General features: G+C 54.1%; 60 protein-coding genes across 62 annotated transcripts; 30 read left to right on the top strand and 30 right to left on the bottom strand.

The window, feature by feature from the left end:
- Positions 1-8820: 8820 nt before the first annotated feature.
- On the bottom strand, positions 8821-9526 carry IUM83_17414 (ADP/ATP translocase; the record flags this gene model as incomplete). Its single annotated transcript, XM_067942368.1, has 3 exons — positions 8821-8988; positions 9073-9323; positions 9421-9526. The coding sequence occupies 3 exons, from the start codon at positions 9524-9526 to the stop codon at positions 8821-8823; spliced, it is 525 nt and encodes a 174-aa protein (XP_067782527.1).
- A 129-nt stretch (positions 9527-9655) lies between these two features.
- Positions 9656-14107, top strand: IUM83_17413 (Formin protein 20; the record flags this gene model as incomplete). The annotated part of the gene is made up of 11 exons (XM_067942367.1): positions 9656-10926; positions 11003-11026; positions 11125-11284; positions 11371-11571; positions 11640-11984; positions 12046-12738; positions 12816-13223; positions 13291-13473; positions 13541-13663; positions 13733-13936; positions 14003-14107. The coding sequence occupies 11 exons, from the start codon at positions 9656-9658 to the stop codon at positions 14105-14107; spliced, it is 3717 nt and encodes a 1238-aa protein (XP_067782502.1).
- Positions 14108-14138: 31 nt separating this feature from the next.
- On the bottom strand, positions 14139-14438 carry IUM83_17412 (uncharacterized protein; the record flags this gene model as incomplete). The annotated part of the gene is made up of 2 exons (XM_067942366.1): positions 14139-14308; positions 14381-14438. The coding sequence occupies 2 exons, from the start codon at positions 14436-14438 to the stop codon at positions 14139-14141; spliced, it is 228 nt and encodes a 75-aa protein (XP_067782528.1).
- Positions 14439-14598: 160 nt separating this feature from the next.
- Positions 14599-16906, top strand: IUM83_17411 (uncharacterized protein; the record flags this gene model as incomplete). Its single annotated transcript, XM_067942365.1, has 5 exons — positions 14599-15605; positions 15698-15824; positions 15880-16617; positions 16690-16816; positions 16890-16906. 5 exons carry the CDS (start codon positions 14599-14601, stop codon positions 16904-16906), a joined length of 2016 nt encoding a protein of 671 aa, XP_067782500.1.
- Positions 16907-16944: 38 nt separating this feature from the next.
- On the top strand, positions 16945-17610 carry IUM83_17410 (uncharacterized protein; the record flags this gene model as incomplete). The annotated part of the gene is made up of 4 exons (XM_067942364.1): positions 16945-16959; positions 17046-17183; positions 17246-17431; positions 17500-17610. The coding sequence occupies 4 exons, from the start codon at positions 16945-16947 to the stop codon at positions 17608-17610; spliced, it is 450 nt and encodes a 149-aa protein (XP_067782501.1).
- Positions 17611-18488: 878 nt separating this feature from the next.
- IUM83_17409 (Voltage-gated Ion Channel (VIC) Superfamily) lies at positions 18489-20912 on the bottom strand (the record flags this gene model as incomplete). 2 transcript variants are annotated; one of them, XM_067942363.1, is made up of 3 exons in its annotated part: positions 18489-18521; positions 18667-20402; positions 20477-20912. In XM_067942363.1, the coding sequence occupies 3 exons, from the start codon at positions 20910-20912 to the stop codon at positions 18489-18491; spliced, it is 2205 nt and encodes a 734-aa protein (XP_067782467.1). The 2 variants fall into 2 exon arrangements, with proteins under 2 accessions (XP_067782467.1, XP_067782466.1); XM_067942362.1 differs by lacking the exons at positions 18489-18521; positions 18667-20402 and having other exon boundaries at positions 20430-20912.
- A 4303-nt stretch (positions 20913-25215) lies between these two features.
- On the top strand, positions 25216-26063 carry IUM83_17408 (uncharacterized protein; the record flags this gene model as incomplete). Its single annotated transcript, XM_067942361.1, has 6 exons — positions 25216-25243; positions 25305-25400; positions 25467-25571; positions 25631-25744; positions 25814-25966; positions 26038-26063. 6 exons carry the CDS (start codon positions 25216-25218, stop codon positions 26061-26063), a joined length of 522 nt encoding a protein of 173 aa, XP_067782465.1.
- Positions 26064-45561: 19498 nt separating this feature from the next.
- On the bottom strand, positions 45562-74878 carry IUM83_17407 (Nucleoprotein TPR; the record flags this gene model as incomplete). The annotated part of the gene is made up of 3 exons (XM_067942360.1): positions 45562-45577; positions 45649-45664; positions 73798-74878. 3 exons carry the CDS (start codon positions 74876-74878, stop codon positions 45562-45564), a joined length of 1113 nt encoding a protein of 370 aa, XP_067782507.1.
- Positions 74879-75006: 128 nt separating this feature from the next.
- Positions 75007-75497, bottom strand: IUM83_17406 (uncharacterized protein; the record flags this gene model as incomplete). The annotated part of the gene is made up of 4 exons (XM_067942359.1): positions 75007-75054; positions 75130-75216; positions 75285-75331; positions 75410-75497. 4 exons carry the CDS (start codon positions 75495-75497, stop codon positions 75007-75009), a joined length of 270 nt encoding a protein of 89 aa, XP_067782506.1.
- A 210-nt stretch (positions 75498-75707) lies between these two features.
- On the bottom strand, positions 75708-76925 carry IUM83_17405 (RxLR-like protein; the record flags this gene model as incomplete). The annotated part of the gene is made up of 1 exon (XM_067942358.1): positions 75708-76925. One exon carries the CDS (start codon positions 76923-76925, stop codon positions 75708-75710), a length of 1218 nt encoding a protein of 405 aa, XP_067782509.1.
- Positions 76926-77303: 378 nt separating this feature from the next.
- IUM83_17404 (Serine-pyruvate aminotransferase) lies at positions 77304-78419 on the top strand (the record flags this gene model as incomplete). The annotated part of the gene is made up of 1 exon (XM_067942357.1): positions 77304-78419. One exon carries the CDS (start codon positions 77304-77306, stop codon positions 78417-78419), a length of 1116 nt encoding a protein of 371 aa, XP_067782508.1.
- A 115-nt stretch (positions 78420-78534) lies between these two features.
- IUM83_17403 (uncharacterized protein) lies at positions 78535-79292 on the bottom strand (the record flags this gene model as incomplete). Its single annotated transcript, XM_067942356.1, has 5 exons — positions 78535-78609; positions 78696-78839; positions 78905-78973; positions 79041-79109; positions 79212-79292. The coding sequence occupies 5 exons, from the start codon at positions 79290-79292 to the stop codon at positions 78535-78537; spliced, it is 438 nt and encodes a 145-aa protein (XP_067782469.1).
- A 1852-nt stretch (positions 79293-81144) lies between these two features.
- On the top strand, positions 81145-81855 carry IUM83_17402 (uncharacterized protein; the record flags this gene model as incomplete). Its single annotated transcript, XM_067942355.1, has 1 exon — positions 81145-81855. One exon carries the CDS (start codon positions 81145-81147, stop codon positions 81853-81855), a length of 711 nt encoding a protein of 236 aa, XP_067782468.1.
- A 741-nt stretch (positions 81856-82596) lies between these two features.
- Positions 82597-83102, bottom strand: IUM83_17401 (ATP-binding cassette (ABC) Superfamily; the record flags this gene model as incomplete). The annotated part of the gene is made up of 3 exons (XM_067942354.1): positions 82597-82863; positions 82937-83020; positions 83085-83102. 3 exons carry the CDS (start codon positions 83100-83102, stop codon positions 82597-82599), a joined length of 369 nt encoding a protein of 122 aa, XP_067782470.1.
- Positions 83103-84765: 1663 nt separating this feature from the next.
- IUM83_17400 (ATP-binding Cassette (ABC) Superfamily) lies at positions 84766-88816 on the bottom strand (the record flags this gene model as incomplete). The annotated part of the gene is made up of 3 exons (XM_067942353.1): positions 84766-85315; positions 85384-87785; positions 87845-88816. The coding sequence occupies 3 exons, from the start codon at positions 88814-88816 to the stop codon at positions 84766-84768; spliced, it is 3924 nt and encodes a 1307-aa protein (XP_067782472.1).
- A 204-nt stretch (positions 88817-89020) lies between these two features.
- Positions 89021-90608, top strand: IUM83_17399 (Transcription initiation factor TFIID subunit 7; the record flags this gene model as incomplete). The annotated part of the gene is made up of 6 exons (XM_067942352.1): positions 89021-89120; positions 89247-89303; positions 89398-89474; positions 89559-89696; positions 89771-90409; positions 90504-90608. The coding sequence occupies 6 exons, from the start codon at positions 89021-89023 to the stop codon at positions 90606-90608; spliced, it is 1116 nt and encodes a 371-aa protein (XP_067782464.1).
- Positions 90609-91260: 652 nt separating this feature from the next.
- IUM83_17398 (Oxysterol-binding protein 9) lies at positions 91261-91663 on the bottom strand (the record flags this gene model as incomplete). Its single annotated transcript, XM_067942351.1, has 2 exons — positions 91261-91444; positions 91542-91663. 2 exons carry the CDS (start codon positions 91661-91663, stop codon positions 91261-91263), a joined length of 306 nt encoding a protein of 101 aa, XP_067782463.1.
- A 1721-nt stretch (positions 91664-93384) lies between these two features.
- On the bottom strand, positions 93385-93815 carry IUM83_17397 (uncharacterized protein; the record flags this gene model as incomplete). The annotated part of the gene is made up of 2 exons (XM_067942350.1): positions 93385-93580; positions 93661-93815. The coding sequence occupies 2 exons, from the start codon at positions 93813-93815 to the stop codon at positions 93385-93387; spliced, it is 351 nt and encodes a 116-aa protein (XP_067782503.1).
- Positions 93816-94999: 1184 nt separating this feature from the next.
- IUM83_17396 (TATA-box-binding protein) lies at positions 95000-96146 on the top strand (the record flags this gene model as incomplete). The annotated part of the gene is made up of 7 exons (XM_067942349.1): positions 95000-95106; positions 95182-95269; positions 95342-95410; positions 95499-95570; positions 95661-95780; positions 95864-95965; positions 96033-96146. The coding sequence occupies 7 exons, from the start codon at positions 95000-95002 to the stop codon at positions 96144-96146; spliced, it is 672 nt and encodes a 223-aa protein (XP_067782480.1).
- A 209-nt stretch (positions 96147-96355) lies between these two features.
- On the bottom strand, positions 96356-99057 carry IUM83_17395 (putative Cullin family protein; the record flags this gene model as incomplete). Its single annotated transcript, XM_067942348.1, has 5 exons — positions 96356-97112; positions 97185-97258; positions 97326-98493; positions 98581-98869; positions 99039-99057. The coding sequence occupies 5 exons, from the start codon at positions 99055-99057 to the stop codon at positions 96356-96358; spliced, it is 2307 nt and encodes a 768-aa protein (XP_067782462.1).
- A 211-nt stretch (positions 99058-99268) lies between these two features.
- Positions 99269-101371, top strand: IUM83_17394 (putative metalloprotease family M14A; the record flags this gene model as incomplete). Its single annotated transcript, XM_067942347.1, has 1 exon — positions 99269-101371. One exon carries the CDS (start codon positions 99269-99271, stop codon positions 101369-101371), a length of 2103 nt encoding a protein of 700 aa, XP_067782461.1.
- Positions 101372-102825: 1454 nt separating this feature from the next.
- On the top strand, positions 102826-103781 carry IUM83_17393 (putative transmembrane protein; the record flags this gene model as incomplete). The annotated part of the gene is made up of 5 exons (XM_067942346.1): positions 102826-102875; positions 102980-103152; positions 103221-103617; positions 103676-103706; positions 103776-103781. The coding sequence occupies 5 exons, from the start codon at positions 102826-102828 to the stop codon at positions 103779-103781; spliced, it is 657 nt and encodes a 218-aa protein (XP_067782459.1).
- A 96-nt stretch (positions 103782-103877) lies between these two features.
- IUM83_17392 (putative transmembrane protein) lies at positions 103878-106598 on the top strand (the record flags this gene model as incomplete). Its single annotated transcript, XM_067942345.1, has 3 exons — positions 103878-103948; positions 104017-104462; positions 104539-106598. 3 exons carry the CDS (start codon positions 103878-103880, stop codon positions 106596-106598), a joined length of 2577 nt encoding a protein of 858 aa, XP_067782458.1.
- A 2281-nt stretch (positions 106599-108879) lies between these two features.
- On the top strand, positions 108880-109263 carry IUM83_17391 (Myosin-I heavy chain; the record flags this gene model as incomplete). Its single annotated transcript, XM_067942344.1, has 1 exon — positions 108880-109263. The coding sequence occupies one exon, from the start codon at positions 108880-108882 to the stop codon at positions 109261-109263; it is 384 nt and encodes a 127-aa protein (XP_067782460.1).
- Positions 109264-109557: 294 nt separating this feature from the next.
- Positions 109558-110055, top strand: IUM83_17390 (uncharacterized protein; the record flags this gene model as incomplete). Its single annotated transcript, XM_067942343.1, has 1 exon — positions 109558-110055. The coding sequence occupies one exon, from the start codon at positions 109558-109560 to the stop codon at positions 110053-110055; it is 498 nt and encodes a 165-aa protein (XP_067782479.1).
- Positions 110056-110366: 311 nt separating this feature from the next.
- On the top strand, positions 110367-111020 carry IUM83_17389 (uncharacterized protein; the record flags this gene model as incomplete). The annotated part of the gene is made up of 1 exon (XM_067942342.1): positions 110367-111020. One exon carries the CDS (start codon positions 110367-110369, stop codon positions 111018-111020), a length of 654 nt encoding a protein of 217 aa, XP_067782457.1.
- A 439-nt stretch (positions 111021-111459) lies between these two features.
- IUM83_17388 (Myosin-I heavy chain) lies at positions 111460-113622 on the top strand (the record flags this gene model as incomplete). Its single annotated transcript, XM_067942341.1, has 2 exons — positions 111460-113049; positions 113326-113622. The coding sequence occupies 2 exons, from the start codon at positions 111460-111462 to the stop codon at positions 113620-113622; spliced, it is 1887 nt and encodes a 628-aa protein (XP_067782515.1).
- Positions 113623-115273: 1651 nt separating this feature from the next.
- On the bottom strand, positions 115274-115989 carry IUM83_17387 (ABC transporter C family member 5; the record flags this gene model as incomplete). Its single annotated transcript, XM_067942340.1, has 2 exons — positions 115274-115892; positions 115967-115989. The coding sequence occupies 2 exons, from the start codon at positions 115987-115989 to the stop codon at positions 115274-115276; spliced, it is 642 nt and encodes a 213-aa protein (XP_067782516.1).
- A 24998-nt stretch (positions 115990-140987) lies between these two features.
- On the top strand, positions 140988-141896 carry IUM83_17386 (Retrovirus Polyprotein; the record flags this gene model as incomplete). The annotated part of the gene is made up of 1 exon (XM_067942339.1): positions 140988-141896. One exon carries the CDS (start codon positions 140988-140990, stop codon positions 141894-141896), a length of 909 nt encoding a protein of 302 aa, XP_067782521.1.
- A 414-nt stretch (positions 141897-142310) lies between these two features.
- IUM83_17385 (Enzymatic Polyprotein) lies at positions 142311-146154 on the top strand (the record flags this gene model as incomplete). The annotated part of the gene is made up of 3 exons (XM_067942338.1): positions 142311-142784; positions 142834-143304; positions 145396-146154. 3 exons carry the CDS (start codon positions 142311-142313, stop codon positions 146152-146154), a joined length of 1704 nt encoding a protein of 567 aa, XP_067782520.1.
- A 2752-nt stretch (positions 146155-148906) lies between these two features.
- Positions 148907-151252, bottom strand: IUM83_17384 (uncharacterized protein; the record flags this gene model as incomplete). The annotated part of the gene is made up of 1 exon (XM_067942337.1): positions 148907-151252. One exon carries the CDS (start codon positions 151250-151252, stop codon positions 148907-148909), a length of 2346 nt encoding a protein of 781 aa, XP_067782471.1.
- Positions 151253-151413: 161 nt separating this feature from the next.
- IUM83_17383 (uncharacterized protein) lies at positions 151414-155325 on the bottom strand (the record flags this gene model as incomplete). Its single annotated transcript, XM_067942336.1, has 1 exon — positions 151414-155325. The coding sequence occupies one exon, from the start codon at positions 155323-155325 to the stop codon at positions 151414-151416; it is 3912 nt and encodes a 1303-aa protein (XP_067782525.1).
- Positions 155326-155649: 324 nt separating this feature from the next.
- IUM83_17382 (uncharacterized protein) lies at positions 155650-156495 on the bottom strand (the record flags this gene model as incomplete). The annotated part of the gene is made up of 1 exon (XM_067942335.1): positions 155650-156495. One exon carries the CDS (start codon positions 156493-156495, stop codon positions 155650-155652), a length of 846 nt encoding a protein of 281 aa, XP_067782526.1.
- A 1452-nt stretch (positions 156496-157947) lies between these two features.
- Positions 157948-160983, bottom strand: IUM83_17381 (Phosphoinositol transporter; the record flags this gene model as incomplete). 2 transcript variants are annotated; one of them, XM_067942334.1, is made up of 2 exons in its annotated part: positions 157948-160419; positions 160603-160977. In XM_067942334.1, the coding sequence occupies 2 exons, from the start codon at positions 160975-160977 to the stop codon at positions 157948-157950; spliced, it is 2847 nt and encodes a 948-aa protein (XP_067782523.1). The 2 variants fall into 2 exon arrangements, with proteins under 2 accessions (XP_067782523.1, XP_067782522.1); XM_067942333.1 differs by having other exon boundaries at positions 157948-160983.
- Positions 160984-161315: 332 nt separating this feature from the next.
- IUM83_17380 (Serine protease) lies at positions 161316-162080 on the bottom strand (the record flags this gene model as incomplete). The annotated part of the gene is made up of 1 exon (XM_067942332.1): positions 161316-162080. The coding sequence occupies one exon, from the start codon at positions 162078-162080 to the stop codon at positions 161316-161318; it is 765 nt and encodes a 254-aa protein (XP_067782524.1).
- Positions 162081-163456: 1376 nt separating this feature from the next.
- IUM83_17379 (serine protease trypsin-like protein) lies at positions 163457-164272 on the top strand (the record flags this gene model as incomplete). The annotated part of the gene is made up of 1 exon (XM_067942331.1): positions 163457-164272. The coding sequence occupies one exon, from the start codon at positions 163457-163459 to the stop codon at positions 164270-164272; it is 816 nt and encodes a 271-aa protein (XP_067782499.1).
- A 446-nt stretch (positions 164273-164718) lies between these two features.
- On the bottom strand, positions 164719-165753 carry IUM83_17378 (uncharacterized protein; the record flags this gene model as incomplete). The annotated part of the gene is made up of 1 exon (XM_067942330.1): positions 164719-165753. One exon carries the CDS (start codon positions 165751-165753, stop codon positions 164719-164721), a length of 1035 nt encoding a protein of 344 aa, XP_067782481.1.
- An 831-nt stretch (positions 165754-166584) lies between these two features.
- On the top strand, positions 166585-170372 carry IUM83_17377 (Splicing factor 3B subunit 1; the record flags this gene model as incomplete). Its single annotated transcript, XM_067942329.1, has 2 exons — positions 166585-169492; positions 169567-170372. 2 exons carry the CDS (start codon positions 166585-166587, stop codon positions 170370-170372), a joined length of 3714 nt encoding a protein of 1237 aa, XP_067782485.1.
- Positions 170373-170919: 547 nt separating this feature from the next.
- IUM83_17376 (uncharacterized protein) lies at positions 170920-172773 on the top strand (the record flags this gene model as incomplete). The annotated part of the gene is made up of 2 exons (XM_067942328.1): positions 170920-172417; positions 172538-172773. The coding sequence occupies 2 exons, from the start codon at positions 170920-170922 to the stop codon at positions 172771-172773; spliced, it is 1734 nt and encodes a 577-aa protein (XP_067782484.1).
- Positions 172774-181756: 8983 nt separating this feature from the next.
- Positions 181757-182674, bottom strand: IUM83_17375 (uncharacterized protein; the record flags this gene model as incomplete). Its single annotated transcript, XM_067942327.1, has 2 exons — positions 181757-181762; positions 182423-182674. The coding sequence occupies 2 exons, from the start codon at positions 182672-182674 to the stop codon at positions 181757-181759; spliced, it is 258 nt and encodes an 85-aa protein (XP_067782483.1).
- Positions 182675-200022: 17348 nt separating this feature from the next.
- IUM83_17374 (putative endoplasmic reticulum membrane protein C16E8.02) lies at positions 200023-200628 on the bottom strand (the record flags this gene model as incomplete). The annotated part of the gene is made up of 1 exon (XM_067942326.1): positions 200023-200628. The coding sequence occupies one exon, from the start codon at positions 200626-200628 to the stop codon at positions 200023-200025; it is 606 nt and encodes a 201-aa protein (XP_067782482.1).
- Positions 200629-201156: 528 nt separating this feature from the next.
- IUM83_17373 (Transmembrane protein) lies at positions 201157-204848 on the bottom strand (the record flags this gene model as incomplete). The annotated part of the gene is made up of 7 exons (XM_067942325.1): positions 201157-201695; positions 201783-203180; positions 203246-203691; positions 203769-203940; positions 204016-204507; positions 204593-204753; positions 204817-204848. 7 exons carry the CDS (start codon positions 204846-204848, stop codon positions 201157-201159), a joined length of 3240 nt encoding a protein of 1079 aa, XP_067782489.1.
- A 907-nt stretch (positions 204849-205755) lies between these two features.
- On the top strand, positions 205756-208347 carry IUM83_17372 (uncharacterized protein; the record flags this gene model as incomplete). Its single annotated transcript, XM_067942324.1, has 2 exons — positions 205756-208134; positions 208249-208347. 2 exons carry the CDS (start codon positions 205756-205758, stop codon positions 208345-208347), a joined length of 2478 nt encoding a protein of 825 aa, XP_067782488.1.
- Positions 208348-211151: 2804 nt separating this feature from the next.
- On the bottom strand, positions 211152-212322 carry IUM83_17371 (CDK-activating kinase assembly factor MAT1; the record flags this gene model as incomplete). The annotated part of the gene is made up of 4 exons (XM_067942323.1): positions 211152-211744; positions 211813-211886; positions 211954-212109; positions 212201-212322. 4 exons carry the CDS (start codon positions 212320-212322, stop codon positions 211152-211154), a joined length of 945 nt encoding a protein of 314 aa, XP_067782487.1.
- A 147-nt stretch (positions 212323-212469) lies between these two features.
- On the top strand, positions 212470-216843 carry IUM83_17370 (DEAD/DEAH box RNA helicase; the record flags this gene model as incomplete). Its single annotated transcript, XM_067942322.1, has 2 exons — positions 212470-213877; positions 215204-216843. 2 exons carry the CDS (start codon positions 212470-212472, stop codon positions 216841-216843), a joined length of 3048 nt encoding a protein of 1015 aa, XP_067782486.1.
- Positions 216844-219493: 2650 nt separating this feature from the next.
- Positions 219494-223145, top strand: IUM83_17369 (putative transmembrane protein; the record flags this gene model as incomplete). The annotated part of the gene is made up of 5 exons (XM_067942321.1): positions 219494-219695; positions 219772-220257; positions 220331-220502; positions 220569-221014; positions 221086-223145. 5 exons carry the CDS (start codon positions 219494-219496, stop codon positions 223143-223145), a joined length of 3366 nt encoding a protein of 1121 aa, XP_067782435.1.
- Positions 223146-223625: 480 nt separating this feature from the next.
- Positions 223626-223988, bottom strand: IUM83_17368 (putative secreted RxLR effector protein; the record flags this gene model as incomplete). The annotated part of the gene is made up of 1 exon (XM_067942320.1): positions 223626-223988. One exon carries the CDS (start codon positions 223986-223988, stop codon positions 223626-223628), a length of 363 nt encoding a protein of 120 aa, XP_067782476.1.
- Positions 223989-225351: 1363 nt separating this feature from the next.
- IUM83_17367 (Histone deacetylase) lies at positions 225352-226716 on the bottom strand (the record flags this gene model as incomplete). The annotated part of the gene is made up of 3 exons (XM_067942319.1): positions 225352-225403; positions 225478-226014; positions 226088-226716. 3 exons carry the CDS (start codon positions 226714-226716, stop codon positions 225352-225354), a joined length of 1218 nt encoding a protein of 405 aa, XP_067782436.1.
- Positions 226717-231761: 5045 nt separating this feature from the next.
- IUM83_17366 (TKL protein kinase) lies at positions 231762-234570 on the bottom strand (the record flags this gene model as incomplete). Its single annotated transcript, XM_067942318.1, has 6 exons — positions 231762-233310; positions 233380-233448; positions 233529-233588; positions 233663-233728; positions 233809-234057; positions 234137-234570. 6 exons carry the CDS (start codon positions 234568-234570, stop codon positions 231762-231764), a joined length of 2427 nt encoding a protein of 808 aa, XP_067782437.1.
- A 749-nt stretch (positions 234571-235319) lies between these two features.
- Positions 235320-236489, top strand: IUM83_17365 (Pre-mRNA splicing factor; the record flags this gene model as incomplete). Its single annotated transcript, XM_067942317.1, has 2 exons — positions 235320-235969; positions 236066-236489. 2 exons carry the CDS (start codon positions 235320-235322, stop codon positions 236487-236489), a joined length of 1074 nt encoding a protein of 357 aa, XP_067782438.1.
- Positions 236490-236770: 281 nt separating this feature from the next.
- Positions 236771-238334, bottom strand: IUM83_17364 (uncharacterized protein; the record flags this gene model as incomplete). Its single annotated transcript, XM_067942316.1, has 2 exons — positions 236771-236843; positions 236923-238334. The coding sequence occupies 2 exons, from the start codon at positions 238332-238334 to the stop codon at positions 236771-236773; spliced, it is 1485 nt and encodes a 494-aa protein (XP_067782439.1).
- A 240-nt stretch (positions 238335-238574) lies between these two features.
- Positions 238575-239090, top strand: IUM83_17363 (putative secreted RxLR effector peptide protein; the record flags this gene model as incomplete). Its single annotated transcript, XM_067942315.1, has 1 exon — positions 238575-239090. The coding sequence occupies one exon, from the start codon at positions 238575-238577 to the stop codon at positions 239088-239090; it is 516 nt and encodes a 171-aa protein (XP_067782440.1).
- Positions 239091-239964: 874 nt separating this feature from the next.
- IUM83_17362 (putative transmembrane protein) lies at positions 239965-243758 on the top strand (the record flags this gene model as incomplete). The annotated part of the gene is made up of 6 exons (XM_067942314.1): positions 239965-240002; positions 240068-240273; positions 240346-240834; positions 240900-241068; positions 241138-241583; positions 241657-243758. The coding sequence occupies 6 exons, from the start codon at positions 239965-239967 to the stop codon at positions 243756-243758; spliced, it is 3450 nt and encodes a 1149-aa protein (XP_067782477.1).
- A 167-nt stretch (positions 243759-243925) lies between these two features.
- On the bottom strand, positions 243926-244525 carry IUM83_17361 (uncharacterized protein; the record flags this gene model as incomplete). The annotated part of the gene is made up of 2 exons (XM_067942313.1): positions 243926-244378; positions 244454-244525. The coding sequence occupies 2 exons, from the start codon at positions 244523-244525 to the stop codon at positions 243926-243928; spliced, it is 525 nt and encodes a 174-aa protein (XP_067782441.1).
- A 951-nt stretch (positions 244526-245476) lies between these two features.
- IUM83_17360 (TKL protein kinase) lies at positions 245477-246512 on the top strand (the record flags this gene model as incomplete). The annotated part of the gene is made up of 4 exons (XM_067942312.1): positions 245477-245907; positions 245980-246228; positions 246307-246372; positions 246449-246512. 4 exons carry the CDS (start codon positions 245477-245479, stop codon positions 246510-246512), a joined length of 810 nt encoding a protein of 269 aa, XP_067782478.1.
- Positions 246513-247202: 690 nt separating this feature from the next.
- IUM83_17359 (TKL protein kinase, variant) lies at positions 247203-248240 on the top strand (the record flags this gene model as incomplete). The annotated part of the gene is made up of 1 exon (XM_067942311.1): positions 247203-248240. One exon carries the CDS (start codon positions 247203-247205, stop codon positions 248238-248240), a length of 1038 nt encoding a protein of 345 aa, XP_067782518.1.
- Positions 248241-248756: 516 nt separating this feature from the next.
- On the top strand, positions 248757-251647 carry IUM83_17358 (TKL protein kinase; the record flags this gene model as incomplete). The annotated part of the gene is made up of 7 exons (XM_067942310.1): positions 248757-248764; positions 248827-249180; positions 249268-249516; positions 249585-249650; positions 249729-249788; positions 249859-249927; positions 250012-251647. 7 exons carry the CDS (start codon positions 248757-248759, stop codon positions 251645-251647), a joined length of 2442 nt encoding a protein of 813 aa, XP_067782498.1.
- Positions 251648-252628: 981 nt separating this feature from the next.
- Positions 252629-254223, bottom strand: IUM83_17357 (NAD binding dehydrogenase; the record flags this gene model as incomplete). Its single annotated transcript, XM_067942309.1, has 2 exons — positions 252629-252802; positions 253174-254223. 2 exons carry the CDS (start codon positions 254221-254223, stop codon positions 252629-252631), a joined length of 1224 nt encoding a protein of 407 aa, XP_067782491.1.
- Positions 254224-254669: 446 nt separating this feature from the next.
- IUM83_17356 (uncharacterized protein) lies at positions 254670-254924 on the top strand (the record flags this gene model as incomplete). The annotated part of the gene is made up of 1 exon (XM_067942308.1): positions 254670-254924. The coding sequence occupies one exon, from the start codon at positions 254670-254672 to the stop codon at positions 254922-254924; it is 255 nt and encodes an 84-aa protein (XP_067782490.1).
- Positions 254925-255586: 662 nt separating this feature from the next.
- On the bottom strand, positions 255587-256129 carry IUM83_17355 (SAP domain-containing ribonucleoprotein; the record flags this gene model as incomplete). Its single annotated transcript, XM_067942307.1, has 1 exon — positions 255587-256129. The coding sequence occupies one exon, from the start codon at positions 256127-256129 to the stop codon at positions 255587-255589; it is 543 nt and encodes a 180-aa protein (XP_067782492.1).
- Between the last annotated feature and the right edge of the window lie 20165 nt (positions 256130-276294).

The raw sequence follows: 276294 nt of genomic DNA, 5'->3' as shown, positions 1-276294 counted from the left end.
AATTGCTGCAGCGACACCGTGCAAGTGTCAGCGGTTTCGCGGCTGCTGTATTGCAGTCGTAGATCCTCCCCACTTAAAGTGGAGACAATTACCCGAGTAAATCTCGGTAGACGTGGATGCCGCACGGCATTCACGTAGAACGGTGTATGCCCTGTCGAGGCATGCACTGAGTTATTGATGGCAAACTCTGCCATCGGTAAGCACTCGCTCCAGTAGTGGAACGAGAGCGTAGCTCTTCAACATATCGACGAGCACGCGATTCACGCGCTCGGTTTGACCGTCTGCGGATGATCCGCAGTCGACATGGAAAGCTGGCTCCCAAGAAGTGTAAACACTTGCCACAGGTGCGCTGTGAAGCGGGTCTCTGTCCGACACGATGTCGGACGGCATGCCATGGTGTTTGAACACCATGTCGACGAGCAGACGGGCTGCCCGTTTCGCGGTCACCTCAGCACCGCAGCAAGATGTATCTTGCTGAAACGGTCTACCGCAAGAATACAACACCGGCGGTGTTCCCTCCGTCCGGGGGAGACCAAGATGATCCAAAGACATGGACTTCCAACACTCCGACGGAGTCGGTAGTGACTGCAGTGGAGCCTGCGAATGGCGCAGGCCGCACGTTAACGCCTCGCAAAGCACGGATGTACTTGCGCACCCACTTATACTGGTGGTGCCAGTAGAAGTCGCGCGTGAGAAGGACGTATGTCTTCTCACGTCCGAGATGTCCCGCAGTCGGGGCATCGTGATACTCGTACATGATCCTGAGTCGCAGGTCATGGTCATTTGGCACGACAACGCGATCCGCGTTGTCGTCGACTGCGTTGTAAAGTAGCAGTCCTTCGTGCACACGAAAGCGGTGTGCACGCGCTCGAAGGTGCTTGGGCAGCTTCTGACGGGACTTGTCGAAGGCGCTGTGCCATAGGCCAGCAGAGCTTCGCGTCCGCGTCGTGCGCGTACGCGGCCTTCACATCATCCAACAGAGATGATGTGGGTTTGCTCGATCGTATGGCGTCAATGGCATTGACGTCAACAGCTTCTGCATAGTCCGGCCGACGTGATAACGCGTCGGCCACCACGTTCAATCTTCCGGGTTTGTATTCGACCCGGAAGTTATACTCCGCAAAGAATGAGAGCCATCTCGCCATTCTTTGTGAAATGTGTGGCGACTTCACTGCGGTGCGCAGTGAAGCATGGTCGGTGTAGACCACAAATGGTCTACTCCCAAGCAAGTACACTCGGAATTTTGCGAGTGCATACTTCATGGCAAGGAGTTCCTTGTCATGCACCGGATAGTTGCGCTCAGCTGGCTTCAGCTGACGCGATTGGTAGACGACACGATCACGGCCCTCGTGATCGTGCTGCGATAATGCGCATCCGATCGCGAAATCGGATGCGTCACACACTACGTGAAATGGGCGATATTGGTCAGCCACTGCCAAGATCGGCGCCTCAGTCAAGCCCCGCTTGACTGTATCGAATGCCTTTTGGCAATCGGGTGTCCAATTCCACACAGCTTCTTTCTTAAGAAGCTGTGACAGCGGGCGGATCTTGCCCGCATAGTCCTCCATGTACTTGCACAAGTACGTGGCCAAGCCAAGGAACTGCCTCAGTTCCTTGACACTTGAAGGCGTTGGCCATTCGTTAATCACTCTGACCTTTTCTGGGTCAGGGCGGACACCATTCTTCCCTACGAGACACCCGAGGACGGGTATCTCGCTCGCCCCGAAGATACACTTCTTCAGGTTCGCGTAGAGCTTATGCTTTCGCATAAGCTCAAGTAGCTGCCGGAGATGCACCCTGTGCATCTCTACGTCGGTCTTCCCGTCCACAGCCCGGCTGTGGATGAATACATCATCGAAGTAGCTCGGTGCGAAGTCGCGCACCGAGCGCAACAAGTGCGTCACGCACCTGTTGAAAGTCGCAGGGGCATTCTTAAGCCCCTGTGGCATTACTAGCCATTCCCAGAGCATGCCGCTTGGCGTGCTCACTGCCGTGAGAGGGATATCGCTCTCACGCATTAGGATTTGATAAAATCCATCTCGCAAGTCGAGAGCACTGTAAACGGTGCTCCCGGCCATCGAATCGATGATAACATCTTTTCGTGGTATCGGCGTCTGCGCCGGTACCGTCGCATCGTTCAGCTTGTTGTAGGCATGAACGATGCGCCATCCGCCCCTGTGGCTTCTTGACACAGAACGTCGGAGCACTGTGCGGGGACTTTGATTCCCGCACTTGTCCTGCTTTACGACGACTTTCAAAGAAGTCGTCGATCGCTTTCACTTGCTCTCGCGGCAGTGGCCACTGCCGCGTGACACAGTACTTCGTGCCCGGCACGAGATCAATCTCGTGCTGAATGCCCTTATCCTGCGGAAGCTCAGCAGGAATCTCTTCCGGGAGTACGTCTTTGTACTCCCTCAACAATTTGTAATAGGGACTCGACTTCAGCGAGTCCCAACCTTGTTCCTCGAAGCGCTCTCGCTTCGTCTTCGCACTGAGAGTGTCTTCACTCTCAGTGGTACTTCCATGAAGAGCTGCCTCAGCTCTTCGCTCTCGCTCGCCGTTCTTTCGCTGTCCGAAAGAACGCAGACTTGCTCGATGCGTCCATCGTGCAAGTCGCGCGTGAAGCGCTTCCAGCTCATGGCTGGAAGCGAAGTCAACTCCGACGCCGTCGTCGGAGGACTAGCGAGTTCCATGTCACGATACTGGAATCCAGTATCGGTGCGCGTCAAGACGCTTAGCGTCTTGACATTCGGCGTCACCGCCGCAGTCTGCCCAGCAGACTGCTCTTGTTGCGTCTCAGTCCCGGACCGAGACTTGCGCAGCGTTTTCCGCTTGCGCCGTCTTCTTGTTGTGCGGAGCCCGGCTCCGCACAGTTGTTCTTCTTGTCCAGGCCCGGCCGTGGACAGTCGTTCGCCGGCGGACCCTGTCCGCGGGCGCGCGGTATCAAGCCCGGCTTGACCGCATTTTCCTTCGTGCAGCCCGGCTGCACGGTAGTGTCCGTTCGCCGGCAGACCCTGTCTGCGGGCGCGCGATATCAAGCCCGGCTTGATCGCATGGCGCTTCGTCGTGCAGCCCGGCTGCACGACAGCATGCAAATTGCGTCAGTGCGGTACGTTTGCAACCGTCCGCACTGTTTGCAGCGTCAACTCCCGGAGTTGACACGCCTTCGTCACCTCGACGCCATTCATTGGCGGAGCCTCTCATGACTGAGGGTGCGTCGGCTCCCGGAGCCGACGCGTCGTTGTCGACCTGACCGCTTCGGGTCAGGGACTGTCCCTTACACGCTTGAACGTGGGTGTTGGTTCCCGGAACCAACACATCTTTTTCTTCCGACGTCGGCAGCATTGCCGACGTGGGTCTCACTTTGTGCGCGCCCTCGCGCACTTCTTGGGCACTCCGGGACAGCAGCATAAAGCGCTGTCTCGACTGGTGAGCCGCGCGCACCAGCAGGTGCGCGCGCTGCGGTAACAGGGCCATCGCTCTCTGTTCCGCTGTCGCGTCCGAAGCGCACGAGCGTGCGCTTCTTCCAGTCTATCACCGGATCATGCCGTGCAAGCCACGGCATGCCCATTACTACGTCGAACTTATCGTCCAGGTCCAGGACGATAAAGTGTTCGACAAACACTCGTTGTTTGTACGAGAAGCGCACGTTCACGACGCGCTTCTCGGTCTTCACGATGGCACCTGTTGCCAGTCGTACCTCCAGAAGACTTCGAGGTGTATCTACCTCCTCGAAGTCAAGTCTCGGCAGGCTTCGTAGTCGAACAAAGTTGTTCGACGCGCCTGAATCTACCAAAAGCTCGAAGAGAGTCACTCGCTCTCTTCGAGGTAAACCTTCAAGATGACTAGGTTTGGCCTGTCATCTTGTTTCTTGCAGTGAGAGCTGGTCTCACTGGGGCTGCAGTCTCAGTGTCGCGTGCCCGATGTCGGCACGCGCGACTGTATTACCAGTAGGGCGCCCGCGCCTACTGGATGTTCGCGTTTTTGTTGGTCCGCGGAGATGCCTAGCATCGCCACGACGGCCACCTCCAGGGGGCATGGGAGCTGTACACTCCCGTGCAACGTGACCGATCCTTCCGCAGCGGAAGCATCGCACGTTACCTCCCTGCTGCTGGTAACCAGCAGTTGTTGCATTCGAGAGGTCCATTGGCTCCGGACCTCCCGTCCTCGCTACCGGGCGCGGTTGCGGCCTCGGTACGTTTACATGGAGTTTAGCCTGCCGCAGGCTAAACTCTTCTTGCATGGCAAGAATGATTGCAGCTTCGAGAGTACTCGGGTACTCTCGGAAGAGATAGGTCTTCACAGGCCCATCTCTAAGCCCTTCATGAACGTGACGACCTTGGTCGCCTCGTCAATTGGTTAGTCACGATATTTGATACCAAATATCGTGCGCGCTGCGCGTAAGCATGGACGTCATGCTTACCCTGCTGAAGGTCGAGGAACTCCGCCCTCGACCGGAACTCGTTTGCGGGGGCTCAAACGCTTGTTTGAGCTCCTCTTTAACACTTCGTACGTGCTGAAGCACGTAGGATCGGAGAGTCGGCGTCCATACGCCCAACTCCTTGCGCGTCCGCCAAGGCAGGACATGGCGAACGCGACCTTCGACAGCGGGTCGACGATGCGTCGAGCCGCTATGGCTGTGTCGAGTTCGACAAGCCATCGGAGGAGAGGCTCGCCCTCTCTTCCCACGTAATTGCTTACGCTCAACTTTAATGGTTGAGCACGCGGTGTCGTCCCTGACGACGCCGTCACTGAGGAAGCAGCGTCACGCTGCTCCTTCATGATGAATCCCAGAGCAACACCATGTTGCTCCGTCGGCGATAGCGTACGCAGCATTGTAGCTATCGCCGCTTCTCCAATGACTGTTGACAGTCGTTGGAGGCCTCCCACTCTGGGTCAGACAGGTGGGGGCAGTCAGCGCGTGCAACATGCGTTGCAGGCGTGTTGGAGCTCTCCATGGGCACCTCCGTGCTCATGTGGTTCTCGGCTCCGCGTTCGTACACCGCGTACGAACGTCAAGCAGTCGGTCGTTGGACGGACTACAAAGTGCTACCAGGTGTAGTGGGTCTAACTTGACTCACTACTTTTATCTTACACGTTGCGCAACGTGTATGAGGAAGCGTAAGTACTTAGTAATTACTTAGGTTAATTATATTTGAATACACAAATATAAGTTAAGTAAGAAAGGATTCCAAGTGACTTAGATTAGGTAAAATGAGAACTGTATTGTTTGTAAATTGATCTTCCTCTAAAAGCTGCTAAAACTGTTTATCATCTATGAAAGGGTTGGCAGCGGCTGGCTGTCAGAGCCCCGCTAATATGCATGTCTCTGATTGGTAGAAAGATGCTGCTTTCTACCAATAGGATCTTTTGGGTATGTGTGGACCACTCACTGTGGTGGTCCACTTCAATGTATCCATCGGTGTGTCTTACACCAATGTGAGGAAGTATCCAAAACGTTTAACAGATAACCTATCTGTTAAATTCACAAGTGGCTTGCAGCCACTTGTACGTGTAACCCCGTTACACAGAAAGCACGCATACCGAAGGAAGGTGAGGAACACTTGCTGACATATATCCACTAGGTATGTCGCGAACAATGAGATCGCTAGGAAGTATTGGGAGCTTGGCTCATATTTCGGGGAGGAGGACGTCCAGTATCTACTCTCGGGACGGTATACGTATCAACAAGCTTAAAGCTACTCACGAGGAAACGTCTCTTTTCACGGCGAAAAGAACGCTTCTCTGTGTGTGGATGTGTATCGGAGTGATTCCATTATTACTGCAAGCCCGCAGCTACATCAAGTTTATGACACCGCACAAGATCACCCAGGATCTGGTCGCTCCCGACGGCTTAGCAGTCGAGACGGCAAACGTCGATTCCTACTGTCCGGTTAAGGGATTGATGGTGGCTGACGCGTGGTGGAATATCGCGGACGGTTACCTCCCAAATGGGTCGTATACGGAAGTGATCGGTTTTATGATCCGACGGATGTCGCACCGATGATAGGGTGTGGGATCGGGAAACTAGGGATGGAGAGTGGCTTAGGGCAGGCAGTGTTGGGTGCTGAATCAGTCGGGAAGTTGCGTCAAAGGGCTCACGTGACATGGTGGAAGGCGCTAGAGCAATCGAGAAGGACGAGCGAGCGGGGACCGTAGTGCTGGATGGCGAGGGTACCCCTCGAGCTAAGAACGTAGCAGAAGTGCCTGATGATTGCGACGGGCAAGCGGCCCGGCCAGCTGAACTCACAGGCAGCAACGCCCCGAGACGTGCTGAGCGTACGACGTGTTTCTTGAAGGGGTACAAGTACACTCGCGCTTGGTCTTCTTCGCGGAAGATAGTTTGTCGGTGTTCTAAGTATCGAGCGAGCTGCCGTGGCAAAATGGAGTTTACGATTGCATCAATGGGCTACTCATGCGTCCGGGCGCATACGTGCAGCGAGACAGTCGTAGCTAGCTCCGGCGCCAATGTAGAAGCTGAAATGAAGGCCCAAACAGACCTCTTTGCGATTGAGCATGTTGCATGGCCTGTGCGTCGTGTCTGGGATGAGCATCAGCGCCGCTTCTACTCAGCGGACACTCCTGATGTCGTGTGTGGCCTGTCGGAGCAGCAAGTGATACGGCTCGTGTACCATGCAAGAAACCATCGTTATTCGGGCAACGTACACGGCTCTATCGAGATCCCGTCGCTCTCACTAGAGCTCGACGGGGCGCTGTGACGTTTTTTCTTTCAATTTCACTGTATTACACCAAACCGTGACGAGTTGACTAAGCCTACGTGGCTTCTGGATTGAGTACACCCTGCCTCCGTCGGGCAATGAAGCGGTACGCTATACCAGAGGAGAAGTGCCTCATTGCCATGACGCAGGGTGTGTTAGACGCACTGACTGTGATCTAGCATGATCAAGTTGAACGGGGCATTAAGTGGGTAAGGCGTGATATGAAACGGCGATGCACTATAGCTGGGGTGGCCTATTCTGTAGGAAAAAGGGGAGAGTTCTGTATTTTGAGCGCACATGGCTTGAACAGTACTCCATTGATGTCTGGAATGTGTTTGGGCTGGACAACGAACTAATCGCGAGGACTAACATTCCGCTCGAGCGGTTTAACCGCGAGTTAAACAATAGGTTCCCAACACCTCATCCCTCTGTGGCGACATTCGTCACGGTAATTAGGACGATCTCACACGAGTATGTGCGCCGTTTTGCTAACGTTCCTCGTGGTCGTGGCCGTTCCCGACGAGTTGCTAGCGAAGTAATCCAGCTTCCTGGAGCCATCGACACTCCTATCGACGAGGAGATGGCTGAGGAGATGACTCACTCCGACACCGCCACTAGTTCAAGCGCCACTGTCACACTATAGATATTGTTCGGTAGCTACTAGCACGTTCCTATAATGCAGCAACTTCCCCAATACACACTTGCTTCACCGTCAAATCGATCAGTTCACATGCCTGATCCGCATTCCTGATCATGAACAAGATCAGGTCGATATACGAACCAAAATAAATTCTTCCTCGCGGACACTCATTACTATACTATCCCGGAGGCTAAACTGTGCCACTTTGTCGTGCCGCAATACAACATTCATGGAACATACCTCCTGGGAACCGAAAAAGCAGCTCCATCCCCTACGACACCAGCGAGCTGCTCTAATGACAGCTACCCCTTCCACCACTATTTCTACCACGGGAGTATTGGCTTCTATGCATTTTATGAGGAAGCAGCGGGCACGTACTGCTCGAATGACCAGACGGCTTATGTGGAGGTGCATGGTCTCGGGACGTACGACAGCAATGGCGCACATTTGGCAAAGGATACGGGTGATACAACCTACAGACGGTCTTACTGGTATGGCTTGTTCGGAGCGGTCTGGATTGCATATAGGACGATGCTGGCTTCATTTCGTGTAAGCGATTTGGAAGAAGGAGCGATATCATGCAGCAAAGAATGCGATTCAAAGACGCTGTGGTGTACGTTCAGGAGAGCCTCCGATTGTCTGCACACGGAGCGAGAAACTATCACCGCTTGGCGATACTCTATCTTCTGGTCGAGGGCCTCATGAGCGACTTGTTCATGCTCATCGCACAAGACGGATTCATTGCGAAGGTACAGTACATCTCGCTGGGCTACAACTTATCTGGGGTGCTCTCGATGCTGTTTGAAATGGTGGAGACTATGAACTGGCTGAGTGAAAAGGCTCGCTGTTTGACCAAGCGCTTGCTTTTCAATTACGAGACAGCCTTGGTTGGCGAATTCTGCTGCGCTGCGGCAATGCAGATCTATCTCACAGGTTTGAACCGCTCCAGTCTGAAGCACACTCTGCCAGCGGCCGAGGCCGTGTCGTATTACGTGTGGAGCTTGATTGGCCACGGTGTCATCGTTCTCGGGATTGTTGGCACAATAGTATCGATTCGAGCGACAGGAGCAATCATCGCAGTTAGATTTACCTTTGGCGCAGGCAGCGTTGATACTGCTCTGGGAGTACGGTCGAAGATGACACTCCTGAGCGGCTATGTGTGGGAGGATGGCGAGCTCCACTACAAAGTTGAGACCCTCATGGCCTTCGGGATACTGAGCGTGAAAAACGAAGACGAAGCCAACTTCCTCGTTCTCCACAAACTATGCTGGCTGGAAATTCCTCGACAAGACATGATCGTTATCGGTGAAGTCCACGAAAACCGAGTATCGAGCGGCCCTGCACTGGCGTCGTGAGTGTGTTCAACAAAACACTAGGAGGACGGCGGTTGCAGCGCAAGAAACCGCGGTAGTGGCGAAACAGACTTTTGCTCGGCAACTACCTTACCGACTACCTTAAGAATCACTTGTCCCCCTTGAGTTTCTCCTCCTTCACTTCGTCCGCAATGACGTCCAGAATCTCCCTCTTCACCTCTCCCAACCCTTCAAAGTCAAGCTGCTTCGACTGAATACCCACTGCGGTCTTCTGAGACCGCGGTGTCTTCTGCAGTCGCTCGCGGAGCTCCGTCAACTGCTCTCAGCACCAAAAATGACAATAGATTAATCCACAAAGTTCATAATAAAATCGACATCAACCAGCCACAGCAGCTCGTACATTGCTCACTCCGAGTGCCACAGCAGCGCCGCCCACCAATACACAGCAGCCCGTGACCGACACGAGCGTCACTCCGAAAAGCGCTTTCCAGGCCGCCGTACTGGGCGGAAGAGGCTTGTCCAGAGCCAGTTTTTTCTCGAAAAAAGTGGTCGACTTGGGTTTGAACTCCTTTTTGCTGGTCGACGACTTGCCCGAGTTTTTCTCCTCCTCGGCCAGCGCCTTCTGCTGCTTGGTCATGCCGTAGTAGAAACCTGCCGCACAATATGACAATTGAAGTATGTGTCACAAGTCGATGATACCCCGAATATCGCGGCAGTTTCAGGCTCTATGAACGCCAAAGCCACTCACCGCCACCTAGGAACACCGCAGCCACTACAGAGACCGCCGTAGACACCACGCTCAGCGTGCGCTGCTGCTGCTCTGCCGACACCTCCTCATCACCACCGCCTCTCATTATCACTGACACCTACCGCAACTTTCACATAAGGAAACGCATCTCATTCGCTAAAAATTAACCCTACAATATCACAATACAGCAGCGAATCACATCTCGATTACTACCACAGTTTCCAATTGACAGACTATGCGGCAGGTGGTCTCCTGTGCACGTCGCTTTCTGAGCTCCAGACGCCGCCCCGAGCTCTTCTCGTCGCTGGCAGCGGCTCTGCGGGTCTTCCACGAGCAGAACGATCATTTTTTAGTGCCTTACACCTTTCAGGTTCCCCATAATGAAGCCCAGAACAACGCAACCGCTGCTGTATGGCCCGAACACACACGCGGCTTGAACTTGGGGCGCGAAGTGCGCAAATTCGTGGACATTTCAAGCCGAAAACAGTCACCGCAGCTTGAGGAAACTCGCCGCCAATTGGACGCCGTCGGTTTCCCCAAAATTCACGACTGGAAGCGCTTCCAATGGGAACAAGGCTCACTTTCCGCGCTGAAAACTTACAAGAAAATTGAGGGTGATCTACTAGTGCGACGGGCTTTTGTGGTGCCCGAGGGAGACCCGCAGTGGTCGAAACCCACCTGGGGACTCAAATTGGGCTCTCTGGTCAACTCCCTACGTCAGAAAAGGGCTGCTTTGACGGAGTACCAGATTCAGGACCTGGACGAGATTGGGTTCGTCTGGGTGGTGGCGGACCACAATTGGGACGTGCTGTTCATGCCAGCTCTGAGACGGTATCAAGAGTCTTACGGTCACTGCAACGTTCCCCAGAATTTCGTGGTCGGTGAGGGCGAGGACGAGGACAGTGGGGAGTACCCGGAAGTGCTGAGAGGGTACCGGCTCGGGAAGATGGTGAACCGTATTCGGGCCATCTCGGCGTACTCCGAGTACGTCGAGCGCGACAGGAAGGAGCTAGACAAGCTGGGGTTCCATCTCAACAGCAAGGACCAGAAGTGGCAAGAAACCATTCTGCCGGCTTTCGAGACGTACCATCGCGTCTATGGAGACTGCAACATCGAGGCGCTCTTTATTGTGCCGCAAGAAGACCCGTGGCCACCGTCGACGTGGGGCGTTCGACTGGGCTTCATAGCGCAGAATATTCGGAACCGATGCGACTTCTTTCGCCAAGTTGCTCGGGACTTCGAACGGCTGGAGCAGATCGGGTTTGTGTGGAGCGTATCCGCTTCCAAGTGGGAGCACAGAGTGATTCCTGCCTTGACTACTTACGTGCTTGCGTATGGAAATGCCGACATCTCCGCTGATTTTGTGGTGCCTTCGGAAGACCCGTGGCCAGAAGCATCGCGTGGATTGAAGCTGGGGGAGTTGACAACGAACCCTGTGCGAAGGAAACGGTTCGCCGACTTCATCGAGATCGACCGCTTGCAACTGGAAGCACTCGGATTCTTCTGGTCAGCTGTGTCAGACGACGATGAAGACGAAATAGCCGAAGATGACGATTACGAGTTGTAGTGATTTGTCTGATAGCGTATTAGACGGCTTTCAAGGGAAGTAAGTACACGACTTGCTGGAGTTTCAGATCCAAATAACTGTTGTCCGACAGTCGCCGGATTGCTGAATCTGCCTGCAACTATGCTGTCGAAGCGCAGGAGCTTGAGCGATGACCTTATCATATGGCGCGGCATGAGCGCTCACAACGTATCCATTCAAGTTCGGCAGGGTCTGTCATTCGCTATGCGGCGGCGCAAGATATGGCTGGAGATCGTGGACGTTGAAGTGCACAAGAAATTAAAATCCATTATTGGCCAGGTACACACTCGAAGCTAACAGCCAGCCGTGAAACTCTAGGACAGGACCCAGGACAGCGTGCTGATGACTGTGTTGTTGGGGTTTAGAATTTTGAGTTCTCGACAAGGCGCATGACAATGTCGTCCCATGGCAGTGGCGCTTCTAGCAAGATTCCAGAGGGAGAAGGAGAAACAAGTGAAGATGACGCGTCTTACCTTCAGATTTCCCTGGAAAATCGAGTACCAGAGATCATTGAGGCGATGATAACAGACCTCCCGATCCAAGTCAACACATACAACAAAATAATTGTACGCTTCGCTGTTGCAGCTTACCATATTTTCGACTAAGTTACTACTGACATTTTGTTGGTACTCAGATCAAGCAACTATGTCTGATTATCGCCTCAGAACTTCGCACCAATGCAGAGGCCGCCAAAGTGCTGTCCTTCGTCCTTTATCGCGACCAGGTCCCATCCAACCGCCGCCCATGTATCCCCACTGGGACGGAGTCGTACGCTATCTACACAGATATTCTAGAGTCGTGCATCCAGTTGCGCGATCCGAGCATCTACAAACACATGCTCTCGATCGGTGTCGATCGATATGTTGTCTGGATGTTGTTCCAGGTCTTCATTTCCGACACCTTGCCACTTGTACTGCGCGTACGATTCTTAGATCTCGTGCTCATTAGAGGCTGTGTCGCGCTTGTGTCAGCCATGCTGGTAAGAACCCAATAAAGTACAGCAATATGCGATGCTGACCTTGTTGTGACCTATGCACCAGGCATACTTGGTGTGGCGAAAGGAGGCACTTTTACAGGCTAGAACGAGCACAGAGTTTGTCGCTTGCATCAAGCAAGCGCACATCGACTGGCTGCCTAACGACAAACTTGAAACCTTCTGGGCCAAATGCGTGGGCATGCACACTCAATCATTCTTGGACTTGTACGTTGAGAATTCATCGCGAATGCGGCTCAAAGCTGTCACGATAGCTCGTCAAAGAGACGTCTATGAGCCACTGCTGATCCAACATCAACGTGACATTTTCCACCACTCCCGTTACTCGTGGATTGGATTCGATGTTGACCATACCCTCGTGGAGTATCGGCTCCCGTACCTGCTGCGAACGAGTTTCACGCAAGCAATCAAGGAACTTCAGAAAAACTTCGCGGGTCTCCGCACCCTTCCTCCTGCTGAATGGCTACCTTCAGTTGCTCAGCGTGGAGTTGTCGTGGATACAGCTCGTGGTAATTTCCTGCATTTAGGAGAGGATGGTTCCATTCAGCGCGCCTACCATGGTTCCCATGAGATTTCTTTCTACAGCACCAGAGTGCTGTACGGCGGCACCGTCACTAAGGATGATAACATTTGCGGTTTGCTTGGTGGTTCTTCGAAGCTGGTACATCTTCATACAGCCGCAGACATAATCTACGCCCCTCTGTACGCGTGGATCGTTGATGCCTTCGATTCTGGAGTGGTAAGCAATTAACGTTAGATTCGATCGGCTTGAGGTTGAGAAACTATTTAACCGTGTTTGTACGACTACTGCTGTAGATTTCGATGGAAGAGCTCGGTGCATCCCTTTATGTCGTTCCTGACATTGTGGACCAGCCTCAAGGCAACCCAAACGACCCGTTCCTCGCCAACAAGGCCGTGTATGTGTCACTGAGCGGCTTTGCTCTCAAGGCCGCACGATCGTTTTACGCCGGTGCTTTCTGGAAGACGATCACCACTTCTCCAGACCTGCTTATCCAACCAAATGCAGATATCGTCACATTGCTCGAAATACTCAAGACAAACCTCGGCAAACAACTTTTCATCCTCACGAACGGGTCGTGGACGCACTGCAACACGGTAATGCAATTCGCAGTGGGCCGAAACTGGATGAACTACTTCGACCTCGTGGTGACGGAGGCCAACAAGGAAGTGTTCTTTGACAAGTTCAACGACACGTTCTTCTCGGTACGCCGGAGCATGTACATATTCGAGGCAAGCCGTTTCTAACGAATTTGCTGCTTTTGCATGCCAGGAACTCAGCGTAGAGGGTGTAGCAAATTCCGAAACAGGAGGAGGTCGCGCTCCGAAAAAGGTGGTGACGATGTTGCATCGTCGCAAGGTATACGCCCACGGCAACGTCAAAACACTCATGACCTTCTTCAGCGAGAACGCCCGGAGGCCGACCTCTGCACATCTGATCGTCGATAAAGACCAGGTGCGTTTCAACCTCCCTTCATGAGCTGTCAATTCGAATCGCTCTGACGCGAAAGCTCTACCCTCAGCGTATTTGCTACTTTGGAGATCATGTGATGCAGGATATTCTCCTCCCAGCGCGTTTTACGACGATGTGGGACCTGGTTGCAATCATCAAGGAGATCCAGACCATCGGCCAGCCCGCTGAATCCGTGCGTATGCTACCACCTGCATAACTTCACCACCACACCTCTAACACCGCAGCTCTCCCCTCTCGACAGGAAGAGGTCTCGCCGTGCTGGCTCACTCGCTGGATCTACCGGAGCGTCGAGACGACCAGTCCGGACCTGCGCTCGTCTTTCTTCTTCCTCGGGCCCAGCGGCTCGGCGTCCTACTTCGGCAAGAAAGTGTGCGCCGCCGCCACGCTCTGCCTCCCGTCCGTCGGCAAGCTCGCGCACTGCATCAGCGTGCTCAAAGTGGGCACCGTAAGTGGGTCTTTGTCTGTTTAGCTGCCCCTAGACGACTATAGCTAACGTGTCCCCGTGCGCCAGATCCTGCAGGGCGGCCGCTACGTGCCCAACAGCGAGCTGGGCGCCATCCCGAAGCGCGTGATCGCCAAGGTGCGCTCCATCGACGCCAACAGCAGCCGCGCGTGACTCGACGCCGGGCATCTTGGGGGATCTACTTCTACTCTCCGCGCCGCTTCTTGTCCATGTTCTTCCACATGGAAGAGGACGACGGTTTCTCCGGCGCGGGCTCGGCCTCGCCCTTCTCCACGGCCTCGCGGCGCCTCGACGTGCGCTCGCGGCCCTGCTGCGCCATGCTGCTGTACCGCGGCAGGTAGACGCCCAGCGCCCCTAAAAGACACCAATAATCAGCCTCACTGCATTGCACGGCGAGTCCAAACGCTGCAACGCTGCCCACCGCACCTGCGACGCCCACCAGCGTGACGCCGAAGCCCAGAATCACCGCCTTGCCCTTGTTCATTATTGCTGCAGCTCAGCTCCGCCTCACGCTTGTCAGTCAAGTCACACCAAACCCACACAAGTGTACGTAATCCACATCAACTGCACCATGTGGACCACACCTTTTTTCACGTAGTCCACATTGCATCCCACCATGTGGCCCACACCACCCGCATCCAAGAATGAACGTCAACGTGGCGGAGGAGCTGGTGCTGGGCGGCGTGCTGCAGGCCGCGGAGACGCTGCGCGGCGCCGTGCTGGCGGCCGAGAGCGGCTGCGTCGAGAGCTTGCGCTGGGCGGGCGCGCTGCCGCTGCTGCTGCGCGACCTGGGCGTGCGCGACGTGCTGGCGGCCGAGCGGCTGCTGCGCTGCGCGTCGGCCGCGGAGCTGCGTGCGCTGCTGCGATTGGCTGAAAACGAGAGTGTTGGTCACCTGGTGCTGCTGCTGGGCGGCTTCCTGTGGAGCTACGAGGCGGCGCTGGCGCGGCTGCTGGCGCTGGGCGTGGCTCGCCGCGTGTCCGTGTGCAGCAGCCTGTCGGAGCGCGCGCACGAGTGCTTCGACTTCGGCGCGCGCGCTCCCAGAGCCATGAAGTTCCACGAGTTCGCGGCGGAATTGGGCAAGAACGCGGCCTTCCCGGCCCAAAACGAGGCCGAAACGGAGCAGGAATGGGGCTGGGACGACCCAGACGCGGCGCACGAGACCCAGCACGCCCTAAACGTGCTGCACCTGCCGCTCAACGTGGTGCCGCTGCTCTCCAGCAAGGCGCCGACGCCAGAGCCGTCGGTCTTCGTGCTGGCTCAGCCCACGTGCGCGGCGGCGTTCCCGCTGCTGCTGCGCCAGGTGCAGGACGTCAAGACGGCGGCGGCTGCTGCTGCTGCTGCTGCTCCGGCGTCGCCCAGTGGCAGAGCAGCGGCGACGACGTCCGAGGGGAAGAAGTACAGCCACGTGAAGGACGTGCTGCCCGAGCACATCCCCAGCGACTTCCGGCGCTCCATGCGGCTGCTGGCCCACGCGCTGGCGGAGGTGACGCTCGGCGCGCGGCTGGACGTGAAGGACAGGATCTTCGCGGTGGGCGCCACGTCGCTCAAGATCGGCCACACGCTGCTGAGGATCCTGAACGAGATGCAGGAGGACGCCGCCGCGCAGACGATGCAGGGGACGCAGCGCGCCTCGATGGTCATAGTTGATCGGTACGGGCTGGAGTAGTGTGTGTGTTTTTTTTTTTTCGGTGGAGGGTTTTGGTCTCATTGTTGGCTGGTTTCTGTGTTTGTTTGGGTGGCAGGACGAGTGACTTGGCGTCGCCGTGCTCGTTTGGGAGCTCCCTGCTCGACCGCATCCTCGCGCTGTTGCCTCAAACGCCGACGCAAACTGCTGCTGGGCAATGCACTGCTGAATACAGCGTCGCATCGGTACGTTATTCGCCGTTGATGGAAGGAAGATCGAACTAACTTTGTGTGCTCGTAGAACCGAGCAAAGCTGAACGTGACGGAAATTTTCCCTCTTCATGGATGCGAGCCTACGCCGTTGTCAGTATCGACACCGTTGGCTGCAACACTCGACGAATCTGGATACCGGCCATCGGACTTTGTTTCCCAGATCCAATGGAAGGGCGGTGCCAGTCTCTGCCATCCGACCATACCCAGCGGCTCCAATGTGTTCCGCTCTCTGGCTTTCCGACCGGCAAAGCTAGCGCTGCGCGATTTAGATAAGCGGCTCCAAGTCGTGGAACAATCCCTGGTTCAGCAAGGCAAAATTCAGAAAACTGCTGTAACGCGCAGACCGGGAGAAAAAATGCGTGGGCGTGATGTGGTTCTGCGCCGAATCAGCAAGATCTTAGAGGCTGGCGAACCCACCAACCTCGAGCATAGCTCACTCGTTGAACTCGGAGTGATCGTATTGGAAACCTTGGAACGTATGGACCAGTCGCAAAAACTGTGGGATAAGTGCCGCGAGCGTGCAGTGCGCCAGCATGAGCTTCGGAAGCAAGGTGGTCGCGAGTGGATCATCCCGGAAGTTGCTGATGTCATGCAGCGCCAGCTATCTGCGGTGCAGTCAGGGGCTGCAGCACCCAGCGAGGAGATTATTCCTTTGCAAGAGTTGTTAACCTTGCTGGTGCATGCATTTGCGCTCTCATCTGGAGTACCGCTGGAAGACTTCACAGTCCAGATGGTTCAGAAAGCTCTTGTCGACAGTGTCCTGCAGGTAAAACCGTATCATCGTATTGTGTTGCGCAAGCCAATCAGCACTAACTATTTGCCCTTATACATCATGCAGGCGGCTCAAACAAACCCAGTTTCGGTGCAAACTGCGCTTCCGGAACTGTTTATCCAGCTATCCCCATATATCAGCCTGAATGAATCACAAGTTGAGCATGTTGCTACGGAGCAAATTGATACGGAAGGTGACGATTGGGATTGGAATGACGACAGCAATTCTCCAACCGAGTCGAGGAATGTTACTAATAGCAGAAACAGTGAGCTCCAGGTCCTAGAGGCGAAGTCACTTATCGAAACTTATGTAGAAACCTTGATGGATCCGCTCAAGGTAATGCTGACCGGCCTAACTATGCCAGAAGGGAGGGTATTATTCGCTGACGAGTTGATGTATTTGCTGTGCTATTGTTACTGCAGGATTGCGAGCAGCAGTTTGTAAATATCACGGACGAAGGAACTGTGTCGAAGACTGCGGATTCACCAAGCTCATTGATTGCACAGCTCTGTAGCACAATTGTGGATCCTTCGGGAACGCCTATTCCGGGGATTGAGCATGTACGTATATCGATGCTGTGCTTTAATTTGGTAGGCTTTCTTAACCTTAGGTTTTGTGATAGATTGTCGATGCATCCGAGCAGTTGACACGTGCAGGCATCGATCTTCTTAAAAGTGGCTTTAGCAAATTTGGTTTCGGCGTCGGCAGCGGGAATGGTAGTGGCCAACGTGCCACTAACGCTAGTCGTTTGTTGGGTGACTCGAATGTGCTTGTCGTGTTCGTTGTCGGAGGCATCACTTTTGAGGAGGTAGGTCGCCAGTGATTCGTTTGTTGTGCAAGAATGTGTTTTGCTGACATTGTTTGCCATCACTGTAGATCCAAGAAGTGCATGACGCTTTGAGCGACAACACCAAGTATCAAATTGTCCTGGGTGGAACCACCATTACGAACAGCGAGATCATCCTGGAAAAACTCTTCAGCTCTTAATGGATTCAGAATTGTCAGTTTTGAGGGTGAAGAACCAGCTCAACGAAAGGAGCGATGTGTCCGTGTAAATGCTAGAGCCTCATCCCTAGTTAAAGTACGCTCGAAAAGTGTTGGTCCCTTCGGGTTTACTGCCAACGGTGGCAATTGTGTCACTGGCAAATGGTTGGCTGTTGACGGCGCCGTATTCCTTTCTGGCTCGAAGAATTTAACGTGATTATGGCTTGACATGCCTGAGACTGCTTCTAGCCCAGGTTTCTCTTGTTGTCGTGGTCGTTTTGTAGTTTTGAGAGTATCCGGGTGGGCCAGGACGAATACCAAGTCGTCTTCAACTAGAATTGTATCACTATCTGGGCCCGTGGCCACGTACGGCAGCTGAAATGGAGTCCCAGTGCCGCGATAGAGACCGATGGCGACAATTTCCTTAGTGGAAAGTAAGTGCAGAAAGAGTTCGCCAAAGGTTTTCTGGACAAACCTGGATGGTACTGGAATTTGTACTATCGAGCTTGCGGTACACGAGGAAAAACTCCTGTCATCGCCTGATAGAGCAGCAGGGCGACCATTCTCAGAAAAGAGGAGTTCATAGATCAAGCGGATCAGCCCCGGCGTGAAGAAACTCTGGCACAACATGTTGTCGAATATGTCATCTGAAAACCCGTAGCCTGCCGCAAAAAATGGCAGCAGGGCCGATCGACGCACGTCAAAGTAATGCCGTCGATTGGATTCTTGCTCACGCCGGATAAGGGTGCGTTTAGTGTTAATCCGCTTGCTCAATTTCACTTGCTGGTCGAGAGTGCTGATGTTGTCTGCCCCTCGCATGTAGATGTTCCTGACGACATTTGACTTACCGATCTTTCGTTTGAGATCGCTGCCGTTATTAGTTACGCGTTGATCCGATAAACGCTGGGGGGCACCTGGCGGTACAACAGCCAAGTTACATATTGGAGCAGTGGCCACCACAAGAGAATCGAGCTGTTGGCGGTGCTGAAAGGATGACGCTGTCCGCTTTTTCAGTGTTGAATCGAGAATTTGCATCGTCCGAGGCATGTTCAGCTCGACCATTGGCATGAGGCCCGAGGTAGTATCCATGCCAAATTCGGCCTGGATTGACAGCACTGCCAGGTAGTGAAATATCGTTTGGCTATCAACGGCCTCCCCGTCGACGTCCTGGATGTTGGATTTATCCGCAAGTACGACGCAGCGGCTGGCGTCAAGAATGTTAGCGCGAAGCAGCTCGCGCTTGGAATCACCCGTTGCTAGCATGACAAAAATGTCGTCGAACTCGCGTAGCTCACGACAAGTAGCGGCTGCCTTCTTGGATGAAGACCACGACAGGAAAATGACTGGGTGGTACTCGCTATTTCCCGGCACATGGCGTTCCAGACGCAGCATTTGCGCGAACGCTACTGTGGAAGTTTCGTTGAGGTCGGAAACAACGATGATGTGGTTTCGGATGCTTTCGTTTGTGGATGGGTGCTTGGCCTCTTCGATGAGCATTTCTTCTACGGCTCGGGTCTCTGCTGATTCTGCCATGCTGTATCCTACCGATCGTGAAAGCATTGTTTTCGGTGGGGGATGCTTTGACTTTGCGTTATATTTTGCCCCTCGCGTGGGCATCACGTTCCCTTTAGCCAGCCAGGCCTTCAACTCGTTGGCGATGGATGACGTGAGTGTGAGCTTTTTACTCTCGCTCATCACATACACCAATTGACCCGGACGCATGACTACCGAGCTACCCGGGTTGCTCAGCATTTGGGCGGGGTGTTCCACTTGGTGCGTCCACGAGCATCTACGCAATTGCGGCGCCGCTTTTTCTGTTGTGGGAGAGTTTTTCGAATTCACTGTGGTCGAAGATGGTGCGCTTGGCTGCTCGTACACTGCTAGCAAGATGACTTCTCCATACGAAATGTTGTACAGAAGCTCGCACGCCTGGCTGAATGTGAGACCGTGAAATACCAACGGCAAGGCGGTGGCGTAGACTTCTAGCGCCATTCCTTCAGCGTATTCCTGTTCCCAGTTGGTGAGGATCTGGCGGTTGGCCAGACTCGAGGACCGGAACAAGTTGCTAATGAGCGTAACGAGGCCTGGACAGAGACAGCTTTTCGCTAGCAGGCTAATCTTGATCTGGTCCAAACACAGTAATTGATCTGCGTCAACGCCGTTGATGTAGTCCAAGAAGACTGGACTTACGATCTGGGTGTACACAGGCAGATCCGGATTGTAGTTCCGAATGGCCAGCAACCGCATGACTGTGTCGGCGTCCGTGTGTTTGGTGTTTGGTGCTGCTTTTGAGGCGAGAACAAAGCATGCCCGCGCAGCATCGGCGCCGACACGGCACATATCCTCTTCACTCATCACTGACCCTTTGATGTAAGTTACTCGATTTTGGAGAACGGGGTGATCCAAGAGGGTGATGATCTCTTCTGTGGGTTCCTTTGGCCCAACAATCACGCAAGGAAGCTCGACTATCGCTGGGTCGATCTCGTGTTGTGTTCCAGCAGGGCCGGCCAAAGAGTTCATCGAGCCTAAGGCGCGATCCGGGTGGTAGAATTCGCGAAAGAAGTTCAACAGACTGCGAGGCTCCATAACATGACCAACAACCAAAATGTGAGGCTTCCCTACGGATGGGTGATACGTCGTTCGGAAGTGCGATTGAAGTGCCATGAGGTGTGTGAGACGCGAAATCTCGGCTGGAATCATGGTGAAGGACACGATGATAACCCCCAGCGCTACTGCACGACCGACAGACGTGACAGGCACAATATCCCCGTAGCCGACAGTAGCGATGGTGACCACTATAAAGTAAAGAGCATCGCCGAATGTCAGATGGGGTTGGGCCCTTCGGTTGATTCCACAGCGTGGAAAACACCAGCAGCCACGAATATCAAGCAGGTCGTCAGGAGTATGATCGTGTACACTTGCTTCTGCACGGCGGATACTGTTTGGGACCCGGCAACGCGCACAACGCGGATAAGTCGAAGCATGCGCATGACTCGGACGAAGCGGATGAAGGGCAAGGACTTGCCGTAGCCAGTACTCAACTGGTCAATGAGAGCTGGGAAAATGGTGAGCGCATCCATGATTCCGTTCACGCTGAATACGAACTGCCACCGGTTTTCGCAGCAGTAAATGTTAAGGAAATAATCGGTCGCGAACACTAGCATGGCAGTGGTGTCGAAGGTGGTCATCAAGTGGCCGTCGTACGGCTTGTATGTCTGCACCACGTACGCGGCCGACACCAGCAGAGCGAACACCGTCTGGAAAATCTCCCACGCCGTTCCGAGCTTGGAGAACTTGAGCTTCATGCGCACTCGTGTCCGCAGCGGGTAGTGACTCGGAATGCCCTGGAACGGCCGACATCGCGCCAAGAATCCCGTCGCTGGGTACCTACGCTCCCTTAAACTTCGACGGGACATCTCGGGGGTAAGCGGAACAGTCATATTCGCTTGAGTCGGCCGAAATGCAAGTGCGGAGCGGGCGAAGGCAGTCGTTTCGGTGCCAAAACATCATGCATGATGCTATTTCGGCAGCATGGAGCGATGAAGTTGCCCTTTTACTGGGCCAGCTCAGATTTGTGCCAAATGATACGTGCTGCTTCTTTTCTAAGTCTACAAAGGAAGTATGTGTCATCAATGCTAAAAAGCTACTACGAAGTAAGATAGAAGGTCTATTGTCACTCGAGCTCTGCCGTGTCAACTGCAACGGAAGACTGTAGATAGGGGATTTGTCGAGCAAATACGGTTTTCACCATCGTGGTGGCTGCGGGGGCTGCCGTTGGCCCCCCTAGCGTGCTCCCAAAAATGCTCACAATTCCAGTGCACGGCCTCTCGATGCAAGATTGTATCCGATTTCCACGAACTTCACCGATGACTATCATATCTTGTCTAGGAATCCTCAGCCAGCGCAGCTTATGGAGAACCAAGAAGTGCATCCCATCTTCCTCCTGCATATTCATGATCCCGAAGGACTTGAGAGTTTCAACTTTGTAGCAGAGTATGTCATTCTCCCAGACGTAGCCATTCAGGAGTATCATTTTTGAGCGGACTCCTAGAACGGTATCAACACTGCATGGTGTTATGAAAAGTTTTAATGAACCGAAGGTGCTTCGAACTGCAATGATAGCCCCCGTTGCTCGAATCGACAAAATAGTTCCAACAATCCCGAGAACGATGACACCGTGGCCAATCAAGCTCCACACGTAATACGACACGGCCTCGGCCGCTGGCAGAGTGTGCTTCAGACTGGAGCGGTTCAAACCTGTGAGATAGATCTGCATTGCCGCAGCGCAGCAGAATTCGCCAACCAAGGCTGTCTCGTAATTGAAAAGCAAGCGCTTGGTCAAACAGCGAGCCTTTTCACTCAGCCAGTTCATAGTCTCCACCATTTCAAACAGCATCGAGAGCACCCCAGATAAGTTGTAGCCCAGCGAGATGTACTGTACCTTCGCAATGAATCCGTCTTGTGCGATGAGCATGAACAAGTCGCTCATGAGGCCCTCGACCAGAAGATAGAGTATCGCCAAGCGGTGATAGTTTCTCGCTCCGTGTGCAGACAATCGGAGGCTCTCCTGAACGTACACCACAGCGTCTTTGAACCGCATTCTTTGCTGCATGATATCGCTCCTTCTTCCAAATCGCTTACACGATATGAAGCTTCGTCTCATCAGCATCGTCCTATATGCAATCCAGACCGCTCCGAACAAGCCATACCAGTAAGACCGTCTGTAGGTTGTATCACCCGTATCCTTTGCCAAATGTGCGCCATTGCTGTCGTACGTCCCGAGACCATGCACCTCCACATAAGCCGTCTGGTCATTCGAGCAGTACGTGCCCGCTGCTTCCTCATAAAATGCATAGAAGCCAATACTCCCGTGGTAGAAGTAGTGGTGGAAGGGGTAGCTGTCATTAGAGCAGCTCGCTGGTGTCGTAGGGGATGGAGCTGCTTTTTCGGTTCCCAGGAGGTATGTTCCATGAATGTTGTATTGCGGCACGACAAAGTGGCACAGCTTCCCAACTGAAATTGTGTAGTAGTGCGTTGGCGCAACGTTCCACCACGCTCCAGCTACCATCAATCCTTCAACTGGGCAGTGTGTATCGAGATTTATCGTCTGGTCTGTGGCTCCATCGGGGACGACCAGATCTTGAGTGATCTTGTGCGGTGTCATAAACTTGATGTAGCTCCGGGCCTGGAGCAGCAGCGGTAGCACTCCGATACACATCCAAACTGAGAGCAGTATTCTCTTTGCTGTGAAGAGATTCGCGTCGTCACTTAGCGCTTTGACCTTGTCGATGAACTTGCCATTCGCGTAGTAGACGCTGGACCTCCTCCTAGAGAGGAAGCTGTTCACACTCCCAATAGACCTCATCGTGCGCTTGACACAGTGCGGACTGTTGCAGTTGTGTGTGATGGGTCCAGGGTAGACAAATTTTAAATGATGATCGACGGTTGCTACAAACCGTGCATAAAGATAGTAACCCGCCGCCGTCCTTGAAGAGTGAGTCGCGGTCGGAGACCAAGCATCAGTTTGGTCAAGGTATCTAAAAACGTTGTATTATTTTTGCGATAGTGCCATACCTCTCGGTATAAATTACCACCACATCAAAGAATTTGGCCTTGGGAAAACCCAATTAGATCGGAACGCTCTCGACAATCCAAGGAACCGAGGGAATCCTGCCCAGCAATCTATCAGGAGGTTTTTACTGGTTCAGCATTTTTGGGTTGGGAGCTCTACATGTATGATCACGACCCGGGTGCCTGTAGACAACTAGGAAACCCTGTGTGTTACGAGTCGAATGTCGTTTCAACTTGTCAAGGCATTGGACAGTTTTCCGTTTGAAGCCTGTACAAGCTTATTTTTTGTAAGAAGAGAGCGCAGGCTCTGCCTTTGTTTGCCACTCGGTAGCTGGTACGATCTAGCCATTCCTGACTGGTGTTCCGTAGCTTGATCTAGTTTGCTGCCTCTACTTGGATTCTGTCACACTAAAAAATAAGTTTCACACGAGTGGTGAGGACCAGTCACCAAACCGATCTACTACTGACGGTAGATGTAAGCCCTCGAGTAAACGTATTCCTAGGGGCGGGTGGAGCTGCGAAGGTGGCTTTGATTTCGTGGAGACGCAAGCGAGCGTGGTGCTTAATCTACGTAATACAGTACTAGTACGATATTTTTTGTGAATATTTAATCCAAGCACCGCATTTAAGCGACCTCCAGACGCCTACATCGATCCATCAACTCGCCTCCGGGTCGGTTAGCACCGGCATAATATATTGTTTCGACCCGACCGATAGATACTTCATCCGTCGGACCGCCCGACCTGCTTGCAAGCATGCTCACGCCAACGCAAACCCGCTCGATGCGAGGTTGTACATGGATTTCTCTGATGACAATCATACCTTGTCTTGGAAGTGACAACCAACGCATGCTAAGGAGAACCAAGAAATCCATTCCACTTGGAAATGAATCTGCTCACGCTTTCAAGCAATCTCATCTTTTGTGATGATCACGAACTCTTGCAATTGCCAGCGCTGGTCGTGGTAAGGCAAACTTTTAACTGGTGAACGCCAGTTGCTGCGCATGGCGTATGGAAAGATATCCATACTTAACGAGTGCTGATTAGTACAATCCCGTGAAGGCTATCCACAACAGCATCCGTCTGACTCAGCTTACCTAAAAAAGTAGAAGGAGGCAGCGGTGGTGCCACACCTAGAATTGCGATTCATCTTAGAGGGACCTGGACCAACACAGGAATGTTGCCCGGTAATCCCATAGGCCGATTATAAAGGCTTTCGCTGGGCCAGCTTTTCTTGTACTGTACGTATGTAATGCAAACTTGCCTGGGGGATAATTTGTTCCTTTAGACGGGATCACGAGTCGGATGTCGCTTTACTTTTAGAATTTCAGCAGCTTGCCCTACATGTAACGAGGCTCTCGCTTTCTCTTCTTGTAATCATCGATCTCAGAGATTGATAAATGTATCTGTCTATCCGCGGAAAGTATTACACGGAAAATGCTAGACTGCATCACTGTAATAGTAGAAATATAAATCCTCAATTGCTGAGGTCGGACACTGGATTCGATACAGGTTGTGTAGAGAGATCGGGCCCTCTCGCATTGAAAACCGAACATTAGAAAAGGTAATACCCCAAAACATTTTTATTAACCCCCCAACGCGAGAGCCTGAATGAGACACGATTCGTTAAAAGGATTATCCTGTATCAGACACGTTAAGGATTTTATACTTTATTTTTGTATGACAACATACAAAGGTTAACTCAATGAGGGCTAGGCTTATTTCCTATCCTTCCCGGGATGCTGTGCAAGAGTCGTACAGCTCAACAATTAAGGAATAGAGGTCCGAGATGGGGTGTACACAAATCAGTATTGGGAATTGCAGGTATTTTTTGTCACCACACACCAGCCGTTCGTTCGAGAATTTCCCCGGCAACCCCGCAGATGTCTGGATTTCAAGCACGTTGGCGTGAGCTGTGCCGAGAAAGCTGGCGCTCGATAGCGCCTACGGGCCTTTCAACGAACATACCTACCTGAAGCCGGGCAAGACGAAGAAAGACAAGCGAGGCGTGGACTTCTTCGTCGGTGAGAAGGAGCTGATGGGCTATCTGGATCGTGTCGACTTGGGTAAGCATTTGTGGCAATTGTGAGGCATAATTCTTGCGTTTAACATAGATTGACTTGTCAGAGGAGATGAAGAAGCAAGCGGTGAAGCCTTCAGAAACCACGACGACTGTTGAGAGAGCGGATGGGCAAGAAAAGGAAGCGGTAACACGTGACAGAGGTGCGCAGGCTTATATTGTCTTTACACGCTTTGATTCTAATACTTTCGTGTCTTATACAAATCCAGGAACGGTTTCGGCGAATCCGGGCGCAGTGCCAGGTGGTGGTGGGTTGGTAGCCGCGCCGAGAGTGGATGTGGCTTCCGAGATCAATGATGAATCATCAAATGGAGGTGCGGTTGACTTAAGGTGTCCACACATGTTGATTCTAACACTATCGTGTCATATGCAGGCATGGATGCCGCCAGTAGCCACGCCAGCGAGAAAAACTCCGAACAACTGATAGCTACATCTCCACATGTGAGAGTCGAGCGTTTTAGTGGCGGAAGTGACGAAGACAATGATGGTACGACTTCAACACACTAGCTGTATCCGATCCATTGTTGACATTTTGTCATTTTGTATGCAACTATAGAAACTTCCCGACGCAACCTTGCCTCCGCGTTTGATGATGGAGGTTTGTCGGACCGCGGTGAATGCTTCGTGAACGATGGCAACGGCTCGATGGGTAGTGCGTCGGATGCAGAAGTTGAAGAAACCAAAGATGATGATGCTACAATAGCACTGGGTACGCTTATGATGTATATACACGTTATGGATACATGCTATTGAGTTTTATCGTGTCCGTGTATTTCTTAGACGACCCCAACATTGCGAAGACGTGACGGGATATGCGGCTTTGGACTCGGGTGGCGAAAGCGAGGGACGTCGATCATTGATGAAGATGAGGATCTTGGCGCTGGCGAGGCTTACTACATGGTGGAGGACGGTGGCATCAGCTCTGACGTGCAGTTTGAACCGTCGCTAGTCGAAGCGGTAGGAGGGTTGGGTGCTATCAACCGGGGCAGTGTGCATGCGGACATTTTGAAGGATATGGATGGAGCGTTCCAAACAATTGTACTCCGTTTTCATACATGGGGGAGCCGTATGAATCACGAGCGAATACTTGGATAAGTGATGACTACCCTAATTTCTACCGGGGACAGCACGGTCCCACTGATGAAGCATTGACTACTGCTTCGACGGCGTTGGGGGCGTTTTTTGTTTGCGCCGCCCCAGATGTGGGAGGATATTGCCGGCAAGAGTGACGACTACTTCTTGGAAAATTTAGACAAGCGTGTAGCTGCTCAACACGCTAGACAGCAAGATCGCCGTCGACAGGATAGCGACTTTGTTGTGCAGTCTCCTGATCGAATCAAAGCCTGGTTGCTTGCTACGTCCGACATTTCGGGTAGAGAATTTTGCGTTTTCATCGGCCTATTGATTGCAAGAACGATTTCCCCAAACAAAGAGAAGTTTGAGAACCATTGGAGGACGACAGACGAAGGGGCCATCCCCCGTGGGTGTTTCAACCCATTTTTGACTCGGGATCGGTTCCCTCACCTGTCACGCAATATGGACTTTAGCAGAAATGATGACGCGCATGCTACGACTGATCGCGCGTGAAAGCTACGGCCGGTCATTACTACGGTTCAACAAACGTTCCAGAGCAACTTCATTCCGCCACCCGTCATGGCATTTGACGAAGCGATGCTTCCATCGAGGTCTTCGTTCAACCGCATGCGTGTCTACATGAAGGATAAGCCGCATAAATGGGGGTACCAAGCCTTTCATGCTGTGCTGTTCACAGACCGCGTATTGCATCAGGTAGGCAAATAGCGTCCCTCAAGGCACGCTATTTTTTTGGTTTTGAAGTTGTTTTATCGTGTCTGCTACATGCTAACCATGTTCCTATTGTGTCTCATAAAGGGTTGAGGTCTACTGGGGTAAGCGCCAAATGTATGACGGGAGCACACCGCCCGACGAGATGACTGGTCCGGCAGCGGTAGTGCGAAACCTACGCCACGTGTTCGGGTCCGCCGGACCGCGTGCGTTCCGCCTGATCGTAACTGATAGGTTTTACACCTCAGTGGTTCTGGCAATGCAATTGCTATCGATGAATATCTACACAGTGGGGACGATTATGATGAACAAGCGTGAGAAGCGCACGCTCGTGCGCTTCGGCCGCGACAGCGGAACAGAGAGCGATGGCCCTGTTTCCGCAGCGCACGGACCAGCAGGTACGCGCGGCTTACCAGTCGAGACAGCGCTTAATGCTGCTGTCCCGGAGTGCCCAGGAACTGCGCGCGGGCGCGCACAAGCGAGACCAACGTCGGCAATGCTGCCGACGTCAGAAGAAAAGATGTGCTGGTTCCGGGAACCAATACCAACGTTCAAGCGTGTAAGGGACAGTCCCTCACCCGAAAATGCCAGTTCAACAACGACGCGTCGGCTCCGGGAGCCGACGCACCCTCAGTCATGAGGGGCTCCGCCAATGAATGGCGTCGAGGTGATAAAGGCGTGTCAACTCCGGGAGTTGACGCTGCAAACAGCACGGACAGTTGCAAACGTCCCGTACTGACGCAATTTGTATGCTGTCGTGCAGCCGGGCTGCACGACGAAGCGCCATGTGATCAAGCCGGGCTTGATATCGCGCGCCCGCAGATAGGGTCCGCCGGCGAACAACCGTCCATGGCCGGGCCTGGACCAGAAGAACAACTGTGCGGAGCCCGGCTCCGCACAACAAGAAGACGGTGCATGCGAAGAACGGTGCGCAAGTCTCGGTCCGGGACCGAGACGCCATGAGAACTGTCTGCGGGCAGACTGAAGCGGTGACGCCGGGCGTTGGGACGCTGAACGTCTTGACGCGTACCGATACTGGATTCCAGTATCGTGAAATGGAGCTCACTAATCCTCCGATAACGGCGTCGGAGTTGACTACGCTTCCAGTCGTGAGCTGGAAGCGATTCACGTGCGACTTGCACGATGGACGCATCGAGCAGGTCTGCGTTCTTTCGGACAGCGAAAGAACGAGAGCGAAGAGCTGAGGCAGCTCTTCATGGAAAGTACCACTGAGTGTGAGGACACTCTCAGTGCGAAGACGAAGCGAGAGCGCTGCGAGGAACAAGGCTGGGGCTCGCTGAAGTCGAGGCCCTATTACGAATTGTTGAGGGAGTACAAAAACGTACTCCCGGAAGATATTCCTGCGAAGCTCCCGCAGGGCAAGGGCATCCAGCACGAGATTAATCTCGTGCCAGGCACGAAGTACTGTGTCACGCGGCAGTGGCCACTACCGCGAGAGCAAGTAAAAGCAATCGACGACTTCTTCGAAAGTCGTCGCAAAACTGGACAAATGCGGGAATCAAAGTCCCCGCACAGTGCTCCGACGTTCTGTGTCAAGAAGCCACAGGGCGGATGGCGCATCGTTCATGCCTACAACAAGCTGAACGATGCGACGGTGCCGGCGCAGACGCCGATACCGCGAAAAGATGTTATCATCGATTCGATGGCCGGGAGCACCGTTTACAGTGCTCTCGACTTGCGAGATGGATTCTACCAAATCCCTAATGCGTGAGAGGGATATCCCTCTCACGGCAGTGAGCACGCCAAGCGGCATGCTCTGGGAGTGGCTAGTAATGCAGCAGGGGCTTAAGAACGCCCCTGCCACTTCCAACAGGCGCGTGACGCACTTGTTGCGCTCGGTGCGCGACTTCGCGCCGAGCTACTTCGATGATGCGTTCATCCACAGCCGAGCTGCGGACGGGAAGACCGACGTAGAGATGCACCGACGTAGAGATGCACCGGTGCATCTCCGGAAGCTACTTGAGCTTATGCGAAAGCATAAGCTCTACGCGAACCTGAAGAAGTGCATCTACGGGGAGAGCGAGATACCCGTCCTCGGGTGTCTCGTAGGGAAGAATGGTGTTCGCCCTGGCCCGGAAAAGGTCAGAGTGATCAATGAATGGCCAACGCCTTCAAGTGTCAAGGAACTGAGGCAGTTCCTTGGCTTGGCCACATACTTGTGTAAATACGTGGAGGACTACGCGGGCAAGACCCGCCCGCTGTCACAACTTCTTAAGAAAGAAGCTGTGTGGAAGTGGACAACCGATTGCCAAAAGGCATTCGATGCAGTCAAGCGGAGCTTGACTGAGGTGCCGATCTTGGCAGTGGCTGACCAATATCGCCCATTTGACGTAGTGTGACGCATCCGACTTCGCGATCGGATGTGCGTTGATGCAGCACGATCACGAGGGCCGTGATCGTGTCGTCTACTACCAATCGCGTCAGCTGAAGCCAGCTGAGCGCAACTATCCGGTACATGACAAGGAACTCCTTGCCATGAAATATGCACTCGCGAAATTCCGAGTGTACTTACTTGGAAGTAGACCGTTCGTGGTCTATACAGACCATGCATCACTGCGAACCCCAGTGAAGTCGCCACACATATCACAAAGAATGGTGATATGGCTCTCATTCTTTGCAGAGTATAACTTCCGGGTCGAATACAAACCCGGAAGATTGAGTGTGGTGGCCGACACGTTATCACGTCGGCCGGATTATGCAGAAGCTGCTGACGTCAATGCCATTGACGCCATGCGAACGAGCAAACCCACGTCGTCTCTGTTGGCCGACGTGAAGGCCGCGTACGCGAAACTCTTGCTGGCCTACGGCACAGTACCTTCTGACAAGTCCCGTCAGAAGCTGCCCAAGCATCTTCGTGCGCGTGCACACCGCTATCGTGCACGACGGAATACTGCTTTATAATGTAGTCGACGACAACGCGGATCGCGTTGTCGTGCCGAATGACCATGACCTGCGACTCAGGATCATGTACGAGTATCATGATGCCCCGACTGCGGGACATCTCGGACGTGAGAAGACATACGTCCTTCTCACGGGCGACTTCTACTGGCACCACCAGTACAAGTGGGTGCGCAAGTACATCCGTGCTTGCGAGGTATGTCAACGCGTAAAGCCTGCGCCATTCGCGCAGGCTCCTTTACAATCACTACCGACTCCGTCGGAGTGTTGGAAGTCCATGTCATTGGACTTCATCTTTGGTCTTCCCCCGGACAGCGGAGGGAATACCGGTGTTGTGGTCTTCGTCGACCGCTTCAGCAAGATGTACCATCTTGCTGCGGTGCCGGCAGAAGTGACCGCGAAGCAGACGGCCCGTCTGTTCGTCGACATGGTGTTCAAACACAATGGCATGCCGACCGACATCGTGTCGGACAGTGACCCGCGCTTCACATCGCACCTGTGGCAAGAAGTGTTTACACTTCTTGGGAGCCGCTTTCAAAGTCGACTGCGGATCATCCGCAGACGGACGGCCAAACCGAGCGCGTGAATCGCGTGCTCGTCGACATCTTGAAGACCTACGCTCACTCGTTCCAATACTGGAGCGAGTGTTTGTCAATGGCGGAATTCGCCATCAACAACTCAGTGCACGCCTCGACCAGGCATACACCGTTTTATGTGAATGCCAAGCGGTATCCACGACTGCCGAGTTTACTCGGAGTGGTGGCTCCCACTTCAAGTGGGGGAGGATCTACGACTGCAATGCAGCAGCCGCAGAAAACCGCTGACACCTGCACAGTGTCAGCCGCGACAACAAGGAACAAGCCAACCAGGTCTGCGCCCCGCGCAGACCTTGGCAGAAAAAAAACAAGGGTCGGCGCAGGGCGACGACACCCAGAACAAGGAGAACGAGTCTGTGCAGGGCGCAGACTCCTCTCGCAACACGAACAAGGACCACGGGTCTGTGCAGGGTGCAGATATCACAAAGAACCACGCAGAGGCCGGGCCTCTAGCGGAGAACGAGCTGAATGACTTCCGCTCGGATGCAATCGACTTCATCAGCAAATGACAAGCCGTAATCCGGTTTGTCCAAGATGCAATAGCAGCTTCTGTTGATCAACAGAAGCTGAACGCAGACAATGCGGGCAGAAGCAACACAAATGAATTCAAAGTTAGTTCATTGGTTTTATTATCTACTCAAAACCTGCCTAAACATGCCGTTTCGGATTTCGGAGCAAGTAAGCTTGCTCCGCGCTTCATCGTGCCGTTCACTGTGTTGGCACGCCACGGTAACGCTTACACGCTAGACATACCGTCTAGCATGCGGCTCTACCCTACACTCTATGTCGCGGTTAAAACTATACCTCCAGCACGAGCCAAGTGGCTCGTCTGACCCGAAGAGACAGACTCGGCAGGAGAAACCCTCCTCTCCAGGCGTAGTCACGCTGGAGCAGTTAATACAGTCGGGCCTACAGCCCGACCGGCACCTTCAAGGCGCTCTGGGAGACCGCCACAGCCGGGACACGAGGGTACAGAGCGGCAACCTCCGCGCTCTGAAGGTACTCCACGACTGTCACCTGGTCTTGGAGCGACACGAGATGAAGGTCAACACGGCGTTGATCATCAGGGCGTGTTTCCACCACCTCCGCCACCGCCGCGAGACGCACGCGATGAAATTCGCTGGATCGTCCAGCGAATTGTTGATCATAGGAAAACAATCCGAGGTCCGGATTGTTTTCGCATTCGCTGGAGAGGTTTCCCTCCCCAACGCGACACGTGGAAACCACAGAACGTCCTGATGGAAGACGTTCCGGACATGGTGAAGCAATACGAAGCCGAACACGCACTACCAGCAAGAAGGTAGTGCGAGCGCTGTAGTAATCTACAACGCCCGACGGCTCGCGTGCTAAATAATTAGCACGGAAGTCATTGAAGCTTTCAGGTATACACATAGTATACCTGTTATGGTCGCGGCGGCTAATACGCACCGCCACCTGGACGAACAGTGCGCACGGCGCACGGACACCAGCCTCCACCGCAACAGCGTGGAGTTGCTAATACTTGCCTCACTTCGAGAAGGACTCGAAGTGCTTTGGCGCTTGCTAACCCGATCACGGTAAGCAACAGAAATTCGCTTAGAGTTGTCGACGCACAGACGCGGTCGGCATCGAAGAATCGTACACAGACTCTACGTTGGCTGTTCCCGTGGTAGCGGGGCACCTCGCCCTGCCGCGCATGGTACTCAGCAACAGAGAGCTTACCCTCTGTTGCAATGACAGTCTTCAGCTTGGTCGTGCTCATTGCGGATGAACACGGAAACCCCCAGCACAAACAATTGACAAGCACTCAATATTAATTGACGTGTCGAGACCGACACGTCTAAGCTTAACGGGGGGATGTTGTAACGGGGATACACACACAAGTGACAACAGCCACTTGTGCGTGACAGTAGTCACTAGTGGTTCTAACAGATATCTGTTAGAAGACAGATACTTCCTCACATTGGTGTAAGTTACACCAATGGCTACGCTTTCGGCCACCAGAATGAGTGGCCTGCATATAACCAATAATCCTATTGGTAGAAAGCAGCATTTTTCTACCAATCAGAGACGTACATGTCAACGGGGCTCTGGCAGCCAGCCTCTGCCAACCCCTTTCATAGATGATAAACAGTTTTAGCAGATTTAGGAGGAAGGTCAATTTACAAACAATACAGTTCTCATTTTACCTATTCTAAGTCACTTGGAGTCTTTATTTGATTTATATTATATTTGTGTATTCAAATATAATTAACTCAGGTAATTACTAAGTACTAATGCTTCCTCATACACGTAGCCAACGTGTAAGCTAAGTAGCGAGCCAAAGTAGACCCACTACACTCACCATTTCCAGAATGCCCTCCAGCAAGACGTTCCGCTGCTCCCATGTATCTTGATGGGGAGGAAATCCTCTCCAATGAATACGAAAACGAGCCCCTTGCGGGTTCATTTTCGGGATACTATGGTCAACAATCCGATCAGCAATCCAGCGGGTTGAGCCGCGGGCGTCACGGATCGGCGGTGGCGGTGGTGGGAACTCGCCCCGGGTATGACCAGCCCCGGGCTGATCAGTATGCGTCTCTCCACGACCGGGTGACCGCCGTGGAGCGTCTGCAGGGCGCTGAGTTCGAGTTGGGGACCCGGATGAAGGCGTTGCTCCAGCGCGTCCCCGCGCTGGAGGAGAGGCTGCTCGACGCCGAGGCCAAGGCTCCCGCTTCTGCCGAGGCTCCTGCCGAGGCTTCGGGTCAGCCGATCTAGATGGCTCGTGGTACAGGTACGGCTTCAGTCGCCCGACGCAAAAGGTCAGATAGAGGCGCATGCTAGACGGTATGTCTAGCGTGTAAGCGTTGCCGTGCCGTGCCAACACAGTGAACGGCACGATGAAGCGCGGAGCAAGCTTACTTGCTCCGAAATCCGAAACGGCATGTTTAGGCAGGATTTGTGTAGCTAATAAAATCAATGAACTAACTTTGAATTCATTTGTGTTGCTTCTGCCCGCATTGTCTGCGTTCAGCTTCTGTTGATCAACAGAAGCTGCTATTGCATCTTGGACAAACCGGATTACGGCTTGTCATTTGCTGATGAAGTCGATTGCATCCGAGCGGAAGTCATTCAGCTCGTTCTCCGCTAGAGGCCCGGCCTCTGCGTGGTTCTTTGTGATATCTGCACCCTGCACAGACCCGTGGTCCTTGTTCGTGTTGCGAGAGGAGTCTGCGCCCTGCACAGACTCGTTCTCCTTGTTCTGGGTGTCGTCGCCCTGCGCCGACCCTTGTGTTTTTTTCTGCCAAGGTCTGCGCGGGGCGCAGACCTGGTTGGCTTGTTCCTTGTTGTCGCGGCTGACACTGTGCAGGTGTCAGCGGTTTTCTGCGGCTGCTGCATTGCAGTCGTAGATCCTCCCCCACTTGAAGTGGGAGCCACCACTCCGAGTAAACTCGGCAGTCGTGGATACCGCTTGGCATTCACATAAAACGGTGTATGCCTGGTCGAGGCGTGCACTGAGTTGTTGATGGCGAATTCCGCCATTGACAAACACTCGCTCCAGTATTGGAACGAGTGAGCGTAGGTCTTCAAGATGTCGACGAGCACGCGATTCACGCGCTCGGTTTGGCCGTCCGTCTGCGGATGATCCGCAGTCGACTTTGAAAGCGGCTCCCAAGAAGTGTGAACACTTCTTGCCACAGGTGCGATGTGAAGCGCGGGTCACTGTCCGACACGATGTCGGTCGGCATGCCATTGTGTTTGAACACCATGTCGACGAACAGACGGGCCGTCTGCTTCGCGGTCACTTCTGCCGGCACCGCAGCAAGATGGTACATCTTGCTGAAGCGGTCGACGAAGACCGCAACACCGGTATTCCCTCCGCTATCCGGGGAAGACCAAAGATGAAGTCCAAAGACATGGACTTCCAACACTCCGACGGAGTCGGTAGTGATTGTAAAGGAGCCTGCGCGAATGGCGCAGGCTTTACGCGTTGACATACCTCGCAAGCACGGATGTACTTGCGCACCCACTTGTACTGGTGGTGTCAGTAGAAGTCGCCCGTGAGAAGGACGTATGTCTTCTCACGTCCGAGATGTCCCGCAGTCGGGGCATCATGATACTCGTACATGATCCTGAGTCGCAGGTCATGGTCATTCGGCACGACAACGCGATCCGCGTTGTCGTCGACTACATTATAAAGCAGTATTCCGTCGTGCACGATAGCGGTGTGCACGCGCACGAAGATGCTTGGGCAGCTTCTGACGGGACTTGTCAGAAGGTACTGTGCCGTAGGCCAGCAAGAGTTTCGCGTACGCGGCCTTCACGTCGGCCAACAGAGACGACGTGGGTTTGCTCGTTCGCATGGCGTCAATGGCATTGACGTCAGCAGCTTCTGCATAATCCGGCCGACGTGATAACGTGTCGGCCACCACACTCAATCTTCCGGGTTTGTATTCGACCCGGAAGTTATACTCTGCAAAGAATGAGAGCCATATCGCCATTCTTTGTGATATGTGTGGCGACTTCACTGGGGTTCGCAGTGATGCATGGTCTGTATAGACCACGAACGGTCTACTTCCAAGTAAGTACACTCGGAATTTCGCGAGTGCATATTTCATGGCAAGGAGTTCCTTGTCATGTACCGGATAGTTGCGCTCAGCTGGCTTCAGCTGACGCGATTGGTAGTAGACGACACGATCACGGCCCTCGTGATCGTGCTGCATCAACGCACATCCGATCGCGAAGTCGGATGCGTCACACTACGTCAAATGGGCGATATTGGTCAGCCACTGCCAAGATCGGCGCCTCAGTCAAGCTCCGCTTGACTGCATCGAATGCCTTTTGGCAATCGGTTGTCCACTTCCACACAGCTTCTTTCTTAAGAAGTTGTGACAGCGGGCGGGTCTTGCCCGCGTAGTCCTCCACGTATTTACACAAGTATGTGGCCAAGCCAAGGAACTGCCTCAGTTCCTTGACACTTGAAGGCGTTGGCCATTCATTGATCACTCTGACCTTTTCCGGGCCAGGGCGAACACCATTCTTCCCTACGAGACACCCGAGGACGGGTATCTCGCTCTCCCCGTAGATGCACTTCTTCAGGTTCGCGTAGAGCTTATGCTTTCGCATAAGCTCAAGTAGCTTCCGGAGATGCACCGGTGCATCTCTACGTCGGTGCATCTCTACGTCGGTCTTCCCGTCCGCAGCTCGGCTGTGGATGAACGCATCATCGAAGTAGCTCGGCGCGAAGTCGCGCACCGAGCGCAACAAGTGCGTCACGCGCCTGTTGGAAGTGGCAGGGGCGTTCTTAAGCCCCTGCTGCATTACTAGCCACTCCCAGAGCATGCCGCTTGGCGTGCTCACTGCCGTGAGAGGGATATCCCTCTCACGCATTAGGATTTGGTAGAATCCATCTCGCAAGTCGAGAGCACTGTAAACGGTGCTCCCGGCCATCGAATCGATGATAACATCTTTTCGCGGTATCGGCGTCTGCGCCGGCACCGTCGCATCGTTCAGCTTGTTGTAGGCATGAACGATGCGCCATCCGCCCTGTGGCTTCTTGACACAGAACGTCGGAGCACTGTGCGGGGACTTTGATTCCCGCATTTGTCCAGTTTTGCGACGACTTTCGAAGAAGTCGTCGATTGCTTTTACTTGCTCTCGCGGTAGTGGCCACTGCCGCGTGACACAGTACTTCGTGCCTGGCACGAGATTAATCTCGTGCTGGATGCCCTTGCCCTGCGGGAGCTTCGCAGGAATATCTTCCGGGAGTACGTTTTTGTACTCCCTCAACAATTCGTAATAGGGCCTCGACTTCAGCGAGCCCCAGCCTTGTTCCTCGCAGCGCTCTCGCTTCGTCTTCGCACTGAGAGTGTCCTCACACTCAGTGGTACTTCCCATGAAGAGCTGCCTCAGCTCTTCGCTCTCGTTCTTTCGCTGTCCGAAAGAACGCAGACCTGCTCGATGCGTCCATCGTGCAAGTCGCACGTGAATCGCTTCCAGCTCACGACTGGAAGCGTAGTCAACTCCGACGCCGTTATCGGAGGATTAGTGAGCTCCATTTCACGATACTGGAATCCAGTATCGGTACGCGTCAAGACGTTCAGCGTCCCAACGCCCGGCGTCACCGCTTCAGTCTGCCCGCAGACAGTTCTCATGGCGTCTCGGTCCCGGACCGAGACTTGCGCACCGTTCTTCGCATGCACCGTCTTCTTGTTGTGCGGAGCCCGGCTCCGCACAGTTGTTCTTCTGGTCCAGGCCCGGCCATGGACGGTTGTTCGCCGGCGGACCCTATCTGCGGGCGCGCGATATCAAGCCCGGCTTGATCACATGGCGCTTCGTCGTGCAGCCCGGCTGCACGACAGCATACAAATTGCGTCAGTACGGGACGTTTGCAACTGTCCGTGCTGTTTGCAGCGTCAACTCCCGGAGTTGACACGCCTTTATCACCTCGACGCCAGTGATTGGCGGAGCCCCTCATCACCGAGGGTGCGTTGGCTCCTGGAGCCGACGAGTCGTCGTCGACCTGACCTCTTCGGGTCAGGGATTGTCACTTACACACTTGTATGTGAGTGTTAGTTCCCGGAACCAGCACATCTTTTCTTCTGACGTCGGCAGCATTGCCGACGTTGGTCTCGCTTGTGCGCGCCCGCGCGCAGTTCCTGGGCACTCCGGGACAGCAGCATTAAGCGCTGTCTCGACTGGTAAGCCGCGCGTACCTGCTGGTGCGTGCGCTGCGGAAACAGGGCCATCGCTCTCTGTTCTGCTGTCGCGTCCGAAGCGCACGAGCGTGCGCTTCTTCCAGGCTATTACCGGATCATGTCGTGCAAGCCACGGCATGCCCATTACCACATCGAACTTATCGTCCAGGTCCAGTACGATGAAGTGTTCGACAAACACTCGTTGTTTATTCGAGAAGCGCACGTTCACGACGCGCTTCTCGGTCTTCATGATGGCACCTGTTGCCAGTCGTACCTCCAGAAGACTTCGAGGTACATATACATCCTCGAAGTCAAGTCTCGACAGACTTCGTAGTCGAACAAAGTTGTTCGACGCGCCTGAATCTACCAAAGCTCGAAGAGAGTCACTCGCTCTCTTCGAGTAAACCTTCAAGATGACTAGGTTTAGCCTGTCATCTTGTTTCTTGCAGCGAGAGCTAGTCTCACTGGGGGCTGCAGTCCTCAGTGTCGCGTACCCGATGCCGGCACGCGTGACTGCATTACCAGTAGGGCGCCCCGCGCCTACTGGGTGTCCGCGTTTTTTTTTGGTCCGCGGCGATGCCACGACGGCCACCTCCAGAGGGCATGGGAGCTGTGCACTCCCGTGCAAAGTGACCGATCCTTCCGCAACGGAAGCATCGCACGTTACCTCCCTGCTGCTGGTAACCAGCAGTTGTTGCGTTCGAGAGGTCCATTGGCTCCGGACCTCCCGTCCTCGCTACCGGGCGCGGTTGCGGCCTCGGTACGTTTACATGGAGTTTAGCCTGCCGCAGGCTAAACTCTTCTTGCATGGCAAGGGTGATTGTAGCTTCGAGAGTACTCGGGTACTCTCGGAAGAGATAGGTCTTCACGGGCCCATCTCTAAGTCCCTTCATGAACGTGACGACCTTAGTCGCCTCGTCAATTGGATTGGTCACGATATTTGAAACCAAGTATCGTGCGCGCTGCGCGTAAACATGGACGTCATGCTTACCCTGCTGAAGGTCGAGGAATTCCGCCCTCGACCGGAACTCGTTTTGCGGGGGCTCAAACGCTTGTTTGAGCTCCCCTTTGAACACTTCGTACGTGCTGAAGCACGTAGGATCGGAGAGGCGGCGCCCATACGCCCAACGCCTTGCGCGTCCGTCGAGGCAAGACATGGCGAACGCAACCTTCGACAGCGGATCGACGATGCGTCGAGCTGCTATGGCTGTGTCGAGTTCGACAAGCCATCGGGGGAGAGGCTCGCCCTCGCTTCCCACGTAGTTGCTTACGCTCAACTTTAATGGTTGAGCACGCGGTGTCGTCCCTGACGACGCCGTCACTGAGGAAGCAGCGTCACGCTGCTCCTTCATGATGAATCCTAGAGCAACATCATGTTGCTCCGCCGGCGATAGCGTACGCAGCAGCTATCGCCGCTCCTCCAATGACTGTTGACAGTCGTTGAAGAGCTTCCCACTCTGGGTCTGACAGGTGGGGCAGTCAGCACGTGCAACATGCGTTGCAGGCGTGTTGGAGCTCGCCATGTGCACCTTCGTGCTCGTGTGGTTCTCGGCTCCGCGTTCGTACTCCTCGTACGAACGTCGAGCAGTCGGTCGTTGGACGGACTACAAAGTGCTACCAGGTGTAATGGGACCACTTTGGTTCACTACTTTAGCTTACACGTTGCGCTACGTGTATGAGGAAGCGTAAGTACTTAGTAATTACTTGAGTTAGTTATACTTGAGTACACAAGTATAATATAAATCAAATAAAGACTCCAAGTAGCTTAGTTAAGGTAAATGAGAACTGTATTGTTTGTAAATTGACATTCCTCCTAAATCTGCTAAAAGTGTTTATCATCTATGAAAGGGGTTGACAGCGGCTGGCTGTCAGAGCCCCGCCAATATGCACGTCTCTAATTGGTAGAAAAATACTGCTTTCTACCAATAGGATCTTTGGGTAGGTGTGGACCACTCATTGTGGTGGCCCACTTCAATGTATCCATTGGTGTGACTTACACCAAGGTAAAGAAGTATCTAAAAATTTTAACAGAATTTTTTCTGTTAAAATCACAAGTGGCTACAAGCCACTTGTGCGTGTAACCCCGTTATAAATGGTCCTCGCCGAGCTCCTCAGCGATGGCAGCAATCGCTCGATGTCGCCGACCTTGAGCGGTGTAAGGATACGGCCGACCGTGTGTGAAGTGCAATGGCAGAGCCAGGGCAGCGCCCCAGCTCCGCACCTGCAGCGCGGGTGCACCATGCACTGCATACTTGCAGCAGCACTTGTCTAGCGGACGAGTGGCTGCCAGTGCCCCACATACTAAGCTCTAGTTATTGGTTGCTGTATACTAACGATAATACACGCTCTGGGTTTTTGGCTGGTGGCGGTGGGGGCAACTTCACTTCTCAAGAGTTTGCGCAGCGCGCAACCCGCCACCAGCCTTTTCTCCCTGCAGGACTGAGTCCCGCATCTAACGGTGTTAACGCATCTATCTACCTCTATGGTGCAAACCCGTAGCACGAGGGGTTACAACAACTCTCAGGTTATGAGCCCAAGAAGGGACCCGTCAAGTCCGCAGAGCCCGCCGTCACCAGAGCCCAGCAATGAAGTTGCAGCAGCGCCTGCGACCGGATCGTCGCACTTGACCCGTCTGGAGAGCCAGCGGGAAGGTCTACTGGGTCAGTTTGGGTCAATGTCGGCTCTTCTGACAGATCAGCAAAGGGCGAGGAATGTTCCCGTCGCAGAGGCGACGCCGCCTCCCCAGCGACAGCTATTCGAGAATTCGCCGGTGCCCAGCCAGATCCCCGAGTACAGCGCGTCCTGACGCCGTACGGACCGCGCCGAGGGGATCCCGCCGCCGAGGACTTCCCCGCATACAACAGCTCCGCCAACGCCAGCACGCGTCTGGGCGAGCTGCCAAGTGCACGCACCGCCGCCGCCCCAGCAGCGCAGGGAGCCGTCGCCGTGCTGCAAGCAACCTCCCGGGCCACCGCCGCGCAGCCCCCAAGTACCCCCGTGTCTGCTGTGTCAGCGACAGCAGCTGCTGAGGCCGCGCCGATCGACTTCGTGGCGGACTCCGCCTTTTATAGAGACGCACATGGGAGGCCAGCACCGCTGCACGCGGTGCATGAACGCAATCAACCACGTCGCGCCGAACGCGCGACTCAACAACGACAACTACAAGACATGGAGGGCCGAGATGTGCACGATTCTCGACGCCTCCAACCTGCTACCTCCACTGCTCGGAGATGAGCACATCGAGGATCAGCGCAACGATGCGCAACGACGGTGCTTTCAACAACGACTTCGCGTCGCCCAGAGAGAGATTGTCATGGCCCTCAGTGAGGACCTGCAAAGCCGCTTCTCGAACGTGATCGAGAGAGCAGACCCGCTCTTGCTGTGGCGCACGCTTGCTGACCACTTCGACAACCGCCCCGGCGTCAACGTGGTGTTTCTGAAGCGAGACATGTTGAACCGCCGGTTGCAGCGCAACGAGAGGCTCGACAATTACATCAAGGACATCGACGACTTCAAGCACCAGCTACGCCGTGCGAACCAGCAGTTGCCTGAGGCGGAGGCAATCTCCGTCTTGCTGTCAAACACCGTGGGCGTCTACCCGGCTGTCGTCAACGAGCACGAGGTGCGTCTCGCCCGTGGCGAGAGCATTTCCTGGGAGCAAGCGATCGAACGACTTCGACTTGCTGAGCATGCACGCCTGGAAGCAGAACGTCAGCAAGGACGTGATGGACGTGTCGTCCAGCAAGGTGTCGCACTCGTGCATAACAGCTCTGGAAACAGCGGTCGTGGGGGAGGACGTCGCAACTCCAGCTTCGCCAGAGGCAATAGCGACCGCAGCAACCAGAGCAGCAGACCACGCAGCCCCAATAGTAGTCTCTCGCCCCGTGGGCGGAACAAGCGCCAGAAGAGCAAGAGCTCCTCGCGTGGCAGCGAGGATCTCGCCAAGCGCAAGAGCAAGTCCAAGTGCAATGCGTGTGGTCGACAGGGCCATTGGCGAAACGACCCCGAGTGCCCCGAACGTGGGAGCAACTTGGGCAGCGGGAACCACGAGCCAGCACGCAGCATGGTGTCAGTGGTGACAGTGAAGCAGACGGTGTCGACGGACAGCAGCCAACGTGGTGCTGTGCTAGCGGTGCGAGGCAGGACGAAAGCGCAGCGCGCATCAGGTGACATGATTGAATGGATCCTGGATAGCGGAGCACAGACCAGTGTCTCCAGCGACCTGACCTTGTTCACGGAGCTGCACGAAGACACGGTCTCCGAACTGCAGTTCGGCAACGGAACAACGGAACGTGCGACCGTGGGCACTGCCCACACGATGGTGATGAACGAGCACACTGGGAAGGAAGAGGGGCGCCTCCTTGAGAACGTCAGCTACTCCAAATCTGCGCCCTACAACTTGATCTCCCAGACGTACATGCAATTCACTTGCGGCTTCAAGCTACGTGTCTCGCGCGACCAGACGATCACGTGGCTCGTCAAGGACTCGCTGAAGCTGAAGTTCCAGTACGATCGCGGGATGTACCGCATGTGGACTCCGCGTCAGAGCAAGCCTGTGCTGAGCGTCTCATCTCGCAGCGTCGAGAACCCTATGGCGCTGCTGCACAATACGTAGGCATGGACATGATCAAGACTATGGCAGGCCAGGCCTATAACTTTGGGATACAATCCCAGCAACAACAGTTTGCCCACTACGAATGCATTCCTTGTGTTGAGTCGAAGACCAAGCGTATGAGCTATTCGAGAGGTCCAACCCGCTCAGCGAAGCGGCTGGAGAAGCTGTGCGTTGATCTCTGCAGTGTCGGAGTCGACATAGTTGCAAAGTCAAATCAGTTTCTTCTCGTAGTAGATGAGGCTACAAGGTACAAATGGGGATATCAGCTTAAGACCAAGGATCAAGCAGCTGAGATGGTAAAGGCTCTCATTCGCAAACTAGAGATCCAGTTCCCGAAGTGCAAGATCAAGACAGTCTTCTCGGATGGAGGAGGAGAGTTCGTGAACAGCGAGATCGAGGAGTTCTGCAGCGACCACGGAATCGAACCGCGTTCGACAAACCTGTACAGCCCTCAAGAGAACGCAATAGTGGAGCAAGCAAACCAGACTGTGCTGCGCCAGGTGCGCTCAATGCTGCATGCTACTCACCTGCCAATATCCCTGTGGGGTGAGGCATTCCTGCATGCCATCGACACGCTGAATGTGACGCCGACGCAGGCGATCGAGGACGTCAAGACCCCGTACGAGGCACTGCGCGGCCAGCGGCCGGACCTCAGTGAACTACGCACGTGGGGTTGCCTCGCACATGTGTACATTCCTGAAGACTCCCGTCAGCGAAAGGAGAAGCTCTCCTCGCGGACACAGCTATGCCTCCTACTTGGTTACAGCGGTCAGACGAAAGGCTACAAGGTGCTGAATCTACACACCGGATCTGTGACGACATGCAGAGGAGGCAACATGAAGGCACACGAGGAGTACACCGTAGCCAGCGGCTACGTCGAGAACCTCCTACTGAATTCCTACGAGTACGGAGACCACGAACTTCCGGTCGACATTCCCATCGTGCCAATCAAGTCGACGATGCAGACGTATCTGGACAAACCTGATGATGTTACTGCGCAGCGCGCAGCTCAACTAGCGAAACTGGAAGTTGTTTCAGATCGGGAGGCTCCAGTGGGAGCGAATGCTGAGCTGGAAATACCTGCAGTCGAACCAGAGGCGTCAGTGGAACGACGAGCCAAGTCACAGCGAGCTGCTGTCTACCCTGAAGCTTCAGTGGGAGCTTCCAAGCCGAAGAAACGTCGCCGAGCCAAGGACGACGACGAGAGCTGGGTGCCGACATCTGAACCACAGCCAGACCAAGCCGATAGCAGCGGTGCTACGTCGAGACCAACGCGGAAACGACAGCGGTCAGTCCGGCTGAAGGACTACGTTGTCACGAATGTGACTGCAATTAGCGACGAGACTGTGCCAATCCCTACCACCCAGAAACAAGCAGCAAGATCGAAGTGCTGGCGAGAATGGAAAGCAGCCATGAACATTGAGATGGACTCGCAGCGCAAGCACGGAACTTGGATCCTCGTGCCGCGCGCGGAGGCCAAGGGCAAGCGTGTCATCTCGTGCAAATGAGTGTATGCGCTGAAGCGTGACGCGGCTGGTCGCATCAAACGTTTTAAAGCTCGGCTAGTGATCCGAGGTTTCCTGCAGCGCATGGGAATTGACTACACCGAGACTTATGCCCCAGTGATCCGGTTTGAAACCATACGATGTGTCATCGTGTACGCGTTGCAACGCGGCTGGGCCATTCTTCAATATGATGTGAAGACCGCCTTCTTGTACGGTGACCTGGACGAGGAAGTGTATATGGAGCAGCCTCCTGGATTTGGTGAAGACTCACCACGCTTTGTGTGTCGGCTCAAGAAGAGCCTCTACGAGCTAAAGCAGGCGCCGCGCGTCTGGAATAAAACGCTGCACAAGTTTCTATCTAAGATCGGACTCGAGCGTCTCGACTCTGACTACGGACTCTACGCCAGAAACGTGGGAGGAGAAGTGATGCTGCTGCTCACAGTTTACGTCGACGACCTCCTACTAATTGGCCCGAGTGATCTGTGTGCCCAGATGGCGAAGCAACTTAGCGCGGAGTACGAGCTGACAGCCCTCGGCCCCGTGAAGTACCTCCTTGGTGTGGAGATTTTGATTGATCGCAAGAGACAGCATGCAATATTCTGCCAGCGGCAGTACATTCGCGAATTACTTCAACGATTCCACATGGAAGGGTGCAACGGCGTTGCGACACCGGAAGCGCTGCGCGCTGAGGTGGTACAGCCCACCAAGTCGGATTCGTCTCCTCCGTACCGTGAGCTCGTCGGTGCACTTCAGTACCTGGTTTCGGCCTCGAGACCTGATATTGCGCATGCTGTGCGTCATCTTAGCAAGTACTTGTCCTGTTTCGACCACACTCACTACGCTATGGCTAAGCGCGTGCTGCGCTACCTCGCCGGTACAGAAAACCACGGCCTTGTGATGGATGTTCCAGCCGAGAATGACGTCGAGCTGGTGTGCTACACTGATGCTGACTACGCTAATGACCCTGATGACCGAAAGAGTGTTAGCGGGTTCGTGACGTTCGTGAACGGTAATGTGGTCTCATATGGATCAAGAAAGCAAGAGATTAACGCACAGAGCACAACTGAAGCGGAGTATATTGCGATGAACGAGGGGGCTCGAGACCTCCTGTGGTTAATGGAGTTATGCAAGGAGCTTAACTGGTCGTCGTCGACGCCCGAGATCCGGGGCGACAACAAGTCCTGTATCTGCCTGACAGCCAAGCCTGGTAAGCCCATCAAGACAAAGCAAATTCAGAACAAGTTCCACCTTGTGCGCCACATGGTGGACACTGAGCAAATTCGGACGAGCCACGTTGGCACAAACGACATGATAGCTGACGTACTGACGAAGGCACTGCCCAAGGAGAAGTTCGAGCGCTGCCGCGACGGCATGAAGGTGCTGCGCATCGACCGTGCTCCGGCCTCAACTAATTCAGTGGGAGAAAACGTGCGTCGTCGTCGGTGATCGCCATGATCCAGTTGCCGTGCGATCTGGATCAGAGCGAGCGAAGACCTTGCGGAAAAGCGAAGCAAGTAAAAGGAAAAGCAAGGAGCAAGCGCGTTCAAGGTAAAGCTCGACAGCGTCGAGCGATAGCCCGAAGAATGCCGTGTTCAAGATGATCATGTGAAGCGGTGCTTCAACAAGATCAAGTGGGAGTGTGAAGTGCAATGACAGAGCCAGGGCAGCGCCCCAGCTCCGCACCTGCAGCGCGGGTGCACCATGCACTGCATACTTGCAGCAGCACTTGTCTAGCGGACGAGTGGCTGCCAGTGCCCCACATACTAAGCTCTAGTTATTGGTTGCTGTATACTAACGATAATACACGCTCTGGGTTTTTGGCTGGTGGCGGTGGGGGCAAATTCACTTCTCAAGAGTTTGCGCAGCGCGCAACCCGCCACCAGCTTTTTCTCCCTGCAGGACTGAGTCCCGCATCTAACGGTGTTAACGCATCTATCTACCTCTATGGTGCAAACCCGTAGCACGAGGGGTTACAACAACTCTCACCGTGTCGGTCGAGCAGGGAAACATCGAATCCAAGACGAGTTTTTTTCGTATTTCGGGGGAGTACACGGGGTCGAGCAACTCGAACGACGTGTCCGAGTCGTTCCACGTGCCCGGGCAGTTGTGCTTGCACCAAACGATACACCCGTCTGCGGCAACGCAGATCCTCCCGGTCACAAACATCGAGTGCAGCCATCCATTATACATGGCGATCGGCAGATCGGTGTTCAAGGGCTGCTGGACCTACGCAGTAACAAGCGTGAGCTTAACCTTCTTGTAATACAATCCAAATTCAAAATAAATGTTGTTCACACCTTGATTTTTTTCCGTCTATGAAGCCAAATGTGTGCTTAAGCAGAGGCTCTCGAGCTTCAACAAGCTTTCCCAGCCCGGCCTGGCGGATGGGAGATGACCACGTTATGCGCGTGGGAGCGTAGTTGCCTAGCGCATTGGACAGCGCTTCCCCCGCCCGCCGTAGTGTCCATGCCAAGGTGCTCGGAGGAAAACCAAACAACATGCTCAGGCTGCTCGACTCCGTCAATCCTACGTAAAAGCACAAGACCAGTCCCAACACCTGGTGACGGTAACGTAGCTTGGGTGGATGGCCTCTCAAACTAGCGCGGGGAATGTAATAGTTGATAGCAAATCGATGAAGTAGCTTGTGAAACGAAGACCTGCATCATCACGTACTGTTAATACATTCGTTTGAGGAAAATAACAGCACTGTAGCTCACCCTGTGAGACTGGTGGCATTTAGGAAGTTTGTGTCGCACCCGTACTTGTACAGGTCCATCCATGCGGACTCGCTGGGCACGTCCAAGCACTGCGCCGTCAAGTAATGGAGGCTGCGCATTGCCACCTTCCACGCCTCGTCGACTAGAAGGCCGAACACCTCCCGGCGGACCTCCTTCAGCGCCTCACCTTGCTTCACGGAGGCGTCGCAAGCAGCAGCAGCAGCACGTCCGAGTACTCGTCGGCCATCTTGACGGATGGTTTGTGCACGACGAGAGGAAATTGAACAATGGCAAAATCCAGAACCACCGGGCGTGTCCGGGACGAAGTGGCGGGTACATTCTTCATGGTGGAAGAAAAATGATAGCGACTGCCTGATACAGGGCAGTATCAATTGGACACAGACGTAGACTGTAAGCCATTTGTGGTGAAGACTTTTTGTGATACAACGACATATATATATTTGTAAACCCGTCATAACAAATGCAGATAAGGGCCAAGTGGCGAACTTCAAGCGCGGGGGAAGAGTGGGGTCTGGAAACCTGGAAAGATTAGTATCCAATATCAAAGCGCCCGGATACACTGGCAAATGTATCGTAGCAGTCAATCATGGATCGGACACACCAATTGCCTGAAAGCAATTTGTGGTGGAACCAATTTGGAATAAGTGAGCATACTCGACGGTATATCTCGACATATCTGCTGCAGTTATGTGAGGTGATCTCTTCATTTTGGTAGGCGTCCAGTAGATGTGGAGGTTTCGTAGTCGTTAGCCAAATAAGTTTTAAGTGAGAACAATATCCCTCAATTCGAAACGATATGTATGGACGACACTCGGTCTTGTTGCGATCGATGATGCTCAGCGCGCACTACTCGCGTTTCATGCCACGGTAATCAATCATGGAGGTTTTGCCTCTCAATATTCTCCGGGTGTGAATGCACACTGCGAATTCGATCCCACGTCTGTTACTTAAGTTCTACTACTTCGCATGAGCACGGCAGCACACGACTAGGTGCTGGTCGGAGGATCCGACGATGCGCGGTGTCGATTTCTTTTCGACAACACGAGACCCCCCCCCCTCTCCTCTTTGAATACATATAACGTTAGAAGATTTCACAGAACTGGTCCATGGTACTGCGCCAAGCACCACAACAAAAAGCGGGAGAGAAAGAAAATTATTATATTCTTTTCACGCTCCACTTATTTTTTAATCCGCACCGAATTCAAACGAGAGGTGTGTATTGTTTCGCGTAGCGTGAACTTGTCATTTACACTAGTAGAAGAAATCGCCGATTCGTGCAGGTCACCGTTGCACGTGTCATTGGCATGTGCCAGTGCCAATCGACTACTACTTGATACCGTGTTGAGCCCTCAATCCCTCATATTGAAGCCACTTCTGGTGGTTGCCTTCGTTCTTCAGCATTTCCCTTATTTTTTCGGCTTTTGCGGCTTTTTCCGCAGCCGGAACTGGACTGAGCTTCTTCAAAAGATCCCCGAAAGAGAAGCCCCTCTCTTCGTCGCTGTCGTCTTGATCCTTCTCAACACGACGAAGCAGCCGTCCGCCCTCCGCTTCGGGTAAACCAACGATAGCAGACAAGGCCTCCTTCTCGATCGCAGCATTGGGAGTGGCGGGCGAAGGGAGCGCATTGGCACTGGTATGGATTGTGGCCGCAATTGCCACCGCGAAGATGAGAGCGAGACGCATGGGTTCGTGATATCGTCAGTTGAAGGGTTGATCACAGGAGTGCTGGTGGGCTGCAAAGCAAAATATGGAATGAGGTGCGCGGTGCCCATTTCGTTTTCATCGTTTGACCTTCACAGAGTACGGCACGTACTGTACGTATTGGTCTGTTGCTATGGACGATTCGCCCCTTTGTATATGTACATGCATAGCCGGCATAACAAGAAAATGAATAATACTTGCGCATCACTTACGTACACCTGTCACACTTGAAGACGGAGTACATTTACGTGATTTTGTCTGTTTATCGTATACATGTACATTTACTGCGTGACGCAGTTGCAAATTAGGTGTGCACCTGTATGATACAAGCGTACCGTGACGGCTCCTGGAATCGCCAAAGTGTTTATCGCCACTGACAGTAAACACCCTTCGCGATCAAACTACATGTATGAGACAAATATACCATGCGGTTCCTCAGGGCCATTCTTAACAGATTTTGGCGTCACCGTGCTATTTGTAGTGGAGGCAATCTCCAGCCGCCCAAGCTAGCAGCAGCGCCAGATGGTTGCAGTCAATCACGGCAAGCGTGATGACTGCGGCTGCGAATCTTGCTTACAACGCAAAGTATGATGACAGCATAACGCAAAAGCTGATGTCCAGCCAGAAATCTAGTGTATTATAACGACAAACTTGATGACTTGTGAACGACAAGTTAGATTGCGATAACTGCGGCTTCACTGGTTAGGCCCTGGTTTCTCCGTCTGTGTCTGGGTCTCGGAATAAATTAAACGATTCTGATTGGCTGGCTGTTTATCCCCAGACAAGCCATTAATTCCCACCTCCAAGGCGGTGGGAATGGTTTGAGGATTTTATTCCGAGATAGGCATCAGTTCGGAGAGGCAGACTATCGCGTGGTTGCCATCGAAGACAAAGGCAACGGCGCTGCAGCGCTTGTGGCGCGTACTCGGGGCCCCGGGAGGAGCGCGCTTCGTCTCAGCCGGAGCTTCTTCGCGGGCGGGATCTTCTCCGCCGCCAGCAGCACTCACGGTGGCGGGGTGCGCAGGGGGTGGGGAAGTCATCAGACGGAGCGTCGCATCCGGGGCGGGCGACAACAACATCTCCATGACGCTTGTTTGCGTGTCGGCGCGACGCAAATTTCCAACTTTCCAACTGCGAGGAGGCATTCTCCCTGGGGTTGTGTATGAGATCTGAATGGTGCGAGGAGACTCAAGCTAGAAAAACGATTTTGACAGGGTATTTGTAGCAGCAACATAATCCCCAGCACCAGCAATCTGGGGACTGCGTCTGGGAATTGCATATTCATTTATCCCCAGACCCAGACGGAGAAACCAGGGCCTTAGCAGGAGCCGCAGCACTAGAGGTAGTTCATGTCCTATTCACTTTGGTTTTTACCAAGTACCGAATTTGAGAATTCCTACATGATATCCCTGGAACATTGAAGTTGTCGCGTTGATCTTGTACACGAGATGTACAGGTACACTGCACAAGAACACTCCTATAATAAATACAAATGCAACGATGCACGTGTACTGTAGTTAGGCTTCTTCCTCGTCGGTAGTCCGTGTATCGATATCGCAATCAACCGATACGTTTGCAAGCACTGCCACTCCCTTCGCTACGTAGAGTTTGTCCAGCGAACGAGATATGCCTCAACCTCCGGCAGCAATGTAGCACCCGCCCCCATTGCACGAGCATTAAAGTGAGCGGCTATCCCTCACTCATATTAGTTTGCTATGAAGTCACGCTTCTTGAACCACGAGTAAATCTGCCACTTTTTCGGAGGACCTCGGCATTCTGCTCGCTCTTTGCAAAATAACTGGCTCTTTTGGCTCGGTTCTGTTGCATTACATGCTGTCATTTAGGAGATCTCGAGTGGTGAGGTGGACTCACCGTTGAACATGATTGGCTCGTGAGGGGTGTGCTTTAGGAGATATGTCTGCTGTAGGAAATCTCAAACTCGGTAATACACTTTGACTGATCCAGCCGTTGTTGTTGTTGTACTACTCGTACTCGCCGTCGATGTACGATTCAGCAGTGAACATCGACATTGTCGAGCTCAATCCTGCCTCGGTAGGGATCTTGATCTCGCCGGCTCCCCCATTCGTGTCTTCATTCTGCAGACACTAAACTAGTTTAATACCATAGCACGGTGATACCTACCGCGTGAGCATAATCGTCGCTGAAAGAGCCAGGTGACGAATAGCATAGCCAGGCGTGAGGTACAAGGCTCGTGATTTTGACCGTGATTCACGAAGGTAGAATAATACGGTATTCAAGGTTCCTATTATGAACCTCGTGAACTTTTGCGTGGTACATGTATTATGCTTTGCAATGCGTTTGTCGTTTTCACCTAGTGTTTTGCCCGAGTTATAATATCTGGCGCCCGATATAAAAACAGATGGCCATTAAATCCTCCAAGTTATAATCGCCAGCCTCGATATCGATCTCGATTTACGATATCTGTGGTCGAATTGCCGATCCAAAAACGAAATTCGGGCCGATTTAATTTAAATCGCGATGTCTGTGTACGGATTATAATGCCGCGCTTTATATATATGAAATATGCAATTGGACACTTACATCTGGACACTTGACGAGTGGTCGGCAGATCGCGCTGCTGATCTGTCGAAGCACCGCAGTTTCCGAAAACCTTCATCGTGCACAAGTGCAGCATGTACTCTCTCGACTACCGTTGGCGAGCCGTTTTTCTCATGCATGTGTATGGAATATGTATGCAGTATGTTAGCGATATATTTGGGCCTAACGTGCGAACACTGCAACGTTGGTACAAGTTGTTTTTGACCGATGGTGTGGTTGATGAAGGAGATCGAACTAACCGCTCGTCGCGTTGGCCGAACGACGTGGTAACCCGTGTTCGAAAGTACGTGAATGCCCACCCTACATTTTATTTAGAGGAGCTACAGCAGTTCGTACGAAACTTTTTTCCTGAAGTGAAATGGTTGCGTAGTATCAACGTGAGGTTTTACATGGCGGGGAGCAGCTCGCACCACAGAGAAGCGGAAAGCCCAGTGATGCAGGAGCCGCTAGTTCACTCCCAGGCGAAACTAACGAGCCATCAAACACGTCAAACAGAGCCGTATCGGAGTAGCAGTGGCCGGCGACGTTACCTCGGTGTCCTGAGAACCAACGATGCGCCCGTTATATTTAGTAAGAAGAGGTGGTACGACTCACCTACACCTGGAGGTCGATTTACTACCATGTCGCATGTTTATGTCTTCGAATTATTTTATCTCAGAGATCGATCTAAGCCCTAAATCCGAGCGACAAAATATCTGCAAACCACAATACACGGTACAGTACGACGGAGGCAAGTATTTCTTGCACAACTGGTATTCGGCATGGTGATACCGATCTACTGTACCTCTGATAATAATGGCCCTCAGTGTAAAGCTATTCTGCAACTAAATACGAGTTCTACATTGTACGGGACAGCTCTATGAGCGAATCCCATGTTTTTCTGCAAAGCATCACAACGTCTAAGAGCGTCTTTGCCAGCTTTCCGTCTGGTTAAGTTATGTGATAACTTAACGAGATGACTTTTTCGTCTTTGTTGAGTCAACACTTAACCGGTTCGTGTCCCGCCCCCAAAGTTCAAGATGACGAGCGATGGCGAGGGCTCCGATGGGAGCACCGACGGGCTCGATTTGTTTCCTGCTAGTGCTGTTCAACTAAGTCTATGTGATCCAGGCTCGCAGTGGCTAGTTCAACCTTACAGCTTGTCAGTGGTGGCAGCCTCGCCGAACGAGGGCTATCAGAGAGGATTCGCCGACCAGGGCCAAACGTTCGAGACAAGAGAGTCGCAATCCGCTACAACAGCACGGGCCATGCCCAAGAACGGTGGGAATCACCGGCAACAAGCGCGACACCAGAGGCCCAGCTACCAGAGACCCAACAGGGCCCCCAAGATCGGGATCTTCCTGCAGGAAAATCGGGACAAACGAAGAGAGGGAGACCACCGAAAAACAAGACTAAGGCGCCGTTTAACTGGACAGACCCTCGCATTGACATTCTTCTGCGCCATCGCTTCATCCAACTCAAGGATCGCTTTCATAATGGCAAGTCAAACCAACTGTGTAAAGAGAGCTGGGGTTTGCTGGCCAGTAGTGTCAGCACCGCCGTGGGCGAAGAGATCGACGTGGATCAGTACAAGAATACGGTACCGAATAATGTTTGATGACGTGTTGTCTCTGACATGTTGTAATCAATTGTTGCACACAGATCAAGCACATGCAGCGGTTGTGGCACTCGTACAACAAGGCGCGGGACCAGACAGGAAATGCTACGCCGCCTGAAGAGCCACCGTGCTACGATCTAATGCATTGCCTATGGTCTAAAAGCAACGGTATGAGCTCGACGCCATTCATCTCATCATCCGTTTGACCCCCAGCGCCGACACAAGGCATCGCTGCTCAAGAACTTACCTCTGATGAGGCGGTTAGTCAGTCCATTGCATCACTCCGTCCCTCCGAAAACCCAGCTCAAGGATCGGTCACGACTCAAAACCCTCCGCCAAAACCCAAGCCTGAAACACAAAGACCAAAGAAAAAGTACAAGACGCAAAGCGAATATGTTGCGGAAGGGATGAAACTTTTATCCAAGAGCATATCGGAGGTAGCCTCTGCAATTTCAAAGTCAGCAAGTGAAACCATCGCCGAGACCACGAACCAGCTGGTGCTGCAGACGCTTGCCGAAAGCCAGCAGCGCCAAAACCAACTAACGATCCAACTTCTGGAACACCAACAGCAGCAATCGAAGGCAATGCAGTTGATGTTAGCCCAACTCACGAAAATCAGCGAGAATCTACCCGAGAGCAAGTGGCATGATCTCATTCCGTTTAGCAATTGCTATTCCTCGAACTGTTCGAGCGGATACTGAATCTGGCTCGTCATTGGAGTCATTGTTGGAAGGCTCGATTGCTTCGTCAATTTCAGTTCCGTCTCTCAGCAAAATGAAAAATGTTATGCATGACAACTGCTGCAGCAATAATTCGGTATGCTTTGTGCACTGTTTTTTTCAGCCATAACGGTCTTCAACCTGCAGAACCTCCCTTTTAAGTGCCCAAATGCAATCTCCACTGACATTCTCGTACTCGAATGAAGTTTGTTAAAACGTTTCTGTTTATCAGACAGCCGTCCACCCTCCTCTCGCTCGATAAAAGGTGTGAGTAACCACGGATAGAGTGTGTAGCCAGAATCTCCGATCAAATGTGTCTCGACGGGCATTTTTGTGCGCACTAGACTACTTGACGGTGCAAAATTCCAAACCTTTTTATCACACCAGGAGCCAGGATACATATCAATCGCCATAAACTTTAGGTCCGTGTCAACTATGGCTTGCATTTTGATTGCTGTGTAGCCCTTCCTGCAGTAGAATCCTTCGTAGTCTGCAGGTCGTTGAATTTGAAACAACGAGCCGTCTACAGCTCCAATCACCCCGGGGATACCTTGCTTGCGCTTAAATCCATGTTCTATTCGCCTCCAGTCACCCAAAATGTCCGGAAACTTCACCACTTCGTCCAGAATGCCAACAAGAAATGCAGTTAGCTCGTCAGCCGATTCAAACAGCACAGACGCATTCATACCCATCGATGATGCAGTGGCACGATACGTTCCGGATGACGCCAAGAAATACAAAACACCAGCGACTCGCTTGGCAAAACTGTGCTCTTTGTGTGTGAGGTTCTTGAACTCAAAATTGCGGGAGCGTAGGAACTCTAGCAAGCCGAAAAAGGTCACTCTGCTGCAGCGAATGTTTTTTGTAAACCACCCCTCTCCCCGTGGGTCTTCTACTCGTCGATGTCCACGATCTCTGTCACGGTCAGGAGCTGAATTGGAGGAGCTCTACAAGAGGCCAGCGCCGCTCCAGCTGCCGTTGTCATCCCCGCGGCGCAGACACTCAGTGCTGCCGCCTCTGTGGCGTCCATCAGACGATCGGACGATTTGCTTTAACCAGACGCATTTTTGCTTTAACTACCTCCGGGAGGTAGTTAAACTTTAATTGTCTAGTTAAGCCGGACTAGCCAATCGGAGCTATGGAGCGACTTAACTTAACCAGACGAAAAGCCCTGGCAAAGACGCTCTAAGATGTCAACTTTTTACAGGCGATGCCTGCAAGAAGGGGGAGAAAAGGAGCAAAAAGGGTGGAAAGTGAAGGAACAGGTAATTCCGTCACTGATCGGTTTATGCTATAGCTGATCTAGATCGAAAGCTCATTATTTCAAACCAAACAAACTACCATTCGGAAAATGCATCGAAGGCTATTGATCGGGTCACTGCCGCCGCAACAACGCGCCTCCACTGTGTGCTTGCGATTTTCTTGAAAACACTCGCGGTACTTGACTGCCAGCTGTGCAGGAAATGAGATATTGGTAAGAGGACAGCAGCTTCAAACAGACCGATAACCCGGACGAGGATACTACCGATACGTATAGCCAAATGCAGCGCAGTAGTGAGTCGGCTAGTTAATTATTATGCCTATCTAGTGTGTTGGCAGCGCTGCCAACCCCATTAAAAAAAAAATCTGACTTATCATTTTTTAATTTCCCACTCGATCGTTGCCCCGTCTTACAGGCAACGCCTATTAACACCTATTATGTACCATTATAATACCAACTTCTGGATTCGCCAAAGTGCGTACTGTCATTGTAGAACAACCCTCTCCGTAGTGATCGCCTCGGATATCGTATCACCAACCACAATTTGAAGGTTAGAGGATATTTTGACTTGAGTTTGTATATCATGGGTCGTCGGTAGCCCTTCTAAGCAGAAGGTATCACTATTTGGGATACCACAGCAAAGAGGCAAAAAGTTGCGCCTTGATCGTAATATCTGTACTTGTCCTTGCGTTCTCGATCGGGTGCCTTGGAAATCTCCAGTCGAGTATAGTTTTGAGAGGAGCTCGTCCCGCTCCTTGGCCGTGACCGACGTCTGAATTGTCTTCCATGGGCTTGGCGCATCAGTCCGTGTGTAGAGCTCGCAGTGTACTTGTAGTAGCCGTCAGCCAGTCGCGGTCGCGAAACGAGATTCCACGGCCTGCCCTCTCTCCTCGTTACCTGAGGACACTCCCCCCTACACACACACATCCCACTAAAAACTAGACTCTCCCCGAAGGCCGCAGAGCGACGCCGAGGCTCAGTTTGACGCCGGCTACCAGGAGGACGTTACCCTGCACCCGACCAAAAAGTATTCAAATTAGGTCACTTAGGGCGTGTTCGACTTCAAGCAGCTATTATCAGCTGTAATAGAATTGAAATACAGCAACCGCAAATCTGGTCGCATCATCATAAATACGGTAGTTTTCCACACGACGTGAGTGCAGTGTTGAAGCAAGGCGGAATGAGCAAGCGGACGAAGCTGGGGAAAAGATGTTTTGAAGCAGAATGAAGACATTACGACCAAGACCTCAAATTGAAGACCCAACATCTAGTTGTGCAGAAAATGGGTAGGTGGGCTGGCCAATGCCGATCCTGGACCAGGAATCTTCGCCCCCCCTTCCTGTTGTGGTTCATTTGGAGTTACGTCAACGCGGGAATCAAGCCCTCACGACCGCGCCGCCGTACAAGTGCTGTCGGCGTTTCACCAGCGTTGCGTCCAGCGCCGCGCTTGCCATATCGGCGTAGTTGTAGAAGGCAAACGGAGCCCATCGCTACATGCTCTCGTCAATCCTGCTGAACCACGCACGGCACGGGAGCGAGCTGCTGGTGGTGGACACCGCGGTGGCCGCTACGTCCTCGCTCTGCTTCCTGGTAGACGTTCCCAAGGCACAGATGCTTTCGTCTGGAGCTCGGCATAGAGCCGTGCCGCTGGTTTCGGCGCGGCTCCATGTCGGTCCCCAAGGTGACGACGGACCGTGTGGATGACGTCTCGGCTTGCACGATCAAGGAGGACTCCGTGGACCGCGTCACGGTCGACGGGTCGTGCGGCAACTCGCTAACCAAGCATAAGCCGAAGCGCCAGACGAAGCACAAGAAGACGCACAAGAAAGCGCACCGGAAGAAGCACCAGAAGAAGCACTAGAAGCACCAGAAGCACCAGAAGCAGCACAAGACTCAGATCCATGTCATGGTCCGCGACGCCAGCAAGCTGCGAGTTGGGAAACTGGAACGTCGGCGCCACGACCAAGTACAATGTCGGGAAGTCCTTCTCCGTCATTTATGCGCACGGTGCGGTACACCTACTACGAAGCTCGATTTACATTTCTTCGGGGGCTTTTCACTTCTCCACACAAGCACCCAGCCATTGGATACGTGGCAGAAACACTCCACCGACGCCAATGTGACGAGGTCCGAGCCAATTCTAGGCCAGGGCCCATCAGTCAGAAGCCCAAACCCTACCACGTACCGACCACATGTCACTTGAAACGTGGATATTTCTTGACCCAAGTCTGGTTTTTGTACATACTTCAAGTTGTGCTGGCTACGTCTGGAAACTGAGCTCTGCGAACGTCGAGTTGCAGCGACCCCAGACCCCCAGGTCTGAGATTTGAATTCAGTCTGAGGTCGGAGGTCTGAGAATCGTCCTAGAGGCCACATATCTGAGGTTCCAGGCCTTGAGTCGGACTCTGGGCGGAGAGCTGAGCCCGGGCCTTCTGGGTCTGTGATTTGAAGCTCCATGGTTGCCTAAGTCTCAGACCCCAGGTCTCAAATTGGTGACCTCACAGTTTGGAATGCCCGGAGTTCTGAGACTTGAGAGTGATGGCAAAAGTCTGAGACTTTGTGACTTGGAGTTCGGTCTGAGATTTGCGTGTGGACCAGACCCTGAGATGTGCAGTCTGGGGTCTGGGAAGAGGGCGTGGCGTGCGGCGTCTGATTTCATCTCGGCTCTGGGGTGCCACAGCTGAGATATGGAGTCAACATCGTAATTTTGCCCCCAGCTCAGATTTCCAGCCTCAGAGGCCCAGAATTCGAGCCAGAATTGAGACATGTCAAATCGGTTGGACAGCCGGAGTATGGAATCAACATCGTATTTTTGCCCCCAGCTCAGGTTTTCAGCCCGGCAGTCCCTCAACTTGTGCCAAAACTGAGACACGGTGATTGTGGGCGCAAGTTGGTGTCTTGATGCACGATGTTCGTGAGGATAAGTGGCAACTGGTGAAAGACAGCTGACGCTCCAAGCCTAGGACGTGACTAAAAGCCTACGGCGTGCCTGCAGGGCCTGAAGTGCGGCTTCGTGGTCTCACATATGAAGTGGGTACACAAGCGATGGCTACATTGCCGGTCTGGGAGCTGCGGTAGTTGCTCTTTGAAGTTGGCGGTTGCCGCTTGGAGGGTCACTCTGAAGGGTCGCCCCGTTGTGGCTTTTCGACCCCTGGTGTCAGGCACACAAGATTCGGCCTGACCAGTCGCCTATGGATTTGGGCCAACGGGAGCCGCAGAATCTTGGCGTCATCCTGATTACACCTGATTTGTACCCAGAGTAATCAGTGTAATCAGGTGATGACAGACCAAGTCCGCCCAATCCCGGCCACAAGATCCTGGCGTAATCAGGACATCACTGATTTGCACCCAGGTGTAATCAGTGTAATCAAGTGATGACTGACCCAGAAAGGCCAATGGAAGGACGCCAAAGCAGCGACGCGCATTCACGAGCGCCGCCAAGCCAGTAGTTTAGTGGGTGTCTCACCCTTGTTCAAGGTGTACCCAGGAGATGTTTGCACCCTTACTTGATAGGCCCTTTGTATGTGCATGTGCATGATAATAATCAGAGTTTGTTTTGCCCCGAAGACCGCAAGCTGCGGAGTTCGTCTTGCGCCGACGGGCGTGTTGCTACGCAGGGACCAAGTCCCTGCCCACGGCGGCGCGCGCAAGGTCAAGTGGAGTCGCTACGAGTGTTCTACGGTCAAGTTCAGCTAACTCTAAATAAATTCAAGTTCAACAACCAAGCCTTTTCGTATTTCGGCCCGGTTTGCCTTCGTTGTTGTATTTCCACACGCGGGACATCGGTTTTTCTGGTTTTTCGCACTGGTTGGCTGGTTTCCTGGCGGTGCTTCATATTTTCGGGCGGAAGGTGCTCCGCTCTGAGGTTTCGGCAGAGCAACACCTGGGATAGTGGTTTCTGGGGTTGCTGGTGGTATCCGTGTGGCGCGAATAATCTGGGATAGTGGTTCCCAGCTTCGCTGTGTCGCCTACATCAAGGCGTGGTACGCGGAAGTCCCAGGGTGCAGAGCGAGAACCATGGATCAAGGCAGGCTCAGACCGAGCCAACTCTCGGGGCCACTCTGGCCTGAGGGGCGAGTGAAGACCGTCGTGCGACTCTCAGTCTGAGCCGCCGGAGGAAGTGTCGTGACTGGAAGCGACTCGAAGCCGGAGTCGCTGAGCAATGAGGAGGCTGTTAAGGCCCAGAGTCCAAGGGTCTGAGAAGAGAAGTGGACTAAGTGTGTGTGGAGTGAACGTGTTTATATTCAAGAAAACAGGGCACAGCGGACTCAGCACGTGCGTACAAGGGCCTTCCAAGCAAGGAGCGAGCTTCGTCTGGGGGCATCTGGGAACTGTCGAGTTCGGAGGCAGCTGGTGTGGCCGACGCAAGTCTGGGCCCACAGCGTAGCCTTAGGAAGAACCAAGTCAAGGGATTGCAAGAGTGAGGAACACACGCCTCACCCAGCTTGGGATCTGAGATTTAATCTCAGGTTCTGAGTTGAGTGGTCTGAGATCGAGGTCTAGCCGCGAGGCTATTCCCTGATTTTGGAGCCCGCATCGCCACACCAACCAAAGCGCGCAACAGCCAGTCTTCGGCTTGCCTGGTGAGCGGCCCTGACGCTGCCGGGTAATGCCTTCGAGCTTACGCTCCGCTCGACCATACAGTCGAGCACTCGGTACGCCTATCGGCCTTGAGCACAATCGGTATACCTACTTAGTTGGGTCAGATTCAACGAGGTCAATGTAGGTCATTTGGGTATGGCCATTTCGGGGGTTGCCACTCGGCACCTTGCCTCTCAAGCAAGGCAAGGCATCTTCACGCCTTTGACCTTAACCAAATGAACCACATTGACCCCTAATCTGATTGAGTGCTGCAAATGACCTGTTTTATCATTAAAGATTGTCGGTGAAACGTAGGCCGTAGATGGTACTTTGTATGTAATCGTAGGAAATATCGCGGCCAAATTGACAAAAATGTGCGTGGTAGCACAAACGAACATATAGAAATTTGTATGCACTCACAAAGGCGAACATGGCACGTGTTTCGTTGGTGACACATCCGACGCGCTAGGATTGGTAGAAGACAGTTCACGCCGTAAAGTCGATCCCTGAAGACCCGCAGTGCGACCAAGCAAGTTTAGGAGAACCTGTTTTCGAGTACATCTAGCTAGCCGCTGTCTACCTCTTAGCGTGGCTCGGCTCCGCCCATCACTGATCCCAGCTTGGCCTCGAGCACCACCGAGTCCAGCGCGACCTCGAGCACGCCACCGAGCCCAGCTTGTCCTCGAGAGCCACCGATCCCACCTTGGCCACGAACGCCACCAACCGCAGCTCGGCCTCGAGCACCACCAATCGCAGCTCGGCGTCGAGCACCACTGAGTCCAACTTGACCTCGAACGCCACCGAGCCCAGCTTGGCCTCGAGTGCCACCAAGTCCAGCTTGGCCTCGAGTGCCACCAAGTCCAGCTTGGCCTCGAGCGTCATCATGGCCCCGGTCTCCGTTGAGTCTGTCTCGCCTCGTACCCCACCGTCGAGAAGTCCATCTTCAGCACCTTCGACGTGCAACGGTGACGTGTTCCCTTCAGCCACTAGCTTGGTGGCGTCCCCCTCCCCCCAATCGGCCAGCTCACCGTCGCCTTGGGCTGCTGCGCAAAATGGGAGTGAAACAAGAGAAGTTACTGTGCAAGATGTAAGGGATGCGTACGTGTCTTTCAAAACACAGCGCGCGTATCGAGGTAGCTTGGCGGTTATATCTCGACGGATTCGATCAACTAAAGGTGACGGGGCACCGATGTATTTTACAAGCCCTAGTCAGCTCGACCTCACATACTTTACGCCGAGTGATTTTGAGGCGTTCCTTAGGAGAATCGCAAAAGTGTCAGTGTGGGGACGCTAAGTGGGGATCGCAGCGCAATAAAGGATCTCTATCGACGTCGAGAAATACCTCTTTCTGTAGCTTACGAGAAAGGAATGGCTACATTGTTTTCTTCGGCTACGAAACTCGATTAGACATTACTCAAAAGCAGGCGCAAAAAATATTTAGGGTAGGAATGGAGAACTTGCCTCTCCTAGCTTCGACTCGCAAGCGCAGAATGTCCGGGCTATCCCTCGGAACTACGCTCCCACTCGCGCAGCTTGCCATAATTGGACAAAATTCAGTGTATTTCCACCAATAATAAGAGATACTTTGTTGCCCGCGAGAATTTCTACGTTTTTCCTAGATGAGTGAGAGGTATAAATCCTTCAGGGAATAGCATTTTGCAAACCCGCAATGGACGGTGGTGACGCACTGCGCTATATGCAGTGTTAGTGTTCTCTGGATTTTATCCAGAGTCCTTAGGTGCACTAAAAACACAAAGCTGGCACAGGTCTTTCAGCCTAGACATCAAGTCTCCCGCGGCGACAAATGTATAAGAAAGCGAGTGTGGTAGTGCATCCGATTGTGATAACCTTGGTAGCTCTTGAAGTACAAGTAGAGTTAGAAGCTGGCGGGATGGCCCCTCACGGGGCTCTATTTGCCGCAGATGTGACCACGAAGTCCTAGCACCAAAACTGAAGTTGATGCTAGCTAGTTGCACATTGCTGTGGATATTCTCACGCCTAGAACAAATCAAACCAAAATTACCAATGAACCAGGTTCGAAACGGTTTCGTGGTTTGGTTCGAAGTGGTTTGGACCGAGTGAGACGCTGCAAACCAAAGCAAACCACGAGGATGTGGTTGGCTGAAAACCTCGATTTGAAACTGTTCACGATTCGGCCCTTATCGAGAAGTGCCGCGCTGCACAGCCGAAAGGCCAAGTGTCGTAGAAGACTGGAGCCGCTGTCAGAGACGAAAGCTGCATCAAGGTGAGATGCTCACCGCCTTGGGAATGCAAATCCTGCCATCCAGTAGGTGCAAGCGGATAAGCTAACATTGCTACCGATATCAGCTGCAGATTCTAATTCTTCGGGTATGCCGCTTGCTTGGGCGCGGCCTTTGAAGAGAGCCCGCCTGGAGTACAGAGAGCCATATTGACCAACCAGGCAGCGGGAAAAGCAAACCATCGGTTGCAGCTGAAGCTAAACTCCAAACCACGAAACTCCAAACCTCAGGAATGGTTCAAGAGCGTTGGTCTTGTAACGTTCAAACCAAAGTAACGGCTAGAATGGGTTCAAAGGTCGTGAAATAACTTCGAACCAATAGTTTGCACTTTGGTTGGTTTGGTTTGTTCTAGGCGTGGATATTCTATCCAAAACTCGCAGTCGCGGTTCGAGGTGGTCCCTGTGTCGCCTACATCGACCTACCAACTACCCGTGTCGCCTCTCTTTCGATTGGCACGGCTGGAGCAATAAATTGTTTCGACACGACTGACAGTTCATCCGGCGGACCGCCTAACGTGTGTCCGAACACTCTCACAATACCAGTACACGGCAGCTCGATGCAAGGTTGTACCCGATTTCCGAGCACTTCACCGATGACTAATCATATCTCGCCAAGGAATTGCCAACCAGCGTGGAGAACCAGGAATTGCATTCCGTCCTCTTCTTGTATTATCATAATCCATAATCCCGAAGTCTCCACTTTGTAGCAAAGCGTGTCCTTCTCCCAGACGTAGCAACTCAGAAGAACCGTTTTCGACCGTACTCCTAATACAATGTCAACACTTCATGGCGACGTGAAGAGTTTCAACGACCCGAAGGTCCATCGAACTACAACGATGGCCCCTACAGCTCGAATCGATATGATGACAGCTGCGATGCCCAACACGATGACACCGTGGTCGGACAAGCTCCATACATAATACAACACTACCTCGGCTGCTTGTTTCGACTGCATCAAACTCGATCGGCTTAGTACGTGAGGTACACTTGCATTGCTGCTGCCCAGCAAAACTCGCCTACCAAGGCAGTCTCATATTGTGCCTTTCACACATTTTGGCCAAGTCGAGGTCTTAGGCCGGTTCTCAACCGAGGCGGACGCATGCGTTTTCGGACACTTTGTGATCTGATTGGTTAACAGGACGTTACAAAAATGATACTGCACAACGCATGCGTTGGCAAGCGTTAACTACTTTTGGCCAATCAGTGCACTGCATTATTGGCATTCCCCCTCAAAGCATTCCCCCTCAAAGCACTCCCCCTCCTCTGACATGGCGTCGGTCCGGCTTCGACGTGCTTCTCCCCCGCGCTTCACCCCCACCGCAAGGTAACGGCGTCGCTGGAAATCTGAAGATGAGCTGTGCAGCCTTCTGGTTTGTTTGATAGCCATCAAGCGATACCAAGCAGCACGAAAAAAAAAAACAGTTCGAGAGCGGATTTCGTGGCGTGTGCATGCTTCTACGCTACTTAGAGATTCAGCTTTCAAGCGATACTACAGGAGCTTGGTGGGTTGGACCAGCTTCGCACCCCATTGCCGGACGAGGGAGTCTTGGTCAGCGCTTCAGATATTGTTGAGTCGTGAAATTACACGTAGATCACACAGAGTAACAGTACAATGATTGGATAATATTGATCAAACACTGGGCCAATCAAATTTGGCCAGTTTCATTCTCAACCAAGCATACGGGGTAGGGCACGCATGTAACGCACGCGTCGAGAAAAACGCTTCGGTTGAGAACCGGCCTTAAACCGGGAATAAGAATGGCGAGACTAGGTGTAGGGTGGGATTTGCTATGACCTGTGCTAAAGTTATAACTTAGATTAGGCCCTGGTTTCTCCGTCTGTGTCTGGGTCTCGGAATAAATTAAACGATTCTGATTGGCTGGTTGTTTATCCCCAGATAAGCCATTAATTCCCACCTCCAAGGCGGTGGGAATGGTTTGAGGATTTTATTCCGAGATAGGCATCAATTCGGAGAGGCAGACAATCGTGTGGATGCCATGGAAGACAAAGGCAACGACGCTGCAGCGCTTGTAGCACGTACTCGGGGGACCCGGGAGGAGCGCGCTTCGTCTCAGCCGGAGCTACCTCGCGGGCAGAATCTCCTCCGTCGCCAGAGGTACTCACAGTGGCGGGCTGCGCAGGGGGTTGGGGGGGGGGGGGCAGCAGGTGGAGCGCCGCATCCGGCGCGGGCAACTACAGCATCTCCATGACACTTGTTTGCATGCAGATATAGTGGAAATTTCCAGTTGAGAGGCGTCCTCCCTCGAGGCTAGAAAACGATTTTGACAGGGTATGTGTAGCAGCAACACAACGATTTTGACAGGGTATGTGTAGCAGCAACACAATCCCCAGCTCCAGCAATCTGGGGACAGCGTTGGGGAATTGCAATTTCGTTTATTCCGAGACCCAGACCCAGACGGAGAAACCAGGGCCTTAGAGGCAAGTTAGCAGTCCTTAGAGGACGAGAAAGTCCGAATGCCGCCAATCACCCGTCCATTCATGGGTTTCTTGCTTACAATGACTTACTCCGAAGACGTAAAGTGGAGGGCTATTATTTTGCTGTATGCGTACGACACTCCGGTACATATGGTATCTGTCGTGCTCGGCATTGCAGAGCGCACTCTTCGGCGGTGGTTACTGCGTTTTCAATCGACTGGTAATGTTGACAAGAAGATCAGAGAGTAGCATCGCACATCTCAATGGCCTCTCGAAGTACTCAACTTCGTCGACGACTATGTAAAAGCTCACCCCTGGGTTTATTTTGAAGAAATTAAAGCGTCCATCACGGAACGTTTGTCCCTGCTTGACAATGTTTCGGATGCTACTGTATGGCTTCGTTTTGATTTGGACTTGTCGAGAAAGAAGTTAACCAAGCGGGCTCGAGAAAGTATTCCTGCAGAGTGAAAACAATACTTGGCACGACTAGCTCCATTTTACTCATGCCCTGACCAACTTGTTTTCGCCGATGAAACTACGAAGGACGGGCGACCTATGCTGCGCCAACACGCCTGGTCACTTCGCGGCCAACCTTCGATTGTATCGCTTCCATGTTCACGTGAAAAACGGGTTTCGTTACTGACAGCCTTCGGAGACGAGCACGCCGCCACACCATCTCGATCTGCTTAGTTACCTCTTGATTGGAACTTGCAACAGGCTCGTATAGCTTTTGGGGGCATCTGACTCGAACTTGGTCGTTACCTTCGCCCGCAAAACATCAAGCCCATCACCGACTGTGAAATCAAATCACGCCACACGTCCCTTGTCACGGCATCTACGAAGTGCTTCACCTTTCTTTATCGTCAAGCAGCAACGAACCAAACTAGGCATCGTGCTTTCTTCTGCTCCAGCGAGGAGCTCTTGCATGTTGCTATCTAAAGTAGTTTTGATTGCTAAAGTTATTCTGACCGACGTCCGGTTTGCAGTTTCATAATCTAATGTTAGCGCCATGGTGGTTGTCGTTGTTTCGTAGGCAGTATCTACGTCTTTGTATTGGATCGTAGGATTTTTGGCCTACGTTTTTGCTGACATCGTAAATGGGGAGAAGGCGAATGACTTGACGTTTGTATTGCTGCTGATTTGTGACTGAGTGGCGTGTGTTTCGTCGGAGTAAAATCCGACGGGAAATAGTCGACAGGGATTGGCACAAACGCAAGCACCAAACGCCAAGCCAACTTCGCGCGCTTCTCGCACTCGCAGCATGCCGAACAGCCTCTCTTCGGACTCCACTCCGGCAGCACTCCCAAGCGCTTCCAGACCGCAGCAACGGCCTCATAGGACGCCTCAGTGTCCGCAGCAGTCACCCGTCGCTCAACGACCAGTACGTACTCCCCCAACACCGCCACAGCTGTCACTTCGTCTGCTGTAGCTGCCGCCTTGACTGCTGCTAAGGACGTCAATGCCATCGCCACTCCGAGCTCGAAGCCCACAAATTGACCCCCCGTGCTCGATGACGCCGGTGATGTGTCTCAAACGTGGGGCACACCGAGGCCCAGTAGCAAAGGGACAAAGTGCACCTCGGGCGTGGACAGCACTCCCATTCCAGCGGTTGCTACAGGAGTTAAGGAGCCTACGACAGACTATGTCTACGAGTTGGCTGGTCTTTAGGTGGTGTGCAAGACCGGTATTTTCGATGCGGATCAGCTGGAGATCTGTACGTTGGGCGTGTTGTTACTGGGCTCCCGCTTAATCGTGCGGACTTTCAGTCCGTCCTCCCCATTTAAAGACAATTAAGATTCTAGTATGCGTAACTGTGTAGATGGAATATTCCCCGCACTTCACACGACTAGCACCTTCAAGATAACTTAAATCTGTGCGTAGAATCTCTGGTCTGTCATGGTAACTACCACGGGGAGACATTGCCAGCTTCTCACCCGCTGCTTTCAACGTTCTTGTTTCGATATGGTGACGAATTGAGTCAACTACGATCTAGACTAGTGGTGGGCATGTTTTCGCGGATGAATCCAACGCACCTGTACAAGCAGCTACATGCAATGTAAAACTCTATTGACAACTTCCCACCAGTACTTTCGGAAGGAATCAGCAACCTAATTGAGGAAAAGGGAGTTGCAGCTGGAAATATTACCAAGGAGCAGCTCGAATCGACCATTGATAAACTACTTGCACGCGCAGGGATGGCGCATCCTCCAGCGATAGCAGCCTCTAGTGATGGGGACACAAACACCCGCCGAACAGTACACTACTATGACCGGGAATTTTATCTACTTACGCAGTTTTTTCGTTTTCTAATCCTGGTCCATTTAGAGTATGGAAACTGTGGTGGTCCAGCGATTCTCGCAAAGACTGTCCTCCATTTAAACCTATTCGAGCACATGATCTACCTAGCAAAGCACTGCACAAAACTTTCTCTGACTGGACTGTCATTGTAACGGGGTTACACGCACAAGTGGCTGCAAGCCACTTGTGAATTTAACAGATAGGTTATCTGTTAAAAATTTTAGATACTTCTTTACCTTGGTGTAAGTCACACCAATGGATACATTGAAGTGGGCCACCACAATGAGTGGTCCACACCTACCCAAAGATCCTATTGGTAGAAAGCAGCATTTTTCTACCAATTAGAGACGTACATGTCAACGGGGCTCTGGCAGCCAGCCTCTGCCAACCCCTTTCATAGATGATAAACAGTTTTAGCAGATTTAGGAGGAAGGCCAATTTACAAACAATGCAGTTCTCATTTACCTTAACTAAGCTACTTGGAGTCTTTATTTGATTTATATTATACTTGTGTACTCAAGTATAATTAACTCAAGTAATTACTAAGTACTTACGCTTCCTCATACATGTAGCGCTACGTGTAAGCTAAAGTAGTGAGTCAAGTTAGACCCACTACACCTGGTAGCACTTTGTAGTCCGTCCAACGACCGACTGCTTGACGTTCGTACGCGGTGTACGAACGCGGAGCCGAGAACCACATGAGCACGGAGGTGCCCATGGAGAGCTCCAACACGCCTGCAACGCATGTTGCACGCGCTGACTGCCCCCACCTGTCTGACCCAGAGTGGGAAGCCCTCCAACGACTGTCAACAGTCATTGGAGAAGAACCGATAGCTACGATGTTGCGTACGCTATCGCCGACGGAGCAACATGGTGTTGCTCTGGGGTTCATCATGAAGGAGCAGCGTGACGCTGCTTCCTCAGTGACGGCGTCGTCAGGGACGACACCGCGTGCTCAACCATTAAAGTTGAGCGTAAGCAATTACGTGGGGAGAGAGGGCGAGCCTCTCCTCCGATGGCATGTCGAGCTCGACACAGCCATAGCGGCTCGACGCATCGTCGACCCGCTGTCGATGGTCGCGTTCGCCATGTCCTGTCTTGGCGGACGCGCAAGGAGTTGGGCGTATGGACGCCGACTCCGATCCTACGTGCTTCAGCACGTACGAAGTGTTCAAAGAGGAGCTCAAACAAGCGTTTGAGCCCCCGCAAAACGAGTTCCGGTCGAGGGCGGAATTCCTCGACCTGCAGCAGGGTAAGCATGACGTCCATGCTTACGCGCAGCGCGCACGATACTTGGTTTCAAATATCGTGACCAATCCAATTGACGAGGCGACTAAGGTCGTCACGTTCATGAAGGGACTTAGAGATGGGCCCGTGAAGACCTATCTCTTCCGAGAGTACCCGAGTACTCTCGAAGCTACAATCACCCTTGCCATGCAAGAAGAGTTTAGCCTGCGGCAGGCTAAACTCCATGTAAACGTACCGAGGCCGCAACCGCGCCCGGTAGCGAGGACGGGAGGTCCGGAGCCAATGAACCTCTCGAACGCAACAACTGCTGGTTACCAGCAGCAGGGAGGTAACGTGCGATGCTTCCGTTGCGGAAGGATCGGTCACTTTGCACGGGAGTGCACAGCTCCCATGCCCCCTGGAGGCGGCCGTCGTGGCGATGCTAGGCATCGCCGCGGACCAACAAAAAACGCGAACATCCAGTAGGCGCGGGGCGCCCTACTGGTAATGCAGTCGCGCGTGCCGACATCGGGCACGCGACACTGAGGACTGCAGTCCCCAGTGAGACCAGCTCTCACTGCAAGAAACAAGATGACAGGCCGAACCTAGTCATCTTGAAGGTTTACTCGAAGAGAGCGAGTGACTCTCTTCGAGCTTTGGTAGATTCAGGCGCGTCGAACAACTTTGTTCGACTACGAAGTCTGTCGAGACTTGACTTCGAGGAGGTAAATGTACCTCGAAGTCTTCTGGAGGTACGACTGGCAACAGGTGCCATCGTGAAGACCGAGAAGCGCGGGCAGTGGCCACTGCCGCGAGAGCAAGCGAAAGCGATCGACGACTTCTTTGAAAGTCGTCGTAAAGCAGGACAAGTGCGGGAATCAAAGTCCCCGCACAGTGCTCCGACGTTCTGTGTCAAGAAGCCACAGGGCGGATGGCGCATCGTTCATGCCTACAACAAGCTGAACGATGCGACGGTACCGGCGCAGACGCCGATACCGCGAAAAAATGTTATCATCGATTCGATGGCCGGGAGCACCGTTTACAGTGCTCTCGACTTGCGAGATGGATTTTATCAAATCCTAATGCATGAGAGCGATATCCCTCTCACGGCAGTGAGCACGCCAAGCGGCATGCTCTGGGAGTGGCTAGTAATGCAGCAGGGGCTTAAGAACGCCCCTGCCACTTCCAACAGGCGCGTGACGCACTTGTTGCGCTCGGTGCGCGACTTCGCGCCGAGCTACTTCGATGATGCGTTCATCCACAGCCGAGCTGCGGACGGGAAGACCGACGTAGAGATGCACCGACGTAGAGATGCACCGGTGCATCTCCGGAAGCTACTTGAGCTTATGCGAAAGCATAAGCTCTACGCGAACCTGAAGAAGTGCATCTACGGGGAGAGCGAGATACCCGTCCTCGGGTGTCTCGTAGGGAAGAATGGTGTTCGCCCTGGCCCGGAAAAGGTCAGAGTGATCAATGAATGGCCAACGCCTTCAAGTGTCAAGGAACTGAGGCAGTTCCTTGGCTTGGCCACATACTTGTGTAAATACGTGGAGGACTACGCGGGCAAGACCCGCCCGCTGTCACAACTTCTTAAGAAAGAAGCTGTGTGGAAGTGGACAACCGATTGCCAAAAGGCATTCGATGCAGTCAAGCGGAGCTTGACTGAGGCGCCGATCTTGGCAGTGGCTGACCAATATCGCCCATTTGACGTAGTGTGACGCATCCGACTTCGCGATCGGATGTGCGTTGATGCAGCACGATCACGAGGGCCGTGATCGTGTCGTCAACTACCAATCGTGTCAGCTGAAGCCAGCTGAGCGCAACTATCCGGTACATGACAAGGAACTCCTTGCCATGAAATATGCACTCGCGAAATTCCGAGTGTACTTACTTGGAAGTAGACCGTTCGTGGTCTATACAGACCATGCATCACTGCGAACCCCAGTGAAGTCGCCACACATATCACAAAGAATGGTGATATGGCTCTCATTCTTTGCAGAGTATAACTTCCGGGTCGAATACAAACCCGGAAGATTGAGTGTGGTGGCCGACACGTTATCACGTCGGCCGGATTATGCAGAAGCTGTTGACGTCAATGCCATTGACGCCATGCGATCGAGCAAACCCACATCATCTCTGTTGGATGATGTGAAGGCCGCGTACGCGCACGACGCGGACGCGAAGCTCTTGCTGGCCTATGGCACAGCGCCTTCTGACAAGTCCCGTCAGAAGCTGCCCAAGCACCCTCGAGCGCGTGCACACCGCTTTCGTGTGCACGACGGACTACTGCTTTACAATGCAGTCGACGACAACGCGGATCGCGTTGTCGTGCCGAATGACCATGACCTGCGACTCAGGATCATGTACGAGTATCATGATGCCCCGACCGCGGGACATCTCGGACGTGAGAAGACATACGTCCTTCTCACGCGCGACTTCTACTGGCACCACCAGTATAAGTGGGTGCGCAAGTACATCCGTGCTTGCGAGGTATGTCAACGCGTAAAGCCTGCGCCAATCGCGCAGGCTCCTTTACAATCACTACCGACTCCGTCGGAGTGTTGGAAGTCCATGTCATTGGACTTCATCTTTGGTCTTCCCCCGGACAGCGGAGGGAATACCGGTGTTGTGGTCTTCGTCGACCGCTTCAGCAAGATGGTACATCTTGCTGCGGTGCCGGCAGAAGTGACCGCGAAGCAGACGGCCCGTCTGTTCGTCGACATGGTGTTTAAACACCATGGCATGCCATCCGACATCGTGTCGGACAGAGACCCGCGCTTCACAGCGCATCTGTGGCAAGAAGTGTTTACACTTCTTGGGAGCCAGCTTTCCATGTCGACTGCGGATCATCCGCAGACGGACGGTCAAACCGAGCGCGTGAATCGCGTGCTCGTCGATATGTTGAAGAGCTACGCTCACTCGTTCCAATACTGGAGCGAGTGCTTATCGATGGCAGAGTTTGCCATCAATAACTCAGTGCATGCCTCGACCGGGCATACACCGTTCTACGTGAATGCCATGCGGCATCCACGCCTACCGAGTTTACTCGGAGTGGTGGCTCCCACTTTAAGTGGGGGAGGATCTACGACTGCAATACAGCAGCCGCAGAAAACTGCTGACACTTGCACAGTGTCAGCTGCAACAATGGACAAACCACATGAGTCTGCGCAGGGCGCAGACTCCCCCAACAACAAGGACAAAGACCACGGGTCTGCGCAGGGCGCAGACACCGCAAAGAACCACGCAGAGGCCGGGCCTCTAGCGGAGAGCGAGCTGAATGACTTCAGCTCGGATGCAATCAGTTTCATCACCAAAAGACAAGCCGTAATTCGGTTTGTCCAAGACACAATAGCAGCTTCTGTTGATCAACAGAAGCTGAACGCAGACAATACGGGCAGAGGCAACACAAATGAATTTAAAGTTGGTTCATTAGTTTTGTTAGCTACACAAAACCTGCCTAGACATGCAGTTTCGGATTTCGGAGCAAGCAAGCTTGCTCCGCGCTTCATCGGGCCGTTCACTGTGTTGGCACGGCACGGCAACACTTACACGCTAGGAATACCGTCTAGCATGCGCCTCCATCCGACCTTTTACGTCGGACGGCTGAAGCCGTACCGGCAGCACGAGCCATCTAGCTCGGCTGACCCGAAACCCCGGCAAAAGCGGAAGCCTTGGCCTCGGCGACGAGCAGCCTCTCCTCCAGCGCGCGGACGCGCTGGAGCAACTCCTTCATCCGGGTCCCCAACTCGACCTGGATATTCGAGGCTGTCTGCGAGACCGCCGCGACTTGGGCCTTCTGGTTCGCCAGCTCCTGTTTCAGGGCGGCGAACTCAGCGCCCTGCAGACGCTCCACGGCGGTCACCCGGTCGTGGAGAGGCGCATACTGATCAGCCCGGGGCTGATCATACCCGGGGCGTGTTCCCACCCCCGCCACCGCCGATCCGTGACGCCCGCGGCTCAACCCGCTGGATTGTCGAGCGGATTGTTGACCATAGTGCCCGAAAACAAACCCTCAAGGGGCTCGTTTTCGTATTCGTTGGAGAGGATTTCCTCCCCATCGAGATACATGGGAGCCGCGGAACGTCTTGCTGGAGGACGTTCCGGAAATGGTGAGGGCGTACGAAGAGCAGTACGCGCTGGCGCAGCGGAAGTAACACGAGCGCTGCGATCATCGCTAGCGCCCGAACCCTCACGTGCTAAGAACTTAGCACGGAGCTCTTTGAGACTCTCGGGCACACGGAACGACGTGTACCCGTTCAGGTCGCGGTCGCTCAAGCGGACCGCGCCTAGAAAGCACTTCGTGCACTGAAAGCCCTCGGGCACAGCGCACGGCACATTTGCCTCCTCAGCAGCAACATGAAGTTGCTCCAGCTTTCCACGCTTCGAGTACGTCTCGAAGCGATCACGCGCTTGCTTAATCCGATCACGGTAAGCACTCGGCCTCTTGTTGAAGTTCTCAACAAAGGCGTTCCAACTTTGACAAAGTGCCTGCCATTCGGGCACTTTGCTGCGAGAAGAGGTCTTCTTGCTTTGAAACCATCGGAGCTCATGAAAGAGTCCGATGTAGTAATCGCGCCTTTGATGCGTTTCCGCATCAAAGTGCAGCTCGGCAGCCACAGCGTCATCTTTGATGGCGCTGCATACGTACAGCGGCACCTCATTCGGAGGTACCGAGTTCCCAAACCGGTCCGCGATCTCGGACGCGGACGGCATCCATGGATCGCGCGCTGCATGCGCAGCGCGCGGAGATCCTTGAGCTTTAACATCACGCGCTGCAGCAGCAGCGCGCGGTGCGAGCCCCGGCGGAAGCGAGTGGGGTATCGCTCTCAGTACGCGAACGCTTCGAACTCGAAGCGTCCGATTCGTCCCCTTCACGCGGGCGAACGTTCTTGGCGTGAGGGTCGAGCGATTCGCTCGACACTGAGTCTTTACGCTTTGAGGGCGAGTCCTCCTCGCCCTCCATGTCTTCATCGTCGTCGTCGAAGTCGACGACGTCGCCGTACTTCGCCTTCTGGCGTTCGAAGTAGTCGTCGATGGAGAGATGACTCCCCACCGACTTTGCGGACTTCTTCTGAGGCGCGCTCATCGTTGAATGAGCGCGGATTTCTTCTCCAAACGCGGAGAATTGACGAGTGGTCAATTCCGAAGATTGACGTCAGGAGACCCCGCGCGTCTAACCTTAAGGGGGGGATGGTGTAACGGGGTTACACGCACAAGTGGCTGCAAGCCACTTGTGAATTTAACAGATAGGTTATCTGTTAAAAATTTTGGATACTTCCTCACCTTGGTGTATGTCACACCAATGGATACATTGAAGTGGACCACCACAATGAGTGGTCCACACACACCCAAAGATCCTATTGGTAGAAAGCAGCATCTTTCTACCAATCAGAGTCATGCATGTTAGCGGGGCTCTGACAGCCAGCCGCTGTCAACCCTATCATAGATGATAAACAGTTTTTAGCAGATTTTAGAGGAAGATCAATTTACACACAATACAGTTCTCATTTTACCTAATCTAAGTCACTTGAAATCCTTTCTTACTTAACTTATATTTGTGTACTCAAATATAATTAACCAAAGTAATTACTAAGTACTTACGCTTCCTCATACACGTTGCGCAACGTGTAAGCTAAAGTAGTGAGTCAAGTTAGACCCACTACAGTCATGATACGGCATATTCAAGCAGCGGCCGTGTCGGCTGGATTGGCTATTCCACCGAGTATGTCTGAGCAGCAGGTAGCGGGAGTTTTACGTGAAGGAATGGACTAACTGGCACCTCCGAAGAGAAGAAGACGCGTAGCAGAGTTGCCAGTCACTACTATCGTTCAGCTTGTGAGGGAGGCGCAGCAACAGCAAGTTCGCACTTCTTCAACATCCACACCAGAGCACAACTAGGTTAATTTTGACCAATAAAATTCGTTTCCTTCATCGGAGGATTATTGTCCTACGAATTTGTCAGATAAGTGATTATGCTCAAAGTCCGCTTAAGAAGCCCTTATAGGGTGGCAAAATTAGTGAAAGCGGCAATAGTTGAATACTAGTCGCAGCGCCACTTCTCGTAGTGTAACGTGATATCTGTTTAGCATGTACCGTTCGCGCCATCACTACCTAACAGTCACGGCAAATCCTCTCGCACCAGCGTTTCCTTTGACCTACTCACAGCAGTGGTCGCACTGAGCAATCTCGGAATCGAGCAGGGTTTTGCCGCTTTGCCTTTTCTTGACGATGGTGCGTGAAGCGCTGGATGAGTTCGCCCTTCCGCTCAATCATCTTTTCTTGAGCAAGTGCTTGCTTCCTGCAGCTCCACCGAAAGCGACAGTGTTAGAGCAACAAACGATAAGAAGAGGGAAAAAAAACTGACGCCAGATGAACCTGAGATGTTGCAAACTTGAAGCAATGTAAGCTGAGAGGTCAGTCATGAACTTCTGGACGAACAAACAAAGCTCAACGATCTGCTCGGCCGTTGTTCTGACGGTGAGATCTTGCATAGCAGTTTCTGCATGCTCGCAATGGCCATTTATCGTTTGCTCAAGGTCAGCAAAAATCGCTGGTGGAGGATCGGGTTTCACGCCACAAAGGTGCGTAGGCTCGGAGAGTACTGGCGTGGAGGATGATACCTTGAGCTCCGTTGTTGGTGTTTCCTGCAAAAACGGCAGGAATCCGGACTTGAGACCTGCCGTGCTCGTGTGCGGGCGTTGGCCTTGGAAAATAGCCGACATGATTGCAGGAGTGCGCGATGGCGACACGGGATGGTGTTCAATTGAAGACGAGACGAGTGCAGCCATTTCCTGTTGGCAGTTCTGCAGTGATTTCCACGTTGTGATAGCGGCTTCCAGCGTGGTTTTAAGGCTATCTGAGTGCTCCTGCTTTAGCTTGGACTCCATTTGAGTTCGCCACGCTTTATATTCCTGTCGTCTTTCTTCTAGTAGAGTCTCTACTTGCTCTTTTAGTTTGGACTCTAGCTCACTCGAAGCCAGCAACTCCTGCTGCTGTCGAATTAACTGCTTCTCCAGAGTTAAAATCGAAAGTTGGTTTCGCTCCAAACCTGCTCGTTGTCGAGTGTTGGCCACAGTGAGGGTAGCCACGGTCTTCTCCAGCCTTGCGTTCTCACAACGCAACAGTTCCGTCTGTCTGTCAATCTCGATCTGAATGTTGCGGCGCTCCAACTCGGTTTTCGCGATTCGCTTCCGCCACTTTTCCATGTCGTGGGCGATTTCGGCTTCCCCCGCAAGCAACCGCTCAATCGCCTGATCGCGCTCGCGTTCGACCTCGAGCTGATTTTGCTTGGCGATACCTTGATCTAGCTGTGCTTCCTTCGCTCGCTCACGAGCCACGTCTCGATCTTGAATCGCCTCGTTGCGTAAGCGTAGTGCTTCCTCCTCGCGTTCTCGACACTCTTCCTGCACCTGCTGCAACTCGGCGATAACTTTCTCGGCCACTTTCCAGCTCTGTACGGCGTTGTTTCGTGCTGTCTTTTCACAAACCAGCTCGTTTTGCAGTTGAGCAGCTTGGATATGCAGCGTATCGCGCTCTTTGGAGAACGACGCAGTAGCACTCCGGAACTCTTCCACCTGCTTGCTCAAGGCTGTGCAGTCTTCGACCACCTGAGCGCGTAGCACTACGAGACGATCCCGTTCAATCCGCAGCTGTTCTCGTTCTTGCTTAGCTTGCTTGAGCGACCGCACCGCGTGCTCGTACTCCAGCTCACAATTACTGAGCTGCTGCTGCGCCAAATCTCGCTGGGAGATGGCGATATCGCGTTCCTTCTCGCATGTGTGCTTGCCGCCGTAATGCTGGAGCTGCTGGCCCAGGTCGAAGTGGCCCCAATGCATAGCCAAGTCTAATGGCGTGTGTCCATTCTTGTTCTTCTCGTTCAGCGGGGCGCCCCGTCGGATGAGCTCCTCCATGATCTTGGGGCGATTCCACAGTGACGCCGTGTGCAACAAGGAATTCCAGCCTTGATCCTTGAGCGTGACGATGGTGGCCCCAGCGGCCTCGAGTTCCTGGAAAAGCTGAACGATGTAGCCGTCCGTGTCATCCGCATCCCAGATCGCTTCATTGTCGAATAGGTCGGTGATCTTCTCTTGGGTAGCTGCATTCAGCTCACTCGGCTGCCGTGGAGGCATCTCAGCTGCAAAGCTCCAGACACTAAAAACACAGAAGTGAACCAAGACTCGAAAAACAAACCTTCCCTCAAGGACAGCAAGCAACCCGACTATATTTATCGAGGCAGGCTTGAGCTGGCGGGTGTTCATCACTGCGAATCTCCTTCCCGAAGCATTCGTTGATGCTCCTGCTTCCACTACAGCGATCTAGTCAATCAATACGACCCCGATTCACGTAAGCAACGTTTCGCTTCGAAGTAGCTTCGACGTACCTGCTCCATCGTCGCCGAGGTGATCCCAACTTGCGCCCGAACATCGGCACGGCGCTGGGCCAGCCGCGCAAGCTCACGCTGCGTGTTCTACAACAAACCGCAGGCACCATTTAGCTAGCATGCATCCACACTTGAATATGCCAACAAGCTCGTACCTCTCGCATCTGCGCGCACCGTGCTTGAAATTCCGCCAGGCGGCGGCCTTCTCCAGTCCACACAACACCGTGAGCAGACCCCATGCCAGCGCTTCATGAGCTCATGTCATCGTCATCAACCGCACCTTGCTCCGTCGATGGGGCCGTCACCTCAGGTTCTTCGTTTGCAGCTTCTGGGCGGTCTCCATCATCGTCGCGCGGGTGGTTCTTCATCCTTTTGCGTCCTCTCCGGCTCCAGGGGGTCTCTCCGGTCGGTTAGGCCTCAAAAAGATCACGAACTCGTAGTCGCCGCCGGCGTTCAAGGTCAAGTGATGAATATTAAGGCCTTACTCTCTCCGAGACTAGTGCTTCCTGTCCAAGGGCCAACCACGGGAGCTGCGCTGGAGTCGCCGCTCGTCCCTGAACGAGCCTCCAGCAGCCTTTTTAGTTGGTCTTGCGGCCGCTCACGTCGGCGATGAACTTGGCGTACAGCAGGCTGTCGCGGCCCGTGTCCATGTTGCCCATGGCCAGCACGGCCAGCAGCAGCACGGCGCCCAGCAACACCGACGTCCACAAGATGATCTGGTACTCGGCGATGTCGGGCATGGAGACGGCGCCACGGGCCGTCGCGTTGGCGGCGGTGGCCGTCGAGTTGGCGTCGTCCTCCTCGTCCCAGACGCTGCCGCTCTGGGCCGCCAGGTCCTCCGTCTCCTCCTCGTCGTCCTCGTCACTGTCACTGTCAGCGTCAGCGTCAGCGTCAGCGTCAGCGTCAGCGTCAGCGTCGGCCGCGCTCTGCTCGTCCTCGTCGTCTTCCTCGTCAGTCAGACCGGACAGCAGCTTCCGGCTGCGCGCGCGCCGCGAGAGCGCCGCGGCCTGCTGCGTGGCCCGCGGCAGCCTGGCCGTCATGACCTGGGCCGCCGCGCGCGCGTGGGTCTTCAGCAGCTGGGCCAGGAACTCGGCCACGGCCGCGGCCGCGGCCTGCTGCGCCTGCTTCTGCTTGTGCTCGGCCCCGGCCAGCGCGGACAGGCCCACGACGTACAGGGCCTTGGCCGGGCCGTTCTCCATCTGGGCCGCGAGCTGCGCGAGCTGGGCCAGCTCGCGCGCGAAGGCCACGTCGGCCGCGTCGGCCGCGTCCAGGAAGCTGTTGGCCCGGAGCGCGCGCTGCACCAGGTCGGCGGCCACGGCCGGCGCGTCGGCCTCGAGGCTGGCGCAGAGGGCCACGCTGCCGGCGCAGCGCGCGCGCGCCTGCTGCGCGGCGTGGAACTCCTGGGCCACGGCGGCCGGCACTTTAATGCTGGCGCGCGGCGCCGCGTACAGCGCGTGGAAGGCGTCGGCGTCGGCCACGGCGGCGTCCACGGCGGCCAGCACGGCGTCGTCCAGCAGCAGCAGCGCGTAGGCCTGGCTGTGCGCGAACACGTCGGCCTGCAGCGGGCTCTGCGCGGCGGCGCGCGTGGCCACGCGGCCCGTGCGCAGGCCCAGCGAGTCGAGCGCCAGGTCGGCCAGGCCGGCCGTGGAGAAGGCGGAGGAGGCGGAGGAGGAGGAAGGAGGGGCGGCCGCGTGGAAGAGCGCGGGCCGGGACGTGGCCAGCACTAGAACTTGGTCGGCCAGCGCCGTGGAGAACGCGGCGGCCGCGGCCAGCAGCGCGAGCGGGAGCGACGGCATGGGCTGGTAGAGCTGGAGACGGATCGCCGACGGTTGCGCCTTTGGATCTCTCTCGGTAGGAATGGAATGAGGGCCCAGTGACCGCACGACGGCGGACGCGGATTGGTGGAAAAGGCGAGGGATAAACTATGGGAGTCCGGAATCCTATCATTTATACTGGGCCGAATTGCATGTCCGCCTCGTTAAGTTCGTCTCGATCAGATGGACGTCGGGTGTCACTCGGTGTCTTGCCAGTCGTCCACCTGATAATCTGATTCTGCGTCTCAGAATTTTAGTCCAATCGCGTGCCTCCTCCGCTGCTGGACGGTCGCCACGCACTTGGCACGTGAGTGTACTTGCCTTGTTGGAGCTCAGCTGCCCCATTGCTGCCTCCGAGAGATGACGCACCCGAGCAGCGGCAAGCTGGAGCTCGTGCCGGGCCCGTCGCAGATGCTGCCCAACGTGCTGGCGGCGCTGGGGGCCGCGTGCGGCTCGTCCGACCTGGACCCTTCCTTCTGGGACGACTACCTGGCGCTGGAGCGCCATCTGCAGCGGCTGCTGCACGCCGAGCGCTGCAGCGTGGCCATCCAGTCGGGCGAGGCCATGCTGAGCCTCTGGGGCGCGCTCAAGAGCACGCTGCGCCCCGGGGACGTGGTGGTCTGCGCCGCCAACGGCCTCTTCGGCGCGGGCTTCGCCGACATGGCCACGGCGCTGGGCGCCGACGTGCACGTGGTAACGTGCGACTGGCGCAAAGCCATCGACGTGGCCGCGCTGTGCGCCGAGATCCGCCGCTGCGACCCCAAGCTCGTGACGGCCGTGCACTGCGAGACGCCCAGCGGCGTCCTCAACGACCTACAGGGCGTGGGGGAGACCGTGGCCAGCCACACCTCGGACGGACTCTTCCTCGTGGACTTCGTGTCGAGTGCGGGCGGCGCTCCGCTCGACGTGGACGCGTGGAAGATCGACCTGGGGCTGCTGGGCCCCCACAAAGCTCTGTCGGGTCCCCCGGCGCTGGCGTTCACGACCGTGAGCGACAAGGCCTGGAAACGCATCAACGACGTCAAGTACGTGGGCTACGACGCGCTGCAGCCGTTCTACCGCGCGGCGCTGCAGGAGCCACGTCTGCTGCCGTACACGCTCAACTGGCAGGCCATCCGCGCGGCTCTGGTCGCGTGCGATAACATCGAGAAGGAAGGAGGCATTGACGCGGCTATTCAACGACACGCGGAGGTCAGCGCGTTTGCGCGGCGTGAGGTGCAGGAGACGCTCGGGTTGAAGATCTACAGCGACGAGAGCGCCGCGTCCCCCACCGTGACTGCTGTTGAGCTCCCGGAAGGATGCGACTGGGCGGCATTGGAGCAAGAGCTTCGCGCTAGGAACCTGCTGGTGGGGGGCTCGTATGGACCCATGAAGGGCAAGGTGCTGCGTCTCGGACACATGGGCTCCCAGGCAAACAAGGAGGTTGTAGCCAAGGCGATCGAGATTATTGGCGCTGCACTTAAGAAGATGAAGTAGGACGCTGAAATTGACCTGTACTGTGTACTAGACTGCAGCAGAATCAGTTCTGCTCTGTCGCGAGAAGAAGCGGGTTGTCGAATTTACCTATACTGTGTACTAAACTGCAGCAGAATCAGTTCTGCTCTGTGGCGAGAAGAAGTGGGTTGTCGTGCTGCTCTGGTTTGAAGTCGTAGTGTATCAAACATACCTTCGAAACGAAAATTGCACATACACAGTTCGTGAGTCGCGTCGAGGGTTAATATCACAAATATTTGCTAGTTGTCACAAACCTACCACTTCCGGCTCGCCTTCGGGCGCACCTTCAATACCAAACTCCGCCAAAGGCATCATGTCGTGTCTTAACTCATTTGCCTCTGAGAAGTGGCCCTTGCAGATCTTGAGATCAGTGATCGGCCCGTGCTGCTTTTGAAGTTGTTGCTGCAAGTGAAGGCCGCACCATAAGAAGAAGTAGGACCCAAGTTGTCGTGGTACGATTAGCTCACCTTAATGGCGAACAATCGTGTGGTGGTCTTGGTGCGAAACTTGAAATTGAGGTAGCTCCAATTGAGCAGCTACGCAGAGATTCCGTTAATATTGCACCAGTTCAAGAGGAAATGTTGCTGAATAAAGCAGTCGTACGCGCATATCGAGCGTCACGTAGTGGATAGGGTCGGCCTCGATGACAATGGGCGGAGCGTTGTCCATCAGCTACTCGATTGCAGTAAACACATCCAACAAAACGGAAGAGCGAGCAAATGTCAATGAAATGCCAACATGTACGCAACATAATTCTCAAAACCTGCAACTTACGGAGGCTCCATCAGCCCCGTCACCGGCATCTGCAGCCGAGCTGGACTTCTTCGGCTTCTTGGCCTTCTTCTTCGGTGCCATGATCGTTCGCTTACGGTGGAGTTGTGAGTCTGATGAAGTCTGCTGAAGAGAATTCAACGGACGAGTGGTGGCTATAAACAAAAATAGTTGCATCACTTGCATTTCAAGCACCAGCCAAAAACTAGATTGCCAGATCCCCAAATGGGTATATATTCATCGGTTCACATGGATTCATGGCGACACAGTGCTATCTCACTATAGGTTTCCATCGTGACGGAGTCGAGTGATGACACGCCCGATATCTCAGGGCTTCCGAGCACCACGCGAATTTGGCCTCGGCCGCCAAATTAGCCGAGAGGCGGGTGTCACAGAGACCAGAAAACGAGCCGCGGGTCTTTAGTATTTTTTGTAAGCACTCAGCATTACATGGTGATACCCACCACCACGTGGGTCTGAAGTCGGGGACATCTCGCCAATTCTGGAGGAAGAGCAGTGCTTCCTTGCGCTGAAAGCGTGTGGACTCTGTGGCGGTTCAGGATCATCCAGAGTTTTGTTCAAGTTGTGCCGAGACCCCGGCTCATCGTGACGAGCTTGTCTCCGACTCGGAGACTCCGAGACTCCGAGACAGTCTCCTGCAGACGGTGCGACAGGCTTTCGCGTGCCTGTCCAGGTATGTACACATTTGCGCGTGTGCGCCACCGGTGGATATTTCAGGTCGGTTTGCGCGGAAACAGGTGTGAACTCGCGAGGCCAAACACCATGAGCAACAAGCTGAGGTACTCAGAGATGCAGGGCTCGGCCCCTGTAAGCCAAAACATAAATTTCGAATTCAGTCCTCATGCATGTGCATGCACTTGCTTGTAAGCTCGCTCGAGACGACATACAGATTGTGTGCCTTAGTCAAGCCCGCCGGCGGACGGCGTGAGCAGGTAGATTACGATTATGATGGTCGAACGCATCTGGGCTTTGCTCTTCAGAGACACACTTGTTGAGTGACAGGCGAATATCCAACAACTTGCTGGTAGCTAGCAATTGCGGTAACCGATTCACAATCTGAAGTTAAACACAAGCAGCTGTAGCAGTACATATCGCGTGCTTCCCCACTGCCAGCATGTGCCTTCCGTCGTATCTTCTTCGCAAGACCGTCATGTGGACGTTGAATCGTGCGGTATTGCGTTAAAAGGCTAGCCAACACTCAGCGCTGCCATGCCTTGCCGCCGCAGCATATCTAAGTTATCCATGGCAAGCATGCAATGGAATCCAGCGGCAGCAGAGTCGCTTCACTTTCCTGCTTCCTGCATGAATCGACTAGAGAATCTACAACTGAGGAGGCCTGGGCTGATGGCCACCGTGTCTATGGGTGCAGTTCAATCACCACCAGGGGCGTTGCAAGTTTTCTCCACGGCACCCTCACGCGCGATTTGTGTTGCGCATCTCAACCTACTTTGTGCGTCGCTGCGGTTGGTCGACTCCGGGCTAAAAGCATGGGTATCCTACGCGAGCAGGTCGTGCGACACAGGCGCGGTGCCGATGTACTTCACGCCCTCGCAGTGAAGGTGCAGGTGCAGGTCGCGACTGGCACGAAGCTCCTCCCGGAGCAAATCGCTGACGAACTGATTCCCTGCTTGGTCTACGGAGGACGCGCGTGTCTTTGTTTTTTCGGCCGCGGTGCGTCGTAACCTGCTGATGCCGGGAGCTCCGGGGCGCGCAATCGCGCAGGTAATCGTCGTCGGGTGGACCGGGGCTCTATGCAAGGTGCTCGCCTTGATTATGAGCCTTTCAAGTATTTGGAGGCAGGTTTGACTCGTCATCACGCGCGACGCAGGTCCATGCACTCGGCGACCTCGTCGACCATCGTGGAGCTCATTTCTCGATCCGCCCCGGACCCCGCGAGGCGAAGCGCTACAATACAATGTTCGCTTCCACCCGACAGCTCTCGACGACACCGTCGGCTCTGCCCGAGTCGGTGGCGTGGCTGGAGCACCTGACGCTCGAAATGACCACAAGCACCAACGCCCGGCACGGACTGGGCAAGCGCAACGTGCTGTACGAGCTGCACATGACCTACCAGACCTCCAAGGACGAGGCGACAACGTGGACGCTGTCCCGGCCGTTCGACGAGTACCGTGACCTGCGAAGGAGACTCGTCAAGGCACTGCGGCTGGGCCACCGCTGCAACGCCGAGTGCAAGTGGCTGGGCAACGTGATCAAGCACCACTTCCCCCGGGCCTCACTCTTCTGCAGGAGCTGCCCCAGCGGCGTGGAGGGCACCCGCGTGGCACTACTGCGCATGCTCAACACGGTCAAGGCGTCGCTGGTGAACCACGGCAACCTCGGCTGCTCGAGGATGCGCGACGACGTGAGCAAAGTGTTCGCGGTGTTCGTGTCCAGCAGCACGCAGACCACCAAGGACCTGTCACGGGTGCACTCGTCCACGGCGTCGACCACCTCGTCGATGTCGCTTTCGATGTCGCTGTCGCCGACCAGTTTCAAGCGCTCGTCGTCGTCCACGTCCCTCACCTCGGACGAGGAGACCCAGGTCGCCCTCGAGTTCGACGACTTCCCGTGCGGTAACTTTGCGCGCTGCGAGTGCGGCGCATGCCGCTCCAGCTTGAACCACTAAGGTGATAGAATGCTACCGTAGGAACTACTAGACTGCCCAAAATGTACACTAAGTCTAATATGAACACGCTCGTGACAACCTCCACTGCCTTGGTGCATTCATCCTTACACATGGTACATGTTCATTTGCTGCGGTCGGTTCACCTTGAACCTTCACCACGTCGCCTTGCGTAGCGCGCTGTCGTGCTCGGAGATTCGGCAGCGAGGGAGAAAACGTCGTGGGTGTGTGCTTCAAGTGAGCCCCAGCATCAAAGCACCGTGTTTGCAGCAGCTCCGCAGACCAACAAGTCCATCCCCCGCAATGTTACCTGCAGCACCACCTCGAGCGGACGCCAGCCACTCCTTTTGACGGAGCGCTGCACACGAGGCAATCAACTGCTTGCGTGGACGAGTTCACCCTATGGATACGGTAGTTTTACGAGCCATCGACTGTCGCATCCGGTCTGTGCTTTGCAACGCAGCGTGCCTAACTCGCTCTTTCCGTCACGGTGCTGCTCATTTGCAGCTTTTGCAGCTCTTCCGACCAGCTTTGGAAAGGAACCGGCGCCACCATTGAAAGCATTAAAAAAAAAAAAACATGGCCCCACTTCACGGTGAAGTCTTACGTGGGTCACGTGTATTGTCAATACTGACACATCTAAAGATCCAGCGTATGTGTAGCAAAGCTTGCGGAAACTTCAACTAGCGCTCCCAATCTGGAGATCGATTCCGGTGCCAGTTTGTGCTCGGCAAGTGACAGGATTTATTCGTGAATTAGCGGTGGCCTAACGGGCCGCATTCCACCTGTGATGACAGTGCCTGTTGGACACTTTTCGCCGGAGTTGCCCTCCAGGGACAACACAAGGCGGGCTGCTGTCTCGTTTCGTGCTGCGACACCATCGCGCAGCAGCTTGCATCCCCGCAAGGTGATCTCGTTGTACGAGAGATTCACGAAAGTCAACGCGGTGTTTTGCTGCAGTGACTTGGCTAGAATTCCTGCAGCACTATCGGATTTGAGACCTGAACAAGTCTTCAGTGGTATGTTAGAATATGCTGTAGGCATCCACAATAATATTCCTTTTGCCACTAAGTGGTCAGCTTACCAGATCAATGCTACGCAAGTTTGTATTATCAGCAAGTGCATAGTACAATTCAACCACTCCAGGCGGCTCCAAGGGGCAGTGACTCTGGTAGATCAATAAGATCAGTTGAGTAAAAAGCAATAAAGTCAAATGTGTAGTGATCACTTACCAAGTCGAGCGTCGTCAGCGCTCGTGAAGTTTTAATGAACTGGCCCAATGCGCTGCCCACTGTCGACTCGCTTCCGAAGCAGTCCTGGAAAAGTGCTGTATCGAGAAAAGAGTGTATCTTCAATGCCCGTAACAGAGCTAATGCGGCCGGTTCATCCAACCTGTTCTCGCGATAGTTTAGATATCGGAGCGATGAATTACGCTGCAAGCCACGCGCAATATCGATGTTCCCCTCACTCGTAAAGTCATTGCAGGAAATATCCAAATGTGTAATTGATCGCGTGTGCGCCAGCATGTGAGCAAGATGCGTTGAGGCTTCGTCAGATATCCCAGTGTTGCTCAAAAGCAGTGTCCTCAGGGTCGAGTTGAAAGGTTCACTGTTTTCGTGGGGTTCCGAGCCATCAGCCGTTGTCGTCTCCCTTCGGCGATTGGCAATGCGCGCCTTGAGTTTTTCTTCCTCCGTTAGTTGTTTCGGCGATAGGGACTGGAGTAGATCGACAGTTTTCTTGTCTCCAATAGCGTTGTGACTAAGCTTGAGCTCACGTAGCGCATAATTGACTCGCAGCGTATCCCCAAGCCATGGCGTGATACCGTCCTTACCAATCCGGTTGTGCATGAGGTCAAGTAATCGCAGGTGAGAATTCATCGCTAGTGCCTTGGCCAACGAGGTTGATCCAACCTCTCCGATAGCATTATAACTTAGCGTGAGTTCCAACAAACACCCATTGTGTATAAGAGCACCAGCCAGTAGCGCCATATCTCCATCCTGCAAGTGGTTACCACTCAGCGACAATGTCGTCACAAAACGCTAGAATAACACCATGTGAAAGGTAGTCAGAACGACACCAGTGTAACCTGTAGGAAGTACAGTACGTACATTGCTCGTGAGTCCCCGACTTAGCTGTGTTACTGCGTCTTGGCCAATGTGGCAGCCTCGAAGGTCCAGCGCACGCACCTTCGTTGGGATCTCGCGTTCAGACCTAGCTCTCGGACCAGAAACCCTCCCTCCGGCAAAACCCTCTTGAGCGGTATCCGATGGAAGCATGCCTACGTCAACGAAAGAACCCTTTCGATTCAAAAGTTTTGGACGCAACGGTCTCAGTCAGTCTCATCTAGAGAAATCAAGTGCTGCTATCTGTCATACCTCGGGAGTTTCAATCACGTTGTAGCCCTGAAAGCGAACGCACGCAACAAGTCAGCATTTCTCAATATCTCGGTCACTTCACCTTGCCCTCACCGATAAATATGCTGTGCCGCTTGGGTGCGAACAAACCAGAGTTCCATCGTGGTTGCGAACAATCAGACACAACACCTTTCGGCCTCGTTAGCGGTTAGCTGGTCAGGGAAAATATCTGTAGTATCGATACCTTGCCGAAACGCGTTTCAATGCTTGCTTTTGCCGGGATCAAACACCTCCACGTCAATGAAGCCCGGTCGTAGACAACGGGATCTCGCTTCGTCAGCAAGTATATCGCCTCCTCAACGTCCGAGCACACTTGGGCAGATCCGCACTCGCCATCCCGTTCATTGTGGCCTTCTTCTCGCCAGGTCATCACAACTACACGCTAGACTTGACACTGCTCAAAATACACCGGCGAAAAGGAGAAGACGATCGTGTATTTTTCGTTTATCTGAAGTTTCGATGAAGCCCACTTCACTACTCAAGCTACAAGACCTCTTTCTTACTTTCCTTCATTCTGCCAGTGTTCAACAAGTCCCTTGAACAGGCCATCCGGCTTCTTTTGGAGAGCCTTGGGGGTGTCGAATTCGCCAACAGTGCCGCGCTCCATGACAAGGATGCGGTCCGCGTCAAGAATAGTGTTGATACGGTGCGCGATCGTGAGGCAGGTGCATTCACGGAACTCCTCGCGGATGCTGCGTTGGATCTTGCGGTCCGTCTCCGTGTCGATAGAGGCAGTCGCTTCGTCCATCAGAATAATGCGCGACCGCTTAAGCAGGGCACGAGCAATGCACAACAACTGACGCTCGCCCACACTGAAGTTAGAACCCTTCTCGTCCACTGCACTGTCCAGCGCGGTCACCACATGCGCGAGATGAGCCCGACGCAGTGACGTCCAGATCTGCTCGTCCGTGTACTGATCGAATGGATCCACGTTGCTGCGTACTGTGCCTGAAAAGAGTACGGGGTCCTGCGGAATGATTGAGATCTTATTGCGCAGCTCGTGCAACCCGATGGTACTGATGTCAAGCCCATCAATGACGATGGAGCCGCTGTCAAGTTCCACAAGGCGCATAAGCGCCACCACAAGGCTCGACTTGCCCGCGCCAGTGCGACCCACAATGCCGATCTTCTCTTGGGGGCGAATGGAAGGGAGAGATTGCGCAACACTCGAGGCAGACCTGGGCGGTAGCGCAGGTTCACATCACGGAATTCAATAGCGCCGGCAGACGGCCACTCCTGAGCAGGTGGAAGCTTACCCACACTCGTAAGCGCCGCCTCCGTATCCATCACAGTGTAGTTCTTGATACGTTCCACAGACACCATCTGCGTTTGAAGCTGGCTCACCATGCGCACGGACCAATTAAGCGACTGCGTGACGCTGAATGCGTATGTCAAAGACACGCCTGCAAGCCCGGCAAAAGCTGCCCCACGCTCAGGGTCCGAACTGTGAGCCAGAACTGCAGTTAGAGCCGCAAACGCTGCAATAAGTGTACCAGCGAACTCAAGACGGAGAGCTAGCCAGCAGTTAACTGCAAAGTTGAGGAAGTACGCGCGCTGGTTCCGGTCAATCAGCTCCTCATTCTTCGTAGAAAACTGGGTTTCAGCACGATACGCACGAATAGTCGGCAAACCATCAAGCGTCTCAGACAACAGGGCAAATACAGGGGAGCGGCTGATTGAGTCTAGTCTCTGCAATTCGCGCGAAGACTTGATAAAGTACCGTTGCGAGATGTAGTAGCCCACCAGCACAGGCAGTAGAATGATCATGAAAATCGGGGTCACGTACGAGATAGTCGCCAGCGTCACCAACACACTAATGAAGGTATTGAGAAGCATGCTCCATGTTGCTGGGATACTCTCATCAACAGTGTACACGTCCTTAGACAAGCGATTCACAATACGACCAGTTGGCGTAGTGTCAAAGAAAGATGTCGGGGCGCGCAGGATGCGGGCCAGTAGGTTCTGGAATAGTGATCGACTCGCTCGCAGGCCTCCCTTGTAAGTCGTAATGGCACGGATGTACAACGCCACAGCGTACGCGGCGTTGAGGCCCATGTACACATACACGTAGAACATCTGCGACTGCGGATCAGCCGGTTGCTCGTCATCATCCTTTGACTGCGAGTGCTCCGACCAGAACGAAAGCCACCATGTCGAGAGTAAGTTTACGAATTGAGTAGCGATGAACACAACAATGACAAGGAGTCCGGCAAAAATTCCACCAAACGCCATGATCCATGTCTTATACACTTGCCACGCAACGTCACCCACAGATCGATCCTCATCGGTCATCAGTTGAGCATCGGCTCCAGCATCACTCGTGGTACGATCGCTGCGTACAGACGACCGACTCAATCGCCGACCCAGGCGTTCGGGCGTCGGATTGTCCTCTTCATCCTCTTCCAGCTCATCGAGCGAGATTTCGTCCTCGACATCTTCGATGGTGTTGGGCTCTTGCTGCTGATCTTGGTCCTTGTACTTCGCTACGAGATCCATGAGAAGTCCACCTTCCTTCTCCATGAGGTCTTCATATGAGCCATCCTCCACGATCATACCGTTTTCCAGCACTACGATCTTATCGCACTCGCTTAGAAAAGTCAGACCATGCGTAACCAGAACCACCAGTTTGTTTTTAAGACATTTCTTGATGCACTCCTTGAAGATGTCATGACCAACATGGCTGTCCACAGCCGACAGAATATCGTCTAGCAGATAAATATCTGCATCCTGGTACACAGCACGCGCAAGGGCTACGCGGGTACGCTGCCCACCACTGAGATTAATACCCTTCTCGCCAATTTCAGTCATATCCCCTCCAGGCAGCACAGCCAAATCCTTCTGCATCGAGCTTACGCGCAAAGCTTCGGCATACTTGGCCTCATCAAATGGGAGACCAAAGCAAATGTTCTCGCGAACTGTCGCGTTCTGAATGAACGGCTGCTGGGAGACGTATGCAACAGATCCACGGAGGTTCACTTCACCGCGACTGCATCGGGCGTCGCCGAGGATTCCACTAAGAAGGGTCGACTTGCCTGAACCCACATGGCCGACGACGGCAATTAAATCACCCGGGTGGCCATCGAGTGTCACACTTTGAAGCACTGGCAAACTTTCCCCACTTTCCAAAGCGTCCTTGCCCAAAATTGAGTCCGACTTGAGCAAGCTGTCCTCCTCTTGTGAACCCGACGACGCCTCCGACGAGGACGACGTACTCGATGCAGTATCCCACATGAAATCGGCATTGTTGACTCGGATGCCAACACGGTCCAAGTCTCCAGGGCCAACCTTCTCGCGTTCCTCTTCCTGGAGGTACGAACTCAAGCGGTCAACACTCACACTCGCCTCGACGATCGAGTTAAGCACCTGCGGCAACATGAACAGCGGGAAGCGAAGAATGTTGAACAGTGCCAGCGACGTCAGCGCCGTCCCGACATCCAGCGTGTTGCCCAGCTTGACGTATGTGTAGAACGACGCCACCGTCACCAGCGACGGGATCGCCGAAAGAGCGTCATCGATCCGCTGCGAGCGTAGATGTACGTTTTGAGCTTGCTCAGCTCCTCGCTGCGGTATTCCAGCACGCGCTTGGTGAACGAGTGTTCCCAGGCCTGGAGCTTGATGACCTTCATCCCCGCCAGCACTTCGTTGCAAATCTTGATGCGTTCGTCCTTCACCTTCATCAACTTCAACTGCAGTCGGCGCATGAGCTTCGAGATGCCGGCGGTGATCGGCAGCATCAGGATGATCACAGCCACGCCAGCGAACGTGGCGGGGCCGATCTGCTTCCACAGCAAGTAGCACGCCACCACGATCTGGAAGAGCGAGAACCACACGCTGTTGATGAACGTCGAGAGCTCCTGCAGCCTCTGGGCGTCGATGGACATGAGGTTGGTGATCTCCCCCGTCGTCTTCTTCTGCCTCGCCGCGGCGGACAGCACCAAGCTCTTGCTGTACACGGCCGTGCACACGGCCGAGCGCACCCTCATGCCTGCCTCGAAGCAGTGGAAGAAGTAGTTCCTGAGCAGGAACGACTGCGCGACGCCCGAGACGAACACGATGGCCGCGTAGATCAGGCCCTCGCTCAGCGGCGCGTCGGGGTTCTGCAGGTACGCGATGATCTCCTTGATCAGCATGGGCGCCACGAACTGCAGCGAGTCGTGCACGAGCTTGAGCAGCCCGGCCTTGGCGATCTGGCCGCCGAAGCACGAGGCCAGCGCCCAGGCCAGGCTGGGCTTGGGCTTGCGGCTCTGACGGCTCCAGGCCGCCTGGAACTCCGAGGCCACCTCGTGCGCGCGGTTAGCCGGGTCCAGCAGGTACAGGTCGTCGTGCTCCAACGGCCGCTGGTTGCCCAGCTCCATGAGCGGCGTGACCCACGAGAAGAGCGCGGACGACAGGCACGTCGCGTCCTGAGACGGGTACCGGTCGCCCAGCCCCGAGGCGGCGGGCGGCGCGTCATGGCGGCGCAGCGTCACGTGCACGTCGCCCCCCAGCAGCGGCCGCCTCTCCTCGTCGGCCAGCGCCTGCGCCTTGGTCACCTTCAGCTTGCCCGCCATCGGTCGGTCGCTTGCTCCAGAGCGCGTGCGGGGTTGAAGGCGAGTGCGGGAGTGCGCACTCGCGAGTGCGGAAGGTCGTCAAGTGTACCGTATCTGCGGTACACGAGGAGAGTGATGGTCGATTACGCCGATTACCATTTTCGACCAATGGGAGGAGGGACGCCGTTTGCGTAACCCAATTCCGCACTCGCCGGTTGACCACGCATGGAGCAGTACCTGCTGCAGCTGCCGAAGCGCCTGGCGCAGGAGGTGCGCGCCGGCATCGCCAATGGCGACTCGGCGAATGTGGACATGGTGTCTGGTGGTGCGTGCACCGTGCTTTTGCGGCGCCGTAAGGCGCGTTTTAGGAGGAGAGAGACGGCGGCGAGAAGACAGGGGTTATATCGGGGGGTTAACGCGCTTTTATGGTGTAATTTCGGCTATTTTGCAGCGGATAACAAGCACTTTACGCTGCACGTGAACGGCAAGGAGTACCCCGCCAAGATCGGTGCGTTGGGCGGCGTCTCGGTGGTCGCAATGTGTGCTTTTGACGGGCTTAGGACACTGCTGATGGCTTTGTTGGCGTTGGTGTGGAACTGCAGCGCAGTTACCGTGCATTCTGGAGACGCACAAGACCTACGACGACAACTTCTTCTACAAGAGCGGTGAGATCGGACAGGTAGAGGCTTCAGCGGCTTGCTCGCAACAGGTGGAGGGTTGCTGTGCTGAAGGTTGATGATATGTGCTGTCATTATTGTGTTAGATTTTCGTGGTGACGGATAAAGACGAGGAGAGGAAGCTGTTGGAAACGCAGGAGGAGGTGACCAATGGACTCACGCCGCCAAACACTAATGTGATCAAGCGAAAGTATGACAAGACCAAGAAGACGACGCCGTTCCCGGTGTGTGTTGTCCGCGTTGGGTGTGGGACGTGCTTCATGACTTATGGCTATTTTCTTCATGTTGCTGCTGTCAGAAAGGTGACGTCGCTCGTGTGGAGGAGGACCTCGTGAAGATCATTGCCGGCGGTGCGATCGAAGATGTGCACGAGGAGCTGGTGGACTTCTATGACTGGATGGCGGATGACGAGCACCCGAATGGAATCACAGTCACGGACGAGATGGAGCTGATTCGAGAGCACCCAGAGTACCTCACTCTGTCGGAAGAGCCCCCTACCAAACAGCAGAAGTTGCTGCCCCCGAGCGCAGGAAACAGCACGGTGCCAGGTACAGCCAACGCGTCGATCATGAACACCCCACTAGCTACAGATATCGGCTCGGAGGCCGAGTCGCAAACGGACGGACGGGCGTCTGTCCAGCGCTCACCCGCGTTTGCGCCAACACCAAGTCCCAGGCTGTCACCCATGCAGCTCCACTCGTCTGCTGGTCGTGACCAGGACGACGACAAAGAGGTGGACTTGCTGGAGGACGATATCCTGGACGGTATGGAAACCAAGCCGGCAGAACCTCCTCGCCAAAAGGAATACTTGACAGACCCGGCCTATCTCAAGTTGTTGCCCATGCGCGAGCGGCTGCAGAAGTCGGTGCGCGACGCCGACCGCGACATCAGTGAGCTGAGTGCCAAGGTCGACGCCAACTCTAACATCATTGTCAAGGTAGGTTCCCTTTACTGCTGGTGTCTCAAGTAGTTTATGGGGTGCAATTGCTCACGTCACAACATGCTATCCTCCTGCCTTTGTATCTGTTCAGAATCGTTTCAAGCAAATGCTCGAGACCGCGACCAAGCAGCGTACCGAGATCGCTGCGGAGCTGGACAGGGTCAATGCGGAAATCGCTGCGTTCGAGTCAAGCTGAGATTGCCGCGCGTTCTCATAATGTAGTTACCCCCGCGGATTCGTGGCAAATGGCGCGTGCTCTCGGGTCAAGCAGTGATGGTCATCGTCAACTTGCAACGGCCTGTCCACAAATTTCAAGTACGTCGATGCTTGTCTCGTCAAGCAAGTCCTCACCTGCCAATTGACGAAATAAACGCAGGCCGAGTTCGTCCTCGGGCACCTCAGGAGTCAGTCCAAAGCTGCAGCTCCGACAGATTCGTTAATTAGCTTTTTATTGTTTCGTTTTGTGTGTTGGGTGCGGGTGATTTCGTACGCGTTGCTCGTGGCCGCTGCTTCTCCTGTCTCCTCGCTACCTGCTGACCTCGCTGTAAGGCGCTAGTCCCTCGGACGCCCTCCACTTCTCCCACCTGTCTGCCCCAAGCACCACGGCTCTGCCAAAACACGAACGCAACCTGGAGCGAGAGGCAAAAACGCCGACGAGGTGTCAAGTCAACGTCGTCGACTCTTGGTTTAGTTCCTGTGACTCGCCCTGTTGCTGCTTCGATGCTGTAGTAGTGTCGTCGAGTTGGGGCCGAAGCGCAGGAAGAGAGCGACGAGAGGAGAGGCGTCTTCTTAGAGCCTGGCGGGGAGAGATACGGACAAAGGATGGGGGCGGCGGCCTGGCCAGCGGCCTACTGCTGGTGCTTCCACTTGAGCAGCGCGTTAACCTGTTCCTCGCTCAAGTCGAGGCCGGGGATGTCCTTCAGGCCCTTCTTGTCGTGCTCCACGTGGTGCTTGTAGCCCTCCTTGTCCACGACGTCGGTCTGGCCCTTCATCTTCTGCAGCAGCTTGCGCAGCGCCTTCTCGTCCTGCTTGCTGCAGTGCGTAAAAAAAAAATCGTTAGGGAATTCTTCTCCTTCCGTGCACTTTGGCAGGATATCCTAAAAGTGTATGGCGATTTGTAGGGGCGTACTTGAAGAAGACGGCCTCGGCGGCTTTTTCCTTGTCCTGCAGGTTGGCGAGGCCCATGGACTGGACGGGCGACGCGAAGGCGCGCTTCGGGACGGCGGCGGCGGCACGGCGGACGGCGAGCATGGTCTTCCTTGGTCACTTCCTGCTGATGTTGTGTACTGGCGGTTTGGTTCCCCCTCTTCCCTCGCGCTCGAGCCACACGTGCCCGCCAAAGACACGACCGCCGCACGCTTCAAGGCGCGATTTTTTACGTAAAAACTGGAGGCGGGGCGATTACGCGCGGACAGAGTCCGAAAGATCGCACGGGCTGCGGAAAGCGGCTGATACAGCGGCCGATTGGAGGCACGCCGCTCTGGTCGGCTGGAAGTGTCCCGGTAAATTGTCTCAGACTTTTTACGGGTACAACTTCAAGGACAGGGTGAACATGAGCGGAAGAACCCCATTTGTGGACGCGCGCGCGCCGAGAGAGACTCAAGGCCGCTGCTTCCGTCTACCTACTGCTGTTGCTTTGAGTTGCTTGCAAGTATTTCCTCGCTGTTGTGTGAAAAGCCTGATTGCAGCAACCGCTGGTGCGGCAAATTGCGACAGTCGACGATGGATCCGATAGTTCACGGCGTAAGCATCAGTTCGGCGGGGATGTTGACCCGCAATCACTGTGCTGCAGCCTCGCTGCCATATGCAGTTGAGCGACTGCAGAGGCGATCTGCCTGAGGGCTGTCAGCATGGCATGGTCGCCACGGGAGCCGGCACTGCGCGGTCTTGGCACTGCCTGTCGAAAAAGGCAACTTTGACACGCCAGCGTGGTCCGCCGCTTGCCTAACCCTATTTGGCGTAAAACGCGGCCATACAGACTCCAAGTCAAAAGTCGCCCCAATAGTGCGCTGCGGTCGCAAAAAAATAGTCCGATCTTGAAGCGGAGCACCAAAACCGACCAAAAACGTCCGGCGATCTTCCACCATGTGCCGCGCCGACCATGGTCTGTCAGCATGGAGGTGGCATTTGCCGGTGAAAGCAAGCTGAGTGCGACAACGTTCCAGACCTCGAGAGAGGTTGCGTGCTTCGCGGCGGGATAAATACGCGCGCGGAGCCCAATCCAAATTTCTGGAGGTGTCCAAAACACGCTAGATTGGTCTCGCTTGCCCCCGCTGTCAAACACTACTTCCGATGGTGCAGTGCTACCAGCTTTTGCTGGAGAACCTCCGTTCGAGCTGACGTGCTTGGGAATTCAGCCGGTGGGCTTCCGATGGTTCAGTTTACTAGTACTAGTATTAGGCGGCAACGATCGTCGTGTAGGGGGGGGGGGCACAATTGACGCAACGAACATGCTGCAGCTATCGTTATCCATAAAGCGTTGACGGTACTGCCGACAATGTGGCTCGAGTCGAAGCTGGCAACTGAACCAACAGAACAAACGACTTTAGTCCGCATGTTGAAAATCTATTGATTTCCGAGTCGGCCATCGCTGGATCAGCGCGTGAAAAAAAAAACTAGACAGACACGAAGAGCTACAAGATGATGGATCACTGCCAAAATCGGTTGTAGGATGCTGCTACCAAACGTAAAGCATCGTCGTTGCGGGCCGCGTCGCGAGGGGAGCGGAGGTGTAGGGACATGTACGTGCAGCGAGGAGGTCTACGTGGGCCGGGGGCCAGGGCGGCGGGCGGTAGCAGCAGCTCCAGGACTGGGGCTGCCAGGCTGCCTCGTCGGAGATGAACCCAGACGGATGAGGGGCAGGGAACAGCGTGTCTGGGGCCGCCGTGATCCCGTATCAACGAGACGCGGAGCTCCAAACGCTCAAGTGTCCGTTCCCCATCCGTGTGAAGACCGTGGAGGTTCCTCGTCGCTTAGTACAGGTGCTTCCAGTTGAGAAGCGCGTCCACCTGCTCCTGGGTCAGGTCCACGCCGGGCACGAGGCCGGGGATCTCCCCGAGCGTCTGCTTGTCGTGCTCGATCTGGGCGCGGAAGCCGGCCTTGTCGCTGTAGCACGCCTGCAGGTGCAGCTTCCGCAGCAGCTTGCGCATCTCCTTCTCGTCGTCCTTGCTGCTCAATGGCAACGGCATCGTCAAACACAAGTTAGATCATTCGGCGGCATGCCAACTCGAATAGGCTGACCGTCGTACCGGAAGAGCACGGGGCGTCGGTTCTCCTGCGCCTGCGTGGTGAGGCTGCGCTGCGTGCTCATGACGGCGACCTGGAGGGCCGGGGCCATGGCCACGACGCGCGGGGCGAGCGCGAGCGCGGTCTGCTTGGCGACGAGGACGAGGGCGGTCTGCATGGCGGAGGTGGGGGCAGGTAGTGGGGGGTAGCGCAGCGTTGGCAGTGAGGCGTCGACGGCGGGACTCGAGTGCGGACTGGGCGGCGAGTTCGCGAATGGCACAGCGCGCCCCTCGCGAAGCAGCGCTGAACCGCGCTGGCACATCTATCATAGATTCCGCGACCGCGTTTCTAGCGGTTTGACGAGACATGCGCCGGCACGCGGCAACGCGCCGGCATCTGGCATTTTCGTGTGACAGAGCAATCGCCATGATAACGGATAACGGGGCGTTTCGGATTTGCTGGCGGCGGAACGCGGAGGTGGACTCGCCTCCAGCGCTGTCAATGCGGGCTGGACGGAAGGTGTGTGTGTGCTGGCGAATCGAGGCTGGTGCACCGGTGGTGAAGCTGATTCGAGCTCGACGTGCGCGAGCGACATAAACGCACGGCGAAAAGATTTGCCGTTCCGCCCCAAGCAAGTTGGTTTGACACATCGGGTCGGCATCACTCGGCAGAACTGCTTGCCTCGCATGCTCTCGCTGGTGTCTCGGCGTTGATCAACTGCTGTAAGCCTACGATGGCATCAAAGGAAATTTTCACACTTTCTTGGTGGAAACTCTAGCCTAGGACTCTCAGATGCCAATGCAATTTGTCGCCCCAATCTTGGCCCAGTCGTGCAGACAACGCGCTCGCTGAATCCCAGTGCATTTGCTCGCTGCACACCACAACAATGCTGCACGGAGACGATGAGTGATCCCCAACATGTCTCGAGCACACCCTTTCGTGGACATTGCATTCGCGGTGATGATGGATACGGCCGAACGAGGTCGTTTCGTCGCGGCAAGCTGTAGTCTCATGGAGCTCTAGTGGTGTCGCTCTCGTTGTGCATGCGCTCCTGTCCGCGATGGTGTTCACGGTGCCAGCCAAATTGAAAGTGTAGCCACTTGGAGTCCAAGCACCAAAACGCGGTGCCAGCGCAAGGAGCATCCTTGTCGTCAATCCACCTCACCTTACAACGCAGAACTCTGTGCTTCCACCTCTCAACAATGAAGCCGCGCACAACATCAGAAGCACTAGGACACCTACTGCATGCTCCTCTACCAAACATTGGTCTCAACTGTATCCATGTCAATTTACAGCCAATGAAGTCTCCGCATGCCCTCCGCCAGCCAATCAGCGAACCGGCGTAGTCACTTTTCCACTGTCATGAGCGTCAGCAACTGGAGTAGCAACAGCAGCAGTGAGGACGAAGACGACGCCCCGGTGTGGCCGCCCGCGCGGCTCGCGGAGGAGGGCGTGGCCTACCGCGTCGTGTGCGTGCCATCCGCCTCCTTTAACCTACTAACCCACTCAAGCCTCACTGTGTCTTCCCGCCCCAACACTCGCAGAAACGTGCTCGGCAGCGGCTTCGTCAACGACCGCGTCGACATCGAGCAGCTCGCGCTGCTCGTGCGCAATGCGGACTACGCACCCAGAGTACGCGGTGCTTTGGTCAGTGTAAACGTGCACATTGCGGGCTAAAATGGGGCTTAAATGTGCTGGTGGCAGAGCTTCAACGCGCTGGTGATGCGCTTCCAGGCGCCACGCGCGACTGTGCTGGTCTACAGGAGCGGCAAGGTGCGGCTCAGCTTGCATCGGTGCAATGTCCGGCAGTAACTGGGGCCTTGTGGTTACAGTTATGTGCGTTGTGTGTCTGTGTGTGCAGTTCGTGGTCATTGGAGCGACGAGTGTGGGCGACGCAAAGCTGGCAGCAGACAAGCTGATCTCCATTTTCAAGGTTGGTTTGGCTTTGCGTAGAGCCAGCGGCTATAATTTCTTGCTGATGCTTGGGTGTTGTTGTTTGTGGTGGTTGCTGTGGTCGTCGCAGAAAGTCTCGTTTCCGAGCGACTGCAGTCCATTTGTTATTCGCAATGTGGTGGGTTCGTCGGACGTCGGCTTTAGAATCCGGCTGGAAGGCTTGGCGCGGGACCACCTGCGCTTCACTACCGTGAGCTTGCTTTGCTGGTTTTTTTGTTTTCATGAGGTATGACGGGGAAAATAACGGATGTGTGCGCGCGTTTGCATTTGCAGTACGAGCCGGAAATGTTTCCGGGTCTTATTTATCGCATGCTGCGCCCCAAGTGTACTCTACTTATCTTTATATCGGGCAAAATTGTCATCACGGGGTGCAAGGTAGGACGAGAGGGTTTCTTGTGGTATCGTTGGTGTCTAACTTGCGTGTTGGTGTATTTATCATAAGTCCCCTGCTGACGGAGAAAAGGCACTAGGCAAGATATTTCCTGCGCTACTGCAATATCGTCTCCGTGGCGATATCTCCAGTGACGAAGATGAAGACGACGAATCAATGTGTTGAGAACGACGGATGGATAGCACAACGCGCCCTTATTTAGTAAAGTATGGCGAATAGACCCAACTTACAATTATCTGCTACCGCGCACAACGCTTACTTCCATCTCGTTGACGAGCACTCCAAAGCAGAGTTCAAGGACTCTCGATGCCATCGCAGACGCCTGGAGCAAGCTTCGTCTCGACCGGATCGGGCGCCGTAAGTGAGTGGTGGGCTCACGCTAAATAGTTGTACATCTGGGCGTTGCTTTGGTCTCGCTCCAGATACTCTCGGTCGATGAGACTTTCGATACGCCGCTTGATGTCGGCAGCCTTTGCGGGGAAACGAACCTGCGTGAAGATCTCTGTCATCAGCAGCGCGTGCGACAACTTCTTGCGCGCCTTCATGATACGCACAATAGCTGCATCCACCTGGTACTGACGGTCCCGGAACACGCGCTCGTGGGTGTCTTCATTCTCCTTCTTGGTCTCCTTCATCTGGATCGAGTTGATCTTGATGCGGATGAATTGGTTCGTGAAGTTGGTGTTGAACACGAACGAATCGTCATCGTTCACATCCTTGCCCTTAGGCACCTTCTGCAACACGCGCGTTTTCCCGCATGCTAGCGACTGCAGAGTTCGCCGAAGCTCACCATCTTCAATACGCGTCTGCTCCTTGATCTCCTTGAACCCCAGCGAATCGGCTCCGTTGAAGCAAAGCAGGACCACGGTCTGGTACAATGACACCACAAGCTCCTTTTTGCCCGAAGGGAAGGTGGCCTTCACCACACACTGGGCGAGGGAGTGCTGCCACTGAAGTTGGCGACCTTGATACTTGGACGAGTAGAACTTGTCGAAAATATCCTTCAGGGGTACCAGCGCAGCCGGAAGGTTGATTTCGACAGCAGCATACGGAGGCCAGAATCCGGTCGTCAAAACTTGGACCTGCATGTCGGGGATACCACGGTTTCCGTGCAGTGTCTCCAACTCGTGTCTGAGGCATACAAAACGCTTAGTAACCAGGATAGAGACGAGGAAACAAGCAGTCAAAGAAAACGTGAAGTACCTGCTAGCAGCGTGTTGCTGGAATTGAGTCATCACGTTTTGAGACAGGTCGATATCCTTGAACATACCCTCGAGCTGTGATCAAATCATGCAAATGTCAGAACGCAACAACGTGCAAGTACTCTGGAGATATTACACTCACCTTGTTCGTAAAAGAGCTACCGCACTCTGTCTTCAGCTTCGACAGCATCAGCTTTTCCAGGTCAAACGATGCGCTCTTGCCCACCAGCAAACGCTTGGCGAGATCCTTCTTGTAGAAAGCCTCGAACACATCTTTGCCTTGAATGTATCGGAAAATCACCATGACGCGATCCAAAAGATTCTCCACTTCCGCCTCGGAGCCGCCCTTGTTGCCGGTTCGCAACTTGGAGTCGACAAACTTGGCCACGAGCTCGGCAGGACGGTTTGCACGCACGTTGATCGCATTCTCCATAGCCGATTTCATCGCAAACGAGAAATCTGTATTGGATTGGAACGAGTCGCTCAATACTGCGTCCAAATCAGCCTTGAGCTTCAGAACCTTCTCGACGAAGGTCTTTTCTTGCTGGTCATCCATCACCAATTTCGAGACGTTCTTCTGGATGTAGTTGGAGAATGCCGCCTTGAGATCATTAATCGCATCAACCCTGGCAAAAAGTGCATACATCCGCTTGAGATCCTCAATCCGGCCTTCCTCCATTAGCGTCTCAAAGCCGCGCTCCAGAAGTGTAGCCACGTGCGGCTTCAAGAGCTTGCTTTCGACCACCGAAATAAGTTGCTTCTTGGTGGAGGAGTCCAGATAGTTGTTAACACGCTCATTCTCCTCATGCAGACGCTTCTCAACGTGCACCAGGAATTGCGGAACACTCGCCGACTCGACCGTTGTGGCTCCTTCGTGCAGGTAAAACCGCTCGGAGGCCGTCAAGAACGGCGTCTCGAAGTCCGCGTGGTACAGATGCAGCGACAGCAGCATCCGCAGCAAGTTGTACAGGTAGCTTCGGTTGATCGCCTCTCCCTTGCGCTCGTGCTCCACGAGCTCCAGCAGCGCGTCAATGAGCTTCGTCTCCAAGCTGCGACGCTCCACCAGGTTGTCGCGCACCAGGTTGAGCCCCATGTCCCAAATGGACGCGATGTGCGGCGTCTGCATCACGTACGTGCGGTCCAAGTACAGGAAAATCGTGCGGATCACCAGCATGTCCTCGCAGTGGTCCTCCCACAGCTTGTGCACGGCCTCCAGGAACAAGTTCATGTCTCCGCCGGTATACTGCAGCAGGTCCTCCACGCTCGCTCGAATGTGCACGGCGCACGTCTCCTCCAGCCTCGTATACAACCTGTCACCCAATAAAAATAAATAAAATCCATCAAAAACAATAAGAAAAAATGATATATCTCCAAAAAAAAAATTTGCTCAGAAGTACCTGGCGGCCATCTTCCACGTGCACATGTCCTCCACCGAGCGGTAGAGCTCCTCCCTGCTGAGCGCCGACATGTGCTTGGCGTGCACGGCCTGCACGGCGGCCTGCAGCTTGGCCCACGTGTCCTGCTCGAAGGCCTCGGGCAGCCTGGGCGTGACCTTGAAGGGCTTGATGGTCATCTTCTTCTTCTTGGCGCCCAGCTTCAGTCCGTTGCCGCTGCCGCTGCGCTCCTGCTTGCGGCTGAAGCCGGCGCGGCCGTTGGCGAAGCCCGTGGAGGCCATGGGGTCCGATCCTGCGGTTGGTTGGTTCGTGGCGGCAAAATACGGCGTTAGAGGGCGGATTTCGCGCGGAAAAGCGTGCAGTGGCGCAGTCAAGACTCGTGCAGAGGAGGTGGCGCTGCAGAGCCACAAGAAGAAGCCCTGCAGACGACGAACAGAGCGCGGGAAGACTCGCGATCGTACCGAGCACTGGTGTCACCAGTGGTGATGGATGACCTTCGAGGCCGAGCGATTCTCCCCCTTTCCAAAGAGTGACAGGTCACTGTCGAGATCAGATCTGCCGCGCGCTGATTGGCAGTTTCTAAACTAGAAGTAGAAACAAAACATGAACTAAACAGATCCTTAATTTGTACACAACGTATTTTAATCAAATGGTACCTGGTACCACGACAACTTGAAGGACCGACTGCGCCATGGCGAGCGCTGCCGACGATGCGGACGCCTCCGTTCTCCGCCGCGTGGCGACGACAGGCCCGGGCAAGACCGTGAGCCGGTTCCCGGAGCGCGGTTTGCTCTTCTCGTCGCGCTTCGACGGCGGCAACATGGCGAATGTGGAGCAATTGGCGTCCGGGGCTTTCAGCGTCAAAGTGTCCGAGGACGCGGCGGCGTTCGGCATCTCCACGGGCTACTCTACGTGGTTCTACTTGGAGGTAGAGCGGGGACCAGTCGGCGGCAAGAGGGAGGGCAAAACTACCAAGAACCCGCAGGAGCTGCAGCTGGTGCTGGCCAACCTCAATCCGCAGCGAGGACTGTTCCAGAATGGCTACACCGTCATGTACAGCTCGGTGGAAGTAGTGGATTCTACCGAGGAGACGACCGCTGCAACGCCCTGCGTCTTTCAGGACGAGAGGCGGTGGGCACGGCTGCCCACCCCGCTGTCTTTTGAGAAATACTCGGTCCCCGTGGGCCAAAAGACACCGGAACAGGGGGAGAATTCGGCGGTGGGACAGCAACAGGGGAACGAGGAGGACGGAGGGGAGAGCGGCCACGAGACTACCGGCCCTCAGAAGAGCTTGGTAGCGGCTGCGAGTGAGACCACTGTAGCGTCCGAGGGGAAGCAGGAATTCAAGATTCGGGTGTCGTTTACGTACCGGTTCAAGTTTGCACGGGAGCGAGTGCGTTTTGCGTTCTGCTATCCGTACACGTACACGAGAGTGCAGGAGGAGCTTGCAGCGATGGATAAATTGTTTGCGAGAACGGAATTGCAGCCGGAGTGTTCGCCAACCAACGAAAAGGCACCAGCAAATGTCTACTATCACAGAGAGCTGCTGACGCGCTCGCTGGAAGGCTTGCGCGTGGACTTAGTTACCATATCTTCGATGGATGGCATCACATCGACTCGAGGACCTCCGAAGCGGAGCTTGGACGCTTCTCAGTTGGAGAGTGCATTTAAATTCGACCCAAAGCAGAAGAAAATGGTGGTCATCTCTGCACGCGTTCATTCTGGGGAGACGCCTGCGAATTTCATGTTGGATGGTATGCTCCAGTTGCTGCTGCACCCTACGGACGAGAGCGCCATTGCACTACGTCGCCACTTTGTTTTCAAGATTATTCCCATGCTGAACCCCGACGGGGTGTGCCAAGGATTCTACCGCACGGATACGCGCGGCGTCAATTTGAATCGAGTGTATGAAGATCCACAGCCTGAGTTTGCTCCTGCAGTATTTGCTCTGAAGAATTTCCTTCTTGACAGTGTCATCGACTACGGGGGCGCGGATTCTCAATCCGCGCAGGATAATATCGTCTACCTCGACCTACACGCACATGCTAATCGTCGCGGTTGCTTCATATTCGGCAACAACCACCTCCCCGACACGCTCATTGACAGCAACAATGATGCAATCGAGACTGCCATCGTTCGCCAAGTTAAGACGCAGCTCTACGCTCGCCTCGTGGGGCTGCACACACCGTTCTTCGACTACATGGCGTGCTTGTTTGACAAGGACAACATGACGCGGCGTGACCTCCGAGATAACAACAATGCAACGACATCGCGGCAAGGATCAAGTCGCGTGGCTCTGTATCGCGTCACGGGACTCACGTACGTGTACACGATCGAGTGCAATTTCAACGAAGGCCGTCGCAATCTTCGAGCTTCCAGCCTGGTACCATCCTCGTCAGCGCCGGCGGCAGCAGCAACCTCCAGTGCAGGTCCGACAAGACGATGTCCAAGCTCGAAAGGTTCTGCGAAACGCGTTCAGGCCGACAACCTGCGGATGTCGCGACAAACGGCTCCGACGAGCGGCACGCGACTCTACCTCAAGTATTCGCCTGCGGAGTGGAAAGATGTTGGTATCGGAGCCCTCGTCGCGCTGCTGGACCTATTCGAGCTCCCAGGCGCAGGACAGCGGCTGGAGGAATCTCCGTTTCGGTCGCGAGATGGCATTCGGAAGAACCTCCTGGCAGAAATCAAGTCTGTGGCCTCAAATGAAGGCGGAACTTCTGCGAAGACGAGCAGACTTAGTAAACCGAAAACGCGGCACGGCGCCAAGCCGCAAATCCAAGTCAAGGCGTAGCTGGCGAACCTGTTGATAATGTTTTTCTCAAAAAGTATATTGTGTAAAGTCGAACATGATGGCACCTATCGAGAACTGGACAACGCTGGCCAGGCCGTTGAACATCGCAACAAACAGCTTGGCCGAGGTGGACGATTTCGTTAGCGCCGACGCCTACATTGCCCGCCTCGTCTGCAATGTTAGAAAGCTGCGCGACCACCAGTGCCACATTGTTGTCCACCTTTCAAAGTGCAGGATCGGTTTCTAGCCGCCGTTGAAAAGGCAAGGAGCAAAATTGTCTTCGAGCGAACACACCGCGCACTATCCACACCCGCGCATTGCGTTCTTCGTGAGGATCAACAGTAACGCGAGCACTAGCGGTTCTCTCCCTGTGTAACATTTCTAACGGACAGTGCCTCATTTCGTGACGGGTTCCTGTGTTTCGGATGGCCCCGTATCATAAATGACCATCGTCCAGACCCAGCCTGCACGTCCAGCAGTTCGCTCAGTTGGTCGATCACGTGGCGGTAGCATCCGACGTACTAGTATCTTGCGCGAGTGGATCGGGCACGCTTCCCTGGATTGTAGCCCAGTTGGCGGCCGTGCCGATCCACAATTCGCACCGCAGCCCGCGGACAGGCCTTTCGACAGTAGAAGATTGTCGAAATGCCATGCCATCGGAGCCCTGCAGCTCTGTGACACCGACGCGCAAGCTACAGATTATGGCCTCGTGGAGCAGATGTCGTACACTACTAGTACGTCTGTATGCTTCAGTTCGACCGTGACGATTTCCAGCACAGCACGTGTGTGGCGCCCAGATGCTCAACGTGGCAGTAGGGACGGGAGAGCCCTTTGCGGTGCTTGAGAGCAGGTTCAGAGCCCGTGACAATTTTCGTTGGTGGACAGCGGTAGCTGTACAACGTGGCCCTCTTTCGACTAAAATCCTGCCACGACGGCACGAAGGACAACCGCGAGGTGACGGCGGCGCGCCGAGTCTTTGATCCGTCTCAACGATCCCATGGTACAAGTCCATGGTCCAGCACCTCAGCGGGTTCGAGAATGCTCGACAAAGTCGTTGGAATTGCTTTCATCTTCATCATGTCGACTCATGATGAAGATGAAAACATTCCCAACGCTAGGTACAGGTACAGCTGGACTCGACGACTGTGGCAGGATGACCATCTGTGCGCGAGTAGGGCAGGCCACACATGGCGCCACTTACCCGATCGCATCATGTACAAAGAGCGTGGATGAATGGCAGTGAGGGGAGCTCAAGAGTCAGCAATGCCGGTGTCCTCTTCCGTTGCATTTCTTACGCTGCTGCCCAGCGTCAGAGAGAGGCGACAGACTCGTTGCTCGATTTGCCACTGCCCTCGCCAGACCTGCCACTTTTGGATTTTGCTGGGGTGGCAAGGCACTGAGTCAATCTCTGGTCGTTCGGGCAGTGAGGGATACTGTACCAGCTGATCCGAACCATGGCGGACATCGACAAGCGGCAGCTCAACCTCCCCACGGGCGAGAAAGAGTGAGTGAGATTTTTGGTTTCGAGCTGTTTTTCCGTGTCACCGTGTCATGTTGTCGCCACGAATCTCATGACCTGTGGCCGCGCTGTGCCTCATTTGGTGATAGGGCCACAATGGTGCCGTTGAATGATGAGGCCTACGACGAAATGGTCAGCCCTCCGGCCGTTCGTCTTCGTGCGGGTACAATCGGAAGCGAAGATTTCAATGAAAAGGGTGCCAACCTGCGTATCGACATGGACGATGATCAGAAGAAGTCGATCAAGGCGCAAATGTTCTCTTGTACGTGGCTTCTCTATTAATCGTAGTCGACTGTTTCGATCTCTCGACTAAACTGGTTGTCCTGACAGCCGAGTTCCGCTTCAACGCCGAGCTTTCGCTTCGAGTGGCGTGCGGAGTGGTGATTGCGTCGTTCATCCAGACGCGTGACCCCAACTACGACCCGTCGATTGAGCACGACAAGAAGTGGTTTTTCTTCCCCGACTGGTACTACCTGGGTGGTCTCAGCTACTGTGCAGTGGCTGTCATCTTTTCCGCGGGCAAAAATGTCGGCGCGACGCTGACTCAAGTCTGCCAGGCGTTTTACGGTGTGGGAATGGCGCTGGTGTACAACCTGTTGCTCTTCTCGTTCGTGAGTGTGCACACGTTTGATGACTCGTACGACGGCTACGTCCTGATCTCGAAGAAAATGTCGTTTGGCTCGAGTGACTACTACGTGAACTCGCACAACTTCTATGCGGTGCTGCCGTGGATGGTGATTTTCACTGTCGTCATCCTCCTCATGCCGCTGGAAACCAACACCAAGAAGTTCGCACTGGCCAACAATCTCTACTTCAGTACGTTTTTGGCGATTACACTTTACACAATCGTGAGAACTTGGTGACTAACATACTTGATGTGCGTAGCTCTGACAATCATTAACCCCACGGATCCTCTGGACTCGTCGAAGCTGAAGGCTTCGAACGACAACTACCTTCGAGACGAGCAACATTCTCAACAACCTGGCGATGTATTTCATGGTGGGCTTTGTGGGAACTCTCATCTCGCTCATCATCATGTTCATCCCGTATCCCATCTTGTAAGTATCGAATGCTTCTGCAGCGATGTTGATAGCCTTCAAAAACTAACCAATGCTGCTTCTGACAGTGCCATTGCGAAGCTACGAGAAGAAACGAAGAACGCATCGGGCGATGTTTTGGATCTGCTGAACGTCATTGTCGACTCGTACTGCTTCAAGAACAAGAACGTGGATCACATGAACTTCCTAAAACTCAAGCTTCAGCGTAAATTTGACGCGGCCGCGGCACGCCACCGTCGGATGATCAAGCTCTTAGAGGACGTGTGGTGGGAGCAGCTATTCGGCTTCCACCTCTTTTTCAAGTTCAACCGCTCCGTCGCCAAGAACTACGTCCGCCTCATTGGCTCTCTCATCGCCGACTTGCGGTCGCTGAACAACGCGATGCAGCTCGAGCAGTACGACCAGTTGCACTTCATGTACATGAAGGTTCTGCAGCGTGAGATCTACGTCATCCAGATGCGTTCAGGTGACCTGCTGAACGAGATCGCGAGTGAGATTCATGCTTCGTCCGAGCGTACGTTGTGCAATATTATGTTCTGGGCGACTGAACCTCCTTGACTAACGACTCATGTTAATGTATTGTTCTTCAGAACTTGACCTCCAGACAATCCGAACGCTTCAGCGCCAAATGGAAAACACGTTGAGACACTACCGAGAGGCCCAAATCCGTCTATTGCAGTCGAGCAAAGTCAAGATTAAGGATGTGGAGGGCAATGTGCCCTTGAATCTGTTCCTGTTTTCGCTCAACTCCTTCTGCAGCACGCTCATCGAGTTCCAAGGCAAGCACAATGAGAAGGATTTCCACGGAGGCCGACGCGCACGGTCATTCGTCGCTGCCTCGATCCAAAACTTCTTCATGATCAACCGGTACACCCGGGCTAAAATCCTGGAATCCGCTCGTATGGCCGTCGCTATCGTCATCGGCATTTTCATGGCTGTGTACCTGTACGGATTCAGTTCCACAACTCCTGCCGCAGTGTCGTACGTCATGGGCAACCACATCGGAGGTTCGTTCTCGGTGACATTGAACCGTGTCGGAGGTGTCGTGGCTGGAAGTGTCGTGCCGTCCGTGTTCCAGTTCTTCATTTCCCAGATCTGCAATCCCCAGATCCTGAATGTGTTCTTGTCCGAGATTGTTCTATTCGTTTGGGTCACGCTGTCGATGTACGTCAAGTTCGTCGAAGGCTACAGCTCGTACGCTGGGCTTGTGTCGGCTTTCATTGCCGCTGGAGTTTTGCTCCGCCAGACGGACGTGTGCTACACTGACAGCTCGGACGGCTCGTCCGCAATTGCGATCAGTTCGTACTCGAGTCTCGCGCAAACGTCTGTGGGTCTGGTGCTCATCATTGTTCTCGAAATGGCGATGTGCCCCGAGAGTGCAACCAGTTTGCTTCGTAAGAACATCCAGCAAACTCTCAAGTTGCAGCAGAAGGCCTTTGAGATTCTGTTCGGCCACCACCTCTCGAGCTCAGGCGAAATGAGCGAGGAGACCATGGAGGAGGTTCGCGACATTCTCCAAGTGCAGATCCCTGCGCAACTTGTTGAGCAACAGGCGCTGCTCAAAGAAGCCGAGACCGAGCCTCAAATGTGGCGACCTGCTTTCTCAAAGCAAAAATACGAGGCCGTGTTCGACAGCACGAATCGCTTGCTGAACAACAACAACCTGCTGTTCAAGCTCGTGCGGTGGTACAACTACCGCATGAAGCAAAACTTGACGCAGACGAACGTAGTGGATATTCGTGATATCAGCACTGAGAGTGCCCGCGTGTTCGACACGAACGGCGGTAAGACGACGCACACGAAGTGGCAGGAGGCGAGCAATCAGTTCTTGTCTGCTGTTGACGACACCTTCAACACGCTTCAGATGCTGTTCGGCGAGTCGTTCCTGTACTCGGATCCAGAACAAACTGCCATCTTCATGCAAATGAAGGAAGCGTTCCGTGTTGCGGACAAGGACTGCAGCGGCGAAATTGATGCGGATGAAGTGGCCGTCATGCTGGAGACGATTTTCGCTCAGTCCGGTGCGGTGAAGCAGGAGGAGATCACCAAGTACGTCGCAGACTTCATGGAAATCGTGGACAAGGATTGCAGTGGAAAAGTGTCGTTCGAAGAGTTTATGGCGGCTTTGGAGGACGGTCTGAAGCTTGAGGTGGAGGTCTACCACCGCCGCAAGCCCAAGGCGACGACCCTGAAGCAAGCTCTGTCAAGCATCAACGAGGATGGCCACACTTCTTCTCACGCGTCTCGAGCATCCCGCGCTAGCTGCAGCGTCACGTCTTCTAACGGGACTGGCATGAACAAAATCACCTCGAGCATGTTCGACTCGAACACCCCGAAGAAGGAGGGTCGGATTCTAAGCGCGGCGTCCTCCGCGCAGAATACTCCAAAGAAATCGGGTTTCGCGAGGCGATCCTCAACGATGATGACCTCGCCTATTCGACGCAACCACGACGTGCTCAACGTGGAGGATTTCAGCACGAGCGACATCGCCGCTCAGATGAAATCCGCGTACGTGGAGTGGTTGATGGAGGGTCAGCGATTCAAGCGAGTGACGATGGAGGAGCTCTTGCTTTTGAACTGCCTGGTAAGTGGAGCTGAGGGCATTGCCAGGAACTTGACGCTCATGGAGGAGATCGTAGTCTCTTCGTAGACGCAAGCACAAATTATTGAGTTTGCTTGGAGCGCGTGTGCAACGAACAAATACAGTATATTTCAATCGTAATGCTTAGTCAAAGCAACAGCAGCGGATGATTGGAAAAAGAGTACCAACAAGTCAAGAAGCTGGCGGTGACATTTATATTTGCATATTTTGGCGAGTAGGCCAGGTAAGAGTAGCGATCCACCTTCCGAGCGAGCGCGTACTTGAATCACTCTCTTTTAAACAGACAATAAAGAAGAGCAACCCCACTGCGCTATCTTGTTGACGCTTCTTCCTTCCAACGCAGCTTCCTCGGAGTAGACCTCGCCCGGCAAGAGAGAGGTCTGCTCTCGGTGTACGTGGCACCATATTGCGACAGCACGTGGGTGGGGCTGATGAGAGACCCTCCACAGAAGTTTTGGCCGTCAGTCGAGTTGCGGAGACCGACTAGGTACGTCTTGGTTTTTGCAGGGACGATGGTGCCCTCCAAGATCAGTTGGCGATGCGTTTGTGCTGGAACGTTGTCTGAGGGAGGAGTGTTAGCGCGAATGTGACCGCGACAGCAGCGTCGACAGCGGTCTTCATTTAGTCTGTGTCCTGTATTCCTCGAGGACGTTGTGAGCATTATGCAGTCACGAGTTGTGCATAGGGAAATATCCATATCCAAATATTCATAGCACAATTCGCGAATTACGAAAAAAAATGCTGCGTTTGAGCAAATGCTGGACACGAACAGCACCATTGAGTGTCTAAAACTCTATATTAAAGGTGGGTTCTTCACACGCTGCGCACAAGGTTTCACGACGCACAGTCACGAGCAATTACCGCCAGCGGAATTACCATCGACGTGTAAAATGGTATTCCTCAGCGTCTTTCGTTTGGAGAAAAACGGCTTTCATCAGCAGCTCGGAGAGCACCTAATTCGTCGAAACATCTCAAGACAGCGATTGATAGTCGCGCCAGTAGCTCAATCCTGACAATCTAGCCTACCACAAGTCACACAACTAGAGCCGAATTGGTTCCAGAGAATTTTGTTTGATCTAAGCCCTTCGCTGGCGCAGGTAGTGTTGAAGCTCAGCTGCTGACTTGATTGATGGTGCCAACGACTGCGAGTCAATCTGCACAGGCGAGTTTGCTTATTCAACCTGGGACCTTACGAGCCCTTTAAAAGCACTTTCCGCCCAGCTCACACTTGAATTTGCCGGCTGGACCAAAGACTGCAACGAACAAGACAATGGGCAAGGGAAGCGGTGCTGGATCGAAGGCCGGAGGCTCGAGCGGGTCCGGGTCGAAAGGAAGCGGTGGTGGAGGCTCCGGGGCCTCCAAAGCGGCGGCTGACAACCGCTCAAACCAGCTCAACCCCAATAACCCCACGTACTATTCGTCGCGCTCTTAAGGCTAAGCAAACGCTGGCTGTGAGTGCCAACGATGAAGCGGGCAAGTTAATGTTGTTTGGCGCTACAACTTGGTGATCAAGGACAACAATTGCTGGAAACCTCAAGTGCAGTAGTGCCTTCGTTAAGTAGGCGTACCAATGGGCCAAGTAAGCCTACGAACCTATTTTGCTTTTGAGCATTTTCATTCTCGCAGTGTTTAATTGTTTTCTTCCTTAGACGGTTGGGTCTATCCGGATACATGTAGTCTGCCTGGGAACCGGCGAGATACTTCTCCCTGCTTGAACATTGATCGAGCACTCCTCAATTTCTAATTTGACCTAGAAGGGAAGGGAAGACCAAGATGGCAGGAAAAGGTGGAAGTCATCACTCGGGCGGTCACCAAAGCTCGGGCAAAGCCGCAGGAGGTGAACACCACCACAACTCGAGCTCAAGCAGCTCAGGGGGTGGAAAGGGTCACTCCTCCAGCAAGATGACCGTCCAGGGCGGCATGGCAGCGTCGAAGGAACGTGTCCATGCCATGCCGAAGTGGGCGCTGGATAACCGAGCCAAACAGCTCAACCCGAACAGCTTCCGTTATCGCGGTCCGAAGACCGAGACCAAGGAATCCAGCTGAGTCTCACGCGTCGATGAGCAGCACCAGAATCCCAGCACCAATCTGCAGTGCATGAATATCCAAGTTACTGTAATTGCACAAATGAAGCCTTTGTTGATCGTTCCCACAACTCCTAGCGGCATGGATGTCCATCATGATTCATGATAAGCGTCCCAGTATCCACCGCGTGTTATGCGACGCTGCATCGTCTGGATTTGCGAAAGAGGCGGCACCGCTGTCAGCCAGCTCCATTCCCGCTTTGGACACCAAGCACCTTTAATCGATTCGACTTGTTCCAGGCACCATGGACTTCTTCAACAAGGCCAAGCAGGCGGCGGAGAAGTACGCGGGCGGCGACTCGAGCAGCAGCAGCAACAACAAGAAGAGCGACTCGATCTTCTCCAAGGCCAAGGACGCGGCCGAGAAGTACCACGCCAAGGACAAGGCGGTCGAGTTCGCCCAGAAGCGCGTCGCCAAGAGGGAGGACGCCAAGCACGAGCCCGGGTACGTCGAGAAGAAGGACAAGTCCACGGTCGACAAGGCCGTGGAGGCGGCCGAGGACTTCCTGGCCAAGCAGGGACAGCCTCAGGCCAAGTCTCACCACTCCGGCGACAAGAAGGACAACCAGATGGAAGACATCCTGGGCAAAGCCAAAGACGCAGTAGGCAAGTACGCCAAGAAGCACTAGGCTAGACGCTAAGGAGGCACCACTTCAATACACTTACCGTGGAAATTCCAGCATTTGAGTATGCAGGAAGTCATAATGCTGGGATTACCAACAGACATGTGCCGGTGTTCAGCTCGGCGTGAATCCAGCCGAACCGAGATCGGCACGTGGCTGATTTCTCGTATCAGGACGAGGACAGATGCAGGGGCAGAGGTGGCGGAGTGTGCTTTTCATTCGCGCTCTCGGCTCACTTCCGATTCAGCAGGACTTCCAGCACTTACGCTCTCTCTCGATCGATAACCGGCGGCTGCAACGATGGACTCGATGATAAACAAGGCGAAGGACGCGGCGGAGAAGCTCACGGGCCACGAGCACAAGGACGAGTCCAAGCTGCACCACCTCAAGCACGAGGCCGAGAAGAAGGTGCTGAAGCACCAGGCCAAGAACTTCGCGGAAGACCACGGCTTCTCCAGGAAGAAGCACCACGACAACCAGGACGAGTCGCTGCTGGACAAGGCGAAGGATGCTGTCGGCAAGTACACTGGCCATGAAGACTCGCATTCGCACAAGAAGGACAAGGACGACTCCATCTTCGACAAGGCCAAGGACGCCGTCGACAAGTATACCGGACACGGCGACTCGCACTCGCACAAGAAGGACAACCAGGACGAGTCGCTGCTTGACAAGGCCAAAGAGGCTGTCGGCAAGTACTCGGGTCACGGAGACTCGCACTCGCACAAGAAGGACAAGGACGACGACTCCATCTTTGACAAGGCCAAGGACGCCGTCGAGAAGTACACCAAGAAACACTAATCGTTCAGGCCACCTCAAGAGGCCACGTGAGTTTAGATAACTCTTACCGTTTGAATTGCAACACTTTCGTTTGATGATGAGGCTTCGTCGCTTGGTTAGTTGACGATGAGGATCTAACGGCTTAGTGTGAATGGGACGAGCAATGGCTCGCGGAAATTCCGTCGGAATCGCTAGCTGATTCCTAGCGACAAGATGGGACCAAGCGGTTGGTAGCTTCAACAGCGACGGATGTCGCCTTTATCGGAGACTGCTTCCGAGCTCTTCATCAAGCTCACAATCGAATTGGACGAACTACTGCTCAAGAGACCAAGATGGAGGCTATTCGCAACGCCATCGACAAGGCCACCGGCCGAGACAACAACGACAACTCGAGTTCCAGTCAGAATTCTGATTCGGCGTACCGCTCGTCCGACGCGCGTGGGCAGCCTGACACCGGGACCAAGAGCTACTCGCGAGGCACCAGCGACTGGCAAGATGATTCGTACAATCGTCGCCAAAATGACCCAGACACGTCGTCGTCCTACTCGTCTCGTGCTGGAGGAGACAGCAGCTACGCTACCGGGTCAAGCAGCGGCACTACCACTGGGTTGGGGAGCGAAAGAAGCATGTCTGGGTATTCTGGTGGCGCGGGGCGTGACAACAACCAAAGCTACTCAGGCACGAGCGGAAATGATGACAACTATGGCACCTACGAGAGCACCGATAGCTACGGTAGCAGCTCGAGCTCGGAGCGGAAGAAGCATCCGCATCGATCGGACGACAACGACGACGACGGCAGTGGCAACTACTCGAGTTACTCGAGTGGAGCCACTGGAGCCAGCCTCGGAGGCGACGAAACCGGTGACATGGGCAGGTCTCGTGAAATGTACGGAAGCACGAGTCGCTCTGGTCGCTCGGGCTCTGGTGACAACCAAGGCTTCGGCAGCTACGCGTCGGCGGACAACAACAACACCAACTACTACTAACACTATGCAACCCAGCGCTCATGTTGACTGTGGCTGGCTGAAGTCGAGCGTAGCGAAGCAGAGACTGTAGGTCGGAAAACAGTCGTGGTCCCTCCCATCCTAATCCTTTGAATCCAAGTTTTCATGTTTACCAGGCCGAGCTTTTTGCACTTCATAACTCTCCAGGTTGAAGGCGATTGGCGAACCTGGTGTCACAAGTTGCGACAAGCATCAAGCGTGCAGAGCGTGCTTCGACAACGCGATCTGGTTAAAGAAACACCTTCACTTTGTATGCATTTGGTGTTCGAGAGCTGGTCTTGATTTTGGCCCTTTCAGCTCATCAGAAAAGTTCACCCACGCTCGATGCCTCCTCATCTGGTTATGCCTACGTCCGACAGGACCTCGACCAGCTCATTCCAGCTTTTGCTACGAACCAGGTCAATCGAGCTTTTGAACAACAATGGGCTTCCTGTACGAGGCCACGAAGGTGGTGGGGAACTACGGCGGTGGGAACTCCTGCGGCGACAATGACGACCTTACCGTCCGGGAAAAGGTGATCGAGTTCGCCCAGGAGAAGGTCGCTGAGCGAGAAATGGAGAAGTGCCAGCCTGGTTACGTCGAAAAGCACAAGTCGATCGTCGAGAAGGCCGTGGAGGCTGCAGAAGGCTACATCGCCAAGCAGGGACGGCCCTACCGTGACGACGACGAGGACTCGTGCTCCAGCTCCAGCTCCAGCTCTGACAGTTCCTCGGAGTGCGAGACGAAGGAATACTCGTCGTACACCAAGACGTCACGAGATATCCCGGGCACCAACACGCGAGTGGAAGAGGAGGTGACCGTCTCCGTTCGCACCACTACAGCCCCCGAATACCCCAGCGTCGCCACGCAAAACTACAACAGCTCGAGTTACCGGGAAGCCGACAGCTATGGAGCCTTTAGCAACAACGTTTCCAGCAGCTCCGAGTACAGTTCAACTCAAGTTCGCAACGAAACGGAGTACGAGACGAAGGAGTACTCGTCCTACAGCAGAACATCGCGGGACGACTCGGATGAGTATCGCCCAGGCAACTACGGCGGCGCGTCTCGTGTCGACGAAGAAGTGAGCTACTCGTCTCGCACCACTGCAACTCCCGAGTATCCGAGCTATGCCAACCGAGACTACAACAGCTCGAGCTACCCCCAGCAGGATACCAGCTACGGCGCGACCAACCGGATGCCGCTGGAGAGCAACAGCGTCTCCACCACCTCGGAGTACCGCTCCACTCGAACCATCGATGAAGACGAGTGCGAGAGGAAGGAATACTCGTCCTACAGCAGGACGACGCAGGACGACTCGGGCGGATTTGGCCGAAACAACTTCGGTGCTGCGACGCCGGCCTACTCGACTCGTGTCGAAGAAGATGTGGACTACTCGACCCGCGCCACGTCGAGACCGGACTACGCGGGAGACTCAAGCCGAGAGTACAACCGCTCGAGTTACCAGAGAACGATCCGGCAAGACGACAACTGCGACGCGTTGAACAGGATGACCCTGGAGAGCAACGACATAGAATACCGATCGGCTCGCGTGCGTGACGAGGCCGATTACGAACGGAAGGAGTACTCGACTTACAGCCGGACGTCGCGAGACGACTCGGACTACTCGACACGCGTGAGCGAGGAAGTGGACGTCTCCGTGCGCACCACTTCAGCCCCCGGGTATCCCCACAACTCGACGCAAAACTGCAGCAGCTCCAGCTACCAAAGCGTGAGTCGGGAAGACAACAGCTACGGCGCCTTTAACGACGTCTCCAGCAGCTCCGAGTACCGCTCGACTCGAGTTCGCGACGGAGCCGGGTACGAACGCGAGGAGTCCTCGTCCTACAGCAGAACGAAGCATGATGACTCGAGTGAGTATCGCCCTGGCACCTTCGGCGGTGTTCCGTCCTATTCATCTCGTGTCGACGAAGAAGTGAGCTACTCATCTTCCCGCACCACTGAGCGTACAGGCCCCAACTACCCCTCGGACGAATTTAAGTATTCGAGTCGCCCCGCGTATGGCACTCGCGAGGTGCAGATCAGCAACAACCAAAGCTACGGAGGCTATGGGGCCAACAACTACAGCTACTGAAGCTGCATGTAGATAGTCGTGTTGAACATTACGTCTGCCTGGATAAGAATGGATCTAGCTCTTAGGTCTTTAGACCTTAAAGGCGACCCATTTCCTTGATGGATATTAGAGTTCGTGAGCCATTAGGCGGTTTGATTGACACGAGCACCACCACCACCTCTGCATAGCACCATACATCACCGGTTACGTGAAGTAGCATAGGATTTCTTTAACAAGGCCAAGGAGGCGGTGGAGAAGTACGCGGGTAGCGGCGACTCGATCAAGAATGTCACCGCCGACGACAAGAAGAGGAGTGACTTGATCTTCTCCAAGGCGATGGAGGCGGCCGAGAAGTATCACGCCGAGGAGAAGGTGGTGGAATTCGCCCAGAAGCGCGTTGCCAAAAGGGAGGAAGGGAAGCTCAAGCCTGGCTACGAGGAGAAGAACAACAAGTCCGTGGTGGACAAGGCCGTGGAGACCGCCGACGACTTCCTGGCCAAGCAGGGAGACAAGTGCGGGGGTCAAGCAGGTTGAGGAGGTCAAGGTCAAGGAGACTAAACCCAAGGACAATAGCGAGCACTGCAGATCCAGAGCTAGTTCTACCTCCAGCTCCATCTCGGATGAGGAGAACATGCACCACTCGCGCCACAACAAGAGCCCGAAGAACCAGTCGGACAGCTACCAGACGACAGCCGTGACAATAATCCGACGTACCCGAGCGCAAGCGCTGAGAGTGACATGTATCGCTCGTTATCGAAGATGAACATGAGCAACAGCAGTGTGCCAAGTTACAATAACTCGGCGTATCGCGCACAGCCTGCTCGCAATGAAGACAGCTACAGCGCCGAAAGGTACCCGTCGGGTACCGTACCCGAGCTACGAGTTAGAATACAGCCGTCAGAGCGTCCCCGAAGCACCACCAGCGACTAGCAGCGGCTACCCCAGCGGAAGCAACACAGGATCTCCGCGATATCCTAACAGCTCGAACTATCCTGACAACTCGAGCCGTAACAGCAACCCGAGTAATGGCTCGCGCTATGAGACGTACCAGGAGCACTGGAGTCGACAGGGCACCTGCGACAACCAAAGGAATGAAAACTATTCGAGCTACCCCACCCGTGCTACGTGGTTACGGGTATGGTCGGAATGAGCGGAAGTGCGTACGGGGGTCGCAATACGTACGGCAACAGCAGCCAGTTCGGACGCTCGAATGAAGGCAACGGGCACGGCGGCAATCGCAGCTATGGAAGTTACCCTTATGATAGCGTCTAAAGCTACTGAGTTGCCCGACAAGATGGATCAAGATGCCCAAGCTTCGGTAGTAAAGTACATGGTATTCATGTCTTAGCGCTGTTTTCCTTGCAATCGATTGTGCGCTTTTGTTGCAGCCTGCTCGGAACCCACCGCGACAGTGCCTGTGTTCAATACAAAATCCAATGTATTACATTGGCAATGTACCATCAAGCGCACGGGTTATCAAGCACAAGGGTCGTAAGACACTACTACCGCCAAACGATAGCCTCCAGAATAATGGGTGCGTAAGGATCTCCACTTAAGGTATTGCCGGCCGATAAGGCCCCAGGGCGGAGTTCGGGAACTCGGGTTGGTAGTAACGGGGGCGTTTGGGCCCGACTGGAAATCGACTCCTTGATGCGAACCGATGTGCCCTTCGGAACGCAGACATACTCGACAGCTCGTCCTCCCTCGGCATACGCAGCTTCCGCAGCATGGGTGGCTTGGCCAGGTTCTGGCACCTTTGCAGCGAGAACTCCAGCGATCGCGTCGACGTCTCCATGGCTGAGTTGGACGCCCATCAAGTTGATTTCCTCAATAGACAGACATATATAAGATCGGCAATTGCCGGTTTGTACGAAAATAAGCTAAAGTGGGCATATCGCATAGTTTGGAAGGGGCATTGGTGGGCATTATACAAAGGACAAGATATCCAGGCGAAGCCTCGCGACAGACCGTGATCTAATCGAGCGGAATGCTATCTAGCTCCTCAAACTGCTTGGTGTGAAGAGCGCCCTCACGAGAAAAACCCGTCAGTCGACTCTTGTACGACGGCTTCACCCACTTAAGTAGCGAGAAATCGCTCTCTACGGTAGATGTTCCCGGAAATATGGTGGCTAAACCACCTGTAAACCGCTTCAACGCAGGATATTGAGCATCCAGCGAGTCCCAGCTACGACACGGAAAGATGCGTTGACATGTCAAGCGCAATTGCAAACGTCCACTCGGCCGCCATTAGAGACTTCAACTTCTGCAGATTGATCATGCACGCAAAGCGCGCATATTTTGCCGGTAACTCGGGTGTACAGGAGCCCAGCGAAGCTAAACCAGTTCGATGTCTTGTCTTAGTCAAAGTTGCCAACGCCATGCGGAAAGACATCCCAATGCTTAAGTAGTCAACGATCAGGTGAAGCTGGACGGGGTTCACGATGTTCAGCACATAATGAGTGTTGGCAACATTGCAGCACAGGCGGGAGCGAATGCGATCCCACGAGATATCATCCACGTCGTCTCCGACGAGGAAACTGTCGATAATGCCCTCCACAATTTCCCGGTCAACTTCGATAACCAGTGGAGCTGGGTTCTCATTCAGGTACAGGTGCATACTGGAGCGATGTAGAGACCGGTCGTCAAAGAACGTTTTGCACTCGGCTTCAGTCAGAAGCTGGTACTGCTTCCACTTGTTGGGATGCTGATTGTAGTGGTGTTTTCGATAGTGCTCAGGACGAAAGGGGCGGCGGAAGTACTTGATGTTTGTCGTCTTCTTGCGCTTAGCGCCTACCTTTTCTTCCCTGCCGAAGACGGCGCAAAAACGGCAAAGAGCGCTGAGCACGTTGTTCCCATTTGATGGTTCTCTCTCGCTAACCTGGAGCCCAAACTCGAGCTCATGGGCACTCTGAAAAGGAGTCGACCTTTGCTTCGACCTAGGCTTGGGTGTTTGCTGTATCGCGTCGTACAGAGAGATATCGGTTCATGTTGTCGATCTCTCCCCCATTGTGCTGCCGCCAGTGCAGAAGGCGTTCTCGCAGTGCTTTGGCGGCGCCTCACAGCACTTGTAACCCCCCTCCTTATACTGGGCAATTTCTAAAATTAGGAAGTGGCACTGTTGCCCATTTTAGCGACGAATGCCCATTCTGTAACGGGGTTACACGCACAAGTGGCTGCAAGCCACTTGTGAATTTAACAGATAGGTTATCTGTTAAAAGTTTTGGATACTTCCTCACCTTGGTGTAAGACACACCAATGGATACATTGAAGTGGGCCACCACAATGAGTGGTCCACACTTACCCAAAGATCCTATTGGTAGAAAGCAGCATCTTTCTACCAATCAGAGTCATGCATATTAGCGGGGCTCTGACAGCCAGCCGCTGTCAACCCTTTCATAGATGATAAACAGTTTTTAGCAGATTTTAGAGGAAGTTCAATTTACAAGCAATACAGTTCTCATTTTACCTAATCTAAGTCACTTGGAATCCTATCTTACTTAACTTATATTTGTGTATTCAAGTATAATTAACCTAAGTAATTACTAAGTACTTACGCTTCCTCATACACGTTGCGCAACGTTTACGCAAAAGTAGTGAGTCAAGTTAGACCCACTACACCTGGTAGCACTTTGTAGTCCGTCCAACGACCGACTGCTTGACGTTCGTACGCGGTGTACGAACGCGGAGCCGAGAACCCCATGAGTACGGAGGTGCCCATGGAGAGCTCCAATACGCCTGCAACGCATGTTGCACGCGCAGACTGCCCCCACCTGTCTGACCCAGAGTGGGAAGCCCTCCAACGACTGTCAACAGTCATTGGAGAAGCGGCGATAGCTACAATGCTGCGTACGCTATCGCCGACGGAGCAACATGGTGTTGCTCTGGGATTCATCATGAAGGAGCAGCGTGACGCTGCTTCCTCAGTGACGGCGTCGTCAGGGACGACACGGCGTGCTTAATCATTGAAATTGAGCGTAAGCAATTTCGTGGGAAGAGAGGGTGAGCCTCTCCTCCGGTGGCTTGTCGAGCTCGACACAGCCATAGCAGCTCGACGCATCGCCGACCCGCTGTCGAAGGTCGCGTTCGCCATGTCCTGCCTTGGCGGACGCGCAAGGAGTTGGGCGTATGGGCGCCGACTCTCCGATCCTACGTGCTTTAGCACGTACGAAGTGTTCAAAGAGGAGCTCAAACAAGCGTTTGAGTCCCCGCAAAACGAGTTCCGGTCGAGGGCGGAGTTCCTCGACCTTCAGCAGGGTAAGCATGACGTCCATGCTTACGCGCAGCGCGCACGATATTTGGTATCAAATATCGTGACTAACCCGATTGACGAGGCGACCAAGGTCGTCACGTTCATGAAAGGACTTAGAGATGGGCCTGTGAAGACCTATCTCTTCCGAGAGTACCCGAGTACTCTCGATGCTGCAATCACCCTTGTCATGCAAGAAGAGTTTAGCCTACGGCAGGCTAAACTCCATGCAAACGTGCCGAGGCCGCAATCGCGCCCGGTAGTGAGGATGGGAGATCCAGAACCAATGGACCTCTCGAACACAACAACTGCTGGTCACCAGCAGCAGGGAGGTAACGTGCGATGCTTCCGTTGCGGAAGGATCGGTCACTTTGCACGGGAGTGTACAGCTCCCATGCCCCCTGGAGGTGGCCGTCGTGACGATGCTAGGCATCGCCGCGGACCAACAAAAAACGCGAACATCCAGTAGGCGCGGGGCGCCCTACTGGTAATGCAGTCGCGCGTGCCGACATCGGGCACGCGACACTGAGGACTGCAGCCCCCAGTGAGACTAGCTCTCGCTGCAAGAAACAAGATGACAGGCCGAACCTAGTCATCTTGAAGGTTTACTCGAAGAGAGCGAGTGACTCTCTTCGAGCTTTGGTAGATTCAGGTGCGTCGAACAACTTTGTTCGACTACGAAGCCTGTCGAGACTTGACTTCGAGGATGTAAATGTACCTCGAAGTCTTCTGGAGGTACGACTGGCAACAAGTGATCGTGAAGACCGAGAAGCGCGTCGTGAACGTGCGCTTCTCGTACAAACAACGAGTGTTTGTCGAACGCTTTATCGTCCTGAACCTGGACGATAAGTTCGACGTAGTAATGGGCATGCCGTGGCTTGCACGGCATGATCCGGTGATAGACTGGAAGAAGCGCACACTCGTGCGCTTCGGACGCGACAGCGGAACAGAGAGCGATGGCCCTGTTACCGCAGCGCGCGCACCTGCTGGTGCGCGCGGCTCACCAGTCGAGACAGCGCTTTATGCTGCTGTCCCGGAGTGCCCAAGGAGTGCGCGAGGGCGCGCACAAGTGACACCCGCGTCGGCAATGCTGCCGACGTCGGAAGAAAAAGATGTGTTGGTTCCGGGAACCAACACCCACGTTCAAGCGTGTAAGGGACAGTCCCTGACCCGAAGAGGTCAGGTTGACGACGACGCGTCGGCTCCGGGGGCCGACGCACCCTCGGTCATGAGGGGCTCCGCCAATGAATGGCGTCGAGATGACGAAGGCGTGTCAACTCCGGGAGTTGACGCTGCAAACAGTGCGGACGGTTGCAAACGTACCGCACTGACGCAATTTGCATGCTGTCGTGCAGCCGGACTGCACGACGAAGCGCCATGCGATCAAGCCGGGCTTGATATCGCGCGCCCGCAGACAGGGTCTGCCGGCGAAGGGACACATTACCGTGCAGCCGGGCTGCACGAAGGAACATGCGGTCAAGCCGGGCTTGATACCGCGCGCCCGCGGACAGGGTTCGCCGGCGAACAACTGTCCACGGCCGGGCCTGGACCAGAAGAACAACTGTGCGGAGCCGGGCTCCGCACAACAAGAAGACGGCGCAAACGGAAAACGCTGCGCAAGTCTCGGTCCGGGACCGAGACGCAACAAGAGCAGTCTGGTGGGTAGACTGCGGCGGTGACGCCGAATGTCAAGACGCTTAGCGTCTTGACGCGTACCGATACTGGATTCCAGTATCAGGACATGGAACTCGCTAATCCTCCGACGAGGGCGTCGGAGTTGACTTCGCTTCCAGCCATGAGCTGGAAGCGCTTCACGCGCGACTTGCACGATGGACGCATCGAGCAAGTCTGCGTTCTTTCGGACAGCGAAAGAACGGAGAGCGAGAACGAAGAGCTGAGGCAGCTCTTCATGGGAAGTACCACTGAGAGTGAAGACACTCTCAGTGCGAAGACGAAGCGAGAGCGCTTCGAGGAACAAGGTTGGGACTCGCTGAAGTCGAGTCCCTATTACGAACTGTTGAGGGAGTACAAAGACGTACTCCCGGAAGAGATTCCTGCGGAGCTTCCGCAGGATAAGGGCATTCAGCACGAGTTTGATCTCGTGCCGGGCACGAAGTACTGCGTCACGCGGCAGTGGCTACTGCCGCGAGAGCAAGTAAAAGCGATCGACGACTTCTTTAAAAGTCGTCGCAAAGCTGGACAAGTGCGGGAATCGAAGTCCCCGCACAGTACTCCGACGTTCTGCGTCAAAATACCACAGGGCGGATGGCGCATCGTTCATGCCTGCAACAAGCTGAACGATGCGACGGTACCAGCGCAGACGCCGATACCGCGAAAAGATGTCATCATCGATTCGATGGCCGGGAGCACCGTTTACAGTGCTCTCGACTTGCGAGATGGATTCTATCAAATCCTAATGCGTGAGAGCGATATCCCTCTCACGGCAGTGAGCACGCCAAGTGGCATGCTCTGGGAGTGGCTAGTAATGCCGCAGGGGCTTAAGAACGCCCCTGCGACCTTCAACAGGTGCGTAACGCACTTGTTGCGCTCGGTGCGCGACTTCGCGCCGAGCTACTTCGATGATGTGTTCATCCACAGCCGGGCTGTGGACGGGAAGACCGACGTAGAGATGCACAGGGTGCATCTCCGGAAGCTACTTGGGCTTATGCGAAAGCATAAGCTCTACGCGAACCTGAAGAAGTGCATCTACGGGGAGAGCGAGATACCCGTCCTCGTGTGTCTCGTAGGGAAGAATGGTGTTCGCCCTGACCCAGAAAAGGTCAGAGTGATAAATGAATGACCAACGCCTTCAAGTGTCAAGGAACTGAGGCAGTTCCTTGGCTTGGCCACGTACTTGTGCAAGTACGTGGAGGATTATGCGGGCAAGATCCGCCCGCTGTCACAACTTCTTAAGAAAGAAGCTGTGTGGAATTGGACAATCGGTTGCCAAAAGGCATTCGATGCAGTCAAGCGGGGCTTGGCTGAGGCGCCGATCTTGGCAGTGGCTGACCAAGATCGCCCATGTCACGTAGTGTGTGACGCATCCGATTTCGCGATCGGATGCGCGTTGATGCAGCACGATCACGAGGGCCGTGATCGTGTCGTCTACTACCAATCGCGTCAGCTGAAGCCAGCTGAGCGCAACTATCCGGTGCATGACAAGGAACTCCTTGCCATGAAGTATGCACTCGCAAAGTTCCGAGTGTATTTGCTTGGGAGTAGACCATTTGTGGTCTACACCGACCATGCGTCACTGCGCACTGCAGTGAAGTCGCCACACATATCACAAAGAATGGCGAGATGGCTCTCATTCTTTGCGGAGTATAACTTCCGGGTCGAATACAAACCCGGAAGATTGAATGTAGTGGCCGACGCGTTATCACGTCGGCCGGACTACGCAGAAGCTGCTGACGTCAATGCCATTGACGCCATGCGATCGAGCAAACCCACATCGTCTCTGTTGGACGATGTGAAGGCCGCGTACGCGCACGACGCGGACGCGAAGCTCTTGCTGGCCTATGGCACAGCACCTTCTGACAAGTCCCGTCAGAAGCTGCCCAAGCACCTTCGAGCGCGTGCACACCGCTTTCGTGTGCACGACGGACTACTGCTTTACAATGCAGTCGACGACAACGCGATCCGCGTTGTCGTACCGAATGACCATGACCTGCGACTCAGGATCATGTACGAGTATCATGATGCCCCGACTGCGGGACATCTCGGACGTGAGAAGACTTACGTCCTTCTCACGCGCGACTTCTACTGGCACCACCAGTATAAGTGGGTGCGCAAGTACATCCGTGCTTGCGAGGTATGCCAACGCGTAAAGCCTGCGCCATTCGCGCAGGCTCCGCTACAATCACTACCGACTCCGTCGGAGTGTTGGAAGTCCATGTCTTTGGACTTCATCTTTGGTCTTCCCCCGGACAGCGGAGGGAATACCGGTGTTGTGGTCTTCGTCGACCGCTTCAGCAAGATGGTACATCTTGCTGCGGTGCCGGCAGAAGTGACCGCGAAGCAGACGGCCCGTCTGTTCGTCGACATGGTGTTCAAACACCATGGCATGCCGTCCGACATCGTGTCGGACAGAGACCCGCGCTTCACAGCGCACCTGTGGCAAGAAGTGTTTACACTTCTTGGGAGCCAGCTTTCCATGTCGACTGCGGATCATCCGCAGACGGACGGTCAAACCGAGCGCGTGAATCGCGTGCTCGTCGATATGTTGAAGAGCTACGCTCACTCGTTCCAATACTGGAGCGAGTGCTTATCGATGGCAGAGTTTGCCATCAACAACTCAGTACATGCCCCGACCGGGCATACACCGTTCTACGTGAATGCCATGCGGCATCCACGTCTACCCGAGTTTACTCGGAGTGATGGCTCCCACTTTAAGTGGGGGAGGATCTACGACTGCAATACAGCAGCCGCAGAAAACCGCTGACACTTGCACAGTGTCAGCTGCAACAATGGACAAACCACATGAGTCTGCGCAGGGCGCAGACTCCCCCAACAACAAGGCCAACGACCACGGGTCTGCGCAGGGCGCAGACACCGCAAAGAACCACGCAGAGGCCGGGCCTCTAGCGGAGAGCGAGCTGAATGACTTCAGCTCGGATGCAATCAGTTTCATCACCAAAAGACAAGCCGTACTTCGGTTTGTCCAAGACACAATAGCAGCTTCTGTTGATCAACAGAAGCTGAACGCAGACAATGCGGGCAGAGGCAACACAAATGAATTCAAAGTTAGTTCATTGGTTTTGTTAGCTACGCAAAACCTGTCTAAACATGCAGTTTCGGATTTCGGAGCAAGTAAGCTTGCTCCGCGCTTCATCGGGCCGTTCACTGTGTTGGCACGGCACGGCAACACTTACACACTAGGCATACCGTCTAGCATGCGCCTCCATCCTACCTTTTACGTCGGACGGCTGAAGCCGTACCGGCAGCACGAGCCATCTAGCTCGGTTGACCCGAAACCCCGGCAAAAGCGGAAGCCTTGGCCTCGGCGACGAGCAGCCTCTCCTCCAGCGCGCGGACGCGCTGGAGCAACTCCTTCATCCGGGTCCCCAACTCGACCTGGATATTCGAGGCTGTCTGCGAGACCGCCGCGACTTGGGCCTTCTGGTTCGCCAGCTCCTGTTTCAGGGCGGCGAACTCAGCGCCCTGCAAACGCTCCACGACGGTCACCCGGTCGTGGAGAGGCGCACACTGATCAGCCCGGGGCTGATCATACCCGGGGCGTGTTCCCACCCCCGCCACCGCCGATCCGTGACGCCCGCGGCTCAACCCGCTGGATTGTTGAGCGGATTGTTGACCATAGTATCCCGAAAACGAACCCTCAAGGGGCTCGTTTTCGTATTCATTGGAGAGGATTTCCTCCCCATCAAGATACATGGGAGCCGCGGAACGTCTTGCTGGAGGACGTTCCGGAAATGGTGAGGGCGTACGAGGAGCAGTACGCGCTGGCACAGCGGAAGTAACACGAGCGCTGCGATCATCGCTAGCGCCCGAACCCTCACGTGCTAAGAACTTAGCACGGAGCTCTTTGAGACTCTCGGGCACACGGAACGACGTGTACCCGTTCAGGTCGCGGTCGCTCAAGCGGACCGCGCCTGGGAAGCACTTTGTGCACTGAAAGACCTCGGGCACAGCGCACGGCACATTAGCCTCCTCCGCAGCAACATGAAGTTGCTCCAGCTTTCCACGCTTCGAGTACGTCTCGAAGCGATCACGCGCTTGCTTAATCCGATCACGGTAAGCACTCGGCCTCTTGTTGAAGTTCTCAACAAAGGCGTTCCAGCTTTGGCAAAGTGCCTGCCATTCGGGCACTTTGCTGCGAGAAGAGGTCTTCTTGCTTTGAAACCATCGGAGCTCATGAAAGCGTCCGATGTAGTAATCGCGCCTTTGATGCGTTTCCGCATCAAAGTGCAGCTCGGCAGCCACAGCGTCATCTTTGATGGCGCTGCATACATACAGCGACACCTCATTCGGAGGTACCCAGTTACCATACCGGTCCGCGATCTCGGACGCGGACGGCATCCTCGGATCGCGCGCTGCAGGTGCATCGCGCGGAGAGCCTTGAGCTTTGGAATCACGCGCTGCAGCAGCAGCGCGCGGAGAACTGAGAGTCCCAGCGGAAGCGAGTGGGGATTTCACTCTCAGTTCGCGAACGCTTCGAACTCGAAGCGTCCGATTCGTCCCCTTCACGCGGGCGAATGTTCTTAGCATGGGGGTCGAGCGATTCGCTCGACACTGAGTCTTTGCGCTTTGAGGGCGAGTCCTTCTCGTCCTCCATGTCTTCATCGTCGTCGTCGAGGTCGACGACGTCGCCATACTTCGCCTTTTGGCGCTCGAAGTAGTCATCGATGGAGAGATGACTCCCCACCGACTTTGTGGACTCCTTCTGAGGCGCGCTCATCGTTGAATGAGCGCGGATTTCTTCTCCAAACGCGGAGAATTGACGAATGGTCCATTCAGAGATTGACGTGCGGGGACCCGCGCGTCTAACCTTAAGGGGGGATGGTGTAATGGGGTTACACGCACAAGTGGCTGCAAGCCACTTGTGAATTTAACAGATAGGTTATCTGTTAAAAGTTTTGGATACTTCCTCACCTTGGTGTAAGACACACCAATGGATACATTGAAGTGGACCACCACAATGAGTGGTCCACACCTACCCAAAGATCCTATTGGTAGAAAGCAGCATCTTTCTACCAATCAGAGTCATGCATATTAGCGGGGCTCTGACAGCCAGCCGCTGTCAACCCTTTCATAGATGATAAACAGTTTTTAGCAGATTTTAGAGGAAGATCAATTTACAAGCAATACAGTTCTCATTTTACCTAATCTAAGTCACTTGGAATCCTATCTTACTTAACTTATATTTGTGTATTCAAATATAATTAACCTAAGTAATTACTAAGTACTTACGCTTCCTCATACACGTTGCGCAACGTGTAAGCAAAATTAGTGAGTCAAGTTAGACCCACTACACATTCTATATATGCCTGTCAATAGACGACCGTGAAGCTTCGCCTAAGAGTGCGTACGCCAACCACTGCCAACGCCCCGTTCGTTGCACTGGTGTAAGAGGTCGAAACGCGCTGCCCAATGTCGGCTTCCGCACCACAGACGCATCCGCGAGCGACGCACACAGCCCCGAGAAGGCCTGGTCGTCCATGCCGAACACCGAGATGACGACCGACTCGATGGCACAACGACGAACAGCTTGTGGCTGATCGTTCGGTCTTAAACTGATTGAGCAGCCTCTGAAGATGGTGTTGAACAGCATACCACAACGATAATGCGCCGCCAGAGTGCGTGGGTGGACTTCTCCAGGACTGCGTTCCAGCGACAACCACACTAACGGATCTTACCAAGAGAATGGCTAGGTGCTCCTAACAACTGTACCACACTAACGACTTCACGTTCTGTCTACTGTAGAACGACGATGAGAATGAATTGGTGAATGTACTGGTGCTGTGGCGTGGTAACGGCGTTATTGCAGTGGAGGGAACTCGGATGATGATTCTACAGCGCTGCTTCAGCCTGGTCGGTCTCCTGATCGGATCACGTCGCTTCTCTCTGTATCGGCAATGCAAGAAATGTCGGTACTACACCGCTTCTTACAGCTCGTCGGCAGGTCGCTGTGAAATCTTTCGATCCAAACTGTCGGGTGGGCAACGGTGGACGTTGGATGTCCGCGAACGTGTCAAGGCATGTCCAAAACTGGATCAACTTTTCCTGGACAGCGTGCGAATTGACTTGGATGCATTGATGGGCGACGTGGCGCAAACGTTCGCTGCCTCGGTCTAGCGTACTGCAACGTGTCCTTCGATCCCATTACTCTTTTCTCCAAAAAGCTGAGGGATCGTTACAGTTTCGTTTTTTCGTGAGGTTCATTGGAGTCATTTAGTTGAAAAAGGGGGACACAACAGTGCGCTCGCCAATTGATGTGCGAGTTGTGCTTGAGCGCTGATAACGAGCAATTCCCCATGACCGACGAAAACGTGGATGCGTTCCTGGACGTGCTGAAGACCAACCACAAGTTGGTTTACCTTGACCTATTGGTGTCGATAGCGTTGTTTGACAAGGACTCGGTTTGCCTTCGCTGCGACCACCGAAACCTAACACTGACGGGAACTTCTAACGTGTCGTATTTACATTGTAATGCCTTAACTGTCTCAAACGGCTCAATTTATCTTCTTAACTAGCTAACATGCCACCTTACTGTAACAGGCTAGAAGTGTGATGCAAGATACAACTTTTTGACAGATGAACATGTTCGCGAAGCTAGTGTTTGCTATTGTTCAGCCCTGGGCGAACCCAAATGAATAGGAGTGTATTGCCCGGTACGAGCAGGTCCCAGTTGGACATGCCAGCGGACATACCCTCTCATGTCGTCGATGACCACCTACATCCCGGCCGCCTTGGCCTGCGCTTTTAGCCAGTCGTGGTATTTGCCCGCCTCCTTCAACGTCTTCTTAGCCTTTGCAGCTTCTCGTCTCAATTGCAAATATTTGTTGATATTTTGAAGAAAAAATCTCTCTTCGTCCACGACATCGTCGCTCTTCTCGACACAACGTAGCAGTCGTCCATCGACTGAATCGACGATGGCTGGCAAGTCGCTGTTGTCAACGATGGCGTTCGAATTCTTGGTCGAAGCGAGTGACGCACCACTGGTGTGGAGAGTGGCCGCAATGACCGCGACGACGATGCAAGTGAGGCGCGTGGTGGCCGTTGGTTCTTGGTGTCTTAACGGAGAATCCGAGAGGTGGTCGCGGGAGGTTGCGACGGCTTGTGGGCTGCGGGGTTAGTTGTGGAATGAGGTGAGTGGTGTGGACTTCTTTGACGAGTTAGTCCAGCAGTGTGTGTACGCAAAGTGCGGCATGTTGCTGTAGAATACTGTGGCATAGACGTCAATGAGATGACCGAGGACTATTGCTTCAAAATAGGTACCTTTCTATTTACGCTGGGCAGCGTAATAAAAGAAACGCGTTGCTTATTCATTACAGAGTGTGGCTACGTCAAGCACCCCACGAACAGAGGGACAAGTGAGCGCAACTCGGGCAGCTCACTGCAAATTGCGAGTGTGGCTCGCTGCTCCTGCAGTGCTCGTACACGGATAGGCCAAACAGATCGACTTTCGTGTCAACATTACGCTCGAGTGGATAACCTTACGACACCATGGCGAGTGCTATCGTAATATACAATATTTGCGGAAGCCGATCCCACACGTTCGAGTATGAAGAGATGGTCTGCGGCTAACTCAAAAGGAACAGAAGTATTATTTTTACCCAATCGTCGACTCGAGCGACGAAATCCTTTTTCGCGCTTCCCTCTCTAAATCGTTTTGGAACGAGCAGCTACACCGACGGACAGAATGCAACAGTCACCAAAAATGACTGCAAGTCTACGTAAAACGGACGAGCATGATAAACGACTATCTGCATACCTTATATTTTCAACCAATCACATCTCGTTAAAAGAGTCGCTAATTCTGTGCCACTTACTTCGTAAAATGGGGACAACCGTTGAGTCTCCATCAGAGCCTCCGCCCGTCGAGTTGGCGCTGCATGTGCAGTCCGAGCCTCTGCTTGACTTGGCGCTGCAGCCGCAGTTGGAGCCCCGTCCGGTCGACGCGGCACTGCAGCGCGCAGAGGAGGCTGCAATTGCCAGCCTTATTGACGAGGTATACTGCCACCCCAAGCAACGCCGAATGCATTAGATGTTGGCATCATGGGGCCTTTGAAGGCAAAGTTGAAGGCTCTGTGGTTGACCGAAACCACTACCGCTACAACTGCAAAAGAAAAACGCATAGCAACGATAAAGCGTGCAATTGCTGCGTGGGAATCTATCGAGGCCGACACAGTAACGAAGGCGTTCAACAAGGCGCTTAAAACCAGCTATAAAAATACATCTTCCTCATTGTAATTCATACCTGTTGCAAATCGTGAAAATAAAAAGGATCTCGCCACTTGACAGCTGTTTCAACAAATTAGGGTGGCTGTTGCATTCTGCCCATCGGTCTACAGCTCCACGAGCGCGTTTTAGCTGTTCGTTCCCGTGAGCAGTGCTCCCGCTCAGCTCGTAGGATGCTTTGCGCTGCGAGCTCCGTCTTAGAAAGGGCAGAGGTCAGCCCAAACATCACCAAATCCCATTTTACTATCAATCCACTGTCGAGGAGTTCCGGACTTGGAGGCCTGTAGCTCCGCCCTGGGGCCTTACCGGCCGGCAATTCCTTAACCCCCAGCAACTAGAGATCCTTACGCACCCATAGGTGGTCTCCATTATCGCTCCGGGTGCCTGTAACGCACGAGAAGGGGGATTGCTAAGGAGGGCCCTCATTGGGAGGGCCCTCGTGATAATCAGGGCATTTGGGCAAACAGGTGGCAGATAGAAACGCCCAAAATGGGCAACACGCAATCCCAAACGTGCTAACCCACTTTGGCTGTTGTGGGTCAACCCCCATCTAAGTGGATTAACCCGATTTCTTTGTTTAGGGTCAACCGCACTATTGACCCCACTTCACTGTTGTGGGTCAGCAGTCGTGTATGCGTTTTAAGAGTCACGCATTAGCGAATGACCCGAATTCGTGTGTGTGAGTCAACTATACTGAATCGTCCGTTTTGACCTTCATTTATAGCAACTGGATTTGCCAAAAATTCGATCGTAGTGTCGGCCCTAGAGATCGTCCGTTAGTGCGTTGGCTAAGCACCTGCGATTGCGAGGTTGTCATCTCGATAGAAACGCCTAACCAGGTGGTCGCATCTATCAAAGTGTTATCAATTGATACGAGATGCGACCACCTGGTTGGCAACAAAAACGTTCTATCGAGATGACAACCCTCGCAATCGCCAGGTCTTGTCAAGACACTTCGGCCGATGCTAGAAGAGCAAGGAATTCCACTTCCTCTCCTCCGTTCCCTCGATGATTTGTAGGTGGCACTTCAGCCAGAATGTACTACCGAAAACACGGAGCGTGTTATCGGGGATTGCTAAGGAGGGCCCTCATCAGGAGGACCCTCGTTATAGCCACGGCACATGGGTCAACAGGTGGCAGATAGTAACGGCCCGAAATGGGAATGATTTGACAACAACGAAATCAATTCCACTGTTTAGTTTCCTGGGTTATTATGGGATTCGTGTTGCATTTTGGGCTTTCTATTATTCTATGATGCTATTCTACCGACTTTAAGGTCCCTCCCAATGAGGGCCCTCCTTAGCAATCCCCTCCTTAGCAATCCCCGCGAGAAGGCCATTATTCTGGAGGCTATCGGTGAGGAGTCAGGCCGTGCAAAGAGCGGGCCGCGATTGCAGCCATACAAAAATCAAGTAAACCAAAAGAACAACATGTGCATCTCTGCTTACAAAATGTCGCAAGACGCCGTCTTGAAGACGGAGCACGTAGACTGTCATTCATTACACACTATCCTACGGCACCTATAGGCCGCCAACTTCGAATGGGTGGCGAATTGTCAGATTTATCATCTCGTGAACATGCAGTTTCACGCGATCATTGGCTGTAAATCTTGAGACGTGCAAGCGTCAAGTTTTCGGAGTCTCGGCCCAAACCAAACATGCTTTAGGACAAAACACGTTTGGACCACGATCAAACGCGGGGATTGCTAGGAGGATTGCTACAGGACCATTGGGAGGACCAAAGTTGGTCAGAATAGCATCAAGACCGAAAGTAAATGGAATATATAATACACAAGGAAAACTAAACATGGAAGCTGACTTTGCACCATTCCCATTTCGGGCCGTTACTATCTGCCACCTGTTGACCCATGTGCCGTGGCTATAACGAGGGTCCTCCTGATGAGGGCCCTCCTTAGCAATCCCCTAACAGAGTCTCCGGTGTGTTTGTCTGGTGTCCGTCGTATTCCGCCCTTGGGGCATCAGCCTGCCATAGAGCAGCGACGACGGTGCGCTGCGTCCGGGACATAGCAACCTGTACATGTGCGCGATAGCGCTATAAAGTAAATAGAAGACGACCTTCTGGGCCTCAGCTAAATACATAATATATTATTACTGCTCTGTGATTAGCCAAAACCCTCTCTGTTAGAATATATTGCTATTCGGGGTGCCACACATATTTCGCGTTACAGCGTGCGAAATAGAAGACGTGCACTGGACAGGGGTGAACCCGGACCTTCAAGCACCTCCCACAGGACCTTCAAGCACGCCGAACCTTCAAGTATGCTGGACATTCGAGCACCGAACGCGATCGCGTAGTAGTGGAGCGAGCTGGCACAGCGAGCGTAACGGGTTACGATGAATGGTCCTTCGAGCGCGACCTGCCGGAGCTTCAAGCACGCCGGAACGTCAAGAACGATGGACCTTCAAGCCCGCAGGACCTATAAGTACTTGGGACCTTCAAGCACCCAGGATCTTCAAGCACCGAGCGCGATCGCATAGTAGTGGAGCGAGCTGGTACAGCGAGCGTAACGAGTTGAGACGAACAGTACGCCAAGTAGTTGAGCGAGCTAGAACAGCGAGCGTAACGGGTTAGGACGAATAGTAGGCTAAGTAGTAAAGCGAGCTGGCACAGAGAGCTAACGGGTTGGACGAACAATATGCCAAGTAGTGGAGCGAGATAGAACAGCGAGCGTAACGAGTTGAAACGAACGGTATGTTCAGTAGTGGAGCGAGCTGGCACAGCGAGCGTAACCGGTTGAGACGAACGGTATGGTAAGTAGTGAAGTAAGCTGGAACAGCGAGCGGAACGGGTTGCAACGAACGGTATACCAAATAGTCGGGCGAGCTGACCCAGCGAGCGTAATACGTTGCGACAGGAAGTTAAGTAGTGGAGCGAACTGGATCAGCGAGCGTAACGGGTTGCATCGAACGGTTTGGCATGTAGTGGAGCGAGCTGGCACAGCGAGCGTAACGGATTGGGACGTACTGTACTAGCGCCGGAGCGAAGCGGAGGGGGAGTATGGCAAATAGTGGAGCGAGCTGGAACAGCGAGCGTAACCGTCTGCGACTAATCACACACCCACCGCCGCGAATCGGCGGCGGTCGGCTAGTATGGATGAACCGAATTCCGCGCCGATGGACAAAAAATTCCGGCTGCGTAAGCATTAGCATCGTTGGTTGGAACGCGCAGACAGACAAGCCCCGGTAATAATAGCAAGTAGGTGTGAGAGCGTGGCAAGGTTTTCATGGTGTGTGTGTCATACTGCATCAGAAATCGTGTGCATCTACAGAGAACATAATAGATATATTTACGTTCAATACCTTACACTCCATGGCCACGTTAACCCCTTGATTCCCAGAATTTAGGCATCTGAACACGTAATTTACGGTATTTTTCGAACTACGTTTTGACGAAAAAATATCTGAGAGTATGTATGTATGACCGTGCCCGAGAGATGACCAACTTGTTGTATACGTTTGAAGGGATTGACGGGGTAACTTACGACATATGAAGCGAAATCGTGTCGTTATACCCCGAAACTTACGGCTTAGATAGGAGAGCAGCTCCTTATGCACGTTGTTGTGTAATAACTTATTTTTACCTCGCTATCATGATGTGATATGCATTAATGAGAGGATGCCAGATTTGTTGGACATAATATGTGGGCATATTATGTCAATGATTTGATGGTCAAAGTCATATATCAATGGCACGAAACTTGCGCGTTTTGTGTATTTTGCCGATCTTTGATCAGCCATGTGGGGATTAGTTGCATCCGTCATCACTGCTTGTTTGGTCATCAGAGATGACTTCCTTATGCACGTTATGATGCTTTAGTCATTAGTGATGACAGTGTAGTAGGTTGGCTCGTCGCGTAGCGCAAGGCCACGAACGAGCACTGCCAGATGATCGCGTGGCGGTGATCGACTTGACGTGAGGCGAGTACGGTGGACAAGTGGCCAAATCGGGTCGTAGTGTGGAACAAAATACGGGTGGTGACGAGGGCGAGCCAGCGGGTTAGTTCCACCAGCCACCGACGGGCGTTGAGCAAGCAGTGGAAGGTTGAAGTGGCGATAGCGACGGTAGAAGATCGCAGGTGTGGGGCGGCACGCCGAAGGACAAGGACGAAGAGTATGCAAGCGAGGCGAGGCGAGATCAAGAGCAGGAACGTGAGGCTGTGAGGCCTTGACGTACCGGTGAGGGAGAGGTCCAGTAGGCTAGGAAGGCGCCCGTGCAGTAGGAGTAGAGGTAGATCGACGGGGAGTAGGAGGGCAGCGAGCGGCGGTCGGCCGGCTCGACCCTCAGTTGCGATTTTTCACTGGTCAGTGGAGGGTCAAGACTAATGTACACAAGTTGAGCCGACGCAGGGTTACGGTTGAGACAGGTGAGCAGAGGCAGGCTCGTGCACAGATGAGGGCAGTGTTCGAATAGGGCGGCGGGACCGTGGAGAGAGACCACGGGGGCTGTGGTAGTTAGAGCTCCTCGGCCGAGGGACGACAGGGCTCGCATGTGCCAGTGTGCGAAGGGCTCTGCTGTCCGGTGCATATAACCGGGTTTACGAGCAGGAAGCGGCTAGTGGGGCCACCCGACCACAAGTGCTGATAATGCTTCCTCCCAGCCATCCCTATCCTAGCCATGCGTGCAGGCCAGTAAAGTTTGGTCGACACTGAACGGCTTCGCACTGGTAGACTCCCCTGCTAGCCGTGGCGCTCCCAACCGCTGAGGTGACCAACTTGTATTAACTATCTACCTACGCCGTGGTGTAACAAGAAGGTCACACGGGTTGGAGATAACGACATGATGGTCATACAGGGGCCTACCGGGCAGTATGACGAAGTGGCGCTGGCGGCTTGGCATCCGTGGGCATAACCGGCAGTCGAGAGAGAAGGTAGAAAGGAAGAGAAGAGAGATGAGACTAATGAGTTTGGTATTACGTTAACAGAGTACGAGAGACGAAATGACGGTGGTCGGAGGACAACTGGCACGTGATGAACGCGCTCAACGGTGAGAAGCGTCAGCGGAGCGAGCGGCAACGGAAGCGACGAAGCAGCAGCAGCTTCAGCATCAACCGACGAAGGTCACGACCTTGGAGACGGAGAACGGCGCCACGGTGACGCTGATCACGGAGGAGATACGCCACGCATCTGGCGACACGCCGATGGCAGCAGGCGGTACGGGGCAAGGCGACATCGGCACGAGTCGAAGCGGTGACGCTCCGACAGGACACTGCGACGGAGTGGGCAGCGGCAGCCGGATGGCAACGGCGCGCAGCTGAGAAGCGTCCGCGGAAATGACGGCGGTAGCGGGCAGCAAGCCAGCGCGAACTTGGACACGACAACGGACGGGAACGCAGTGGACTTGACGGGAAATGGTGGCAGCGGCGGTGCCGAAACGGGGCGTACGCCACCACCACCACCACCTCCTCCCCAACCGCACGAAGGAGCAATGGCAGCTCGTGGGCGTGGTCCCGTGCAGGGGAACGCTCCTCAACGACCGATCATCGTTCGCGAGAAAGTCAAAGCGTTGTAGCTGAAGAAGTTCAAGGGCTTGGACGACACGATGCCGGTGACGATGAAGACTGTGCGCACGGAGGTCAGGCGCCAGGCAGTGTCGCTGGGAGTCGAGCGGCAGGAGCGCCAGCTCTACCACGAGGTCGCGTCGAACTTCGAAGGCGAGGCGCAGCGCTGGTTTGTCACGGTGATGGAGTCCGTGCCGGAGAACGAAGAGAACACCAGCACGTTGGCCGGGATGCTACGCGCCAAATACATGACGCAACGTGTAACCCAATGGATACATTGAAGTGGGCCACCACAATGAGTGGTCCACACCTACCCAAAGATCCTATTGGTAGAAAGCAGTATCTTTCTACCAATTAGAGATGTGCATATTTGCGGGGCTCTGACAGCCAGCCGCTGTCAACCCCTTTCATAGATGATAAACAGTTTTAGCAGATTTAGGAGGAAGATCAATTTACAAACAATACAGTTCTCATTTTACCTAATCTAAGTTACTTGGAATCCTATCTTACTTAACTTATATTTGTGTATTCAAATATAATTAACCTAAGTAATTACTAAGTACTTACGCTTCCTCATACACGTTGCGCAACGTGTAAGCAAAATTAGTGAGTCAAGTTAGACCCACTACACCTGGTAGCACTTTGTAGTCCGTCCAACGACCGACTGCTTGACGTTCGTACGCGGTGTACGAACGCGGAGCCGAGAACCCCATGAGCACGGAGGTGCCCATGGAGAGCTCCAATACGCCTGCAACGCATGTTGCACGCGCAGACTGCCCCCACCTGTCTGACCCAGAGTGGGAAGCCCTCCAACGACTGTCAACAGTCATTGGAGAAGCGGCGATAGCTACAATGCTGCGTACGCTATCGCCGACGGAGCAACATGGTGTTGCTCTGGGGTTCATCATGAAGGATCAGCGCGATGCTGCTTCCTCAGTGACGGCGTCGTCAGGGACGACACGGCGTGCTTAATCATTGAAATTGAGCGTAAGCAATTTCGTGGGAAGAGAGGGTGAGCCTCTCCTCCGGTGGCTTGTCGAGCTCGACACAGCCATAGCAGCTCGACGCGTCGCCGACCCGCTGTCGAAGGTCGCGTTCGCCATGTCCTGCCTTGGCGGACGCGCAAGGAGTTGGGCGTATGGGCGCCGACTCTCCGATCCTACGTGCTTTAGCACGTACGAAGTATTCAAAGAGGAGCTCAGACAAGCGTTTGAGTCCCCGCAAAACGAGTTCCGGTCGAGGGCGGAATTCCTCGACCTGCAGCAGTGTAAGCATGACGTCCATGCTTACGCGCAGCGTGCACGGTACTTGGTCTCAAATATCGTGACTAACCCGATTGACGAGGCGACCAAGGTCGTCACGTTCATGAAAGGACTTAGAGATGGGCCCGTGAAGACCTATCTCTTCCGAGAGTACCCGAGTACTCTCGATGCTGCAATCACCCTTGTCATGCAAGAAGAGTCTAGCCTACGGCAGGCTAAACTGCATGTGAACGTACCGAGGCCGCAACCGCGCCCGGTAGCGAGGCCGGGAGGTCCGGAACCAAGGGACCTCTCGAACGCAACAACTGCTGGTTACCAGCAGCAGGGAGGTAACGTGCGATGCTTCCGTTGCGGAAGGATCGGTCACTTTGCACGGGAGTGTACAGCTCCCATGCCCCCTGGAGGTGGCCGTCGTGACGATGCTAGGCATCGCCGCGGACCAACAAAAAACGCGAACATCCAGTAGGCGCGGGGCGCCCTACTGGTAATGCAGTCGCGCGTGCCGACATCGGGCACGCGACACTGAGGACTGCAGCCCCCAGTGAGACTAGCTCTCGCTGCAAGAAACAAGATGACAGGCCGAACCTAGTCATCTTGAAGGTTTACTCGAAGAGAGCGAATGACTCTCTTCGAGCTTTGGTAGATTCAGGCGCGTCGAACAACTTTGTTCGACTACGAAGCCTGTCGAGACTTGACTTCGAGGAGGTAAATGTACCTCGAAGTCTTCTGGAGGTACGACTGGCAACAAGTGATCGTGAAGACCGAGAAACGCGTCGTGAACGTGCGCTTCTCGTACAAACAACGGGTGTTTGTCGAAAACTTTATCGTCCTGGACCTGGACGATAAGTTCGACGTTGTTATGGGCATGCCGTGGCTTGCACGGCATGATCCGGTAATTGACTGGAAGAAGCGCACGCTCGTGCGCTTCGGTCGCGACTGCGGAACTGAGAGCGATGGCCCTGTTACCGCAGCGCACGCACCAGCAGGTGAGCGCGGCTCACCAGTCGAGTCAGCGCTTAATGCTTCTGTCCCGGAGTGCCCAAGAAGTGCGCGAGGGCGCGCACAAGTGAGACCAACGTCGGCAAGGCTGCCGACGTCAGAAGAAAAAGACGTACTGGTTCCGGGAACCAATACCCACGTTCAAGCGTGTAAGGGACAGTCCCTGACCCGAAGAGGTCAGGTCGACGACGACGCGTCGGCTCCGGGAGCCGAGGCAACCTTGGTCCTGAGGAGCTCCGCCAATAAACAGCGTCGAGGTGACAAAGGCGTGTCGACTCCGGGAGTTGACGCTGCAAACAGTGCGGACGGTTGCAAACGTACCGCACTGACGCAATTTGCATGCTGTCGTGCAGCCGGGCTGCACGACGAAGCGCCATGCGGCCAAGCCGGGCTTGATACCGCGCGCCCGCGGACAGGGTCCACCGGCGAACAACTGTCCACGGCCGGGCCTGGACCAGAAGAACAACTGTGCGGAGCCCGGCTCCGCACAACAAGAAGACGGCACAAGCGGAGAACGCTGCGCAAGTCTCGGCCCGGGACCGAAACGCATCAAGAGCAGTCTGCTGGGCAGACTGAGGCGGTGACGCCGAATGTCAAGACGCTAAGCGTCTTGACGCGTACCGATACTGGATTCCAGTATCAGGAAATGGAACTCGCTAATCCTCCGACGAGGGCGTCGGAGTTGACTTCGCTTCCAGCCATGAGCTGGAAGCGCTTCACGCGCGACTTGCACGATGGATGCATCGAGCAAGTCTGCGTTCTTTCGGACAGCGAAAGAACGAAAAGCGAGAGCAAAGAGCTGAGGCAGCTCTTCATGGGAAGTACCACAGAGAGTGAAGCCATTCTCAGTGCGAAGACAAAGCAAGAGCGCTTCGAGGAACAAGGCTGGGACTCGCTGAATCGAGTCCCTATTACGAACTGTTGAGGGAGTACAAAGACATACTCCCGGAAAAGATTCCTGCGGAGCTTCCGCAGGATAAGGGCATTCAGCACGAGATTGATCTCGTGCCGGGCATAAAGTATTGTGTTACGCGGCAGTGGCCACTGCCGCGAGATCAAGTGAAGGCGATCGACGACTTCTTTGAAAGTCGTCGCAAAGCTGGACAAGTGCGGGAATCGAAGTCCCCGCACAGTACTCCGACGTTCTGCGTCAAAATACCACAGGGCGGATGGCGCATCGTTCATGCCTGCAACAAGCTGAACGATGCGACGGTACCGGCGCAGACGCCGATACCACGAAAAGATGTTATCATCGATTCGATGGCCGGGAGCACCGTTTACAGTGCTCTCGACTTGCGAGATGGGTTCTATCAGATCCTAATGCGTGAGAGCGACATCCCTCTCACGGCAGTGAGCACGCCAAGCGGCATGCTCTGGGAGTGGCTAGTAATGCCGCAGGGGCTTAAGAACGCCCCTGCGACCTTCAACAGGTGCGTAACGCACTTGTTGCGCTCGGTGCGCGACTTCGCGCCGAGCTACTTCGATGATGTGTTCATCCACAGCCGGGCTGTGGACGGGAAGACCGACGTAGAGATGCACAGGGTGCATCTCCGGAAGCTACTTGGGCTTATGCGAAAGCATAAGCTCTATGCGAACCTGAAGAAGTGTATCTTCGGGGCGAGCGAGATACCCGTCCTCGGGTGTCTCGTAGGGAAGAATGGTGTTCGCCCTGACCAGGAAAAGGTCAGAGTGATTAATGAATGGCCAACGCCTTCAAGTGTCAAGGAACTGAGGCGGTTCCTTGGCTTGGCCACGTACTTGTGCAAGTACGTGGAGGATTATGCGGGCAAGATCCGCCCGCTGTCACAACTTCTTAAGAAAGAAGCTGTGTGGAATTGGACAATCGGTTGCCAAAAGGCATTCGATGCAGTCAAGCGGGGCTTGGCTGAGGCGCCGATCTTGGCAGTGGCTGACCAAGATCGCCCATGTCACGTAGTGTGTGACGCATCCGATTTCGCGATCGGATGCGCGTTGATGCAGCACGATCACGAGGGCCGTGATCGTGTCGTCTACTACCAATCGCGTCAGCTGAAGCCAGCTGAGCGCAACTATCCGGTGCATGACAAGGAACTCCTTGCCATGAAGTACGCACTCGCAAAGTTCCGAGTGTATTTGCTTGGGAGTAGACCATTTGTGGTCTACACCGACCATGCGTCACTGCGCACTGCAGTGAAGTCGCCACACATATCACAAAGAATGGCGAGATGGCTCTCATTCTTTGCGGAGTATAACTTCCGGGTCGAATACAAACCCGGAAGATTGAATGTAGTGGCCGACGCGTTATCACGTCGGTCGGACTACGCAGAAGCTGCTGACGTCAATGCCATTGACGCCATGCGATCGAGCAAACCCACATCATCTCTGTTGGACGATGTGAAGGCCGCGTACGCGCACGACGCGGACGCGAAGCTCTTGCTGGCCTATGGCACAGCACCTTCTGACAAGTCCCGTCAGAAGCTGCCCAAGCACCTTCGAGCGCGTGCACACCGCTTTCGTGTGCACGACGGACTACTGCTTTACAATGCAGTCGACGACAACGCGGATCGCGTTGACGTGCCGAATGACCATGACCTGCGACTCAGGATCATGTACGAGTATCATGATGCCCCGACTGCGGGACATCTCGGACGTGAGAAGACTTACGTCCTTCTCACGCGCGACTTCTACTGGCACCACCAGTATAAGTGGGTGCGCAAGTACATCCGTGCTTGCGAGGTATGCCAACGCGTAAAGCCTGCGCCATTCGCGCAGGCTCCGCTACAATCACTACCGACTCCGTCGGAGTGTTGGAAGTCCATGTCTTTGGACTTCATCGTTGGTCTTCCCCCGGACAGCGGAGGGAATACCGGTGTTGTGGTCTTCGTCGACCGCTTCAGCAAGATTGTACATCGTGCTGCGGTGCCGGCAGGAGTGACCGCGAAGCAGACGGCCCGCCTGTTCGTCGACATGGTGTTCAAACACCATGGCATGCCGTCCGACATCGTGTCGGACAGAGACCCGCGCTTCACAGCGCACCTGTGGCAAGAAGTGTTTACACTTCTTGGGAGCCAGCTTTCCATGTCGACTGCGGATCATCCGCAGACGGACGGTCAAACCGAGCGCGTGAATCGCGTGCTCGTCGATATGTTGAAGAGCTACGCTCACTCGTTCCAATACTGGAGCGAGTGCTTATCGATGGCAGAGTTTGCCATCAACAACTCAGTGCATGCCCCGACCGGGCATACACCGTTCTACGTGAATGCCATGCGGCATCCACGTCTACCGAGTTTACTCGGAGTGATGGCTCCCACTTTAAGTGGGGGGGGGGGAATCTACGACTGCAATACAGCAGCCGCAGAAAACCGCTGACACTTGCACAGTGTCAGCTGCAACAATGGACAAACCACATGAGTCTGCGCAGGGCGCAGACTCCCCCAACAACAAGGCCAACGACCACGGGTCTGCGCAGGGCGCAGACACCGCAAAGAACCACGCAGAGGCCGGGCCTCTAGCGGAGAGCGAGCTGAATGACTTCAGCTCGGATGCAATCAGTTTCATCACCAAAAGACAAGCCGTACTTCGGTTTGTCCAGGACGCAATAGCAGCTTCTGTTGATCAACAGAAGTTGAACGCAGACAATGTGGGCAGAGGCAACGCAAATGAATTCAAAGTTAGTTCATTGGTTTCGTTAGCTACTCAAAACCTGCCTAAACATGCAGTTTCGGATTTCGGAGCAAGTAAGCTTGCTCCGCGCTTCATCGGGCCGTTCACTGTGTTGGCGCGGCACGGCAACACTTACACGCTAGACATACCGTCTAGCATGCGCCTCCATCCTACCTTTTACGTCGGACGGCTGAAGTCATACCGGCAGCACGAGCCATCTAGCTCGGCTGACCCGAAGCCTCGGCAGGAGTCGAGGCAGAAGCGGAGGACTTGGCCTCGGCGACGAGCAACCTCTCCTCCAGCGCGCGGACGCGCTGGAGCAACCCCTTCATCTGGGCCCCCAGCTCGACCTGGATATTCGAGGCGGTCTGCGAGACCGCCGCGACTTGGGCCTTCTGGTTCGCCAGCTCCTGTTTCAGGGCGGCGAACTCAGCGCCCTGCAGACGCTCCACGGTAGTCACCCGGTCGTGGAGAGGCGCATACTGATCAGCCCGGGGCTGATCATACCCGGGGCGTGTTTCCACCCCCGCCACCGCCGATCCGTGACGCCCGCGGCTCAACCCGCTGGATTGTTGAGCGGATTGTTGACCATAGTATCCCGAAAACGAACCCTCAAGGGGCTCGTTTTCGTATTCATTGGAGAGGATTTCCTCCCCATCAAGATACATGGGAGCCGCGGAACGTCTTGCTGGAGGACGTTCCGGAAATGGTGAGGGCGTACGAGGAGCAGTACGCGCTGGCACAGCGGAAGTAACACGAGCGCTGCGATCATCGCTAGCGCCCGAACCCTCACGTGCTAAGAACTTAGCACGGAGCTCTTTGAGACTCTCGGGCACGCGGAACGACGTGTACCCGTTCAGGTCGCGGTCGCTCAAGCGGACCGCGCCTGGAAAGCACTTCGTGCACTGAAAGCCCTCGGGCACAGCGCACGGCACATTAGCCTCCTCCGCAGCAACATGAAGTTGCTCCAGCTTTCCACGCTTCGAGTACGTCTCGAAGCAATCACGCGCTTGCTTAATCCGATCACGGTAAGCACTCGGTTTCTTGTTGAAGTTCTCAACAAAGGCGTTCCAGCTTTGACAAAGTGCCTGCCATTCGGGCACTTTGCTGCGAGAAGAGGTCTTCTTGCTTTGAAACCATCGGAGCTCATGAAAGAGTCCGATGTAGTAATCGCGCCTTTGATGCGTTTCCGCATCAAAGTGCAGCTCGGCAGCCACAGCGTCATCTTTGATGGCGCTGCATACGTACAGCGGCACCTCATTCGGAGGTACCGAGTTCCCATACCGGTCCGCGATCTCGGACGCGGACGGCATCCTCGGATCGCGCGCTGCAGGTGCATCGCGCGGAGAGCCTTGAGCTTTGGAATCACGCGCTGCAGCAGCAGCGCGCGGAGAACTGAGAGTCCCAGCGGAAGCGAGTGGGGGTTTCACTCTCAGTTCGCGAACGCTTCGAACTCGAAGCGTCCGATTCGTCCCCTTCACGCGGGCGAATGTTCTTAGCATGGGGGTCGAGCGATTCGCTCGACACTGAGTCTTTGCGCTTTGAGGGCGAGTCCTTCTCGTCCTCCATGTATTCATCGTCGTCGTCGAGGTCGACGACGTCGCCACACTTCGCCTTTTGGCGCTCGAAGTAGTCATCGATGGAAAGATGACTCCCCACCGACTTTGTGGACTCCTTCTGAGGCACGCTCATCGTTGAATGAGCGCGGATTTCTTCTCCAAACGCGGAGAATTGACGAATGGTCCATTCAGAGATTGACGTGCGGGGACCCGCGCGTCTAACCTTAAGGGGGGATGGTGTAATGGGGTTACACGTACAAGTGGCTACAAGCCACTTGTGATTTTAACAGATAAGATATCTGTTAAAAGTTTTAGATACTTACTCACCTTGGTGTGAGTCACACCGATGGATATATTGAAGTGGGCCACCACAATGAGTGGTCCACACCTACCCAAAGATCCTATTGGTAGAAAGCAGCATATTTCTACCAATCAGAGACATGCATATTTGCAGGGCTCTGACAGCCAGCCGCTGTCAACCCCTTTCATAGATGATAAACAGTTTTAGCAGATTTTAGAGGAAGATCAATTTACAAACAATATAGTTCGCATTTACCTAATCTAAGTCACTTGGAATCCTTTCTTACTTAACTTATATTTGTGTATTCAAATATAATTAACCTAAGTAATTACTAAGTACTTACGCTTCCTCATACACGTTGCGCAACGTGTAAGCAAAAGTAGTGAGTCAAGTTAGACCCACTACACAACGCACTAGCCCGGAAGTGGTCGACTTGCTCAACGCGAGACGGCAGATGAGAGGCGAGCGGCTTGTCGAATACGCGCAGTCGTTGCGCGAGATCGGGGAGCGCGGCGACGTCGGAGAAGACTGGTTGGTGAACGCCTTCCTGAAGGGGATGAGCAGCCCCGAGGGCACCACCCACGTACGAGGGCACAGGCCTCAAACGTTGGACGAAGCAATGAACTTGGCGTCGCCTCACATCAGCGAGTATGGTGAGGGGTACGGCGTCGGGTTGGAGACGGCGATGTCGCGCTGGGACGAGCGCGAGACGTCAAGCGGGCGCGGGCCCGGGGTGGGCGCCGCGACGAGGACTGGCGGCCAGGAGCAGTCGGGACTGACAGGGAACTTCGGAAGTGTGGTGACTGGCTACGGACCCATGTGGGGCACGGCGGTCACGCCGCCTAGGTACGACACCGAAGGCCGTCAGGTGAGCGCCGGAAAAGCCAGTGCAGAATGGTGGAAGGCGATAGCACCCTGTTTCCAGCTGGTACCGGTAGGGACACGCAGCAGCCAGGGAGACGGTTCAAAATTTCGGACGGCTAGCAGTGACCAGTTCGCAGCGCGAGGAAAGCGGCCAGCACCAGTTGGAGACCAGAACCCGAGGCGTCCTGCAAAGGCGCTGAAGGTTGAGGGCAGTTATGGCAGCGGAGCACCAGCAGCGAGTGGCGGGGTGTCGGACCCAGCGCTCGCGACACGCGAAGGAAGGCTGCTCAACCAGCAGCGCTTCGTTCAACGACGAGAACAGCCAAGGCGCGAGTTCACTCCTCGGCCTGGCACGGAGTGCTACTACTGTGGACGACTTGGGCACTTTGTCCGGTTCTGTGATCTGAAGGAGGCGGACCTTCAACCGAGTGGCACGGGTGCGGTGGCTGGCGCGACAGAGAACACCACGGAAGAGTCGGGAAACGGCCCGCGAGCGTAAGGTCCCCGGCCTTACTGCTCGCAGGCACTGGACCGGGTAAGACGGCGAGGCAGCGGCCTGGGCAACGGCAAGGACGCGCTGCCAGCGACGGCGGATAACGAAGACGAGGGAGACACGGGCGCAGACAACGAGGATCATGGCAAGCGGACTTTGAGTCTGGGGATGGTGCCGTGAACGACGCGAACGAACGCATCCGCGGTAAAGACGATGGGGAGATGCGGTCTGGGGATGGCGTGCCACGCACCGACCCCAGAAGGCGACGGGAGGAACGGCGGAGGTCTGGGGACGGTGCCGGACGGCAGGTGCTGGTGGCCTCTCCGGCAGCCGCCGAGGTTAGTGGCGTCAAAGAGCCGACACAGCGACGTGTGACATTCGCTGGCGTCGAGGCGGAGTCAGTGAGCGACGACATGGAGCATGGGCAAGAAGATGGAAGCGGAGCGGCAGCTCCACAAGCGGCAGAAGCGGCTTGCGCATATCAAGGAGCGTCGAGAACGGCGCGCTGAGCACGAAGGGCTGGCGGCCGAACTGGCGGAGAATGGAATGGCGACGACGGTGGTGTCAACTCGCAGGCAAGAAGCGGGCAAGGCACCAGCATCACGACCGGTGGATGGCGCGAGTGACACAGCGCTGGAGCGTTCCAGGGCGAGGCGACGTTCGGAGAAGCGCCTGCGCAAGGCGAGAGCCAACGAACAACGTGAGATGCGAGAAGCGCTGGCAAAGCTAACGCAACCAGCGGTGGCTTACCGAGCTGTCGAGGAGGCGTATCGACGACACGGAGCCGACACGGGGAGAATTTTGAGCCGCGAGGAGGCCGAAGCAATTGGCTTTACGCTTCCAAGTACTACGAGAGGGCGGATTCGGAAGGCGACAAAAGAGCGATACACGGCAGTACGTGTACCACAGTGGCAGGGTGTACGCGTGCTCCCGTGTGGAGAAGATGGACCAGCAGTACCGGCCGATGCGCGTTGGTCAACTGCCCTCAGTACAGGCGCCGACGGTAAGTACGTTACCGACGGCGGTGGTAAGAGTCCAGGGCGAGCAGCGGCGGATCAAGCCCGACACGGGCGCACAATACAGTGTGGCCGGCGAAAAATGGCGGCAGTACGGCGAGAAGCAGCACAAACTACCTCCGTTAGACTACGTAGAGGGGTTCACGGCCGTGGTATCCCGCGTGCTGGGCGCATGGGGGTTCAAGTTTCGTACGCAGTACGAACAGACCATGGAGGTCGACGCGCTAATCGTCGAGGGCGCGACGGAGGAATTCCTCTTGGGTGAGGACTGGATGCTCAGGAAGGGAGTCAAGATCGACTTCATCTCGTGTGAGATGAAATGGCACGAGGACGACACGAAGAAGATCGTGCCGTTCCAGTGCTCAAGCGGTAGTAGGCACCCAGGGCGAGCAGCAAGAGTACGACTAGTGCGGACAGCGCGAGTGCGGACATGGACTTGTCATAATGCGGAGTTAGGAGTGGCCGCGCCCGAAGGCACTGTGGGGTTGTTCGTGCCCACCCGACGCGTAGAGCCACACCTGTTCCTAGCTCCTACTTTGTCGACAGTGCACGGAGGCAAGGTCGTTGTGCCAGTGATGAACATCGAAGGCAGATCTGTGAGGCTGCCAAGGAGAGAGGCGCTGGGTACGTGGACGCCGACAGCAAACGACGTCGAGGTACTCGAGATGACGGGCGTGTTCGGCAGGACCGTGTGCGGCGATGTCTGGACACATGCGCCATAACAAGACGCCGTTGAGCAACGAAGACGATTTGGTGCTGGGAGAAATGGACGATCACGACAAAGAACTTCTATTACAACTCTTACGCAACTACCCTGAACTACTAGAGCCGAGAAGTGGATGCCCACCGATGGCGAAGCTGGGCGTAACGCACGAGATTTTCACTGGAAGTAAGGCGCCGGTCAAAGTGAGACTGCGGCGACACTCACACGCAGAACAGAGCATTGTAGATGAACATGTGGAGAAGATGCTGAAGGACGACGTGATCGAAGAGGGTAACGCCGCGTGGAGATTTCCTGTTGTGCTAGTGAAAAACAAGGACGGCATGGTGAGATTCTGTATAGACTACAACACGATCACTAAGCGAGATGCCTACCCCTTACCACGCATCGATGACACCTTGGACCACATGCATGGAACCAGGCGCTTCACCAGCTTGGACTTGCATGCTGGGTACTGGCAGGTGCCAGTAGCCGAGAAGGACCGAGACAAGACCGGATTCATCACCAGGAGAGGGCTATTCAGATTTGTGAGAATGCCCTTCGGCTTGGCAAATGCGCCAGGCACATTTCAACGAATGATGAACGCAGTGTTACGAGGGCTAACATGGCAAAGCTGTTTAGTCTATTTAGATGATGTTATTGTCTTTTCTAAGGGCGATGTGGCGCAGCACATCGTGCAGCTGGCGGTAGTGTTCGAACGGCTGGCAAAGGCAGGGTTGTCGTTGAAAGCCAGCAAGTGCGTTTTCGCGGCGACGAGATTGAACTATTTGGGCCACGAACTGGATGCTGAAGGCGTCCGACCGATGACAAGCTTGGTGGACAGCGTCGTGCGGTTCCCAACCCCGACAGACGCCGCAGCAGTGAATAGATTCGTACACATGGCGGGATATTATCGGCGTTTCGTACCGGATTTCGCGAGCAAAGCAGCTCCTATGACGCTAGTACTACGGAAGGGAGATGTGTGGCGATGGGCGGAACCACAGCAAGCCGCCTTTGAGAGACTGACGTTGGAGTTGACGCAGAGGCCGTTGTTGGCCTACCCAGACTTTTCGAAGCCGTTCAAATTAGTTACGGATGCGTCGAAGGTGAGGCTCGGGGCCGCGCTGACCCAAGATCAAGGGCAGGGCGAGCAGCCGATAGCCTACGCGTCTAAGATCAATTCCGAGACGATGGCGGCATACACCATTACCGAGTTAGAATGTGCGGTGGTCGTATGGGCGGTAAAGCTGTTTAGACCGTACCTGTATGGTCGTAGATTTGAGCTCGTGCCGGATCACGCGGCGCTCAAATGGTTGATGACGTCAAAAGAATGGACAGGGCGGCTGAACCACTGGGCGCTACAATTACAAGAATATGATTATCTACAGACCGGGCACTAGCAACGTCGTTGCTGATGCACTTTCGCGGGCCCCGGTAGACTCTGTAGTGGGTGTGGCGTAAGTGGACCGGGCGGAACAGGCAGCGAGGAGCAGCTGACTGATCAAGCCGTCCTTAGGGAGCAAGCTAGAGATCGCACGGTGAAGAACCTCCGGCGTAAGGGCAAGTATCACGACAGAGCCATCGTGGTGGAGGACGAGATTGTCTACATCGTGCAGAGCGACGGAAGCGGGTCGTACTACCCACCGCCTTGTGGGCCGCGGCTCTGAAGGAAGGGCATGACTCGATCTATTCGGGCCATTTACGCGTTGCGCGGAACTATTGGTGGCCAGATATGCAGGCCTACGTACGCAGATGGGTGCAGTCATGCTGAGACTGCGGGTCGAGGAAGACGAAGCCGAGGGAGGTCATCCCGCCTCTCAGGAGTCAGGGCGTGGGCAGCGCGGGTGACCGCTGGGCGCTCGATGTCGCAGGACCTTTGCCTGTCACGACCGACGGCAACTACGTAGTGGCGGCTATTGACTACGCTACGAGATACGCTGTGGTGGTAGTGGTGCCGCACCACACAGCGCAGGATATTGCGAAGTTTATCGCGAATAAGTTGGTGTTCGTGTTCGGCCCCATGCGCGAGGTCATCATGGACGGAGAACCGGAACTGAACGGGAAGGTATTGGACGCGTTAGTGAAGGCTCTACAGGCGAAGCAGATTACGCCTGTACCCTACAGACCTGCCTTGTTGGGGCTGGTGGAACGCTTCCATTGGTCCTGGAAGGACATGGTCGCGATGTATGTGGCGGAAGCTCAGGACGACTGGGACCAGTGGCTACACTGCGCGGCGTACGCGTACAATGGCGCCAAGCACTCAGCTACCAGATACAGCCCGAACGAGCTCATGATGGGAAGGAAATCACGAGCGCCGAGCGAGCTGCTACGCAGCAGCGGCGTCACGCAGACTGGTAAACAACGTCACAAAAGATACGAGTGCCGCGCACGCAGCGCTGGCGAAGGACCAACTGCGTCGCAAGCGATACTACAACCGGCGAGTCGGCCGAGACAGCAGCACGACGAGGACCTGACGCTGACGGTCACGGCGAAGCCGGTGCTGATACGGAAGGCGCCACAGTCGAGGATGGACGGGGAGCAACGGTGAAGTCGCTTCCTGGACGAGGGCGTGCACGTTGGCAGCCTCCCATGTCCGAACTCCTGCAAGCGGAGACTGCTGGGTACATCGTGGAGCGAGTACGACGAAGGGTGCGCAACCGCGCAGGACGCTACGTGCGCGAGCACCAAGTGGAGTACAGCATGGGGCCAGGGAGACCAACAGGACGACGATGCTGCCAAGGTCGCGGATGACCTTGGAGCCGGGGATGGCGTGTAGTGGGTTGGCTCGTCGCGTAGTGCAAGGCCACGAACGAGCACTGCCAGATGATCGCGTGGCGGTGATCGACTTGACGTGAGGCGAGTACGGTGGACAAGTGGCCAAATCGGGTCGTAGTGTGGAACAAAATACGGGTGGTGACGAGGGCGAGCCAGCGGGTTAGTTCCACCAGCCACCGACGGGCGTTGAGCAAGCAGTGGAAGGTTGAAGTGGCGATAGCGACGGTAGAAGATCGCAGGCGTGGGGCGGCACGCCGAAGGACAAGGACGAAGAGTATGCAAGCGAGGCGAGGCGAGATCAAGAGCAGGAACGTGAGGCTGTGAGGCCTTGACGTACCGGTGAGGGAGAGGTCCAGTAGGCTAGGAAGGCGCCCGTGCAGTAGGAGTAGAGGTAGATCGACGGGGAGTAGGAGGGCAGCGAGCGGCGGTCGGCCGGCTCGACCCTCAGTTGCGATTTTTCACTGGTCAGTGGAGGGTCAAGACTAATGTACACAAGTTGAGCCGACGCAGGGTTACGGTTGAGACAGGTGAGCAGAGGCAGGCTCGTGCACAGATGAGGGCAGTGTTCGAATAGGGCGGCGGGACCGTGGAGAGAGACCACGGGGGCTGTGGTAGTTAGAGCTCCTCGGCCGAGGGACGACAGGGCTCGCATGTGCCAGTGTGCGAAGGGCTCTGCTGTCCGGTGCATATAACCGGGTTTACGAGCAGGAAGCGGCTAGTGGGGCCACCCGACCACAAGTGCTGATAATGCTTCCTCCCAGCCATCCCTATCCTAGCCATGCGTGCAGGCCAGTAAAGTCTGGTCGACACTGAACGGCTTCGCACTGGTAGACTCCCCTGCTAGCCGTGGCTCTCCCAACCGCTGAGGTGATCAACTTGTGCTAACTATCTACCTACGCTGTGGTGTAACAAGAAGGTCACACGAGGTGGAGATAACGACAACAGATCCTTATGCACGTTTTGTACAATAACTGATTATTACCTCTCTATCGCTGACGAAACTGACTTGATTAAAGTATGGCTGGCTTGAAACACTATTGTTATTCGAACAATGTCGTATTTTGCCTTGTTGTCGTTTTGCGCGTTCTTCGTAGGACTTTTGATATGCACTTTTTTGGTAACTATATCTTAGGATTTGAATACTGACAACCCCGACGCTAGGCACACCTTTGGTGGCACCAAGCTAAGGTAGCAGCTGAGGAACTACCCGCGTTGCGCTAGCACCTACCGATCTATCGCGGTTGATGCAGCCTGAATAAATGCCATACATGGTCACCTATTTGTTACCTCTTTTCCTGTCATCTGCTAAGGCCTACTTCTAAGGTATCCCCTCCGTCGAAAAGTTCGATTGGCCGCTTCTAGCTGTGCCAAAAGAGGCGTTCTCGCCTCCTTGGTAAGAGTCCCCAGAGCCTTTAGGGACGAATTGTCTGGCGCGCTGGCTTGTAGTCGACACCCCACTAACCACACGGTGTTCCAGGCAAAAAAACGCCTTTGCCGCTTTCGGTTACCGGTACGACGCATGAAATCGAATGTTAGCTCGAATACATCCGAACCTGCTCTGCACCATATTCATTCATACAAACTTCCTTAATTTTTGTTAAGGGCAAAACACTCATCGCAACCCCCAGACCCAACCACCCGCCAAACGCCACTGCTGCCACCTCAGCTTTCCAACTCTCACGTAACTTCTAGTTCGTCCAGCCTCTGAGCATCTCTCGGTACGTTGCGCTGAGGAAAAGTGAACAAAGCGCATGGTTTTATCGCTCTGAAAACGCTAGGCGTTCTTGTCCTAATTAGACGTTATACAGCCCATTCTCGCTAGCAATGCCGTCGCTATAGGCGTTCCCTGTTCAGCCACTTAGTGCTGTTTGCATCGGTGCGACAGGGAGAGGATCGGTAGCCTTAGTTTCCTCGTCATCGTTATTTAAGCGTGTGGGGACCTCTTCCAGTCTAAAGCAGTCTCCGGTGTCGTTGTCGGCTGCATTGAGCGGCGCCTGTAAGTCCTTGTGTCCGCGAGGGGGTGGCTGCTGGCTAGATGAGAAAAGGAGTGTGGCAGGTCATATGAACGGTTTGTTGTTCCTGCGGTAATGCATTTTACAGGTTCATGGACGCACTGTTAGGTTGTACAGTGCTTTTGCCGTCGTCTCGTAGCTTTCAGTTTTGGTCAATCGCATCATACGATTAGGCATCTCATGGGTCCTTGTGGATCTATAAATCACTCCAGCTGGCTGGTAGTCAAAGGGCTGTTCAAGGCAGCTCGCGAACGCCGCGTCATCTGCGCCAGCGCCGCCTCACCCGCCGACGCTGGGGCCACCGAGGCGCTCGCGTCCTCCTGCCCGTCCTCCACCTTCATGGGCGTCCTGCGTGAAACGAAAGGAGATGGATATCCCTAGAGGTAGTACCGTGATTTTCTAAAAGGGCGAAAAATGCGACCTTTTAACTTCATATTACTTGAATTTGTATAGAATACAAAATATAAGGGGCTCGCGAAAGGGGTAAAGTCCTCAGTACTACTGTAGTAGGTCTTAGTGATCGCAACGAAGGCAAACCGTGCGCGTTGCAGAAACGGCAGCGAATGCGAAGATGTTCTTCAGCAAGTGGTTGTCCAGATGCAGGAATGTGTCGTTTGTAGGCGTACCGTGGCCGCGAACGACACTCAGAAACGCCAGGCGGCATGGCAAAGGCAGCTTCTCCTTCTCAATGCAAAGTGTTTCTTGGTGGTGGGATTGAAACGCAGCCGAGTGCTTGTCAAACAACGCCGGCGACACCAATAGGTCAAGGTAAACCAACTTGTGGTTGGTCTTCAGCACGTCCAGGAACGCATCCACGTTTTCGTCGGTCATGGGGAATTGCTCGTTATCAGCGCTCAAGCACAACTCGCGCATCCCATTGGCGAGCGCACTGTTAGGGTCCCCCAGCTTCTTGGCGAAACGAGTGATGGTATCGGTGGACACGTTGCAGTACGCTAGACCGAGGCAGCGAACGTTCGCGTTGCCCTTCTCCACCTCGCCCATTAGTGCATCCAAGTCAATTCGCACGCTGTCCAGGAAAAGTTGATCCAGTTTTGGACACGCCTTGACGATATCGTGCACATCCAACGTAGTCGATCCGACCGTTTGTATTGAAAGCTTTCGCAGAGACCCGCCTATGAGCTGTAAGAAGCGAAGCAGTACCGGCATTTCTTGTTCTGCGTTGCTGTCGATAGAGAGCGAAAGCGACGTGATCCCATCAGGAGACCGACCAGGCTGAAGCAGCGCTTCAGAATCGTCATCTGAGATCATCCGAGCGTCCTCCGCTGCAATAACGCCGTTACCACGCCCAGGCACCAGTACATTCACCCACTCACTCTCGTCGTCGTTCTGCAATAGGCGGAACATGAAGTCGTCCACGGTTTCCATTGTGCTGCAGTCGTTAGGACTGGAAACCGACTCCTTGATGCGAACCGATGTGCCCTTCGGAACGCAGACATACTCGACAGCTCGTCCTCCCTCGGCATACGCAGCTTCCGCAGCATGGGTGGCTTGGCCAGGTTCTGGCACCTTTGCAGCGAGAACTCCAGCGATCGCGTCGACGTCTCCATGGCTGAGTTGGACGCCCATCAAGTTGATTTCCTCAATAGACGACCGTGAAGCTTCGCTGAAGAGTGCGTACGCCAACCACTGCCAACGCCACATTCGTTGCGCTGGTGTAAGAGGTCGGAACACGCCGCCCAACGTCAGTTTCCGCACCACAGACGCACCCGCGAGCGATGCACACAGCCCCGAGAAGGCCTGGTCGTCCATACCAAACATCGGGATGACAACCGAGTCGATGGCACTACGACGAACAGCTTGTGGCTGATCGTTCGGTCTTGAACTGATCGAGCAGCCTCCGAAGATGGTGTTGAACAGTATACCACAACGATAATGCGCCGCCAGAGTGCGTGGGTGGACTTCTCCAGGACGGAAGAACCCTGCCTCAACGTCCTGCTCCAGCGACAATTGCAGCTCCGAGAGCAGCACGTTTGGCATCCCCAGCGCCGTCAGCAGCACATTGTGGAGGTCCCGCGACACGGGGATCGTGCCGAAGCACATCTGCACCGACTCCAATTCATACGCGAAGTAGTGTCCGTCCGCCGTTCCGTCGTCTTCACAGCACGTCGGTGGTCCATGGGTCTCGCTCCCCTCCTCGTCCAGCAGTAGCGGCCGATACTCAGCTCCACGTCCGCCAGCCAGCCACTCGTTGTGCTTGCGCACCTCGTCCAGCGCGACGAGCAGCGAGCTCAAATGTGCCGACAGTACCGGTTGGCCTAGGTTCCACAAGTCCGTGAACTGCAGAGCGTACGGGATGGTGTTCCACCTGTTGACCGCCTCCTGTCGGCCCCCAGCTGCTCGGTGGAAGGCGAGAATGGTGAAAAGCGCATCTTGGTATCCTGCACTCGTGCGCGCGCCGTGCTCCGCCGTCTTGTTGACATGCAGCGGCGGTCGCGGCAAGAAGAACTGGCGGATGGTTGCGGCTGGCAGCAACGCGCTGTAGCGCAGGTGCTCGGCGTCGAACCGAAGCAGGAAGCGGGGCGCGAACTCCCCGTCCAATGTATCATCTCCGTCGTCCAGCTTGAGGTCGCAGCGCTCCAGCAGCAGCAGCTTCCAGGCTTCATTGTCGACTGCGGCCACGAGGCTCAGCAGCTCCAGCGCCTCTCGCAGCAGTCGGACGTCGCTCGCCTCCCGGTCCAGAATGGCCATGAGGGACGGCGGAGGACGCACCGAGACCCACCAGTACTCCCCCAGCGCCGAGTGGTCCGAGAATCGCCCTTCCGCCGCCAACCGGCCCCGCAGCACCGAGCACCACGGCTCCAGGAACGCGTACTTGTCAGCCACGGACGACGCCTGCATCGGAATCTTGGAAGGTCTCACAATGAGCCCAAGGATTTGCATCAGTGTAGCAGTGGGATGAGCATACAGAGACTGCCATTCGAAATCAAGTGGATGACGGCGCTACTAACGGTGTTTTGGTGCTTGGGTTGCGGACTGCACTTGTCGCTGTTGCATTGCGGCTACGAGGACGTCTCGGTGGTGGCATCCACTGGTGCAGGAGGCTCCGACGTCGGGATGTGGGGCAGTGGCAGCTCCTCCTCGCCGTCCTGGGACGTGGGGGACGACGGTGGTGGGTACAGCGCGTACGCCGTCAGCGGGTCCTGGTCGTTCAGCACCGTGTGCAGGCGCGCGAGGGCGGGGCTGGCACTCGGCGGCATCGACAGCCAGTGCACGTGCTGCGCCGTCGAGACCACGTCCGCGAACGTCTGGTGCTCCACGGTGACTTCCACCACCGGGATGGTCAGGTCCGGCACGTACCGCACCTCCTCTTGCTGCTGCTGGTGCTGCCCCGCCGTCTCGGTCACGGCCGTCGTCTCCTCGACCGCCTCGACTACTTCAGTCGTCATCACCGGCCCGGCCTCCGTCACTTCCTCGGTTGTCGTCACCTGCGCGGTCTCCTTCACTACTTCGGACTGCTCGGTGTCCTGCACTACTTCTACTTCCTGCTCTATCACCCTAACTTCCTTGGTCTCGTTCACCACCTCGGTCGTCGTCACTACCTCGGCACCCTTGACCTCCTTGATAGTCGTCACCTGCTCGGTCTGCTGCACGACTTCGGCCACCGCTACTTTGGCCTCCTCGGACTCGGTAGCTGCATCCTTTGCTTCCACTGCCTTGACTTCTTCAGCGTCTTTGACCTCTTCTACCTGCTTAACTACTTCGCTCACCGCTAGTTCCTCGTTTATCTCACCTTTAATTTCTTCAGTCTCACCAGCCAACTCTGCCTCGTTGACGTCTACGGCCTCGTTTGTTTTTGCTTCGATCTCCGCAACCACTTTAGCCTGCTCGGTGGCCTTAATGTCCGTCACGACTTCGGTCTGCTCGACAACTTTGGTCTCGGTCTCCCTCACGGCGTCGGCTTGCTTAACCACTTCGGTTTCGGTTAAAGTGTCGGTCTTCTCGTCCACCTCGATCTCCGTGGCGTCTTCAGCCTGCTCAGCCACCTTGGTGTAGGTCACCACTTTGGTCTGTTCGACCACTTCCGTCTCCGTCACGGCTTCGGCTACCTCAGTCTGTGTCACAACTTTCGCCTGCTCGACTATTTTGATTTCCGTCACGACTTTGGCCTTCTCGACGTCTTCGGTCTCCGCCACAACTTTGTTCTGCTCTGCTACCTCCATCGCCGTCACCACTTTAGTCTGCTCGGCAACTTCGGTCTTCTCGGTCTCTGCCATGACTACGGCCTTCTCGATGTCTGTGGTCTTCGCTACGACGCTGGTCTGCTCGACGGCTTCAGTCTCCGTCACGACTTTCGCCTGCTCAGTCACCTCGATTTCCGCCGCCACGTTGACCTGATCAGTCTCCGAAACGATTTCAGCCTGCTCAGCCACGTTGGTCTCCGTCGTCACATCCGCCTGCTCGACGGTTTTAACCTGTTCAGCCACCTTGGTCTTAGTCACGGCTACGGTCTGCTCAGCAACCTCCGTCTCCTCCACAGCTTTGGCCTGCTCGATCATATCGGCCTCCGTCGCCTCGCTCACCGGCGCAGCCTCAGTCTCCTCGGTTTTCAGGACTTCTTCGGCCGTCGCGACCACTTCGGAGGATTGCACACCCTTGTTGATCTCGCTAGCCTTCTCACGTTCAGAGGCAGCCAGCTGCGCCCGTTCACGGTTTTGGTTTTCGATCGCAACTTGTGCCTCAAGTTCCTTCTGCTTCTGCTTCTCTAGCGCCTCGAGTTTCGCCTTCTCTGCCGCGACGCGGATGCTTACCTCGCTCTCCGGTACTATGAAGGTATCGATAGTTCGAACAGCGGGACCAGCATTCTGCATTTCCAGTGACTCGAACTTTTCCTTCTCCGCTGACACACGAACACTAGCTTCGTTCTCTGGAACGATGAAAGTATCGATGGTCCGCACAGTCGCTTTGACTAACTTTTCCGGCGCCTCAAATTTTGCCTTTTCAGCGGAAACACGGACACTGGCTTCGCCCTCGGGCACAATGAAAGTATCGATGGTCCGAACAGCCGCCTTGACTAGCTTTTCGGGCGTCTCGAACTTTGCTTTTTCAGCGGAAACACGGACACTGGCTTCGCTCTCAGGAACGATGAAAGTATCGATAGTCCGCACAGTCGCCTTGGCTTGCTTCTCCGGCGTCTCAAATTTTGCCTTTTCAGCGGACACGCGCACGCTCGCTTCACTCTCAGGTACAATGAAAGTGTCGATTGTGCGCACAGACGGAGCAGCCGTCAACACTTGTTTCTCCAGGGCCTCAAACTTTGCCTTTTCGGCAGACACGCGAACGCTCGCCTCACTGTCAGCAACGATAAATGTGTCGATGGTTCGCTTGGCCGGGGCGGATGTCTTAACCTGGTTCTCGAACTTGGCCTTCTCAGCAGCCACACGAACGCTCGCTTCACTGTCCGCGACGATGAAAGTGTCAATAGTCCGCTTGGTAGGGGTGGCCGTGTTGGTGTGGTTCTCAAACTTCGCTTTCTCAGCAGAGACGCGAACACTCGCCTCGCTGTCCGCAACGATGAAGGAATCGATAGTCCGCACAGGAGCCGCAACAACGGAGTTCGCGCGCGTTTCAAACCGATGCGCGATACCTCGCACATTCGGGCTTTCAGCATCAGTGGTCGTGTATCGCCGGGCGTGAGGTTCGGGAGTGCGGCTGGAATTGAGGCTGGCAGTCTCGCTGGGCTTGGTAGGGGTGCTAAACACGTCCGACGATGATGACTCTTTCGCAAACTTCTCCTCCGCTTCCTTGGCCGCTTGCTTCTCTTTCTCCAATTGCTCGTACTTCTCCTTCTCGGCGCCGACACGAATGCTCTTTTCCGTCGGGAAAAAGCTGCGCACCGTGCGGAAGGACAGGTTGTCCAGCGACTGCTCCGCCTTCTTTTCGAAGCGGCTAGCCATGTTGCGGACACTCGACATCGCGGAGCTCTTCTTGGCCACCGGGTTCTGTCGTTTAACAGGGGACTTGGCTTCCACCTCTTCCTTGGCGCGCTGCGCAATCTGCGCATTGTACTTCTCCCTCTCCTGGCTGACGGAGATGCTGCGCTGCTTCTCCGAGAAGAAGTCGCGCTTCGTTCGGACCTTCAGGCTTTCCAACGGGTTCTCCTCTTCCTCGTGGGCTTCCAGGTGGTGCACCGCGTGCTTCACGGGCGACGCCCCGCTGAGGTCCAGCTTGGCCGCCGACGGCGTGCGGTGCGTCGTCGGCGAGACCTCTTCGCGAACTTCCAGGTGGTTCACGATGCTCTGCACCGGCGAGGGCGTCTTCAGCTCCAGCTGCGCCGCCGAGTCGGTGCGGTGCGCCCCGGTCTTGGACGCCACGCGGTCCGCGAAGCGCGAGATCATGGACGAGAACTTCTTGGGCGGCGTCTTCTCCGAGTGTTCCGCCTCGTGCTCGGGCTCCTCCGTCCCCCCCGTCCCCACCTCATTGTTCATCTCCATTGCTGCCGCCTGCTTCTCCTCCTTCTCCTCCGCGTCGTTCTTCTCCATGTCCTCGAGGCTCTGCAGGCTGTCGGCGTCCACGGAGCTGCCGATCGTGGCGGCCACCGAGTCGTCCACGTCGTCCGCGGCCTCTTGGGCACTGGGCGCCGTCTCTTCCGCCGCCACAGCCGCAGCCGCCGCCCTCCTGCTCTCTTCCTCCGCCTCCATCACCGCGTCCGCCGCCGCCAGCGCCGCCAGGTCCACCTCTGCCGCCGTGCTGCTCTCCTCCGCGAAGGGCTCCCCGTCCCCCGCCAAGTCCTCCGTCCGCACGCTGTCCCCGCCCACGGAGCTGCCGCGCGTGGCCGCCACGGACTCGTCCGCGTCCGCCGCGAGCGCCTGCGCCACGACCGCGGCCGCCACGGCCTCCGCGACCTCCTGCGCGGCCTGCGCCTGCGCCTGCGTCTCCGTCACGTCCTGCTGCTTCGGCCCCGAGGTCGCCATGATCCGCCGCCGCCCGCGCCGCCTGCTGTGCTGCGCTACAGTGTACAGACGCTCGGTAGCTGCTCGCTCGTCTGATAGTGCGGCGCATCGCGGCCTGGTCGGGTCGCGGCCCTCCGCTGCGTCATGGTGATGCGCATGCATGGGTTCGAGCTGCCAGCGGCGCAAAAAAGAGACGTCAAGTGGCTGCAATTGTGCGATTGCGAAAGGGTATTGCCACATTGTGCGCCCATGCTCCACGTGGCAAAGGCAATTGGGCCTCGAACATGTGGATGTATACTATACACACGGTATACATATGTGGCAGCAGCTTTATTGCGTTTTGGGTCAGTCGTCGTAGTGGATCGTCACGGCGCGCGTGGCGCACGTGGCGGCGAGGCCCAAAATATGGGTCAGCACGGCGTCGTCCAGCTCGATTAGTGTCTCTTGCTGTCGCCCGCGCACGGCGCTGAGGAAGGCCAGTTTGTGGACGGTGGACAACTTGTCCTTCACGACCGGTAACGGCTCTCCATGGTGTCGTCTGAAGTCCTCCTCGTGCAGACTCTGCAGCTCCGGACTCATGCCGAGACTGAGGAACGAGAGTCTGCGGTTGTTCTGCAGCATGGCCAACAGGGCCTGGACGTTCGCCTCGTCGAGGCTGCACGACGTCTCCGAGCCGGATACTCCGAGCTCCGTTAGGTGCTGGGCGATGTGGCTGCTGGGCGATGCGATGGCCTGCGCCAGTCGCGTGACCTGGTCCTTGGTGCTGAAGGCGTTCACGAGTCCCAGGCACTTAAGTCTGCATCCAGAGCGCTCGACGTCGAGGCAGAAGTCGCCTGCGCTCGCGAGCTCGACGCCCTCGAGGAAGAGGTCGGTCAGCTGCGGACACGCCTGGCCGATGGACGCCATGCTGATCCGGTACGAACCCACTGCGTACAGAGCGAGAGACTGCAGCGGGGTGCCGATGAGCTGCAGGAAATCTGCCAGCACTTCACCGCCGTCGTCACTGGCGTGGAGACCGAGAGCGAGCGTCAAGGCCTTCAAGCCACAGGGTGGCGCGGTGGCTGGAAGTTGCTCGACTTGTGTCGCACAGTGCTGGTTGATACGAGCGGTCCCGAATCCTGGTAAGACCACGTCGAAGTGATCGCTGTCGTCGTTCACAATGTGGAGCCACGAGTCTGCTTCTAGCAACATCGATGACGATCTGTCTTCAATTTCTCGTGCTGGATCGAGAAGTGTGAGCTCCGAGCCTTCCAGAAAATACCCCGAGGTATCGCGTCTCCAGTCACCAAGACTTAACAGGCTTTCCTCGGGTACGACCTCTGTCGATACGGTGGCTGGCGGGGAGTTTGAGTGTACCGTAACAGCGATAGCTAACGTATCCTCACGTGTTAGTTGAGCCGCCGTGATAAGAGCTCTTTGCACCGACGAATTTGTCGATGTCCTGAACAGCGCGTACGTCAGCCACTGCCATTTCCATCTTCTCACCTCAGCAGTGTCGGACATGCGGAACACACCATACAACCGAAGATGCTTCGTCACGGAAGCGGAGCTGATCGCGGAGCACAGAGCAGCAAATTGCCACTCATCACAGTCATGGCATCCAACGGAGAGTGTATCAACGCCTCCTTGCTTGGCATCATAGCAATGATCTCCTCTTCGTTCTTGGCCACACACCACCGTACGCAAGAAGCGCCCAACGCACTCTTGCATTTCTTCATAGTTATCTCCCGCTGCCTTTTTCAAGGAGAATGCAAACAACGAAAACGGTAGTCCTGAGCTCAACAAACTCGTGAGACGTTGGGTCAGCGACCAGGATATGTTCACTCCTCCAACATCGAGACGAATTGACTCCACCTCGAAAGGCAGCAAGCCTCCAGTAACATTGTCACGTCGTAGTTGAGCTTGGAGAATCCCCAGCATTGCGTTCAAGTCGCGTAGATGCGTCTCCAGTGTATCGTTAGGCAATGTCAGAAGCTCAAACTGCAGTTCAAATGGAATCCACGTCTCAACGCCGACAACACGTCGGGTCTTCAGACCCAGCGATGCTTCCACCTCCGCCAACTCCCGTCTAGCTTGCAAATAGTCATCACTCTCACATTGGGCGCCTGCTGTCACGAAAAACTCCTTGCACACCGCTGCGGGCGACAACGCTCCAGGCTCCACAAATTTTTCATTGAACACGAAGCGGAACCGCGGGCGCAATTCGCAGTCAAGCGGCTGGTCATCTTCATCCCTTGGAACTCGACACTGCTGCACCAGAAGAGCTCTCCACGCCGCATTGTCCACCACTGCAACACGGGCGAGCAAATCCAGCGCTTCCCGAATGCGACGTAGCGCTCTTGCATTCGCTTTTTCCGGCGCATGCGGCAGTCGCACCGCCACCCAATGGTATTCCCACCGCGCTGAGTTTTCAGCCGTCCGGCCTTCCAGGTGCAGCTTGCCACGCAGGACTTGGCACCAGGGATACAGGAAGGCCCAGAGGGCAGGAGGAGCGGCGTCGATTGCTGTCATGTTTGACACTCCGAGAGGGGATCAGGTAAAACAACCAATGGGATACTGGTATTTGCTGGTCAAGATGGGGAGCAGGGTGCTCTGCAGGTTACCAAGCTCCTCCACTTGCCATTGCTTTCAATCTACCTCGCCTTACTTCTTCTTGTCCATGCCCATTTTCTTGGTATACGGCACGGCGTGGCGGAGGTCAATGCAGTCCAGACGCACCGTGCCCAGAACACGCTCAGGCAACTCCATGACGCTTTGAGCCTCGATCACGAACGCCAAGTCGATGATGAGGTCGCGAGCGTAGCCCAGCAACAGGTTCAGGACGCCCGTGGCGACTGTACTGCTGCCGATGTCGTAGTCCGCCTCCAGGTAGTTCTTGCCCTGGTAATACTTCTGATAGATCTTGGTGCCGAGGATGGCCGGCGTGGTGCCGACGCCCTCGCGAATCGGCCACGTACCTTGCACCACGCGCGGGATCAGCTTGATGCGCTGCGTGCGGAAATCGTCGTTGGAGCCTCGTAGCACCTCGTGACAGAGGTCGGCAAACACGGAATTCTTCTTCAGCTCCGAGGGGTCCTCAGGCGTGAAGTACAGCACGAGCGAATGGTGTGGTGGGCCGGGCAACATGAAGTTGATGATGAAGATGAATGGCCGGTCTTCCACCGCTGGGTTAGGCCCGTTGGCTGCATCAAAACCGTCACCCACAAAAGAGGATACGCCGATGTGCTCGATTGCTTCGCTTGACTTGTACAGCTCCACGTTCACGAGACGACAAGCCTGACGAGCCGACGGAACCTTCGTCTTGGACGATAAATATTGTGGGCCCCGGACCATGAACCCTGCAGCGCTCGGTTCACTCCAAAACTTAGTTGGCAAACCATGGAGAACTGTGAGGTCAGTGCGATACCTCTCAAACATCGGGAACTTCTTTTCCGTGACAATCTGCTGGCTTGGAACAGGTGATTTCCCACCGAGAGTTGCCCGTCGACGATCTGAGGTCGCAGTCACTGGGCGTAAGGTTTGCAGCCCGTTAGAGGCTGTGATTGCCGTGATCATTTCGAGGAAAAATACGCCGTAAGCATGAACGTAATACCACGATCGCGCCAGCCTCGAGTCAATCCAACCGTTCGGGTTCATCTGAATTGTCAAGGTCACCCAGCACTCCTCAAAGTGGTTGTCCTGATCCTCTTGAACGCGTGGCGAGATGATAAATCCGCCGCCCATGATGTTTGCACGGACAACCCCAGAGTTGCGCGGGCAATCCGAGTGTGTTGTCGACTGGAAACAAATAAAATACGAGCCATCCGGCTCCATACGCCAGTAGCGTAGCATGCACAGCTCGCGAGCGCTCACAGATACTGGCCACAAAAATGTCGGGAACAGCTTCCAGTAGACAACGTCGCTGTGATCTTCCGTGTGCTCTTCCAGTACGCGCGCTTCGTCGATAACGTGGTTGGAAACGTAGAACGGGCTGTCAACTTTCATTAGCATCTCGAATACTTTCCGTGGAGATGCGTTCACCTTGAGACTTGTCCGCAGCGCAGGAGGCGGTGCAGACGTCCGGAGACTGTTATGGTGATTCACACGCTCAGTATCCACGCGTAATTTGTTCGAGAATTCGTATAGCTTCCAAGATGTCTCCTGCGAGAACGTAGCCGACGTACGGAAGCTTTTCGCAATGGACCGCGGCATTGATCCGAATGAACCTGAGCGCTGCCGGTTTCCTGAATGAAGAGCTCCGTTCGAATTTGATTTCCCCAGGGACTGCTGCGAATATGACCGTCCTCTCGGAACGGCGCTCGCCGACGCTGTCGTAGTGTGCAGCTTACTTTCCGGTAACGGGGTAAGAGAAGCTTCTTCCATGTCGGGGTCGTGATCCATGTACCAGTTGAGGTAGCGCTTCCACTGCTCCTCCGCTTGCGCGATGCACTCAAGAATGCTATTGCGCCACCAAACAGCAGTCTCGAGAGACTCAGCAGCCAGTGCGATGGGCCCCTTGCTGCGGCTCTGGGCCATCATAGCTCCTGCCGCACCAGCGCTTGCAGCGGCTGCCGCGCTCATACTCATACCCATGACACCAATACCAACTCCAGCCAAACCGCCGGTCAACACCACAGCCGTAGCTGCCGTGGCAGCAGCTGCAGCCGCTGCCGCGCGGTTCCGGAACTTGCGCGACGACGCCCGCTTCACGCTCGATCTTGCATCAAACTCCGTGTCGTGCGAGAGCATCGTCGAGTCTAGCGGGGAAGACGACTGAAACTCGCTGCCAAGACGCGACGGCGTCGTGCCGGGGGTCATCTCCATCCCAACGCCGCTCTCCTCAACGTCGTCGTTCGTGGCGTGGTTCAAGTGGCGAATGCGGAACGTAAAGAGCTTCTTGGTCTCAATCTTGCTGGGCGACTCCCTCACCTCGTCCACAGTCGTGCCGGGACCCAACACATACCACCCGCGCGGCTCCTTGTCCCCCTTCTTCCTGAAGTAGCACAAGAAGTGCGTGCCGTTGGGCGTGGAGCGGATCATGAAGTACCTCTCTCTCCACAAGTTCACATGCTGGCCCTTCTTGCGCAGCCAGCCTTCCATCCTGATCTCCCCGGCAGTGGGGGGCAGCACCTCCTCCTGACCAACATCCCCTGCATCAGCTGTTGACACTGGAGCAGCAGCAGCTCGAGTCGAAGAAGAAGTAGCAGCAGCAGAAGTTCCAGCACCTGCTGCACCCTGAGCGAACACGAGCTGGCGGTCGCGCTCGCGACACATCTCCTCCACTATCTGCAGCAGCCGGGGCTTCATGACCTCGCGCACGGTGCTGTCGTCCAGGCCCCTGGTCGTCGAGGACGGTGTGCCGGCGTCCGCGGCGGCCTCTGCAGCGCGTTTGCGGGCGCGGAACTCGGCCATGAGCTCGTCGTAGAAGCGTCGCGCACGCTCTTGGAACTGCGGGTCCTGCGCGGGCCGCAGCGTGCGCGTGTCGGCGCCAGACGCGGGCGCACCGGCGTGCACGCTGATGTAGAGCTTCTCCAGCGCCTTGAGCACCACGCGCTTGCCGTTCTCGCGGCTGGCGTAGCACGCCGTGATGTAGTCGGCGCACACGATGTCCAGCAGCATGTTGAGGCGGTCTCCGTCCAGCAGGATGTCCGGGATCATGCCCGTAGGCCGCGAAGAAGCGTCGTCCGCCTCCATGCTCAGGGGCGGCGATGACGATGCTGAAGTGTGACCATAATCGAGCGTTATTGGACTATTCCGGACTATAATTTGGATACATGTAATTATGTATAGCGAAATCAAGTGAAACGTTGTGATAGAAGACTGTGGACGAGGTTTGGGGCGTGACCTGATCCCAGTGTATCCTCGCGATACAGCAACAGCTCCGGACGTCATCAAGGTCGGCGATTGATCATGGTCAACGACCAAGAAGAAGATGAAGGACGCCGGTACATGTAGTTTTATACTTGAAAGGCAAACTGATTCATTATTGGTGGCTCGGTGCATACGACCGAGCCAGTGACTATCACTAGTGGTTAGGCGACGCAGACGCCCTTGATGATGGAGTTGATCCAGGGGCGGACGCTGGCCACGCGCGCGAAGACGCTCATGCCGCCTTGCTGGCCGCAGCCGTCGTTGCCGCTCACCAGCCCCACGAGCACGTCGCGGTTCTTCTTCGTGACGATGACGGCGCCGCCCTGGTCACCCATGCACGACTTGGTGGCCGACACGCCGCGCGAGCACAGCATGGTCTCGTCCACCGTGAGTTCGGTCGCGCACTGCTTCTGGCTCACCAGCTGCACCTCCACGCTGTGCATGTACTTGGACTGCACGGCCTCCGCCAGCGTGTCGTTCCAGCCGAGACGGCCGCCCACCATGCCGGCCCTGACGATCGACTTGGCCGGGTCCATGATGACGGGCTTCAGCGTCGTCTCCGTCTCCAGCTCGAGCACCACGAAGTTGTTGCTGTAGCCTGTGTTGTTCGGGTGCGGCATGTAGGCCACGACCTTGATCTGCTCGCCATCGGCCACGCCGGAGTACGAGGTGGAGGCCAGAGACACCCAGCGGATGTTATTCGGGATGCAGTCCGCCGTGGTCAGCACGTGCGAGGCGCTGATGAGCGCACCCGCGCAGAAGTTGGCGCCGTCCGCAGTGGAGCGGATGCCAGCGACGTACGACTTGCCAGCCTGGATCTCCGTGGCCGTGACGGTGACGAGGTCACTGTCGAGGCTGGATTGAGCGTTGACCGAGCACGAGGCCAGCGCAACGAACGCGGCACCTATCGCAGACGTGAACTTCATTTTGACGCAGCAAACCGGCAACGACGGGAACGCAGCAAAAGCTCAAATGGCTGGGGACGGTGCATTGCAGCATCTGCACCACGGGCAAGCTGTGCAATGTCACCCAGATGGAGCACAATTCTCAGGCTTGGAGCTTGACTACCATCACCTCGCTAAGTTCGCACCGAAACCCTTTGTCATATTTTGGATTGCACGTCAGCAAAGTTTGCCAAGCTCGGGAAGAACGACCATGTCCAGTAGTGCCGTGTTTGGCAGGATTTACTTCGATATCTGACGGGTGCAGCACGCTGCAAACGTTTTCATGGGCAGTGGACAAGTTCACCAGTTTTCTTCTTCGAGCTCAAGGAAGTGCTGAAACTTCAAGCATTTTGGTGAAATTTCGCAGTTTGGAGCAAAGTTCGGTTGCTCCGAATGTACCGTTCATAGCTGTGCGGACACCAAAACGGGATCTGCCAAATCCGAGCAAAGCTTCCGCGGTGTTGAAGCGACAGCGGAGGTTGTGAGCCAAAGTGGGTGAACCAAGCAGCAAACTGGTTGCATTTGTATTTTCTTGTCACCCAGCTGACACTCCGGCTCCTGCGCCTACCGAGACGGTGTCAGCAAGACCTCCACGGTGGGCTCCACCTCCACCGCCGAGGTCACCTGGTTGGTGGCCGACATCTCTGTCATTTGGCAGTCACTGAGGTCGTCGTACATACTTCGTCTCAAATCTGGTCGACTGCGACTAACAAACTGCATGTACAGTACGAAGAGATATCTAGTAAAGTATGTAGTATGGATAGCTTTCGGTCTCCAACATTGGAAACGATGGCTGGCCGTGTAGCGCGTTGACAACGATCTCGTTTGCAAGTGTGTCTACAGCATCAACAGGCCGCCGTCATTGCACAACTTGTCCCCAGGGACTCGGACTTGGACGGAACCGCATTGCTGCACGTCACGCGAATTCAAGCACCCCAAACAGATTGCTCCTGTTGAAAATGTACCTCGCCGATAAAAGGGCCTTCTGCTAAGTTCGCACATTTTCACGTTAGCTTACAAGCTGGCATTGACTTGGGAATGTTTCTCCTGCGCCACCGAATGCGCCAAGCCTTGGCATAGCTACAGTATAATAGTAAAATCTAGCCACTCGAGTGTGTCTGAGGTAGTTGCTCAGCGGCGTCTGCATCGAAGCGTTGGCACCAACATGCCGAGGATTAAATTTGTCGTGAACTTTCGACCTGCAAAATACTAGCAGATCTCAATGAACCTGTCTGCTGCCCCAAGCGGGCTTGTCGCTGCAGCGGCAAAGCGTCCCAAGCGCGGCATCAGATGGCTTGCATTGCAGCGCCTGAACATCACTTTGGATTTCGTAGACCGCTACCGAACCAGTCGTCGAGATGAAGTTCATCGCTGCTATCGTTGCTGCGTTCGCCGCTCTGGCCGTCACCACGGACGCCTCCAGCGACGTGGTCGAGCGCAAGCTCATCCTGGGCGGCTCCACCGTGCCCAAGGGCAGGAAGACCTACTACGCCGGTATGCGTAACACGGCTGAGGGCAAAAACTTCTGCGGCGGCACGCTCATCAGTCCCACCCACGTGCTTACGGCCTCGCACTGCATCGCCTACGACATCCGCTGGGTCTCGGTCGGCTCGCACTACAACAACGGCACCCAGGACGGCGAGCAGATCAAGGTCGTGGCGGTGATGAATCACCCCAACTTCACCGAGTCGCTCAAGTTCTCCAACGACTTCGCCATCCTGGAGCTGGAGGTCCCGTCGACGATCACGCCCGCGAAGCTGGCCAAGGCGGACGACTCGGACTTCAAGGCCGGCGCAACGGTGACAACCGTGGGAACTGGCCGCCTGTCGGAGGGCACCACGGCCCTGGCGGGCCACGAGCTGCAGCGCGTGGACTCGACCCTCATCACCAACGAGGAGTGCGCGGCGGACGGAGGGATCTCCGTGGACGACTCCATGATCTGCGTGGCTGGCCAGATCAGCAAGGGCTACTGCGACGGCGACTCCGGTGGCCCGGCCTTCATCGAGTACTCCGACGACGATGCCGACGACGTGGTGGTGGGCGTGGTGAGCTGGCGTAACTGGCGCGACGGCGAAGTGTGCGGCCGTGGCAAGAGCCTTCCCATGGTGTACTCCCGCGTGTCGTACGCGCGCTACTGGATCGACCCCATCCGCAAGTCATCGTGCTTCGACTAGGTTAGATAGTGCGGCCCAAGGTCGAGCATTTCGCTGCACGCTCTCAGGTAACGGCTTGCAACACCTCTGGGCGCAATAATACAAGTGTTCTTCATTACTCAAAGTGGTTTCGCTCTCTTCTTCTCTCTCACGCCGCTCCACTGCGCTGCTGCAGTGCAAACAAGTGCAAGTTGTCGGGCACTTTGAGATTATAATATGTTGGGCTTCGTGAACTACGCAAGGGATATCATACTTATGCTGCAAAAGCTCGCGGTCTGCGCCGACCGCCAGACGACCTGATCTCACTCCTCTAATGCACCTCTCGCCAGTCGCACACTCCACTGGAGCACGACGGCGATTGCAGTAGACAAGCCGTGCAAATAGGCTCATTGCGAGTCCGCACGGCGTCCACTTTCGTCCTCGTCATGGCGCCATCGTAGCCGCATCGCAGGTCACCAAAGCGCTGCTCATGTGAAGTACGAGAGCGAGCTGTCGTAGTTGATGGAAAACTCGTCCAGCAGGTGCAAATACGACGCGTACAGACGCATCCACTCGCCGGCGACCTTGTCCTGCACGTCCGGGTTGAGCAGCGCGAGGAACACGCGCACGTCCTTCTCGCTCATGTTGTTGCGCATCCAGCCGAGCAGGTGGGCCACGATCACGCCGCACTCCTCGTCGCTGGTGAGCTGGTTGAAGAGCGTGCTGAGCGCCTCGTACTCCTCCTGCTCGGTCAGCGTCTGCGTGATCAGGTGCTTCACGGCCGTGACTTCGCCCCGCAGGATCTTCTCCAGCTCGTCGAACATCTTGAGCACGGCCTCGCTCAGGTCGCGCGGCTCGTCGTGCACCTTCTCGAGCGCCACCGCCAGGGCCTCGTCGTACGCGTCGTAGAGCGTCGTGACCTTGTGGCCGACGCCCGCGATGAGCGTGCGCTCCTCCAGCAGGTACTCCTTGAGCGTCACCACGTGGCGCACGTGGTTGTCGAAGCGCTGCAGCCACTTGGCCAGCGCGATGATGCCCTGCGGCGAGGCGCTGAGCAGCTCCTCCTTGGCGATGAAGCAGCGCACGCGCGCCATGTCTTGCATGATGGGCTGGTCCAGCAGGCGGAAGCCCAGCTCGGACCAGTCGGCCTTGAGCACGTCCTGGCCCCAGGGAACAGGCAGCCTGGGCGCCGCGCTGTCTTCGTCGTCTCCTGCTGCCTCGTTATTGTTGCTGCTGCTGCTGCTGCTACTGCTCTGGTCCTTGGGCCCGCTCAGCAGCCGCAGCACCGAGCGCACGAAGGTGGACGAGCGCTTGCGGCGCTGGTTGCCGTCCTGCGCCTGCACGAACTGGCGCTGCTTCTCCAGCCACGAGAGCGTCTCCTGCAGGCCGGAGCTCTCTCTCTCGGGCTTGGCGGCGGCAGGCGCTGCGCGCTGCGGGAGAGACTGCTGCTCCGGGATCTCCAGCGCGTAGCGCTGCTTGCGCGGCGCGGCGGCCTGGCGGGGCAGCGGCATCGTGTCGGCCATGGCTGCGCGTGGATGTATATTCGTAACTTATGTAGGTATGCGCTTCCTGCCCGCCTTGATCTTTTTCGCAAGTGAGGAAGCGGTTGGGCCGGCCGTTGAAGTGGAAGTGCCCGTTTTAAGCGGGGCGTGTGATCTTTGTCACATTCCCGAATCAGGCCGCAAATCGGACTGCAGCTCGACACCAAACACCACCTCGTTTCTCTGCTTGGGGTGTGTGTTTCCGCGGAAACGCAGGGCGCCATTCTCGGGAGAGTTCGGCGAGAACGGTGCGGAAGGCGCCATCCGGTGGTTAGCAGCTGAAAGCATCACAGCTACCAGTAAAAGCAGGAGGCTATTGTAGCGCGCAGAGCGTTTGTCAATCATCTGCTGATTCATGGACAGCACGCGCTGCAGCAAGCAAATGTGACGAGCGATGTCGTCAGCTGCGGCACTCGTCGCACAGCAGCCCGTACCGCCAGCAAAATTGCCCACAACTTTGAGCCACGTGTCGTAGTCTACGTACGCCTCGTCGACCCCCCGCTGCCTCTCCGCGACGTATTATACTTGCGCGAGCAGCAAGGCACATCAAGTTCATGGCGCGTTTAGCACGATATACACTATGCGCGGCGGCTGTGCTTTCTGTTAGTGCAGCTCAAAAGCGTTGTTGTTGCCGTTCGCGTCGTGGTCGAAGTTCGGCAACAAGTTGAAGCACACGCGCACCCATTCGTACTTACCCGGACTTCTTCAATGTGACACACACCAAAATAAGGTTTTACCGTCAAGGTTATTTCCGTCTCCTCGCCAGCAGCCGACACCAAGCAAGACCAAGGGCGAGCAAGGCGATCGATCTGCATGGCCGAGAAGGAGGACAAGCAGGGCGTGGGGCTCGCCTCCACGGGGCAGTTCGACCAGGACATCTACGGCGGCGGCGGCGACCGCTTCGCCGGCTACAGCGCCACGGTGACGGAGGAGGGCGACGACGAGCAGCCGCAGCAGCAGAAGCAGAAGCAGCGCCAGCCGCCGAGTGACCATCACTCTCGCTCCGAGGGGCTCATCGACGACGGCCACGACCCGTTCGCCGAGGCGCGCGAGGCCAACGGCTCGGGCCTCGTGAACACGCGCATCGCCGACCGAGAGAACGCCTACCGCAAGCGGCGCTTCGAGCGCGTGCTGTCGCCCGAGCGCGGCGACGCCTTCGGCGAGCGCACGCCCGCGCGCAGCTACAAGGAGATCATGCAGACGCAGCAGCTGGCGCAGGAGCGCGCCGAGGTGGTGCGCAAGATCCAGCAGAAGCGCGAGGAGCAGCAGCAGCAAGAGCACACGCAGGAGAAGGAGCAGGAGGCGCCCGACGCCACGCCCAAGCGGAAGCGCAAGCGCATGCGCTGGGACCAGGAGGCGCCCCCCGCCGCCGAGAAGACGGACGGCGAGAGCCAGTCGGAGTGGGACACGGCCTCCGACAGCTCCGCCGCGAGCTCCAGTGTGGCCGCCACGCCCACCAGGACGTCGTCCAGGTGGGACGCCACCCCCGTGGCGGGCTCCAGTGTGGCCGCCACGCCCGGCAGGAAGAACAGGTGGGACGAAACGCCCGTGGCCAGCAGCGGAGCGTCCAAATGGGACGCCACGCCGGTGAATTTGGGCGGCGCGACGCCCGCAGGCACGGGCAAGCGCTCGCGCTGGGATGAGACCCCCGTGTCCGGCCCGAGTGGAATGGCGACTCCAGGCAAGAACGTGCAGATGACGCCCGATATCATGAGCGGAGCGCTGACGCCCGAGCTGGCGCAGCGCATGCGATGGGAGCGCGAGATTGAGGAGCGCAACCGCCCCTTGACGGATGAGGAACTCGACGCGCTGTTCCCCGCTGCGGGATACAAGATTCTCGACCCGCCAGCGTCGTATGTGCCGATTCGCACCCCTTCGCGGAAGCTGCTCGCTACTCCGACGCCGATGGGACAAACGCCGGGATTCGCGATGCAGGCCACGCCGGCGCGTGAAGACTACGGTGTGCCTGTTGGCACTCCGTCGGGTGGCGATGGTAGTTCCATGCCGTTTATTAAGCCGGAGGACTACCAGTACTTTGGCAAACTGATGGACGAGGTGAACGAGGAAGACTTGGACCCGGAGGCTGCCAAGGAGCGCAAGATTATGCGTTTGTTGCTGAAGATTAAGAATGGCACTCCGCCGCAGCGAAAGACGGCGCTGCGACAACTCACAGATAAGGCGCGCGAATTTGGTGCCGGCGCATTGTTTAACCAGATCTTGCCATTACTCATGGCGCCCACGCTCGAGGACCAGGAGAGGCACTTACTGGTGAAGGTGATCGACCGTGTGCTTTACAAGCTAGATGATCTGGTTCGACCATACGTGCACAAAATCCTGGTTGTTATCGAGCCACTGCTGATTGACGAAGACTACTACGCTCGTGTGGAAGGCCGCGAGATAATTTCGAACTTGGCCAAGGCTGCTGGTCTTGCAACCATGATTTCCACCATGCGACCTGATATCGATATTGATGATGAATACGTCCGTAACACAACGGCCCGTGCGTTTGCGGTCGTTGCTTCAGCTCTGGGTATCCCGGCACTTCTGCCTTTCTTGAAGGCCGTTTGTCAGTCACGAAAGTCATGGCAAGCACGCCACACAGGTATCAAAATCGTGCAGCAGGTCGCAATCCTAATGGGGTGCGCGGTGCTACCGCACTTAAAGCATCTTGTGGAGATTATTGAGCATGGCCTCGAAGACGAGCAAAAGGTGCGCACTATCACAGCGCTCGCTCTTGCTGCTCTTGCCGAAGCTGCACACCCGTATGGTATTGAGTCATTTGACTCTGTCCTGCGTCCACTGTGGCGCGGTACCCGCAAGCATCACGGCAAGGGTCTGGCAGCATTTCTGAAGGCTATTGGCTTCATCATTCCTCTTATGGATGCACAGTATGCGAATTATTACACGGTCGAGGTGATGGAGATCTTAATTCGTGAATTCCAGTCGCCTGACGAAGAAATGAAGAAAATCGTATTGAAGGTGGTAAAGCAGTGTGTGTCTACCGACGGCGTCGAGGCTTCATATGTGAAGGAAAAGATCTTGCCTGAATTCTTCCGGCACTTTTGGGTTCGTCGCATGGCATTGGACAGACGAAACTACCGTCAACTAGTGGAGACAACGGTGGAGCTTGCCAACAACGTTGGAGCAAGCGAAATTATCTCGCGGGTGGTTGATGATCTGAAGGATGAGAGCGAGCCGTACCGTCGTATGGTCATGGAGGCAATCCAGAAGGTCATCTCAAACTTGGGTGCCACAGATATTGGAACCGATCTCGAGGAAAAGCTCATTGACGGTATCCTATATGCTTTCCAGGAACAAACGTCAGACGACACGTTTGTGATGTTGAATGGTTTCGGTATTGTGGTGAACGCCCTGGGAATTCGTGCGAAGAATTACTTGCCTCAAATTTGTGGTACTATTAAGTGGCGACTAAACAACAAGCCGGCTAAGGTGCGCATGCAGGCAGCTGACCTGATCAATCGGATTGCGGTGGTTATGAAGACGTGCGATCAGGAGCCGCTAATGGGACATATGGGCGTTGTTCTGTACGAATATCTCGGAGAAGAGTACCCTGAGGTGCTGGGTAGCATTCTTGGTGCACTGAAAGCCATTGTAAATGTGATTGGCATGAGCAAGATGACCCCGCCGATCAAGGATCTCCTTCCACGACTAACTCCTATCCTCAAAAACCGCCACGAGAAAGTTCAAGAAAATGGCATAGGTACCGTGTTTTCTTGAAGGTTTTCTGTATTGTTGCCGAATGTGATGTCGTCTAACGATACTGTTTGTCTGTAGACCTTGTAGGACGTATTGCCGATCGTGGTGCGGACCTGGTATCGGCCCGTGAGTGGATGCGAATCTGTTTCGAGCTGCTGGATATGCTCAAGGCGCACAAGAAGGGTATTCGCCGTGCTGCTGTGAATACGTTCGGATACATTGCCAAGGCTATCGGTCCCCAGGACGTGCTGCACACATTGTTGAACAACCTGAAGGTGCAAGAGCGACAGAACCGTGTGTGTACGACTGTAGCCATTGCTATCGTTGCCGAAACGTGTTCTCCGTTCACGGTCGTTCCGGCGTTGATGAACGAATACCGCGTTCCCGAATTGAACGTGCAGAACGGTGTTCTGAAGGCGTTCTCGTTCATGTTCGAGTACATTGGCGAAATGGGCAAGGACTACATCTATGCAGTGGCGCCGCTGCTACAGGACGCACTCATGGACCGAGATTTGGTGCATCGTCAGACGGCCTGCACAACGGTGAAGCACTTGGCGCTGGGAGTGGTCGGCTTGGGCTGTGAGGATGCGCTGCTGCACTTGCTGAACTTTGTGTGGCCCAACATTTTCGAAACGTCTCCGCACGTGATCAACGCCGTGTTCGAAGCCGTGGAAGGCTGCCGTGTGGCACTGGGTCCGCACGTGGTGCTGCAGTACGTGCTGCAGGGTCTGTTCCACCCGGCGCGTCGCGTGCGCGAGGTGTACTGGAAGATCTACAACTCGCTGTACATGTACGCGCAGGACGGCCTGACGCCCGCGTACCCGATGCTGGAGGACGACGGCGTCAACTCGTACAACCGCACATACCTGGAGCTCTGCATCTAAACTCGACGCGAGCGATAAACACAGCATCAAGGTCCCCGAGGGACGAATAACTCAGACTGACCGACTGCCGATCTTCTGGTGGGTACGTGCAAGATCCAAATGGGCGTTGTCATTGAGCAGTAAAAGACCAGCAGGTTAATATATTCGCGCAGGTTGTAGTTGAAGCTGTCTCTTTCATGAGTGAAGCCAACATGCTTCTGTTGTGCACCCAAAAAAGTGTCGTTCGCTTCTCATTTTCTCGACTGCAAGTGTCAATGCCACTCAGGTGTCCATTACTGAGGATGGAATGGGCTCGCTGGCCACCCGTTCTCCTTCCAGTGGAAGGTGCTTAACACTTGATACCCGCCGCTTCAACCTGCCTCGAATTAGTTTGATCAGCCAACCATGTGGTTTTCAGGCGATACAGCTTATACAAAAGCCACCATACGGTTAGTCTCAACAACGCCGCAAATTGCGGGTTAAGGCAGTCTGCAATTCGCCGCCTGCCCCCCACGTCTCCGCCGACGTCCCCATTTTCTCTAAACCGGACTAGACCCAGTTGCCTCCTATGCTGCGCTGCCTGACCCTGCTGCTGCTACTGACACCGTTGGCTGCGGGCCTGCAGCCGCGCGACTTCCGTGTGCCTCCCGTGGACTTCACGCAGCTCTCGAGCGCGGCGGACAACGCGCACAACTTCGACTTGCTGGCGAGACTCCAGGAAAATGGGATCGTTGCGCTGCAAAACGTACCCAATTTCTCTAACCTGAGGAAAGAGTACCTCCGCACGGCCGCGGACTGCGCCGTCCAAGCCCAGCGCCAGGGCGCCGAGTTCCTGCTCCACCGGCAGCTGCGAGACGGCACCAACCGCTACACCGTGAGCCTCGAGTCCGGCCACCGGTTAAGTGAAACTCTGGACCAAAGTGCCCAAATCCTGGCCATTTGCCCCGAGTACGTGGAAGTCCACGCCGCGTTCAGCGCCGCGGTGGAGCTGGCCGTGGCAAATGTGGGCACGGCGCTGGACGCGACCCAAAAGTTCCGCGTGGTGGCGGAGCAGGGCGCAGTTGCCATGACGGCCAGGAAGCTGTTAGAGGAATCGGTCCATTTGGACCATTTCCACGCCTACGAGGCCGCGCGCAAATTAGGAAATGGGTACGTCTCAGACGCGGAGATTAACGTTGCCGATCTGTCGCTGGAGTTGCACACGGACAATGGACTCATGATCGCCATGACGGCACCGGAGTATTTCGAGGTGTTGCCGACTGGCGAGTTGCAGCTCAAGGCAACTCAGGGCCAAGACGCGGGACTGTTCATCCAGCTGGCAAATGGGGAGATCGTGCGCCCAGTACTTAACCCGGACGAGCTCATTTTGATGCTCGGTTCTGGTATCGACGACTGGATTAAAACCTCCCCACCTCTCCACTCGGTGGTGCACGGCATGCGCTATCCACGCACTGTTAGTGTAGTTAATGGGGACGAGCAAGGCAACAAGTTGCTGCGGTCGTGGTTCGGCAAGATGATTTTGCTCGAGTCGCACCAGGTTATGGATAACACTGGCCTAACCTTCGGCCAGTACGCGAACCAGACCACTCGGTACCTTATGCAGCAGGAAGGAGAAGACCACCAGGCTTTTGGCGCTGTGGCGTGCCCCCCGCAGCGGCGTTTGGCCGCGTCCGACAACAGCTGCTCGCTCAAGATCTGCTCGCTGAAAAGCACGGCCAAGGCTTCGGATCTCACGTACTCGTGCCAAATCACGTGCAACCACGACTCGACCAGTGACGCCGCGCTGTGCGAGAAGTACTGCGACTGTGAAGACTCGACGAACGGCGGAACTACCTGCTGGATGCTGTGTGTGGAGAACTTCTCGTCGGACGTTTGTCCCGGCGAGCAGGAGTGCAACAATGCAAGCACGGAGGACAAGCTGGCAATGACGTGTGTTGGTGGGACGGTCGCCCCGTCGACTTCGACAGCACCGAGTGCCACGGCGAGCAATAGTGGGAATATCAGCACGCCGACTACAACGCCGACTACAACAACTCCCAGCACGACAGCTCCATCGTCGACAACTGGTACGTTGACAGACGCGCCAGCTACAACTGCACCGGGGACTACTGCGCCGACAACGTCAGCGCCAACTACAATTGGTCTAGATGTGGCAGGGTCTAATTCTGTGTCGTCTGCAAATGCAGGGTCTGCTGCATCGTCGGCGATCGTTGGCGACGAGTCCACGGCTGCTTCGACTGCAGTGGGGACTTCGTCGCGGTCTACGGCTGCTTCAACTGCCAACGACATTTCCGCAGCATCCACGTCGGCGTCGGCATCATCTGCGACGTCGTCGTCAACTTCGGCTGCAAGTGTGGTTCCACTTGCCATTTTTGTGAATGGGGTAGCTGTGCTGGTGGCGATTTTCTTGGGCATCCAGTAAGGTTGAGAGTCGTAGGCTTTCTTGTTCTTTTTACATTAAGGTTCATTTGGGTACATCGAATTAATATTTTGTGTTGATTGCTACTTTTGTTTTGAAAACGGCAAATTGATGTAGACTAACAAAGCGAGCGCGAAGGTAATTCTAAATGGACCATGTACATGTAGCAGCACAAGGCTGTCGGTGACACGCTTCGAGCGACGCGGTTTTGTTTGGTTTTGTAGGGTGTCTTTGCAGGTTAAATTTCACCTGTACTCGAATGCCTTTACTCAATTGCATTTAGCCGACAAAAATGCAGTTTGCGGGAAGACTTTTTTCGATTTTACATTTGAATACGACAATCGAACATGTACCCGTGTTTTTTGTTTCCTTTACTGCAAGATGGGGACGCCGTGAATGCTTTCCGTTACGGGAATTCCGTACATACCGTAGATCAAACTCTCTCGCTTGTCATCAGATTGCTTAGATCTGAAGATCCTGAACCTCTTGGCGTAATCCGCAAATGCAATCCGTTCTTGTTTTCACAGATGTTCGGTAGACATATCGCTTGCCCGACCAACAGTTTAGAGCATCACCGATAACTTCGTATGATTTTTTTATTACACTAGTACCAATACTAAGTTTCCGCTACACCGTAAAAATTACTTTCTCTGCTTATTCCAGCTGTAAATCAAGTCGTTCTGACGGCGTCAGTCTGACGCATGCTTGAAAACATGCAGCTATTTATTTTCCCGTACCTCACTGCCAATACAATTTTAGTAGGTATTTTTCAAAATACCAAGTTTCGTGGACTCATCCAATTCAAGTTCCTATCCCTTATGTTCTCATTGCTCAGTGATAAATGCGTTGCTGGCAAGTTTTCTCACTGAGCGCGATTAATGTCCTCCTCGGGCCGAACGCGCATCGAATGGCCACCTTCCAGTAGACTGCCGATTACTCTAAAAACTTCTGTCTATCCCTCGAACCCCCAGAGGCCCCATGCAGTCTGTTGAATGAGGAGGCGCGCAGCGCGCGCCCCGCTCGTAGAATGGCAGCAGGCAACGCCTGTCTGCCAGTCGAGTAATTTAATAATGAAATAAAAACCTCGTTAAGTTGTTAATGCTATATTAGCAAGTACGAGAGGAAAATGTTCAGATCGCCAGCTGCGATCTGGATAGTGCAGAGAGCTTCCTGCCATCCATAGTGCGATGACGACAAGAGGCCGAGGAGTGAGCTGTCGAGGACGCAGTCCGAAGACGAGCTCACTTCCTCTTTTGCCTCCAGGTACCGAGCACGGACCTAGAGTAGTAGGCATAGGAATAAGAGGTTAAGAGTAATATATTGTTGGGAGTTACCTACAGTATTCTGTTCATTTTAACATTTCAAGTAACATGAGCAAGCCCCAAGTTGACAAGAGTTCGGTCGGCTCGCTGCGGTTCAGCGGAAAGCCTCTGCACTTCGCATCATGGAAGAGCAAGCTGGTCATCCACCTCAAAGCGTTAAGCGAGCAACGCGCGCTGGAGGAGGTGCAGCACAAGCGTGCAAAGCCGCTGACTCGGTTCGAGGATTTGCTCGAGAGCCAGCCGGTAATGCCGCCGCGTCCTCCTGCAGAGGATAAAGACGCGGCATGGCAGCACGATTTGCACGAGACGCTGCTGAGTCAGCAGTCGTCGTACATCAAGCGGCTGCTGTGCGAGACGCTGCCGGGCGATTTCAAGGGAATCGCGACCAAGCGCATGGACGAGCCCGTCCATGTAATTTGGCGGCTCGTTGAAAAACAGTACAGCCTGAGCAACGCGGCAGGCGTCGTCGGGGGTTCGAGTTCATGGAGATGGTGAACACCGACTTCAAGAGCGTGGGACAGCTCTTTCAAGATCTCAACAGTGTGCGTAGTCAAGTCAACGTGAACGCGCACGAGGCTCTGCACAGCCACATGTTGACCTCCCAGCTTATGCTGGTGATGGTGGTCGGAGTGCTTCCGAGGCACATGTGGGGCTCATCGGTTGAGCTGACCCAGGATGGGTTTACGCTCGAGAAGGTGAGCGACAAGCTCAATGCAATCTTCAGCACCAAGAGCAAGAGCGAGATCTGGGCTCTGGCCAGCGGAAAGGCGGTCAACCATGTCAACGCGGCTCCTTCAAATCCGAAGGGGCCTGTGCTTGGCAAGCGCAAGGCCGTAGACGGGCCGGTGCGCGATTTGCACTACAACATTGGTGCAATGAAGTGCCACTACTGTGGTGGTGAGCACAACAAAATGAACAATGTTGGGCCACACAAGATGATCAACTGCCCCAAGCGTGCACATGACAGGGCAGCTGGCGTGCACCGCCGGAACATCTGGTCAAGGCCAAGCCGCCAGGCTCGCAAGGAAGTCCACGAGCCAACGCCCAAGATGAGGGGCAACGGCAAGGGAAGGGCCAAGGCCAAGGTGAGACGTGAAGTCCCACTGGATGAGTGCCTGGCTAAAGCCGTGGCGGTGGACGCGTGCAACGCTGAACACGGCGCGTCACCAGCGACAGCTGATGGGTACACGAGCCCGCCTCCGAGCAACTTCGAGGTGCCCGTGACCCCGGGAAAGGGTACGCTGCCCTTCAGCGACGAAGACGAGCCAATGGATACCGTCGTCAACGCAGTGAATGCTGACGCCACGGGCAAGGCTCTAGCCGCGGGTAAGGAACCGGACGGCGACGTGGACATGGAAGAGCAGCCAGGCAAGGACAGCAATCAAGAGATTGCTGAGACGACGAAGTCCTTCGCCGGTATGCTGACTGAGCTCGAGAAAAAGGTGCGAAGTTTGTATCCATTTCTGTTAGATGATGAAATGTAGCTAACCACAAATTCTTGGGTACTTGACTCAGGGTGCGGGCATGGCCTAACCAGCGAGACAGCGCGGTTTGTTCGGAAGGAGCCCAACACCCAGTACATGTTTACATTTGCACAGGGCTCTAAGCATTCAAATACACATATTGGTACAATAAAGTTGTATTTGCATGGTCCACGAGGAATTAGACCTTTTCTGTTCGAAAATATTGCCTTAGTACCGGACGCTACCTCGAACATTCTGAGCGAGTTCTGGCTCAGGCGCGGTGGGTACCAAATTTTGGGATCCTTAACTGGCGAGTACAAATTTGTACTTTTCAAAAACGAATTAGTTTTTGTTGCGAAAGCTATCAACGGGGCGTATTATATGCAAAATAAAACGCTTCAAGAAAGACCACTGCTGTGTAACGCAGTGAAGCAAGGGCCCTGTAAGCCGCTAGCTCACCTTAATAATAAAAGGTTTGAGCGCACACTGCAAGAGTGGCATGTCAAACTAGGCCACCTCAATAAAGAGGCAGTTATTGCGATGCTAAGCGCAAAGTTAGCGGCTGGAATGCCAAAATTACCCGCGTCAGGTCTAAGAAAAATTCCGTTCTTCTGCACAACGTGTGGAGAGATGAAGAAACGGAGGATGCCCTACCGGAATGCGAGGGGTTCGAGAGACGAACAGCCGATTAGCACCATTCACATGGACACAAACGGCCCCATGAAAACAATTGGGGTGTATGGCAGCTGCGGGAAAATTAAATACTGTCTGAGCATCATTGACGACAACACGTCATGGCGTTGGACTTATGTCCTGCGCAATAAGAAAGAAGTATTTGAGAAAGTAGAGGAGCTACTTTTGCAGCTGGAGCGTGAGGGAAAGTTCACGATTCGTCGGATCAGGTCCGATGGAGGAACTGAGTTTGTGAATGCAGCCATTAAAAGCTTTTGTAAAAGCAAAGGAATTGTATTTCAGACATCGAATGCCTACAGCCCTGAAGAGAATGGTGCTGCAGAGCGAGATCATCAGAGCAAACTGGACAGAGTTCGCTGCGCATTGAAAGACGCTGATATGGCACACAAGTGGTGGCCAGAGGCGCTTATGTACGTGACGTATGTGCAAAATCGCACACCTATGGCGCGGTTGGGAAATAAGACACCGTATGAGATGGTGTATGGGAGACCTCCCAACGTGAGCAAGCTACCCGTGTGGGGCTCTGTGTGCTTTGCGCATATCCCTGCCGTCCTAAGAAAGGACAAGAAGCTGTCTGCTCGTGCCGTAAAGTGCCGGTTCCTCGGAATGTCGGAGGAAACGAAGGGTTATCGACTCTGGGACATGTACAACAACAAGCACATCCAATCACGAGACGTGTTATTCGATACGACCAATGTAGCCACCATGGTCCAGCGAGCGTTCGGGCAGACTGATGAGGCCCTCACAATTGAATCTGCCGCGCGAGAGTTACCCGCAGCAGAGGGAGCCGATGCACTTGCAACCGAGTCTACGGGAGCAGTGGGAGCTGAAGAACCTGTGGAAGGGTCTACTGGTGCAGTGGGAGCTGAAGAACCTGCGCAGGCCAGTAACCCAGCAGTGGGAGCTAAGAAGCGCCGACGTACGGGACTCGTGGATACGCCACCAAGGCGCGAGCCCCGCTCACGTCGAGAGGCGAAGAAACCGAAGAGATACTCGGACTATCAGTGCTTCCAGGCAATGTTAGAGCACAACGTTGCGCAAGACATTCTAGAGCACAGAGTGCCTACACCACGATCGCTCAAAGACGCGTTGAGTGGCCCTTATAGAGAGCAGTGGAAACAGGCTCTGGAACTTGAGTACAACTCCTTGATCGAGAATGAGACGTGGAGACTCGTACGACTGCCACCTGGGCGTAAGGCTTTGCCATGTCATTGGGTACTAGTTGTAAAGTATAACGCTGACGGGACTGTCGAGCGGTTCAAAGCACGCCTCGTAGCACAAGGCAACCACCAGGAGTTTGGGGTAGACTGACGAGGTATACGCACCAGTGGCACGATTCGAGTCACTGCGCCTAGTGCTGGCGATTGGAACGATATTGGACTGTCATATCCATCAGATGGATGTCCATACGGCGTTTCTGAACGGCACGATGGACGGAGAGCAAAAGATCTATATGAGGCAACCTCACGGATTTGCGAAGCGAGGCCATGAGCATTTGGTCTGTGAACTTCAAAAGAGCATCTATGGCCTGAAGCAAGCCCCACGCATCTGGTATCGAGTTTTACATACCTTTTTGACGTCGATGGGTTTTGCACGCTGCCACAAAGAGTTTTGCATCTACGTGCAAAACGTGGGAGAAAAATGGATCATAGTCGTGGTATATGTCGATGATCTGACGATCATGTCGCGAGATATGCGACTCATTAACAGGCTGAAAGCCGAATTGTCAAACCGGTTCAAAATGAAAGATCTGGGCGACATTCACTATATCCTCAAGATGGAGGTGCACCGCAATAGAAATCAGCGTGTGATGATGATCTCACAGCGCAAATACATTGCAGAGCTGATTACAAAGTACAAACTGGGCGAATGCGCGCCAGTAATGACACCACAAGTGCCTGGCCTCGTACTCGAGCCCGAGACAAAACTAAGCGCAGAGCAAATTGCTGCGCAGCCCTTTGACTTCAGAGGTATTGTTGGCTCACTCCAATATTTGGTCCGTGGCACACGCCCGGACATCGCCAACGCGGTTAGAGAATTAAGCAAATTTCTATCTTGCTACAACCGCACGCATTGGGATGCAGCTAGGCGAGTACTCAAATACTTGAAAGGGACGTCAACGTACGGTCTGTTTCTCGATGGAAAAATGAGAGACGTGACTTACGAAGTGTACACTGACGCGAGCTTCGCGTGTCAATCAAAAGAACGTAAATCCGTAACTGGGTATGTGATCCAAATGGCCGGAGCGAGTGTGTCATGGTGCAGTAGCAAACAGGGAGGCGTGTCACTCTCGACTGCTGAAGCTGAACTTATCGCACTAAGTGAGGGAGCCAAGGAAAGTGAGTGGTTGTGGCATTTGCTGGGAGAAATGGGATTTCCTCAAAAGGTACCAGTGCAGGTGTGGTGTGACAGCAACGCTGCCATCAGCATTGTGAAAAACCCTGGAAATCACAAAGCAAATAAGCACATTGAGATCCGCTATCTGTTTACGAGGGGCCTTGTTGAACTCGGTCGCCTTAAGATAGCCTATTGCTCTACAACAGAGATGACATGGTGCGGATATTCTCACTAAAGCTCTTCCCACAAAACAATTCCTGAAACTAAGAGAGAAACTAGGCGTTCGCGAACTGAAATCGTCCCCTAGTACTTAGTGGGAGTGTTGAATGAGGAGGCGCGCAGCGCGCGCCCCGCTCGTAGAATGGCAGCAGGCAACGCCTGTCTGCCAGTCGAGTAATTTAATAATGAAATAAAAACCTCGTTAAGTTGTTAATGTTTATATTAGCAAGTACGAGAGGAAAATGTTCAGATCGCCAGCTGCGATCTGGATAGTGCAGAGAGCTTCCTGCCATCCATAGTGCGATGACGACAAGAGGCCGAGGAGTGAGCTGTCGAGGACGCAGTCCGAAGACGAGCTCACTTCCTCTTTTGCCTCCAGGTACCGAGCACGGACCTAGAGTAGTAGGCATAGGAATAAGAGGTTAAGAGTAATATATTGTTGAGAGTTACCTACAGTATTCTGTTCATTTTAACACAGTCCTCCAAGTTCTGGTGGTGGTCGCGGCATGCTTCCTCTTCACTTTTGAGGTCCTCTCGACGGCTACAGGCCAAGATCTTCAAAGTGGCTTTTCAATGGGCGCCTTCCATAACCGACATAGACGGGTTTGGCCATGTAGGGGTAGGACGTATTAAAAACTCATTCTCCAATTTTACTATCGCCAATATAGAAAAATGTGAGCCAGCGTAACCTGTAAAGCTTACAATTTCAAATAATGGTGAGTTGACCATCCAATAATTACACCAAGCCTAATCCTAGATGATTATCAACGACGTTGTTTGCGAAAGCGTATCTCATTCGCGTTACGGTGGAGAGCTTCATCCTATTGGCCAAAAGTGCTGTAAATGTCGATAGCTACCCACCTCGCTCTTCCCCACACAATCATATTCACCAGGCATCCAGCGAGGCAGGTAGGTCGCCATGACTGCCCGCCCAACCCAGCTCACCGCTCGTAGCACTCCAATGGATACGCCAGCACGTGGTCACCTTGATGGAGACCAAGTCCGTAGCGCCTGTACAGCACCGAACATGAAAAAAAAGCCTATAGAATCTACATCAATGCCATCACTATATGGATCAAAGCGACACAGCAATCTCCAGACATTTTTTTCCTGCGCTGACGGAAGTCTCAATCTCGATGTGTTTCTCCCTGAACATTTTGAGGCTTTTCTATTGCATAAAATGAACGAGAGCAAGATCAAGGTAACTACGCTTAGTGGCTACAGAAGTGCTCTAAAGGATGTGTATCGTCAGAAACGAATAGACCTGCCTACAGAGTACTTAGATGACCTAAAAACCTTTTTTTAGAGGACTGAAGAGGGTGGAGGCGGATGATGATCAAGAAGGACGCTCACGAAAACCAGGCAAAGAACCGCTCACGTTCTCTCTGTACATGCAATTGGCGCTGCGAACTTTGACCCTAAGTGACAATGGCTTTGCGCATTTATTCCTGCTAACGCAATGGAACTTGATGTGTCGCTAAAAAAATGTGTAAAAGCTCCATATCGCGCACCTGCACAGAGCCGACGATAGTGTCGGTTGCGTTCTTCACAAGACCAATACAAACCAGGAAGGTTCGGGACCAAAAGATCCACGGCACGTTTATGCTAATCGATTTGAGCCTTCATGCTGCTGGATGCTGGCGCTCGGGATTTACTTAGGTTCAAATCCGACACTACCTCCTGGAAGGTTGTTTCCAAGCTCTAACCAGAAGTCCAGATTTTGCAAGACAATTGGTAAAATGCTTGAAGAAATCACAGGCGAGAAGGTGTACGGGACACATTCTATCAGGAAAGGAGTGGCTAGGTTTGCTAGCAGTGGAAGTACAGGTGGACCATCGATTGAAAGTGTCTGCTTGAGGTGTGGTTGGTCGCTAGGCGGCGTACAAGGCAGATACTTTCGATACGAGGCCGCAGGTGGCCAGTATCTAGGTCGTGTTGTCGCCGGACTTCGTCACAACAGTGTCGAGTTCGCTGCACTACCTCCGCATTTTACCGATCCAAACGACGCCTTCGTCCAAGATTGCACACTACAAATGTTTCCTGCGCTGAAACAAGAAGCTCACATCACACCAGTTCTTCAATTGCGCCTCGCTTCAATTGTGACGCATGCTGAATTTTTACGCAAAACGCTACAACTCCAGCATGCGCTGCTTTCATCATTCGTTTTGCGCTATCCGGACATTTTGAATCGTTTTAATGTGATGCTCAGTACGGGTAGCAGCTCGTGGATGCGTGCCACAGGTATTTCCCCACACGTCGAACTTTTTCAGCAGCACCAAGAGACTCACAGAGCACTGAGCCAGCTTCCAGGCGTACTGCTCGATGGGTTCGCAACACTACGGGAGGAAAAGTGCGTGGGCCAGCAAAATATCACGAGGGAAAACATAAGCTCCACGATTCGCGACCTCCTGCAGGAGGCTGGGCTGTGGCGTGCACACGAAGAAATCCAGCAAATGACAGCGCGATCTGACCCATGCAACATCGTGTACCATTGGAAATCCGATGGGCGCTTCCACAGGATGCCCGAAGCGTTCATCTTTCCACTGCTAGATGCGCTAAGTGTGTGGTGCATGTGGTGGCTCGGTCATCCTGCCGCGGGGTATCCTCCATTCAGAGCACTGCAGCCGTCTGATTTTACCAAATCCAACCGCAAAACGTTTTCCGAATGGACAGTACTAGTACGCCACATTGTGGCCGGTGTCGAGGCAAGCACAGGACAATCAATGCAGAAACCGTCTTCTCAACAGGCTGCAGATGATTTATACCGCGTTGGTATGACCAACATTTCGTTAAAACAGCCCAGGCACGGCGAGAAACAGCGCCCGGATCGCGCCATCACCACTCTTCGGCGAATCAGGCAAGCCATCCAGGAAGCCAACCCAGAGGTTCGACCTGTTCCATTTCGCACCAGAAACCGTGCATTGAGCGAATAAGTAGATGCTAGTCTGCAAGTTAACGCTGTCAACAACACGCAAAACACCCATGTTAGCCACAATAAAGCGCAGATCGTCGCAGCTTACCTTCCGCCTGCTCGCTAGCGTGCAATTTCTATTCTGAGTATTAGCCAATAGGATATCGCGTCTTTGTATCTTGTCTGTGTTACCCGATCTCGACACAAGTCATTAAACTTTTTGACTAAACCGGAATTTTTTGGTGAGACCGAAAAGTGATCTGACTAAACAATTATTTAGTCACCCTTTGACCAGCTATATTCACCCCCTGAAGTTGCAATCTCATTAAAAACAGACTAGCTTTCACTATGCGTTCAAACCGCAACCAACTTGAAAGCTCACCTTGACTTGAAGTTCGATGCGACCGCGCACAGAGACTTTTCATTTCAGATTTTCTCGTGCTGGCGCAGGGGTACATGTTGTGCGTCCACGAAGAGAGGTACAGAGGTTTCCTTTGACTAGTTGTCTATGGAGATACTTGGCTACAACATCTACTCTGTTGTTATTGTATCACAGTTCTCATGCTCAATTCTATTCTCGGAAGCGACGTGGATTGACGGATCACGCTGCCCCGATCGAGCTGCGAACGAAGCATTTTCAGTCGCGCGTTGTAACCGAGGGCCGTGGGTGTGTCTTAGCTCCGGCCCAGTTGTCAGCACCCTCTCACTGTTGAAGCAGCAACGATGCAAGTCGAGTCGTTGTCCGAGTTCAAACCATGCACGGTCTCCAAAGAACCGGGCCACTCGTCCATGTCCGGAGCGAGCGCGTTCTCGCCGTCCACGACGGTCACGCAGCCACCGTGGTCGCTGCGCTCGTCACCGAGGCCACCGTCAACAGAGGTGACATCTTCATTCTCCAGTCCACCGCGTACACCAGTGAAATACCGGCACGGGCCCCCGAGGACGCCCGACGGCGACATACCTGCCTGGTTCGCGGACGCCTACGAGACCGACGGCTAAGACTCCGATGCGTTGGAGCTCATCGCAGGTCTCCGCCCTCCGAGGTCGGCGTCCACCCCAGCACTCCCGCCGTACCTAAAACCCTCTACCGAAGCCACCACGGAAGATTCCATCCGAGACACCGTGGGCGACCTCGAGGAGTGGACATGCCAGGTGTGGCCGTGTGACGCGAAGAAACTTGTGGAGCAATTCAGCCCGAGGAAGTGGAGGTTCCCGAAGGTGGATGTAGGGATTCAAGGCGATAAGGGCTGTGGGTGTGGTGAACCCTGTAATGCTATGAGTTACCTCAACGCAAAGGAAAGCCGTTTCTACACGGAACGCAATTGTGCCTACGCTGGAATGTGTGGGAATGCCCTCCAAGAGAGTCTGGCTCTCGCTATCGCGATAAGCTCTCGTTCAGGTTTGCGATGCCTGGTTGCCACGACGTTTATCCCACAGGTGTGGTGTTAGGCGAATATCTAGGCCATATTGACCTATTTGGACCTCCTTGCAAGAATGGCCCAGCTAACTATGGATATCGGATACATATCAAGGCCCGCACTACTGGAAACAAGCACGGTGGGCATTGACGCCTTCTAGGCGGGCGGGCGGCTGCGAATGATGAACCATGCCTGCAATCCGACGGCGCGGTTTCATGAGGTGCAAACAGGCACTTACCTTACAGTCGTTGCAGTCACAGTTCGAGATGTTCTGCCTGGCGAACAAGGCACCGTTTCCTACGGCGACAGATTTTGGTTCGTCTGCCGTTGTGGTTGGGAAGGCTGCCAGCACCACGATATCCAGCACTTACCAGACATCGAGCCCCGCGACCAAGGATCCTGTTCGGCCAGCACGGCGGGTACTACGTGTTGAACATCAACATCACACCGTCTACTTCAACACCAAAAGGATGAGTTCTTTGCGTATAATGAATACAAGTCACTTTAACCTGCATCTATAATTTAGGATTTACTTTCAGAATTACACGAGGTCCCACGCGAGGCCCACATATATCGCTTTTCGATCTGCTGGGTTCTTCACGCAGCCATCGTCGTCGAACCGTCTTCACGCATGTAGCAGTGCCACATGTCGCGGAGGGGGGGGGGTGTTGCTTGTTGACTGCAAAAACATCAACTTTACTAACATGTTGTATGTGTATTTGTCTGTAGCGAGGACGACAGCAAGGCCAAACCAATTATTCCATCGTTGATCAAATGCTGCTATGCTCTCTCGTGGACGAGATCGTGCCCCTCGAAAGAAATATGTGGGAGCAAGTGGCGCTCTATTTTAATGCCAATCGGAGCCGAACCTCCGCCGAACTGACTTTGAATCGCTGCAACGAAAGCCCAAAAGCTTGTACAGCAGGACAAAGCCCACCAGTAAAGGAGAAGTTCATTGCCGCTTGAAGCCCGTGATCTGGGCCAAGACAATTCAAATGAAAATAGAGCTGAAGGAGGGGCGATCACGTCTCACGACGGGGCTGACCACGGCGAAGATGATGCTGAGTTTCTGATTGTCGTGGACGAGGTCACCACGGGCAACGACACTCCACCGCGAAGAGCTGCAGCTATCGCTCTAGCAATCCAGGATGACAACGCTGGAACCGATGAAGACGGTGTCGCTCCTGATACCGATAACAGGCACAGCGCAGGTGCTGGAGACGGCGGAGATGACGCAGCTGGGGCCGTTCGTTCGTCCCAAGAACAAACGCCTCGTGCGGAATCTACCTCGTCCAACACTACTGTTCCAGGTCTTGCATTGACCAGATCCGGCTACGTAGACGCCCACCTGACCGAACTGTTCGACGCGGACACGCCATCGGAGAACTGCGTGTCCAACGCGTGTCCAACGACGAGGAGGACACCCCGATCGGCGCGCCGCCTACCAGCCAGCACACCAACCGACCCGCCCGTGGATTGCAGTCGTCATTGCCCGAACCGACTGTGCCCGAGGCGGGCGTTCCTGAGACGGCGACCCCCATGTCTCTAGCGGCTGAGGCAACCGCTACCAGCACGCGTCATCATGCATCAACCACCTGTCCCGAGACAAGAAGATCTACCCGTTCATCAAGCGCCGGTCCTGAGACGAGAAGATCCATCCGTTTTACAGGACGCCCCCGTGCCCCTCGCCGTGATCCAGTGCTACCCGTAGCCTCGCCTGATGGACCTGTACTACAGCGGGACCCTCGTCGAGAGAAGCCGACGCTCATGAGCTTGACGTGAACGAAAACCTGGCCGTTGCTTGCAACCGAATGTGTGGCGAACGTTTACGTGTGTTTCGAGACAACCTTGCCTCGATGGCCCGAAGGGTTGCGAAAGAAAACGGCAAGCGTACTCCTTCCGTTGGAAGCACATCCTTCGGAGCTTCGTATGCGAAATCCGAACGCCTCCGAGCGAAGCAGCGTCTCGAAATGCAAAAGAAGATCGATGAAGCTACACACCAGCAGCCAACCGACGGGAGTGTGATGATGCGCGTGTTGCTGACGAAGGACAAAAGCTGAGGGATCGCGTCACCGCCGCGAACGAGAGGAACGTTTTGAGGCAGAGCGGCGAGAACGAGCTGAACGAGAAGAAATCATACGCGAAGAAGCTGCTGCGTTTGAAAGACAAAGAGAGCATGAAATGCAAGAGACACGTGAACGTCGAGAAGTGTAACGACGCGAAGGTGCAGCTCGCAAACTAGTGCAGGAACAGGAACGCTAAAATAGCCAGCGTCGCTCGAAGAAAGACTCGCGCCCGACCGCGAAAAGGCCCGACAGCGCCACGAGATGATGATGATGCTTCTGTCCAATATGCAGAAGAATTAAGCGATACATCGGTGTGAGTAGGAGTAACATGGAAGGCAACTGACCAACAATAGTCCAGCAGCCTTGTTGCCACACACCCTCAATTGACTTCAGTCTTTTTTCTTCGACCAGCACGTAAGGATGAAATAGGGGTAACTGCAGTAAGACGCCAAAGCGCGACAGCGTGATTTGTGAACTCTGTCCGACTGATTAGAGGGTTGGGCGGCTCGTGAAGTTTATACCCGTATCCGATACCAAGTTTGTCGCAACGGAGACTGCGTTAGGTGGTCTCGAATGTAGTTGTGTGTAGAATTAGTGGCGACAGACAGGTGAACCTCAAGACGCGCCCGCTGTAGTGCGTGTACGTGGCGACACTTACCTTCCGACACCGATTGCAAAAGAGACGATCGGGCTCCTCCGCGACAGATACTAAAGATTGAAACCAACACACAATTCATTATGCATGTACAAGTTCTCATCCCTGCCGTGGACGAACGTGGTACGGATCTGGCTGACTTCGAGCGTACGGACGCGATAGTTAGCCAAACGAAAACACTATCTGCGATAACGCCATATCGTGCGGCTGGATTCAGCGTCCAGTCGAGAAGATTTTCGCGGAACGCTAAGTTAGTGTCCCGGTCGTTCCAGCTGCCGGGGCAATTGTGTTTGCTCCATACCATTAGCCCATCGGCGCTGAAAGAAAGCGTACCGTCACGAAAACGGCATGCAGCCAGCCGTTTTAGTGCGCCTTCCGTGGCGGCTCCTGGACCTAGAAATAACGCAGTTGACATGTTTAATACAGATACTTTCTCAACATATGAGCACCAAGTTGGACACATACCCGATAATTTCTCCTACTACATCTTCTATGTGGGGGGTTTCGAAGCTCCGCCACGAAGTCCCGCCATGAGGCTCCACAGCGAGACCCCCAGACGAGGCCAGCATGAACTGTGGACGTCGACAACACTAAGCAAAATTCAAGTTGCAGCACGAGGGTTCTAGTGCAGCTAGCTTGTCCTACTTAATTTCGTCTCTATCATCGGGGGTATACAGATCTATATAGATATTTTGACTCGCGAGCACTTAGACACGACCACACCAAAAATTTTGGTTGAGGTTTCGGATGTTGGCTTTGGGAGCTCCTTTTTCACGCATGTTAAAATCCGAATAAAACAGGAATAGATGGGTCTCAAACTTAGATGGACCAAACCCGCCTATGTCGGTTATAGAAAGCGCCCAATGGTGCAATATTTATTGCCTAACGACAACGTAGTATATCTTCACTTGCCGAAATGTACGAACTTTAGAATCGCATGTGGTAACAAAAAACTCGTTTGTCTCATTTTCAAACGAGATTCTTTCAATTAAATGGAAATAATTTACGTATTATTTGTAGCGATGGTTTGGCAAACTCGACGTGCTGGCCAGTATTATAGTATTTACAGGCTATTGTAGCAAATGCTCCTCCTGGAGCATTTGTGACCAAACAACTCCTAAGGGCAGTAGTTAGTATTTCAGAGACCCTGACTACACTTGCTTTCACGCTTTAGCCGACCAACGACAGACAGAATGCTCACCAAACATTGGACAAGGGGCTGGCAGAGGCAGTAATGACTCTGGATGTCAACGGGTTTCAAGGTACAATACTGCACTATATTAATCATGATATTGTTTTCCATCGGCAGCGTGACGAGGGAGTATTCGAGAATGATGCCACCGACGGGTAGTGTGTCTGGAGGTGATGATCATAGCGTAGTAAGGAAACGAGGAAGGCAGTAGTTGGTGATAGCCCGTAAAAGGCAAAGTGAACTTCATTAGTTGAATGTGCTCCGGCAGGAGATGGCTGGTGCACAGCATACTGTTATGGTTGGTTGTGTATCATACTAAACGATAGTCTAACGGCTTGTACAGGGTCTATAATAATTGGTCGTCAGTCCTGGGGAACAGTGTACCATATGAAAGGGGCTACTTCAACAGCCTCCCTGCCACTTTACATGGTACGTGATTATTCTGGGATATATGGTATCACAGGTCTATCCCAAACTCAGAATTTATGGTCGGTCTGAAATAAGCCATCTGAAGGAAGCACACGCTGCTGTTTTTCCCTTTGCGCATGCGGTTCTGCTGCAAGTGATGGAAGCCACGTTGGCAGGCCTGATGACGCGCTTCTGGAGGACAGGAGTCGCCAAGAGTGCTGGGCTAGGATGTACAGCGTCCGTCAGGAAGTTCAAGTCGAAGCGGAGACAAGGACCGCGAAGCAAATTCGAGCAGGAAAGCAAGAGAGGGCCGCACGCCGGGCTGCGGCTGCTGACACATGTCGTGGGGAAGGTGTAGCGAGCGCTGTGCACGCGGAGAGCACGACGGTGGGGCTCAAGGAGAGCAGGACAGCATTCAGCGCACGGGGGGCGAGTGATGGCCACGCAGCTACTCTGGCGCCCTGTAACCTCACTAAACCAAGGGAAAGTAGTCACTCTTTGAGCTCCAACCATACTGAGTCTTCTGGCGTCAATGAGGCGGCTACAGTCAAGTGGGCGATCATCACATGCATACATACAAACCAAGGAGGTTCTATCCGGTGTACCTTGACTGCCTAGAGGTCATATATGACAGCGTGCCGGGTGACACTAGTGCTGATGGTGATTCGATTGACCAGAGCTTAGCTGCTGGCAAAGCGGCTACTACCACTGACTATACTGTATCTGCCATTGGCCGCAAGACTGTTCGTGAAACTACTGCAGCCAGTCAGATGTATTACCCGATCTATGGGGAATACTACACTGGTCGGGACGTCACTGTTACTCGTAAGTTTGCGACAACAGTTTAGGACTGGTGGCGTAAATCAATGACAGGCGCGAAACCCCGCTTGGTACGATGTACTATGTTTTGTGGATTCATCCGGACCGCAGTTGCGAGAGCCTCTACCTGCGAACGTGGAACCGGCAGTCATACTCAGAGAGGACGGCTTTGTGGAAGAAATGAAACTCGTCGGCCGTTGGAAGGCCTCGACTGTACCGCTGTTTGAGAATTTACGAAATTGGCTTTAGTCTGCTTGGCGCCGACGACGACGGCCTTTGTGTGTTCAATGCATTGAGGCGTGCGGCAGAGTTGGCGGGACGCCCAGACATCGTGACCCAACAAGATATTCATCAGTTCGTCAAGGATGTGCTCGTGCTTTACAGTCGTGATCTTCGAGAGGGGGCAACGTGGACGGATTTGCGTGATTTCCTGGTGCGCCTTCGAGACGCTGGTCGCCACATTGCCTACAACGCCTTTGTCAGGAACTGCTATTCGATTCCGGGTCGCCGTGGACCACGCGTCTTGAAGGAGATCAAGGTTCCTGATGGAATTTACATCGCCGGAGCTTACAATCATCGCCGCATTGGTCATGGTGCGGTGCTTACGGTCAACGGAAGCGAACGCCTCATCTACGCCTTGAAGCGAGGAAAGCCGATCTCGTCAGCGAGAAACTGGATCAACTTCTATGCATTCGTTCGTCACTTCTTCGTTTTTAAGTAGATGATAGGAGTCAGTAGGATTTCCGCGGGTTTGCCTAACTGATAATGAACTTTCCCAGCAAACCTTTTGGCTTTAGCACGGATTATATTTCTTCAAGATCATGTGCCTATTTGATTCGGTACTAGACCAGGGAAACCTCATTCAGGGAAAACCTTGTTCGAACAAAAGATAAAAACCAGTTGGAAAAAAATTAAAGGAACGCAACAGATAGGCACGCTTCATGCGAATATATTATCCTCGTTTTTCTTTATCGACTGGCCGGTTTGAGCTTCCAGGGTTTGTAACCTGAGCTTGGCCCTTAGTTCTCTGAGCTGGTGCTTGTCTGGGGCTTTGGTGAAGATGTCAGCTACCATCGTTTCTTATTGCAATAGGTGACGGTAAATTCGTGTCGCTCAACCTTCCCTTGCACAAGACAGTATCTTACATGTATGTGCTTTGACCTCCCGTGAAGTTCGGGGTTGTAGCAGATTTTAATGCAGCTCTGGTTCTGCTCATGGATAACGTTGGCTTGCGTTGTAGCAAAACCAAGTTCTTGGAGGAGAAGTTTGAGGAATATCATCTCTTGCATGCAGCAATGTACTCTGCCTCTGTTGTTGACAGTACTACAGTGTGGTGCTTACGCGATAGCCACGAGATTGGGCCGCCGGCTAACATGGTCACATAGCCACCCACAGACCGTCTCGTGTCGGGGCAGTTTGCATAGTCCGAGGCACTGAATGCTGTTAAGTTGTCGGCTAGGTTCTCCGGCGTCATCTCGAGTGACCCGCCAAGGAGAAGGCAATAGTCTTTTGTACCGGATAGGTACTTGAGACATATTACGACTGCTTTCCAGTGCTCCATTCCCGGATTAGTGAGGAATTGGCTGACTTCGCGCATGTAAAATGTCATATCAGGTCGAGTGCCTACCATGAGATACATGATACTGCCAACGGCTTCGTGATACGGAATATCTTTCATCGCATCTTTTTCAGCTTCACTGCTGGGCTGGCTGCTAACGGAGAGTTTAGCGTTCCGTTCTGTTGGAGTTGCACCAGGATACGGAATGTAGTCGCTGAACCGGTCAATGACCTTCGTAGCGTACTTATGCTGGTGGATAAATATCGTTCGGTTCTTACGGTCACGTTGAATAGACAAGCCGAGTAGGTCCTTAACCTCCCCTAAATCTGTCATGGAGAATTGCTTTTTCAGGGCGGATTTCAGTTCACCCACGAGGGCTGGAGTAGGTGCAATAATCAAAAGGTGTTCCGCATAGAATGCGATGCACCTTTAACTTTGCGTTTAAAGACACACCTGTGCTTAATGAGTTTGTGGAACCCAAGACTTTCTAGGAAGGCAGATAGCGTTTTGTATCATACACGGGGAGCCTGTTTCAACCCGTACAATCTCTTCAGGAGTTTACACACGAGGTGCCCCTGGGATCTGAAAACCTTCCGGCTGAGCCATGTAGATTTCCTCCTCGAGAAAACCATTGAGGAATGCCGTTTTGACGTCCATCTGATGGATTTCGAGGTCCGGAGGGGTTCAATCGTGATGGGGAATCTGAGTATTTCCATTCTGATAACAGGACAGCATATCTCGTTATAGTCAATGCCATGTTCCTGAAGGAAACCTTTGATCACAAGACGTGCTTTGAAGCGGTCAATTTCACCTGTACCGGTATACTTTACAACAAAAACCCATCGGCTTGTGAGAATATTCCGCCCTTTAGGGCGGCTAACCAGCACCCAAGTGATATTCTCCATTAGAGATTTATACTCTGATTTGGCTGCTTTCCGCCACCGTTTGTCCTGAGCGGTCTTCATTGCCACTCGATACGTGGGCGGCTCTGTCACCTACCGAATAGCTAGTAATGTGTACAGTAGTTGTCTACGCTGTTCCTGTTCTTGCTGATCTTCCTTAGAGTTGAGGGTGACTTCCTCGTCATCATTAGTGAGACGGGGCCGCTTGCTAGCAGGAGGTGAGGAGGAATCGGATTTGGCTTCCGCTCGAAAGGAGTAATGCATTTCATTCCGATCAAGAGCCTCCCTGAGCGATGGTAGTCTATGGGGAACGGCAGCAGTAGATGTATCAGGACCTGCAGGAGGAGTAATTGCAGGCGCAAGATCTGCACCAGGAGTCGGTACAGGTGGAAAGTCTGCAGGAGGAACAATTGCAGGTGTGGGATCCGTTATGTTTACAAGTTGGTCCTTGGCAAAGCTGCCGTTGGTACAGAGTTAAACGTCAAGTCAGCGAGAGAGGGGAACTCATCCTCTTTAAACACTACACCACGACTGTAGACAATAACATGTGGGTTGATTTCCATCAGGCGATACCCTTTCTTGTGATCCGGTATGCCAAGGTACATGCACAGCTGTGCTCGAGCATCAAGCTTGTCACGATACTGTTCCGTTCATATAGGCCATGGAAGGGATACGACGGTACCAAAGCTCATACGGGGTTCGGCCATCCGTTTTGGAGCTGGGCGTCATATTGATCGGTGTGGCAACATGACACACACATTCGGCCCATAGTTGTTTTGGAAGCTTCCCGTCAAGTAGGCGTGATCGCACTCGTTCCATGATTGTACGCACGCGGCGTTCAGCAACACCGTTCTGCTGAGGTGTGCACGCATTGGTAAACTGTGCATGAGTACCGTACTTCTTGAAGATCATACGACCAAGCATTTCGTACTCTTTCGCATTGGCTGCTTGGAGCCGTTGAATGTCATGGTCTTCGATAAGATTCCGAGTGTGTTGTAGGACGTGGACGTCCCGCCTGAAAATATTCAGGGCTTTTCTTCTAAAGCCTTCGTAGCAGTCGTACAGCTCACTGCGGTTTTTGATAGGGAAATTGAACATGAATCGAGAAAAGTCATCGATAAAGATCAGAAAATAGCGACAACCAGATAGTCTAGGCACAAGCAACGGACCACAGATATCTGAGTGCACTTTTCCAAAGGAGATGTAGCACGTTTAACAACTCTATTAGAATTGAATGGGGCGCGGTGTGACTTCGCTAACCTGCAGGCTACACAGAAGAACTGAGCTGTAGAATCTACAGGCGCAGCATCATCGAGTCCATTAATGGATTGGTTCCAAGATAGATCATGCAAGATGCAAGCGTTAGGATGTCCAAGACGTTTGTGTAAAAGCAGAAGAAATCTTTGCTTACCTTTGGCCATAAGGGCCGTGGCAGTGGTCTTTGGCTGGGCCCGGAACTGATACAGGTCCGTGTTGGTCGCCATGAGTGCATTGAGCTTAAAGCATTGGTCAGTCGTCACTGTACACTGCTTGCTATCGAAGTTGAAGCGGTAGTCATGCTTCACAGCGGTGTGGACTGACAGCAGGTTGAAGTGCAACTGCGGAGCGTACAGAACGCTATGAAGGATGAGCGTCTTCGAGTTGCCTTTGGAGTCAACGACTGCGAGCTCAACTCATCCAATTTCCTCGATTGGAACCTGGTTGATGCTGCCAACCGTGATGGAGCCACCACTCGTTGCGATGTCGGCGAACCACTGGGATTCATGCGTCACATGGCGCGTGCATCCGGAGTCAACAGTCCCGGTGGGGTCGAGCTGAACGTTGGCTTGGGCTGTCAGGCTGATAGGAGGGTTGATCGTCGTAGCAACAGCAATGAGACTGTTATCGCAGCGCTGCTGACGAAACACGTTGCGCTTGGCACCATCGTCATCTGAGTCATCTGAGTCAGAGTCCGGTGGACGGTTCTTGCCTTGATCAGGATGGCGGTTCTTGCCACCGCTGCCATCATGTTTGTGCTTGCGGCTATCGTAGTTCTTGACTCGGCGACCGTTGCCGCCGTTGCCGTTGTTATCGCTGTTGTTGCGTACTCGACTCTGGTTCTAGTTTTTGGAGTTGCGATACGGATGGTCGCGCTTCGAGTTTCCCTTGAAAGCGAAGTCCGCAGGCAGAACCGTGCCAGCCTTCACTCGCCCATCTCGCAGGCCCTTTTCCAGTTCGCGGCATTGACGAATGTTGAGGCGTGGGCGGTCACAGTAGGAGCAACTGTTGTTACCTTTGCAGACTTGGTCTTGGAGAGCAGGCAGTCCTGTAGCCACTAGAGCACGCTCGTTCTTGGTTGGGCTAGTCTCAGGTGTCACTTTAGACCGCTCTTGGGCCTGGATATCCCGGACCTTACCCTCGATGCTCTGCTTCAGAACTTCGTAGGGGATATACTTCCGTTGGCCCTTCCAGATGCAAAGGTCGTTCTTCCATAACTTGGGCATGGACTGAAACAGGTAGATCGACATCTGCGACTCTGCTATCACCGTGTCGGCGGCTTCTTGCGCGGCTTTCATCGCATTCTTTAACTTCAAGAAGAACTCAGTCAGATTGGAGCCCTCCTCGTACCTGATTTCCTGTTATGGTTGGTTGTGTATCATACTAAACGATAGTCTAACGGCTTGTACAGGGTCTATAATAATTGGTCGTCAGTCCTGGGGAGCAGTGTACCATATGAAAGGGGCTACTTCAACAGTGTGAGTCACTGCACCGATGACTCACCCATGCGAACATAGGGAAGCATTATCCATGCCGAGTTCATACGACGGGAGCGAAATGGTAGCCCTGAAACTCCACCTCAAAAGTCACCGCCCAACCTCAGGGAGCATTGATACAACGCAATGCTATCGGTGTCCCAAGCATGCCGCATCGAGAAGAAGGGGGTCCCCGAATGCAAGTAAACACAGAGACCATAAACCAGTTTATGACCCTCTACTTACCACCACATACAAAAGCCAAGTGAACGCCCGTTACTTATTATCGCGGCTAGGGGTGCACTGTTCAGGTTCGCCAACCAGCGAGACCGAAGTCTCTGAGAGATCTCCAAGTTCATTTGGCAATTCACCGCCGAGTCGACACCCGCGACTTGCACTCGGCCGCTCAGTTGAGTCGTTTGTTGTTGCATTGAGCGCGATGACGCCGCCCAATGTCGAGGAGCCCGGCAAGCCCGAGATCGGCTACGAAAGTGGCAGGTCGCTGATGGCTCGCGGTTCGTTGGCGCTGCACGACCACGTCGCGACTCGCATGGACGCAGCGTTCGGAGGCAATCAGCCCAAGATCGAGGTGCGCTTCAAAGACCTGTCGGTGTCGGCGGACATCATCGTGAAGGACGTGGCGGAGAGCACCGCGGAGCTACCGACGCTACCAAACGAACTGGTGAAAGGCTTTCGCAAACTTCGCGCCAAGAAGCACTTGGTCAAGAAGCAGATCCTCAAGAACGTAAGCGGCGTGATCAAACCTGGCACTATTACGCTCGTGCTCGGACAACCCGGGTCGGGCAAGTCGGCGCTAATGAAAGTGCTGAGTGGCCGCTTCCCGGTCAAGAAGAACATCTCGATTGAGGGCGACGTGACTTACAACGGAGCGTCCATCGATGACGTTCAAACGCGTCTGCCTCAATTCGTGTCGTACGTGTCCCAGCAAGATAGACACATCGCTACTCTCACGGTGAAGGAGACGCTGGAGTTTGCTCACGCCTGCTGCGGCCAGGAGCTGTCGGAACACGATGCTCAGAAAATCATGACTGGCACTCCCGGTGAAAACGCCGCAGCGATGCAAGTTGCTCACGCCATGTTCAAACACCACCCAGAGGTCGTGACGCAGCAGCTTGGATTGCAGATCTGCCAGAACACAGTGGTAGGCGATGCCATGTTGCGCGGTGTTTCCGGTGGCGAACGTAAGCGCGTCACGACTGGCGAGATGCAGTTTGGCAACCAGCAAGCGATGATGATGGACGAGATCAGCACAGGCCTCGACAGTGCTGCGGCATTTGATATCATCGCCACGCTGCGAAGTCTGGCCAAAACTTCCAACAAGACCGTGGTGATCTCGTTGCTGCAGCCGTCTCCAGAAATCTTCGGGCTATTCGACAACGTGCTGATCCTCAATGCCGGACGAGTAATGTACAATGGGCCTCGAGGTGAAGCACTTGGTTATTTCGAAGGAATGGGCTTCAAACGCCCCTCTCACCGCGATGTGGCTGACTTTCTCATGGATCTTGGAACGAACAAGCAGGTTCAGTATCAATGTGATCCAGCGCCTGGAATCATCGTCCCTCGCACTCCAACAGAATTCGGCGAGGCATTCACTCGTTCCGACATATCCAAACGTGTTGTGGCCGATTTGAGTGTGCCCGTGTCACCGAAGCTTCTTGAGAGCAAAAAACTGTTCATGTACACCACCCCGGAGTTTTGCCAAGGCTTCTGGTCTAGCACCAGCACACTCATGCAGCGCCAGATCAAGATGGCAGTTCGCAACACGGCGTATTTGAAGGGGAGAGGCTTCATGGTGGTTGTAATGGGGTTGCTCAATGGCAGCGTGTACTTCCAGTTCGACGTGGCGGAGGCGCAAATTGTGCTCGGCATCATTTTTGCTTCCGTGATGTTCCTGTCCATGAGTCAATCGGCGCAGATCCCGACGTTTATGGCGAGTCGAGAAGTGTTCTACAAGCAACGCGGGGCGAACTTCTACCGCACGGCGTCTTATGTCTGGGCCAATTCAGTGAGCCAAATCCCGCTTGCAGTGCTGGAAAGTTTGATCTACGGTTCGATGGTATACTGGATGTGCGGGTTTGTACCGACAGCGGGGTCATTCTTGCTGTTCGAGTTGACTGTGATCCTCACCATCATGGCGTTCGCAGCATTTTTCCTCTTCCTGTCAGCAGCTGCTCCTGATCTTCATGTCGTGGAGCCGATTTCCATGACAACTACGCTGTTTTTCATCTTGTTCGGCGGTTTTGTGATCACGAAGGGGAATATTCCAGACTACCTTGTGTGGTTGTATTGGATAAATCCCGTGGCGTGGTGTGTTCGCTCGCTGGCTGTGAGTCAGTACAGCGACTCGCGATTCGACACCTGCGTGTACGGAGATGTGAATTACTGCGATACCTATGGCATGACCATGGGTAAGTACTCCTTGAGTCTGTTCGAGGTGCCGTCAGAGACGTACTGGATCTGGTATGGCTTGATCTTTATGGTGTGCACGTACGTGTTCTTCATGTCTCTTTCGGTCTTTTTCCTGGAGTATCGGAGGTTCGAAGGACCTGAACACGTATTCCTTGACGACGGAGACAAATCTAAAGCTGAGGTGGCGGATGGTTACACTCTTGCCAAAACACCGCGAGTGTTGCAGAATGGAACTCCAGTTGTGATAGACGTGGTGCCGCGTGAAAAAAAAATTGTCCCTGTGACGATCGCCTTCAAGGGCTTGTGGTATACTGTGCCTGACCCTGCGAAGCCTAAGGAGACTATTGATTTGCTCAAGGGGGTCAGTGGATTCGCTGTACCAGGAACAATCACAGCGTTGATGGGCTCTTCTGGCGCTGGTAAGACGACACTGATGGACGTCATTGCCGGACGCAAGACGGAGGGAAAAATTCAAGGACAAATTCTGCTCAATGGCCACCCGGCCACCGATCTCGCGATTCGCCGTTCGACAGGTTACTGCGAGCAAATGGATGTCCACTCAGTGGCTTCGACTTTCCGCGAGGCGTTGACTTTTAGCGCTTTTCTTCGTCAAGGTGCAGATGTTCCCGACAGCAAAAAATTCGACTCTGTGATTGAGTGCCTCGAACTGCTCGACATGGAGCCTATCGCTGACCAAATCATCCGTGGAGCCTCAACGGAGCAGATGAAGCGACTGACTATTGGCGTGGAGTTGGCGGCCCAGCCGAGCGTGATTTTCCTCGATGAACCTACCAGCGGCTTAGACGCTAGATCGGCCAAACTGATTATGGACGGTGTCCGGAAGGTGGCGGATACAGGACGCACGATCATCTGCACGATCCACCAGCCTTCTGCGGAAGTATTCCAAGTGTTTGACAGTCTTTTGTTGCTGAAGCGTGGAGGTGAAAGCGTCTTCTTCGGTGATCTTGGTGAGAACGCCTCAAACTTGATCAGCTACTTCGAGGCAATTGACGGTGTCCAGAAGCTTCGCAGTAGTTACAATCCTGCTACGTGGATGCTGGAGGTCATTGGTGCTGGTGTTGGAAACAGCAACGGTGTCAAGACAGACTTTGTATCTCTATTCAAACACAGTAAGCAATTTCAGACATTGCAAAGGAATTTCGAGCATGAAGGGCTGTTCCGACCGTCGCCAACGCTCCCGCCACTTGAATTCGGCGACAAACGCGCCTCCACCAACCTGACGCAGATGAAGTTCTTGACCAAGCGCTTCTTTGACTTGTACTGGCGGACAGCATCGTATAATTTGACGCGCTTTTTCATTTTCATTGGCTTGGGCATCGTCATCGGCATCACGTACACTGGGAGCGACTACACTTCATACCAGGGCATTAACTCTGGCATGGGCATGATGTACATGACTATCACGTTTGTCGGCGTCATTTCGTTCCACAGCATTCTACCCATTGCTGATGAAGGTCGATCCTCATTCTACCGCGAGCGAGCGGCGCAGACTTACAATGCATTCTGGTACTTCACGGCGTCGAGTCTAGCTGAGATTCCGTACGCGTTCCTGGCGACGCTGCTGTTCATGGTGGTGTACTACCCGTCCGTGGGCTTTACTGGCGTGGATTCGTTCTTCCTCTACTGGGTGAACATGTCGCTTCATGTGCTCTTGCAGGCGTACACCGGTGAGTTCATGATGTACATTCTACCAAGCATGGAGGTGGCCGCGGTGCTTAGCATGCTACTGAACACCATCTTCTTCCTCTTCATGGGATACAACCCCCCTGCGAACTCGATCCCGTTGGGCTACAAGTGGCTGTATCACATCACGCCGCACACCTACACGTTCGCGACTTTGTCTTCTATCGTTTTTGGGGACTGTTCAAGCGGAGGCGACAGCTCTGACGTCGGCTGCCAGGTGATGACAGGCACCCCTCCGTCGATGGCGGACAACACGACGGTGAAAGCGTACCTGGAAGACAATTTTCTGGTCAAGCGCAGCGAGTTGTGGATGAATTGCGGCATCGTCATCGCTTTCATTGTATTTTTCCGTGTGCTAGCGCTGCTGTCTCTGCGCTACGTCAACCACCAAAAGAAGTAAGCAAGGCGAGCTAAGTTGCAGGCGTGTAGCTTCAAAGCGAACGCTCTAAATTTAATGAAGGAATGGTGAAAAATAAAAACAATGACACGCCATCCTAATACATCATGTTCGTCAAAGCTACGCATACGCCCATTGAAACAATCAACGGAGTTGAGATGTTGCCTTCTGCTTACCTATACTCGTCCTGGGTGGGCTTTAGCCTCGATACGCTGTAACTTAGCTAGAAACGTTTTAGGCCCGAGTGCTGAGTACAGTCCGTACAAATTCAATATCTCCATGAACTTCTTGTCAGAGAGGTTAGCCAGGCCAGAAGTCATGAGCTCCTCTTCAACGGTCAGACCCTTCCATTGCTTGAACATCTTCATCAGGGAGGGTATATCGTCAGCGATATCGGCGACCACATCGTCGACCTTATCGAGTATGACACCCGCTCTCTCCTCTTCGCCTTTGTCTTCGTTGTCGTCGCCCTCCCTGCTCTTCAAACTTCTCAGAAACATGTTCCCTTCCCACCGGATACCTGGTGCGCCCCGAACTGCTTCGATTGCAGACACCCCCGGCTGACTAATACGAGATCAAGTGAGTCGCAGCCGCAGCACATCCCGCTAGATGAGCGGCGCTGACCGTCACTAGGAAGTAACGGAGACGCATCGTACCCGCTTGGTCAGCCGATAATAATCCTGAAGCAGAAGAGTGGCTACCCTTGTTGGCTTGTAAGCGGACTGCCAAATGAGATGCTGACACAAAGTATTCAGAGCGACGAATTTCCCATCCTAGTTCTCGATCATACCCATACAGTAGTTACGGAATGCTGGTAAACTGTAGTATTTCGCGTCCATCGTGCGCACCGAAACAGCAAGGAGTATCTTCCTTCGATACCAGCGGTTCGCTGAACGGTGAACGTTAATGCCTTCCTGCACGCCCACGGTTCGCAAAAGGTAGCACTGAATAACACCTTTCGAGGAACGAGCTCGCAACTCGCGGTGATCATACATTTGGGTAACGAATCACTAGCATGGCGACTCGACGGTTGCAAGCACCAGCTGCATGTATGCCGCTGGTAGCTAAGCTGAGCGTAGCGCAGACATGATCTGGCAAGCTAGTATACTTCCTGCTTGGCTGTCTCAGCTCTGCTTGCACAGTGCACGATGTCCAGTGCTCAGTGCTAAACCGCTGATCTTTACTCAAAATTCTACAGACATCCCCAGATACGATCAAAGGAGACTTGTATATCGAGTGCATGCAGTCCGTTTGGCATTTGTTGCAAATCTAGAAATTTGGAATCTTGGGGCTTGACTACGAACTTACCCCGAACTTTGCGGATATTTTCTTTGCTTTCCGGGCAAAAACGATCTACACACGCATCCCGTTCTGTATACCGGCGACGGAGACGTCATTCACTTCCGGCGGTCGGGCAGGCAAAAGCGTAACTCGGTCCGTGCCGACTCGGTTCGCAGCGTGGTAGAGCTGAGCTGTGCGGAGATTTCGAACACTGAACTGGACGAACGAAAGGACATCACACCACTCCCATGTGCCCTAATCGTAGAGCGCGCGCTGTTACGATTGGGAGACGGAACGTACAACCTTGCCACTAACAACTGTGAGCTCTTCTTGACGTGGTCTTGCTATGACCTCAAAAGATTTCCACAAGTATGGTCGTGGTCTACTACCATCGTCATCGTCGGTTGTCGTTGTGGTGTTCCCTCGGAAACAAGCTCGCGCTTGCTAGCTGCCATTAAGAAGAATGGGCCGACACTCGCTTGTGGTTGGCTGAGCATGGCGGTCTACCATCGCCAGGCTTCTTCTTCGTCCGCCTGCTTCCGCTGACGGCACCCGAAAATCGAACTACATAAGATCAGCTAATCAAGACCTAAAACAGCACCTTGACCAAGTTGAAGCTGATGACCACAGCACACTTACAAAGTTTTCATAGTCAAACAAATACCGAAACTTTGGTAATGCATTGAAAGGTAAAAAAGGCACCTAACATTCACACCCCACTCACTTCACCTTCAGACTCTGAAGTTTACAGGGTTTTGCTCGTAGCTCGGAACGCCTTAATGTTCTTCTTCGCCGCAGCCGAGACGCGCTTGTACAGCTCCGGGCGGTATCCGAGCGCGAAGAGCGCTTCCAGCAGCACGAACATGGGAGCCGTGACCAGCGCCTGGTCCAGACTGTCAAACAGCGCGGGCTTGCGGCGCTCGAACACTCCGTGGCCGATGAACTGCATGATCCACGCGAAGCAGTGCACAGCTAGAGCGATCTGCCAGCCTGGTCGGTCGAAGTGGCTGGGCGCGTAGTCCTGCACGAAGAAGTTGGCGAAGAGGTAGCTAGCGAAGACCAACACGGCGCCCAGCGATCCAGCGACGTGGTCCAGCTGGATGTACCAGAGCATGTAGATTCCAGCCAGAATGCAGGACGGGTTGAGCAGCACGTACTGGCCGTAGGGCAGCCAGGACGCGAAGCTCGGCGGCTCGGCGAAAGACTCGATAGACGCGAACATGCAGAGCGCCGAGATGAAGATCTGCCAGATGCAGGCGAAGTGGATGCACTGGTTGACCTTGTTGTCGTGGTAGGACAGGTAGAACGTCACTTGCTTCTCCAGGTCGAAGCGGTCCGCCCAGGCCACCATGTTGAAGATTTTCTGCGACGTGTGCACACTTGGGATTTGGGTTATCAGGCTTGAAGCGGATTCGCGAGTGAGCTCACTGACCGCTATCTACTGGCCGAGGCACTTACTTTTGCATGTGCACAGTGTTCTGTGGAGAGGAGCAGGGATTGGCTGAAAATGAGCCGATACCGCAATCCATTGGCTGAAACAAAGACACGCAGATATTGGACTCACCCGCCAAAACGGACTAAACTTCAACTTGGGCTTATACTTTGACCCTAGTTAGCTAAAGTGCGTGACATTCGGGAAGTACAGTAAACTTATGAACCGTAAACGGCTTCTGGGAGATGCTGAAGTGGAGCCTGCATTATTGAGAGCACCTATTGTACGGCATAAACACGAAAATGCCAAAGAGGTGTCGCACCGAATGGGAACTTGACTGAACCAGAGAGGTTGCGGTATCACTATAAAGTCAAATGCAATATATTTGCTTACAAAGGAATTGCAGTAAGAAATGCATTGTTTCTAATGCGTTGGGCTGCATGAACTCTAGGATGATGCCATTGCAATTTCCTCTAACCCTGATAGGCTCTTTGCAATGCTCTCTGCACCACTTACCAGGCAGTTGAGTAGCAGTTGCTCCTCCATGGAAATACGCTCATAGCGTTTGTCTGTTAGTAGCCACTCCACATAAGCAGATTTCATCTGGGCCACGACATCGGAAATGGAGAATTCTTCTACATTGAGAACATCGTATTCGCGTCGAAGAAACACCGGCGCATTCTCAGACGGGATAAAAGTGGTTGTGTCCTGTTCACCGGTCACATCAGCAGCTAAAACAACTGGAGCAACAGTTTCGGTTATTGATGCTGATCTTGACTCTTCCTTCTTGATTGGAATCGCCTCCCCAGCTTCTTGGCCACTTCTGGATGAAGGCTCCTGCCTAGCGATCAGCTCATTTCCCTCAGACAAATATTCTGACAAAAGTGCCGGCGCACGTGGTTTTACTCGTCGGTACACTTCCACCTCAAATTTTAGTCCGTGTTCAATTGCATCCATGAAGTCCTCGAACGACACTGTCGACCGGCCTGGTTTCCCCACCACATTCATAAACTCTTGAACGTAGGCTTTGATTTGACTCTCTTTTACGGCACAAGACTGCGCAAATATCGTACCAAGCATGATGGCGACATCATCCGCGTTGAGTTCGCCACTGCAATCTTTATCGGCTAGACGAAAGGCCTCCTTCATTTGCATAAAAACTGCCGTTTGATCAGGATCGGAGTATTGAAAGGTATCGCTGAAAATCATCTCCATGGTTTCAAAGTTGTCGCGCGCTAACGATTGAAAGTGGCTGCTCGAAAGTTTCCATTGGGTGTGGCAGTCAACGCTATCCTTTTCGTTTTCGTCGATATCGTTGCGGATGTCTGCAGGATTCAATTTCACCCGGTTTTGCCTGACTCGGAAGTGGAACCAACGCAGCAACTTGAAGAGCAAATAGTTGCTATTGAGCAGTCGATTTGAGAACTCAAGCACCCGTTTGTACTTGTCGGCAGAAAATTGGGGTCGCCATAGCAGTGGCTCCACCTGTGCTTCAATCAACAATTGACGCTGTGCCTCAAGCTTACTGGGGATCTGCACCAGCAACATGTTGCGGATATCTGCCATTGTAGCTTCGTCCATCTCAACCGAGCTAGAAAGGTGATGGCCGAATAAAGCATCAAACACTTTTTGGTGCAGTTTGAACGTATACAATATGTTCTGACGTAGTAGCGAAATTGCACTCTTCGGGAAGAGGAAGGTCTCAGCGGAGATGAAGATGACGACGGCCACCGACGTTTGCGCGAGATATGAGTATGAAGCGACGGCAACCGAGTTAGAGGTGTCGGACCCATTTGGATAGCAAATGTCTGTTTGTCGCAGTAAGGTATCAGATGCAACAAACGCGGCGACCATGCCGCCGTAAGAACCGTAGCCGCGTCCAAAGAATACGTACATACACATTCCCACCCAGATAAACATGACAACATCGGAGAGAACAATGCCTAAAACCTCAGGCTCGCATATTTGCACGAAGAAGAATTTGAAGACGGACGGAACAACGCTTCCTGCTACGACGCCGCCAACACGGTTTACAGTCGTTCGGAATGAAGTTCCCAAGTGTCCACCCATGATGTACGCAATGCACGAAGGAACAGATGCGCTGAATCCGTAGACCCCAACGCTGAAGGCCACACCTGTCATGATAGCCACGGTAATTTTCAGTGCCGTGATCCACAGCATCAGATCTGTGTAGTATGCCGGGTCGGTAAACCTCTTCAGCGAGGATCTCAAAAAGGACCGTACGCGGTGTACATCATTGTAGACTTTGCTGTTATGCGACTGCTGGAAGTTGAGAAGCGTGCTGCAGAAAGAGTTGAGCGAAAACAAAAACAAGTTGAGGGGCACATTTCCTGCGACTTCATCAGGCGTTACACCTTCTTTCCGCAGCGTTCGGTTTTGGACTTTGCGAAGCTTGTAGAGTGCCATTTCAACCTGATTGTCTAGAGCACCCAGCGATTTGAGGTCGAGATCTAGGCACAGAAGCGCAATGTCAATGCAATGTCTACTGACCAAGACAATGTGAATAATAACTTACGGGGTGAAAGAGCATCGACTTCGCGGGAAATCTCGTTGAGCAGATCGTTTGTTCGCGTCTGAATGATGTAAATCTCTCTCTTCAGAACTGCCATGTAGATCGTATGCAAACGCCCATAGTCCTCTAGGCACATAGCATAATTCAGGGTGCGTAGGTCTGCTAGCAGGGAACCAACCAGCTTAATGTAGCTGCGGGATATGGCGCGGTTAAATTGGAGAACATAGTGCAGCCCAAAACACTGTTCCCACCAGGCGTCATCTTGTAGTGTCAGCATGCGTCGATAACGAGCTTCAGTGTCGTCAAATTTGCGTCGAAGTCGAAGTTTGAGAAACTCCATGTTCTCCACATTCTTGTTTTTGAAACAGTACGAGTCCACGATAATGTTAAGGAGCTCCAGTAGATCCGCGGACGCTTTCTTCGAGTCCTCGCGTAGCTGAGAAATTGCACTGTTGGATATTGCATAATTTTTAGTCCTCGATGAAACTTATACAAGTATTGTACAGATTGAAAAAATACTACTCACAAGATTGGGTAGGGGATGCACATCGTAACGACTGAGATCAATGCGCCCAAGACGCCAACGATGGCAAATGTCCGTAAGTTGCGCAAAATGTTGCTGGTGTCGAAGAATTCGTCGTCAATGCTTTTCAGGTGGCCAGGGCTTAAAGGGTTGGCGGGATTGATGATTGTCAAAGCTGCACACAAAAAACAATATAAACATTTTGTTAGCTGTGCTGTAGGTACCCAGCTACTGTTGAACATGTACTCACTGAAGTAGGCATTTGTACCCACGGCATACTTGCGCGTGTTCAAGTGAAATGGCAGAATCATCACGGCGACAGTGAAAACGACAATCCATGGCAATGTCGCGACTAGGTTTGGGATGTTTATCCAGTATGCGCTTGAATTGAAAGCCTTGTTGATCTTGTAGTAATTCTTGTATGGGTCTTCAGACTGACTGTCAAACCTTTCCACTTCAATGAAAGTGAACAGCAGATAATTGTACAGCAGTGCAACGCCCACACCACAAAAACCTTGACAGACTTCTCGAATTGTGCCTCCCACGTTAAAAGCCATCGAGAACACCACCATAATCGCACAGTAACTGAGCCCGCCGAGGTAGTACCAATCCGGAAAGAACAGCCATTTCTTGTCGTAAGCGTTGGATGGATCGTATGCTTCGTCGCGTGTTTGAATAATTGACGAAACGATTACCGCAAATGACACACGAAGCGCCAATTCGGCATTGAGGCGGAATGACGCTGAAGTAAGATGTTCACACATTATCGATGAGCTTTACGAAGCAATTAACACCTCGGTAATCTGTTTTTTTTTTTCATGCTGTACCTGACAGTCGATGCGGACTTAAGAAACCTTTTCGCTGCTTATCAACATTGATTCGCAGTTTTGTTGCAGTATCGCTGGCAGTATCAGTGCTGCTTGTAAGCATTCGGGACCGTTTGAGCTGAGGGGGAGGTGGCAAGTCGGATACAAGTGGTACGACATCACTGTCCAGCACAATTTTGTTAGTCTATTCATTTACCGACCATACTTCAACATCAATGGAGTACCGTGGCGGTGAGTCCGTACTAGCGCTCTCCATGCTGACAGAGACTGTCATTTGCAGTCCAGAGCACGAATTGATGACTGGCAGTGTTCCTCCAGGCCAGAGGATAACCGCACGCTGCGAATTTTTGGCGCAAACTATCTTAAGCCTGTCTTGAGCCTGACGTAGTCGACGTTTTTTTGAAACGGTAGCTCGATCCTGGATTTTCATGCTCCTGTTAGGAACATTTTGGAATGACTAAACTATGCGATTAGGTAAGTTGCACTTATTGTGTTTGCATCGACAATTGTTGCCCTACATCTACTCATCAATGTAAAACCAATTGTTCTAGAAAATTATTGGATCCTGGTCTGTATATCGCTTTTATTTGAAACGCTGGCGGGGCAGTACAAGTACATATACTACCGCAAATAAATTGTAATGGGTCAGGATCACCTTTGCCACTTGGCACTGTAATTCAATATTTTTGCTAGTATTTGCAGCGTTGCCAACGGCGATAGCGGTAGTTGCTGTGCTATTGTCGAAGTTATGAGTGAAACTTCAGTACTGTAGTTGCAAGACGTACTTCCTGATTCACGTGTTATCTGGAGTTGATGATGCGGCGTCACGCTATTCCTTCACAGTGCGTTGTCGAGGGTTTGGCAGTCGAGACTCCGGCTCGCCTACCTCACCAACTCGCAGCCATTTCCGAAAAGCAGCAACGCTGCCAAAGTCTCTCGTACCCATTCCTCATCTGTAGCCATTTTGCCTCTCAATTTTTGTAGCCATCCCGTCTGCAGCGCACTTCAACATTGCCGTCCAATCGTGTTCCCCCCTCCGCCCTCTCACTTGCACAATCTATAGTCAACTGCAACTCCGCTGCCATTCGCCGGCATTTCAGCCAATCGCATCTCCTCCAGATCTGCCCCAACCGCAAAACCGCGCATTCCCGATTCCGCACTCCATGGGCGACAAGCGCGTGTACTCGCCGGCGCCGCTGCGCCCCTTCGTGGAGGGCGGCGCGCTGCTGGGCGACAGCCGCAAGCGCCGCGTGGACGCGCTGGGCGGCCTCTCGCCCTCCGTGACGCTGCGCTCGTCCTCCACGGGCGCCAGCGCGCCGTCCGTGCTGCAGATGTTCGCGGCGGAGACGCGTCTGGGCTCCAGCTTCTCGTCCGTGTCGTCCGCCTCCGCGTCTCTGGCGTCGTCCTGGGGCGCCCGCAGCGGTCGGGACCCCGAGCAGGAGCCGGAGCTGCACGGCCTGCCCAACAAGCGCTCGCGCGTGGCGCCCTACGCGCTGCCGGAGAGCGCGGAAGGCAGAGGTTCAACGGCCAGCAGCCTCGCCAGGGACGCCAGGGAGGAGCAGTTCGAGGCCTTGCGCGAGGACTCGCAGAACCTCATGGAGGCCATGAGCATCTCGCAGCAGAACACGCAGGAGTGCACGCAGACGCTCGAGGACAGCCCGTCGCTGTGCCTCCTGCGCCTCGTGCTGCACCCCGAGGTTGACCGCGCGGTCACGGCCTTCCAGAAGAACGCGCTGGAGAAGAGCGGGCTCTACCGCATCGAGATGCAGATGCTCACGCCGCGCGTGAAGCTCGGGCGAGACAACTACGTGGGCATCTTCGACAAGAAGACGTCGGGCGTGGACCCCGTGAAGCTCAGCAGGACCCACTGCGTGATCGAGACGGCGCTGGACCCGGACACGCACCGCCACGCCGTGTTCATCACGGACAAGAGCACCAACGGCATCCGCATCGACGGCGTGCAGGTGCTCAAGAACAAGAAGTACAAGCTCGCGGACGGCCAGAAGATCACGCTGCTGTCGTCGCGCCAGGGCAACGTGCTGCTGGGCTACGTGGTGGAGGACCCGCACGTGCGCGGCGCGCAGGAAGGCACCAAGAGCAACCAGTCGGCGATCCTGGCCGACTCGCAGGAGAAATCGCAGCAAGGACCGAACCTGCAGGAGTACACGCTGGGCGTTCTCTTCTCTGCGCCGCTGGTAGGGAAAGACATCCACGGCAAGTACCATCCCATTGCTGAGCTGGATGTGAAACGTGAGTACTCGATCCTCCAGAAGAGTCTGATAGAAGCCTCCAAGTTTGCCAAGAGACCAGCTACAATTAACGATGCCTCGGGCAACAACGGACCTGGTACGTTGTCCAGGATATACCAATGTCCGAGGCAAATTAGCGTGGTCGCGAAGTTTGCGAACACAGATACATTCCGGGCGATGGTGACGCTCGGCTGTCGAGCGCTTCATTTCTCCGGCCACGGTGACGAGAACCATCTCTACTTCGAGGATGGGATGGGACTTGTCCACCCGATCCCTCACAAAGGCCTTCAAGAGCTGTTTTCGGCAGGTGGAGGGGGAGGGGAGTCTACGCTGCGCCTTGTGTTTGTGTCTGCATGCTCGTCTGCGCCACTAGCGTACGCTTTTGTGTCGTGCGGCATCCCTCACGTCATTGGTGTGCGCACGAATCAGAAGATCGAAGACTACGCAGCTATCGAGTTCACGCGAGCGTTCTACTTGGCTCTTGCCACTGGCAAGTCCGTGGGAGCAAGCTTCACTATAGCGCAACAATCAGTCGCGAAGTCGCCGAACATCCGAGGGCCCATGGCAGTAGCTGAAAAGTTTATGCTGCTTCCGGAGGATGGTGACCACTCGGAGGTTATTTTTCCGTTGGCGGCTGTGGAATCCAGTAACACTGTCAATCTTGAGCCCATGAAATCGAAGCGGTACCCGAAGCTTTGGTTTGATGACCTGCCGGCAATGTGTCAAGGATTTTGCAACCGCTCCGTGGAAGTATACAAGATCTGCCTTGCGTTGATGATGACCCAGTCTCGCATTACGCGCCTTGTGACGATATGCGGCGAGGAAGGCATCGGTAAGACTGCGGTCGCCCACGCAGTGGCAAATTATGTCGGGCCACGCATTACTTCGGAGGGAGGTGTTCGCATCTTTTCGGTTGCCAAGCTTGCTCAAGATGAAATGGACGAGCATGTGGGCATGATGCGGCGAAACATCAACATCGCAAACGGCAGGTGTCGGGTGTTGAGTCGGTTAGAGACTATGGTCTCGGATCATTTGAAACAGCACAAGGCACGGATCGAATTCAATAGTCAGCAGATGTTGATGGTCTTAGATGGCTGCGACTATCTGCTCCGCAATGACGCTCGCCGCGACCGGTTCCGCGCGTTCCTGTCGGACCTGCTGACCAATAATGCCTCGCTGAAGATCGTGCTGACAGCGCGAACGTCCATCTGTACGGATGGCGCTGTCCGCGGTCATGGCGAGCGCTTATACACGCTGTCGAAATTCGACATGAAGAGTGCCACGATGATGCTCGTTAGTCTGATGAGCCGGCCAATTCGCGTTGAAGAGCTGAAGCACGCGCGTGCTGCCAACTCGACAGATAAGCTGGAGCTGATAGCTTCCCACCCAGCTCTGCGAGCTACTCAGGGTATCCCAAAGCGCATAGCTGATCTCGCTGGCAAGCTCAACGAGACAACCATGGACAAAATTCCTGTGGACGAGAGTGGCTTGAATCTCATGGAGTGAGAGTTCCTCTGCACGCAGCGAATTTGATCAGTACACTAGGAGGCTACTATAATATAGCGAGGGTGTGATGCACGAATTTCCAACGTTGCAACAAGCAGCTTCGCCGCGAGTCTATCGTGACGCCCCAGAGAATTGGTTGTCAGTTGAAGATGGGCCCCATACAAAAACAAGGTATTCGTCGCGTCCCACTCAGCACGTTCTCACAAAGCGTTCCCGATACGCCTCTCGAGTCGAGAGTCTCGACAGCATGGCTCGACCGCGATCGAGATCGACGCCTCCGCGTCCTACCAGTGCGATGGAGCGGCATGTGGCTGGCGTCTGCGCGTGTCTGAAGGAAAACGTGTATCTCTTACCTTCCCAAGCTTCGAGGTGCGAAGCAAGCGACGTCTATTCGCTGCCTGTACCGTGGATATCAGTGAGTTTTCAAGCTGAGTCTGCCGAGTACGCCAACTGCAAAGACAACCCACGCCAAACTGCTCAACACGGCGGTGTTTCCGTCACTCCAGACACCAACAACAGCATTCGAAGCACTGCAACTGACAAACCTTGTGCTCAGGGCGTTGGTGATGACCCTCATGCTTACGAAAAGCTGGTGGCCATTCGCTTTCTTAGCCTTGTGGCATGCTACCCCGAGTATTCATGGCGTGGGAATCCACGCTTCTGGTGGCATGTGCTGAGCAATGCATGTGGTTTTTCTCGCTGCGATGAGTTTTTCTCGCTGGATCGTGAGCCTCGGGTTGGGCGTCGACGGGAGGTGTCGAGCTGTGCGCCAGCTAGAAGTGCTACCGAGGTACACGAGATGCCGAAGTTCCAACTGGTATTCTCCAAGCTGAAGATCAATAATGAACTTTTGGCACTCATCGCTGAATCATTCTCGCCAGACTCCAACAAATCATTCCGTCACGTAGACCACCGCGCCCGGGAACTGCTGGCCAGACTTCGAATTGTCATTCCACGGTCGCCCCAGACTGTGATGATCAACCTGGATTTCTCACAAAGTCAACTACGTATGTTGAAATGCGCTAATGGTATCGAGTTCCTCTTGAAGACAGCTTCTGGACGCGACGGGACTGCTTCAAGATTGACAAAAGTTTTCTTCAAAGTCCAATGCTTGGATCTTAGCGCTAACTTGGTATCTGAGCGTGATTTAACCGCACTCGCGCAAATATTGGCACTTCCTGAACTGTCGGTGAACGATCTGAGGCTGAGTAGGGTGTTTACTTTAATGACGTCTAAACGCTTCATGCGGTCTTTCTGCGAATTGATGTCAGCATGCTTTACTATCTCACTATCCGGAGGTGGTGTTGACATCCCCGGAACGTCACTGGCGAAGCTCGTCTTGAATTCGTGTAGGCTAAATAATTTCCAGCTCGCATCGATCTTTTCGGCCATACACGTAGGCAATAGCCAGCGAGGGGTTCGTGAGCTATCGTTGCAAGGGTTTGGAGGTGGCGACTCGTGGCTATGGCTTGCATATGGCATTTTACATCCGGCATCAAAGTCTCACATCACCAATTTGGACATCTCGTACTGCGTACTTCGATTTGAAGACATCGAGCTTGTGCGCGATGTACTTGGATCTGCAGATTATGGTTCATATCTGATGCCGAAGAAACCTAGTCAAACATGTCTTCACGATCATGGCCCGCTGAACCAATGGGCTTTGGTGGCTGCTGGTAGTCGCCTGGAAATTCCTCGTGAAGCGAGTAAGCACGCCAATAGACGATCTAAACCAGCGTTGAAGCTCGAAGCAGCATTGTGGTGCCATGTGCTGGAGTCAGGAAAGTCGTGGACCTGCGTTATGGTTCCGGCGTATGGAATTCTGTATGTTAAAAACTCGAAGATCGTTAGAACCAAGATCCGATTTGATACTAGCTGCAGCGGCACTACCCAGCAGCAACAGCAGCATCAGCAACTGGAAACACTCACGATGGTTGGTATAAAGACAGCTTCACAAGTGTTGCAGATCGGAGACGATGGCGAGTTGGTTGGACCTCTGGGTTCTCAGCCAATTGATCGTGTTTTATTAGAGTGGCTGCAAGTCATCGGCCAGCCGCTCAGGACACTAAATCTGCGCAATAATTCGTTTGCGAGCTGTACGTTGGGTGCTGTCCTGGAAAGCTGTCCGTTTCTGACGGAGTTGGATATTGGTGGATGTGAATTGACTGATATCACACCGATAACAAGAGCGTTTCGACGTGGGAGCAGCGTTCTACGCACGCTCAAGGCTGACCAAAACCATATCAGTGCTGCAAGCCAGAAAGACCTTTTTTCCGTCCTGGGCGATGCTGAGTGTACTGCTATTCGCAATTTGCAGTCCCTGCACCTTGAAGAAAATCCTACGAGCCCAGAAAATAGGATTCTGAATACACTCCATTCGTCGCTGATGAAAAACAGAACGCTGCGGTATTTGGCAATGTCGATGGATGAGAAAGACGTGCATGCAAAGAATGTCGAATACCGATTTGAGAAGTACCATCACGGCAAGTGGCTTGGCTACGAAGAACTACCGCTTGAGCGCCGCCTTGCCCTGCTGAGTGTTTCGATGGTGATAACGTTACCCACTGCTGTCATTGAGATCATCCTCGATTTTGCCAGACTCGACGTCTATCGTGAGATCCTATGGGTTTAAAGTAAAAATCTTTGGAGCCATGCCGTATCCCAGGCATGTACGCCTGCAATTGAGTAGGTAAACAAATACACTTTTTTTTTGCCTGTCATCAATCGTATTTGCTCTCGGTCGATCGCTATTCAATTTTTAGTTATAAAGTACTCTTCTGCTTCGGCATCGATGGTGGGTTGCTCTAGCAGATTTCCATCGGGGTTGGGCCGTTGCCTTCGTGCTTTCTATCGACGGGGTGGAAGTAAATGCCGCACCAGGCCTCGCTTCGGTTGCGCTTGAAGTGCAAGTCCGGGTCGTAGCCACCTGCCAGCTGCTGCTGACGACGCAGCTTTTTCGACTCGTTCACACCGAAGTTGGGTCCGCGCTTGCCTCCAGGGACCGGGACGGGCTGCGGTCCGCCGATAACTCCCGGCTGGAAGCCCATCATCGCCGCCTCCATCTCCGCCGTGACAGCCTGGTCGATAGGAATAGCCGTCGTCGTCGCACGCAGCTTGGCGACTTCGCTCTCGTCTCGCTCTCCCAGCGCCACTTCCATCAGCTGCGCCTTCTGACGCTCTAGATCCGCTTCAAACTGCGAGTCCTCACGCTGCTGCAGCTGCCGCCGCTCCTCCGCCAGCCTCTGCTGCTCCGCGATCAGCTGCGCGATTCGCCGCTCTTCGTCGGCCTTCTTGGCGTCGTTCGTGGCGATGGCGATGGCGTTCTCCTGGCGATACTGCTTCCACTGCTTCTGCGCCGCTGCCTTCTCGTCGTCGTCTCCGTACACCAGATCGAAGACTACAGCAGCAGCAGCTGTGGTTAGCACAACAGCACTCAAGCAGCGATAAAGTGCGCTGATCCCGTACTGAGGTTCTCCAGCATCTCCAAGTAGTCATTGTACTCGTCCAGCGTGTCGAAATCGTCCTCCGTTTTGTTATAGCTAGCATACAGAATCGTCAGTTTACATACACAACAACCTTCCAATAGTCATACGAAGGTATCCTTACTCCTTGGTGACCTTCTTGCGCACCGACGTCTCCTTGACGAAGTTGAGCTCCTCGATGGTCTTGTCCTGCAGCTGCGACTTCTTCACGGGCTTCTCGCAGGCGGGGCAGGCGATCTCGCGCTGGTGCTGGAACTCGCGCTTGATGCAGTGGTCGCAGCTGCAGCAGACATTACAACTCAGAGGTAAGTCCAGGGGGGTACACTTCATATTGCTCTCAAGAGAGACCGCCCGCGCGCGGAGAGACCCACAAGCGGTGGCCGCATTTGGAGATGAGCATCTTCATCTTGGTGTTGAGGTAGTTGCTGTCGTCCTCGGCCGACGTGCCGCACACGCAGCAGCGCAGCGCCAGGTCCTCATCCGCCGCCCCCATTATCGCTCCAAAAGGGTGAAGACCCGTAACTGGGTTACAGTACAGTACCCACCACACCACGTAACCCAAATTCCGTACCCACACCGACGTAACCCATATCATAACCCCGAGGGTTACACATCCGGATACGCCACCAAGATCGGCACGATGGCGGCGGTGGAGCGCGTCTTGGCGGAGCTGTCGCGGCTGAACGCCGAGGCCTCCACCTCTCCCACTGCACCAGCCTCTTCTCCAAGCGCCAACGCAGCTCTGGACCAGTTCTCCGTGCTCTCCGCGTCCTCCAGCGCGCCCGAGGCGGTACTAATCCTGCCTCACAATTCCTCCTCTCCATCTACTACAGCGCCCTTTGCGCTGCCGCGGGCGCGCCTCACGTCGCCCTACGCGGCTCAGACAACGCTCCAGGAGGAGCTGGAGGCCGCGGCGCACCCGCTGTTCGCGCTGGAGCGGCTGGGGCCCTTCCCTCGCGGCTGGAGCGCGTCCGCCGTCCCTCCGAGCCGCTTCTTGGCGCAAATGCCCATGTCCTCGCCCCGCCAGGAGCTCGTCCCGCAGCGGGCAGCGCTGGTCAACAGCCCGCTGCACTTGCAGTACGAGTTCCGCCCCGTGGACGCCGCCAGGGCCGGCGCCAGCGCCGGCTTCAGCAGCGCGCTGAGCAGACAGGACGAGTACGCGCGCGGCAAGATGAGCAACCGGCCGTTCTCGCCCGGGGGCGACTCGCTGGCCGAGCTGCAGACGGAGACGCCGCCGCAGGACGCGCGGACGCCCACGGAGAAGCTGCTGGCGAGGCAGGAGGAGCAGCACAGGAACCGGCTCGTGCTGCAGCAGCAGAGCGACGAGCTGGAGCTCGAGCTGCTGCAGAGCCTCGTGTTCGACGTGCCCGGGATCAGTGGCTGCTTGACGGCGGAGGATGTGAGGAGCATCGAGAGGCAGGAGGTGCAGCAGGACGGGGAGGAGGTGGAGAATATCGTGGGCGTGAACCCCAAGTCGCTGCTCCGGCCCTACTTTGACGCCGTGGCGGACAGGGACCATGTTGCAGCGGTCAGGAGCGCCGTGCTGGACGAGAAGGCGGCGAACGCCATGCGCCAGAACGACGAGAACTCGACGGTCGGACTGGACCAGCTGCTGCGCGAGATGGAGGACGACGGAGAGCTCACGGAGCTGGGCTTTTCCGTTGAGGACGACGAGCAGGAAGCGGTGGTGGAGGACGGTGGAGACGGCAAGGAGGATGTGAATGGAGCAGTGGCGACGGATATCGACGCGAAGGTCGGTACAGCTGCCACGGCAGCTTCAGATGCGGATGGTGGCATCGACGACCCGGAGACAGAGTTGGAGTCGATCCTGGATTCGGCCTCCGAGTCGACGGCGCTGACTCTGCAGAAGCGAACGAGTCCGACCTCCGAGTGGGCGAGCATGGCGAGTGTTGATGTGCGCAACTTCCACGAGAAGGTGCCGGAGATGGCCATGAAGTACGACTTTGAGCTCGACGTGTTCCAGAAGGAGTGTGTCATTCATCTGGAGCGCCACGAGTGCGTGTTCGTGGCAGCTCACACCTCCGCAGGTAAGACCGTGATTGCAGAGTACGCGATCGCGATGTCTCAGAAGCACATGACTCGAACCATTTACACGTCCCCCATCAAGGCGTTGTCAAACCAAAAGTACCGCGATTTCCGCACCAAGTTTGGGCCCGACAATGTTGGCCTCATTACTGGTGACGTCAGCATTAACCCGGAGGCAAGTTGCCTCGTCATGACGACGGAGATTTTGCGTTCAATGCTATATCGCGGAGCCGATATTATCCGTGACATCGAGTGGGTTATCTTTGATGAGATTCACTACATCAATGACAGCGAGCGTGGTGTAGTGTGGGAGGAAGTGATTATCATGCTCCCCGAACATATCGGCATGGTGTTCCTTTCGGCAACTACTCCGAACCACCTGGAGTTCTCTGATTGGATCGGACGCACGAAGAAGCAGAAGATTCACGTGATATCTACTTACAAGCGTCCCGTGCCCCTCCAGCACTTCCTATATGCTGGAAAGGAATTATTCAAGTTGTACGATGCCACCACTGGATATCTACCAACTGCTCATGGTGCAGCAAAGGCGAAACTCTTCCCTGCTTCGGATAAAGCGAAGGCCGGTGGTCGAGGCGGAAGAGCCGTTGCTCGGGGTGGCGGCAGCAGCGCCAATGCACGAACAATTCGTACATCTGGTGGGGATCAAGGCGAGTGGACCAAGCTAATCAACACTTTGAAGGACAAGTCGCTGCTTCCAGTGGTTGTGTTTGCTTTCAGTAAGCGGTTGTGCGAGGAAAGCGCAAACAAGCTGGCTAAGCTTGATCTTAGTACCCCGTCAGAGAGGTCAGAAATCCATCTTTTCCTTGAGACGAGTGTGCAGCGGCTCCAGGGATCCGATCGAGAGCTCCCGCAGGTGGTAATGATGAAGGAGATGCTCAAGCGTGGAATTGGTGTTCACCACGGAGGCCTCCTCCCTATCATCAAGGAGATGGTAGAAATTTTGTTCGGCCGTGGACTTGTGAAGGTGCTGTTTTCGACGGAAACGTTTGCCATGGGTGTGAATATGCCTGCACGTACGGTGGTGTTTAACGGCATTCGTAAACACGACGGCAAGAACTTCCGCGATCTTTTGCCCGGTGAGTACACGCAAATGGCTGGTCGAGCGGGTCGTCGCGGTCTTGATTCAGTTGGTACTGTCATCATCGCGTGTTGGAACGATGTCCCTGAGCCTACCTCGTTGAGGACAATGTTGGCAGGAAAGGCAACGTCTCTCTCTAGTCAGTTCCGTCTTACCTACAACATGATTTTGAATCTCCTGCGAGTGGAAGTACTGACGGTGGAGGACATGATGAAGCGCTCGTTTTCAGAATTTCACACACAAAAAGCACTTGCATCGAAAAATATCCCGAAGTTGATCCAAAAGGGCAAGACGTTACTTCAGCAACTTGAGCGATCGCTCGTAGAGGATTACCCGCACCTTGAGGCTAGTGGTGAGCTCGTACAGATGCAAGAATTCTATCAGCTCAAGCGCGAGAAGCGTGAACTGGAAAAAAAGTTGACCAAGTGGCTCTTGACAAACAACATCCAAGCTGCCAAGAGTGCGATAGCACCAGGCCGAGTCGTGATTCTGAACGTCAAGGGACTTTCATCTGACCAATTGGCTTTGGTTGTGCGCACGAACTCTACTAAGGTAGATGAAGGTGGGACTGCTCGATCGAAGCTTTCGTTTGAAACTGAGCTTCAAAGCTCGAGTACTGCTGATACAAGTCACAAGGGAGTGTTCAAGTCGATTATGGTGATCACTCTCTGTCCAGATGACTACGAACCCCCTAAGGTGGAGACAACATCAGCCACGAAGAAGAGTCCTAGCACACTCTTCGGAGGAGGACGTATGCTCCGTAGCAAGAAAGACGACTATGATGACCGTATGTTCGGGCGAATGGGCAAAAAGGGCAAATCTGAAAGCCAAGAAAGCGGCGAGCTCTCTGCACCATCTACTGCTACACTTTTAGGACGGAAGTACGCTGTGATAGAGGTCCCCGAGAGTTGCGTTGAAAGCGTAACCTCCGTTGAAGCCTCAGGCGTAAATACCAAGACGCTCGTGGCTTCATCGTCGAAGAAGGAGCTCGCCAGCAGTATTGAATTCCTGACACAGCTTGAGAAGGATGCTGCTACGACACAAAAGGCAGCGATCGCGTATGTCGACTTGATGGGAGATCTCAAGGTGAATGACCTCGAAGTGGCAACGGGCTACTCGCAGTGGCAGCAGGTGCACTCGATGGTACTCAGCCACCCCTGTGCAAGCGACTCGCCGTCTGTGTCTCGCGTCATGGGTAAAGTAGAGAAAATTTTCAAGTTGAAGGCGTACCTGGTGCGAATGACTCGGGAGCTTTCGAACGACTCGCTTTCGCTGTTCCCTGACTTCCAGCAGCGACTGAGCGTGCTGAAGCGGCTCGGGTACATCTCTGAGGATGGCGTTGTGCAGGTTAAGGGACGAGTGGCGTGCGAGATCAACACCTGTGAAGAGCTCGTGTTGACGGAGATGATATTCGAGAACGTACTGGCGAACCTGGAGCCTGAAGAGATCGTGGCCGTGTTGTCTGCGCTCATCTTCCAGGAGAAATCGCAATCCGAGCCCACGTTGACACAAACTCTGGAAAGCACTCGTGAAGTGGTTAAGAACATCGCCGAGTCACTTGGACTGATTCAGCTGGAGCAGCACCTAGAGATTGATCCTGCCGTTTATTGCAAGGGTGCTCTCAACTTTGGCTTGATGGAGGTGGTGTATGAATGGGCACGTGGGATGCCGTTCAAGCAGCTTTGCGAACTCACAGATGTCCAGGAAGGCTCGATCGTGCGCTGCATCACGCGTCTAGATGAAGTGTGTCGTGAGGTGCGTAACGCTGCTCGTGTCATCGGCGACCCGCAGCTGTACCGCAAGATGGAGGTCGCCTCTGAAGCGATCAAGCGCGATGTTGTGTTCGCTAGCAGTTTGTACCTGTCTTAGTCGGATGCAATGGTGAAGAAAGGTTTGGCGCTACGATCAATAAACACAGTGTTCGTGGACGTAGACGTTCACATTTTCGCTGGGTGACCGTTATGCTTTCAGGTGTACTTGCCGCTGCCTCAGTCGAGTAGATTTTCATAACTCCAGAGAACTGCACTTCAAGCTATAACGCCGTGGGCTTGAACCCACAGTGTAACTACAGTAGATCGAATCGGTGCATACATATTATGTCAAATATTATTTGACATGTACGTCGGAAAGTCGCCGAGATACATACTTAGACGACTATAGTTTTATAGTAATCTGCACCTTACCGTGCACTTGCTATCTCAGCACAATCCCGATGGGCTCCTAACCGAATCACTAGGTACACCACGATGGACTACGAGACTCCTACTGAAGCACTGCCACACTACCAGACTCCAGCTTGTTGCTGATGTTCAGTGAGTAGGGTTTACATACACACACCGCAGGGAGCATGCCAGCCGGAATTTGCGGAAGCGGTCCCAGCGCCGATCGTTCCAACAGTAGGCCTGATAACGTTTTGCGAGACTGACAACTGACAGGAAACGTTTCAAGTAGTTTTAGTTTATGCTCAAACTTACAACAAACGAGCCCTAAACTAACACCGTTTGGCCTGTTCCTATCCCTTCCTGTGAAAGAAGATGAAATTCATGTATCAGCTTAGCAGAGATATCTCCTGGTTTCCCGTAAAATCAGATAATGGTTGCGATCGTCTTAGCCAAGTTTTGCGCTATTTGGGTGTACGAACTACTTCGAAGTAGTATTTCGTTAGGGTCAAGTGACGGTGCTCCGCCACGAGCAGGCCAAGCGGATCTTCTTCTGAGTGGCCCAAGCAGCTTTGGTGCCGGTTCTCCGCGATGAGTGGGCCAAGCAGTTCTGCGTGCACAAACAGAACTAACAACGTTTCTGTTTCAGTCAGTTTGCGACAGTTTTGAGCAAAACGTATACAGGCCTACAGTGTGACGGGCCGCTATAAATCGCGGCGACCAGCTGCACTTCGCTTGGTTGGTCGCTTGGTTGGTCTCTTCTCACTTCGCTTGGTTGGTCTCTTCTTCTCCATAGTATTTTAAGTTTAAGTGATGAGTTCGTTAAATCGTTGCCCATTTGGTATCTTTTGTCCATTCGTCTAGTTTGTCCACCATTCTATTTCAATACACATATGCCACGGAAATAATCATCACTGGTTCAAGGCAGCACTCCTGCACTAGCACCCTAGTGATGTGTCCTCGAGACAGGATGGGCCCTGGCAGGACACATCAATACTGGCGGTGCTGCATGTATGGTGGTGGCACCACCGTACATGTAGCATGCCTAAGCCGGGGAAGTCGCCACTACAGTAGCAGCCTACTAGTGCGCCACGAAAACAGTAGGCGGCACGAAAACAATTGTATACGTAAATGCTGGGCCACTTTTGTAATCTTTTTGGTTATAGCCTTTTCGCGTTGTGGCCCAAATGAACTAAACGGAGTCATCGCGCGCCGTAGCATCATCGAACGTGTCAGAAGACCGCCTCCGCGATGCACTCGAGACTGCCTACCCACCAAGTACGAGTCCACGAATCCAGCCAAAGCCGGACACGAAATGACCGCCGAGCTAACAACACGGAAAACCACATTGAAGTCGCCATCGTCGTCTCGTTGATTTCATAGGTTTCGAGCAGTTTGGTATCAGCCAAGCACACAAATCAAATCCTAGCTCGTACACGAGCAGTCCTTCGACACGCAGCGAGCTGGGACTTCAACCGTCAGGTTCACGAAACCGCACCAAACGCACCGTAGTGTCAACAGCTGGAATATACTTCTCCAGTCCGGAAGATACTGCGCAGTTCTTTAAGGTGGCGATAATTTCCGTTCCACTGCTCCAACACAGTTGTAGCTGGCATCCACATGAAGCTCTTAATACGCTGTATCACGCAGTATTTTTTGCAGATGTATTTTCCTGCCAATTGCGGCACATGTATGTTGTACCTATCCTCAAAAAGGCCCATAGTCTCCGCAATTTCGACACGCGGACGATTTTGTTTTGTTTTGTTTGTGGTGCGACATGTATCACCCAAATAATCATTAGCGGTACGGTAGCAGCAATGGCTCATTCTGTAAGATGTTGTACTGGGCTCCCATAATACGATACATGACGCGTTCATGCAAAACTATAGCGTCTACCGCCGCCAATGGTGTTCGTGGTACAATAGTAGTGCGGGTGAGCAAAGGGAGCCTGAGCGTCGCTCGTACCCGATCATGGTCTTCAAGGGACTGAACGTCTGATTCCAGATCAACATCGTCGTTTCTCAATAATCTCGACGTGGCGAAACCTTTCAGTCTTTATTGATAAAAATGTTCTACAAGCTGTTGAACAAACGAGTCAAGTTTTTATTTGTATCATATGGGAAATTTTTGCGGCAATTACATCACCCAAAATAAAGAGTAATGCCACCTGGTTACAGCACCGTCTGTTTCGATGGGTCCTTGTCATACCTGTACCTCCACGTAATAGCGTTGTAAAGTTGCAATCGAGACGCGGAAATGAGGTTGGCACATGTTTGCAATCCTACCTGGAAGTAAGCAGTTCTGTAATTCTTGGCTTTGTCCACATCACCTCGTTGTGGTCGCTACGAATCCCATGGCCCATGGCGCTCTGTGGTTCATTTGGCGATTGGATCGCTATGGTGCAGTTGAACGATGAAGGCTACGTCGAACTCCCCAGTCCTCTGGTCGTTAGTCTCCGCGCGGGCACCGCCGGCAGCGAAGACTTTAACGAGAAGAGTGCCAACCTTCGGATTGACATGGATCACGACCAGAAGAAGTCGATCAAGTCGCAAATGTTCTCTTGTAAGTGAATTATCTACTTGTAGTTGCCATGTTTTCAGGAACTGACTTTTCACTAAACTCGATGTAACTGTTCCAGCCGAGTTCCGCTTCAATGCTGAGCTTTCGCTACGAGTGGCGTTTGGTGTAGTCATTGCTTCACTCATCCAGACTCGTGACCCTCTCTACGACCCGTCGATTGAGCACGACAAGAAGTGGTTTTTCTTTCCCGACTGGTATTACTTGGGTGGCCTGAGCTACTGTGCTGTCGCTGTCATTTTTTCCGCCGGCAAAAATATTGGTGCGACGCTCACTCGAGTCTGCCAGGCGTTTTACGGCGTGGGTATGGCGCTTGCCTACAACCTGCTACTCTTTTCATACGTGGATGTGCACCAGTTCAACGATTCGTACGACGACTACGTCCTGATCTCGAAAAAAATGTCGTTTGGTTCGTCGGACTACTACGTGAACTCGCGCAATTTCTATGCGGTGCTGCCGTGGATGGTGATCTTCACGGTCGTCGTCCTTCTCATGCCGCTGGAAACGAACACCAAGAAGTTCGCACTGGGGAACAATCTCTACTTCAGTACGTCTATTTTTTTTTAAGTTGTGTGCAGAGCTTGGAGACTTACCCGCTTGTTGTGGTGGTTGACGCGTAGCACTGACAATTATCAACCCTACGGATCCTCTGGACTCGTCAAAATTGAAGGCCTCGACCGACACATACTTTGATACGAGCAACATTCTCAACAATCTGGCGATGTACTTCTTGGTGGGCTCTGTGGGAACTCTAATTTCGCTTATCATCATGTTTATCCCGTACCCAATTTTGTAAGTATCGTATACTTCGGAAGCTTCCTTTAACTTTCACAAACTAACACATTTTGCCTCTGACAGTGCCATTGCCAAACTACGAGAAGAAACAAAAAAGGCATCAGGTGATGTTTTGGATCTACTGAACGTCATTGTCGACTCGTACTGCTTCAAGAACAAGAACGTGGATCACATGAACTTCCTGAAACTCAAGCTTCAGCGTAAATTTGACGCGGCAGTGGCACGCCACCGTCGGATGATTACACTCCTGGAGGACGTGTGGTGGGAGCAGGTATTCGGTTTCCACGTCTTCTTCAAGTTCAATCGCTCCGTCGCTAAGAACTACGTCCGTCTCATTGGCTCGCTCATTGCTGACTTACGGTCGCTCAACAACGCCATGCAACTCGAGCAATACGATCAGTTGCACTTCATGTACATGAAGGTTCTCCAGCGCGAGATCTACGTCATTCAGATGCGCTCGGGTGATCTGCTGAACGAGATCTCGAGTGAGATTCATGTTTCGTCCGAGCGTACGTTCTTGGTGTGATCTGTTCTGCTGAAATTGCTCTGGACTAACGATTTATGGTGATTTTACCTTCAGAACTTGATCTCAAGACAATTCAAACGCTTCAGAGCCAAATGGAAAACACGTTGAGGCATTACCGAGAAGCCCAGATCCGTCTACTGCAGTCGTCCAAAGTCACGATCAAGGATGTGGAGGGTAACGTGCCGTTGAATCTGTTCCTGTTCTCGCTCAACTCCTTCTGCAGCACACTTATTGAGTTCCAAGACAAGCACAATGAAAAGGATTTCCATGTTGGCCGACGCGCACGGGCATTCGTCGCCGACTCAATTCAGAACTTCTTCATGGTCAACCGATACACTCAAGCACGAATCCTGGAATCCGCGCGGATGGCCGTTGCTATCGTTATCGGTACCTTCATGGCTGTGTATCTGTACGGTTTTAGTTCCACAACTCCTGCGGCGGTGTCGTATGTGATGGGCAACCACATAGGGGGTTCCTTCTCGGTGACATTGAATCGTGTTGGAGGCGTCGTGGCTGGAAGTGTGGTGCCGTCTGTGTTCCAGTTCTTCATCTCACATGTTTGCAACCCGCAGATCCTGAATGTCTTCCTAACCGACGTGGTGCTGTTTGTTTGGGTCACGCTGTCGATGTACGTCAAGTTCGTCGAGTGCTACAGCTCGTACTCCGGACTGGTGTCGGCGTTCATTGCTGCTGGAGTTTTGCTTCGCCAGACGGATGTGTGCTACACTAACAGCTCGGACGGCTCGTCCGCAATTTCGATCAGCTCGTACTCATATCTCGCGCAAACGTCTGTGGGTCTGGTGTTAATTATCGTCCTTGAGATGGCGATGTGTCCGGAGAGTGCACTTAGCTTGCTTCGCAAGAACATCCAGCAGACCCTCAAGCTTCAGCAGAAGGCTGTTGAGATTCTTTTCGGCCACCACCTCTCGAGCTCAGGCGAAATGAGCGAGGAAACTATGGAAGAGGTTCGCGACATTCTCCAAGTGCAGATCCCCGCGCAACTTGTTGAGCAGCAGGAGCTACTCATAGAAGCTGAGACCGAACCCCAAATGTGGCGACCCGCGTTCTCGAAGCAGAAGTATGAGGCCGTGTTCGACAGCACGACCCGTTTGCTGAACAACAACAACCTGCTGTTCAAACTCGTGCGATGGTACAACTACCGCGTAAAGCAGAACTTGACGCAGACAAACACAGTCGACATCCGTGACAGTGATACTGAGGGTGCGAGTGTGTTTAATGCGAACGGCAGCAAAACGACGCACACGAAGTGGCAGGAGGCGAGCAACCACTTCTTGTCTGCTGTGGACGACACCTTCAACACGCTTCAGATGCTGTTCGGGGAGTCGTTCCTGTACTCTGATCCGGACCAAACCGCCATCTTCATGCAAATGAAGGAAGCGTTTCGACTTGCGGACCAGGATTGCAGCGGCGAAATTGATGCGGATGAGGTGGCCGCCATGCTGGAGACAATTTTTGCCCAGTCCGGTGCTGTAAAGCAGAAGGAGATCACCAAGTACGTCGCGGACTTCATGGAAGTGGTGGATAAGGATCGCAGCGGTAAGGTGTCGTTCGAGGAGTTCATGGAGGCGTTGGAAGACGGGCTGAAGCTCGAGGTGGAGGTGTACCACCGCCGCAAGCCCAAGGCGGCTACCCTGAAGCAAGCACTGTCGAGTATCAACGAAGACGGGCAAGCTCCTTCTCACCCGCCTAGTACATCTCGGGCCTACTGCAGCGTTACGTCTTCGAACGGAACTGGCAGGGACAAAATCCGCGCAAGCATGTCCTATTCGAACACTCCGAAGAAGGAGAGTTTGCTTCTGAGTGCGGTGTCAGCAGCTCAAAGCACCCCGAAGACTTCTCGTTTCTTGAGGCGAGCCTCAACGATGATGAACTCGCCTATTCGACGCAACCACGATGTGCTGAACGTGGAGGATTTCAGCACGAGCGACATCGCTGCCCAGATGAAGTCTGCGTATGTGGAGTGGTTGATGGAGGGGCAGCGATTCAAGCGCGTAACAATGGAAGAGCTGTTGCTTTTGAACTGCCTGGTCAGTGGTGCTGAGGGTATCGCCCGCAATCTGACACTCATGGAGGAGATCTTAGTTTCTTCGTAGGCTGCGGATGCGCAAGCCCAACTCAACAATTTTGCATTTTTTAAATGTGCACAATATAAATTCAATAGTTCGATGTATATTTCCATTGTCGAAGTTGAGTTTACTAGAACCATACTTCTCTGATCGATGCAGTATTAGAATAACGAGAGGCACGTCGATGTCTCGGTCATCTTGCCATCTCGTTGGAGGTTGTCCATCAATAGACATTGACAACAAAATTGCCGCCCCATCTCGATCTGGAGATCGAGCAACATACCATTTAGTACGAACTTCCCAACATCGATTATCAGAATTGGCTCCAGGTCCACAGACCCACGGTGGTTGTCTGGTATGGATCCCAAGACACGTTGTTCTCCACATACTTTAACGTTAATAGTAGACGTTCTATTATGTGCGTAGGGCGAACCTAGAATGCTACCGGCACCTGTTGCTTGTTTAAGACTTGACAATCGCGACTCGGCCAGATTGGAGGCAGCACTTCTAATACCCGCGGTTCTTCTGGAAATAGTTGTTGTACATGGCCACGTACTTAGCGCAATTCTTAAGACTTTGAAAGTATGCGGTGCTTCTCTCCGACTTTGCCCAATCGATTCCCAACTTTTTAATCGCGTAATCTTTCAGTTCCTCCATTTGCTCCGGAGTGAGACCCCTCGCTTCTGAGTCGTCTGAGGTGTCTTCATCTTCGTCAGCCGTGTCGTGGATCCTCAGGAGTCGGTGGTGGGAGGCACCAGGCGAAACTACTTTCGAGACCTTGGCCTGATCAGAGTCCATGGTAGTCGAGAGAGCTTCGCTGGTGACTAGGAAGGACGCCGTGATCACCACCACCACTTGGGAGAGAGGCATGTTGCTGATCGTTGGGACTGGGGCGCTTGACGTATGAAAAGTAAATCTCAAGTGAGAATCAAAGGAGGGTGCGACCAAGGGGAACATTCGGAACATAAATTGTTCTCGCGCCCTCCGCCTTCTACGTCGTCGCGTGGTGCGAAGTGCAGTGCAGTATCGCACCAGGGTTTGTACAATTTGGAGGAGGACATCCAGCGGATGCAGTAGATGCCCGCCTCCAAATAGTACAAACCAGGATGGAAACTCGGATGATGAGCGCTACAAGCTACCTGGAACCAGCACGTACATACAAGCACCGAGCATCCGGGTGCTCCAAACACAATTTTTCCAGTCCCTGAGGCTCTTCTTCTGCAGGCCTGCCCCAGAGAGGTTTCGATCGCCAGGCCGTACTGCTCTTTCTTGCATGACGTCGTAAAGGGTCAGAGCTTGTCGTAGTCTTGTCAACGATGACAACTCCCTAGCTTCACTACTATTTACATGTATCATTCTCAGTTTCCGGCTGCCAGTGTAATATTGCGGCAAAAAAACGCATGGATGGGTTATCGCATTGGACTCCAATCTGAGTAGATATCTACTCCAATGATCCCATAAGCGCAAAATCGAGGGGATAACGACTTTTTCGTGCGATCTTTTCCATCCAATACTTCGATTTCACGAAAAGAGGGTTGGCTTCCATTTTGGGACAAATTCCTCAAGCCCATGGCCCAATTGTCATCAGCTTCGCTGGCCCACGTTCAAGTTACCAGCCGGAAAGTATTAGCTAGGAAGGTGGGAAGAGATCGTTGTCGTCAGCGCTGACAAGAGGGCGGCGCGACAAGCTCTGATTCTTCGTGACACGAGATCGCACGTGAGTGCACACACACTGGCGATTCAAGGTGCCTATCCTTTCTGGGATGGTTCTGGCATAGAACTGTACTGCTTGAAGCCCGAGTCGGCTGGGATGATCGCAGAGTCCTCCCTGATCACTGACCGGGTCTCCCGACAACTTTATCGACCAACAACAAAAACGTCAATGTAGCTAATTATTCAGTATTTTCCCTCTAGCAAAACCAGGAAGAAATCTCCAATAGAAACACTTTTCGAAGGGGGGGGGGGGGGTTAAGTTCGGCTTTATGCATTTGTGGCGCAGTCTATATTCCCCGACTCACAGTCTGCGAATCACGGTACGAAGGCTTGCTGCTTGTGGTATTGACCCGTATTTATCTCGGAGGCGACCTCCAGCTTACGGTGCAGCTGCGCGAGAAGTATACAACGGTCAACAACGTCAATGCGTTCGTGAACGTAGTGTCTAACGAAAAAGGCTCTATTCTACTTGAACTCGAGCTAACCGAATCGTAGGTGTGACTTAGGCAACGTGCCCTGGTTAGCCGTCTTTGTACTTTTTGTACCGGCTGGCTCCGGGGCTGTCGCTGAGTCTGGCACCGTAGCACCCCCAGTAACAGCGGGTTGATTTCCACTCTCCATCTGCCGATTTAATTGCTCGAGGGACTGGCGACAGTTATTGGCGTATTCCTCGACCATTGTCTTCATCCTCGCTGTCAGCTGCAGCTTCGGAGACGCCAGCACGACTCCAAGCACGCTTATCAGACACAGCAAGCGGTCTCGGCGTTTGGCCTGATCCACAACTTTCTCCACCGCCTCCACCAGCGTAAACAGCGCCGTCGTTAGCGACACAACCTCCGCCTGGTCGAACCCTGACCACAGCGAGTCCACGACGGTCACCATTCGACTCAGGTTCACGTCGTACGCGCCCAGCTCAAACTTGTCGCGCAGCGTCCGCACTTCCTTCGAGCAGCGCAGCAGTTGTGCCCGAGTCTTTTCGGTCGACTGGCCGTTCGTCTCCTTGGCAGCGTCCCTGTTTTTCCCCTTGGACTTCGCCGACCCCGTCGGCCCGCTCGTCATAGCCGTCTCGCCGTCGTCCGGCAACGGAATCGCGCGCTTCTTCCTCGCCTTGACAGTAGGTCCTGACGCAGGAGTCGAACTCGGCTCCTTCACGTGTTTTTCAGCGATCTGCTTCTGCAAATTTCTTCACAACAATAGCAATATAACATTAGTATCCATCACCAAATTTTAGCAAAAAACAATTAAGAACCACATACTGTTTCCAGTCCTTGAGTTCGGGCCACTTGGTCTCCATCTTCTTGAGCGTCCTATCGAGCCGCAGCAGCGCTCGGTTCTCCGTCTCTTGCCCCGTGACCAGCCCCAGTACATGGTCCCCGAGCTTGTGCAGGTGCTTCCTCCACCACTTCCTCTGCTTGTCACCCAGCTCCGCCACATTGGGCGGCATTAGCTTCTCCAGCCGCCGGGTCTGACTCACCACATCGTCCAGCTCTCGGCTCAGCAGCGCCAGCCTTGAGATGTGCACCTTGTCCTTGTCACCCTTTTCCTCTTTTGGGACCGTCGGCAACCCATTTTGAGACCCATTTGACGGCCGTCGACCCAAAACTAGAACGTTTGTGCTCGTTTCTAACCGAGTCTGCAGGGTTTCTAACGCTGCCAGCAGCTCCATTGACACGGCGGCCCGCTGACTGGCGTGCAGCTTGCGCGTGGCGTCCTGCACCTGCCGCGCCTGCGCCATGGCATCGGCGCAGGAGCGCACGCCGCCCTTGACGTGCTGCAGGTCCTCCTCAAGCGCCCGGCAGCAGTACTTGCGGCGCGTGCCCTCGTCCAGGCGCACCAGAATACGCTTGAAGCCGCTCAGGCGGAGCTGCTCGGCTTCGACGTCCATCCGAAAGCAAAAAATGACGATAAGCTATAGTAATTGGAAATATCAGGTTAGGGTCCAGTTGTTACTCACTTAATTCAGTACAACGTTGGTTTGGCGTGTATGGATGGTGTTTAGCGTTTTTCAAACGACACGTGCCTTTTAAGCGATCATATCAATCCGTTCTGCCATCGAGATATTATGCTTAAGCAAGCCCCAGCTCACATGGGGCTAGATTTTTCGGCATACAATTATCCTGCCGTTTGAAGCCCCAGCCTGGGACCACCAAATGGACCCCGCTGTTTGGATTAACCCTATCATGTTGTGTGCGCATTTACAAAGTGCAAGGGGAACTCTAAAATTCACTGGCTGGCGATCGAGAATGGCACTTGCAAACAACAATCCACAACAAACTATATTTTAGTTTTTTGCGTTACATCCAGACATGGTTACTGTCGCGGCCTGGCTCAAGACGCTAGGAGAATAGCTATGTCCGGAGTGGAAACTGAAGACGAGTTGAGGACATGATGCCACCTTGAAGTTGATTGAATACACCTTACAAAGTTTTATTGACCCCTCTTGTGGCTTCAAGCTGAAATGGCCAGGAAGCATGTATACCAGAATTTGGTAGATGGAAATACTACACGTTTCTTCGAGTGTGCCAGAACACAGTATACTGATACCCGCGCACACTGTGGAATGCTTATCACATTAGTTAGTCTGAGTTTATTTGAATTGATGTGGTTTTCCTTGAGCTGTTCACCTTGGCTCCGGCTTTGAGCAAAATATGGCCTTGGCACTGTGTGCATCGATGAATTAACAATCGAGGCGACTAGAAGCAAACCGTTGCCAATATGTAGGCAGCACAAGAGTTGGCACGGGATCATGTAGTGCCAGGCAGAAGCGAACAAACGTAACAGCATTTTCTTGTACAATTCTTAGCACATAAGTGAATAATGCAGCTATTAGTACTACAGCATGTCGTCTCTATTAGTACTGTAGTGGCTTCTGGGTAACTTAACTTCATCATTTGCGTGTTTCGACTGCATTTTCAGTTGCGTTGCGTTGCGGCGTAGAACATGTGCGTGCAGGTCAGTCAGTCCACGCGTGGACGCTTGCTGTGCGTGAGGTAACAGGGGTTTTCCTGCGACGAAGGCTGCGAGGGCGACGAGATCATAGACTTACAGAAGATCTCTTGGGCTGTTTCGCACCACGTCCGATAAAATCGGTTGTCCACGGTGCACGTTTAGATAGAGAAGTCGCCATCTCCTGTTGAACCTCGCGCAAGTCCCTCGCAACTTCGGCCGCAGTTGGTCGATTGGATGGATTTCGAGCAAGACACCTTCCCACCAGATCTTTCAGCGCGTGGCCACAAGTACGTCGAAGTTTAGGATACAACCTACCGGCTGCTACTCGGTGCATGATCGCCATATCCGATAGAATCTTTCCGTTGCGCCCACGTGTACTGCTGTATGGGATTTTGTTCGTGTCAAGTTCCGTGAGCAATACGCCAAAGCTATAGATGTCGGCGGAACAACCATAGTCAACGTCGCCTCGAATTACCTCGGGGGCTAGCCAACGGCTTGTACCCACCCCTCCCGTCATTGTGCTATGATCTGCACGGTAACGAGACTTGCCAAAGTCGCTCAGCTTTGCTTTGAAATCCGACGACAGCAGCACATTCTTTGACTTCAGATCACGATGGAGCAGTGGGGGCACGAACGAGTGCAGACACAGAAGTGCTTCAATGACTGCAATAGCAAAACCGAACTTATGACATGTCCAACCTGTCGGCGTCCTCGCGTCTGATAAATATTGCTGGAGATCGCCACCATCCATATACTCCAACAGCATCTGCAGATCGCTTTCCGTTGTCCATGCTGCTCCAATAAACTTCACGATATTCGGGTGAACGAAGTTGGCGATTAATTTAATCTCCTCCACAAATGCTGTGATGTTCTTCCTCGTGTATTTCTCAGCTCGAAGGCGCTTGGAAGCGAGAAGTTGCAAGTTTCGGTAGCGGACTAGCCAAACAGTAGCATAACCTCCGCTGCCAATTTTGCGGATGTCCTTAATAGAAGCGGCGCAAAGCTGCAGCGACAGAAGTTCGTAGTCGTTCCAAATTGGTATGAAACTGTGTGGTCGTGCATCTGAGGCTTTCTCCGCTGTAGACACAAAAGATGGACACACAGAAGTACTGCTGATCGTAGACGCCTCGAGGACTGGAATATCCACACTGCTGTCTCCTTCGCACGAGGTTGGAATACCCATGGAAGCGCTGCTAGACTCGCTTGCGATTTCCTTGCCACACAAACTCAAGGTCTTCATACCAAAGTGAGATTTCTTCATATCTCGAGACCCGGTTTCTGAAGAAGGCGAGCGATCGCCGTTGTACCCGTCAAGGTCACTTGTTTGATGCGGATCAGGCTTTTTCTTCCTCCGAGAACTGACTGTCACAATAATGCAAACGATTATCACGCCAGATACGCCGTACAAGACGCCTAGGATCACCTTCGTCCAGGAATCCTTGGATGCACTGGTACCATTTGAGTCTAATCCATCCACTTGAGTTGATCTTGAAGAGTCGGAGCTATCGCTCGTCGATGAGGTGGAGACTCCATCGCGTATACACACCGTCACACCATGTATAGTAGTCTTTTCCGAGTCACCGCACCCCACAGTAACTTTAAAATCAGAGTCCGAGAGCCCCAACGTATCCAGATTATTCAAAAATGCCGCTTGATCTGATGTGAAATATCGAGATGAAAACGAATTTCCAGCTACGTTCCTTCAGCGAGGTGTGCAAACAAACGTTAGCCACCAAACAGAAGTCGTACGAGGATAAAACTGCATGTAGCACCAACGTACAATGTCTTCAAGTGTGAATGGTTGTAGACGGCAGAAGGGATGCTCGTTAACTTGTTTTTGCCCAAATACCTGAATATCAAGAAGGAAAGTCAGTCAGAACCCTCGATCGTATCCACAATGTCTTAGCTCAAGTTTTACAGATATTCCAGTTCAGGGTATACAGCTTTGAAGGCCTCGATATTGTTGTTCTCCAAGCTCCTGCGTCGGGCAATAAGATCGGAAGCAATGGTTAGTAGCTAGCCCATCCGCAAAACACATTTCCGAATATGAAGTTGCTGCATACAAAGTAGTGATAGAGCTGATCACGTCTCCTGTGTCCAGAGTTGTTAAATAGTTGTAGTCCAGCAGCCTAACCAGCCAGCGCACGAACCATTAGCGACTCGAAAAACAGTTTAATAGGGAAGAGACGCCACGTACAACCGCTGGAGAGATGGAATGTCGTTAAACTCTGTCGGAAATGCTGCCAGCAGTGTGTTGCTGAGATCAAGCGTCTTGACTGACGACGGAAGATAATCTGGGAGTAGGTTTATCTGGGTCCCCATGTCGAGATTCTGCAGCACCACCTTGGTCACCCCAGTTTCCAACGAAATAAAGCCAGAGGTGAGCCATATCCTGGAAACTTTGCCTTTGGGGTACTCGGACACAGCGGTTCCGCCGGAAACAATACTACCACGCACAACAAACCGCGGTAAGATTCACCCCATTAGTATCTACAACGAAAGGATTGAACCAGTCAACTTTCCAACTCACAACGTCGAAACTTGAGAGGGTAGACCGATCGTCCCGAGAGATGAGACTTGATTGTTCGACACCGAAGGCCACTCGCTCGTTTCGTCCGGGTAATTAGCCAGAGCAGAATCGTTGTAACCTCCGGCCGCAATTTCCTCTTCGCTCTTGTAAGCACCGAACTCCACCAGTACAACCATAGTTTTCGCGTTGGCGTCGACATTCAGACACTCGAACGTGCAGTTTCCGTCGGTCTTGCAGTTGGGGCCGATGCAATCGCTGGCAGACGAGAACCCCCGACACAATTCGTAGTCGTCGCAAGCCGTACACCCCCCGGTTGTGAGGATCGAGGGCCCAGCAGCACAATCGGAACCGACAACACTGAAAACTTTGACGGCAAGGATCCATGCAAGTCCTAGCGACGCCACATGTCGAGGCCAAACACGTCCAGTTGAAGGCACCGCCACCATGTTTAATGCAATGTGAACCTGCCATCGGAACGCCCACAGCTCGAAGCTCGTTGCGGTGCCAATCCTAAGACAATGCAAAGGAGTGGCGTCTAGCGAAATACCCAAAGACAGGTGGTGCGTCAAAACCGAGACGCGGCGGTGTTTGAAGTGCAAGTTTCATTCGACGTCTCCGCTCCTGCTGAAAGCGAGGAAGGAACGGAGGACCTACTATTCAAAGCCAAGATGCTCTCGGCACTACCGTACATGTACATCCGGGTAAGACTCCGTATACTCTAATCAAGCAATGTGCAACAAGAGAGAACACTGGAGCTCGAGGTACACATAGTTTAGATAGTGCGCGCATGACGCAAATCCTGTTCGAACCAAGCAACGTAGCATGAGACCACGCCATTCGAAGCTAGGAAATGAGCGCTCAGTGGGCCTTGTCCTACGAAGCTGGCAATGCAAACTGCAGTATCCCATGCTTGGTATCAATTCCATCCTTGGTATTATTCTTGTGTTAGGGCGGGGTGGATTAGTGATTGGTTTTACAGCGAATGTGCGTATTGTACCAAGATCGCGATGAGGTTACCACTTACTGGAGATGAAAAAGTGTCTGTAAGTCACGATGTGCAGAAACAGCTGCGGTCTCAATTGGCTTTCCGACGCTGTGCGCGACAGCCGCGTAGCCGACACGCTGGCAGCTCTCCGAGCTGAAGCTGTCTGGTTGGAACACGAACGAAGGACATGTACAGTATTGTGCAATGTGTCAAATCACGGGACATGTCTCGTTTCTCGGTGGGGCATGGCACCAGACTGGCAAAATGCAGCGAGGTTTGTTGACAAAAGTGTTTTGCATCAGAGTTAGCCTTCGCGCTCTCGATGCGAACGGCGTGCTAAAACGAATCCAATCAGCTAGACCTTTCACTTCTCAATTACTTGTTTTTACTTCACAAGCACGCTGCATTCAATTGCATCGTGTCTAATAAATTGTCGCTGGTAGTACCCACAGATACAAACACATACCTACGTACTGTCAGCCATGTCCTGCTGTATCACACGGAGCTCGTACGCAATTGCCGGTGCAGTCGGGCGCTTGATCGGGTCTTCAAGCAAGCATCGCTCCACCAGGTCTCGCAGCGCTTTTCCACACGTAGATCGAAGCTTGGGATGCAGCTTTCCCGTCGCTACTCGGTGCAGGATGGTCAAATCGGACATCAGCTTTCCGTTTGAGGCGCGAACGTTATCGTACGGGATCTGGTTTGTGTCCAACTCAGTGAGAAGCGTACCGAAGCTGTAGATATCGACTGCTGGACCGTAGTCCGAGTCACCACGAATAACCTCAGGAGCCAACCACCGACCGGTGCCCACTCCGCCTGTCATTGTTTTATCGGACGACCTGAAGCGGGAAGTGCCGAAGTCGCTCAACTTTGCCTCCATATCCACCGAGAGCAGCACATTCTTCGACTTGAGGTCACGGTGGACTAACGGCGGCTGGAACGAGTGCAGGTACACGAGCGCTTCGATGATATCGATCGCGATGTTGAATTTGACTGTTGTCCATCCGCTAGGGGTGTTGGGATCCGCCAGATACCGACGAAGGTCTCCTGCTTCCATGTACTCGAGCAACATTTGAAGATCAGTTTCAACTGTCCACGCCGCTCCGATAAGTTTCACGAGATTCGGGTGATCGAAGTTGGAGATCAGCTTGATTTCCTCCACGAAAGCAGCCGTGTGTTTCTTCGTGCGCCGCTCAGGTTTCAATCGCTTTGACGCGAGTAGCTGTAAACTCCTGTATCGCACAAGCCAGACAGTAGCGTATGCTCCACTCCCAAGCGGTTTAAGATCCTTGATGGCAGACGCACGTAGCTGCAGTGAAAGGAGGTCCAAGTCGTTCCAGATTGACATGAACCTCTGCGGCTTTCCCTTCGAGCCAGCCTCCTCTGTAGACACAAACGAAGGGATACTTGAGACAGCAGTAGTAGTAGCTGCGCCAGGCACCTCCGTGGCTCCTTCTTCTTCGTCACGCGTCAAAGTCGGAACCCCCATCGAAACATCGCTGGAGCCCCTCGGAATAATCACATCAACGTCGTCAAAGGTGAACCGCCCACGTGATTGTTGGAGCTGCTGGTGCCAATTGTCTGTGGACGAGAAGTGATCGCTGCTGTATCCGACCGTATCACTTGCTATCGAGACTTCAATCTTCTTTTGCTCTTTTCTTCGGTGGATAACAAGGAGGAACGCAGCGAATAACAGCACCATCACTCCACAGACGATGCCTACGATCAAACTCGTCGAAGACGATGAAGAAGACGACGTGTTCGTCGTCTTTGATTCCGATCCCTTCGAATCTGAAGAGGACGTTGTACCGCTGGCCGTTGCACTCGTAGTGTCGGTCGGCACTCCATCGGTAATGCATACCGTCACACCTGCAATCTTCGTTTGGTATGTTTCATCACAATCCACGTCGGCAGTAAAGTCGGACGCAGATAAACCCAACGTGTCCAAGCTGTTCAAGAATTTGGCCTGCTTATTCGTAAAGTCTCGTGATGCCAGTGGGTTACCGGTCAAATTTCTGCCAATTTTCACAAAGTGATGTCAGTTACTCATCCGCTGTCTATCGGTTCTGCCCAACTACACGTACAATGTTTTCAGGTTGGAATAACTGTAGATGGCGCTGGGGATGCTTGTCAGATTATTGTTGCCGAGATACCTGCATTGTTATCATCACAACTTTGATCAGTTTAATCCTTTTTAGCCTATACATACTCATATGGGTGACTCGACACGTACAGCTCTTCCAGCTTTGTGAAAACGGCGGTGAAGTTATCAATGTCGTTGTTCTGCATGCTTCTGTGACGAGAAAAGAATCACGGTACATGGTTAGATTGTCCCTTCAAATACAACCGAGAGCAAGCATGTCTTACAAGGTAGTGATGGAGTTAATTCCCTCAACAGAGTCCATCGTCGTCACGTAGTTGTTATCCAGAACTCTAAATACAAAATAAAAAAGACCGTCAGCGCCAACAAAAGCCAAATCAAATGACTCTTGGTCTGAGCGCATGCCACGTACAGCTCCTTGAGAACTTGTAGAGTGCCCAGTTCGGTCGGAAACGCCGTGAGCAGCGTGTTGCTGAGGTCTAGGCTTTCGATCGACGTGGGGATGAACGCCGACAGCGTGTCGATCTGGTTCTCCAGCCCGAGATTCTGGAACCCCACCTTGGTCACCGACGTCGACGTGGAGATGACATTTGACGACAAAATAATACTCGAGACCTTGCCTTTGGGGTACTCCACCGCCGCGCTTCCGCCCGACACAATACTACTCCCAAAAAAAAAAACCACGGCACCCAGTCAGAGAACCCCGTGTACCTTCACAACCAAAAGACGTGGAGCCGTACAAAGTGGTGACTGCAGAGGACACGCTGATCTTGCCCAGTGCCGTGACCTGGTTGTTCGAGACGGTCGGCCACTCGCTCGTCTGGTCCGGGTACCCCGCCAAGTCGGCCGCGGTGTATCCCCCCGCCGCCAGCTCCTGCGTGCTCTTGTACGTGCCGAACTCGACCAGCACCACCAACTTGTCCGCGCTCTTGTCCACGCTCAGACACTCGTAGGTGCAGGCGCCCACCGTCTCGCAGCCGGACCCGGTGCAGCTCGAGGAGTCCGTGAATCCGAGACACAAGTCGTAGTCGCCGCAGCCGGAGCAGTCCTCGGTCGTGAGCGCCGTCGACCCGGCGGCGCAGGTGGCGTCCACGATTTCGCCGTCGTGGGCGATGCAGAGCAACACGACGCCCAACGCCCACAGACGTCGCGTCCAGCATGACGTTGCCACCATTTGGAACGCGGAATGGCCGATTTCGAGCGGAGACCATGGAGAGGAGAGTCGGTCGCGAGACAGAGAGCGGCCAGCCCGAACCGTGCGGCGACATTCGCAGGGGTAGAAGACAGTCGACTGACGAAGGCGCAGCTGGGCGGAACCAAGTGGCGCCTGGATCCCGCAATGTGGGGCTGCCTGGCCGCCGACCGTCCCCTATTGCTGAACTCGCCGTCTTTGCCGCGCACGCGGACTCGCGGTGCATTCCGAATCGGAATGCTAGAGACCCTTTTCCAGTTCGAGCTACGACTCGACTGGGGTGGAGTGCACAAAGTACACAACTACTGAAACCTGCGGGACGCGGCCTATCGGATGGGGCTCATCGGCCAACTCTTTCGCCGCGTGATCACGTGCACAGGGAGGCTGCAGTCTCCGTTGAGCACGTCCGATGCACTCAGCCGATGAGGCGGATGTGGTGGTCAACTTAGGTACAAACACCAACATCACCCACCAGCCTTCTTGCACCATACCACCATAATAAAAAGTGTCTGCAGGTGCTCGCTGCCGCAGTACAAAAACCCCTCCCTACAGACACACAGCAGCCACCTGGCCATGTCCACCATGGCCATAACGATGACCGTCAAGTCAAGACAGCTACACCTTCCCTCTCATTGGCGCAAAGTCTGCGCCAATCACGTCCGCCTCCATTATGTACCCTTTCTTCGGTACACCTGACCTCTTCCAGTCAAATAAACGATAAGTGGAGTGCAATGAGCGGGTTCGAGCGCATCCTGGCGCGCGTGGGCGGCGACGCGCTGCGCTCGTACTGCTCGTCGGCCATCGAGGACGAGCTGCGCCACCTGCAGGCGCGCATGCAGACGTGTCTGGAGAGCGTGGAGCAGGCGCTCCAGGTGCAGCAGGCCGTGGCCAAGCTGGACGTGCCGCTGAGCCGCGAGAACGCGGCCACGTGCGCCGAGATCAAGCGCAAGTACGCGGCCTTCAGCGCCGAGCTCAAGGGCTTCGTGGCCGAGCAGCGCCAGCTGCAGGCGCTGGCGCCGCCCACTGCGTCCTCCTCCTCCGCCTCCGCAGCCAATGAGACGCAGCAGAAGCACAGCGAGCAGCAGGGCCGCGAGCGCGTGGCCAAGCTGCTGGCCAAGATCCAGCACCGCATCACGCGCAAGCGCAGCGACGCGTGGATCGACAAGAACCTGGCGGACGTGGAGACGGTGGCGGCCGTCATCGGCGACGACGCGTTCGCCGGCCCCGACAAGGCGCTGCGCAACGAGCTGGTGTTGGTGCTGGACCACCTCATCTCGGCCGTGCTGCTGAGCCCGCTGACCAACCAGGCCACGCTGGAGAAGATGGGCACGGTGCTGCAGAAGCTGGCGGGCGTGCACGGGGACATCGACGCCTACATCAAGTGAGTTGATGCGGCGGGTCCAGTGGGTGCAGCAGGCTCCTTCTGACGGTGTTGTTGTTGTGGTGGTGGTGGTTGTGGTTGTGGTTGTCGTTGCAGGTCGTCGAGTGAGCTGCTGGCCAAGAAGCGGTCGGCGTACGGCGCGCAGAACGGCGCGGCGGCGGACGAGCCCCGCGTCAAGAGGCAGCGGGTGGAGGCGCCGGAGGAGTCGGACTTCCTGGTCAAGGTGGAGCGCACAGCTGCGGCGGTGGCGGCGGCGGAGGCGGCCGGCAGCGACGCCACCTACGAGGTCTACGTGTCGGACCTGCCGTGGGGAACCACGAAGGAGGCGGATGTGGCGTCCTACTTTGGCATCGCTGGCGCGGTGGTGTCCGTGCAGATGCCCACGATGCCCGACGGCAGCACCGTGGGTGTGGCAATTGTCCGCTTTGCAGCGCTGGAGGGCATGACGCTGGCGCTGAGGATGGACGGGTATCCGTTCAACGGCAAGAACATCCGCGTGGCCGTACACAAGTCCAATTGACGGGTGGGACTTGCGATCTGCCTGCCAGCGCTACGTATTATAGATCTTAGAAGCAACACGAGCATAAGTAATCAACAAGCTCGGTCGAGCGAGTTACCTTAGACGATCATACCTGTGCTGCGTGGCGATATTGTATGTCTACACGAATGTTCTGTGTTGATTCTGGACGCCATTATCTACTGTAGTACACTGTAGATGTACACTTCATTTCGTCACGACAACTCGTTTACGTGCTGCATCACTTCAGTCCTATGTATAATGCACACGACGCGCCCCAAAGCTTACTGCGTTGCCTGAGAAGTCAATGTTTTCTTGGCAATGGGCAAGAAAAAGTTTGACAATTTGTCTATGACCCTGAAAGCACAAGCAAACACATACAGAATCAGCAACAGAAATCGATGAGCCCTACTCCAGACGAGCAACAAATACGCACGGAAGCAAGAACGCGGGCAGCTCCCCTAGTGCGTGTTCAAGTTGCTCAACGATCGTGAGCAAGTCATTAAGCGCCATCTTGATCCTCGGTCTCATCGGCAAATCCATGCCCACATCGACGAGAGCCTCGATAGCACGACCCATTTCCTTGAACTCCTTGTCAGTGATTCTCTTGTGTACAAATAAATATTCATCCACCTCAAGGTGTTTACACTCGAGCAGATACAAGCGCAGTTGCGCTACAGTCTGTGGAAACATAGCCAGCTGGGTCGCATCGTTCCCGTTTTGCAGCTTAGTTACCAACTCCTGACACAGCGAGAAATCATCAGCATCGGAGTCGGATTCGAGCACTTCTAACTCCATCGCCGACTGTTCTGAATCCGACATCTCCAAGTCCACCGCCGATTCCTCGGACGACTCTAGCACTTCCAACTCCATCGGAGACTCCACAACTTGGCTCATTTCTGCTTCGTCCATCGTTGCAGTCTCGCACATCTCGTTTTGGCCGACTTCCACGAGCGTTTGCTGGTCAAGTACCACCACCGGCTCCTGCTTCACGCGAACAATTGTGTCACTCGTTGTCCTCACTAACCCGTTCGGCAACACTCCAATCTCTTCACCTGCCTCTCCATCTCCGTCATCACCTTCAACATGGCTCTCCAACAGCGCACTCTCCTCTTTCACACACTCTACCACAACACTTTCCTCTATCCTCTCTTGTTCCGCGACCACTTCTAAAATCTCCACTTCAGACTCATCTTCTACCTCCTCGTCGTCGCCAATCATTTCCTCCGCTACTGGCTCCTCACTATCCTCCATCTCACACTCTGCAGGTTTCGTCTCCACGTCCGTCCCCGTATCACCAAGCGTCACAACCTCCAAGACCTCAACTCCAGAGTCTTCGTCCTCCTCCTTCTGCCCCTGTACTTCTGCCTCTACAACTTGATCTACCTCCTCGCTCTTATCTTTCTGCACAACCTCATCATCGTCATCATCGTCTCCATCCAGCACGATGACCTCTCCACCCCGAAGCTTCTCCTCCTCTTCACTCTTCTCCTTCGTTTCAATGACTTCTTCTTCTTCTCTTCCTACTGGCCGCTTCCTCTTCTTCTTCGTTCTTGTCCTCCGCCCGCCCCTCTCCAACTGCTCCAGCGCCGCTTCAAGCCTGCTCTGCAGCTGCTCGAGGCCCTTGAGCTGCGTCTGCAGCGTCTTGGGCCGCCAGTCTCCGCTCGGTCGCAGGAACTCCGCCGCCGCCTGCAGCTGACGCGCGGCGGCCAGAGACGACGACGCACGGCGCATCTGGCGGCCGATGGAGCTGCACTCCTTGCGCAGCACCGTGTGCAGCTGCTCGTCCAGCTCCGGCCGCGCCACGCGCGCCAGGATGGAGGCGTACACGGCGTCGTCCGCGTCCATTCTTGCACTACGCTGCTGGAGGTGCGAGATTGTGTGTAGTACACAATATAACAGTTATGACGGGGATCGGTTACAAACCAGTGTTTGTTTGTTTGTTAAAAAGCATCAACGATGACGCACTCAATAGGTGATACCACAAAAGTTGCCCTTGCCACCGTCACCCTCGACAGCGGCCTTAGCGGTTAGTAGAGCGATCTCAGTTCGCTGACGAAGACCTACGGAGATGCAGCTGTCGCAACGATGATTGAACGAGCGACGCAGTTCTCCAAGACCGAGGACATGGCGAGGGCATTAAAAAGGGAGCAACTCGGGTCCCGGCTCGCTGCTAAGAAGTCCCCGGTTGACGTGTTCAAGCTGTTAAAGCTCGACGACGGAGTGGGTAAACTTGTTGCCAGCCCGGCTGTGAGCATTCTCACGTCTTACGTGAATGCGTTCAACAGCAAGAGCCCGACCAAGAAGACAACTGTGATGAATACCATCATGTCGTCGACCAAATACGATGATGGCATGGTGGCAAATGCCCTTCAAGCCGGGAAGCGAGTCAAGGGTTCGAAAACTCGGGCAGTGCAACTGCAGGGATTTCAATTCGATCGGTGGATTGAGTTAGGAATCAAGCCAAAGAAGGTCATCGGGTTAATATTCAGCACCAAGAACACCGCGACGGAGGCGTCAATTGCGAAGCAGTACGCAGCGTACTACAAGGAGGCGAAGCCGATTTTCGATGCACTGGACGACCTACCGTTGATGGTAACCTAGGGCGCGCGTAGCATCCATGCACTGCTCACTTCATGCTAGGCAGAGTTTGTTTCCGTGGACAACCCTTTCACTTGGATACGGCTGTGGCAGTGTACATCCTTCCTCAAAACTTTCACTTTCGACTCGTAGCTTCACCAACTTGGTTGTCGAAGGGTATACGACGCACTACAATACCTCCTCGGGTAACTAAATCACTGCAAATGAATTCCTTCTTAGCACTGCGCTCGCGGCGATTTGGCCATTTTATAGTCGAGAAACACTTGCCGACACCTTTACCACTGCAGAAATGTGTGCATCAGGTAGCGGCATACTACGGATAGAAGACGTTGGTGAGTGGGGACAACCCATTCAATATAATTTTCGGGGCGAACACCCCACAGCTTAGGTACCTCCTGCACTCCTTCAACTGCAATGCCCGTCGCTGCATAACCAGCGTCAACTGCACCAGTGTGTTCAAGTGCATTCGCCTCCGAAACGCTAGTCGCCGTGGGGAGAAACCCCTGGGCAGCCAAGCAGGTAGTGGCGCTGTGTGCGTTCACTGGCCGTTGTGCCTATTCGCGCCGCGAAATATTGCGTCGGCTTTGCAGCCGAACCGATGAGGCGCTGGCCACCTCAAGAGACCAACGGATAGCGCGAGCTTCAAGCGGATGAATGGAGCTTGCAAGCTGCGGTGTATGAGTGTATGGCGCACACGCTTTCGTTTCCTGACGCTTGCGAAACCTTCAGACGCATATTGAAACGACCACTGGCTACCTGCGTGCCTAGGGGTCTTCCGGCGCAGCAGCGAACGAGCCTTCAGTTCACAAGTTTCTCCCAAAGCAGGAGAAGCACTCGTTAGCACAGAGAGTGGTGCAGCAAAGTGCAAGTGGAGGCAATGGTGGGTCGACTTCCACCACGAAATACGCCTAACAGGTATGTATGTCCGTTGGGATACACTTTAACATGCCAACGTTGCACTGACAAGTTATTACTTGCAGCGACCTTACCGTGCCATTGCACACTGGAAATGCATCCGATGATGAGAGTGCTAGCCGTCGCGGCTCAAACTCGCTTGTGCGGCGACCTCAGCGTAGAGGAACCGCTGGCAGTGTTGGTAGTGACGACTTCGCTGATAAGGCGGCCAAGCTGCGCATCGACTTTGAAGGAGGTCGTAAAACCTCCTTGGAGCAGCAGCGCTTTTCATGTAAGGTTTGTTTGGTTGTGCATTGGTTGGTGAGTGGAAGCAATTAACTCGGTAGCTATTTGACTATGACAGCGGAATTCCGATTCAACACGCAAATGTCACTTCGCGTCGCTTGTGGAGTTTTGATTGCTTCCTGCATCCAGACGCGAGTACATGACTACAATCCCTCAGACGACGGCAAGAAGTGGGTTTTGTTCCCGTCGTGGTACTATCTGGGCGGCTTGAGCTACTGCGCGGTTGCTGTTCTATTCACTACGGGGAAGAACATCGGCAGCACGCTCATGATCGCATGGCAGGCCTTCCTGGGTGTGGGCATGGCGCTAGTGTACAGTATCCTGTTGTTTGCATGCATGAACGTTCACACGCAAGACAAAGACGCTGAAAATCCGTACGACGGCTACATTGAGATTAAGCAGGCGTTTTCCTCCAGCACGTACTGGGTGAATCTTCACAACTTCTACACGACGCTACCCTGGATGATCATTTTCACGGTGGCGGTGCTGGTTTGTCCATTCGCTGCTACTACCAAGAAATTTGCTGTGGCCAACAACCTCTACTTCAGTAAGTCTTCCCATAGATGTATTGATTGCTGTCTAAGGTGCTTACAAAGTATGGCTGTTTGTCAGTTCTTACGATCATCAACCCGGCAAACCCAGTCGGCTCCGGGCTCAAAACGTCGGATGATTCGAGCTTTCATACAGCCAACATCCTACGCAATCTGGAGGTGTACTTCTTCGTGGGCATCGTCGGCTCACTCGTTTCACTCGGCATCATGTTCGTTCCCTACCCAATCTTGTAAGTTTTTTCTGCACTGCAGCGTGTATATTTCGTACTTCAGTTGACACTGAACTGGATGTGATACAGCGCGATTAATCGTCTGCGCGAGGAAACCAAGGGTGCGGCTGAAGACATTCTCGACCTGTTGAACATCATCGTGGACTCTTACTGCTTCAAGAACAAGAACATGGAGCACATGAACTTCCTGAAGCTGAAGCTCCAGCGCAAGTTTGATGCTGCCGCAGGGCGTCACCGCCGCATGGATGCTCTGCTAAAAGATGCGTGGTGGGAGCAGTCGTTTGGCTTCCACTACGCGCTGCGATTCCACCGGCCCATCATGTTCAACTACGTGAAGCTCGTCGGGTCTCTGATCTCGGATTTGCGCACGCTCAGCTACGCCATGCAGCTTGAGAAATACGAGCACCTCCATTTCACGTACATGAAGGTACTGCAGCGTGAAATCTACGTTATCCAGACGCGATCCGGTGACTTGCTTAACGAAATTGCTCGTGAAGTGCAATCGGCCTCCCGTGGTAAGTACTTGACAACTCATCGATATGATTGTAGTTTTGATCTAATGTCCACGTCATACCTGTAACGTTGCAGAGGTGAAGCTTTTGTCGATTCCTCGTCTGGAAGCGCAGATGGAAACAACGCTCCACCGCTACCGGTCAACGCAGAACCGCACGCTGCGCACGCACCCAGTTACACTTGAAGAAATGGCGGGCAATGTGCCACTGAACCTGTTTCTCTTCTCGCTCAACTCCTTCTGCAGCACAATGATCGACTTCCAAGATATCCACAACAAGAAGAATTACACTGATGCCCACCGAATCCGGTCGTTCATCTTCGCCTCGGTCAGGAATTTCTTCAAGCCACACCACTACACCAATAGTCACGCCATGCTGACGGCGATGAGAGGCTCCATCGCAATTGTGATGGGTATTTTCTTGTCCGTGTACGTTTACGGGTTCAACGCCACCGTACCAAGCACGGTGGCATATGTGCTTGGCAATTACCTCGGTGGAAGCTTCAGCGCGACGGTAAATCGAGTTGGTGGCGTCGTGGCTGGCAGTGTCGTTCCTTCGGTTTTCCAGTTCTTCATCGCACAAATTTGCGATCCGTTGTACCTTAACGTTGTGCTCTCCGATATCGTACTCTTCGTTTGGATCGCCATCTCGATGTACGTGTGCTACGTGGGCGGCTACGGTTCGTACGCTGGTCTGGTCTCGGCCTTCGTGTCGACGGGGATTTTGATGCGTCAATCCGATTTGTGCTACGCGAGTGCTTCGGATAATGCCTCCTCCATCGCGATCAGCTCGTACTCGAGTCTTGCTCAGACTTCCGTGGGTATCGTGCTCTTCATTCTCGTCGAGTTGTTGATGTTCCCCAAGAGCGCGACCAACTTGCTGCGAAGAAGCATCCAGAAGACACTAAAGCTGCAGCTAGAGGCCTTCGAAGTCCTGTTCGGCCACCACTTGAATAGCTCCAGCACAATGGACGCCGACACAATGGAACGTTTGCGCGAGATCCTGCAGGTGAAGATCCCGGCGAAGCATGTAGCTCAAACCACGCTGCTTGGAGAGGCGCAAGCGGAGCCGCTGCTGTGGCGCCCGGTCTTCTCGGTCCGGAAGTACGAGAAGGTGCTCGAAAGCTCGCGTCGACTGCTGAACAACAACACTCTGCTTTTCAAACTCTTGCGTTGGTTCAACTACCGCGTCGAGCACAATCGCGTTCACCTCAACAGCATCGACATTCGCGACAGTCTCACAGCTGCGAGACCGTCGACGGACAAGAGCACACACGCGAAGTGGCAGTCTGCAGCCGCACAGTTCCAGACGGCGGCGAAAGAGTCATTCAACACGCTCGAAATGTTGTTTGGTGAAGCCTTCCTGTACTCCGACCCGGACCAAACCGCCATCTTCATGCAGGTGAAAGAGGCGTTCCGTCTCGCTGACAAGGACTGCAGCGGCGAAATCGACGCCGACGAGGTCGCTGAAATGCTAGAGACGATCTTCGCTCAGTCGGGGGCTGTGAAGCAGGGCGAGATCCACAAGTACGTCGAGGAGTTCATGCGCGCCGTCGACAAAGACAGAAGCGGCAAGGTCTCGTTCGAGGAGTTCATGGAGGCTCTGGAGAACGGCCTCAAGCTGGAAGTCGAGGTGTACACTAGACGAAAACCGAAGGCACCGGCACTGCTGGCCCGGCACGAAAATGCGCTCCCTTGCATCAACGAGGACGGCGTGGATGACGAAGGAAGCGAGAGCGATGGCCCCAAGGGCGCCGAGGGTGAGTCTGGGGCAGTGCATCCCAGCGACAGCACTCACCTGAAAGCTCCTCTCACAGCTGACGCGATCAACGCACTGGACGCGAAGGTCAACACCTCCCGCGCGCCGATGCCCTCGAACGAGGGCTACCGCCGTTCCTCGCAGGCTTCGTCCGTTGAGCTCGGCCACAAGCCGTCTCAGTCGTCCGCCGCGTCGTCCAGCCCCATGTGCCGCGAGCACGACGTGCTGAACGTGGAGGACTTCTCCACCAGCGACATCGCCGCGCAGATGAAGACGGCGTACGTCGAGTGGCTGCTGGAGGACCGGCGGTACGAGAAGGTGTCGATGGAGGAGCTGCTGCTGCTCAACTGCCTCGTGAGCGGCGCCGAGGGCATCGCCAAGAGCCTCACGGAGATGGCCGAGATCGTCGTCGCGTCCTAATCCCCCCACCACACACACAGACACACACTCCTTCATCAGCGTACACATACATCCCTTAGTTGATATTTTGACGGCGCCGACAATGCATTTGTTTTTTGTTTTTTTGATGAAGATGAAGATGATGACGAACCACGTCGTCGTAGGACGGCGGCCCTTGTTTCTCCCGCTTAGAGCGTCTTGCAGGCCTGGAAGTTCTTGACGTTGATGCGCACCTGCTTCGTGACGCGCTGGTAGAGCTCCGGGCGGTAGCCCAGCGGGAAGAGGATCTCCAGCAGCACGAACATGGGCGCCGTGATCAGCGCCTGGTCCAGGCTGTCGAACAGCGCCGGCTTGCGGCGCTCGAAGACCCCGTGGCCGATGAACTGCAGGATCCAGGCCGTGGCGTGGATGGCCAGCGCCGCGTGCAGGCTGTGCACGCCCAGGGCCTGCGCGCCCTCCGCGACGAAGTAGTTGGCGCCCAGGAAGCAGCCGGCGACGATGGCGGCGCCCAGAGAGCCCGCGAGCGCGTCCAGCGCCACGTACCAGAGCATGTAGACGGCGGCCATGACGGCCGAGTAGTTGAGCAGCGCGTAGCTGCCGCAGGGCAGCGCCGAGAGCCACGCGGGCGTCTCGGCCAGCGGCTGCGTGTGCGCCAGGATCATGAGCCCCGACACGAAGATGGGCCAGATGCAGGCCAGGTGGATGTACTGGTTCACCTTGTTGTCGTGGTACGACAGGTAGAACGTCACCTGCTTCTCCAGGTCGAAGCGGTCCGCGATGAAGCCCATGGCTGCGGATCGGCAATAAGGGAATAGGCTTTGACGTGCGCTGCTTGGAGGAAATTGACAAGTGAGGATGAAGTTAAACGAGCGCGCGAGCTTCAACGTGAGGGGTGAAATCTGGCCAGTGAGAGGAGAGGACAGCGGGGATTGGCGGAAAATCCCCACGATACGTAAGCACTCGTACCGTGAACATTCGAACTGCAATCACGGCTTGTGGTTTTTGGTGAAGCATTTCCGACCTGACTTGGCATGGGCTGCACGTACATGTACATGCATTGTAGTAGTTGTAAATACAGCATATTTTAATATTAAAATGTACTGAACAAGTACGGCAAAATGGAAGATATTTCGGCTGCGTTTCGAAGTTTCGATGGTGCAGCGGTGCCGAGGTTCTGTGCGTCGGTCCTCAAGTCGCTGCGCTTGACGCTGCTGGAGCGAGTTGAACACGGACCTTCCGACACGCATCTCGCTGGATGTGCTACCGGTGCAATAACAGCGGTACCGGTAACGTGCTCGCAGTCATCGCGCTGCTTGTAGTCTCGCTGCGCGAAAGAACGACAGTGGCGACTGCAGCCGCTGTTGCGGCTGGAGGTGTAGCGACCTCCATGTGAATTCAGTCGGTGTCACGCTCGGTGGAGTGATCGCAGTGCAGCAAAAGGCTCTGGAGCCAACGCTGATCAAGTCGCGAGCCAAGAGAGCGCAGACGTAGGTACACAACGCGCTTCAAAATTCACGCCATCCTTCGCGGCGACCACATGGTCGACGGTGATCCGATAATACTAGTACTTGAGTGTGTCCACCTCCGGGGTAGCACTTCGCGGGCCCCAGCCGAGTGCCTCCAGGATTTGACTCCGTGTCTATGAGAGAGCCCAAACTTCCACGCCTCCGCGCCCTCCTCTCCATTAGCTTTGGGCATTGCGCATTTGGTCTTTTCGGTGTCAGTCGAGGTTATCGGCAATGGGGGCAACGTCATCTGGTCGCCGTTTGGTTCTGGCGTGGACTCTCATCCTCAATGCCCTGCATGGACTTAGTGGCGTCACCGCTGACTGTGCAGCGGGGTCGTCAACGCTTACGACTGAGGGCTGTTCCGGCTGCGGAGAGTACGATTTATGCCTGGGGTTTAGTTCCGAGGACGAGTGCTCCAGCTCCGGATGTGTGGCCGACGGAGACTGCACCTACCAGTGCATGAGCGTTAACGCCAACCTCTCCACGTTGGTCGTGCTGATCGAATTCGGAGGGTTCAAGAGTTCAAAGGAAGTGGCCGCGGGGGGCTACACCGACGCAGACTTGGCCGGGTACCCGGATTTTACGGACAAGTGGCCGTCAGCCAACAACGACGATGTTACTACAGTCAGCACCATCGACGTGTCCTCCGCAGTCACCACATTGTACGTCGAAGAGGTTCGAGCTGTTTGGCGCATGTTGGGGTGGTAGGTAATCTAATGCGTGCTTTCTTGCAGCATCATGTCTGGCGGAAGCGCGGACGTGAACTACCCGCAAGGTAAAGTGGCGAGTGTCACCTTGACCGCGGACTTCATTTCGGCAGCAACTGCTGTGACTAAGGTAATGTTCGAGAACCTCGACCTCGACGGCGAGATTGAATCGTTATCGTCGTTACTCCCGTCGACTGTGGAGTATGTTGAGCTCGACAACACGCTGCTCTCGAAATTCCCGGCAAAGCTTGGCGACCTGACCTCCCTCCGGCAGCTGTGAGTGGTTTACGGTATTTTGTTTTGTGTTTTGTGGAGGGGATGCAAGAATCTTACGCTCGACATTTTGATGAATAGGATTTTGGACTACAACTACATCACATCTGTAGACTCCCTGGACGTGATCGACTCCATTACAACTCTGTGCGTGCGCTACTTCGGTTGGAATGTTGAGGCCGGGTTTTGAGCTATTCACCTGACCATTTTTTCTCTCTCACAGGAGCCTTGAGAGCAACAGTATCGAGTCTTTTACAGGAGTATTCGCTAATCTGGAGTACCTGTAGGTGTTAACAAATTCGACAACAAGCCGGAAGTAAATGAACTAACCACGAAAGTGAATGAACTAACCTAGTTTGTGGTGCTCTGCAGGTATTTGGGCGACAACAACTTAACAAGTATTCCCACTGCCATATTCAGCCACTCGCACCTGAGTACCTTGTGCGTTAGCACCTATTTTGTTTATGGGGTTGATACTGTATCTAACGCTCTGTTTCGCACGCAGAAATTTGACAAGAAATTCATTCGAATCTCGATCCTTTACACGAGACCAAGCAAATTTCCTAAACAGCTTGGAGACTTTAGTGCTTTCCGACTCCGATTTCGTGGTTGATCTGGACTGCGAAGAGATGGAACAGGTCAAGGTACAAGATGTGACAGTGTGCCTTAGCGATGGAGTTGCCACGTCGAGTAACCGAGCAAGTGCTTCAAGTGCAGCAGGTGTCGATGGATCTGATACTCAATCTACCTCAGCAGCGGACTCCTCCCTGTCAGCAAGCTTGATTGTTGGTATCGTTTTTGGGGTTTTAGCTGTGATCATCGCTGCCGTTATCTTCGTGATCTATCGACGGAGAAAGAGGAATTTCATCGACTCCAAGTTGAGCAGCACCGCAGACGACCATTTCCCCTCGTCAAATAGTGATCGCGAACGGAGACAGCAGACGTACGGTGGATTGAGAACCTCCACCGGCGTCCCCATGGGAATTCCCATGAGCGCTAGTGGCGTCGCGATGGGTATTCCTACGGCAACCGAAGATGGTGCCAGTACGGGTGTCCCGACCACAGTCGAAGGTGCCACGGCATACCCGATGTCTTCGTTGGAAACCGTGCCGAAACAGAAGCCTAGCACGTTCTTGTCTGTATGGAGCGACCCAGAGTTGCTGTCAGTGCAAGTGCGAGTGGACGACATTGAGGACCTAGAGCAGCTAGGCAGCGGAGCGTTTGCTACGGTCTGGTTAGTGCGATACAGGAAGTCGCAACTATTGGCTTCCAAACGACTCCGGCCGGAGCGTCGTACGAAGAAACATACCTCGAGTTTCGTCGAGGAGATCAAGTTGATCGCCAATTTTGATCATCCGAATCTCGTGAAGTTTATTGGAGCGGCGTGGACAATCGAGAGCGATCTCCAGGCACTTCTTGAGTACATGGACGGAGGAGATCTCCGACAATATCTTGCAGATGCTAGCACACCTTTCGGCTGGTCATTCAGGAAGTTTGACATCGCCATTGGCGTCATCGAAGCTCTTGTGTACTTACACTCGTTCGTGCCTCCACTTGTTCACCGCGACCTGAAGTCGAAAAACGTGCTACTTTCGTCGGATTTCAAGGCCAAGATGAGCGACTTCGGCACTTCCAGATTCCGATCAGTAGAGAACACAATGACTGCAGGCGTGGGCACTGGTCGATGGCTAGCCCCGGAAGTGATTCGTGGTGATACCGATTATGGGTGCTCTGCGGATATCTACAGCTTCGGATCGCTACTCACTGAGCTGGACACGAACCAGATCCCGTACAGCAACACCCGCGGCTCGAATGGCAAGATCCTCTCGGATATGACGATTTTGCACCGCGTAGCAACCGGAACGTTACGACCCGAGGTTCGATCCACTTGTGAGGCATCCGTGAAGGCTTTGGTGGAGCGTTGCGTAGTGGAAGACCCATCCAAGCGGCCTGCCGCTACGGTCATCGCGTACGAACTGCGAGTGCTGCAGAAGGAAATGACTGCTTCGCTCTAGACGAGCAGCCGAGGAAGGTGAAATTAATAAGGGTTAAGTATTTGACAACAGAGATGAAGTTCCGTCGCTGTTGCATGGCTTTTTCGTCATGGAAGGTGCTCCCACAACCTCGCCACGGCATTTGGGGCTTTACAGAAGTATTGCTCGCATTACTACGATAGCGACAAAGGACACCGAAATGGGCTGTCCGAGCAATGGCATGACGTGCTCTGAGCTTTCCACTCCGCTAATTAAATCGCCCATGCAGCACTGTGTCACCCATCGTCGAAAGTATCTCGCGGACTTTACATCCATCTTTTCGCATCTGGTCTCAGTGGCACTAGTCGTTCCCACAGACAGCTTGGTGGGGTCCCAGCTTGTTTTGCGTCAAGGATTTGACGTCGAGCTCGTGTCTCTATCGTCGGTGTGCAAGCGTTCTCCACCATCTGCCTTCGTCGCTACTCTGCATTGACACTTTGACCGTTCCGACTCGACAGTCTCACATTGCATTGTGGCGGAGAATGGCAGCGCCACTACATGCACAGGTAGCATGCGGTGCTTGGCATCGATGTCTAGTGGGGCTGCTATGGCTGGTGTTGATTACCAGGCCCAACTTCGTTAGTGCCGAGTGTGCCTCTGGATCATCGACGCTCACCACCAAGGGCTGCTCGGGGTGTGGGGACTACGATTTGTGTCTCGGTTACACGTCGAAAAGCGAATGCTCCGGCTCAGGCTGCGAGACGGATGGAGACTGCACGTACGACTGCATGAGCGTCGACGGGAACTTGACGACGCTGGACGTGCTCATTGACTTCGGCGGGTTCAGAAGCGCCCAGGAGACGGCGGCAGGCGGGTTTTCCGTGTCGGGCTACCCGGATTTCACAGATACATGGCCGTCGGCAAGTAACGATGAGGTCACTGCGGTAGGGACCATCACCTTGTCCTCTGCAGTCGAGACGTTGTACGTTCATGGTCTCCTCATTTGAGTATTTATCGTTATTCGGGCACTGGAACTCACCCCATGGTGGTTTTCGCTGTTGTCTTGTAGCATTATGTCAGGAGGAACTGCTGCGGTGAACTACCCACAGGGAAAAGTGGTCAGCGTCACGTTGACCTCGGACTTCATTTCGTCCGCGACGGCAGTGACGAGGGTGGTGCTGGAGAACCTCGCCTTGACAGCCCAGGCTGACGACTTGGCGAGCTTTCTTCCGTCGACTGTCACAAACCTCGAGCTTACCAACACGCTGCTCTCGAAGTTCCCAGCAGAACTGAGCAGTATGAAATCGCTTCAGCAGTTGTAAGTCGCATCGTTCAGTCTTTTTTTTCTTTTGGAGACGGCTCACCCTTTGGTGATCGGGTGTTTAGGCTCTTGGACTACAACTACATCACTTCAGTCGATACTTTGGACGTGATCGGCTCCCTCACTACCCTGTACGTGATTGATGCATACAAGAATTGGCGATAATGCTTCTTGGTTGATCATAATTTGTATGTACTCTGACCATGCAGGAGTCTGGAGGGAAACAGTATCAAAAATTTTACCGGCGTGTTCACGAATCTAGAATACCTGTACGTCACCAAGTGGCTGTTGCGCACTACGACGATAATAGCTGACATTCTTTGACTCCCTCGTGCGTAGATTTCTAGGGGAAAACAACTTGACAAGTGTTCCTACAGCTATCTACAAGCACTCGTATCTGAAGACACTGTACGTTTGCCTTACTTTACCCCCGCGGCGCATTTGTTTGGAACTGGTGTTGAAAATGTCTAATGTGCCATTACGATGCTACAGAAATCTGACAGGTAACTCCTTCTCGGTTCGAGAATTCACGCGCGAGCAGGCAAACTTCTTGAATGACTTGGAGACGCTGTATCTTTCCGCATCCGATTTTACGGTGGGTCTCGAGTGCGATGATAGTGAACAAGTCGCTATTCATGACGTGACAGTGTGTCTTGGCTCTGGAGTTACTGCCTCATCAAGTGACACAAGTGCCGATGCCACGAGCACTACGAAAAGCGATACGACTAGCGGTACCAACACCGCGTCAAGTGCAACCGGTGTGGACGGAACGGACACGAAGACTACCAGCTCATCTTCGTCCTCATCGACAGGCATGATCGTCGGAGTGATCTGTGGAGCCTTGGTGGTCCTATTTGCCCTCTTCCTTTTCGTTCTATACCGACGAAAGCAGAAAAACATCACACGACAAAAGCTTGCCGATTTCGAATTCAGCGGAACGCGTTTCCCTTCAATTGACAGCGACCTTGTGCTCCAACAACAACCATACGGCGAGAGAACCTCCGCTGTCTTTGGTATGGACATTCCAATGACCTCCACAGAGTTTTCGATGGCGAACCAAACGGCGGGTCATGATGACGACGAAAGTATGGGAATTCCTACCTCTGTCGATGGCAGCATGGGGATCCCTACATCGATCCAGGGCACTACAGCATATCCTTCTTCTGCACCTACTGAGGAGGCCGAACAAAGAAATCCTGACAGGTTCATGTCGATCTGGAACGACCCCGATCTGCTCTCGTTGCAAGTGCGCGCGGCCGATGTCAAAGACCTGAAGCAGCTAGGCAACGGTGCGTTTGCTATGGTGTGGCTAGTACGATACCGTGATTCCCAACTGCTCGCCTCTAAGCGATTGCGTCCGGAAAGACGAACAAAGAAGCACACAGCCATGTTCATCGAGGAGATCAAGCTAATCGCCAAGTTCGATCATCCAAATCTCGTTAATTTCGTCGGAGCAGCGTGGACGATCGAAAGTGATCTGCAGATGCTACTCGAGTATATGGACGGAGGCGATCTACGGCGATATCTCTCCGATCCGAGTACTCCCATCGGCTGGACTAGCAACAAGTTTGACATCGCCATTGGAGTCATCGAGGCTCTCGTGTATTTGCATTCGTTTGTTCCTCCGCTTGTTCACCGCGACCTGAAATCAAAGAACGTGCTGCTTTCATCCGATTTCAAGGCCAAATTGAGTGATTTCGGTGCTTCACGATTCCGATCAGTGGAGAATACGATGACAGGTGGAGTTGGCACGGGCCGATGGCTAGCCCCCGAGGTCATTCGAGGTGACACGGACTATGGCTCCGCTGCCGATATCTACAGCTTCGGCGCACTGCTGACGGAGCTCGACACGAACAAGATCCCGTACAGTAACGCCCGTGGGTCAAATGGCAAGATCCTGTCAGATATGACGATCTTGCATCGGGTAGCAACCGGCAAGCTGCACCCCGAGGTAGGGTCGGATTGCAGTCCAGCGCTGAAGGATTTAGTGGAGCAATGTCTCGTGGAGGACCAGTCAATGAGACCAACCGCGGCAGTTATCGCGTATCAATTACGTTTGATCAAGAAGGACATGGCAGCTGTGCTCGCTCAATCTGCAGCCGATTTGACCCTAAGCGAGCTCAATTGAGACCCGCATCGATGTTGTATGTAGAAGTCTATCAAATAATTATGCAAAGTACATGCATCTCAGCCCAACGTCTCGTCTCAATCTGTTCAATCGGAACGAAGAGTGTAGTACAAGATAGGATACCAGTCAGGAACTGAAGTCGAGATCGGGCGGGTAATGGACCATTACGAAGGGTTCCCTTCGTCACGTACGTACACTTCATTGCACGAAAGCGTCTTCATTCATCAACTCACCTAGAGCACGAGCAATCGATCGTTTCCATTGATGACTCGAACTCTGGGAATTCTCGGTCTCCTTTCGATATTGGGGTCCGACCTGGTGGCGGCGGAATGCGCTGCTGGGTCGACCACCCTCACGACCGACGGGTGCTCTGGCTGTGACGGGTACGACTTGTGCGTGGGCTATTCGTCCGAGTCGAGTTGTTCTGGTTCGGACTGCGTCACGGATGGAGACTGCACGTACGAGTGCTTGACCGTGGACGAATCGTCGACGACGCTCGTTGTGCTCGTGGTGTTCGGGGCCTATGAAAGTGAGCAAGAAGTTGCCGCCAGATCAGCAGGGGACTACGACAACGCGGAGCTGGACAGTAGTGGCTGCGCGGACTACACGAGCTCGTGGCCTTGGGTGAGCAACGATCAGGTCTTAGCCATCGACACTGTCAATTTGTCATCTGCTGTCACGACATTGTACGAAGAGTCTAGAAGAATGTGCGGCTGTAGTTGGGTACTCGACACAACGTTGTTGTTGTCAGCATGATTTCGGGTGGAAACAGCTCGATGGAGTATCCGAAGAGCAAAGTCGCGGATGTTATGCTTGGTTCAGCGCTTATTTCCTCGGCAACGTCAGTCACGCACGGTGGCCAGCTGCCGCACGACTTGCACCTCTTCCTGCCGGGCACGCAGCACGCGCGGCGCCATATACTCATCGAGCTTTACACTCGTTTGCTCATACTACGAGGTTCATCACTTGCTAAGCACCGGCTTAGTTGGCCAGAGTCACGTCGCGGATCTTGCACGTCAACGCGTACGTGTTCACGGCGTCCTGGTACTGGCAGCGGATGTCGTCGCCCTCGCCGTGAACCGCCTTCAGGAACTCGCGGTCCTCCGGGGGTACCATCGAATTGCACGTGGTTGAACATGGACGCTGGAAGACCTCCTGCCAAAGTAATTTGATGTCATCAGAATCGACTCGTACATACGAAGTGTTAGGGACCCACTGGTGGCATACGCAGAAACTAAGCAACACCTAGACTCGACTTAATAATTCGTAAGTTAAAAACTGACCCAACTCATATACCAGAAAAAAAATATTCCACGACGCTAGTCCTCGTTGTCGGAAGCTTCCTGGTGCCCGTAGGCCATCTTCAACTTGTCGGGCCGTGGCATAGCATTAACCTGCTGCACGAGGTCGTCATCTGAGTCCGAAGATGGCGCAGGTATTTTGCTTTTGGGCTTTCTAGGCGTGAAGGCTTGCGCTCTCGTTGTAGGTTCCTTCGTCGTCGGCGATATTGTGGATTTACCACGAACATGCGTCTCCTTGGTCTTGCTGTTAGCCGCCTCTATCTTCTTGTCCATGCGGGCGTCCAGCATCTTCTTGGCCGCCTCTACCTTCTTGTCCGTGCGGGCGTCCAGCGTCTTCTTGGTCTTGCTGTTGGCCGCCTCAATCTTCTTGTCCGTGCGGGCGTTCAGCATCGTGTTGTTCTGCTCCAGCATCTTGATCAAGACCGGACGCAACTTTGCGATGACAGTCCTCAGCGCTTTCTCGATTTTTTTCTCGTTCTCGACATTGTCCGCTGCCCGCGCCAACTCCATCGCCGATGCCCCCCGCTCTAGATCCCTCACACGCTGCTTCAGCATAGCAACTTCGTCCGTGGACTTGGACTTCTTCGTCGGGGGCTGTTCGGAGAAACGCTGAGGTTCACCTCCTCGTTCTCGCGACCCTCGTTTGCCACGGGGACGGGGACGAACTTCTTGGCAATCACTCTCGTCCTCCTCCTCCGAGGGAACGAACTCGGAGGACTCGTTCCCGTCGAAGGAGGCGACCCCGTCCGAGTCGGCATACGACCAATCTCGGACCACCGCCTTGGTCGACCGGCGACTTGGCCCGCCTGTGTCGGATGCTTCAGCAAATGTAGTCTCGTCGTCCGGAATGTCCTTCTCTTCGTCCTCGCCGTCCTGCTCGGCAATGTCCTTGGCTCGGATTCTGTTCCTTTCACGGAAGTTGGTCGCCCACCCCTTTCCGACGCCCGATTCCTCCGTCGCCCCAAGAATCTCGTTCGCGATTTTCACCAAGCTTCTGCCGGACAGGATGGGGTGGCCTTCTCGGGCGAGCGCCGGCAGACTCTTGTTCGTCTCCTTCTCGATCCGGTCGATCAGTTCGCTCTCCATGTCAGGGTGCTTGGCCCTGGTCGCTGATCTGGTTGACGGCGCCAGCTTGTCCGCAGACTTGGCTGTGGCCTTGACCGCTGGCCTGACTGTCGACTTGGCCGGTGCTGGCGTCTCGAGGATAGCTGCGATGTCTGCGGCATCCAGCACCTTGCCCATCAGCACCTCCACCCACACCGCTAGCTTTGCCATGCTTGGCGGTGGGGTAGCCTGAGCCATCGCGCGAAGAAGTTGCACGTCGGCTTGACGATCTTCGTCAATCAAAACGCCGTCGAGGCTTGTGCAAAAACCGTTGTTTCTTTTTCTTAATGAAAAGTCTTTCCGGACCGTAATTATTCATTAAAATATTGCCTAAAAATAAATTAAAGTATTCGGCACCCAAAACGACTGGGTGTGTGTTTTTTATTAACCCACCCAATACTCGCTTTGGGTGAATGGGTGGGTAACCCTGCGATACCCCATCCTCAAAAAAGCAAACTAGGAACCCTGCCGCTGAGGCCCACACCAAGCTGGTTGAGGCACTTCCCAGCAAGCTAAGAGAGCTGAAGGAAGACCGTACGAGCGACTACACTGTTGGGATCCTACGCGCCAGGCGGGAAATTGCTGCTGAGGCAATTGACGTGGGGAGCGCTTCGGAAATGGAGATCGACGACGCCGAGCGCGGAGAGCCCGAGGAGCAGATTCGCGCGCTAGTGGACAAGACCTGCGCCGAAATGGCGATCGTGCTAGGAATCCGACATGACGAGCCCCCTCCAAGTGATGGCACAGAGGCGATACCTGCTCTCGTGGACAAGACCTGCGCCGAAATGATAGCGGCATTGCGCGACATTGGTGCTTCCCTCGACGAAAAACGCCCAGTGTACTTTGTGGAGCTGAACTACCATATCCTCTAATGGAGACGACAGATTCTATCGTACACCGGACAAACGTGAACGGTTGGTTGTTTAATTACGGAGTTTACATCGCCTCCTTTGGCCATCTCACGGAATGAAAGGGCGGTAAGCTGGTATTTTCGGATATTGGCCGCTGGGTGGGGACGCTAGGTAACGACCCACGTCGTTACCAAGACGCAGAGCTCGTCAAATTTGGGTTTACCGACGCGTCATTCATCGAGCGAATAATGAACGTGGTCTGCGGTATGAAAGCGACTAGTATCCCACAGCATAAAATGCGTGTCGTGATAAAAGGTGTTTTTGTGGGGCTGGAGTCGTCCCGAGCCAAGCTCCGTCACGGCGAGGCACTGTTAAAGAATGCTTTTGCACGCCACCAATGTCTATTCCTGGTTAATTGTGACCTTTGCTGCGAGATAAGGCGATTACGTGCAGCACGACGAAAGGAGCGCACACGAGAACAGCGTATAAGGGGCCCTCCCGCGGCCAAGCGGTCCGACGGGTGAATACTCCGACCGTGGTGCTCTTGTGCTGATTCGACATCAAGACTGTCGAGCTCACCTACGACTACTTCCATCGTCATCTGCGTAAAGGGGTCAACATCCGCGATCGCTCGGCATCGGTGGCGGCTAGCAGCTAGTCGCAGCCCTTTTGGATATTTGCATTCAATGAGTACACTCTGGTGGGGCTTCTCCTACTGAGGGTGGTGGGACTTCTTCCTCCGGGGCCGGCACCTCTGCGGGTATCTCTGGCATTACGTTGCTCCATTCGTTTCTGATGTCGTCCGCGGACTTTGGTTGATCCACCGTCTTGCAGACGGACGTCACGCCGAACTCGTAACTTCCAGCAGCTTTCTGGGCCAGTTGCAACTCGTACTTGTACGGCTTGCAGTAGTAGATATCGCAGACGCCCCCCTCCACGACTTGCGAGGATTCACAGCCGTCAACCGAGATAAGATAATTGACAAGCCCACTGTTCACTCGCGAGCTGGTGCTGTTGATGTAGTACAGACAGAACTTGTTGGTGACAACGCGGTTATAATTCTTCTTGTAGCTCACTGCATCCAGGGCCGCTTGGAGAACGTCCGGAGTCAACGTGATGGTCTTCCAATATGCATCCGCGGACATTACCTGGAGAAGTTCACTATCGCCCTCGGGGTGGTTGAAGCTCTTGTGTATCTTCATTCGTTTATTCCTCCGCTGGTTCATCGAGATCTCAAGTCCCGAAATGTTCTGCTCACATCCGAGTTGCAAGCGAAGCTGAGCGACTTCGGCACTTCTCGCTTCCGGTCGGAAGAAAATACCATGACAGCAGGGGTGGGCACTGGCCGATGGCTCGCTCCAGAAGTGATCACTGGAGATACTAACTACGGTCCGGCTGCAGATATTTACAGTTTTGGAGTCCTGCTCACCGAGCTCGACACGAATGAGATCCCATATAGCAGCGCGCGTGGAGCCAACGGACAAGCACTCTCCGACATGGCGATCCTGCACCAAGTGGCGTCAGCCAAACTTCGTCCGGTGGTTGGTGATAGCTGCCCACCAGCGCTACGTGATCTTGTGGACCGGTGCCTGATCCATGAACCGACCAAAAGACCGACTGCAACGGCCATCGCGTACGAACTGCGTAGGATGCAGAAGCAAGTTGTTCTAGGAAAGTAATCTCGGAGCTCGCCGGCGACGCGGTAGTGTAGTGTTTCATAGTAAAATGAAGTGCGCAGCTACATTTTTTTTTTTTGCAAAATGAAACAGTGCTGAAATGACACATGTAAATGCGAAACCAATTTCTTACAAACAAGCAAATGTGGGTGTAGTTCGACGAACAAGAGAGTTGTTCAGCGGCTGACTACCTGGGAGCACCGCCGGCTCCCCCCGCCGTGTCTTCGTTTCGTGACGACACCACATTGTGTCAACTATAGTATCGTCTCGAATTCTAGACGATACTATAGTTGACACAATGTGGTGTCGTCACGAAACGAAGACACGGCGGGGGGAGCCGGCGGTGTTCCCAGGTAGTTGGCCGTAGTTGTATTAGCAAGGTAGATTGCAAAGTGAGACTTCTATCCTAAAGGTCTAGCTGGAGACCGAGGCGGCGGGGCCTCTCCGGGCACTTGAGTGGGCAGCATTCATGTCAACGCAGTTGTCGTTATGCTTTGGGCGTCAGCCTAGTTGTCGTTATGCCGATCTTGCTGTCAACAGCATTGTCGAAACTTGGTGCTCGCCAGAGACCAGCCTGCATTGTGCTGCTCCTACTAGCTAGGGCGGGCTGAATGTACTTGCCTGCACTATACACAAAAAAACAGCGTTGGTGCCTGCTATCTCGAAACTACTCGAATCCGAGAGTTTGCAGAAGCTACAGCTCTGAATAACAAATCTTCTCGTTTCCCTTGACGTCTGAGGTCGATGCCAAGGTAGTGCTACGAATCTCATCGTACTTCTTTTTGCGGAGGCCAATCGCCGCATCTCGGAGTTATTTTTCTTATGCGGGTCTGGAATGCAACCCTCAACAAAGGATTTTTGGATACCCCCATAGTTCAAAATTCATCAGTAAGTGTTTTAGCCTACAGAAGTCCAATGTCTTCTCGTTGCACTTTCGGATACCAGCAAGTGCCCTGTGACACTACATTTATTGTTGGCAGTACTAACCGATCGCCGCCGCTTCGCGGCGATGTGTGTGTGTGTGTAGTCGCAGCCGGCTCCACCATTAGCCATAGCCCCCTCCGCTTCGCTCCGGAGGGTGTACCATTCGTTCCACCACGTTACGCTCGCTAAATCGGCTCGCTCCACTACTTTGACTACCGTTCGTCGCAACCCGTTACGCTCGCTGTTCCGGATCGCTCCACTACCGAATATACCGTTCGTCCCCACCCGGCACGATAGCTGTTCCAGGTCGCTTTACTACTTAGCCTACTGCTCGTCCCTACCCGTTCCGCTCGCTGTTCCAGCTCGCTCCACTACTGAACATACCGTTCGTTGCAACCCGTTACACTCGCTGTGCCAGCTCGCTTCACTACTTCGTATATCGTTCGTCCCAACCCGTTACGCTCGCTATGCCAGCTCGCTCCTCTACTGAACACACCGTTCGTCCCAACCCGTTACGCTCGCTATGCCAGCTCACTCCACTACTTGGCCTACTGTTCATCACAACCCGTTACGCTCCCTGTGCCAGCTCGCTCCACTACTGAACACACCGTTCGTCACAACCCGTTACGCTCGCTGTGCCAGCTCGCTTCACTACTTGGCTTCCTGTTGGTCGCAACCCGTTACGCTCGCTGTACCAGCTCGCTTCACTACTCAACATACCGTTCGACCCAACCCGTTACGCTCGCTGTGCCAGCTCGCTCCACTACTACGCGATCGTGCTCGGTACTTGTAGGTCCTGCGTGCTTGAAGTTCAGGCGTGCTCGAAGGTCGGGCAGGTCGCGCTTGAAGGATCATTCATCGTAACCCGGTACGCTACTTGACTTCCTGTTGGTCGCAACCCGTTACGCTCGCTGTTCCAGCTCGCTCCACTACTACGCGATCGCGTTCGGTGCTTGAATGTCCAGCATGCTTGAAGGTTCGGCGTGGTTGAAGGTCCTGCAAGTCGCGTTAGAAGGTCCTGACTCACCCCTGTCCAGCGCACGTCTTGTATTTCGCGCGCTGAATCGCGAAATGTGTGTGGCACCCCGAATAACAATATATTCTAACAGAGAGGATTTCGGCCAATCACACAGCAATAATAATATATTATGTATTTAGCTCACGCCCAGAAGGTCGTCCTCTATTTACGTTAGGGCGCATGTACGGGTTGCTATACCTTGTACGCAGCGCACCGTCGTCGCTGTGCGGCGCTCGCGTCCTGTGGGGCTCGCAGCGGCGCCCGACGTCCGAGCGCTTCCTCGCTCCGCCGCGCGCGGAATTCAAAAAAGGAAATGTGAAAGTTGAGGCAAATCAACCGGCCAATCACAGCACGAATAGAAATCACGCAGAAAATAAGCCAGTCCGGAAGATGGTGAGATGCCATAGGGCAGGTTACTAATGCGTTAATGCAGGGCGGTAGGACGATGCTCTACGGTAGGCTAAGGCCCGAAGACAGAGAACGGACGGACTCACAGACAAACAGACTGGAGACTCGGTTAGTTGTAGGGGACTAGCCGATCGCCGCCGCTTCGCGGCGGTGTGTGTGTGGTTAGTCATAGGCGGTTACGCTCGCTGTTCCAGCTCGCTCCACTATTTGTCATAGCCCCCTCCGCATCGTTCCGGCGGGTCTACAGTTCGGCGCAACCCGTTCCGCTACTTGGCATACCGTTCGTTGTAACCCGTTCCGCTCGCTAAGCCAGCTCGCTCTACTACTGAACATACCGTTCGTCTCAACCCGTTCCGCTCGCTGTTCCAGCTCGTTCCACTACTGGGCTTCCTGTTGGTCGCAACCCGTTGCGCTCGCTGTGCCAGCTCGCTCCACTACTGGACTTCCTGTTGGTCACAACTCGTTGCGCTCGCTGTGCCAGCTCGCTCCACTACTGAATATACCGTTCGTTGCAACCCGTTACGCTCGCTGTGCCAGCTCGCTCTACTACTGAACATACCGTTCGTCTCAACCCGTTCCGCTCGCTGTTCCAGCTCGCTTCCCTACTTCACTTCCTGTTCGTCCCAACCCGTTACGCTCGCTGTGCCAGCTCACTCCACTACTTGGTCTACTGGTCGTCTCAACCCGTTCCGCTCGCTGTTCCAGCTCGATTCACTACTTGCCATACCGTATGTCACAGCCCGTTACGCTCGCTGTGCCACCTCGCTCCACTACTGGACTTCATGATGGTCGCAACCCGTTACGCTCGCTGTGCCAGCTCGCTTCACTACTTGACTTCCTGTTGGTCCCAACACGTAACGCTCGCTGTGCCAGCTCGCTCCACTACTACTCGATCGCGCGAGGTGCTTGACGGTCCTGCGGGTTTGTAGGTCCAGCGTTCTTGAAGTTCCGGCATGCTTGAAGGTCCGGCAGGTCGCGCTGGAAGGACAATTCATCGTAACCCGTTACGCTCGCTGTGCCAGCTCGCTTCACTACTTGACTTCCTGTTGGTCCCAACACGTTACGCTCGCTGTGCCAGCTCGCTCCACTACTCGTCATACCGTTTGTCCCAACCCGTTACGCTCGCTGTGCCAGCTCGCTTCACTACTTGACTTCCTGTTGGTCCCAACCCGTTCCGCTCGCTGTGCCAGCTCGCTCCACTACTACGCGATCGCGTTCGGTGCTTGAATGTCCAGCATGATTGAAGGTCCGCCGTGTTTGAAGGTCCTGAAGGGAGTGCTTGAAGGTCCGAGTTCACCCCTGTCCAGCGCACGTCTTGTATTTTGCGCGCTGTATCGCGAAATGTGTGTGGCACCCCGAATAGCAATATATTCTAACATAGAGGGTTTCGGTCAATCACAGAGCAGTAATAATATATTATATATTTTGCTCACGCCCAGAAGGTCGTCCTCTATTCACTTTATAGCGCTATCGCGCACATGTACAGGTTGCTATGTCGCGCACGCAGCGCACCGTCGTCGCTGTGCGGCGCTCGCGTCCTGTGGGGCTCGCAGCGGCGCCCGACGTCCGAGCGCTTCCTCGCTCCGCCGCGCGCGGAATTCAAAAAAGGAAATGTGAGCGCAGAGGCAAAATCGGCCAATCACAGCGCGTTATAATTATCACGCATGGCTATGCGTTGTAATTTCGGGCAAAGATAAGCCAGTCGGGATGATGGTGAGATGCCATAGGGCAGGTTACTAATGCGCTAATGCAGGGCCGTAGGGCGATGCGCTACGGCAGGCTGATGCCCCAAGGGAGGGATACGACGGACAGGAGACAGACAGACTGGAGACTCGGTTAGTTGTAGGGGACTAGCCGATCGCCGCCGCTTCGCGGCGGTGGGTGTGTGGTCAGTCATAGGCGGTTACGCTCGCTGTTCCAGCTCGCTCCACTATTTATCATAGCCCCCTCCGCTTCGCTCCAGCGGGTGTACCCTTCGTTGCAACCCGTTACGCTCGCTGTGCCAGCTCGCTCCACTACTATACATGCCTTTCGTCCCAACCCGTTACGCTCACTGTTCCAGTTCGCTCCACTACTTGCCATACCGTTGCTCGCAACCCGTTACGCTCGCTGTGCCAGCTCGCTCCACTACTTGCCATACCGTTGCTCACAACCCGTTACGCTCGCTGTGCCAGCTCGCTCCACTACTTGGCCTACTGTTCGTCACAACCTGTTACACTCGCTGTGCCAGCTCGCTCCACTATTTGGCCTACTGTTCGTCCTACCCCGTTACGCTCGCTGTGTCAGCTCGCTCCACTACTTCGTATATCGTTCGTCCCAACCCGTTACGCTCGCTATGCCAGCTCGCTCCTCTACTGAACACGCCGTTCATTGCAACCCGTTACGCTCGCTGTGCCAGCTCGCTCCACTACTTGACTTCCTGTTGGTCGCAACCCGTTACGCTCGCTGTTCCAGCTCACTTCACTACTGAATATACTGTTCGTCCCAACCCGTTACGCTCGCTGTTCCAGCTCGCTCCTCTACTGAACACGCCGTTCATTGCAACCCGTTACGCTCGCTGTGCCAGCTCGCTCCACTACTTGACTTCCTGTTGGTCGCAACCCGTTACGCTCGCTGTTCCAGCTCACTTCACTACTGAATATACTGTTCGTCCCAACCCGTTACGCTCGCTGTGCCAGCTCGCTCCACTATTACGCGATCGTGCTCGGTACTTGTAGGTCCTGCGTGCTTGAAGTTCAGGCGTGCTTGAAGGTCGGGCAGGTCGCGCTTTAAGGACCATTCATCGTAACCCGGTACGCTACTTGACTTCCTGTTGGTCGCAACCCGTTACGCTCGCTGTTCCAGCTCGCTCCACTTCTTGTCCTACCATTCGACCTACCCCGTTACGCTCGCTGTGCCAGCTCGCTCCACTACTGAACATACCGTTTGTCTCAACCCGTTCCGCTCGCTGTTCCAGCTCGCTCCACTACTACGCGATCGCGTTCGGTGCTCGAATGTCCAGCATGATTGAAAGTCCAACGTGCTTGACGGTCGTGTGGGAGGTGCTTGAAGGTCCTGACTCACCCCTGTCCAGCGCACGTCTTGTATTTCGCGCGCTGTATCGCGAAATGTGTGTGGCACCCCGAATAGCAATATATGCTAACAGAGAGGGTTTTGGCCAATCACAGAGTAGTAATAATATATTATGTATTTATCCAGTCAACGCTTACGCCCAGAAGGTCGTCGTCTATTTACTTTATAGTTTACTTTATAGCGCTATCGCGCACATGTACAGGTTGCTATGTCGCGGACGCAGCGCACCGTTGTCGCTGTGCGGCGCTCGCGGACGGTGGGGCTCGCAGCGGCGCCCGACGTCCGCACGCTACGTCGCTTCGCCGCGCCTGAATTCGAATTCAAAAACAGAAATTTTAGCGGGGAGGCAATATCAGCCAATCACAGCACGAATAGATATCACGCAGAAAATAAGCCAGTCCGGAAGATAGTGATATGCCATAGGGCAGGTTACTAATGCGTTAATGCAGGGCGGTAGGACAATGCGCTACGACAGGCTAAGGCCCAAAGACAGAGAACGGACTTACGGACAGACAAACAGACTGGAGACTCGGTTAGTTGTAGTAGATGTAACCCGCCCAAATCTCGGAACGATCATTGTGAATGAGATTGTGGCGGGTTTACTATGCGAAGATACACTGAAGTAGGATTCAGAGTTGAGTCCGTTTAGATGTACACACTAAGCTCGTAATCTATCCATACAATCTATTGACAACCACAAAATCGAACAAAACAGTTGGCTAACTCAACTATGCAAGGGTTGCTGGTTAGCATCTTAAAGTTAGATGTTTTTTGTCTTTTATGTGTGCAGTGTATGCGTCACGCTCGCCAACACGACGACGAGGTGTGGCATGGGATGGGAAGCTCATCAAGGGATTCAGTCGTAGTGATCTCCTCGAATGCGTCATGCCAGAGAGGAAGCTGGAAATTGAAAACCAGCTCAGCTCAATGAGCTCGTCCTCACTTTTCAATTTCTCTTCAGTTCTCAAGCCCCCAGCCTCAGCGAACGTACTCATGCGTCTCTCCCAAGTTCTCGTGGTGATCGCCGCTTCCGTTCTGGTCACGAGCGAGGCTCTCTTGACGACTACGGACTCCAACCAGGTCAAGACCTCCAAAGTGGCTTCGCTGGGCTCTGGCCAGCGACTTCTGAGGACCCACCCCATGGTTGCCGAAGATGAAGATGACTCGGAAGAAAGGGTGCTCTCGGAAGCCCAAATAAAAGCTATTTGTGCGAAGGTGGGCATCTCTTGGAGTGATGTCAAGTATAGCGTTTCGGCCCTGCAAAACCATGCGCTGTACAAGGAGTACCAAAAAGAGGCCAACGCGGTGCTCAAGGCGCAAAGGAAGAAGAAGTCTCCGAAAATCACATACGAGGGCCGTGTTGTTGCTTCCGAAGGAAATGTAGAAGTGAATATATTGAGTCTCACCGTGCTCGCTTATGCAGTGCCTCTCGTTGAGGCTGTTTCCAACCGCTGCTATTAGCTGCTGTTTCTGTCCGTTTCCCACTACTGCTGCTGACTGCTGTCCGTTGCTAACTGCCTACCCGCTTGTCCGTTGTTAACCACTGAAGTGGTACTGGTTTTGGGCTTACATCCCCGCAACAGCATCGCTTTGTAGCTGCAGCTACAACACTTCCCCCTCCAGAGAGTTCTTCATTCCCGAACGGCAATTCGTTAGCCGCTGCAACACACGAACTAGTTGTTGTCGATGCTCAGCGCCTTTCAAAGCGCCTTCACGGCCGCTTGCGTTTTGTGCTGGCGAGCAAACGCTTTGACAGCGACGGGAACATCTAGTAGCAGAATATCGGCGAGTTCCCAGGAGTCCTCGATAGCGTGGAGACCGCGCCAGTGTACCTTGATCTCGTGGCGCTTTTCTTGTTGATTGTAGCGGGCCTTTAACAAAGTTTCAACGACGTGACCCTCGCTGTTGTGGGCCACATGGAGTAAAACGTCCTCCGAGACGTCTAGAGACGCATCAGCGTAGAATTTGAGCCGACTAGCGTGTGCCTCCTTTCGCTGCCCCATTATCAGGTTTTGAATAACGAAAATCCAGTTTGACACCGTGTTCGCCACTTGTTCGGGTCCACACCACTTCACTCTCAATTTGCTCCGTGTGTGCTGCCACACATCGGCGTACAGCACGAAATCACCGATCTCAAATTGTGCCATAGTAGTGCTTTGCTTTTTGTTGTGATGCTTTCGGCCAGCAGCTCTAGTAGCTGCATTCGCCTTGCTGCTTCGCTTGTGCTTGTCGGCCAATGCTCGCTGAAGCCGCTCCACATGTGCGCGCTGTGCTGTTTGTACCTCTGCCATGGTGGCTTGCTTTACAGGTCCAGGAACCTCGATATGATCAGCCGGAACCATTGCTTTTAGGCCTGTCATCGCCGTCACCGGCGCTACGCCGCCCAAAATCGGCGACGGTGTATGGTTCAGCACCATCTGGACAATCTTAATGACTCGCGGCCACTCCTTGGTCTGCAATCTCCAATCGGAAAGGAGCGCTCTGCAGCACCGCAGAATTTCCCGTATTACCACCTCCACAGTACCGTTGGCCCACGGGGACATCGCTGTAGTGAAATGGTGGTGCGCGCCTATAGCGTATTGAAGGGCTTCAATTGTTTTGTTGCGAAAATGTGTACCCTGGTCGCTCACCCAGGTTCGACACACACCGAAGGAAGCAAACCAGTCGAGGAGGGCATTGTAGGTCGTATCTGCATCTGCTGCAATGGGCGGTACTAGCCACATATACTTTGATGCGTCATCTTTAATCACTAAGACGTAAGTTTGACCCGTGTCACTCTCCCCCATGTGGAGAAAATCCCAGTGTATATGCTCGTTCGGGAGCTCCGCATGCATCGCTTCCCCAAGCAAACGCTGCTTGGGTGGTCCACTCGATGTGCTGGCACAGTGCACGCAACGCTGAACAAAAAATTCCACGTAGCTGTTTATACGGTCCAAACAAAACTATCACTGATCTGCTTCACCGTCATCCTGCTGCCACGATGGCCTGCAATTCCAAAATGACCCACCACGCATTCTCGCACTTGGAGGTTGGTGGCGTCATCGGGGATCCAGATCAGGCCCTGTTGGTCCATCCACAGTGAATCAGCTCCCTGTCGAGTGTAACCCGCTGGCGGTTTACTCGTCTTTTGCGCCGCAACGAGTTCTTTGAGCGTCGGCCACACGAAGTTTTCATCTAGCTGCGGTGACAAAGGCAGCGGGACGTGCTGAATTGCACAAATTGTTTTAAGGGTGGACCCCCATCTCGATAAAAGGTCTGCCCACACATTTTCATCACCGGAGATGTCGTAGATCTCGTACGTATAGCCCATGAGTAGTAGTGACCAGCGGTGAAAATTGTCGGCCGTATACTTCGGAACTGAAGTTGAAACACTGCGAGGATCAAAGATGTAGCGGAGATTTCGATGATCAGTGAACAGGGCGAATCCATCGTGACGGTGAAACAAATAGTCTGCACGCCTGCATGTCTCGACTATTGCAAACGCCTCCTTCTCTACTATTGCCCACCGTTTTGCTGCTCCTGAGAAAGTCCCGCTCAGCATCATTAACGGTTCATGTTCCTGCTCGCTCAGCGGCCGAGAGGCCTGATCACGCGGAATCTGTGATTGCCGCACCCCAGTGCTCGTCACTGGCGTCAGTGCACACCGACAGACGTTTATCAGGGTCGGCATGTGCTAGCCGCAGTGCATTTTGCAGTGCATCCTTGCAGCGGTTTAAACAAGCAACTTCATCGGCACCCCACATCAGAAAGCTGGACAGCGCGAACTTGTGTTTTCTTATGGCCACCAGTTCGCTCGTACACATTTTCCATCATTTTCACGAGTGGATCGATCAACTTATTGAAAGCGGGCAGTGAGGCTCTCATCCAATTGAGTGCACAAATAAACTGCTGTAGTTCCTGCCCAGTCGTTGGCGCCGGCAGGCTCACGAGAGCTGTAATCCTCGCTGGATCGTGGCGAACGCCCTCACCAGATACGACGCGTCCACACCACAGCGCTTCCCGTAGGAAGAAGCTGAACTTTTTAGGATTAAGCTTGAGCCCCTTGTCCGCACAAATTGTTAGCACCTTCTTGAGTAAAAACAGCAAGCCTTCGTCGCTATCCTCGTACCCGAGCAGGTCATCAATCCAAATCATTAATCCATTGTTAAACACTTCAGCAAACATTTGTTGCACTGTAGACTGGACGTAAGCGACGCTGTTTGTCCCGCCCATGAGGACGCGGGTCGGTGTGATTACTCCTTCTTCAGTCAGGATGGAGTAGATCTCCTGGTAGAACGCGGCCATTGCGAACTGCCAAAAGCCCTTAAAGAAATCCAGTGAAAAATATCTCGATGAGCCACGTAATTGCTCAAAAGCCACTTTGAGTATCGGCATTGGCCAGACTATTTGCTCCACGCATTCATTTGCACCGCGAACATCCACAGTCATGCGATGGTCCCCGGCCTCCGGCTTGTTCACGACGTGGAGAGGAGAGCTCCATCTGATCTTAGGGTTTCTATAGCAAAGGTCAGCCTCGATCAGTGAGTCAATGTGTTTTTTAGGAATTCACGATGTACAGGAGAGTAACGCCGCGCTTTACACTTTACTGGTACAGCTCCAGGCTTCACAGTCACTTCCATCGGTGGCATATCCACCGGCGGATCCTGCCCGATGACCACACGAAAAACATCAATAAACTGCAACAGTAGTTTCTCTAAGTTTTCTACAAACTCTGCCGGAGCTCCTAGTTTACGAGCTTCATCAATTTTTTTCCAAGAGGATGGCCTTAATTTCCTCCACCTCCGAGTCGCGATCATGAGTAAATTCAGGAAAGCAAGCTCGGTCTTCAGCCTCTTGAAAAAACCGCTCTTCGTCCGCTCGTGGTGGTGATTCTTCTCCACCACTGTAGGCCAGCACACTTGCCACACCTCGGCTAGGGCGATCATTGACATCATTCATATCCCACTCGGGGCTTGTTTGCTGTGCTGTGGCCAGCAACTTCTCAGCACTATAGCCTAAACGCTTCATGATCCATCGTGACAACAGCAAATCTCCAACACCAGTTGGCAGATCTCCGTCAGCCACCCAGCAGATAACGTTCCGTAACACAAACGGACCGCCCGGCGTCGAAAACCGCAGATCTAACTTAACCTTGCTGTTCAGTGGTATCGGTTTACCTCCAACATCAACCACCGCAATTTCATCAGATGCTTCTTGCTGGTTGATCCACGCTCCGCTGGCTGACAGTGCCTTCAGTAGTTTTGTCGTCACCAGCGAGACTGTTGCTGCGCTGTCAGGAGTAATCTTAGTCTCAACAGTATCCATCACAGTGCACGGTATCGCTGAAGACGATCGTTCACCCTTGGCACGGGAAGGAGCCATAGCTAGTACAGGTTTCAGGACCTTTTCCCTGTAGTCGCTTCGTAGAGCACTTTAGCTTCCGTTGGACTCGAGATGTTTGGGCATTGAAATACTCCATGGGTCTGGTCACCACATTTGAAGCATTTCTTTTGGGGCCGATCATCTGACGATTTTGTCTTCGGAGTGCTGCCGCCCTTAGGCTTCGGTCGATCCGGAGTACTGCTCGGTTTGCTAACGGCCGCTGCTCCCCCAAATCCCCGCTTCGGTAGACTGTGTGGTGGGGCTGTCTTAGCACTTCCCTTACTTGGGGTCTGAGCTGCAATGCGTGCTTCGTACCTCATAAACCCTTCAAGCTCACTGCGAAGCCACTTAAGAAAAGCTGAAAGGTTCGTTTTCGTTTCCTTATGGCATTGTCTGTCCATTTGGTCCTTCACAGCAGCCTTAAAATCGTGAGGGCGAAGTGCATCCATCAAGTAGCCAACTACCTTCTTCGGCTTTGTGTGCACGACATCTTCCATGTTGAGTCGATCAGTGATCTCGTAGAAGTCTGCCAGTAGACGGGATAGCTGAGATTCTGCATCCTGCAATTCAACATCCATGCAAAGCGACTTCACCTCCCTATCCAGTGTTTTGTAAGCTGTGTTATCAGGAATGCGCGCCGTCAGGAAGTAATTTTTCCACTCAGCTTCCGTAATGTCCTTCTCTGCCTTGAAAAGCTCAAAGTCACACATTCTCACCAGTGTACCCTGCTCGATGCACGCACTGATGGGCATCACGAAAAACTTTGCCCTGGTTCAACGCCTTAATCCGTCTCGTGCAGATGGCGTAGCTGTCCATGAACTCTCTCTTCTCTTTCTTAGAGCTGCCTCTGTATATGGGAGGCACCGGTAGAATTGTGCCTGCAGCCACAGTGACTGCAGCAGCCTCCGCCATGCGTCCATCGGCTGCTTGATCGGCACCCTGTGCAAAAGCACCCCTCCGAGCCTGCAGATGAGGCTGGACCGCCTCCGCCAAGCTCTCGAGCCTCTGTCCTTGAAGCCCGACTGCTTGTTCTGCCTCCTTCAGTATCTTGTACTGTTCATCCAGATACTTTCGATGCTCGTCCATTTGACGACGCATCTCGTTCTGCTGTTCGAGCAGAGCAGCTTGGCGTTCATGCTGAGCCTGCAGGTATTCGGAGGTCTGCGCTGCAAGTCGATCTTGCTGAACCTTGACCTGGCCAATCTGCTCTGCATGCCGCTGGTGCGCAGCAGCCGAGTGTTGGGCCAGGGCTTCTACTTGACGCCTCGTCTCACGTCCTTGAATGACTGCAGTCCGCGTAGTTGTCTCTTGCATCAATCGCAATTCGTGTTCCGTCCGCGGAGGAAGAGGAGGATAGGCCGCGATGGGCATTCCACCGGCTGGGATCTGCACCATCGCGTCGTCAGGTTCTTCCATGCTGGTTGCACCAGCTTGTGGAGCCATGGGCTCGACACTTGCGCAGGTAAGAAGAAGGTAGAGAGGCGAAGACTCAGGAGAAAGAAAGTTGAAAAGTGAGGTGTATTTAGGTTAGAGAGAGGAAGAGAAGCAAGCCAGGCAACGTCCTGGAGGCGTGGACGCGTGGCCAACCATCTAGACCCTGTTATATCTTGTAACGGGGTTACACACACAAGTGACAACAGTCACTTGTGCACGACAACGGTCACAAGTGACAACTGTCACTTGTGCATGACATTTGTCACTTATGGTTTAACAGATAAATATCTGTTAAAGGTTTTAGATACTTCCTCACATTGGTGTAAGACACACCAATGGATACATTGAAGTGGACCACCACAGTGAGTGGTCCACACATACCCAAAAGATCCTATTGGTAGAAGCAGCATCTTTCTACCAATCAGAGACATGCATATTAGCGGGGCTCTGACAGCCAGCCGCTGCCAACCCTTTCATAGATGATAAACAGTTTTTAGCAGATTTTAGAGGAAGATCAATTCACAAACAATACAGTTCTCATTTTACCTTAAACTACCTACTCGGTGTTTTATTTGATTTATATTATACTTGTGGACTCAAGTATAATTAATTCAAATTATTAATAAACTCCTACGCTTCCTCATACACGTAGCGCAACGTGTAAGCTAAAGTAGTGAGCCAAAGTAGGCCCACTACACCTGGTAGCACTTTGTAGTCCGTCCAACGACCGACTGCTTGAAGTTCGTACGCGGTGTACGAACGCGGAGCCGAGAACCACATGAGCACGGAGGTGCCCATGGAGAGCTCCAATACGCCTGCAACTCATGTTGCACGCGCGGACTGCCCCCACCTGTCGGATCCAGAGTGGGAAGCCCTCCAACGACTGTCAACAGTCATTGGGGAGGCGGCGATAGCCGCAATGTTGCGTACGCTATCGCCGACAGAGCAACATGGTGTTGCTCTGGGATTCATCATGAAGGAGCAGCGCGATGCTGCTTCCTCAGCGACGGCGTCGTCGGGGACGACACCGCGTGCTCAATCAGTGAAATTGAGCGTGAGCAATTATGTAGGAAGAGAGGGCGAGCCTCTCCTCCGATGGCTTGTCGAAGTCGACACAGCCATTGCGGCTCGACGTATCGTCGACCCGTTGTCAAAGGTTGCGTTCGCCATGTCATGTCTTGGCGGACGAGCGAGGAGTTGGGCGTACGGACGCCGACTCTCAGATCCTACGTGCTTTAGCACGTACGAGATATTCAAAGAGGAGCTCAAACAAGCGTTTGAGCCCCCGCAAAATGAGTTCCGGTCGAGGGCGGAATTCCTCGACCTGCAGCAGGGTAAGCATGACGTCCATGCTTACGCGCAGCGCGCACGATATTTAGTATCAAATATCGTGACTAACCCGATTGACGAGGCGACCAAGGTCGTCACGTTCATGAAGGGGCTTAGAGATGGGCCTGTGAAGACCTATCTCTTCCGAGAGTACTCGAGTACTCTCGAAGCTGCGATTACTCTCGCAATGCAAGACGAGTTTAGCCTGCGGCAGGCTAAACTGCATGCGAGCGTGCCGAGGTCGCAACCGCGCCCGGTAGTGAGCACGGGAGGTCCGGAACCAATGGACCTCTCGAATGCAACGGCTGCTGATCACCAGCAGCACGGAAATAATGTGCGATGCTTCAGTTGCGGAAGGATCGGTCACTTTGCCAGAGAGTGCACGGCTCCCGTGCACTACAATGGTGGCCGTCGTGGCGATGCCCAGCATCGCCACGAACAAACAAAAAACGCGAACATCCAGTAGGCGCGGGGTGCCCTACTGGTAATGCAGTCGCGCGTGCCGACATCGGGCACGCGACACTGAGGACTGCAGCCCCCAGTGAGACCAGCTCTCACTGCAAGAAACAAGATGACAGGCCGAACCTAGTCATCTTGAAGGTTTACTCGAAGAGAGCGAATGACTCTCTTCGAGCTTTGGTAGATTCAGGCGCGTCGAACAACTTTGTTCGACTACGAAGCCTGCCGAGACTTGACTTCGAGGAGGTAGATACACCTCGAAGTCTTCTGGAGGTACGACTGGCAACAGGTGCCATCGTGAAGACTGAGAAGCGCGTCGTGAACGTGCGCTTCTCGTACAAACAACGAGTGTTTGTCGAACACTTTATCGTCCTGGACCTGGACGATAAATTCGACGTAGTAATGGGCATGCCGTGGCTTGCACGACATGATCCGGTGATAGACTGGAGGAAGCGCACGCTCGTGCGCTTCGGCCGCGACAGCGGAACAGAGAGCGATGGCCCTGTTACCGCAGCGCGCGCACCTGCTGGTGCGCGCGACTCACCAGTCGAGACAGCGCTTTATGCTGTCCCGGAGTGCCCAAGAAGTGCGCGAGGGCGCGCACAAGTGAGACCAACGTCGGCAAGGCTGCCGACGTCGGAAGAAAAAGATGTGTTGGTTCCGGGAACCAACACCCACGTTCAAGCGTGTAAGAGACAGTCCCTGACCCGAAGAGGTCAGGTCGACAACGACGCGTCGGCTCCGGGAGCCGACGAACCCTCGGTCATGAGGGGCTCCGCCAATGAATGGCGTCGAGGTGACGAAGGCGTGTCAACTCCGGGAGTTGACGCTGCAAACAGTGCGGACGGTTGCAAACGTACCGCACTGACGCAATTTGCATGCTGTCGTGCAGCCGGGCTGCACGACGAAGCGCCATGCGATGAAGCCGGGCTTGATATCGCGCGCCCGCAGACAGGGTCTGCCGGCGAAGAAACACATTACCGTGCAGCCGGGCTGCACGAAGGAACATGCGGTCAAGCCGGGCTTGATACCGCGCGCCCGCGGACAGGGTCCGCCGGCGAACAACTGTCCACGGCTGGGCCTGGACCAGAAGAACAACTGTGCGGAGCCCGGCTCCGCACAACAAGAAGACGGCGCAAGCGGAAAACGCTGCGCAAGTCTCGGTCCGGGACCGAGACGCAACAAGAGCAGTCTGCTGGGCAGACTGCGGCGGTGACGCCGAATGTCAAGACGCTAAGCGTCTTGACGCGCACCGATACTGGATTCCAGTATCGTGACATGGAACTCGCTAGTTCTCCGACGACGGCGTCGGAGTTGACTTCGCTTCCAGCCATGAGCTGGAAGCGCTTCACACGCGACTTGCACGATGGACGCATCGAGCAAGTTTGCGTCCTTTCGGACAGCGAAAGAACGGAGAGCGAGAGCGAAGAGCTGAGGCAGCTCTTCATGGGAAGTACCACTGAGAGTGAAGACACTCTCAGTGTGAAGACGAAGCGAGAGCGCTTCGAGGAACAAGGTTGGGACTCGTTAAAGTCGAGTCCCAATTACGAATTGTTGAGGGAGTACAAAGACGTACTCCCGGAAGACATTCCTGCGGAGCTTCCGCAGGATAAGGGCATTCAGCACGAGATTGATCTCGTGCCGGGCACGAAGTACTGTGTCACGCGGCAGTGGCCACTGCCGCGAGAGCAAGTGAAAGCGATCGACGACTTCTTTGAAAGTCGTCGTAAAGCAGGACAAGTGCGGGAATCAAAGTCCCCGCACAGTGCTCCGACGTTCTGTGTCAAGAAGCCACAGGGCGGATGGCGCATCGTTCATGCCTACAACAAGCTGAACGATGCGACGGTACCGGCGCAGACGCCGATACCGCGAAAAGATGTTATCATCGATTCGATGGCCGGGAGCACCGTTTACAGTGCTCTCGACTTGCGAGATGGATTTTATCAAATCCTAATGCGTGAGAGCGATATCCCTCTCACGGCAGTGAGCACGCCAAGCGGCATGCTCTGAGAATGGCTAGTAATGCCACAGGGGCTTAAGAACGCCCCTGCGACTTTCAACAGGTGCGTGACGCACTTGTTGCGCTCGGTGCGCGACTTCGCACCGAGCTACTTCGATGATGTATTCATCCACAGCCGGGCTGTGGACGGGAAGACCGACGTAGAGATGCACAGGGTGCATCTCCGGAAGCTACTTGAGCTTATGAGATCACATAAGCTCTACGCGAACCTGAAGTAGTGTATCTTCGGGGCGAGCGAGATACCCGTCCTCGGGTGTCTCGTAGGTAAAAATGGTGTTCACCCTGACCCTGAAAAGGTCAGAGTGATCAATGAATGGCCAACGCCTTCAAGTGTCAAGGAACTGAGGCAGTTCCTTGGCTTGGCCACGTACTTGTGCAAGTACGTGGAGGATTACGCGGGCAAGATCCGCCCGCTGTCACAGCTTCTCAAGAAGGAAGCTGTGTGGAATTGGACACCCGATTGCCAAAAGGCATTCGATGCAGTCAAGCGGGGCTTGACTGAGGCGCCGATCTTGGCAGTGGCTGACCAAGATCGCCCATTTCACGTAGTGTGTGACGCATCCGATTTCGCGATCGGATGTGCGTTGATGCAGCACGATCACGAGGGCCGTGGTCGTGTCGTCTACTATCAATCGCGTCAGCTGAAGTCAGCTGAGCGCAATTATCCGGTGCACGACAAGGAACTCCTTGCCATGAAATATGCACTCGCAAAGTTCCGAGTGTATTTGCTTGGGAGTAGACCATTTGTGGTCTACACCGACCATGCTTCACTGCGTACCGCAGTGAAGTCGCCACACATATCACAAAGAATGGCGAGATGGCTCTCATTCTTTGCGGAGTATAACTTCCGGGTCGAATACAAACCCGGAAGATTGAATGTAGTGGCCGACGCGTTATCACGTCGGCCGGACTACGCAGACGCTGCTGACGTCAATGCCATTGACGCCATGCGAACGAGCACACCCACGTCGTCTCTGTTGGACGACGTGAAGGCCGCGTACGCGCACGACGCGGACGCGAAACTCTTGCTGGCCTATGGCACAGCACCTTCTGACAAGGCTCGTCAGAAGTTGCCCAAGCACCTTCGTGCGCGTGCACACCGATATCGGGTGCACGACGGACTGCTTCTTTATAATGCAGTCGACGACAACGCGGACCGCGTTGTCGTGCCAAATGACCATGACCTGCGACTCAGGATCATGTACGAGTATCATGATGCCCCGTCTGCGGGACATCTCGGACGTGAGAAGACATACGTCCTTCTCACGCGTGACTTCTACTGGCACCACCAGTACAAGTGGGTGCGCAAGTACGTCCGTGCTTGCGAGGTGTGCCAACGCGTAAAGCCTGCGCCGTTTGCGCAGGCTCCATTACAATCACTACCGACTCCGTCGGAGTGTTGGAAGTCCATGTCATTGGACTTCATCTTTGGTCTTCCCCCGGACAGCGGAGGGAATACCGGTGTTGTGGTCTTCGTCGACCGCTTCAGCAAGATGGTACATCTTGCTGCATTGCCGGCAGAAGTGACCGCGAAGCAGACGGCCCGTCTGTTCGTCGACATGGTGTTCAAACACCATGGCATGCCGACCGACATTGTGTCGGACAGAGACCTGCGCTTCACAGCGCACATGTGGCAAGAAGTGTTTACACTTCTTGGGAGCCAGCTTTCCATGTCGACTGCGGATCATCCGCAGACGGACGGTCAAACCGAGCGCGTGAATCGCGTGCTCGTCGACATTTTGAAGAGCTACGCTCACTCGTTCCAAAACTGGAGCGAGTGTTTGTCGATGGCGGAATTCGCCATCAACAACTCGGTGCATGCCTCGACCGGGCATACACCGTTTTATGTGAATGCCATGCGGCATCCCCGTCTGCCGAGTTTACTCGGAGTGGTGGCTCCCACTTTAAGTGGGGGAGGATCTACGGCTGCAACACAGCAGTCGCAAAAAGCCGCTGGCACTTGCACAGTGTCAGCCGCGACAACAAGGACCAAGACAACCAGGTCTGCGCGGGGCGCAGACCTTGGCAGGAAGAACCAACGGTCAGCGCAGTGCGCTGACCCCCAGAACAAGGAAAACGAGTCTGTGCAGAGCACAGACTCCACAAGGAACAAGGACCACGGGTCTGCGCCCTGCGCAGACACCGCGAAGAACCACGCAGAGGCCGGGCCTCTTGCGGAGAGCGAGCTGAACGAGTTCAGCTCGGATGCGATTGACTTTATCAATAAAAGACAAGCCGTAATTCGGTTTGTCCAGGACACGATTGCAGCTTCTGTGGATAAACAGAAGCTGAACGCCGATAATATTGGCAGGGGCGACACAAATGAATTCAACGTGAATTCATTGGTTTTGTTATCTACTCAAAACCTGCCCAAACATGCAGTATCGGATTTCGGAGCAAGCAAGCTTGCTCCGCGCTTCATCGGGCCATTCACGGTGATGGCACGCCACGGTAACGCATATACGCTAGACATACCGTCTAGCATGCGGCTCCACCCGACATTTTATGTCGGGCGGTTAAAGCCATACTTCCAGCACGAGCCAAGTGGCTCGTCTGACACGAAGAGACAGACTCGACAGGGGAAACCTTCTCCAGCGCGTAGTCGCGCTGGAGCAGTTAATACAGTCGGGCCTACAGCCCGACCGGCACGTTCAAGGCGGTCTGGGAGACCGCCAAAGCCGGGACACGAAGGAACAGAGCGGCAACCGCCGCGCTCTGAAAGTACTCCACGACCGTCACTTGGTCGTGGAGCAACACGAGATGAAGGTCAACACGGCGTTGACCATCGGAGCGTGTTTCCACCACCTCCGCCACCGCTGCAAGACGCACGCGGAGAAATTCGCTGGATCGTCCAGCGAATTGTTGATCATAGGAAAACAATCCGAGGTCCGGATTGTTTTCGCATTCGCTGGAGAGGTTTCCCTCCCCAACACGACACGTGGGAACCACGGAACGTCCTTATGGAAGACGTTCCGGACATGGTGAAGGAGTACGAAACCCAACACGCACTACCAGCAAGAAGGTAGTGCGAGCGCTGTAGTAATCTACAACGCCTGGCGACTCGCGTGCTAGATAATTAGCACGGAGATCATTGAAGCTCTCAGGTATACATATAGTATACCTGTTGTGGTCGCGGTTGCTAATATGCACCGCCACCTGGACGGACAGTGCGCACGGCGCACGGACACCAGCCTCCATTGCAACAGCGTGGAGTTGCTAATACTTGCCACTTCGAGAAGGACTCGAAGTGCTTTGGCGCTTGCTTACCCGATCACGGTAAGCAACAGAAATTCGCTTAGAGATGTCGACGCATAGACGCGGTCGACATCGAAGAATCGTACACAGACATTGTGTTGTCTGTCCCCGTGGTAGCGGCGCACCTCGCGCTACCGCGCATTGTACACAGCAACAGAGAGTTTACACTCTGTTGCAATGGTGGTCTTCAACTTGATCGTGCTCATTGCGGATGAGCACGGAAACCCCAGCACAAACAGTTGACAAGCAGTCAATATTAATTGACGTGTCGAGACCGACACGTCTAAGCTTAACGGGGGGATGGTGTAACGGGGTTACACACACAAGTGACAACAGTCACTTGTGCACGACAACGGTCACAAGTGACAACTGTCACTTGTGCATGACATTTGTCACTTATGGTTTAACAGATAAATATCTGTTAAAGGTTTTAGA

The sequence above is a fragment of the Phytophthora cinnamomi genome, assembly GCF_018691715.1.
Source record: "Phytophthora cinnamomi strain GKB4 chromosome Unknown Contig106, whole genome shotgun sequence".
NCBI lineage: Eukaryota > Oomycota > Peronosporomycetes > Peronosporales > Peronosporaceae > Phytophthora > Phytophthora cinnamomi.
The sequence above is the reverse complement of the archived record's forward strand: the minus strand, read 5'-3'. Positions and strand labels throughout refer to the sequence as shown.